Source organism: Brugia malayi, assembly GCF_000002995.4.
Source record: "Brugia malayi strain FR3 genome assembly, contig: Bm_v4_Chr3_scaffold_001, whole genome shotgun sequence".
NCBI classification, from domain to species: domain Eukaryota; kingdom Metazoa; phylum Nematoda; class Chromadorea; order Rhabditida; family Onchocercidae; genus Brugia; species Brugia malayi.
Window position 1 is genome coordinate 3,389,705 of NW_025062477.1, and position 280,447 is coordinate 3,670,151.

The following is a 280,447-nucleotide window of genomic DNA, read 5'->3' on the forward strand; positions in this document are numbered from 1 at the left end:
CAAATGAATTGGTATCACAACAATAAGAAATTGCTAATTCTGTTAATAGCAATTAAAAACAATAAATGGCTGATTAGCTTGAATCAATGCATTTTTATTCAACAACATACTTCAAAAAAAAAAAAAAAAAAAACGATTCGTTGGAAATAACCAAATGATATTCAGGCATGTAATCGAAACAAAAAGAATCTTAATACAACCATAACTTAATAATAAATAAAAAAAGGATACATAAGAACCATGGACGTGAAGATGGTGGCTACCAGCATAGTATGACGACTGACATCAGATTGGGATGTGCTAGAGAGATCGAGAATATGATCAAATGATATTCCCTGTGAAGGGCAAATGGGTTGAATGGTATACACCGAGTTTTCGTGCAAATTAAGTAAGATAAGATATTTGCATATATTCTCCGAGCGCGAGAGAGTATTACTTCAGTAGGAAATGTTTTAAATGATTCTCATAAATGATTTTTTCAACTTTTTTTTTTCTTAAATTGTAACGGGGTAAAAAAAAAAATTGTAGGGTATTTGATGACTTAAAAAAGATGAAATTGTGCGAAATTTTCCAAAATATAATCGAGAAATTAATTTCAGGAAAAATATCAATTTTTGTGCGACATGCTGAGATTTATAGCGCCGTTTATCGAGTGCATCAAAAGGAAGTAAGTAGATATTTGCATATATCCCTTCAATAGGAAATATTACTTAAGTAGGAAATGTTTTTATAAATTATTTTTTCAATTTTTTTTTCTTAAATTAGAATTGCGTTAAAGAAAAATTGCAAGGTATTTGATGATTGATATAAGTAGTATTGTGATCAATTTTAATATAATTGGAACGCATAATTTGGCGTTGTTTTATCATCAATTTGCATCTGATTAATTTGATGATTTTATAGGGTGGGCTCGCGTGTCGCCCAAAATCCAGAACATCGGACTATTTCCGATGTTCTGGTATATCTAGAACGAGAACCTGTAATGCTCCGTGCATTACAGGAATATATGCGCGAAAGGGAGCAGGTAAATTCATTTTTCTTTTTTGTCATCAATTAAGGATTATAGAAAGAGTTATACTTCTAATTTATATGAAGAGTTATAGAAAGTACTTTCTTAAAATGTGGTCTTTTCAGATTGAAGACCTGCTCCTAACCTGCTTGGAGGATACGGAGAGGAGGTCGGAGGTCGAAGGGCAGGATGGAGAAGAACCGGTGCCTCAGGAGCAGGCATTTTACGAAGAAGAGGCAGAGTGGGCCCCTCTGCCTGAAACTAATGATGCTGATGAGGCCGAGAATTGGCCAACGGAAGCAGAGTGGGCTCCTCTGCCGGAAAGCGATGAAGAAACTGAGGCACCGGTGGCACCAAATGCCGTTGCAGAACCGGTCGAATCGGTTCGCGAACTCGTCCTGTAAGCTTTGATATCTGAAATAAATGTAGTAACCATGTAGTAAACAAAGTAATAACTAGAACAATTGCTAACTTTTTGTTAATTTTATCTGCTGAATAATTTAAACCAAATTTGAAACTATTTCAGAAGGACGAGGACGATTAATATTCCGGTTCTGGCGACGCATACATCGGTTGCGGCAGCACCGGAAGAATTCCACCCCGCTGATTTAGGGGATCTTCCGGAGCAGCTCCGACGGGAGTTGCTAGTGCCGCAAGCAGAACCATACACGGTGGTTCAAGCGAATGAAGAGAGGAACATCGGTAATTTATAATTTTAATAACGTTAGAAGATGATTTTATGTTTGTAATATTTTAAAGGAATATAATCATACTTTAATCTTTTACTGACAAAATCATATTTATGAGTGAAATGTTACAATGTTCTTCTTTATAATGTTTCAAAACGGTCACAAATTTTCCATCTATATCGATGCTTTAAAAAACAGTTTATACTTCTTTACTATCTTCTAATCACTTCTATTTTCAGTGTGTGGTATCTGCGGCAGGCAGTTTGCTACATTGAAAGGGTGGCGTATTCACGCCTCGAGAATGCATAAGCAGGATGGTAAGTACTTCTAAGCGGAATTTGCAATTAGTTTTTAAAAACATTAGCATATTTGATTTATCTAAATGTTGGCGGACTAATTCATTATGAATATTTCAGGTTTTTGCGCTCGTTGTGGCCATTACCTCCTGCTGCCACCCGGATTCACGGCCGCGCAAAAGAGAGCGGCGACAGAAGTTCACGCTCTCGATTGGTGCCCGAGAGCGTGTGCGGCCGTGATCAACGAAAGGCAGGTCAAGCGCCGCAGACTTGACTTAGTGGGGAGAGAAGAGGATGCCAACCACCTCTTCATTCCAGGTGAGAAATTATTAATATCTAAGAAATGAAATTTGAAATTGAAAAGGAAATAAAAATTCGAATGTACAGAAAACAAAACATTCAGAAAGTGGATTTCATAGTTTTTCTAACCAGCAATTTTTCTTTCAGGCCAGTGATAACATCCGGCCCTCCTCACGCGGCTGACCTGCTACTGCCTGTCCCAGCTCTCCAGTCTTCTGCCCGAAGCAGGTTAGTATTGCGCTAAAAAAAAATGAAAAAAATTTAAAAAATAAAAAAAATCAAAAAAAACAAAAAAATGAAAAAAAATAAAAAAATCAAAAAAACTAAAAAACAAAAAACAAAAAAAATTGAAAAAAATAAAAAAAAATTAACAAAATTAAAAAATTAAAAAAAAAAATAAAAATAAAAAAATTAGTGAAAAAATTTGTTTTTATAATTTACAATGTAAAAACAACTGAATTCAGAGTTTGATCAGAAATTGTGAATTTTGTGAAAAAAAAAAAAATAGTGAAAAAATGAGTCATAAAGTTCATTCATTTCATACTAGCATATGTTAATATTAATTGTTTGTGGTCGTATTTGAGAATCAAAAAGTTTGTGAAAGGGATTTCTTTTTCGCGAACAAAATTCGAAAATAGCTACTTTAGATCAAACTTGATTGAATTCAGTTGTTTTTTCTTTATCAGTTTTTTGTTGTGTTTTGTTGTATTTTTTTTTTTTTTTTTTGCCCTCTCTGGGCAACTAACTTTTTTAAAAGTTTATTGTTCTATTTTATTGTTTCTAATTTAACTATTATTATGAAATTTTTGATGTTTTTAATAATTTTATAGTTATTACTAATGATTTTGTTTCTTTTTTTTTTGAAATAATCTATGGATTTTTTTTTCCATTTTTCACATTTTACATTAATTTACCAATAATTTTTAATACTTTTTTACTACGTATGTTATCATTTTTATTTTAGTGTTATCTAATTCTTTTCTGTTAATTTTTCTGTTATTTTTTTCATTTTTCATCTAATTTATTATGCGTATTGGATACCAACTTATATTTGATTATGCGTTTCTTGTAATAAGTTTGTTGGTTATGTTTACCAATATCATGTTTGTTTATTTTGTCTTACTAGAATATTTTAATATCATATTGGATATTAGATAGTTAATAACAACATTTTACATTTAAACATATTTTTTTTGGAATTGAGTAATTTTTGAAGCTTTTTCTTACATTTAACCTAATTTTTTGAATTATCGAATTAGAAAATAGTGGTATCATTGAATAATTTGATAATGTCTAGGTTTAATTTTTTTTGTTGAATTGCCATTTGGTATCCAATAAGTTATTTTGTGGTGGAAGAGATCGAGAGTAGGTATAGATAGAGTTATACCTACCCTCGATGTAACTTATGATTTAGTGTGTGAGGAAAATTTTGGAGCATTTGAAATTCTGAAAATAAATTTTAAATTCTTAAATCGTGAAGCTTTTTGAATTGACTTTTAAATTCTAGATATCTTTTATTACTTATTGAATAATTTTAAAATTAATAGAGTCTGAGATTTTTAAGAAATTTTGAAACTTCTCTAGGGATTTATTTTTTGTTCGCGTTGAGTTTTGAAAATTTCTGAGTTATTTAAATTTTAGTTTTTTTCTGATTTTTTTAAAGTTTTAAATATTTGTGGGTTTTTATAATTTTTTTCATTTCCCCAATTTTCTATTCCCTTTTCAACTTTTTAGTTTTTGAATTATCTTGAAAATTATTGAAATTAGTCTGAATAATTGACTTTTGGGAGGTTTATTTAAAGGTTGAATTATTTGTTTTAATTTTGATTTTTTTTTTCTTATCTTTTATAATTTTATTTTTTTTTAATTTCTTACTGGAATTGTTTTTGAATTTTTAGATCTTTAATTCTCTAATTATAATTTTGGATTTATTATTAAAAAGCATGCCGCATTTTTTTAGTTTTAACTAGTAACATATTTTTTTATAAATTTTATTGTAGTTTTAGATGCCCCCACTCATTTTTTATAGGTTCTGTTTTAGTTTTTTCTTACCTTCTTTTCGCATTTATTCCTCACTTGTACTTAATGCATGCTTTTCGCTAACTTTTTACTGTATAATACTTTATATTTTACTAAGGTAGTGATTTACACTCGTTGTAGTTTAACTAATTGCATGCTTTTTTAGTTAATTAAAATTATGTAATAGTATCTTACTAGCTTATATTAATAATTTCTTTTTTTGTTGTTGTATTAACTGCATGATCTTTTGTTAATTTTGCTTCCTCCAATAACAATAATCTTCAAATGCTTTCTTGTTCTTGCATGCTTTTTTTATTAATTTCGTTTTTGCTTGAATTTGACTAACTTTACTCACTGCATGCTGCTTCTTGTTGATTTTGATCACCTTTTTTTTAGCTACTTAGTCCACTATTGTTAATATTAATGCATGCTTTTTCATTTTATTTTTTAAGATTCCATCTCCATTTGCTTTTTCTTACTGCATGCTTCCTGTTAATTTTACTATCTATTAATTGCATGCTTTTTTGTTAATTTTAATGTTTATTAATTCTGTGCTTTTTTATTAATTTTGTTTTTGCATGAATTTTGGCTAACTTTACTTACTGCATGCTTTCTGTTAACTTTACTATTTATTAATTGCATGCTTTTTTGTTAATTTTAATGTTTATTAATTGCATGCTTATTCACATTGATTACCTTTTTTTTTACCTTGAATGCTTTTTGTTAATTTTAATGCACGTTTATTCACTTTGATTACCTTTTTTTTTTTTTACTTTGCATGTTTTTTTGTTAATTTTAATGTTTATTAACTGCATGCTTTTTTATTAATTTTGTTTTTGCAAGAATTTTGGCTAACTTTACTTACTGAATGCTTTTTGTTAACTTTACTATTTATTAATTGTATGCTTTTTTGTTAATTTTAATGTTTATTAATTGCATGCTTTTTTGTTAATTTTAATGTTTATTAATTGCATGCTCATTCACTTTGATTACCTTTTTTTTACTTTGCATGCTTTTTTATTAATTTTATTTTTGCATGAATTTTGGCTAGCTTTACTTACTGAATGCTTTCTGTTAACTTTACTATTTATTAATTGCATGCTTTTTTGTTAATTTTGATGTTTATTAACTGCATGCTTTTTGTTAATTTTAATGTTTATTAATTGCATGCTTATTCACTTTGATTACCTTTTTTTTTTACATTGCATGCTTTTTTATTAATTTTGTTTTTGCATGAATTTTGGCTAACTTTACTCACTGCATGCTTGTTATCCACTTTGATGACCTTTCTTTTTAACTATTTAGTTCATTTTTGTTATTATTAAAGCATGCTTTTTTGTTAACTTTGATCACTTTCTTTTTAACTACTTAGTTCGTTTTTGTCAATATTAATGCATGCATTTTTTTTAGACTACTTCTACATTCACTTTCACTTATTGCATGCTTTCTCTTAACTTTACCACTTATTAATTGCATGCTTTTTTATTTATAGCTGATATTATCAATTCGACTAGTTGTTTGCAGTATGGAATTCGTTATCAGTATTTATGGAAGTATATGTTATCGTCAGAGTTTACTGTGCAGTATCCGAACTTGCTAAAAGAGATTTGTCATTCTCTCCTGGTAAATTTATTTATTAGCAATTATTAATGAAAGTAGATTTTTTTTTTTATTAGTGAAAGTAGATTTTAAAAAATAATAAAGAAAGCAAAATTACTAGTAGTAAGATTTTTAAAAAATTGAACTTAAATATGAAATTGAACTTTTTAAACCTTAGCATTGACTTGAAGACATTAACAGTCCTCAAAAGAGGTACACACTAATTAAGCGGAACAAAGTGAATTAAAATTGGTTAATTATTGAAATGCTGATTTTAATTAATTGAATCCACGTTAAATTTCAGTGAAGCAAGTTGCATAATGAAACATAGTGATGATGTTTGGTGAACCAGTAGCGCTCCTCAATGTCAACAAAAGTAAATTAGGTTAAAAGAATATTTAAATTATTAGTGATTATTCCATTTAAAACTTCACTGCCGATAGTATTTATTAATTGCTTGAAATGAATTAATGTTGATTGGTCTAACTTAAGAAATGTGAAATAAATCATTCCAATCGAATCATGTGAGATACGTAGTTTGACTTTTAGATTTTAGATCTATCCTTATTTTATTTGTTAAATTACTCCATATCTATTGTTTGAATGTTTTAAAAAAGAAGAATTTTAGAGGCAAAGCAGCAAGGGATTTTTATAGCTATCAAGAGTGAAACGGTGTTTAACATGATCGTGTCACATGACCTTATTGCAATAACATCAATTATTTCTCCTGATTAACTGAAAGTAAGTTACTTTAAGTATTTTCTGAAATGAGTGATAAAATAAATACTAGAAATTATGAAGCAGAAAAAAAAAATTATTTTCTAAGGAATGATTTTTAAAATTAATTTATATGTCAAATAGATAGATGTGATGAAATGATTTTGCTGATTAAATCAATTTTATAAGGGAGAGACCTATAAATACTTGAGTAGATTAGATGCACGGTCAAATTGAAGCCTAAATTCACCGAAATGAATCGAAAAGGCAATCCAATTATATAAGGAAACAAAATGAAATAGCCAATGCAATCCCATCTGGAAATGATTCATGATGTTATCCTGATTTTAAGTTAATGACAGATTGCTTATTTGTGAGTGAAAAATATTTATTTGAGTTCGGATTAATTGTTTGCATAGTGGGACTTCGTTAATTTTGTATCTCATCTGACATGTTTTTTTCCGGTATTGGTGCTTTCGTTGAAATAGGGTTAGCTTAAGCGAGATTATTCGGCGTTGTTGTTAAGAAGGCGTAAATGTCAGTTGCTTATTTCCATCATAAGGAATAAGACGAAAACTTAATTTAATTCTTATAGGCAAACATTTCAATTTCTCTTAATAGCTGATAATTTCTCAGCTAATCTGTAGTTTTAGATGCCTTAATCATAGTTCTTGTGCGAATTTTCGTGATTTTTATTAAGATTTATGAATTATTTTTGTTTGGTGAATAAGTCTGCAAACACTATTAGCCACTTATTTTTCACTCTCTCCATTTGTTCAAATGGTCACTGTAACAATTTCATTGATGATAGTACGACTTCTAAGCATCAAATTTAAAGGTTTTTAAAGGATGCTGGTGATGCTAATTGCTAAATTGTCCCCTCATTTATTGAGCTACTTGATTTAAGGAAATGCATTTATCGTCTTGCTTTTTTTGTTTTAAGTCTTACCATCATTACATCATCCTGAATTTTTCTGCTGCTCCAAAAGCAGGAAGTACTGTAAATTTGGGAGTGCTTATATTTGTATGCACATATTTGTTTATAATTTAGATTGATTTGTTTTTATCTGAAACACTGATTATGGATGACAGCATGGGGAATGAAGGAAATGAGTGTAAACAAAACGACAACTGGGCTTCATCTGAGGAGCAGCCATCCACTTCAGCAAATTCGAATTCAAGTGTTGCCGAATCTGTTAAACGACAAAAATTGAGTCGTAAGATTCATATCGGTCAGTATTATATCTTATAAGAAAATATGGAGTTAAATCAAAGCTGTTGAATATTGCTGTTACAATAGTGTTTGCTGTGAGATGCAAGTAGCAGATTTAATATTGCAGCGGTTGCTGGTTGTTCGCATGGTGAGATGGATAAAATTTATGCAACAATGGCAGAAATCGAACGACGAGAAGGCTATAAATTCGATTTGCTCATTAGCTGCGGTGACTATGAAGTACGTTGTGTCCATTACAGAACAGTTACTCTTTCTATTTTTGCGTTGTTTTTATTTAATAATGCTAGACAGATGTGTTAACGAAACTTTTTTTGAAGCAGCAAATAGATAGTATAAAGACATATATATATATATATATATATGGTTGGTCTTACTGAAATATCGAATTATCTGGATCATGTGATATGTACAGAGTTTTTAAGGAACTGCTAAGGAAATGGTTGTCAAATCTATTTTTTTTGACTTCAGAAGTAGTTATATGGTAGTACAAATGATCAGCAATTGTTATCAAGGCAAGAGATTTATCGAGAAATTTTAGTTCTTTGAAATTGTTCCCAGTTTTTGAGGGGACTGTTTTCTGATACTACTCCTCTGACAGCAGAGTATATATCTTTAATTTCATTCTTCAAGAAGTTAATTTATTTTTGCAGGCAGTTCGAAACTATGGTGATTTGAAGCATATGCATGTACCTGAGAAATATCGGCATTTGCAAAGTTTTCATCGTTATTATTCTGGCGAATCAGTAAGATTAAGCTGTATTTTGCGGTAAAAATGAGTTATATTGTACACTATAGTATGAACAGAATAGTATGAACTATCCTTATGAGTAATAGGTACATTAATGTGGTATCAAGGGCACATGTAATTAATGTTGCAGGTATATCGAATTGTTTGAATTATGTGGCATTTATTTAAAATTATATGTGGCAATTGTTTACGTTTTACATCCTGAGTTTCTTTTATAGTGGTGTAGTTGTTTCTGTGCACACTGTTTTATTCAACATATACTAGACGTTGTATTAAATAAAAAGAAAATTGGACTAATTTTGCTAAAAAAGTTTGAATTTGTATTACTTGTTATTTTGTTTTAGGAAGCACCAGTATTAACGATTTTTATTGGAGGGAATCATGAAGCTTCGGGTTATCTGCAAGAATTACCTTATGGTGGGTGGGTCGCGCCAAAAATTTTCTATTTAGGGCATGCATCTGTTGTGCAATTTGCAGGGCTCCGAATAGCTGGTCTTTCGGGCATCTATAATAAAAATGACTATAACAAGGGTACATAATTTAACTGTTCATTTCTTTGGTATATCATGTAAAATTCTATTTAATGTACTTATGAGGATATGTCTATAGTTAGATCTAGTTTCAGATTGTGATATAATTTCATTTGTCAAAATTTCCACTTCATTCAAGGTCATTGGGAACGTCCGCCATTTACTGATTATGGTGCAGTTGTTTCTGCGTATCATGTGCGTTCTGTCGATATATTTCGTTTAAAACAGTTGAAGCCGAGGAATCCAAATGGTATATTGCTTCTTGTTAATTGATTTGTTTTTGGAAATATGTTTTGCTTAAGCGACAAGTCTATTAAAATTTTATTATATATTTCGTCTCTCATTTTCTTTCTTATCAAAGATCTTGTTGTGATCATCAAATTTTTGTTAGGTATTTATGTGGTTGAAGTGATAAGCTATACCCATGCTAGGCTCACGTTCTTGATGTAACTGTGCAATTTATGGTCATTTAAGGCCAAATTAGTCTGAAATCAGGTAAATTAGATAGGTTGTTTCCATCTTCAACTTCCGTTTTTTTCTTTTTTTTTTTTTTTTGCCGCTGCACATGCCGTTTTTTTCTTGACTGACCGTCTTCTTTTCGTCTCTTATTCGGTTGTAGTGTTAAGATTTTAGACTTTTCGTTTACTTCAGAACCACAAATCGATATAATGGTTACACATGACTGGCCAGCAGGCATCACTGATTACGGCGATGTTAAGCAATTACTGAGGTTGAAACCATATTTTGAAGAAGATTTGAAAAAGAATGCGATTGGAAATCCGGCTTCTATGACACTGTTACATGTAGGTGGATGTGTTATTTGAGATGACGTAGCAATAGGAAACAGTTAAATAATGGACACGTAGAGTTCTAGTGGTTCATGACTTAGAATTCATTATTAAAGTTCTTCCTTTGAATTCCCGGTTCTGAGTAGATATGGAAGTGTAATGGTATGAATCACTGCAGTAAGCAGTGAGTCTAAGGTTCGGTTCCTAGTACTAACCTTCAATCAGGTTTTCCGAGCGCTCGTATAATGACGTATTTGGAATTGTGCGAAGGTTAAAAAATTGCTGCTCCCTTGCCACGAAGGGTTTGAAGTTTGCCGAGCTCTTTGCCTTCCTGTGGAGCGTACATCGCATTTATCAGTTGGTTAACATTGCTTTTGAATTCATATCTGATCTTTTTTTCGGACTTTGAGGTCAATTTATGTTATTGTTGTTTGATTAGGTATGAATGACATAGATGAAAATCTATAACTTACGTTGTTTCTTATTGCAACTTGAGTTGGTTTCTACTTATATCTGGGGTTCTAGACATTCAATGTTCTTAATAATTCTTGCTGATGTTCACGACATGGAATTTTTCAAGGTTTGGTTTTTATTATTGAAATAAAAGCAAGTCGAAATATTGAGTTTTTTTTTTTCTGTTTATAGGTATTGAAGCCGCGTTACTGGTTGGCAGCACATATGCACTGTTTTTTTGCAGCTTTGGTACCTCATCTGAATAAAAATGACCCTGAAAGTAATTTTGAACCAACCAAATTTCTGTCACTGGATAAGCCACTTCCACGAAGGCATTTTCTGCAGGTAATTCTAACGTAAACTGAGTATATGCATTATGTAAATTTCAAGAAATCTTTATCTCACCATTGGTTATAGATAGAGAAATTTTCCACGTATTTATTAGCGTTACTAAAATTTAGCTTGTTTTATTAATTTACTTAATATTAAAGGATATAGTTTGTAACTGTAGTCGTTTGAAGTTTTTATTCTTTACATTTTTTTTTTTTTTTTTTGTTTCAAACATTTTTTTTGAATTTTTCGACGCTTAAAGTTCTTATTTTTGAATAGTATTTCTGTTCATTTCAGGCCTTAGAATTCGATGTTGATGAAAATGTTTCGCTAAATCTGTCTTATGATCCGACATGGTTAGCAATTCTGAGAGCAACAGACCCTCTTACATCAGTAAACAAAAGCGTATGTGTATTTTTTCATAAATTGGAATATCTATTTTCCATGAAAGTATTGCCTGTACTCCAGTTTTTCTTTTTTTGTTGATTTTTTATTCTACTCTTGGAAAAAGGAAATTTACGTAGCAAATCTAAAAACAGAAGCAATTGTTGATAGGTGTGAGTTTCGTGTATAAGCCATCCGTGTAAAGTATTTATGCATGTTAACATGTTGCTTGTGTTTTATCCTTATTTTTGTGTTAAAATTTTTTTTTGTATGCGCACTGAATCCAAATTGATTGTTTTGGCACTTTTGCACTTCAAAAAAAAGTCTTGATTTAGATTTTTTTTTTTTTTTTTCTAGAATATCTATATGCCGTCACAGCATACACGCAGTGAACGTTGGGACTTCAGACCGACTGAAGAGGAACTAACAAAAGTGGAAGAAATATATGATGGGGATTTTACTATTCCAAGGAATTTTAAGATGACAGCGTGGCCACATAGAGCAGATGGGATCGATGATAGTTCTCAAGAATTGTATTACAGGTGAGCTCAGCGAATTGTAAATTGGTTAACCAAATTTTTTAATATGAAGATGATAAAGTTTATGATCAGTTTTTTTACCGTGTTTTGAAAAAGAAGAATGCTAAAATAGTGAGATGTCATGGTAGCTGTCCAAATTTTTAATTGGAATTAAAATTAAGCTCCTGTTTTTTATAACAGAAACCAATTTTCTTTAACTTAATTTTCTCATTCTGTTAGAATTTGTTTATTTTAAAATATATCGCTTATGTTTCTTTTCAGATTTTTTCAGGGAAATTAAGAGAATAGTAAAAATTATCCAAAATTGAGGCATACTTCTAAATAAGTTTTTGTGGAAATTATGAAAGATCGATAAATCCTTCTCTGTTTTCTAGAAATCCTCAGTCAACAGAATTCTGTGCAAAACTTGGGATTAAAGACTTAAATGAAATGCTTTGTTCACTTTCGATGAATGGACTTGGTATCCCTTATTACATTAACAAGAATAGCGATTCTGAAAGTGTTCTGAAAAGCCGAACTTTTGAAAGAAAAGAGATGGTACCTTCAAATTTTACGATTATCCTGTCAATTTTATTTGCTATGTAAAATGCAGTTTAAATCTTAGTGATTTAGCAATTCTAAATAAAATTCCAGTGATCTCAGTTTTTTCTAAAATTAATCCCTTAGTTATTCTATTTCTTATAAGATATTTTTAGGTGAAAAAATATTTTAAGCTATAGTTCAGCTCCTGTTAGATTAGATAAGTAGATAGGTGAGGGAGAGAGAGAAAGTGAGAGTAAGAAAAAGTCAAATTTGATTGATTGATTGGTTGATTATAGATAGATAGATATGAATATATTTTAACAAATATTTGACGTTGAAATTTGCATTTTTTAAAAATTTGTATTTTTTGCTTAGGATTTCGACGATAAAAGCGACTTTATTATTGATAGAAATCCAGTGCTCGAACCGTTGTTATTAAAAGATTTCGAGACACCAAATGTGACAAATAATGATGAATCTAGCGAACATCCATCCAGTACCATTACTGATTATGGAAAAAGGTAAGTTTTACCTATCAGAATATATTCGAAGAATAGTTTTTTCTAGTTTTTAAATTTTTTTCTAAAAGCATAGTTTTAGCAATGTCTTCCAAGCTGTAGTCTTTAATTTTCAAAAGCTTTTTAATTTGACTATCGTGACATGGTTATTTCCTTTATAATTTTTTTAAGAAGAAATACATACAGAATTAAAGAGTTGAGGGATTTTTTTTTTTTTCGTTAAAATGTACCTAGTTATTGTTTGTTAGGACTGATAATGAAATTGACGAAGGATTACAACTTGCTGGCTCGGAAATTTTGTGACGAGAGATCACTGGTATTAATGAAAATGAGTCAACACAATGAATCACTTAGCATTCATCTTAGCTTAATTTTATCACCTAATTTTCAGCTTATTACCAAGTATTTTTTATTTCCATAATTTGCACAATTTGCATGGATGACTATTTGAGAACATTTACCGTATGTTTTTGGTATCCTTCTCTCTAAGTTGAAGTTACCTTTCGAAGAAATGTTGTGCATAACATACTTTTTCTCCTGAAATTAGAAAAATGTTTTTTTGATTGTGATTATCAGTGCTACTGCAGTATAGTTTTATCATGATTGCTTTTAAGCAATTTATTTATGATTTCTCATGCTGCATTATGTTTCCTGTGCTATGTTGTTTCACTGATAACACTTAATAAATTTGTTGTTGCGATGAAATTTTCAATCATTCAATTAAAATATGCAAAACTGTGTGTTTTGATGCGATTAAAAAGAAATCTCCAGGATTACTTTTCTGATTTGGAAGTAAGTTATGTGAATGAGGTTGTGCTGATAAGTTCTGCGAGAGGATGATAAGAATTTGTTTGATTGAGCAAAATACGAACAATTATCTCAGAACTTGGACTTTCTTATATTTAAACTGACAAACTTGAACTGTCGGCATTTCCGGTATAATTTTGTAACATTTATTAAGCAAAAAAATATTAAAAAATTTACAAAAAAAAAAGTATTAAAAAAAATTGTTCAAGCTGATTGTCTGATTACTTTGATTATTAGAGCGTATTTGCTACTCGATCATCTAATTTATAAACGTTTTCCTATGATGGTTATTTACGATGAGTTTAATTTTAATTTTATATTAAAGTTTACTATTGAGGGTTGGTTAGAATAATGATAAGAGTTGGATGAATTGTATTGATTCCATCTTTCGTGGGAGAAATAACAAAATTATTGGATAATTGCTAATGTAAGTTTCCTTTTTTATTTTTCTACAGTTCAAGAAATAATTATTTTTTTGAAAACATATGTGGTACTCAGCCTTTTAAAACCGACTAAACTATAGTTTTCGAAGCCTCAAGTTAGTAATTTTTAGTTGTTTAATCACTGAACCATTTAGTAATTAATTACTAGCTATTTTTAGTAACAGTTGTAATTTTCTAAATGATGAAATTGGAATACAGGTACAAATAACTTTGTGAAATGATTTGATTATAGCGAAAAAATTTTGGATTTCTAAAATTTCAACGAAAACTTAATTGTGAAAGTGTTATCTGTTTCAATTAAAGCAAATAGGACAGAAGTCAAACTTTCCGATTATAACTTAAATATTAATTACTTAATAATGTTACTTAGAATTTTGATTATAACTTAAACATTAATTATTTAATAATGTTACTTAGAGTTTTGATTATAACTTAAACATTAATTGCTTAATAATGTTACTTAGAGTTCCGTTATAGCTTAAATATTAATTACTGGAATATTATAAATATTAATTAAATTCACTTGAGTCTTTCAAGTCTTTTTATAGATTTTCTGGCTTATTACTAAATGATAACAAGGTAGTATAATGAGCAATATAAGGTACATTGGTACTTTTAGTACAAGGTAAATATGATACTATACGATTTGCTAACTTTGATGATTAATGCTGCACTTTTTCTCTAAGTACACTTAAAGTAAAGGTAAGTATCGTCATAATGAACGAGGAAGTTAGCTGATTGAATTGATTATTTGGCACTTTTCGTTCTTTTATTTATTTATTTTTTTTGGTACTTTTACTAAGTTATTGTCGTCTGTACCACTTGTCAACCTTCTTTTTATCTAATTGTCCAGGTAGTTTTTGCTTCATTTGAAATGTTAAAGTATAGTAAATGAGTGTACTTAAGCTTTTTTCCAAATATTACTAATTTGAAAATGTAAAATATTCTGAAGTAGAAAGGACAAAAAAAAAAATGAATGGATGGATGCAAATTTACATACTGATGCAAAGTAATAATCACTAAAAATTGCCTACTAAGCTATGTTATTCTGTAAAGTTTTTTTTTTTTTTTTTTTTTTTTTTTTTTCAAATTTTAAATTTTAATATGCATAATGGTACAGTGATAGCATTATGAGATCAAAAACATCTTCTTAAATGCTTAATTGTTTGTCTAAATTCAAGGATTAGATATCAGTGTCTGCTATCATCTGATAAATGATCTGTTGGAATTTCATGTAGTAATTTGAATTTAAACAATTAAAAAGCATTATTACTTACTTTAACTTTCATAAGATCAATTTCTTTTCCTGTTCTTATTTGCAATGTTTTTGTTAATCTTTACCGTAATATTTACAATTCTTTTTATACATTTACACGTGAACACGTGAAGTAAGCAGAAATTGAATAAATATTATTTGAAGTTCCAATGAATTTATATTTAAAATGTTTGTAGAAAAATTTGCACTTCAAAATTATCAAATATCTATTATATTTTGTATTTTGAAGTATTATTAGATTTGTAAAAATACAAAAAAAGAAAAAAAAAAACTCAAAGAAACTTTTAACAAAGCAAAAAATATAACTTCTGTCAATACAGAATGAATGATTAACTATGCTAAAAAGAAAGTCACATTTTCATTTATTTTCTTTGAAATGACAAAAATAACTAGCATGACCAGGAATTCTAACCTCAGCAAATAATAATTAAATTAAATTTTAAAGAGTAGAACTCAAAGCTAGAAACTTTCAAGTTGAAAAAGACACTTTAAAATTTTCTATTGTGAATTCAAAATTTTCTTTTTATTTCATTCGAATATACTTTGATATTTGAAGTGAAATTTAATTTTTATACAAGCTGTGAGGTTGCTGTAAACTTTTAGAAGTTTCTAGGTTGCGTTTCTGAAACACTAATTGTCATTGTAAATTTTACGTCACTTAAAAAGGACTTTTCTTCGGTGCTTTGGTTGATTTAAAAAAAAAAAAAAGAAGAGGATTATGAATGAAATCATTTCTTGGAAAGTTTACACAATTTTCAGTATTCTTTCTTAAGTTATATTTGTAAATTTACAATTAATTAATGAAATAGGGCGGTAAAAAAATGAAGTAAATTTCAATTTTTTTAAATCGTCCCTGCACTATGATTATAAACATTACATATTAAATGTAATATTATAAGACATAGAAGTTTCATCTTTTCTGGGCTAACTAAGTCTAAAATACTGTTTGATGTTGATTAACCACCCACTGCATAACATTGTCCACCGATGTTGACACCAATCGGACATAAACCATTCACTGCTGGTCCATCTGATAAAATTGAAATATATTTTTGACTACTTTGAATTAAAATGATTACTTTAAGTTAAAATATTCCTCTGCTTCTTATCATCAGTGATAATTTAATTTATTTCTCTTAATCTGCCTGATTATTAATTAATGAATCATTTTGTGGCGATTATTCTGATTTATTAGAACTTCTACACATATCGAATGCACCTGGTCACCTGGCATAAGTTAATTAGAATACTTACAGCTTGCCCCCAATCCTCCAAGATTACTCAATCCACCATATCCATAGCTCGGAAATATGAGATAAATGAACGATAATCCACCACCACCTGCTCCTGTTCCACCTGGATATGGACAGTAGCAGTTAAAACAGCAGATCAGACAATTTGTTACTGAAAAATTGAAATTTCAGCAGAATAATTTGTATTTTAGTTTTCATCATTATTATTTTATTTTTAGCTATGAATTTCTATTATTTTATATTTATGATTGTAGGATTCAATTCAATTATTACTATTATTATCATTATGCTAAAAGAATTAAAATTATATTTGGTTAGATAAGAAAAACACAAAAAAAAAAAAAAAAAAAATGAACAGTTAGTGAAATAATCGATTTTCTAGCTAATCATTAGCATGTCACCTGATTCTGTCATCTTTTTGCTATATTATTAGAAATACTTGAAATTCTGAATGTAGATTTATATCTATGATGATGAATCATGTAATAAATATTTAAATAAAAAGATTACCTGTCAAGATGCTAACGAAAATGATGAATGCTTGACGATGTATCATCATCGTGTACTACTATCTAGTAAGAATTCGTCCTTCAAAGTTAGTGATTTCAGGAACACTTTTTCGTTTTTCGTTTTTTTTTTTTTTTTTTTTTTTTTTTTTTTTTTTTCGTTTTTTTCCGATGAGATATTATTGTGGAGTGAAAACTTCGTTAATTTAAACGAAGAACTGTTTACATAGGTGGTTGGAATTATTCATCAAAATATACTCAACAAGATGAAAGTTGTATTTGTATGCGCAATTGATGCTTCATAGGTGTATACAAATTTTAGATATTTTATGTTGAATAAAATTGAACTCTTGAAATGGTACATAAATTTTTGTTGAAAAAAAAATGTATAACTAACTTGTATTGGAAAGTAATGATTATTGAAATGAATTTACCAAACAATTCATATTTCAATGAAACATTATAAATATCTAAAAAGTACAATTAGTACAAAAAGTACAAAAACTTATTAAACTTAGAGGCGTTGTTGAGTGAAATATAAAAAATTCTTCATTTTAACATAAATATTATAAACTTTTGTACCTAATATTTTATTTTTTTTCTTTCACCAACACTTTCATTATTTATTATTGCATTTTGAATTTTAATATTGAACTTAAACAATTAATTCTTTTATATAAATGAATTATTGATGGGTTAATTAAACTGTCAGATATTTTAGTCCTTGAAGTAAACTAATGTTATTCTGTCTTATCAAGTTTATTTTTTTAGTATTTTTAAGAATTTTTAAAAAATAGAATTAATTCTATTAATGCTCCTTTTTTTTGGATGCATGTGACAGTGATAGGTGAATAGAAATTAATAAATGAATTTCAGGAAAGTGGCTAATGATATCATCTTTATCTGCTTATGCCTTATGTTTTATTGATAAGATTACTCGCTAATTTATCACTGATAAGTAGTCACTTCAGATAGGACACTTAAACGTTAGTCCATTAATTGTTTTTATAGAAATTTTACATTTTATATTTTTATTCCTACTTATTTTTTTAAATTAATTGTTTCTTAAATGCTTTCCCCTTCTTTCTTCTAATATGTATGATATTAGTTATAAATATGACTGATATTTATGAGAAAATTAAGGAATAGTGTATATTCTTCGTACTGATTCTAATAAGACTTAAGGTAGATTTTTCATAATATTACAGCTTCCTCAAAATGTTATTTTTTTTTTTTTTTAAATTCCAACATTTTCTTCAAGAATTATATAGATTTATAAGCTTAATCTGAGAGCATCTAATAGTGGATAAATTTTTTAGCTAATAAATAAATTGATGATACTTGAAAATAGCTAATTTCGTCCATCTCATCAGTTAATATTTATATTGGTCATCAGTTCGATCAGTTTATCAGCTTATCGATAATGCATTCTTATTTGACGGTATATATTTTCAGTAAAATAAATTTTAGTAAAACAACGGATTTGTTTAAGAAGTTTCTATCATGTTAAATGCAATGATATGATTAAAACTTTTTCAGATTAAAAATTATTTTCCATTTCTTACCATTTCATCAATTTCATTTTAGTCAGAATTTCAGGAATACTATGCAAATAAATTCTCGCTATGATGAATCTTCAAGACTTCGTTTTCATTTTGTAATAATTTTGGAAATTTTTCTTTTTTCATAATTTTGAATGGAATAATCCAATATTGCCATATTTATCAGTTATTTATTATCAGTGCATAAAGAGATAAGAGTAATGCAATATCAAAATTCTCAATGCTAATAACATTTCGAAGAAAAAAAAAAATTCACTATACTTTTTGATTTATTCAATGTAATAATCATTTATTTGTTAATTCCTCCCAAATTTTTGTTTGTATTTGTTAAATTATATCTTAAATTATTCATTTTTTTAATAAGTTTTTTCAAGTTTTTCGGATTTATATGCTTTTTTCAGATTTTTCAGATATTTCAGATTTTCTATGCTTTTTTCAGATATTTCAGGTTTTATATGCTTTTTCAGAATTTTTTCAGATTCATATTCTATTTTGACATCTTATCAAATTTTGTTTATTTTAAAATTTGTCACAAATTAGCAGCAACAATTTGGAGTTCAAAATAAGCTTTCAATTATACTCTTAAAAAAAATAAATAAATAATGACATCCAAACTTTATTTAAATCTCATAGAGTTACAAACAGATAGACATTCAATATGCGATCAGAGAAAGTCCTCATCATTTTAGACATTTAAAATGCTTGACAAATATATTGCTAAGTCAATAAGAACAGTTCAAATTACCAAATAAAATGATTATTTATAATCTACTAATTTTCTAAATTAAAACATTAAAAACAATTCAAATTCATATTCTAATTCTAAGAAGCGAAGTTCGACTTGATCGAATTTTTTTTCTTTGGATCCCAAAAGGTAGAGATTTTGGCTCCAAGATAATTTTAAAAAGTATCAGAATAATAAATCTTGAGATAAACGAGAAAGATTCATTTTTTGTTCTTCTTGATTAAATCAGGCAAAGATTATAATGTGTTTTTTTTTTTTTTTTTTTTTTTTGGAAACTGAATGCAAACATGGATGAATTAGGAATCAGGAAATTACAGAAAGCCTAACATATGCTATGAAAATTTCAGATCATATCTTCCGGATACTGTTATTAAAAAGAAAAGAAAAGCATACAAAATAAAATACATAAAAAGGATAAATTTCAATATAACTGAAATTAAAATTCGACAATTAATGAAATTTAAAAACAACTGATAAAAAATTTAAATCATTATGTACAAGACCAGTCTTTCTTCAGTTTACATTTCTCATTTTCAATTGTATTGAAATTATTATTTCTTGTTTCCAATACTATCATACCAGCAATGACCGTTAATATTAACTCCGGCTGGACACATTCCATTTGCGCTTGCTCGTCCAAGATCTTGAAATTCAATCAATCAAAAGATATTTTTATGAAATCATCAAAAAATATCAATCAATTATTATTAATTTAAATACTATCATATTTCTAATTTCGTACCCCTTTAAGTAAGTCTTAGTTGTAAAAAAGCATTCCAATTATTTATGCATTGTTTTTATGATCAAATATTTTATTTCGAATTTCCGGAATATAATAAACCGGAATATCCAAATTATTTTTATAGCTGTTATTGAAACAACGATTTCAAATTATCGATTCAATTTCGAAATGAACAAACATTAACTGATATTTTATGACATCCATACTGAAACTTATATTTCTTTTTACTATAATCTTTATTTTTCCTTTATCAATTTTAACTAAACTTAACTTTCCCTGTAAGATAAGTGATATGTTTTAAGATGAAAATTTCAAGAAATTGATAAACTTACATCGAGTGAAGTATCCAAAATAGAAAGGATTCTGAAAAGTACCCAATCCACCTCCCAAACTACCCAATGCACCTCCCGAACCACCACTTAGTCCAACAAATGGGGACTGATATGGTACTGGAATTAAAATATTGATCGATCTTTTATTTGATAATTCACCTGATGGTGATGGACAGCATGGTTGTGCAGTGATAACTGAAAATTTACACCATTAATAGTGTTTGAGAGAATCATTAGTGTAAATTGATAATGATAAACTAATTAGTCTATTTCCTTAATAATTTCAGCTTATTGATAAGCTTATTCAATTTCAATTAAGCATATTCAATTTATTTTAGTATCATTAAATCATATTATTCTAATATGATTGATGGAATATGCTTAATAGTATTGCTTACAAGTGATATATAATTAAAAGTGATAGAATGAAATTTAAAATTAAAATTACCAATTAAAATTGTGCTTAGGAAGATAGCGATATGTTGAATCATTTAGCAATTAATAATAAATTGTAGTAAAAAAAAGAAAAAAAATTTTTTTTTTTTTTTCAATTCAATGCTAACAAACTGATAAATGTTGCTATTGTCAACTGCAACTGTGCAATAACTAATGCTTTTATGTGATCAAAAATTTTGTCCCAAAGAAATGCTTGTCAACTGTCAACTGGTTATGGCTTAACTTTAAATTTCTGGGTACTTTTCCCTCAACGAAATGTAAATATTTGAATGCTTATGAGTAAATATTAATAACCAGTAATACCTTCATATCTCCGTAAGCTTATGAAGAAGAAAAGAGAAGACAACGAAACATTGCTGATCTTTGGAAAACTTACAAATCTTTTTACTTTCTATTCTGAAACTAACTGGTTCTATGATATATTTATGTGTATTGAAAAAGAATGAAAACAAAAAAAGTTGTTTTCTTATTTTATCAATATTATATTACTCATAGAAAACAAGATTTTGAAGAAAAATCTAACAATTTTAAATTATTAAAATTAAAATTAAAATCACATAAAATTCCATCAAAAAACGAATTTCGATTATAAACAATTAAAAATTATTTTAGATATTGAATTACTCAAAGTGATTGCAATTTTAATTTGCATTATTTTGTCGAGAGCTAAGCAAATAAGATGAATGTTAACACTTTCATAGTTATTTGTACTTCCCTATACATTTCTGTTTCTTTTATAAGTGTTACTCATTTAATTAATCTAAAAATCATTTCAATTCTTACTTAAATTTCATGTAGAAATTTCAATAGCAATAAAGAAGAATGATGATGATACACTTTGACAACAAACAACAAACAACAACAATAACAAAATTGATAATCTAAATTTGATATCTTGTTGAAAAGTAAAGATTTTAAAATGCTATGATGAATTTATAATCAAATAAATAAATGTAATTTAAATTTAAAGCTAACAAATTCATTCGAAACAAATTTCTTTACTAAAAAATGAATCAACCATTTTCTGCTAAAGAGATATACTGTTGCACAATGCACTTGTTTAGCAGTTTGAAAAGATTGTTTCCTGTTGTTTCCATTTGCTTTTCCATTTTCAAATTTATTGATTTTAAAGGGCTAATTTATTCATGGAAGGATTTCAATTCTAATTCAGATTTGAAATAAATAAATTAAAGCAAGTTTTATTCATTTAGATATTTTTCATACATCTCTTTCTCTCTCTCTCTCTCTCTCTTGCTTTTAGATAAATCAATTTGCTTTATTAATTGTAGAAATTTAGATTATTATGATTTAAAGTTAGCTTAATTTTAGTTTTTCTCATAACACATATCATACAAATGTATCTTATCTAACATTATTGCTCACTTGTCATAGGTTAATTTTAATGATATGTTTTGTTTTCTAATGTTTTGAAGTGCAGAGATATTCAGGATGTTGTATAAAGGGCTGGTAACAAGGTCGAAAAGTGAATTTCTTTATGTGTGGTCGAAAAGTCTTGGTGGAGAAGCTACCTTGGATAAAAGATTGGTACCTCCGAATGAATGGTTGCCATCAGTTGGTGATTGGATTGTCTTCAGCATTAAGCGTGGCAGCAGTTTTGTTGATGATTTTATTGATATTCCAAATTTATTGCCGACAAAATTAAATGAACATGGACATGTTGTGGTGAGTGGAAATACTTTGTTTCTTTATGTTTTGGTTTTCAAGAGTGAATGATGAGATTCTTTAATATTTTTTAAATTGTTTCAAAAACTGTATTGGAGTTGTAGCTTTCTAGATTTTGTAAAACTTTAAGGAAAATACGGAAAAGGTATTTAACAAATAAGTTTTTGGATCTTTTTATCTCCTGTGGCTAAGAAATTGTAGGTATTTCTGTTTCCTTCAGGTCAAGACGAAAATCTCATGTCGTTCCAATGGTGCTTCTGGTTGTAATTTGTTAGCTCATTCAAATGATTTAGGAGTTATTGGAATATTCCAAAATTTCCCGAATTTGGATGAAAACTATGATTATAATGTGTGGGTTGAAAGGTCAGCTTACATCTTCCTTTTTTTTTTTTATTGAAATTCAGATTGTTTCATTCAAACAAAATGAAAAAATATATATATATATATATGAAAAGAAGCAGGTTAATTCTTACTAATCTTTTAGAAGTATTTTAGGAAAAATTGTTGAGATTTTAAATATTTTAGTCAAACATTTATTTAACTTACTACAAGTCATATTTAGAAGCAAGTGTGTGAGATGATAGGAACTAACTTCAAGCATAACGAAATTTGTTTAAAAAAACATAGCCAGCGCAATCATTTCTGGAAAAGTTATTGCACAGGATACTATTAATCTTTCATTTATATAAATATATAATATTTTAGAATTACTAGTGATCTCTTATCATTTATATAAAAATAACTATATTTCAGAATTCCGCATGCGCTTTCAAATCTTGAACACTTATACAAAACGTTCTGGTATATTGGCGAAGAACCTCCCGAGCAAATAGTGAAAGCATCTTTGGAACGTTTTTCATCAGTACATAGTCTTCCATCAGGATATAACGCATCGATGAAATTGTCGAACAGTACATTCGAGGATAATTGTTCTGATGTTACTACATATACCACTAGAAATTCATTCAGTAGCGGTGACTTTGATTCCAGTGAACTGCAAGAACATAATCAGTTACGCCAACGAACCAATACGCAGCAGTCATATTTTAGCAAAGTAAGCTTGCTAATGTAAACTTTTAATGATTTTTTTAATAAAATTTTAATGATATGTGATTAGGTTGCCTTTAATGATCAACTTTGATTCTTTAAAATTTTTAAGGTAAGAGGTTTTTTTTTTTTTTGCCTATGTTTATTGTATTTTAATATTTCGATAATATCTGTTTTTTCATTTTTTTTAAGATTTCATTTTTCTTTTATCAAGAGTTATTCAGCTATTGAACTAACTAAAAAAAAATAGTTAAAATAGTTATTAATAGAATTTCTATTTGTTTTAAGTACCAAAAATGAGTTTTTTTTTTTCCAGTTATTTACAGTGTATTTGGGAAAACAAATTAAAGTGAAAGCATAAAATCAGGTGTGAAAAAAAGGTTATTTTTGCAGGAACAATTTTTTGACTTTCAATCATCTACTTCAGCAGAAGGAGCAGAGGTAGAAGAAAAGATGAATAAATGTAAAACAGTTATTGGTTTGATAACATCCTCTTTTAATGGAAGAGCTTTTGTTTGGTCATCAGTACTTGGTAGAGGTGTGATTTCCTTGTATTTTGATGAGCGCATATCACATGGTGAATGGATTAAATTTATACCATCGTAAGTTTTGCTCTCCAGATTTGAGTTTGTAAGATTTCGATATAGACAAATATTCAAGCCTTAATTTCTCCACTATTGCTATCTTTCTGTCTTTTGAGGAATTTCAGATAATCATGATTTAATGATGTTCTGGAAGCAACTTTATAACAAAAAAATGATAATCTCATTTTTCAGCCCTGTGAATGATATATGTTTGAAAGGAGAGAATGAATTAGGAAGATGTAAATATATTGCAAAAGACTGGTGCGTCATCAATCCAATTTATCCTACACGACCGTACAGGACTATCGTTTCGGTAACTGTCCCAGCTGTTGCAAAACATTGATTCAAAACAAAGGATTTTCAGTATTCAACTGTTCCAAAATGATTCGAATCTACTGCCGTTTTTTAATAGTTCAGCATTGATGTTGCACTGTACTGAAATGATAAAGCAGAATTATTGCGGAATATACTTGAATATACTCCAGGTAAATTATTTCTTTATCAGTGTTTTTTCCTTTTTTCAGGTACAAGTGAGGCTTTTTATACCAGAAAGTTATCAACATGGTTCATCAAATTTGTGGGCCGAATTTTTTGGCACAGTTTATGATTCGTTGGGACGAATTGCCGAATTTGGTCCTTTAAATAACATTTTAGGACGATGTCTTCTGGTTCGAATAATGGAAATGAAAAGTGATTGTGACACCATCAGTAATTGGGTTGTACATAAAGTTTTACAAGTTTTTGAGGTTTGTAGATTTTGTGATGCATAAGAGCACATTATATTCTTTTATAATTCATATGTGTTTTGATGATAGTTGCTCTGCAATGTGCCCAATTATCTTTTTGATATAATAAGTTGTGGATTTCATGGAATATGCCAGCTTTTGGAAACTTTATGTAATGTCAACAAAATACTTCGTTTTGATTAAGTCATAAATTTTGATAGGAAATGAAATGAGCTGATTACTGAAGAAATACATTACTTTTTGGATTACTTTTTAAATAATATACTACAAAAATGTTTAGTAACAGCAGAATACATACTGAGTTATATGATAATAGCTTACTTTTTTTGCAGAATAAGGAGTCATTGCCCAGTCTAAAATCTCTATCATTTGCTGCTGATGCTTTGAGATATATGAATGAAAATTTGCGTATCCGTACTGCAATGAAAAAAGTAGACTGGAAGCTGGTCAATCAGGTGAGAGAACCGCATCTTCTTTCAGATGACGTTTTAGAACATCGGCATTAAGCAGAGGCATCATTTGCTCATCAACTTTTCGTCTTTTTCATATTCGATTGTGTAATATCTAAACATTTTTACGCTATGAAATGCATTTTTTTTTTTCTATAAATTCAAATAAGCCTTTGTTAGTCAATAAATTATTGGTTACCCTAGTTTCTGGCTGTTTCAAACATCACCACTTAAACGTGATGATTATGTTTATTAGATACTCATCTTCAATTTTTGAAGAAAAAGTATTGAAGGATTCTTTTCTTCTGGTATCGTTTGCGAAATTTAATATAGTTAATGAAATTTCTGTAGCATTTACTTTTGTTCTACTTTTACAGATTAGAAAAAAAGAAATTTGTGAAAGTTTTTGTCAAAGCTTTCCTTCATTTCTTTTTTGGGAAGTAGCAAGCGTAAGAAATTTGAATTTTTAATATTTCTTTTCATTGTAAATTATGTTGCATGTATTCCTGGTTGACATTTTTTCATTTTTTGCAGTCCTGCGTTTTTTTTTTTTTTTCACTTTTATATGTTTTGTTTCTCGAGAATAGCAAATGTGCTCATCAATCACTTAAGTAATTAAAAATTTTGCAGTGGTTATCTCTTTGCTTTGCTCTGAAGTTTCCCTTCAGAAAATTTGCATGAAGGTGACATATTCGCTTCTTTAAACTTCTACAGTCATAGCTTTATTTACTATAATAAATAACAAAGATGTTTTGTGATCCTTCTTGTCCATGTTGTTGACACATTCGTTTCGTTGTTGGCAAACATTTTTGCATTGTTTTGCTTTCTCTTAAAGTTTTTTTTTTTTTTTTTTCTTCGAGTTTTTTTATTAATTACTAATGAACTGGACAGAAAATTAATTCACTTTCATCACTTTATTAAAAGGCAGCTAAAATTCGATACATTCATGTTTGTTCTCTGTACCTTACACTTTTCAATTAATGTAACAATGAATATTTGGACGGAAATTTTCGAAATCACTTCAATTCTTTTGTTATACATGAAAGATTTGAAGAAGACTGACCAGGTTTGCGTTCATTTTAACTAAATAATATTATTGCATATCTGTAAATTGTTATTGTTGTATGTTTTCAAAATGTTGATTATCAGATTTATTAACCTCTTGCATTTTTGCTTCTCATTGATTTCTGCTTTTGATTAATTTGATAGATTATTTATCTTTGTAGCAGATTTTAAGGAAATTCGATATTTTTTTGAAAGTAAATATTGAATTTTCTAAACTGAGCCGAAATATCGTCTTTGCATAGTCTAAGGTACCCCTCTACTAGCACATAATTACCCATCATTGGTTACATCAAATAGTTTTTTTTTTTTTAAATTTATGTTGAATATTTATGATTTTGCCTGATGAAAGATAAGGCGTAGCTAATTTCTAAATGAACCAAGTTTGGCTTATCAAAAATCGGTGCAGATTGTAAGTAGTCGAGTTCATTTTATGGGTTCCATAGCTTAAAAGTGTTTTGTTATGCTTATATCTGGTTAGATGATGGGTAATTTTGTGCATCAGTGGGTAACTGAGAGAATAGCTCACAGGTAGAGTGCTTCGTTTACATCAGAGGGTTCGTTTCCCCCATACCTCCATTGGAAGTGTTTTTATTCAGATTGCCGGGTAGTTAAGGAAGGAAGCTAGAGCATCAGAATTTGAACAAAATACTTCTAAATATGCAATGGAATTAGTTTACCGCTGAGCTACTAGTGGATATGTCAGATATTCATTTATGTTTTAAAAATGTAATTGATTGTTATTACTCATTCATCCTTTGTTTTTATTCATTTCATTAAACAAATGAAATTTTCTAATAAAACACGTAAATGATAGAGATTTGTTAAAAGAATGTTTTTTGCCAAAATACTTTAAACATTCTTGTCATATGTTTATAAAATTTCTTCATTTTTCCATCAATCACACATTAGCTTCAGATAGTTAGTAAGTCGACTAACTCAAGATTTATCTTTGTATGATTGAATTAAGTAGGCAAATTCTTTGAAAGTTTGCTTTTTTTTCTTAACTGTAACATTACTCATTCGAAATTTATATCTTTGATTCATGCGCCACTCTCGAATTTCAGCATATGTTTCAATAGATGTAATTCTCATTTGATTTTATTCGTGCTGGTTTGCAATATATTGAATCTACATTGATCACATAGAATGAGTGGGCATTCAAATGCAAGTTCATTGGAAATTTTGCAAAGGATTGTTGAAAATTACAGTATACCACATAAGCACCTTGTACAGCTTATCATTAAACATGGCATCTTGCAAGTAAGGTTGATTATATATTCCTTGGTTATAGTTTTAATTCATTACTGTTTTCTGTAGCTATGATGGATTCATGATTTACATCTGATCTTAAAATATCATTAATATATAAATAAAATAGTTTTTCTTTACAGGCTCATTACTTCTATATGAAATTTATTCAGTATGTCCAAGTCTATGATTCCCAGGGTAAATTATTTTGAATTTGACATGATAACAAGATTCTGTTATGGCAGTAATTGAGTTAAAGTATATTTTTTATCCTCTTTTTCTTCCTTTAATATAATGAAGCCTATGCATGACTTCTCAAGAGTTCTGTACTTTACCAGATTTTATTAATCTACGTAGAGATAGTAATAGCATACTATCCCATGATTTTTATATTATCAGACTAGATGCATAAGTTTTCAGGTAATAGTGTTACTCAACCAGATGATGAACAAGAAAAAGCACTTACTGAAAAGTTAATAGTGGTTATCAATAATGCTCTAAGTTTACTTAAACTTCGACTGATACAAACAAACGATGAATATGATGACCAGAACAGTTATATTGTATTGGTGGGCTTGACATGAAATTTTTACTCATTTCAGTGTCATTTTTGGATATCACTAACAAGATTTTAACTCGAATTAATAAATTTAATGCATCAGCTGATAAAAGTTACAAGTCGAACTCATAGTAAATCATCTTCTGATCCTATTATTGATTATTGACTAAGTGGTTTATTTGTTGTTTCAGCTCAGCGACCAAAGATCAAGTGATTTTTTACGTGACGCATATGGTTTAACGCAAACCGAAATTACGCTCTTCCATTTGTGGGTAAACGCTATTTGCAACAGTGAGAATGGTGAAATTTCGAAACACGAAGCATTATCGATCGCTTCAAATTTATTAGTGAAGGTTTGCACATGACTTTTTATATCGAGAGTTTTCAATTTATTTTATATCTGAGTCGATACTGTATTTTTTTTTCAAAGTATCTCATCACTTTTTCCAGTTATATGTCACATTTTTTATCCCTTCCTGACTTTATGGTTTCAGATTCCATAATAATATAAATAAAAAGCAAACTTTAAAATTCGTGCATGCTTTGCAGGGCAAAAAAGTAGATGAGGAGCATCTTCTGCAGCATTACATTTCAAATAAATGGCTAGTGATGGTATGTCATTTTTTCAAAGTCTTTTGTTACTTTATTGGGTACTTTTTTGAATTCATATTCAAAAATATTCTTGATCTGACTTTTATCATAATGTGAAAATCAAACTTACTCGCCAACTTGTTTCGGAAATGGATACAAAGAATTTAAAACATACGAAGTTTGCGTGATGTTGCTCAGCTTATAATTGATATTAGAAATTTTGGAATATTCAAAAAAAAAAAAAAACCTAATTGATGATTTATCTACAATATTTTCTCATTTTCTTAGGATAGCGAAGAAGCAACGATCCGCTTGGGTGCCCGAGGAATTGCAGAGTTACAAAATTACTTCAGTTCATATGCAGATGAACTCCAACTTGAAAAATGCGTTATATGTGGCAAATTTATAGTTACGAAGAACCGAGCAATTTTCTGCAAAATGTGTAAAACTTTTTCTCACAGGCAGTGCTGTTTGAAGTTGGTTTTTGTAAAAGTCATATATTTTGCTTGTTCAACTCCTTTTTAGCATAACTAGTTTCAATATCAAATTGATAAAGAAATTTGTGATTCTTTAATTAATTACTGAACCACTGAAAAAGTAGGTTAAAATAACTGAGATTTTATTTCCTGAATAAAATTATCCCTTAATAGGTTCGGGAAGTTAAACTATGCTTAAAAATGATGCCCGAAAACTTTGTACTATAAAAGTTAAAAAAAAATTTTGTACTATGAAAAAAAAACTATTTTGTACTATGAAAATTTTGTACTAAACTTTGTACTATAAAAACTTTGTACTATAAAAGTTTTCGGGCATCATTTTTAAGTATAAAAGAACTATAAAAGAAGCAAGATGATGACTTCATCTTGCTTATGTCGTAATAATTTATTTCCCACTAATGCACTTTCTTTTCACGCAGATAAGAATTTCGCAGTTTGTATACATTAGACAAATCAGATTTGCTTTTGCCAATATTCGAATTTCCTAATTTATAGAATTATGAAATCCGTAGGAACGGGAAAAGTTTTGTGTCCTGGTAAATTGGAATCTGGTGAACCATGCACTGCAGAACTTCGTCCACCTGTCGAAATGCAAAGCGTGAATCAGAACCAGAAAGGTTTTTTTTCCTATTGTTTACTGCAACAAAATGAAATGCATCTTTCAAAGTGCATACTTTAATAAGTGTTTCTGAGTGTATTGTTACCAAATGGAGTTAAAATGAGTAAATATTTATGTGCTGGTAGAATTAAAATTATGCAAAACTTCTTTACAAAGATTGTGCTCATGTCTATAGTAGCTATAATAATTTTCTCACAAGTGTTGCTAACTTCGCTTCCGTTTAATGTAAAAATAACCAAGTTGCTTTAAAATTATCCAAGAGCTTTTGAAATACTGAAATTTGTTGGAAAATGGTACCTGAATTTTATAGTAATCACAGTAAGGTTGTAGCATAGCCGACCTTAGTAAAAAACAGGTGAGCTTGAAAAAATTTAAGTTATACGAGAATACTGACTTTTTTCGATTGTCTAATTTTGTTAACATTTAAAATCATATTCAAAAACTTTACAGTATATTCCAGGTAATCGTAAACGTCATATTGTAACTGACTCTGATGAAGAAGAAGATGAATATGATGTCGCTTTTTGCAGTGCAGAAGGATTGCATGATGTAGAAATGCAACCTTAGAAAATTTTTATTCCTTTTCAGGATTTGTCGATTCCTGTCTGATTCTGTACTCAGTGGATTATAAAAATCTATGTTATTGTTTCTTTTCTTGTGAATAAAGTGTTTCATGTAATGCAAAATAATATATCAGATCTGAAACAACAGTGACTAAGATGGAAAATGCGCATGTCTCAATGAATCATAAAATAAGGATTGATACCTCAGTAATACATATATTTGATCGTCAATCAAATACACAACATTAATGATAGTTCTTTGAAACTATATAACAATAATGTTATAGTAATATATTTTTACATTAAAACTCTTTTATGATGAAGGTTTCATCCGTAGTGTTGAAGTTTATTTGGAGAGGTGAAAATAATATACTGAAAACTTTGTATGTACGATATGACTTTTGAATTTTTGTCATCGTAATGAATGTTCCATCTTTTCTACATTGTCTGCTAATACATTAGTTCTACTGTTATTTTCTCCAAACGATTAGTTTTACAGGTTTGCCAGTTGAGAACTTATGGATTTTAGAGAAGTCGATCTAGAAACGGTAAGTTATTCCTTTAGAAACGGTAAAAAAAAGTTTTAAAAGAAGCGAAGATGGTTAACTTGTCGATAGTTTTTCCATATAAGTGAAATATTTGGCAAGATAACGGAAATTTCTTGAAATATAATCTACAATATAAATGATTCAATCTCAGCATTCTTGTTATGTCTTATAAATCAATTATAATCTTTTAAATGATCACCCGTTTAGGTACAATAACAATGAATGAGGAAAATATTTATTTGAAAGTTTGAAATTGTTTCACTGAAAAATCTTTGCTTCTTTATACCATTCCTGTTTTCCTCTCTTGTTATAGGACGCTGATTGAGAATGTATTAGAAAATAAAGTAATTGATATAAATTATCTACTAGATATCTGTAATAAGTTCTACAATAAACAAACATTTTTTTTAAAAAAAAAAAAAAGATTTAAAATAAAATTTCTTTTCTGATTTAACGATATTTGTTGGAATATAATGAACTATTCCGAATCAAAAATGCATCATTTATTATTGAAACGATGTAATTATCACACTTTCTGATGAAAGGTTCTGCACTTTTATCAGTAAAACAAAACCTTAATGTTTCAGCCAGCTGGTACTTTGGCTGATTCATTGGCTCAAATATTTTTAATGACAACTAATAGCGAACTGCGACAGCAAGCTTATCAGATGGTTGGTGTTGATAATAATCGTGATTTTGCTCTCGCTGTCGAGGCACGTCTCAATGAATATTTTCAAGGCAAACAGCGTAAACTGGATCGAAGGTTTACATGTTTTTCCAGCACTCTTATTATGACAATAAAAGATTACTGGTTTCGGAAAGCGGAATGATACGGAAAATGTTTATTTACTTAAATTAATATTTTGCATTTAGGAGATTAAAATATGCTAAATAAATTAGGAAGAAATAACATGCATTGATTTGTAAAGGAATTTCTTAAAACTTTATGAAGCGTAGAATAATCTAACAATTAAAGGATCGAATGAGATATATCATAGTTATACTAAATATTTTCTTTTTCCTATTATTTACTTTTTGTTAATATCAATTTTGAGATCAATTTTGCAAATACGGAAAGAGAAAGATAATGCAAGTATAATTTTGGAACACTTCTTGAAAACCGCAGGTCTACCTCCGGATGCTGTAAAAAAGTTCTGCTCGAAGAAGTAATTTTCTGCTCCGCAGAGTTTTCTTACTTTTACAAGAATTTTTCAATTTCTTTGATGTTTTCTTTATTGTTTAAAATATGTTTTGCTTCGCTGTTATTACCAAGATTAGGAGAAAATGATACTTTCTACTTAACTTCAAATTGAAGCTTTCTCACTCATATATGGAACTAACTCACTATGAGTTCTACATTGGAAGTGTTTTTTCCTATCTTTTTTTTTTTTAATTTTAATTGCATTTTAATCTCTTCTTGTTTCTCGATATCTTCTGATTTTATTGTTATTGTGTTACTGTTTAACAAAAAACTTATAAAATTTGACTTTGTTCTTTCAGTTTAAGTACTCGAATTAAAATGCTCGAAAGAAATGTAAATCAAAGAAGCTTTTTAGAGAATTATCTGGTTTGTGCATTAATTTATCTCTTTTTTTAGTTAATATTTATCTCTAAATTTTCAGTTATTCATTCTGTTACTAACTTTTAACTATCTGAACTGATAATTTTTTTATATTCTTCGAATAGTTTTTTTTTTTTTTGCTTACTATAAAACTGAAAATTTTTTAAAATTAATTGATAATTAATTGCCCTTTCTTTTTGTGATAACGTTTTTTTGCCTTTGTTAAAAGAATAGATAGATAAAAAAAGTTTTTACAAAAAGTATTCCTTTTCACTTCGGCCAATTGAATAATTATCCCATAATTAAAAACAAGGGTAGGGTTTGAATTTTCTTCCAATTTTTCATCTCCACATTGGCTGAAAGCTGGACAGAAGCGCCTTTTCTAAGTAAATAAGTAAAAGTAAGTAAATAAGTCTTGAGTTTGAAAACATGTGTTATTGGGAAAGCTCAACTTTATGTGGATTTCATTTTTTCTTCCAGTGAAATTATTAAGTTATATTTTTGGAAAGAATAAGACTTTTATGATCCGTCATCTCTAATAGATTTAAGATAGTACTTCCACAAATATTTGTGTCCATTTTCCGTGGAAAGTTATTTTTTAAAAAAAAAAAAAAAAAATATTCATTACAGTGAATTATGAATTTGTTTTAATGTTTTATTGTAAATTCTGAACAAATTATCCATGAAAGAGTATGACTTTATGGTTAATTCTGGTTAGAAATGTAAAACACTAAAGTTATATTACTTGCAAATATGAATTAGAAAGTAACATTTGAATATGTGACATGAATTCATGAAAACATATTTGATATTATCTCTGATCTGAGAAATATCTTAAATTGTGTCATTCAAGTAATCCATCATTTTTTTTTTTTAACAAGATGTAGAAGGTTTTTCATAATAAAAAATAGTTTGCAAAACTTTAAGAATTCAAAATTGAGTTTTTTTTTTTTTTTCTTTCAACTACTTGACTAGCATCTATCACTGAAAGTGCAATTATCCATGTCATAGTTAATAAGAATTTTAAGAACTTAAAGCTATGAGTCATTTTATCAATTATTGTATAATATCAGTACAAAAACTCACTGTTGACTTTAATATAAATAAGAAGTAATCATTTCTTGTGTTTACTCTTATATAATCATGTGATACATCGTAAAAGATAGTAAAATACTAGTATTTAGGCTGATAAGTAGTTAGATATAAAGACCAAAAATTGAGGTTGCATTCTTAGTTTTAAGTTTTGTGCAACACAAGTAAATAACTATATAAAGGAGATTATTAACCAGTGAATTATTTATTTGGCTTTGTTAGGAGAGCTTCATTACTGAATTTCTCAGGTAACATTTGCAGATAGAGATGGCGAATAATAACTCTTCGAACATTGATTCTTCTATCCCTGGACGCCAAGGTTATTTTACACTATCTCTCGTGACTGTTGCAATAGAGTATTTGTTCATATTTGTCACATTCCTCTTTTTTAAACTATAGAAATATGGAAGAATAGTATCATTGATTAGTTTTGCTGACAAATGGAAGTTAATCAATTATAAACATTACTGGAAGGGAATAGAAATTAGTAGTGTACTTCACAAATTAACGATATATCTCAAAAATTTCTTTTCCTCAAAAATTTCTTTTCCTTAATTTACTATATTTAGATCGGAGTAAACGAAAACAACTTGACTTTCTCAAAGCTGGTCCATCTATTATTCGAGATGAATTTTCCGCTTCCAGTGAAGACGAAGTCTCGAATATGTTATTATCAAAGGTAATGCTACTCATCAATAAAGTTTTTTTTTTTTGAATAAAATTTTTATTCCTAGTCTCTTCTATATTATCATCTAGTTGTCCTCTCTCTCTCCTACATCTCTACAAATAAAAATTCAAGTTGGATTTAGAAAACTGTTAGCGGGATTAATTTCTTACAAGTAATCCATGTTTTGTGTTATTTATCCATTTATTTGTTGCAGAAGCAATTGTCATCTCAAAGCAAATCATTTCATTTTCCAGGTAAATATTTTTTGATTTCTTAAAAAATATACTTGCATTAATTCGAAAAAATTTTTTATGGATCTCAAAAGTTTTTTTTTAGACAAATCATCATTTTAGATCATAAATATGTGTTACAGCTAAAGTGGATAAGAGGGATGAAATTGGAAGGGAGAAGAATCTAAAGCCTTCCTATAATTCAATGGATTTTGATGAATTTTCCGATTTTAATGATGAATTGGAGATAGAAAATCATCCAAAGGTTAGTTTTATAAAAAAGAAAAAAAAAATGAAAAACTTTGGAAGATTTTTGACTAAAAATTTTTTTATAATGAATTTTATAGAATATATAATGTTTTCTAGCTTGATGCAATGAAAACGAACGAGAAGAATCAATTTTCGAACTATCGTGAGTTTCACAAATTAATTCACTCATATGCTTCCTCATTTTTAGAAGGAAATAGTTGGATCATATTTCAAGGTTGTGATATCAAATTATTATATTATAGTAAGTAGCTACTACGATTATACTGTCTTTAATAGTTGGCTAACAAAAGATAATGAAAAAAAATCTATCACGCATCCACTAATAAATTTGTTTGAGCAAATTTTCGAGAATTTGAAATTTGACTTTTTATAGTTGATGCTGAATTCTCATCGTCCGATGATACTGAATTTTCGTCAACTAATGATTCTGATTTTCCACGGTCTAAAGAAGAATCAGTAACGGCGTTCAAAAATGTTACTTAGGTGGTTAAATTTCTAAAGTTATAATATTTCTCTTTTATCAATCAAATTTGTATTATTTCTTGGTTTAACTCTTTAAATTTCACTGTTAAGATAGCTGTCTAAAACTTTAATTAGTATTTTATATTCTCTTAGCTATCTTTCTTAACTTACTCTGCCATTTATCTTAATCGTTATCATTTTCACCAGTGTCAATGTTAGTTAATTTTTCTTTCACTTCATTCATTAGTATTAATTCTAAAATAAATAAGATATAAAATATTTTATGCCAAACTAAAACGATTTTTTTTCGAAATTAAAAAAAAAAGTCTGATATTGTTCATTAGGTTAGAGTATTAATTAATGTTATAAGTTGAAATGAAATGTAAAGCAAGCAAAGCACTTTTCAAATTATTTACTTTTTTAGATCCTGAATATCAGTTTCATACCGGATTATTTTTTGAAGATAGCATTTCTGCATTGGTAAGTAATTTTTTTATGGTGAACTTAAAATTACGGAATTTGTATTAACGGAAAGTTACTGCTTCATAAGTTCTGTAATGGTCTTTGTTGAACCCAACAATGTTTCTTTTTTTTTTCCTTTTTCCCATAAATTATTGAGTTATGATGGATTATATCGTATTTCGGATATTTGGTTGTGATAATTAAATAGCAAAGAAGAGCAATATTAATATCTGTTTTGTACGACTTTTATAAGTTTCATTCCTGAATTGTATAATTTTCAGAATACTAATTCAGTTCAGAATTCATGTCGAAGAATCAGATTATCATTTAAATAAAATATCATCCAAAGTTTTATCCAAATAAATGTGTAAAAAGTGTAAATATTCGAGTGTTAAGCTCTTTTTTTTTTCTTCCTTTATCAATAATATAGTGATTCAAAAACTGCTTGAAGAATTAGTAATATTCAAAAATACAAAAATCTTTTTGTCAAAGGACAAATATTGTTTATTTGTTAGTATTGATGATGCAACTACATATATTAAAAAGTAAATGATGGTATTAAATACAAAATGAACGAAATTCATATGAATAAATGATTTATTAGACGTGGCAAATTGTTGTTTATTGAAATTAATAAGCTCAAAGAAATTTTAAAAATGTTTCTGATTCAAAGATTAGCAATTCGATGAGAACGACGAATTAAACAGAATGTTTTGATGATTGGTATTTCATTACATCATTCATCAAATCATTTCGTTTAATTTAATTAATTTCTGTGACTACTGAATTATCCTGAAATCTCAGTCTTGTTGTATTAATGATAGTTATAAGTTTTTCCTTTAACTGTACTATCTTATTTTAATGGCTTTCAAAATTTTGAATGCATCGATATCTTAATTATTTGCATCCAATTTTAATTGCTACAGAGAGTTAGTCTTTTCCTCTTGAACTTTGTTTAAATAACAAAAGTTGCAATACCTTATTTTATAACTTTAATTTGCTTGCCTATTTCATCTAGATCGATGCATTCGTTCATTTACTATTTTTGTTTATTTGTTTATCTATGTTCTTCTTAAATTGTTTTATTAATTGATCTCAAAATGATGCATTTTTTAAATGTTGTTCTGTTTTTGATTAATTCGAAGTAATTGTTGCTATTCTTGAAAGTGAACACATCAGTAAGAATATTTTTGTCTTCAAGATTGTTCAAAAAAAAAATAAAATTTGGTTCAATTCGTTCATCTATGATAAAGACAGCATTATGAATATTTTTTTTTTGTTTTTTTTTTCCTTAATGAAATGCTAATTATGATACATAAAGAAGTAAAAACATAATATTTATCATAAAATTAATTAAGTTTATGACAGTCTTATAACTCCTTCTTCGTTTCACTGTTCTAATCTGAGATTTAATTGCCTTCTTCTAAGTAGTTTTATCTTCATTTTCAGACTTATTTGTAGGGAAGAAAAAAATTAGTTTTCCTCGCTTCTGAAACTGCTCAAATACTATCATATTTATTTTATTCAATTTAAAAAAAAGGAAAAAAAAAAGAAAAGACGAATTCATACTTCTATAAATAAATGGTGTGATCTCTCCTTGATTTCTTTCAAAAGATCGAATTGGAATTAGTAGTGGTACAGTCAACCTAATTAATTAATCAAATCATGGATGAATCAATTTCAACTGCAAAATCAGGTAAGTATTTTCGTTAAGTTATAAGAAAATGCTCTCCGCGATATTATGATATAATTTGATTCTTTGTTTATAAGTTGTAGTTTCGTAGATCTTAAATCATTTTATCAGTTAATTTTATCATATATTTGTTGATATAACTGATAAAATACCTGTTTTTTTTTTTCTTTTTTAATTCCACTAGATTTGGTTATTAAATTTGGCTTCAAATTTTGCTTTATTTCTTTTCAGTTACACAAATTATGAGAGATTTTCTGAGTTGGCCAAGACGACACGAAATGCACAATGAGCCAATAAACAGTGGCGCTTATGTCTTAGGTATTGCTGGCTGTTCAAACAGCGGTAAAACAACACTTTCAAAAACATTATCTACTACTGTAAGATTTGTGATAGAGATTTTTCTCAATTAATCTTTTGAGGACAAAAAGCCTATTTATTTAGAATTGTATTCCATAGAATCATTCAATCTTAAATTGTCTTTTAAAATCATATGAAATTAGAAAATGTTAAAATTAAAGTTTTACAAGAGTAAACTTTTTTTTTTTTCAAAAATTTTACAAAGATAAAGAAAAGTACTCTTTATTAAGAGTGAGTACTTTAAGATTATTTGTTAGCATTTTACCAGTCGAATCCTATAATCTTTAAATAACAATTATAAAAGTATTACTTATGAATTGATCCTGCATTATAACTAAATTTAAAATTTGAATATAACATTTTTTCTATTGTAATCCTTGATTAAATGCGAAATTCTAATAAGTTATAATTTTTCAAGCTGATTAAAGAAGGTATGCGAGTAGCAGTGCTTCCTCAAGATGCATTTTATTATCCGATGGAACAACTGGAACGTGTCGTCAGCCGCTCAAATCCAGAAATTATATTTTATAATTATGATACAATAAATGCGGTATATTTAAGGCTAATTTAATTTATTTTGATATTTTAAGGCTTTCATTAATTTATTTTGAATGAAGCACTGGATCAAATTTGAGGATAATTTTTACATTCAATTAAAACTTTACTTAATATTTCAATTGTCATGCAATATTTTTCAAAAACCAAAAAGTTTCACTATTTTTGAAATAAATTAGTTTCATTTTTAATACTAACATTTTCACTTAAAGTCATCAATTTTAAACATCTTATCTCTTATTCAATAATACTGCGTGTTTTGTTCCGTAAAATGATGATGGATGGAAGTTAGTAAGATCTTTTGAATCTTTTTTTGGAAGATTTAGCAAAAAATAATAGAAATATTTTTGTTTCAGTTATAAATCTTATAATCAGAGAAATATATGGGCGATACCTGAAAGTTTAATTTTTATATTTCATTTAGAATTTATTTCAGTTGGATATGCAGAAATTTGTGTTAAATGTACAAAAAGCAATTACTGAAAATGATTTTGTGATTGCTGAAGGGAATATGATAATGGAAATTAGTAGTTTGCGCCAGCTGTTACATCGATGTATTTTTATTACATTAAATTATAGTTTGTGTGAACAAAGACGCACAGCTCGTGAATATAATCCTATGGACTTACCTGGGTATTTTTTTGCAATTTTTTTTAGGGTTTAAATCTCTTAAAGTCATGATATTTGTGATTTTCATTCTGTAAGAACAGCCTAGATTTTTGAAATTCTTTGAAGAAATGCGCGTTTTCATCTTAAAAAAAAAAAATTGAAAATAAGTTTTTGATTTTAGTTTTTTGGAAATTAATTGCTAAATTTGTCCTTCAATTTTTTCTTAAAAAAAAGAGAAAAAACCTTTCAACTTTTCATTATTGACTCATTAATTACTAGCGGTGGATCCTGGTAGATAAAAAGTATATAGTTCGGTTCGGTAGCAATATCTTGAGTCAATCCAAAATATTTACATGACTTTCTTGAAGTAAAAATTTTCTTGCTGATGCAGTAATTAGTAAGATTAATGATCGTTCATTGTAAGTTAGAAAATAATTCAAAAATTTTTTGAAACATATGAATGAATAAAATGAATGAATGCTGTTCAATAACTTTAAATAATCATTTTAATTGAATTTCAGATACCTGGAAGAAATTGTTTGGCCCACATACAGAAACCATTTAGCTAATGCTTTCAGTCTTGCTCATCATTTGTCAACTATTGTTTTTGTTGATGGAAATATTCAGGGATTTTCTAGCGAATTTGAAGTGAAAATGGTAAATTTTGGGTTTACCTTCATTATATTATATCACAATTGTAAGGGTTTTTATGCAATTTTTTTTTCTCAGTTTAAGAGGAATTTCAATTTTTTCTCTTTTTTTTTTTTTTGATGAGAAAGTTTTGGAATTGAAATTGAGAGTTTTGGAGTTTGAAATTAATCGAGATTTCACAAGGTTCTCTTTTGTTTTAGATGCTTTCAAAACTATCCACAAACTTATTGCTAATTCAAGCCGATGAACTACAATTATCTTATGCACTTGAATTTGTTAATAAACCAAAAAGTGGTGGTATATCAATATTTTTAGGTTAATTTCATGCAATATTTTTAATGTGATAGGTTATGGAATTTTTCACAATTAAATTATCATAAAATTCATATTGTAATTTTTTTTTTTCCTTCCTTTCTTTCTTTTTCTTTTTTGCAGGAACTACAAGGGATAACTTTGGTGACAAAGTGGTTGATCGCTTAGAATTTGAGGCATATGATGAGATGGTTTATAAAGAATTAGATAGATTGTGTTATGAACTACGAAAAAGCTACCCTACAATTGATAGGATTGCATTGTTTCACAGAGTGGGGTAAGTTGTCGTATATTTACATCTATTTATATTTTACTTTTTTTTTTTTTATATTTATATTTAACGGTAAAGCGAAGTTTATTTGTCACATCAAATGCATAATAATAACAATTTATTAGTCTATTAAAGTTAATATTAACAGGCGAATTGTGTATAAATAATTTGTTGAAATTCTGAAGAACTTGTAAAATGTTCTCAATTAGTAATTTTTGAGTTAGAATTGAATTTTAATTAATTAGAATTATCTTTTGTCGTGTGACAGATAATGAAACTCAATATTAATAAATTCTACCGTGTTGTTTTATTCATTCTATCAATTGCCATCTTTCTTTTGCTATTTTCTCACTTTTCTTTCTTTTTTTTAACATTTCATATATCCATTTTAGAAAAGTATTTGTTGGCGAAGCATCAGTAATAATGGCTGTAAGTGCACCGCATAGACAAGATACATTTCGAGCAACTGAGAAAGGAATTGATTATTTGAAAAATCGAATTCCTATTTGGAAAAAAGTGAGAAAATTCTATTTATTAAATTAAATAGAGCAGTAATGTTGTCATAGTATTCATTATTATCCACCAATAATTGCAAGTTTAATTCTTTGATAGATTTATTTTAAAATCTGGACAGGAAAAAGAGCATAAACCAAGCTTTTTAACAATGTTTTTTCTTTTTGGATAACTTTTGAACATTGTAGAAGATATATATTATTTTCATTATATGCTTAAATCTAATTCTATTTCTGTTCTGCAATAAATTTTGAAGCTATTGTTTTAAATTTTTTTGTAATCGTAATTTTCTTTTCCAATTTAAGGAGGTCTATTCGGATGATACATATTGCTGGAAAAGAAATTCGTAATAATTTAACTATTGCTGGAAATCAGTTTATATTAGGAATATTTGGTTTTCACACTTGTATTGTGTAATTATTTTTATAGCTATTATTTTAAATTTAGTCATTATGAATTTACTTTACTTTTTGAAGTAATGGCTGTTTCTGCAGTTTTTCAAATCATTTTCAATTTTCCATTCCTACGGTACTAAATTTGTGAAGTAAATATTGTGATCTAGATTTTATTACTTGATGGCATTTCAACTATATTAAAATTCTTTGAACAGTTCGGATGGCATTAACGAAATATGCTAAATTTGAGAGTAATGGGAAAGAGAAAGAATTAATAAGGATTAAGTTAAGTGTTGATTCAGTAAAAGAACTTTTGTTTATTTATTTTTTTTTCCGACTGCTTGTTTATTAATGTGAAACTTTTTTTCTTTCGCTCATATTTATCTCTTTCTTCCAAACACATATCCTCAACATTTCTTAATGTTCTGTTGAACTTTTACATTTTGAATTTTGAATTATTTGTGAATGAATATCAAAGAAATATACCTCCTAATTGTTATTACCTTAATCGGCTTATCATTACTATTATTCATTTTTTATTCTCATTTCTTATTTTTCATCATTATCAGATTTGTATCTTTTGTTTGAGGAAATAATGGTTTTTTTTTTTTTATTTTTCTTTTTAAGAACAAATTACAATAAATTTTGCTCACGTTTATTTTGGATTGCTGAAAGTGTAAAAATGTTAATTTGATTGAAATCATTTTTGTACTAATAAGAAGTCTAGTAAAAGTAGGGTTAATAAAGCTTAACTAATTTTTCTCAATTTTTAGACCATTCCTATTATGACATTTCATCAGATGTAAAATTCGAGTTGACATAGACTTTACGTCGGAACAGTAATAGTTAAAATTGCTGAATAGTAATAGACCTTACGTCGGAACAGTAATAGTTAAAATTGTTGAATAGTAATAGACTTTACGTCGGAATAGTAATAGTTAAAATTGTTGAATAGTAATAGACTTTACGTCGGAATAGTAATAGTTAAAATTGTTGAATAGTAATAGACTTTACGTCGGAATAATAATAGTTAAAATTGTTGAATAGTAATAGACTTTACGTCGGAATAGTAATAGTTAAAATTGTTGAATAGTACTAGACTTTACGTCGGAATAGTAATAGTTAAAATTGTTAGATATCTTAAATAACACTCTCAAATAGCAAAAACAATACAGAAAAGTAAGCGAGAATCTGAGAAAAATGATCTAATAAACCCGCAAATTGATCTTTTTCCATTAGGATTTGTTATTTGACAAATTGCAGTAGTCTTTTATAAGTTTGTGTCAGTGTTAGATTAATAATTTGCGCTGTAAAAATCCATTAAAAGTTTGTGGGTCAATTTTTATATTTCAAAAGTTGGCTAATCAAATGGAACTTAATGATTTGCATGTAAAGCTTTTATATATTTAAAATATTTAAATCATATTTATGAAAATTTATAATTGTTTCTCACCAATGGTTAATTTTACAAGCATTAGAGAACTGTATGAGCACATACGGCTTTTGATGTTAAATTTTTCGAGTTATATCGTAAATTAATTTAGTGGAAAATTATTTAAATTATAAGTAATAAACTTGTATAAGTAATTACAAGTGAAAAATTTGTCTTTCTAATGCACTTCAAATAAGATATTTCTGATTTTCTTTTTTTCTTTGTTTTTTGTTTAATCAAGTGGAGAAAGTAAGTGAAGTATTTAAAATCTAATTGTTAAAATCCAATTATTAAAAAGCGGAAATAACTTGTGAGAGAAGTAAGCAAAAAGGAAGAATGACGATATGCTATATGTATAAATGTATGAATAAAGTTGTTTCATGAAACTTTTTCGCAAAAGATTTATTTAAGATATCCTGAAATCCTTCACCAGTATAAGAAAATGCTGAACATACAATCAGTTAATTTGAAATGATTATCAATCTGATAACAAAATGAATCAAACAGATTGATTAAACTTCATCAAGTGATTCTCATATTTTTTTTTTTTTGACTGACAATAATTGCAAAATTATGATAATTATAAAAAAAAAAAAACAATGGATTTGAAAATTTGCAAAAAAAAAAATGAAATATTTTTTGTTTTTTCAAAATTTCAAAACTTAAAAACACTAGTTAACGCGGTTTACTCAATGACTTCACATTTATGCCAATCACTTTTTTCTTTCTTTCATCAATTCCAGGTGGTACCAAATAATATACATCAATTATGGAATTGTTCAAGCAAAAAAACGATGAATTTTTTAAAAAAAAAAAATGAAATATTTTTTGTTTTTTCAAAATTTCAAAATTTTAAAAACATTATTTGACGCGCTTTCTCAATAATTTCACATTTATGCCAATCATTTATTTTTTCTTTTTTTCTTTTAGCAATTTCAGGTGGTACCAATTATAGGCCAATCTATTGTCAACCACTACTACTACTACTACTATTTCTGACCTTCTAGCATTAATTCTTTGCTATTGAATTTTATTTATTCATTTTTTTTTCTGCTAGTTTTAGTAAAAATTTCCTATTGATACATACTTTGAAATGAGTTTGTATAATAAATAAGCCTTTTTCTTCATTCATCTTTTTGCCTACCCTTTTTAAACCTTTCAATTTTTTAAACTAACTATTTTTGCTTAAATATCTCTTCATTTTTAATAGTCTTTTTCTCTTTCTTTAATCCATCATTTCTCATACACAAACATATTTCACTTAGTTTCTCCTATTTACTTTCTATTATTCAGTCCTGATAACTAGAAATAATTTTGCTATTTCCTCTTAAATACTCCTTTTTTTTTTTTTTTCAATTACTACTATTTAGCACTTAATATGTACCTTTAGAAAATGATCAAACACGGTAATTCAGTCAGTGTATGCTTCTTAATGAGTTTTAAAGAATTTTAAATTGCATGAAATGCCTTATTTAAATGAGTAGAAATTAAATGGAGAAATATATGATACACTTTTAATCACTTTTTTTTATTTTTCTACCTACCTCAAGTGCGTGACATTTTCTTATCCATTAAAACAGCATTGTCTCTCTCTCTCTCCCTTTCTCTCTCCCTGTTTTTTTTTTTAATTTTCTAGACCAATTCTTTTAAAGGAAATGACAGAAAATAGACTGAAACATTATTAGCTTCAAACTTTCATTTCTAATACTTTTGTTTTTACTTATCGCAATGATTGATCTCTTTTTTTTTTTCTTTTGAAATTATCTTTCTTAAAAAAAATTAGGAATGAAAAATGTCCAGTAAGCATGCTAAATTTAAATTGCTAAAAATAATTTATGATGTTTTATCAATAAGCATTAATTAACTAATTAGTTAATTAATTAATTATCGTTTTGCTGTTCTTTGTTACTTCTGCATTAACATTCAGCGATATAAGATGAACTATAAGTTAAAACTTATAAAAATTCAATTCAATTATTTTTAATCATTTTGTTATTATTTTAAGCTATTACTTATACATCTTTAACCTTCGTTTATCTTTCTGTAATATTTTTTTTTTTTTTTTAAAAAAGCAACTATTAACATTTTTAGCTATTTTGTATTATTATGTTCAGTGTCAATGACAATTAATTGCAAAAGAATTTATATTTTGCATAGAGCATTAAAATTTGAAATTTCCAATGTTGAAATTATTTGAAAGTTTCAATTCTTTGAAGTGTTTTCTCTAATTGATGAATTTAGAAACTGGAACTGATGAATGACTGTAAATTGAGAAAGTTGAATTCTTTTCAAAATGATGTATAATTTGATGCTAGTTATGATAGTAATGTTTGCTTTGATAAACTAAACTTACCGTATCAGATTGTAATTAATAATAATTATTAGAAAGTTTTCTTCTATTCGAATTATGATAGCATTTATTTAATTTTATGCATCAATTTTGAAATGTTTAAATTTCATTCGATAGAAAGAAGAAACATATAATTGATGCCAAATAATTATTCAATTTTCAATAATCAAAAAGTGATTCTATGTATGATGAAGAATTTATTCAAATAATTTTATAAGTGAAAAGAATTATTATTTTTTTTCTTTTAAAAAAAAGAAAATTGAAATCGAAAATGAAAGCTTTAATAATTGATTGATAAATGATATGAAATTCTACATAAGCACATATATCATAACAGTTTCAAATTAATTTATGACCACAAACCACTTGCAAATAATTTATTCATTTTTGGATTAAAACTGAAAAATAGTTTAACATTTAGAATTGAAAATTTAAAATAATGCAAAAAAAAAAAAGTTTAATGCACTATATGAAAAGATTGTGCATAAGCTAAATTTAAGTATGCTCAATTTACTAAATACTAATGTAAAAAAAGTGAACATTTCTCTGAAAACATGAATAAAGAAAGTTCATGATACTTTATATCATTTTAAAGAGAATATTTAAAATAATTGTTGACAATTACTCAAAATTGAAATTTAAATTTTCATACCAAAATATATTTTCATCTGTGTTATTATATTTATTTATTTTAAGGAATATTTCATTTTCAGTTTATCTTTATTTTCAGAAAAATTCTGCATTAAAAGTGACAAAAATTAAAATTAATTGTTGCAAAAAAAAAAAAAAAAAAAAAAAAAAAAATGAATGCGAATAACAACAAACAAATTCATTTGCAAATATAATAATAGTTAACTAAGCTCAAATGAACTATACTCTCTCTCTAACTCTTATGATTTTAGTTTATTGAGCTGAATGAAATGTCCTCCTTAAATTGTTTATTCATGTAAATATGTCATATGTTCCCTTTCATAATGTCAAATGCCAATTTCCATTTATATACCAAAAATTTTAATCTTCTACTTTCTATTATTTAGACGAGTTTCTAAATTCAACTTAAATTTTATGTACATAATATATGAAATTGAAATTAACTATAAGAAATGATTTGCTCGAATTTATTATCTTTGCTATATAATATGCCTCTATGTAAGATATATAACAATTTCAATTTCAAATATTTTAGATAGTTTTTTTCTTAGCTATTTTTTGATATTATTCCGAATGATTTTCCACTAAATTTTCAAAAATTATTGTTTCGCGTTAAATTTTATGTTCATAATTGAGTCAATTCTATTCTTTAGAATAATTCTGAATCCATCGCTTAAGCTTCTGAGAATTTTTTTTCAAGGCATCGTCTAAAGGAGTCTCATTTCCACATGATTTAGTCTCTTTTCCTCCATTCTTTCTATATTTAGCTTTTCATATATTCCTCTAGCTAAAATCAATGTTTTGTTTGGCTAACACAGGTAAACAAAAATTTTAATAATCATCGATTTAAAACAAAAAAATGAAAAAGTTAAAGTTGAATGAAGAAGGTTCTTCTTGCTAAATGTAAATTTATTAATTAGCTGAAGACAGTAATTATCAGAAGTAATATTTGCATAGAAAATAATAAATGTGAAATGAGAATTGGAATATTATTTCGTATATTGAAAACCGCTTTTTGATAGTTTCATTAGTAGCAGTTCTAGCTTGTAATTTTTAAATATTTTTAATAAGTTATTTTAGTGTTACTAAGAGAAAATATGAGATTAATTAATGATTACTTTTTTTTTTCTAGCAGCATACTCATATGAAGAAGTGAATTCATCCTACCAAAAATGTAATTTCCTGAAAAAAATGTTTATTTCAGTTGCAGCTTTTTGATAAATCTTGAAATTGATCAAGTATGAGTGCAAATGGAAAAACAAATTTTAAAATTTAGAATTTGAAAATTTTAAAAAATTTCTTAAACATAACTGATTGTTCAAATTATCATTTCTCGAATTTGATCTATAAATTGAAAATCATTCAATGTTTCATTCGCTAAGCATTAGTTTAGTTCAGCTTAAATGATGACAAGTGTGACTCCGAAACAATTCTCCAATGATTTTCTGTTCAAGCATTCTCAATATATTTATATAAGTACCTCATTTAACGCTACTTATTTGTTCAAAACTTAACAATTAGATTGTAGTTTATTCCATTTAAGCAAATATTACTCATTGTCGTAGAGTTATATCCATGTTTTAGAATTATTAAAATTTTAGAATCAATTATTAAACAAAAAAATTGAAAGGTTAACGGATGATTTTTACCTTTTAAAGGTTTTTGTAAATGAATGAAAATTACAGAGGGATGAATTTCGGGGTGTGAATAGTTGGCTTATCCAGAACGGAAGAGGATGGTGACATGAATGAAGTGAGTCCATCCGTTTCATCCGTTAATACTGATTGGAAGGACCATTGTCATCCGGTTGACTCCTCCCTTTCAACCATCCCTCTCTCTCCCTCTCTCTCTCCCTCTCTCTGTTGACCACATAGGCATTCATTTCACTTCGCTCATTTATTTGAAGCCAATTGATAATGCTTCTAGGCTACACATACCTTTAGATAAATAAATTTTTAATTTATCATTGGAATATTTCTGAGTGATAAGTAACTGATAACAATTCTAACTTTATCATTTTCTTTTGAAATTCATGGTACTACTGATTGTTTAAAAAGCCTTTGAGAATTGTTTCTTATTTTTTCTTTGATATTTCATAGATTATAAGGTTATTATTTATTTATTCTATCGATTGCATCCAAAAATTTCATTTTCATTTTTAAGCATTAAATTTTTCAATTCATTTATGTTTTTTCAAAGTTTACTCATTTTTCAGAACTTTTATTATTGCTAATATTTTCTTCTACTCGAGAATTTCATCTTTCTAAAATTATTCTTAACCAATAATCTCGACTCATATGAAAATATGTTTCATTTAAAGTGGAGTACGAGAAAAAAAAAAAACCTGAATTTATTTAAAAACTTTGCTATGAAAGTGCTCATTTGCTCATTTTTTACTATCATTTTAAATTTTCATGAAGGAATCCGAAAAAGAATTTATAATCACCAATAAACTGAATCGGATTTTACCATAAATATTCAATATGTGTAATAAATGAATAAAGCAATCTAAGTTATAACTAATGCATTTTTTGAATTTCTCTGATATATTTGCCTTACTTATTTCTTATCTTTATTACATCACACAATTACCGTACCTATCCCGGTTTACCGTAACTCAGTCTACTGTAATTTAGTCTAGTCTACTGTAACTAATATAGAAAATTATAAATTTACTGTTAATTCATTGCTTCCACTTCAAAATTTCTCACTTTTTCCATTTAAAGCATCGCTTCATTTATTTATTACTCACATTAAAATTCATCAAATATTTAAGATTGAATTCGATTCAGTTTACTAAGATTTGTAATTTTTTTCTTCATTTTTTCTTTTTCATACTAATTTTTAGCAATACTCCAATATTCATTTACTTATCTTTCCCAAATACAAATTAAATAGTTTAATTCATTTGAATAGAAGATTTTGTAAAGAATGAAGCATTCGACATTATTCATTTATTATTAGTTATTTGCTTAGAAAAAAGATGGTAAATTCATATAATTGAAAAAAAAAAAGCAATTTCAGGATTTGTTATTTCTTGCAATTGGAGTTACTTTATTTCGATTATGGATTATTTGGTGCCTTGACGTGTTATTCTGCTATAAATCCATTACTATTACTTTTTTTTTCCCATTTATTTCACTTCTTCTAATTATATTTACAATCATTGCATTGCCAAAATGTATTATTTCTACTACGATAAGTGATAATATGATAAATGATAATATTATCAATCTACTACTGCCATTATTTATATCATAAATATCACAATTCAATTGTATTCATGTTTATTCTGCTTACAACAAACTGTTAATTCTAAAAAAAAAAAAAGAAAACAAAAAATGCTGTATTTCTGGCTCATTCTTCACCTAAATATCATTTATTTGATTTCAGATATTGGATGTTATCAAGATAAGGTAAAATTTTAGTATTATTTTTTTTTTTTTTTTTTGAAATTAAATTTTCAGGAATGACAATATTTTCTTTGTTAAGTGTTCCAGTGCTTATTACTCCTCCTGATACTGCGATACAATATTTTAGCATTAGTTTATTATGGTACTCTTGAATTATAATAATATTTGATAACAATTATTAGTAGCTTAAGAATTAGCTCTTTTTTTAAAATATGAAATTTTTTAAAGATTACTTTCTGAAATTTCATTTATTTTTTACGGACTCAAAAAAAAAAATTAGCTAAAAGGATAACGAACACATATTCTGATTTATTGTTATATCAAATACCAATTAAATTAGAATTATTAAGCTCAAAAAAAAAAAAAAAAGCAAAAACCGTAAGCAATCAGAATTATGAAGCCATTTTGATTGAATCCATCTGACATTTTATTTTATTTTCATTTTAGTTATATTAGCTCATCCATCACAAATAAATCATTTCATTTTTTTGAAAGGTTGTATATCTAAATTAACAATTCAAAAAATCATTTTGATGAGAAAATAGAGGGTGGATTTTTTTTCTTTCTTTTTTTTGGAATTTTACAATAAACTTTGATTGAAAAAAAAAAAAAAAAACTGAAATGCCATTACATAATTTGTGATCAAAAATTGTTCAACTCAAATGATATTAAATCAGTAAACACAATTATTCTTTCATATTTAAAAAATTTAAATTGATATTTATTTCTTAAATGCTAAAGCAATAAATTCAACTATACTAAAAAAAAAAAAAAAAAAAGGAAAAATGAAGATAGCATAGTGAGATTTTATTTTCTCTACTCACATCTCCATCTGTTCCTTTTTTTCTTCCCTTTTTGTTTTTTTGCTAAGGTGTAATTTTCTAAAGGTATTGAGAAATGTATGATGGATGTTTGTTTCGTTATCGATTCTACCTCTACTTCTGCTGTCAAATATGTTTGACCGATAATCTGAATAAGGTGTCGGTATCTCTTTCAAGACTATCTAATTCATCGTTATACTCTTATCAACAAAAAAAAGCGTTAATTATGCGTATAATATAATGAAACTGTTTCTCTATCATTTTTATTTCTCCTCCATTACTAATATCCTGTTTACCTATAATATTTTTAAAGGTTACTTTGAGTGGATAATTTACTGTAAATTATCGTATGTGAAGATGAGAGAGAGAGAGAGAGAGAGAGAGAGAGGTGAATGGTTTAATCGAATTAATCAACATTCATCAAAATTAAGATAATTTTTTAGATTACATAAGAATGTATATATTGTTTAAGAGAAGAAATTATAAATATGAACTAAAAAAATAAATAAGATTGTAAGCAAAAATAAAAATTTTCAACACAAGACAATTGTTCTTTTTTAATTTTAATAAAAGATTAGTTATATTTAAATTTTATAAAGTTGAATTTGTAACTTTTTTGCAATAAATAGAATAACCAACAATAATAATTTGAGGAAATTCTATAAATCTGAACTGAATTATCTTTCTAATTCTTCTAACAATTGCAATATGCAAAGTGCCTATATCTATCCTGGTCAATATTTAGATTGGTCATTTGAAAATCCATTTGGATTTCTTTCAGCATACAATAAAATTGCGCTTGATTGATTTTAGAAATTTGAAATTCGTAGTTTGAAATGAAATTTTCCATTCAATACTAAATGGAGAAATAATAATTACTGAACATTAAAAGGTATATAGCTTAAAGTTTCATTAAATACAATTTTTTGCTATGCATAAAAATTTAATTCAAATTTCATCTTTAAGCTATGAAATAACTTACTCATTTCAAGTAGAAATTAAATTCATTTAATAATAATAACTTGAGTAAACAATAAATTTTTTCTTTTTTTTTGCGCAAAAAACTTTAAGAAAGTATTTAATATTTGTGAGATATGATTAAGTGATAACTGATAAAGTAATGATAATTGAATATTTAATTTTGTAAAATTGCTATCAACCATAGAACCAAAATTCGTTTTATTTGAATATTAAAATGGTTGAAATTATGGGTTTATTGTTGAAATGGGAAAAGGATTAGAAGTCATTTACGAGAGGCCTTAATAGACACCCGCTGTGAGTAACTGATGCAATGAACCAAAACAAACAGAACAAACGCAACAAGTATATCTAATTGAAGTAAGTAAGTAAGTAAGGAGTAAATGAAGAAGAAGAAGAGAGTTAAAATTTATCAAATTAATTTAACAAGAATAAATATAATTACATTTAAATAGCAACAATGAAATTATGATATAAAATGACAAAATAATAATTAAAAAAGAGAAAAAAAAATGATGATAATTAATTATTGATCTAAATTAAATTAAGCAAAATAATTTTATTTAATAAATTAAAAATAAAATTGCTAGACAGCATTCCAAGATATTTTCTATCTAACAAATAATATGATTAAAAAAAAAAAAAAGAATTTTTTTTTTACTGGAAAATGTAATTGCTTGCAATATGCAAATGAGTAGTGGAATAATTTATTTGTCACCATTGTCTCATCTCAAAAATTGTTCTATCATATTCTCCCGCCATCAATAATTCTATCTCAAAATTGTTTTATTAAAAATACATTAAGTATAAAGATTCTAGTTTTCTGAAAAAAAATTAATCAAATTATGGTTGATCTGCGATGCGCTTGCGATATCGCAAGGATATCGCAACTTTACATTTTTCACTTATTTTTCTTTTAACTAATTAATTTTTTTTGCTAGCATTAGTAATTTTAATTATTTTTAACTATAATTTGATTGTTATGAATTTTTTCTTTCGTTTTTTTTTGTAGCCAAAAATTTTCACTGTTCGATCAGATGCGCCATTAGGATGGCTTATCTCTGACCTTGTTGAAGATGGACATTGTCCATGGTATGGTCATTGCTTATTGCACACCTCAAATCAGTCGCATTATTTTCAAATCATTAATAATAGGTTTGATATTTATTTCTAATAAAAGTGCTACAAAAAAATGCCAAAAAGAAGGAGAAAATCGAATTTTTTGAAATTATTTTGAAATTTTTTTTTGAAATTTTTTTTGTAGAGTATTTATGCTATTCTAATAATCCAATAATTCATCTGATCAAATTTTAAATTTCAAGGTTATGTACAAAAAAATCAATAAGACAGCTAGAAAATCGATCAGTAGCTATTATGATGATGGAAATTACAACAAAACCAGAACAAATATTTATTGTTAATGTGAATATTGCAAGAAAGTAAGTTATACATACCTAAAAATTTCTAAGAAATGATCAAATTGTTGAATGTTTTAAATTTTATATATTTTAAATTTTAAATTAAAATAACTAATACTTCTTCTCTTCATTTTGAAAATTTTCTTTTTATTGAATTTTTTATTTGAATAAAAAAGTTTAAGTTTTATTTGTTAAAATTATACTTTCAGTTCAACGCCATCTTTTTCATTTGATATATACAATATTACCTTGGAAAATGATATCACACCTGAAATGATGATTCCATTTGAAACAGACATAACAATGGTGAATGTATCTAATTCAACAGATCTACAAATATCAATTATTTCAAATTCAACAAATTTACCTTTTATACTCACTCATAACAGGAAGCAAAATATTCATTGTGCAAAGGTTTAAAACTAACTTTGAATTTTTTTTTTTTTAATTACCGATTTAAATGAAGATTAAATAATTTAAATTTCAGGAAAAAAATTTTTATAATGTCAAAAAAAAAATATGAAAATTATATCAATTTTAAGATTTTATGCTTTTTTTCTTTTTCTTTTTTTTGACAGATACTTAAGCTTTTTCTTTTGTCTAATAATTTTTGCGTCAAATTTCAGTTATACGTTTCACGTCGATTGAAGTCAACTGACGAAACTTTTCGATCATTTTATATCGGTGCATTAGATAAGCATAATTTGATTCGTTTGGCGGTAGCACGAATTGATGTCAATTTCAAAAAATTGCCCATAAGTGGACCCAAATTCAGTAATATGAATTACTTTAGACAATTTGATAAGCTATCACCTCATGTGACTGTACTAAGAGTTACAGCAAAGTAAATTCTCATTTGTTTATTTATTTATTTTTTTTTTTAATAATCAATTTAATAAGTAAATGATAAATGGTATGTTATCAGGAAACGAAAAAAAAAAAACGATCACTAATTTCTTGATTACAGATAAAAAAAAAAAAAAACTAAAAAGTAATAAGTAAGTAATTTATCGAAAAGAAAAAAGTTTATTACAAAACAAAGATGAATTTGATCAATTAATTTTTATCTATAATCACAAAATGATCATCTATTTATATTTATTAGCGCTTTTCCTTCTTTTGAAAAAGATTGACAAAATATTCTCGAAAAGATTTGAAAAAAAAAAATAGGAAAAAGGAAGTATCACAACAAAATAGTGAAATTTTTAAAACATATTTCAAAATGAAATTAATTTATAATTAAAATATGAGCGAACTGCTTGTTTCTCTCGTATAATTGATTAATACAATTTTGTTTCAATTTCAATTTATCATTTTAACAATATATTTTTCAAATAATTAATTCTAAAAAAAAACACTTTTGGAATATTCATATAAAAAGTACAGAGGGAAACTTTTATATTTCAATTTTGATAGTTTTTATAAAATTTTTATGATTCATCTTGTAAATCTTGAAGTAAGTATTAATGAAATGTATTATTATCAGATCAGAAATGATCAGAAAATCAATTTTGATCATTACGAATTTATCATCCATATTAGCATTATTTATTTCATTATTTGTTGATGCAAAATAATTTGCAAATGATAGAAAAAAAAAAGTTAGAATCTTTGAAGATATAATTTAATTTTAACGTATTTTTGACGTTAATGACGTGAAGGATATTTTGCACTTCTTAGTCATTGAAGATCATTTAGGTATCAAATAAACAAATTTAGTGACCAATCAATGGACATTAGGGAAAATGATATTAGGGACAGTTGTTACTTTGAAAATAAATTAATCCATCATTAATCCAATGAATGCTTCATTATTAAGTAAATTAAACTGTGAATGAATATTTCCGGTAAAATCATAATTTCAAAAAAAAAAAAAAAATCATTTTTTTTTTAGATCATCAAAAGGTACTGTTGTATATCGAATTGAACCGGAAAATGTTCCATTCGATGTTACACCTTTTTCCGGTAATGTATTCAGTCGTTATGGTATATCAAATGGCGAATATTTTTTTAATATTATTGCTACTGATTCATTTGCACAGGTTAGTGAAAAAGATGCAAAATAAATTTTTAAAATTCTAAAATTTTAAATTAATTTTTTAAATTTTAATTTATACTTCATTAGATTCTTGGAATGTTTAAAAAACAAAAACAAAACTGATGCAATGAATATTTAAATGAAATGTCTTGAAGTACTGATTTGAAGGAAGCACGTGCTAATGTTCGAATTTTGATTGGTTCACGGATTGATCCAAAACGACAATTCAAAAAATTAAAAAGTAAAGGTACACGTCATCGACGTAGTAGAAAAGATTTTGGTGATGAAATTGTGCTAACACTAAAAGAAAATCATCCAATTGGATTACTGGAAGAGGTTAACTTTTTATTTAAGTTTTATAATTTTGATAAGATGATAATATAATCGAGTTTTACAATTTTGATATTGATAAAGTGATAATAAATTCAATTCTAGTAAGATATATTGATAACAATTTCAATATAATTAAGGTCATTCGGGAATTACTTAGAGTTAAAATTCGCAATTATAAAAATAATTAATTCAATTAACTAATATATTTATAGATTTATTGTTCATTTAAAAAATTTTTTTTATATTAAAATTGTAAAATTGCCGATTATTTAATAAATTTTGCAATTATTTAATTTCAAATTAGTGCTTTTTTAATTCAATAACAGATAATTGAATCAAAATATGCAAAATGATAATTTAATCAAAAATTATTTTTTTTCATATTTTTTCAAAATGTAAATTATTCAGAAAATAAACCTTCGGCCTGACGAGAAGGTTATCTTTGCGCCAGCAACAACGGATTATCTTAAAATACATGGTAATGGATTAATAGAGCTTATCAAACCTTTGAATTATGAATTCGAAATGTCGCATCAAGCAGCTGTACAGATTAGCGGTATGTTCAAAGGTTAGCAATCATTTAACTCACTACCTGATTCGTTCCAATCAAATATTATTTCAATTTAGCATGCTGTATTTTTGCTAATAGCAATTTATTTGCTTGTTTTGAATATTGCAGAATATTATGATTAAATCATTAATGTTTTTTAATCTTTCAAATTGCTTACTTTTACTCCTTTTTTACCATTATAAGTCAAAAAAAAAAAAAAAAATGAGTAATACATTAATCTTTGATTTTTGTGGTCATGATAGAAATATCATTTAAATAAGCCCAGTCTATGTTTAATTAGCCAAGTTAATTAGTTATCGAGGAAGCCTCTGAATACAGATTCTTTCATTTTTTGCAGTTTTTTTTTTTTTTTTTTTTCGGCTGAACAACTTTTTTCACATTATTACAATATTTTTATGCTTTAATTAATTTCATTTACAACTCGAAGCAAAAAATTTTAATTTACTCATTTCAAACATTTTGATTAAAATAATAATTAAAAATTTCATTATGCTATAGGCATAATTAAGACAAAAATAATAGGATGAAAACTAAATGAAAAAAAAAAAGAAAATTCAAATTTTCTCCATTTGAATCGTTAGAAATGAGAAAGAGAAAATGAATAAATTACTTTTTTTTTTTTTTTTTCTTTTTCTTCTCTTAAATTTTATCAAAAGTTTTCAATTTTATTTTATTATGCAATAATATTTGAGAATATCACAAAACAGAACGATTTTTTCTTCCTAAAATTATGATCATTTGTTATTGATCAAAATAAATTTATTTGTAATTGATCAAAAAACAAATTTTGTTTATGACCGATCGAAAGAAACTTATTTTGTGATCGACGAACTTTTCTTTCATTTTTCTTTTCTTATGGGTAAAAGTATACAATGCCTTCACTTCTTTTCACTTTCAGAAATCAAAATATGCAAATTAGAAAATTTATTAAATTACAAATGTGAATTTAATAATATGTTTTTTTTTTTTTTGAAAAATCAATTTTAATTGTTATCATAACATTTTTTACAAATAATTCTTCCAATTTAAATATTTGTTAGTATTAAAGGGATATGTGATATACTCTAACATCATTTAGTCAAATAAATTTTGATTATGGGTAGTAGTGGTGGTGGTGGTGGTGGTTAACTCATGGGAATTTGTCATCTAAAAATATAAAATTGCTTATTGCTATTGCTATTGTTGTTGTTGTTGTTATGATTTTGTCATCTCAATGACACATTGCAAAAAAAAAAAAAATTAAAATTAATTTTTATCAAAATATGAAAATATCTCATAGACAATTGCTAAACAAAACAAAAATAAAAAAGTTTTATTTTTGTTCTTTTCCATATTTCTGCCAGAACAGATTAGAACAGGTGTTCACGGTTGGAGGTGTCCAATTGATTCATTAGCATTGCACACACACAGCTGTTGCTTAAAACTATTTGGTCTTCTTGACTTTCTGATCAATTACTATGCTTATTTCTTTTTTTTTTTTTTTTTTTTTTTTTTAAAAAGACAAATATGAAATTAAATTTTTTAAAAATTTAATACAAAAGAAATGAAAAATAAGTAGAAAAAAAAAATAGAAATTGTTTATTTCATTTAAAATATTTAAATTAGCATTTTTTTTTTGAATTGAATTGAATTAAAATTGTCATAAATAAAAAAAAAAATTTTTTTTTATTTTTGCTAGAATATTTACATATATAAATTGAATTGTGTCAAATTTCTAATATAATAAATTATTGAAATTAACGTTATTAAACAGAACATTTTGTCAATTTAATAAAATTTTATAAACCAATAAAGTTCGTAAATTTTTTAAAAATTTAATATAAAAGAAATAAAGAATAAGTAGAAAAAAATAGAAATTGTTCGTTTCATTTAAAATATCATAGAAATTAGTAATTTTTTTTTTTTTTGAATTGAATTAAAATTGTCATAAATAGAAAAAAATTTTTTTTTTATTGTCTCTAAAATATTTGCATATATAGATTGAATTATGTCAAATTTCTAATATAATAAATTATTATTAAATTTAATTTTCATTTAATTGTTGAATAATTTTGCAATGCTAAAATGTATTGACCAAAAGATTGATTGATGCATAGTTTTAGCTAAATAAAGCTTTTAAATTGGGAAGAAAAAGGAAAGAGAAGAGAGAATAGTAAAGCAATGTGAATTTATTAATTAAAAAAAAAAGATCTAAAATGCTTCTTCTTTTTTAGCTTAGCATGAAAGACTTAATAAATTTTGATCAAATCTCATGGGATATTTGCAAAACATTGAAATATGACATTGCAAGTAAAAATAAATTTGAACTCTCTTTGATATAATTTGTCTTTATTTAGAAATAATTTAATTTGAATTTAATTTAAATTTGCTAATAAAAAAAAAAAAAGTTTATGCATGCATAATGCATGCATGCATTATGCATCCTGCATTTCTAACTAACTATGTCATTACAGCACATTTAACTAGTAGTAGCACTTAACTAAGTGCTTCTACAGAAACTATTGCTTGAACAATAAAATCATTCCCGCTTAAATGCAAATGTATACCCAAAAGTACTTAATGGAATTCCCTCCTGAGAATCGAAAAGAGGTAGTAGAAAAGTAAGCCAAGAATTAAATTTTATAATGCTAGAAGGGAAGCTTATATATATACATGCATTCAAATATATTGCTTTTGTTAGCATAAAAATTAATTAATTTCTTTTTGATAGACAATTGATTTTTTTTTTAATTTTAAATTAAATTAAAACATTTGCTTTGTAAGTTTTTGCTATTAGCTAAAAGTTGAAGTTTTTTTTTTTTTGAAGAAAGCATAAATTTAGAGTATGTAATGTTCATTTTGCAACATGTAAACTGAATGTTAATGTTAGATAAAATTTGAAATATGATAGTTTGTAAAAAAAAAAAAAAATGAAATGTCAAGAATAAGAAAGAAGAGTGTAAATTAAAGTTTAACAAATGAATTAGATTTTTAAACAATACATTAAAAAAAAAAAAAAAAAAAAAGAAAAATTGACTGATTTTAATTTAATTATTATAAGTTAGTGATCGCTTCTGAGGTCACTAATAATGGAAGCAGTAAACAATCTTTAATTGTTGTAGCATTTTAGATATGCGTGTGACCAAAAGTGCTTTAATAGTGTAATTTATGACCTTAATGGAGGATCGATCATTTTTATTCTATAAATGGATTTAGACTGCAATTCTAGTTTTCATGAGATGAAAAGATCAAAGTTTAGATATTATCTAAACTTCATTGACTGAAATTGAATTGATTCAATAAGATTTTACCGGAGTTTTAATTTTTGATTATTGGCTAATCAATTTTGGCAATACCTGGATGACCGGAAATGATTGATGGACAGGTGTCGCTAACCATTTGAAAGCGATACCTAATCATAATTCAATGAATATTGCGTGTAAAAGGTAGCAAATATTACACATATGCAGATGGAGATGTCAAATTGTCCCATAATTTCTCGTCTATAAAAAGATATTTAACCATTGAAATATGAGGGAAATGTGTCAATGAAGATCAGATTTTATTGAAGAGGATTGATAAATAAAGTAAATAAATTTGAATAGATGATGAATTGAGATAATAGATGAATAATCGAGAAAGGAATTAATTAATGACTAAATGAAATAATAATTTGCAAAAAAAAAAAAAAGCTGACGCAAGCATTTCTTTTCTTTAAATTTGACATTTCGTTTTTTTTTTTTTTTTTTTTTTTCTATTTCCTTTCTTTTGTTAATCTTTCTTTTCTTTTTTTTTTTTTCTACAAATTATTCATCATTGCTACATAAGTAATACTTTTTTATCTATTTGCATATCACATTATCATATCATTCATTTCATATCCAAATCCATTTACTTACTTCTTATCATCCAATAAATTTTGCAAACTATTAAATGCAAGCTATAATTAAGCTTAAGCTTAATTATTCCCATTTTACTAATTGTACTATTCAGAAGAGAAAGAAGAATGAAAATTTAGGATACACTTCAAAGACAATGAAAATTTACGAATACATACAAATTTTGCATTTTCTTTGAACTTATGTAAATTAAGTCTAATTGTTAATTTACTAACAAATTTTGTCTATTTGTTTTGTTTGTTTGTTCGTTCCTTTCTTTTTGAGTATTATTTATGCTTAATTATTGGTTAGAAATAACAACCATTCTTATCTGTTATAATTAAATTAAATGCTTTAGTAGAAGAAAAGAGAAAAGGAAAACAAAAGACCCATAATGACCTGATAAGTTAGCATTTTATGCTTTTTAAAAAGCATAAAATATATTCCATCTCTTTAGCATTTATCTTCTTCCATCTGCTCAGATGTGTTAATCCAATGTATGTCTCGACAACTTCAAACCAGATGTGACAAAAAGTAGGAAAGATAAGACCATAAAGTGGTAAAGTTGTAGGTAATAAAAATAAATGAATGAATCATATCAAATGGACAATAGCACAATCTTTGATTTCTAATTTTAATCAGAAATGATTATCGCTAAGATTAACGCTATTATTATCATTGCATCATACATTAATTATATCATGTCATCATCAAAAAATCTTTATTACAATTGAAATGATCACTATAATTGCTATCATTATCATCATTTTCATATTTTGTTTATTAATTCAAATTTTAATAATGAAATGTAATTTGATTATATCTGTTATCTCAAATTTTTCCTTTTTGCTTCTTTCTCTAACATTATTGAGCATTTTTCCCTTCTTTTTTTTTTTTTTTTTTAGCAAGAATTCAAATAAGTAAATTACAAATTTTCAAAAAAATTAAAAAATTTAGATTGAAATTTTATTTTAGCATTCGCTTACAAAATATTTCTTATTGCATAACATTTATTTCATTTTAAATGAAATTTTTTAAATCATTCATTCATTGAAATATTCATAAATTTTCAAAAAAAAAAAAAAAAAAGAGAAAAAAAGAAAGCAATCTAAAATCAAATGAATCAAATTTTAGTAACATTAAATTATTTTAAATTTATATCCAAGTAATTCTACTAATTCTGCTATTAATATTAGCTGAGATATAATAATAATAACATATGTAATTGAAATATTTTAATGATAAAAACTTTTTTTTTTATAAAAAATATTACACAGATTTGTTGTTTTGATTTAATATTTGATAGAATGAATTTAGTTCTTATCGCTTTTCTATCTCTCAATGAATGAGTAAAAGCTTTAATTGAGTTTCTAGCAGTGATAATGATATGATAGTTTGGTGTTCGATGACAATTGATGGGTAGGTAATCCTTTCTTTCCCATCTATCCATCCTTCCATCCATCCACCCGTCCATCCGTCCAAAGTAAGTAACACTTTCACACCCTTGCGTATAGTTCGGGAAGACAAGAAAGAGATTTGCAGGGGAACATTTATTGGATTATAACTCTCACTTCAAGGTCAAAGGACACATTGCATCCGTTTCATTCTGACATAAGGATGACAATGATAATGAGTGCTGATGCAGTTAGAAAAGAAGGGAAAAAAGAAGTGTAATATTAAGGGACAGGTTAATTAATACCTGTGCATTTATGAGAAATGAATTTGTGAAAGATTTGTAATTATTTGACATCTTTTTTTAATGATAATATAGGAAATATTTGAAATTTCATTTGAATTGTAAATTAGAAATGAAAGAAAAAATTTTTAAAGTTTTATTCATATTTAAAATTTTTTTCTAATTTCAAAAATAATCTCTCGAAAAATTTGCTAATTTTAAAGAGATAATTTGTAAAAGTTTTTCTTTCAGTTAATATAATTGTAATAATAATAACAATATAAATAATAATAATGATAATAATATAAATAATAATAATAATTAGATAGAATAAATTAAGACACTTTCTTTAGTTTTCAATGGGAATAAGAAAATGTATTATATAAATTTGTTAATTTCATCAGGGCTGTTGTTGCCAATTGATTAATTACTCATTGCTTTGAAGTAATTTTGGCACTCTTTGTGAAATGCTTATTTGAAAATGAAATAAGAAATTTAAAGATGGAAAAGAAAGCTTAAGAGAAATAAGAGTTTATTAACTAATATTTGAACTTAAAAATATATTTAACTACAATTAAGCTATCTCTATTGTTAATTATATATTTCTTATATGAATTAAATTATTTTATTTTTATTGTTAAGTGGAAGAAATAGAAGAAAAAAGCCTTCAAATAGCTTATTTCAGTAATCATCTTACTCTAATTGTTTTTTTGTTTTTTTCGTTCTATAATTTTATATGCTAAATTTTACTAACACAATTACTGTTTTATTCCATTATTTTTATAAATAATATGTTAATAGAAATAACTGAAGAATATAAAAGGTTATAGGTCATAATTTATTATTGTATTAGTAAAATCAAGAATGATATGATAAGATAAAGAAGGAATGTAGCAAGAAATTGCTGATAAATTTTGAAATGAAATGAAATGAAATTTCTTTTTTATCCACTATTCCTATTTGATCAATTCATCTAATTCAATCTTTTCCATTAAATGTTCAACTTTATTCTCGAAATGGCCTTGCATAAATCAATCACACTAATCAACCTGAATATTAATGGTTCAGGGTCATTATCACCATTATAAAAGAAGCATTGATGAACGAAGAGCATTTATTCATTTATCCTTTAAGTTATGCATAGATAAAAGTTTTATATCGATTTACTGATACATTTACATTTGTATGATCGTTGACAATTAGCGCTTTTCACGGCAAAATAAGAGACAATAGCGCATTAAGTTATTATTTTGATGAAATGAAAAGTGTTTTGGATGGGTAATGGCAGTGGTTAATTTGAAAATTAATGCATAAATTAAGATTAAAATTAAAGCAAATACTATGTGATTGACAAAAATATATGATAATACCTGCAGAAATGTCGCATTTTTTGAAAGATCGAAGATAAAAATTTTTTTTATTAAATTAACATAATACTTTTTTAGATATCAAAATATTTGAAGAAAATTTTGATCTCATTGATATTTTTTATTTTATTGATTGATTTGATTGGGTTAGATTATGATAAAATGAAATGTTTCATTTCATTTCATTTCATTTCTTAACAAAATATTTTCATAGTATTTTGTGATAAATTTGTGGAAATTTGAAGTTTAGCTAATTAAAGTAAGCAGTAATGAGATGAATTTTTGTTCTAGTTTTTACTCAAATTTCAAGAATTTACTTATTTGTAATGAATGCATGCAAAAGCAAACAAATTCGTAGAAATATGCTAATTAATTGGCAAATGCTATTTGCAAGACTTCGACACTTGCATTTGTGTTTGCTATTTTATGCATGCTTTGTAGGCCAATATGGCTTTGAAATAATCGAATTCATTAAATGAGTCTTGGCCGCTTGGCTTAGCTTTCTTGTAGGCTAAGCTTTGGGGAATGCTTCATTAAGAAAGGTACAATGCAAATTGGTAAAAGATAAATGATGAAGTAATAGAATTCTAATTCATTGTTTATACTAAAAATAAAAAAAAAAAAAAAAAAAACAGACAAATAGATAATTAGCATATTTTGATAATTTTTAAATAAGTGAAAAAATTTTATGAAACAGTGAAAACGAGTAAAATGTTAATCGAAATTTTTTATTAATTAACTAATTTTTAGTTAATCAAACAAAATTTTTAATAAATAACATTTCTTGGCTGAATAAATATAAAAAATTATTTAACAAATAATATTTCTTGGCTGAATAAATTTAAATTTTATTAAATAGCAAATGTTTTTATTTCATAGAAATTAAAACAAAATAAATCTTCTTGTCAGCATTAATAACTTAGAATATGATAGAGTATATTTCTTCTTTGCATTCATTTATTTTAAATTTAAATAGCAGAATATCATTTCATAGATTTCAATTTAATGAAATAATCATTGAAAAAATTTTTTCCATTAATCAATCAAATTGCTGTGCTAATTATCCATCAAACTAAATGGAATAATAGAAATGAATTTGAAATCTGATTAGGCTTGATAACAAATATTCAAATTTAATTATACATTTTCCAATTATACAATTATTTGCTGATTGCAAGGGTTCATACACAGAAATAAACAACAAAGTCCATTTACATTTCTTACTTAATACATATATAACTTTTATCAGTTAAATTATACAAAGTTAATACAATCATTTCTTATCATTCTGTAATGAATGCATTGATAAGATAACTTGAATTAATCAAATATTTTAATTCTTAACAATAATTTGAATTAATGGAATGTTTTAATTTTTAAAAATAATTTGAATTAATCGAATATTTTAATTTTTAAAAATGATTTCAATTAATTAAATATTTTAATTTTTAGCAATAATTTGAATTAATGGAATATTTTAATTTTTAAAAATAATTTGAATTAATCGAATATTTTAATTTTTAAAAATAATTTCAATTAATTAAATATTTTAATTTTTAAAAAATGTAAAAAAAGGATATGATAAGCTAATTTTTAGTTCGTGTACAAATGATAAGAATGGAAGTATTAGATGTAGACGAACCGCCAACATTTCTAAATGGACCAAAGCCATATAAAGCTGTGGTAGCATATGATCAACCAATTGGAATGCATATTTATAAAGTAAATTTTTGAAATTAACATTTATTTGATAAAAGTTAAATGTTTATATAAAGTTATGTAAATTTTAAAACATTATGTTTAAAAAAATTTAAAAAAAAAAAAAAACAGCATTTAAAATTTTTTTTCTCCTTTTTATAAACGAAATATTTAAATTGTATTAATTTAAAATTTAATTACAATATTAAGTATTTTTCTTAAATTTTTAAAAATGTTAATTCAAGCATTACATTGGAATATTTGTTGTTGATATGTGTGAGTGAGAGAGAGAGAAAAATTGAAATAAACTATTACAAAAGGATTTATTTAAATTTAAATGATAAATTTTATTTCTTTTATAAAAAACAAATTAAATTTTATGTGATATGTTTTTTTTTTTTTATAAAAATTTATGTTAAAATTGGTCTAATAACATTGAGAAGAAAATTTTTTTCTATCAAAAGATATCATCAAAATGACATGGAAATAAGATTAATTAATGCATTTTATTTTATTCTGTTCAGTCTTCCGTTTTTTTTTTTTCTAAAAAGCATAAAATTGCATCAATTTTTTGGCTCATCGTTTTTTTTTTTTTGGATTATTTCACTTACAAATAAAGAAGTCATTAATTTTCCGATCCGAAAGATGAAAACCATAGGGACCGGAATGTAAGGGAAGGATTTAGGAAAAGAGAAATGAACAAATTTAAATGAGATATTAGATTGGTGAGGTATTAAAATGGTTTAAAAATAAAACCAAATAAATGATACATTATGTAGTAAACAACTCAATGAATAATTGTTGGGAAAAAAAAAAAACATTTCATTGTTAAATCATGAAAAAGTGATATTACTTTAGTAATTGAAAAGGGAAAGTTTAACAGTAAAGTTTTTTGGTGATAAAATTATAAAAGAAAAAAGAAAGATTTAATAATTTCAAAAAAATTTCAAATTTGACAAATTGATTTTGTAATTTCAAAAAATTTCAAATTTGACAAATTTTTAAATTACAGTTTGTTGCTCGTGATGAAGCAGGTGATGGTGATGATAATGTTGAATATCGGCTTATCAATACCGAACGTTAGTATCATTATCCTTTTTTTTTTCAATTTAATTTGATTGGTTATATCAGTGATAAAAAAATGATAAGAATTAATTTAAAAGTTTGACAGACTTTGTTGTAATTAATAATAAAATAAAAAATGGTTCAATTTTTAGATTTTTGATAACATTTATGATATTTGTTTGTCTTTTTAATTTGATTATGCTAATTAAATAATGAATTTCCTTCATCTGAAAATAAAAATAATAACATATGCAATAATATTTTATTCATTTCTATATTTTGTAAATAAAATTTTAATAACTATAAAATTGGAAAAATTTTAAAAGATATTATTTACAGTAAATTTTAATATGCTACCATTTTTCAAATGAAAAAAATAAATAAAAGAAATTTTGATTTGTTATTTGGAAAGTTTAGGAGGTGAAATTTTATTTGGATTAAAAAATTTTTTTTCTTTATTTTATAAAATATCCAAATATTATAAATTATTATTTTGCAGCTCGAGGTACATTTACGGTTGATCCAGTAAGTGGTGTGGTGCAAACAGCATTGAAACATTATAAACCAGGTGAAACCTACCGTATTTTTGTTCAGGCACGAGATCGAACACCAACAGATCCTGAAATTTCGCAGGTGCAAATTTAAAATTATGCTTTTGTGGCTGAAATTAAATTCATTCTTATTTATAAAAATTTTTAATGATTTTAGCAGCGAATAGAAACTTTATTGAATTTTCTTTGAATTTTTGTAGTTATATTTTAGTAATTAACAAACTAATTAATTAATTATTCTTTTGCTATTTTATTTTATTTTGTTTGATTGGCAATTGAAATTTTGCTTAATTTCTTTCATCCATAATTTTTGAGTGAAATTCTATTTATTGAAAATTAGATTTTGAATTTTAGGATAGTGAAGTTGCAGTACTGGAAGTATTTGCTGGTGATCGTGCACCGCAATTTGTTGAGCAACAGTATACAGTTCTTGTTCCGGAAAATACTGAAATTGGCTCCAGGTATTAGCTATTACCCATTTTTTTTTTTTTTTTTTTATGGCTAAGATTAAAAAGGAGTTTTAAAATTAATAAAAATACCATTTCAATTCATTCATTCTTAAAATAAATGAATTTGAACTAAAAATAAATTAAATTTAAACTTAAAATGCGCAAATTTTTAAGTGAAAATGCTTCTTTAATTAATTAAAAATAAAAGAATTAAAAGAAAAATTATCAAATACTATTAAAATTTAGCATAATAGCTATCAGAGCAGAATGTTTTAAACCAATTGATAAGCGACGTAGCAAAGGTAAATTATCATATCAATTATATTTGGATACAAGTTTAACTGAACGTGAATTATCATCATACTTTACAATTGATGCTGAAAGTGGCTTAGTTCAATTGACAAAAGCGCTTGATTATGATGATGATACACTACCAAAGCATCATCAATTAAAAGGTTTGTTTAAATTTTTACAACCTTTTCTTAAATTTGACAGCGAGTTGTATTAAAGTTAAATTTTATTAAATTTACATCAAATTATTATAATAGCTAGAAAAAAGTTATATTAGCGAGTAATAATTAGTAAAATAATTAAGTGTATAATTTATTGATTATATTGTTTATAGCTGGTATTTAAGCTAGATATGAATTTTTCCGCTTCACTTATCCGTTCTTTCATGAAATTTCTAATTCAGTTTTATAATAGGCTTAGGCTGTCTTAATTTTCATCTTCAACGAATGGAAAAGTCTTACTTACATTTAAAATCCAATTTTATTTCTGTTATATGCTTCATTTGATTTTAAGAAATTTTAGCTAAATATATATAATATATATGTGATAATGAATAGTTTGCTAACTGAATTGAACTTATTTAGCATAAATTAGCTTTTTCTTTTTTTTTTTTTTTTTTTTTTTTTTTTAATTTTAGAATATAAATAAATAAAAAAGTTAAATTTGTAGCTTTTAACATGTTAGTATCTTAGCATGTATGTTTGTTTAAGAAAAGATAGAAAATACAAATGCAAATTAAAATTATTTTTATGTTGAAAAAAAATTATTTTAAGTTAAATTTTAAAATTATTTTAAGTCTAGTAAGTTATGTCTAAAAAAATTTAAATAAAATATGCAAGTTTTGTCATAGTCTTTTGTTCGTTCAAGCTGAAATAATCATTCCTACCTTTTGTTTTTCAAATTTAAAAAATCTTCAAATGATAAAAAAGCTTTTTATAAATTTTTGATTTGTAAATTTTATTTATTTATTTTTTTGCTGTCTTTTAAACCAAACTAATAATTTAGATTAGACTGAATAAATCATAATTATAAGAGAAGAAAAATAGTTAAATTGAATGAGTGAAATAAATCAAAGATTTTTATAAAAAAAAGTTTAGTAATGCTCTAATGCCATCTAACTTATAATTTCTTTTTTAAATTATAATTTGTAAGCTATAATTTTTTTTTAAACAATTATAGTTAACTTATAAATAATTATAATTTCTTTATGAAATTAATAAATTCTAAGTCTCTAGAAGAGTATTCGAGAAATAGAATAGATCTGAATTGTTAAATATAAGCTAAAATATTTAAAATCATAAAATAATTTGCATATTTTAAAGAAAATGAAAAATTTTTGCAGAAAAAAAAATGCATAAAACAAATTTGAAAGTATGCATTATAATAGTAGACTAATAGAACTTTTTATTTTTTAATTAAAAAATTTGAATTGACAATTGCTGAAGCTTATATATGCATAATTAATGCCATAAATCCATAATGATCTTTTAACTATCAAAGTTTAAATTTCTGAAATAATTCCAATTAATTCGTAATGGAATAAAAATTTGCTTAATTATTTCTTCTATAATAAGCTTTTATATTAAATTGAGATTAATTTTTATTTAATTAATTAATTTTTTATTTAAGATATATGATTAATTAACTTTTATAAGATATAAACGAGTTTTAGTTTTTTTTTTTTTTTTTTTTTTTTTAAATCAGTAATTTTAAAATGAAAAGTTAGAATTTTAGGATGATTAAAATAAAAATAAAGGATTTATCACTAAGAAATAAAATGAGTTGAAATTCTAAAAATTTTTAAAGATGAAAGTTTTCAAAATTTCAGTTATTGCGCAAGAAGATGGTCGAGAAAGTGAAGTACCATTAGATATTTATATAAAAGATATCAATGATAATATTCCTATCTTTACACAACCTATCTATAGTGCTACAATTAAAGAAGATATACCAACTGGTTATACGATTCTTACAGGTAAATTTAATTAATAAAATTCTTACAGGTAAATTTAATTAATAAAATTCTTACAGGTAAATTTAATTAATAAAATTCTTACAGGTAGATTTAATTAATAAAATTCTTACAGGTAGATTTAATTAATAAAATGAAATTTATTTCTGAAATAATTGATTAATAGCATTTAATCAATTTTTTTTTTTTTTTATAGAATGTTATTAATATGTTTTATATAAAATGAAATGAAAAAAAAATTTATTTTAGTGGAAGCAGATGATAAAGATAATGGTGAAAATGCTCGAATTAGGTATACCTTAGATGATGATAACTTTATAATCAATGATCAAGGTGAGATATCAGCTGGCAGACGTCTTGACGCTGATCAAAATCGAGAACGCTTCTTCATTTATCGTTTTAATGTTACCGCAACTGATTACGGTGAACCATCATTAAGTAGTAGTGCTATGGTAAATATATATCATTCATTATTTTATGTATAAAATTTTAATGTTTCTCAATTTATTTAAATTAAAATCCATTAGTTTAGTTAATTTGATGATTCTTGAATTAAAATTATTAGTTTAATTAATTTGATGTTCATTAAATAGAACCACTAGCTTAGTTAATTTGATGTTCATTAAATTGAAATTAAATTAGTTTAATTAATTTTTAATCTTTTTAATTTCTTCTTATTATTACATTATAAAATTTTATTTTATGAAATATTTTAAATGAATTTTAATTTTAGGTACATATTCGTACAGAAAATTCAAATGATGAAGCACCAATTTTCATTCCTAATGCAACTTATCATGCATTTGTTGCTGAAGATGCTCAAAGTGGTACACCAATAGTACAAATTCAAGCAATTGATCCAGATCGAGATCAGGTAATTTAAAATTGAAAAATTTAACTTAAATATTTCGATGTTTAGTTTAATTTAAATCATCAAAAAAAAAAAAAGCAAATTGAAAAATTTAACTTAAATATTTCGATGTTTAGTTTAATTTAAATCATCAAAAAAAAAAAGTAAACTAAGTTTTATTTTTTTTTTTTAAAAAAATATATCATATATAAATTTTTAAGGTTTTCTATGCATTTCTATTATCAAATGGTGAAGAAACATCAGCAACTGAATTATTTGAAATTGATAGAGATACAGGTAAGTTATATGAGAATTTTTCATTAATCGGTTGTAAAGTTTTTTCTTTTTTTTTTTTTTTTTTTGCTTTATTAAATTTTATTATCTAAAAATAGAAAATTATAGGATTGATTAGACTTGGATTAAACGTAAAACCGGAAGATCTTTTACACGAAGAATCACCGTACAACCTGACAATAGTGGCACGAGATGACGGATCATGCTGCGGAGATGACGCAAGTGAACTTCATATGCAAACTGCTACGGTTACTATTGGTAATTTAACTTTATCATTTTTTAGATTCTATAATAGCTAACTAAATTTACTGATAATTTCATTTCTGGAAATATATGCAAGAAAAAAGAAGGAAAAAAAAACTCTTTAAAAAAAATGAAATTTTAAATTTACAGATATCGCAGATGTAAACAACAACAAACCTGAATTTCGTAGTTGTGACACTTATAGTAATATAGCAAAAATTGAAGAAGGTGATTATAAAACTAATGCACCAGTTATTTTAAAGGTTATTTTTAATTTTAGTAATTTAATAAGAAATTTCAGATGAAGAAATTATGATAATATTTCTTACTGTTAATTCGTTTTTTTTTTTTTCCTTTTAATTCACTTATTTCCAAATTTTTTATCGATATTAATTTATTAATTTGTTAATTTTTAAGGACTAAATTTCAATAGTTTAAATAAACATAAATTAAAAAAATTTTTAAAATTTTTTTTGTATAAAATATATTTTAGGTAGTTGCAACAGATGAAGATTCACCACCAAACGGAGAAATTGTGTATTCGTTATATTATTCACAGTCTGAATCTCGTAAACCGTTTGTCATAAATCCTGAAACAGGTGAACTGAGACCATCACCATTTGTGCGCTTTGATCGTGAACAAAGAACGCAAGAAGAAGTTACAGTAAAAGTTAGTTATTTCTAAATTAAACATTTTTAAAATTTAATTTAAATTTAAATGAGAAATTAAAATGATATAGAAGATAGTTAAGGTAGTTTAATTTTTAGGCAACAGATAAAGGTGAAAGACCATTGATAGGCTTTTGTCAATTTACTGTACAAGTTCTTGATATAAATGATAATGCGCCACAATTTGATCGATCATTTTATGAAACTTCAATCTCGAGAAATGTTGACATCGGGTAAATCATCTTTTCCTTCCTTCCTTTTTTTTTTTTTTTTTTTCGTTGAAAAATTTTGATACAACGAATTGCTTTAGTTAACTGTAAAACTGATTTTTTCAAATATGATTCATTTAAATTTGTGAAATATTAAATTGATCAGAGCAACATTTAAGCATCAATTGTTTACGCATCTATCACAGGAAGCGACACAATTGTTTATGTATCGTTGAAAATGTTATCATAAATAAAAAAAAAATTTATTGATTGATTCTTGGAATGTTTTTAGTCTTTCTAAATGTAAAAATTTACAATTCATTTCTAAAACTGCTATCAAATTTCTAGCAAATAATAAGCAATACTTTAACATTTTAACTTATTCTCATCCTAAAATTCGAAAACTCAGAAAAATTTTAGATGCTTTATCATTAAATTTCAAATTTTAGTAATTAATTAGGAAAATTTTAAAAATTTTGAAATTTTTTCTTATAACATTATTGAATATAATTTAAGTATTATAATAGGTTGTGAACAGTTTGAAATGAAATGTGACATTGATAAAATGTTATTTCGAAAAACTTTTTTAGATAGTTCAGGTAAATAATTCAGGTATTCGGTGATAACAGTCTTTGCGGATGATGCGGATGCGCCACAGAATGCTCGAATTACTTACTCATTAGCTGAAGATACGTTAGCTGAAAAGGAACATCACAAAGATTTTGAATTTTTTCAAATAATTAATGAAAATAGTGGTGAAATTTCGTTAGCTAATCAAATTCCATCATATGTTAGTTTTATCAAATTTCATTTAAGTTAATTATCTTTTGTTTTGAAAAAAAAATTTGAAAATATAAAGGTAAAAGTTGATTTAATATTTTTGTAATTTAAATAAAAATAAAAAAATTTTCTTGCGGTTTTTTTTCTCCTTTAATTCAAAAATAATTGCTTTTTTTTTCTTTTCAGAAAGATCGTTTTGTTTTTAACGTTATAGCAGATGATCATGGAGTACCATTTGCGCAACGAAGTGCAGTGCAAGTTGTTGTGAATGTTCATGAAAAGCAACAAAGTGCGCCACAATGGCAAACAACTGATGAATGTAAGACAACAGTTGTAGTGGACGAGGATATTCCTGTAAGTGAAAATTCTTGAGAAACTTCGAGAATTTTCAATTTTTTTTTTCGAGATATTGTAATGAATGATCTAATACAATGGAATAAAAAGTAAGGAAATGGAAAAAAAAATTTGTTTGAATTATTTATTGATACATTTTTATTTCCAACTATTTCATTTCCATCATGCATATTTTTTTTTAATTCATAGTATATAATTTTTCATTGGTTTAATTTTATAATTTTCAGATTAATTCGGTGCTTTTTCGTTGCTTAGCAATTCCAGGTGATGGTCCAAAGAGTCCAATTTCATATAAGTTAGTGCATTTTAATTAAATTATTTTAATAATACAAAATTTTGCATTGTTTTGAGATTATTTATTGGATTTAAATAAATGATTAATTTAGTTGTTTGATAAATTTATAATCAAATCATCGTTCATTGATTTTAATGAATTCCTAGTTGATATTATAGTACAGAAATTTATTTATCATTCATTTTGATATGCATAATTGCATTTGAATCTTTTTAATTAAACTAATAGCATTAATTTAATCTGAGCTAAATTTAGCTATAAAAAGAAGATACTATAAAAAAAAAATAATATGCAAATCTGATAATTTTATAAATTCATTTCAAATTTTTCATCTGTTAAAATTCATTTTTCACATCATCAATTTCTATTTAAATTTCATTAAGGATGGCAAATGGTGCCAGTCGTGGTACCAATCATGAAATGCATTTTCGTGAATTCCTGGAGAAAACAAATGGGCGAGATTGGGTTGTTGTTAGAAATATGATTGGATTAGATTATGAGCAACAACAGAATTATACTTTAACAATAACTGCTATGGTTTAAATTTTAATTTAAAAATTTTAATTTTCAAATGAAATATAAAATTTCATTTATTTTGAAATTTAATATTTAATTACATTTACTTTCTTCAACAAATAATATTAACTTTAAAATTTTTATTTGATAAATCTAAATTTGATCACTCACAAATTGTATTATTGAAAAATTTACATTAATTTAATAATAGTTATTTGTTAAGAAATTAAAATGATTTCAATTTGCAGGATATGCGTAGTTTGATAACATCTGATAAGCAACTTCATGTTATAGTACGTGATAAGAATGATGCAGTTCCACGATTTACGGTTGATCTTTTCACGGGTACCATTGAAGAAGAACAAACACCAAAGGAATTTCTTACTAAGTAATTAACTGATTTGATCAAAATTTTATTTCCTAACTTTAATTTTATCTATCTTTTCATTTCAGCATTTTATTCATTTATTTATTTATTTTTTTTTAAGATTGCTATTTTAATTTATAAAACTGAACTGATAGTTATTAGAAATTTAAAAATATTTCAGATACAATGGTAATCCTATAGCGGTAGTTAAAGCAGAGGATGCAGATTCTCCGGGACCACAATCAGAAGTACGTTACCGGATTATTAGTGATGGTGATAGCGGTGCGGCACGATTATTCCGGATTGATGAGTTAACTGGTGGAATATTTCCACTTGAGATTTTTGATCGAGAAAAAAATGATTCATTTATATTTGATGTTGAAGCACGTGATAATGTTCCATCAAGTTTACCTGGTGCTTCAGGACCGAATAAAGGTTGCTACTATATTAATTTTGATCTGTAAAATTGAGCTAATAGATAGATCAGAGCTATTTAGTTCATTGAGATTTGTAAAATAGATCATATAAAATAGATGAATTTATAGATCAGAACAGTTCATCGATTATTTTTAGTCAAAATTTGATAAAGTGTTCAATTTCATATTGTTCAAATGATGATCATTAAACGATGATCATTTTTCAGATCAAATAATTACTTTTATGATTTGCTAACTCTAAAAAAATTTGACATATTCTTAATAAAAGCATATATGTTTTTTTTTTTTTTTTCTTTTTTCTTCGCTTATTTTAACTTTAAAAATTTTATAAAAAATAAACTAACTTTTTTTTTTTTGGAAAATTCACCTAAAAATTGAATTTTAATTTTTCTATTTGCTATTTATTTCAGATATTGTTAAAGTACAAATTTTTGTGATTGATATCAATGATAATCCACCATATTTTGAGCAAACTCGTTATGAGGCTCGAGTTGCTGAAAATGAGGGAATTAATGAAGATGTAATTACGGTGAAAGCATATGACTTAGATCGATGTCAGTTTTTTTTTTTTTTTTTTTTTTAAATTATCATATCAAATTTAACTTTTGAAATGTATTATGATAAGCAGCAAACAATTGATCATTAATAGATAAGTCCAAAATTCTATCCTAAATTGTAAAAATTAATTAAAATTACAGTGCCAAATCTTAAATATGATTTATATGGTGTATATGGTGGACGAATACCATTCGGTGTTCGAACCGATTCCGGTGCAATTTTTATTAAAGAACCACTTGATTATGAAAAGGTTTGAAATTTTAGTGAAAATAAAAAGATAATTATCACAGTAAATGATTTTATAAATCAATATTAAACGAACTGCAATGAAATTATCAGAAATTTAATTTATAATTGTATTCTTTTTTTCTGGTATATATCAACCGGTATGCAATCCGGTATACAACAGTTTTTATTCATTAATTAAATTAATTTATATTTCTCAGGAAAATGTATATCATATGAAACTATTCGTAACAGATGGTAAACATAATGCTACAACGGATTTGTATGTTTACATTGATGATGTAAATGATAATGCACCTCAATTTGAGAAGGATTTATATGAGATTACAATATTTGAGGAAGACCGAGATATACCGAAGACATTGTTCATTGTCAGAGCTACCGATGCTGATAAGGTTTTAATCAATTATCATTGAGAAAAGCTAAACAAATGTCTACATTATTTTTTGTTAGATCTATTGATACTGATAAGGTTTTAATCAATTATCTTTGAGTAACACTAAACAGATTTCTATGTTGTTCTTTGCTAGAGCTACTGATACTGATAAGGTTTTAATCAATTATCTTTGAGTAACACTAAACAGATTTCTATGTTGTTCTTTGCTAGAGCTACTGATACTGATAAGGTTTTAATCAATTATCTTTGAGTAACACTAAACAGATTTCTATGTTGTTCTTTGCTAGAGCTACTGATACTGATAAGGTTTTAATCAATTATCTTTGAGTAAAACTAAACAAATTTCTACCACAAAATACTAAATTACTGCTAAGTTAATAATTTAATATATAGTTATATAATAAATGAATCATTATTTTTTGGTATTATTGATAAAAACTTGGGAAAAAGTTCAAATGTTTCTAAATGTTTATGCAAATATTTGTTATTGAAAATAAATTAGTAGAATTCAAGAAAACCTCAATTCACTTCAATAAATATTACAATTCTAGCAAGATGAATCATCAAAAATTGTTTATCGTCTCGAAGGACAAGGTGTTGGCGAATTCTTTCGGGTTGATCAATATAGTGGTGATATTGAAGTGATAAGACCGCTTGATCGTGATCCTCCAGCTGGTGTATCTGTTTGGAAGTTTATTGTACAAGCAATTGATGATAATGGTCATGGATTGATTGGTTACGCTGATGTACAGGTATGATTGATTCTGTTAATAGTATTCAAAAAATTATTTTCTTTTTTTTCAACTATTTTTTTTTTTTTTTTGAAATAAAATTAAAGCAAATTTGATATTTGTTAGGATTGAACTTTAAATATGCGTACTTAAAGTATTTATTATTTCAAGTAGAATATTAGATTTAACGTTTGATTAAAGATTCAATTCTTTATCAAATCGATTTTTTTTTTTTTTTTTGATTTTATACAAATTTTAAATTTTTTAGGTGAATTTACGCGACATTAATGATAATGCACCAATATTTGCTAGTAATTTATTTGGAACAATTGATGAAAATCGTGATCCTGGAGGTAATTAATGTTATTTTAGTATTCCATGAATTTTCTACAATTTTAAAATAATTAAAATTGCAGAAAATAAGAAAGAAGAAAAAAGGAAACTTTTTTTTTTTTAGAAATTTGCATATAATTTCTAATTAAAATGATAGCTAATCTTTTAAGATAAAAGAAAAAAGAAAGTAAATTCTGTAAATTCTAAATGTAAGAAATGAAATTTTTAAGAAATTTTGACAATTCATTCATTTAATATTGTATTTAAATTTTTCAATTTTTTTTTTCTTAAAAGAAAAAATTGAAAAATTAAATTTGTATAAAATAAAGAAATGAGTTGCAGATGAAGGAGTGTTTGTGATGACAGTTACAGCAACAGATTATGATGATCCACGAACTGATAATGCTCGACTTGAGTATAGCATTGTGATAAATAAAGAAATTGATGGTGAACCAGTTTTCCGGATTGTTCCAAGTAACGGAAAAATTTATGCTATGGTAATTTATTTCTTTTGCTAATGCATATCAATGATTAATTTGTTTATTTTTGATAATTAAATAATTTCAAAGATTAAATGAATGAATAATATTTAAATTTAGCGAAAAATGGATCGTGAATTGCCATCCGAAAAACAATTTGTTATTGAAATTCGAGCTATTGATAAAGGCATACCATCACTTGAAGGTAAATTTTCTTCTCTTTTTTTTTTGAGTAATTTCTGTTTTAAATAAAAGTAAAAAATAATTTTAACTCAATTTACTGATTAATTAAAATATTCCGAAATATAATTATTAAGTAAATTTTATCTCTTCTCATTTCTTTCATTCTTTTCAATCACATAAATCATTTTATTTATTCTTATCACACATCTTTTTTTTTTCTAATTACTTATTTATTATTTTATAAAAAATGATTTTTTTTTTTTTACTAATTACAAATTCCTAATTACATTTCTAATTACTATTACTTATTACTTTATTATAATTATTACTTATTAATTTATTATATTTACTACTTATTAATTTATTATATTTATTACTTATTAATTTATAATATTTATAAAGATAATTTACCAATTTTAAATCTTTTTCTGAATAAATAAAAATATTTATCTTTTCCTTTCCTTTTTTTTTTTTAAGGAATAGGAAATGTGACAATTCGAGTGATAGATGTAAATGATAATGAGCCATATTTTGATAAGGAATTATATGTTGGATCAGTTGTGGAAACTGCATCAATTGGTTCAGCAGTTATTAGTGTATCTGCTTTAGATAAAGATACTGAAGCAATGTAAACAAATTTCTTTTCCTTTTTTTTTAAAAGATAATTTAAGATGAAATAATTATTAAAAATAAATCAATGAAAAGTAATATATAAAATAAAATATTTTTTACTTACTAAATAAATCAATGAAAAGGAATATATAAAATAAAATATTTTACTCGAAATTTTAGAAAAATTACGATTATTTTAATAAATTTTGTAATAATTAAGTTACTAATTACTATTACTTATTAATTTATTATATTTATAAAGATAATTTATCATTCTTAATTACTATTACTTATTAATTTATTATATTTATAAAGATAATTTATCATTTCTAATTACTATTACTTATTAATTTATTATATTTATAAAGATAATTTATCATTTACAAAAATGCTTTATCATTTCTAATTACTATTACTTATTAATTTATTATATTTATAAAGATAATTTATCACTTACAAAAATACTTTATTTTGCTTTAAATGCTTTAAAAACAATTTATCATTTGCAAAAATCCTGTAATTTACAAAATTGCTTTGTTTTTTTTTTTTTTTTTTTTTCTAAAATTCATTTTAGACTTATTACTTTTCATTGATTTTAGTAATCAAAATTAATTATAATTAAGTGAGAGTTTTCTTTTCACTTTTTTTTTTCAGTGATAATATTTTTATCTATGAATTAATGGATGAACATCAATATTTTTATGTGACAACAGAAACTGGTTCAAGTAGTACAAGTGTTGGAGTTCTTCGAGTTAAAAAGGTTTTCTTCATGTTAAATTAGCTAAGCAAATTAATGTTTAAATTAAAATTACAAAAAATTATCAAACTTTTTAGCAAAAAAAAAAAAAATTCTATTTTGAAATTTCAAAATTTTCAAATTTAATTTAATCAATTTTGCATTCTATTTTACATATTATCAAAAAATATATAAGTTTTTTTTTTTTCAGACTTTTTTCAATTTCATTTCAGAAAATAACTTATCATCCGGTATTCTCACAAATCTCTCTATCACTTTTTTTTTTTTTGTATTTCATCTAAATTCTAAATTTACATTCCTATTCTTTCGTTTTCTTTTTGAATTCTGATAATACCATAATCAATAATCACTAAATCTTCAACTTTTAAAGTATAATAAAATGATCCTTTTTAATATGTTTTTTTCTTCTTTCTTTCTTTCTCTAATCTTTTCAATTTCATCCTCATTTTAAAAGATTTTAAAAGATTTATCTTTCTAAAGAAAATAATTATTTGGTATTTATCGAGAAAAGGTAAAGAACGAGTAAACTTATCGTTTAGAAAATTGTAAATTATTATCTCTCTTTTACTTTTCAAAGAAAATACTTTAATGAAATACCAATTTTGTTTTATCCGATTATTAAGAATTCTTGATTGCTTCATATAAATAATAGTTTTTCTTCATGATTTTCTCATTTTCTACTCAAAAGTCTTGAAAATTAAATGTTATTCTTATTTATCATTTCCACAGGTAAACTCTTATCAATATATGTGATACTGCAAATTATTACTCACCATCTTATCATTATCACCATTAGTTCTTATCATTCCTTATCCATTAATCCTAATGATATACATAATTATTTATGAAAGTTTTATCACTTTTCTAAATTATTTTCAAGACATTTGATAATACAAATAAATTAAAAAACAGGTAAGAAATGTTCAAAGCTAAATGATTAACTTAGACAAAGCAAATGGATAGAATAAATTTAAATTATGATTTTTCTTTTAATCAAAAATTTTTAGAGAATTATAAATTCATTTATTATTTTTTTTCTCAAAACGAAACAAAATCATATCGATACTTTTCCAAAATTCAATTAATCAATAACTACAAAAAAAAAAAAAAAAAAAAACTATAGCAAATGAAATTTCTAAAATATACATAATTTTTGCTAGCAAAGCTATGGCTTTAGTATCTATTATTAATTTTTTTTTTAAAGAGTAGCAATTAGCGCTATCATCAAAGAAATGAATTTATTTTTGCTTTTTAAAGCAGATTTAAGCTGTTTTGCTTAATCTTTGAATATTTTCTTTTGATGAATAAATAATAATTTACCATAGAAACCTGGCATATATTTAAATTATTTTAAAATGATTGAAGGGAAGATTGAATGCGTTAATGTCGCTCATATCTAAGCGCAAAATGTTCCCTTGGAGACTACATGCATTTTATTTAATAGCTATAAGAGTTTCAACCTATCATTATATATTTCCATAACTATAGTACACATAATATGGCCATAGTTATGGCTTTGGCCATAGTTATGACTAGTCCTATTAGTTATGGCGCTCTTGTCCATATCAATTTTAATATACTTAAAATTGGCACTTATAGCTTTTTCTATAAATCATTCCTGAATATTTGTATAAAAATTGCTCTGAAACTGAATCATTTTCATTATTATTATTTTGAAAGTAATAATTATTACTAAAATAAAAATATCACTTGGCACTTTATCTCATAAGTACTTGGCTTAACTGATCAATTTCAGCGCTCAAATAATTCCTCAACTTAAAATTTTTTTGTTTTTTAATTTTCAACTATACTTGAAGCTATGCATTTTAATTTGAAGCAGTTATTATCATAAAAGTATAAATTCGAAATCTTTTTTAATCGTTAAAAATTGACTTTTATTTTGTATCATTCAAATTTTTTTTCTAAAAAATAAGCCAAATTTTTTTTTTCCGAATAAATATTTTTTAATTTATTAATAACTACATTTCATTTCTTTTTCTCTATAGTTAAAAGATTCTTAACAGGTTTGTCTTTTTTTTTTCTTCAAGTTGATCAAAGATAAAATAACCTGATCCGGTTATTAATGTCCGGTAACTCTAGCAGTAACTGCCACCAGCCACATTAGAAAAAAAAGTTGCTTTTTTGTGACAGAATATGAACTTTTACTCTTTCTGTAATTTTATTTGTGAAATATAAATGGAGCAAAATTTTACTATCAGCTGTTATCAGCTGTTATCATCAGTGTGTCATATTTTTTGAACTGATAAATTTTTAAAAAATAGGTTATCACCTAATGTGCAAAATATTTAGAATTATAAGTGCAATATTTTTTCTTTTAAATGCATACAGTGGGCAATTTAAAATGCTATTTTTCCATTTCATTAATTCATCCTTTTTTACTGAAAGCAGTTCCGGAATTATTTCAATAATACAAACAGTAGTCTTTCAGTAATTTGAAATGTGATTTTTTCATTTTATTGATTCATTTTTTCTTACTGAAAAGTAATTCCGGAATTATTTCAATAATGCAAAAGTAGTCCTCAGTAATTCGAAATGCTTTCAGTAAAGAAGTCATTTTGTTGATTTATTCTTCTTTACTGAAAAGCAATTCATTCTTTTTTACTGAAAGCAATTCCGGAATTATTTCAATAATGCAAAAGTAGTCCTCAGTAATTCGAAATGCTTTCAGTAAAGAAGTCATTTTATTGATTTATTCTTCTTTACTGAAAAGCAATTCCGGAATTATTTCAATAATGCAAAAGTAGTCCTCAGTAATTCGAAATGCTTTCAGTAAAGAAGTCATTTTATTGATTTATTCTTCTTTACTGAAAAGCAATTCCGGAATTGTCCCAGTAATGCAAACAGCAGTCCCTCAGTATAAATACTTTAACATGCTAATCCTGTTGATATCCAAAAAGTCTGACCTAACTAATTGCTTTCCTGTTTGAGTAGTCCTTAATTGATGGATGAACTTAATTCACTTTCTTCTTTTGCTTTTCCGATTATTCCATTGCCAATTAAAGACATCATTTATTAACATGAATCTTCATCAGATCCTTAAATTTAATCATTAATCTAAATTGATTTCCACTCATTAACAAGACTTTACGAGCTAAACAAACTAATGAAATAAGGAATAAACAACATTGTTGTCATTTTCCTAAAATTTATTTACAAAATTTATTTATTTATTTTGCTTTATCGGTAAAATGAAAAAAAGAAAAACACTGTCACAGAGTTGAAAATTTCTGAAAAGTAAAGTTTTAAAAGTTTAAAATCACAACAAATCCTCAATGATTTTTTTATAATTTATTTTCTTACTTTCTCGGTGAAAAAAAAAAAAAAAAGAAAAAAAAAAACACACATAGTCACAGAGAGTTGAAAATAGAGTTAAAAAAGAAAAAAATTTTATAAATTGCACAAATTAATATAAAATATTTTATAAGAATTAATAATAATATATATAATTAATAGTTAAACTATATGAATAAAAGTATTTGAAAGGAAAATTTTTGCAATGAATAATTCTTTAACATTAATTCAACTAATATTCAATTTTGTATAAAAGTTTCAAATTTGATTGTTATCATAAAATTTTGATTGAATGTAAAAAGGTAACAATGAAATGTTTTATTCTCCAATATTTACTTGTGTTAATTTAAAAGATGAAAATTTGAAAAGAAAGGTCAACGTCAACCACTTGTAACAATTAAGCAATTTCTTATGAACTGATGATGACATATTGTGGTGACATGTGTCTCTCTTATGAGTTATGTCCATTAATGTTCGTACACAACACAATTTTGTTCATCTTTTTTCATTTATACAGTCATAAAAAGGTCAAAAGGTGACATTTTATAAAATGGTTTTCTCTAAAGTATCCATTTTATTCTGCTTCAATTCCACTTCAAAAATTTTGTATTCAACATTATGTTTAATTAATTTTGAAACGATGAAAATTCTTCATGTGAAAAATATATTTTAATTTCTATTACTTTATTAAAATATATATTAAATTATTTTTTTTTTTTTTGATTTTATATTATTTCTATTTTTTATGAAAAAAAAAAACAATAAAAATTGATGTTTGTGAAAAAAAAAAAAAAAAAAAAAGATTAGCTATATTTAAAATAGTAAAACTGAGAATAATATTTCAATAGAATGATGGGAAAAATAAAGATGAGATAAATAGAATATTTCATTTTCATCTTACAAAATCTTTTTCTAATTAATTATAAATAATTTCAAGAAGGAGAATATAAGATTGAAAAATTTTTGAGTTGTCTTCATATGTTATGGGAAAGTTTTATGCTTATTTAAGTTTTATGCTCATAATTTTTACTTGATGATCTCTGAACTTTTACGATATTTTAATTGTAATTAAGATTTTCAGAGTATCTGAAAAATAATTTACCCAAATTTTTACATACTTTTTGAATTATAATTAAGATTTCATATTTTTTTTGAAATTATAATTAAGATTTCAAGATCAAAAATGATTTATCTAACTTTTCACATACTTTTTGAATTTCATTTTTGAATTATAATTAAGATTTCGTTTTTTTTTTTTTTTTTTGAAATTATAATTAAGATTTCAATATCAAAAATGATTTATCCAACTTTTCACATACTTTTTGAATTTCATTTTTGAATTATAATTAAGATTTCATATTTTTTTTTTTTTTTTTTTGAATTATAATTGAGATTTCAAAATTAAAAATGATTTATCTAACTTTTTACATACTTTTTGAATTTGTTAATGAAAATATCGATTTTAAATTTGTAGAAGAAAATAGAAAGATAAAATAAATTTAAAACGCACTGTTATTTTTTACAATGTTTACTGATGCAAATGAATTTGTCATAAGTGTCAGGTTAGTACCTATAATTCATTCTCAGCTGACCTTGAATTTGCCATAAACTTAATTGATTGATTGATGTTTCTTCGTTCTCACTATTTTTCCATATTTAATTCTTATTATTTCAACTTTCAATTTCGAGGACATTTATTCCACAACTAATTTTGATCATATCAAACTTCCATTGTGTATTAAAAATTTAATCAGTTAAACTTTACTGATATCTAAGTATCATATACTTAATAAACTTTATAAATTTTTCATTTTTAAATTCTTCAATTGTTACCTTTTTAAAAATTTAAAGTTTCATAAAATTTTTCTCCCAGCACATAAAATTACATCCAGTACTACAGAAAAATGTACAAATGTACTTAATTAAAAATTAAAAATAATTATAACTGTTTAATGAACTTTTAAAATTCTAATTTCACCTCATTGACCTCTCGAGTTAGAAATATAACACTCTCTAGATATTGTCAAATTTGATACCATTGAGCATTGTCATTGTAATCATATTCAATCTTTGCTTTGTCATATCGAAATTTCATTTGTCAAAGATGTCACCCTAAGCATCTGATATCATCTAACTTTTCATGCTATTCGCCTTTGACATGCATAAATTTGTTCCAAAATGCATTTGGCTAAATTTATAAGTTAAAGTTCTACAAGTTAAAATATATACTTCATCAATCTTTGCAATTAATTTAAACATAAACAATGATATCGTTTAGAAAGTGTAAAGGTCACGGAAAAGAAAGAAAATACTTTCAAAAAATTCACCCATTATTGATGAAATCGATTTTTTTATTTATGTACCTTTGAATTTCAGAGGTCAAATGATTGATTCTGTTAGAAGCTATAGCCGCCACTAACCCCTACCTCATTCATTTTTTTCTTGTTTACACGGGTCACCTTTCCCTTCACAGTTTCTTCTCTTTTTCCTCATTATCTCAATTGAAGAGTCTCTTATAACCTATATTTTAGTACCGATAAGGATTACCTATCTACCTACCTACCTGTCTACCTGTCCACTTTCATTTTTTTCCACTGTCCTTTGTCGTCGTCTTGCTCGTTCTTGTTAAGTAGTAGTGGTATTTGAGCAGGTAAAGATTATTAATTACTTGTTAAATTCCTTCCCTATCGCTACTGCCCGCACTTCATTCCAATTTTTTACACATTTTGACATTTACCTGATCTGTTTGCTCATTCTCTCTCATCCATACCTTTCCTTTTTCTCCGTACCTTTTTTTTTTTCTTTTTAATATTCTTATCATGAAATTATTTGTAATTCTTCTAATCATTTTTGATAAATTTTAACATATAACTAATTATTCAAGCATAAATGATTAGTCTAATTTTTATAAAAGTGAATTCTTTTCAAATTTATAATAAATGTCAATGATAAAATTCCTTTTATCATTTTTTTTTTTTGCTAACTTTTATTACAATTAAATTTTATAAAAAATTTTGTACTAAAAGAAAAGTTTAAACTTTAAGTTAATTTGTATGCAAATTTGTTGTTAAATTAACTACTTACACTCTAGTGGCATCATTTTAATTCATTTTCCTCCCTTTTGAAATGAGACATTTGAGCACCGCCACTCAGTCAGTCACTTACTTACTTACTATTTGTATTATAATTCATTCCATCTTCGGCGCTTTTATTTACTCCAGTTGTCCCCATCTCTTCATTTGACATCCCACAATTACTTTGTTTACTTATATTATTTGAATGATAGCACTCTTTTGGCTTTATTTCACATTGAAAGCATTTACATTGCTTTCCTTTCCTTTTCGTTTACATTTTGCGCACTTCTGATGATGATAAGTGATCAGAAAATGAAATTATTGATTTATTTTTCAATAAAATTTCTCATTGAAACATTTTCATATTTTTGGGTTTTGAAAAATTTTTTGTCAAATTAGTTAGATTGTATAGTATTACTACTATCTTTTCGCTTGATTTTCCTTTCAAATAGCATTTTAAATGTAAAAATTGCGATTTTATTTTATTCCATCAGAATGTGTCATCTTGTGGTGACACATTTGCATTCGGTAAAAGGCAAAAGAGTTATTTTTGATAGAGAAAAACTTAAAAGTTAATCATTGGTTTATTGGCAATTCAAAAACGTTATTTGCTGCATCCAATAAAAATGCTTTTCTGTTGAAATTTTAACAGAAAAAAAAATCGTAAAATTGGCTTTTTTTTTTGGATGAAAATTGGATGAAACAGTTATTACTCGGAGAATAAAATTTCCTTTTTTTCATCTTTCAAAAGAAATAAAAAAAAGAAAAAACGAAAGTGGAAACTATCCCTCGGGTATATCCCTCGGGTATTTATTTCGATATTTGCTCGAAATAATGTCAAAAAAAAAAAAAAAATTTTTTTTTTCTTCAATTGAACCAAATAATCAGTCTTCTAACTTTCCTTCTTATCATTTATTTATATTCAATCCTTTTTTTTTTTTTTTTTTTTTCTTCATATTTTAACAATTTAAATTTTTTCATTCTCAATTCTTTCCTTTCTTTCTTTCTTTTCTTGATAATAGTTTTTTATCAATTTTATTTGGAACTTTTTAAAACTTTTTTTGTGTTTCATTTGATAAAATTGATAAAATTATGCCATTTAATAGGATGGTAATCGATATATTCCGGAAATTAACACACACACTTTCCGTTTATTACATAAATGATTACATCAATTATTAATACATATAGTTCATCTTAATATCTTCCCTACTAATATATAATAATTGTCTAAGGGAATAATTAACATAATTAGGAGAATAACACATGTAGTAGTGAGTAGTAAGTAGTACTCTTGGTCACTCATTGACCATTTAAGGATCCATCTGGACACTTTCACAAAACTAAAATTCATTATACATTCGCTTTTTCACTACTTTATTATTAGTAGTAGTATAGTAGCACTTTCTTTGCTATATAGTCGCAGATTAAAATTTTGCATAAATATTTATTTCCATTAAATTAGCATCTGAGTACCATAATGGGAATGAATATACTAAAAGGTAATCATTATGCTATTTTATAATTTATATTATTATTATTTATTATGATAATAATAGTTATTATTTATATCTCTATTAGAAGAAGCAATTTTACCTTCAATCATTTATTATACTCAAATTTAAATGTGCAAGAGGGAGAGAGAGAGAGAGGGAGGGAGAGAAAGAAGAAAACGAGGAAGATTGATTACCTCTGTATGAGAGAGAGAGAGAAGAAAGTAGTATTAAATTTCCAAATTAGGTCTTTCCTAATTAGTAGTATTGAGAGTTCATCTGTCATGCAGATCTATTATTATATGTAAAATAGGTTTATTTGACTTTTTTTTTTTTTTTTTTTTTTTTACTTTTCAGATTTTAAATTAAAGATTTGTGAGGAATTTTCAGACTAAATTTTACAAAATCATTTCTAAGATTTGTTTACACTGAAATAAATTATTTGCAGTGAGTGATAGGATTAGAATTGAATAAATTTTTAGTATAGGAAATATTGTATAATTTCATATGGTTTGCTTGAATTATTGTCGGAATAGAAATTTCGGAAATCATTAGCTATAGAAATTATGCAAATTGCATATTTTATAAAATGCTTTGCGCCTCATTTCTGATAGAAAGTGTAGTTTTTCACTTATTCCTCATTAATAAAATTTCATTTATTCATTTCAGTCGTTTAAAATTAAAGCTGTAAATTAAACTTTATGCAAAACTAATCTTTAACTACAAATTTAAAATTATTTAAGTATAAAATTAACTGTTTTATATGACTGAAATTATCAATAAGTCTGATGTAAACAAATATATAGCTAATATATATATATATATATATATGTAAATATGGCTATTATTTGATGCAAAATTTTTCAAATTAAACTTTTTAATCGTTTTAAAAATAAACATACTTCCGAATGGATAGTATAAAAATTATAGTATTGAAAAATTTGCTTCTAAGTTTTGACATCAAAAATTTTTCTAATTTTTGGTCCAAAAAACAATATTCATTTTAAATAGCTCGTGCTTAAGTTAAATTCATTGATTTTTGTTTTTTTTTTTTTTAAATTTCTTTTAAAATTTGTGAATGATAACAATCTCTAGAATCTCAAGAAGTAATAGTAACAAAAAAAAAAAAAAAAAAAGAAAAAGAATTAAAAATCGGAGAGATAAAATTGCCCAAAAGTTGATTAACTTTTTAATGTTTATATGATAAAATTTGAATGTTTTGCCTTTCTTTCATCTTTTCTAATTCACTTATAAATAATGAAATTTTAAGTTTTATGATATTTTGCACTTTTTTTGATATTCAATTGGGATTTAACTAATTTCAAAAAAAAAGAAAAAAACTTTTTTGATTGCATACAAACAACTAAAATTGCCTTTTGATAGACAAATTGCTTTTTGCTTTTTTTTTCATTCATTTTTGCTTGAATACACACTGAAGCGAACGATCATTTAATGCTTATACTAAAATTTTAACAGTTTTCATTCTATTCTAATTTCCTTTCTTACTTACTTACTTACTTACTTACTAATAATTCTTACTTTTCCTTTTAACAAATATTATCAAATAGATATTCTCACTTATAAAAAAAATTACTCTTATTTAAAATAAAATAAAATCACTGTTAAATTTCAATCTATAACAGTTAGCATTTTAAATTTGAATCATTTTGCTTCTATTCATTATGACTAGTACTAATGAGAGTCAGTTGTCCTTTTTCTTTTTTCTCATTTTTTCATTTCAAATTTTTTAGTATTTGAAAAAAAGCTATTCACAAAATGATTGTTGCTTCAATGATTTAAGTATTATTATCTTAAAAGTTAGACTTTTGAGTTATTAATTGCATATGTATGTTTGTAGTTTGGAGTATATTTATATATTTGTAGTCTTTCTAATTAATTTTAACATCACTAAGATTTTATCTTTTAGAATTTTATTTCTAATTATCATTTCTGATTATTGTAAAAAAAAGAAAGAAAAAAGGAAAAAAGGTAGGAATGATATTAGCCGATTAAATGAAATACTGTAATCGGTAACTTTACAAGTATATAATAAATTAATTTCTGATTAATGAGAAATAACTTTACCTCATTTTTCTCTCCCTCTCCCTCTCTCTCTCTCTCTCTCTCTTTGTAAATTTCATATCCATTCCTATGATATATTCTTCGTTGTCAATTGAGAAAATGTGACACAGTAGGTGGTAACGATTGAATGTCCTTGGAATGAAGGTATGCTCTGAGAGAGAGGGGGAGGGAGAGAGAGAGGGAGAGAGAAATCAATGTGATGGATGAACTATCAATGTATGTTGTGTTATTTGAATTGTATCTGAGAGAATAAATGTGTGAGAAAAGGAAGAAATGAATTTTATTCTTTATTTTTATAAGTAAACAAGGATGAATTGATAATGTGATATGTATGATTTGTTAAACTTTTTATTATCTTTATTTTCAATTCCTTTTTTTTCTTTCTTTTTTTAAAAAAAAAACAATTTCGAGAATGAATACCTTGAAATTGATTCGAATGAATCTTGAAATTGATCTTCTTTCCTTTTTTTTTTTTCAATTTAATTTGTTTTTATTCTAATTTAACAAATATTTTTTTTTTTTTGTGTTATCAGTAAAAATTAGTATTCTTTTCTGCAATGGTTTTTGTATAATTTTTTTTTTTTTAAATAAAAGATAAAAGCAATAGAAATAGTTGATTAATGACATATAAAGTATTCAAAAATTTTCTTTTTGAAAGAACTTTTCAGTTGATAGTGCATTCTTATCTTAGTCTCTGTCAATAAATATTTGAATATTTAAGTTTTATTAACTCGTAGTTAGGGGAATAGAACAAAATAGCCTTACTACTATCTTTAGATATTATATTCTTCCAAAATTTTCTATCATTTTACTATTTTTAAATCCTATATTCTTCTAAAATTTTTCATCATTTTACTATTTTTAAATATTATATTCTAAATTTTCTACCATTTTACTATTTTTAAATCCTATATTCTTCTAAAATTTTCTACCATTTTAGTTTGAAATGAATTTTATTAACACTGAAGTATTCATAATAAATTCCTTTAAATAATTCCCTAAATCATTTCGTCCTATTTATTTCTTGAGAGAAAGGAATTGAGAAGAGGACATTACTGAAGATTTTCATATGTACGATTTTAGATATTCGATCTTTGCATACTTCTATTCTAAAATTATTTCAAATTTATTATTTACATTGAAATGTTACTTTTTTGCTAAAACATAAATTCTTTTCGAGTTAAAAGTAGAAGAGAAAAAAAAAAAATTACTTTCATTTGAAAAAGTTTATTGAGTTTTTTTTTTTTTCACTAAAATTTAAAATAAAGTGGAAATTTTTCATTTTAGAAGAACTTTTATTAGGCATAGAAAGTGAAAAAAAAAAAAAAAAAGACCCTCTCATTTTAATGAGCTTTTTGAAATTTCTAATTTTTAAGTAGCACTTCGAGTAGGCTTTATTTAAAGCATTGTGGAATATTAGGCCATAAATATTAAGCAAAATTAATAAAATTAGTCTAAAATAGCATCAAACTTTTGAAAAATTTGAATTAGGAAATGAATATATGAAAAAGAAACGAACATTTATTTGTTATCAATGAGTTAATAATGCATATTTAATGATCCTTATTAAGCTATTATTATTATTTATTATTATTTATCCAAATGATTGAATGAGAATGACAAAGCTAATAATTCAAAAATATCTCTTTGACATGAATAACCTTGGCCCTACAATAACTTTGCTCATTATTTTATAGCCTATAAATTTTTTCGTAAGTGTATTACGAGATAAGCCGTCACTTTTATACGTGTATAAGCGTAAATAAATGTAATAGTCGTTATATTTAATGGCTATTTTTTTGCACTAAATATGAACGAAATTTGATGACATCGCAGCAATAAATCCTTAAAATCTTCTGTCATTTCGAGATTAACTTTTCGAGAATGAATTAAAGAATTACTTCTAAATATCTCTATGAATTAAAGAATTTTGTTGATAAATGACTCATTTACCTTTCTTCATTTGAATCTAAATAATGCATTCGTTGTATTTCAATATGACATTCATCATAAATCATTGATGCAAGCAATGCAAGCAACTGTAAGGTATTGTCAATTGCATGCTATTGTCACGATATTGCATGATTTCATTGTTTACAGTTTCATAAATACAACACCAATCTTTGACATTCGCTATTTCAATTTATCTTATTCTTTGCTACGATTAGGAAAAACATTTTCAAACTTTTTCAACATTTGTTAAAATTTTTGAAAATTTAAAAATTTAATATAATAACTGATCCATCTATCATTATCATACTTTTTCTCATTTAGATACAATTATCTAAATTCAAATATGTTTGTATTTTGATTTCTTACAAAAGAAAAAAAAAAGATAACAAACATTAAAAAGTTTGCATTTATATATTTATTGAATAATTCTTTGAGCAATTGCAAAAGCATTACATCTAGGTTTTATATTTCCATTTAAATTGATGAAATTGGATAATTTTTATAAATTTTAAAATGTGCTGATAATTACATTTACTATTACCTGAATGAACATTCAATCCATTTGATCAGATTGAGGACGATCATCAGATCAATGATAATTATAGTAGACCTGTTTCTCGCATCATTTACTCTCCCTTTTTCATTCTTGATATTTCTAATTTCTTTTAAATTAAATTTAAGATTCATTTTATTGATTAAAAAATGTGAAGTGAATCATTCATCCTAGAATAATATTTTAGCAAAAATTAAAAATTATTCGTTATTATTTACTCTGTCATTTGATATGTTGGCTATTTGTTTAGATTTGTAATTGATACGACAATGACAATATTATTAAGATTTTTGTTTCAATTCATTCTCTATCTTGAAATTACTAATTAAATAGCTAATTAATTTCTTTAAATTCATCATATTGCCTTTCTATTAATGAGAATTTACAACTTTTCATAAATTTTTCATAAAACTGAAATAATTTACCTTCTTATTTCATCCTTTAATTTATTTAGTAATTAATTACTAACAATTATAATTAGTACTTAATCAATACTTAATTTTACTGATATTGAGATGACACTAATGATTATGCTGCTTGTTACAAAGTTTCTTTCAATTCTTCAATTTCATTCACTGTGACAACTTTTAAAGAAGCTAACAGAAGAAAAAAAAAAAAAAGCCGATGACAAAACTTTATTTTAAGCAAATCAAACTTAGTAGTTTAATTTGACAATGTCTGTTTGCTTATTTCTTTGTTTGTTTGTTTTATCACAAAGTAATTAATTAAACAAAAAAAAAAAACTTCGTTAAATGAATAAAACATATGAAATTAGCTGAAATCAATTATTATCAGAATTCATATCGATGAAACTTTCAATGAGTTAAAATTTTTCAATGCAATTTAAAAAAAAAGAAAAAATATTTTATTCGTTTTTCTAACTTTCCTCATTTGATGCTTGCAATCACATCCGTTCAAATTAAAAGAAATTCATTAAAAAGGGAATAACATTTGTATATAAATTAAATTTAAACACATTGCCATTCCGAAGGAAAATTTAATCTCACTGCAGGATTTTAGAGAATTTTTTCACATTTCATAGCTAATTTTTGCTATGTCTTCTTTTTTTTTTCTTAATGTGATCAACCATCATTGAGGACAAATTGCGCATTTATGTCTTTCGTTCAGTTATAGTTTTCTTTCAATGATCAATTAATGGTGAGAATGGGTGGTGTGTATCGATGAAATCCTTAAATGGATAGCTTCAATGATTGTTACTTTGAAATGAATTTATTGCGCTTATGTCTTTTTTCTCATTGTAATTTCATTTATTGTGTTCAAGGCGGACAATGAATTAGTTAGTGATGGCGGTATTGTCGTATGATTCATGCAATGTCCTTGTCGACTAAAATTTATTTCTCATTTTGTTATTTCGACATTTAAGATTGTCCATAATCAAAATCATTTTTGAACAAAAAAGTACTTTTTTTTTTGTATCTTTTCTTAAATGTGTAGTTCGATTGTCACATAATGATATTTGTCTTTTTATTTCTAAATCCGGAAAATCGGATTTTCATAGGTAATTTCTAAGTCTTTTTACTAATCGTATTAGTTAAGCATTAAATTTTTCAAAATGAAAAAGAAATTTCTCCTTAAATAACAAAATTACTTTTATTAATTTTTGATGACAATTTTGCAACATTCATATGAAAAATTCTACTTGAAATAATTCTTTGTAAGTTTATTCTTGAATGAAATAATAAATTTCTAATTGAGAATATTGTACACATTACTAATTAAAAATGAACAAATAATGAGTGAAAGGTAAATTTGAAATTGACAAAGACTATTTCTTTGTTAATTTCAAATTTCGTATAGTTATTTACATCTTTGATTATATAATTTAATGGAAAATGTGACAGAAGAGATGAATGAATGAATGAATAAATGTCGCAATTTATCTTTTATTGTTTATTTGATGGTGCAATTTATGTCTCATTTTCTAACTTTTACTGATATCATTTACTGATAATGTTAATCTCAAAATTTAAGAATAAATCATTTTTCAATCATTATTTATTTTCTTTTCAAAATTTTCCTAAATTTGAAATGATTTTTAATTTAAGAAATTTTAAATAAATTTAAAATTTTTTCAAATTTATAATTTCATTTTGTAAAGCGAATAAATTATATTTATGAGAATAATCTTTTCGTTCAATTTTTAATTTCTAAATCTAGATCACTACTAATATTTTTTTCTTAAATGAAATTAAAAAAAAAACGAAAGAGAAGTTTATCGATCATGTATGTCATTTTAGCAGAGCTCTTTCATCCAATTTGTCTCCTTGCTTCTGATCTATATGCTTCATTTTCGTTGATAAATAAAATTAGTTTTATTTAGGGGAAAAAAAAAAAAATTTTTTTTCATACTTTAAAAAAAAAAAAAATTCATTTCATTTATTTCTACGATATGAAAATGAATTTCATTTCTCTGATCGCTTCAGGCATATCTTATGTTCCATTTTTTATTATTGAAATTAGAAAGCATTTTTTTTTTTTTTCTTTTAAGATTTCTTCCATTAGTTGTCATTAGATGTCACAAGATTCTTCCATTAGATGTCACTTACCCTCTCTCTCTCTCTCTCTCTCTCTCTCTTTCGATTGTATTTCCTATCTTTTCTTTTTTACTTTAATAAAATATTATGTTTACTTTTTAGTAAAATTTGAAATTTTAAACAAAAGACAACTAAATATTCATATCAGCAAATATTGTTTAATTAAAATGCAACTCGTAATCGATCTGTTGTCTTTCCTTTTCCTTTTTTTTTTTTTTTTTTTTTTTTTGTTCTTGTCCCAATTATTTGCTTTAATTTTGGTTAGAATGAATGATGATGACAAGTAGATGGCTAATAGAATGGAAAATATTAATTCATTTTGGCACAAACAGTCCTTGGTCGATTTTTTTTTTTTTTTTTTTAAAAAAAGCAAAATAGCCAAATGCTTCTTCTCGTTTTCTTATTTATTTTTAATATAAATTTTTTCACTTAGTTCTGTTTCTTTTGCTTATTTATTCATTAAAAAAAAAAAAAAAAAAATGTAAAAAGATTGAAATGAGATAAAGAATTTCAAAAGTTATCACAATTTAGTTCAAAATTTTTCCATTTTATTTCAAATTTTAAACTACTACGAATAAATTTTCCCTCTTATCTATTTGCAATATTTCTTTGCTTAAAATCTTTACGAATCATTAAATTTTAGTTATTTGCAATTTTTCTTTTTTAGAATTTCACAAATTTTTTTTTTTTTTTTGGAAAAAAAAAAAAGCATACGAAAAGAAGTTGTAAATGATGAGCACTTTTCTCTAATAAACCTTATTCATTCTTTGTTCAACAAAATGCGGTAAGTGTGTGTCACACAGAGAGGTCGGTTAGACTTCTCCTCAAAAGGTCAAGAGTCAATTTTGTTTACTGAGAAACGAAATCATTTCATCCGTCTAATTAATGCCTTCTATGAGATTCATATAAAATATATTTCCATCAAAATGTTAAATAGAAGCAAATGACCATAACATTTTTCGCTTTATGCAGTGACCTTTCTAAAATTACAATCGATGAAAACAAAAACAAAACAAATTTCATTAAAAATTCTTTAAGTGATAATTTAAATTGTCTGATATTAGCTATAGAAGCGATTAGCATAAAATATTTCAAATACTTTAATATTAACTTTTAATACTAATAAATAAAATTTTGACCTTTATCGTAGTATTAGTTTGTTTGCATATATATCGCGCACAATGCGTTGCTTTTAAAATTCTTTGAATTAATTAATTTCTTTTTTTTTAAAAAATTTTTTTTCCTTCGTTTAATTTGATTATGCTTAATGTTTTAATGTTTATAATGCAAAATTATATATCAAAATGCATAATTTACTTACCTTATTGATTATTCAAATTAATCTTACCTTAATATACTTTAACTTTTTTTTTGCTTTAACCTTAAATATATATTTCTTACTTTAAAGCTTTTTCATTCTTTTTATTTATTATTTTTTGCTTACAATTTATCAAATTTCGATCTATTTTTCATTCATTTGAAAAATTAGTGAAAAAAAAAAATGTCTGACACATTCGTTTCGTCGTAGTTTGTCCTCGTTTTTCCTCTTTCTATAACAGCACAGAGACATAGCTAAAAGCAGCTGTCCACTCCTTGACCACTCCTCTCTCTTTTTCACTTCCTGACCAGTTCCCTCCCTCTCTCTCTCTCTCTTTCTGAATCACTTCTCTCTCCCTTTTCACTCCTTGAACCACTTTCCCTCCCTCTCTCTCCCTCCGTCAACTCCCCTGATCAATCCCTGACCATTTGCTTATCATTTCGTCTCTTTTAGACCTAAACTCCGAGCGGCGGCATTTTCCACTTTACGCTTTTGTCCTCTTCCATCCATCCACTACTCCTCTCTCTTCATGCATCTCTTCCAATTTATTTTCAAAAACTTTTAAGTGTCTCTTTTTTTTTTTCAAGTGGTAAAAAGTTCAGACACACAAAATGACATCTTTTGCACATAAAATTTTCCTTCCAATATACGTCAATTTTTTAATTCAAATTAAATTTTTATTTTCTTCTTGCATTCATTATTGTCTGATAAAATTTCAATTTTTTATTTTTACCTTCGAAACTTATAGCTCTCATTTTTCATTTCAATTCAATGATGATATCATTCATAGAAAGAAAAAAATCGATTTAATCAATAATTGCTATTTCTAACTACTAACTAAGTAAGTAATGAAAGATTGATGCTCGATGCTCTTTTTTTTTTTACTAAAATTTAATTTTTTTATTTTAAATTTTTATAATTTTTGATTCTGGCTACTTTTTTTTTTTTCTTAAAATTTAATTTCATATTCTATCAATTCTATCCTATTTGGTAATGATATAAATTGATTTGGTAGTATTCAGATTTCTTTCTTTCATGCTAAAATGATAAATTATTTTATTTATTTTAGTCAATTACACAAAAAGAAAAAACTTTTGCATATTTTTTATGCTAACAATAAATAAGCTAAAGGATAAATCATTTCATTTCACAAATACAAATATCTGTTAAAGCGCTAAATGCTTTCATCTCGATGAGACAATCTTTTATACTTTGCCGATATGTGACAAAAAAAAAAAAAAGGGAGAGAGTGAAGATAAAAAAGATTTGCTTATTTCATAGTTTAAAACAATGATTAAATTTAGTGAACAGTTTTGTAGAGTAGATTATAAAGTAATTCTAATGTTTAGGTTTTTTTTTTTTTTTTTTTTTTTTTTTAGCTTTTTCATTTTTTGCTTTACAACTTTCCGCCTTTCTTTTTTTTTTTTTCAAATGACATCAAAATATTGAATGAAATGACGTTGAGCTAAAATTAATTTCATCAATGTTAACTTTGATTAATGATTTAACTTCAGATTGTTCATTAATTATAATTAGTCCTCTTTTTTTTTTTTCTTATATGAAATCACTTTTTTACACAAAATAAATTACAAATTCGAAAGAAAAAAAAAATCAATATTTATATAATTTTAATGATGATTTATTTTTTTATTGTATTCAAAAATTATGCATCAATCATTTAAATAAATATTTGTTATTTTTTTAGAAGGAAATTAAAGAGAACTATTTGACAATAATTTTAAAAGTTTTAATTCTCATAAATTATAATTAGATTGTCTTTTTTTTTTTCTTCCTGTTTCGAGAAAACGATTTATGAAAATTAGAAAATTTTTATATTATTTTAAAAAGGGAGAAAAAAAAAGAGGAAAACTTTTTTTTTTTTTTTTGGAAGAAAATGAAAATTATTTTTCTCACTCTAAATCAATTCTTTTTCATTTTATAATTTAAAAAAAAAAAAAAAAAAAAAAGAAGGAATGCAAAGTTATGAAAAAATTTTAAATGAATAGTAATTATACATAGGTGTAAATAACTGTAAAATTTTTTTTACAAACTTTTTTTATTTTTCATATTTACATTTTTTACTTTTATACCAATATCTGTTGGTTATTTCTTTTGTTTTCTTAACTTCTAAATGTTATATTATAACTTTTAAATGAATAAATGATAATTTTATAATTTATTTCACTACAAATTTTACTACTTTTACTCTGAAATGTTATAAAATACTAAAATTATTCCTTTCATTTCAATTTATTTACCCATAAGGTTATTATTTTCATTTCAATTTATTTACCCATAAAATTATTATTTTCATTTCAGTACATTTACCCATAAAATTATTATTTTCATTTCAGTGTATTTACCCATAAAATTATTTTCATTTCAGTGTATTTACCCATAACGAAACATTTGATAGTATTGAATGAGAGATTGAATGGAATAATTATAAGAAATATAAATGCAAGCAAATAATTTTTTTCTTTCTCTTAAAAAAATTTTCTTTTTATTTTATAATTTTTAACTTTTTTTTTTTGCTATGAAAAATCCATTTTAAATTATTTTAAATAATTCTTAAAATATTATTGTATTGTAATTAATCAGTTGGAAACTTTTTTTTTCTTCTTTTTCTTTCTTTTTTTTTTTTTTTGTGACGAAGCGTAGGAAATTGATCGATCGGTGATCGATTTGATTTTGTTGCAACGATAAGGCAAATGTATGTATCATCGTAAATTGCTACTATTATCATTAAAAAAAAAGATTTTTAGTTTCTTTTTTTTTTTTTCATAAAACATTTTTTAACCAAAAAAAAAAAAAAAAAAAAAAAAAAAAGAAAACGAAAAAAGGAAAAAAACTTTTTTACAAAATTTTTGATTGCAAATTCAACAATTTCACATAAATGATCCGTAAAGTGATTAATTCTTTCTTTTTCTTTCCTTCTTTTCTCTTTTTTTTTTTTTGCAATATTTTATCATTGAAACTATTCATCAATTCTTTTTCTGATATTAAGCCGAACTATATTGAAATTCAAAAATTGTTTTTTTTTTTTTTTTTTTCATTTCTAAAATATTTGATAAATTCTATTGCTTGTTGAGATAATTATTATTTTCAATAATAAGCTTAAAATTATTTTACTATACTTTCTTACTTTTTTTTTTTTTTTTTTTCTACAATAAAATTTAGATTTTTGATAGAAGACAAAAGATGTGAGATGTATAGTAGTGAAGGGAAAAAGTGATTGAAATGAATGAAATTTAAAAATTAAGGTCGACATAGATCGTCCCTCAATTTTTTTTTTTTTTTTTTGTCGTAGGATATTTCAAACTTCATTTATTGCTTGGTTTTCTTGTCGATGTCGCTATAATCGTTTTCATCGTCCAATAAGAATTGACCCATTGAGGAAAGCAATATAAAAAGAAAAAAAAAAATTGACAAATATTTCAAAAAAAAATTCCTGTTTGTAGGAAAAGTTAATTGTTAGATTTACAGTTATAATAAAAATAAACGTTATAATAGTTTTTTTCTTTTTTTTTTCTTTTTTTCAAGGTAATTTTTCAAGGTAATCGAATCTGTGAAATTATTTGGCCATACAGCCCTATTAATTATTCTTACTTTTCAATTTCATCTTATTTCCTATGATTATTTCACGATGTATGAGTGACATCAAATTGTCATTTTTATTAAATTTAAAATAAAATCGCAGGAATACTCTCTCTTTTTCACTTTTTGTTGTCTGAAATTTTTTGAAAAAAAAATTTTTTTTTTTTTACATGTTAAAATATTTATTTATTTCATCCATTTTATTCCAAACCTAATTTTTGCTTTCTATCTTAGTTCTAATTTCTGCGCTATTTTACTTCCTCAATTTGTGAAAATTTGTTGATTCAATTGTCCTCATTTCCTTTCTTTCTCTAAATTCATACACCTCGAGAATTTGTTTTTCTAAAAAAAAGCAATTTGTTAGTCAATCTAATACATTAATCTGTTAATGATAGATTTATATATGAAATTATTCCTTTTTATAATTGTTTCTAGTAATTTACATAAAATTAAGAATAATTAGTATAAAATCTGAAATCAATATTTATTTATTTTTTTTTTTGTTGTATTTAAAAAAAAAAAAAAGAAAAAACTAGCAATATTCTCAGTAAATGAATTCAAAAAACACTGTTCAACTCTTAATTGTCGCATAAAGGACATTGTCATATCATCTCATCGAGAGTTTTGTCACATCATTTCATCGAGATTGTCGTCATATTATCATTTACAAATTTGTTACACTGTTAAGCTATACGAATTTATTAATCCTAAATGTTGTTTGTTATTATTAAAAATTAAACATAGTTTCATTAAAAATTTAATTAGTAGAAACTTTAATGAAATTATTTGATAGTTTTATATTCATACTAAAATTAGAAATAATTCGAATTGTTTTAAATGAAAAGAAATGCTATGAAATAAATGATGCGGGAAATTGATGATGTAAAAGTTCCAATGCTACAATTATGACATATCTATATGAAAGTTTGGTCAAGATAGAGATATATTGAAATGATATGAAATGGAGAAGATAGAAATTGTCAGTTTAGAATGCATCTGATTCTCGTCTTCTTCTTGTCAATTCTCGAATAAAATGTCACAAGTTGTTACTAGTTGTACTGATGAAGTTTGAATTATAAAATTAGTTATGTCGAATCATTAAATGTAACAAATTAACATCAATTAGTCTTCTCTGTAATAAGCATTTATATTTATCATTCTTATTAATTTTAATTGTTTAACTCATACTTTTCATTTTTTTTTTTTAAAAAAAAAAGTGATTTCCATAAACTAAAACTTCCCATAACTTTTATTTTCATTTCTTTCTTTCTTCATTTCATTTTCTGTTTAAAATGAAATGAAATGAAATGAAATGAAATCTCTTAGGAAATTATTTGTTTCCTCGACAAATGATTTTAGAGTATAACAAATTGATTTTCATTTTTGCTAAATGATTTTTCTTTTTACACTCTAAAATGCATACATATTTCCATTTTTTTCTAAATATGCATTTGAGCTCAATTTTTTTTTTCTTTTTTCATTGCCAAATGTTTCGCTTTAACTTAAATACTTTCTTTCAAAAAGAGATTCTCTCTGTATTATTTGAAAATTATTTCACATTGATAGGCATAACATCTCTCTCTCCCTCTCCCTCTCTCTCTCCCTCTCTCTCTTCTTATGAATATTACATTCATAATATTATAAGCTTTTATCAGGAAGAATTTTTGCTTTTTTCTTCATTCTTCTTCTTCTTCTTATTTTGGTGATGATCAATACCGACCATATTTGTTTACCTATTTTTAGGACGGTCTTATTCAGATAAACAAATTGTTTATATTTTATAAATAAACTAAACATCAAATTGGTTACTTTAATTTTTTTTTTTTTATTAAAAATATTTATTTGCTTCTCATTTCCTTTAATCTTACCTATTTTATTTCCTCTTTTTCTATTCTTATTTACAACCTTTTCTTATTATATATTGGTCATTTATTGATGGACAAAATTTAAATGATTCATCAACTAAAATGCTCTCTTATCAGTTATTTGATATGTAAACTAAAAAGATGAAAATATCAACTGCTTAATTCATTATCATATTGTATTCGAAAATTTGTTCGTTCTCTTATAATTCATACAAACGTATCATTAAATTATTTTCATTATTATTTTATAATTTCATTCTATTTTCAGATTTCATACAAACCATAAAACATTTGAATTTGTTTTGGAAAATTGGAACGAACTTGAAGAAGTTTTATGTTTAGAATTCATTACACTGCCATATTAAAACTACATTATTAATCTTATATCAATTCAGGATTTCCCTCCCTTTACCTGATCAGAGGTACACTGTCTCTTTCCGGTTTCATCATCATTTGCTTTGTCATCATCAAAGTGCCTTTTCTTCTTCAGTCAACAAACACACCTACATGAACTATTTGCAGTATACAATAAGCTGATTCACTGTCATAAGAACACATACCTAAATTGTGTATGTGTTTGTGTGTGCTTTCTCTATTCTTTCCGGCTTTTTTTCATTCCAAAAATCTTTCCGTATTATCATTTTCCTTCTGATTCATTCTAAAAGTTACTTCTTCAGTCGTTCCATCTATTTAACGACACTGTGAAATCCGGAAGAAAAGTTATTTTCGTGCAACTAAGTGAAGCTGAAAAAGGAAAGAAAGAAAAAAAAAAATCCTGAAAGCATTCTTCGGAAGTAACGTAGCTTTTTTATTTTCCGTTTCTTTTTATAGCCGTTAGATTACGAAGATCCAATACAGCGTGACGGTTTCACGCTTGGTATTCGTGTTTATGATGGCCGATACTATGCAACAACTAAACTGTACATCGAGCTCCAGGACAGGAATGACAATCCGCCGGTCATCAACGGACCACAATATGTCCAATTACATGAAGATGCATGGCTTGGCAAAGAGGTTGCCAAATTTACGGTTCAGGATGCGGATGAAAATGATACCGCAGTGTGAGTCTATCGATACTAGTACCACTGATATAATTAATTCTGCTATTCCGCTGCGGAATTTTCAGCATATGTACAACGTTCGCTCACAGATGCGTCATCATTTAAATGACCATTGTGTTAATGTTATTTCGAAAAGTTCAAAAATTTCAAATAATTCCATACTTTGGTGTCTTCTTCTGGCTATTTTGTTTACCTCAGTAGTAGTAGTAGTAGATGGCCAAGAATTATCACAACTTTTTCTTGGCTCATATCCTAGCCAATCACGATTCTTGAATTTTGCTGGTAAAAGTCAGCGTGATATTGTGGTAAGGCTAACAAAGAATTTAACAGAAGATACACCCGTAGGCACATTGATTGCAACATTTCGTGCCGAAGATAAGGATTCAATGACACATAATCTAACGTAAGTTTATTTATTTATTTTTATCTCTAGAAAAAAAAAAATTTTTTTTTCATTAAATAAACTGATATTGATAGCTTACTATTGACTTTTAACTTTTAATACATTTTTATCCACATTATTACTTAACTTTTATACTAATCTTACATTGAAGTAAGTAACTGTTAACTTTTGCAGTGCAGTAAGTATTAATTAGATCTTCTATAGATATCTGTTTTCTTTTTGAGAACAAAAAAAAAAAAAGAAACTTATATGAGATTGTAATTAATTTTAGCATAAGTGCATCCTGAACACTTGTAAAATGCTTTTTTTTTTTTTATTTAAATTTTAAAATTGATTGAATGTTTGAAATTTATTGTTTGAGAGATATTTGGACATTTGACCTTGAATTAGTCACCAATGAGTCACTCATGCATGTGTGTGTGTGTGTGTTATCATTTTAAATAATCGATAAATGATTATTGTACACTGTGGTTATCATATAGGATTGCTTTCAGTGTCTGTTTCGAATTTATCTTAAATTACGATCAGTTACGATTTATTGATAAAATTAGAAAGCGAAGAAATTTGAGAATTTCTGAACATTTTATGGTTAATGACAAATAAACTGGGATAATTTTTGATATTTTATAGTGATAACATTCCATTCTGTATTATCATTTATTATCATTCTTCACTCTCTCATAATTTACTCTTTCATTTGGTGACAAATATGCATTATGATATCAATAATAAGCTATAATCAATGGATGATAATCAATCGAACTGATCTCATCAATCAGAATTGATTAATTTTCAAATTGAGCTGATTAATATCGGATTGATTAGTTATGAATAAAAATAAAATAAAAAAAAAAAAAAAAAAAAGGAGATGGAATTATAAATTTGGAAATGATAAAAATTATTCGCTTATCACAGATCGCTTATCACAAATTTAATATTTGTATTAATTATTGAATTAATTGCTTAATCGGTTAGCTATTTTATTCCCACTTTTAGAGAGAAAAAAAAAAAATTTGAGTGTTTTATTATAATTGAACTGTTCCATTTATTTTTTTTATTTATTTATTTTTTTTATTTTTTGATGACAACAAAGCCCGTTGTTCCATTTATTTTTTTTTTTTTTTCATTTTTCTTTGATTAAAATCACATAAAGTATGTTTATCTCTGCTTTAAAGGGAAAACATAAGATTAGAAAATGTTAAAATCACAATAAGAAAAAAAAAAATTTGAACTCATAATTTTTGCATATGAGAGCATAGTTTATAGTTTTTGTTTTAAAAAAATTCGTAATTTAATTCATTACTATTTAATTAAGGAAAGAAAAAATTTCACTAATCTTTCCGGAAAGAAAAAAAAAAAGAATTTGATAAAATTTAAAAGAATTAAAAATACTAACTTTTTTTTTTTGAAGTCAAACACATTTTAAAGATTTCCTTTTAATGAGAATGAATAAATAAAAATTATTGCTATTTGTGAATCAAGATTACATGTTGACCTTTAATTACAGAGGTGACGAAAAGGCTTAAATAATGTTTACCGATTTGACAACGAAGAGAGAGAGAGAGAGAGAGAGGGAGAGAGAGAGAGTTAACCCTGTAACATTTTAGGTGTTGTAATTATCAACTCATCCCGATATTTGCACCTGTTGGATGGTGACCTTCGTAATATAGTTTAGTACCTATTCCCACTGCTAAAAGAGATAAAATCAAAAAATTTTTAAACATTACCTAAAAGAAAATAAATTCTTTCAATATTTTACTATTAGTCAAACAAAATTGCTATCAATTTCAATCATAAACCTAAACCTAAACAGGTTATTGACACATAATTAATCAACTTAGTACTATTCGATTATAATTTTTTTCTAAAATTATAATCGATGAGAAAATGTATTTTACTTTTACAATTTTATCTAATTTAGAATTGTTGAAATAAAAATGAAAATCATTTTTTTTTTTTAATTATTATTAATATTATTGAAATGATTTTCTCTACAATTTATCTTATCTTTTATCATTTAGTTATATTGGCTTTCAGCTTTATATTATTATAAAATTGCATAATAAATATAAGCAAATGCTAGAAAAAAAAAAATAATATCTAATTTGTGAGGAATAGAGCAAAAGGCAACTTTTTCTTTAACCGCTAAATCCGGAATGGAAAAACGGAGGGAATTAGCAACGGTCACAACAATAAAATTATATCAGTATTAATTATTATTAACTTATATATCTGTACTGATTTTTTTAATTATGCATAAATATAAATAAGTTATTTAAATTAACAGAATTTGTAAGTTAATTTATCATTGTACTTTGATTATATATTTTATGGACAAAAATATTTATTTAATTTTTTTTCAGTTAAAATTCCAGAAATTAAATGGAACATTCAGGTTTTTTTTTTCTTCCGCAAAAAAATTCTTTTTTTTTTGGGAGGAGAAATTATGAAAATTTTAATTTTCTAAATAACTGAAATAATATGAAATGAACATTAGTGTTTTAATTGTTTGTTTAGTGAATGAATAAAAATCAAAAGTAATCGATTTTTTTTTTCTTGTTAAATTCAATATTTTAAAAATTTAAATTTAAATTGATACAATTTATGAAGCATATTTTGCATACATTTAGTACCATATTTTGTAGCATATTATTATGTTTCAAAAAAAAAAAAGAAAAAATGAACAAAATTTCAGTTTAATATAAAATGAACATTTTTGAATAAACATGAATAAACAATTTAATTTTCCTCGAAAAATTACTATCATATTTTTTTTCCAATAGAAATAAAATGATGAAATAATAATAATATTATAATAATAATAATGGTAGTAATAATATGATAATAATAATAGTGATAATAATAATAATAATATAATAATAATAATGGTAGTAATAGTATAATAATAATAATAATAATAATAATAATAATAGTAATAATAATAATAATAATAATAATAATAATATGATAATACATTTTATTAAAAAAGGAAAAAAAAATTGTCAAGACAGAATAAGAATATCTCACTTATTAAAATTAAATTCTTAATTTCATTTACTATAAAAAAATCCAATATAGCACTTATTCAAAATGTCTGTCTAATAATAATTTCTATATATTGATGAAATGAAAAGGATGCATGATGCAATAAAAGTATTAGCAAAGATATTTCGATTGAAACTAATTAAATCTATTCCCATTCGTATGGCATTTTGTATCGATGAAATAGGGAACAACTAATGAAGTATTTATTTCACTGAGATGAATAAAATTTAATGAAAGGGAAAAAAGATGGATGAATGCTTGATATTAATCAATGAAAAGGGATTTTTGTTAAATTTTTTGCAAAATTTATCAATAAAAAAGCAAATTGATTGCAAAATTTTATTGCTAATATCTTTGAAAAAAAAAAAAAAAAAAGAGTATTAAATTTAATTAAAAGTTATGTAATAACTAAATTGAAATGATAATTTTTTAGATTTCGAATCAATCGACAAACTGATCCAAAACGTCAATTTTCAATTGATCAAAGTGGATCATTATGTGTTGCTCAACGACTTGATCGTGAAGAAATTCCAAAATATAATTTAGTTATTGAAGCATTTGATTCTGGTTTGTTTATTTATTATATAAAAAAAAAGAAATTTATACTTGATAAATGAATTAAATTATAATTTTATTAGCTTATTTTGTTTGTCTTATTTTTGTCATTTATTAACTTTTACTTTGACACATTTTTAGTACTTTGTATAAATTTCATCTTTAAACTATTTCTCATTTTTTCTTATAAATTTTTTTTTTTTTTTTTTTGTAGCTGGAAATGTTGGATTTCAAACAATTGAAATTTATGTGCAAGATGTTAATGATAATGCACCGGTACCATATACGGTACCAAATCCGTGTGTCTTTATGGAAAATACCGAACCAACAATGCAACCAATATGTGAGATACGAGCATACGATCCGGATACCATGTATGCAACAATCTAAAGAAAAAAATAAATTTGACATAAATTTGATTAATTTATTGCTCACTTTTATAAAATTTCAATTACTCAAAAATTCATATTTAAATTTTAATCTTTAAATTTTAATTTGAAAATTAGTTTTACGGTTTTTTAAAAAAAGAAAAACGGTACAACTCATCAAAAGATGTTTGTATTATATATGAAATAAAAAAAAATATTTTTTTTTTTTTTTTTTAAAACTTAACAAAAAAAAAAAAAGAAAATTAAACTAACATTTTTCATTTCAGTGAGAATGGACCACCTTTCATGATGAAATTAGCATCAGATTTCAAATTTGGTGCATATCTAAATGTTGTCTATAATAAAAGTAAAAATTTTTGTTTGATTAATTGATTAATTATAATCTAAATTTTATGATATGATAATTCTAAGTTACAAATTATGGATTATGTTGATATTACAATATTTGAATTGTTTATGACAATATATTTTATTGTTACAGATAAATTTTTAATTGCATAGCAATTCATTATGTTAGAATTTTCTAGTTTAAAAATTTTTTGTTTAGTATTATCATGCAGATTTCTGTCAAATTATTTGTCGTATTTTATCAGTTTATTGAAATTTTTTAACTTTTTATTTTATTGATTGAAAAAATTGGTATTAAATTTTAAATTTTGTTTATTTTAGATGGTGATAATGGTAATGGTTCGATGATTGTTACAGCAAAACAACGTTTAGATCGTGAAGCTGAATTTCCGGGAAAACAACTTGAAATTCCGATAATCCTGAAAGATTCGGGTGGTTTACAGTCGGAACGTTCTGTTTACATTATTATTGGTGATGAGGTAATTTACATTAAATAGTTCTTACTAAAATTATAAATTTCATCAAAGAAAAAAAAAAAGTGACACTAATATTTGGTGACATTTTTTTTTTTTGCTGTCACTTCAAATACTAAATTTTTGATTGTTCAAAAAAAAAAAAAAAAAAATGCGATTTCAGTAAGTACATGTATTTTCGGCAAAATATAAAAGCAATGTGACAGGCCTTTTTGTAATTAAAAAGATTGAAACACGAATAAACATTTCTAATCATTATTATTCTTCAATTAATAACAAAACAAATTCAATGAAAAATTTGAACTTTTAATTTAATTTAAAAAAAGAAAATACAATTTACTCTGTTGGTTGTGAAAAATAACACAAAATCGCATTTGTTTTTTTTTTTTTTAAATTAATATCTTTTACAAAATAATTTTATGTTATTACAAAAAAAAAAAAAAAGAATATTATTTCAAAGTTGAATTTTATGATTGAAATAGATAGAATTGATAAGTTTTAATGTTTTAAAAAAATATTTTGAACTTTAAATTGTGATATGAAAATTTGAAGATCGAAGATTGCATTAATAATCAATGCATTAAGGAAAATTATTTGAGTATTTTGGTTAAAAAAGCATATGGTAGTCTATAATTAAGCATTTCTTCAATAAATTTTCTCAGAATTTGATCAGATGCACTTCCCAGGGAATAAATAATAGATTGTTATTCTTTTAGATATTTCTATTTGACCTTTCATTTATTATCGGTCAAAGGTCATTTGTAAATGAAAAAAAAAAAAACTATGAATTCTTTTTTTTTTTTTTTTTTTGTCTCTATTTTCTATTCTTTTGTGATTTTGGATAGGATTGAATGGAATATTAATTTATTTCAAGTATCATTCATTGCTAAATCTTTTATGCTTTTGAATTAATGAAATTACTTTTTATAGAAAATCAAATATCGCTTTTTTTTATTTTTCATTTTAATAATACTTATTAAGGGTTCAGAAAAGGATTTAGAGAAAAATCTAAAAATAGAAGAAATTTAATTGTAGCACTTTAGTCTGCTAATCTATTTTTGAAGTATATCTTGATTTGAATTTTCTGATGTTTTTTTTTTTTTTGAAGGAATACTGGTTGTATATGAAAATTTAATTATAACTTTTTTTTTATATAAAAGATAATTTTTTTTTTTGATTCTTGTAATTTTACAGATAATTTAAATTGTATTGAAATAATTTAAATTCATTTTAAAGTGTATCAAATTGTCAATGTTTGTTTTAGAATGATAGTCCGATGAGAAATGGTGAAATGACCATTTTTGTGAATAGCTATCTGGGACGTCTCGAGAAAACAGTAATTGGACGAGTATATGTTGAGGATAAGGATGACTGGGATCTACCAGATAAAATATTCTCATGGGCACCTGGTAAATCATTACCTGGCTTCAGTCTTGCTATTAATGGAGAGGTAATTTTTGCATTTTACTTTTAAATTCATCCTTTTGAATCAGTCTTCATAATTAAAAAGTTAAAAATTGATTAGGCATTTGCATAATTAATCTCAATATGAATAATAATGAAGCAATTTCTGTCTAGAATTATGTTAATTAGATTGAAATGAAGTTGAAATGGAGTGAAAAGCGGAGAGAAATAATTGTGGCTTAGTAATATAATAAAATATTGAATTTATTTAATTTAATAGTCTTATCAAATCTAATATTTCTTCATAGCATAAAGTTGACAGTTTAATTTTTTTTTTTTTTTTTCTAAATAATAAACTATTCTTTTTTTTATGCATAATTTTTAAAGTATAATTTTTTTTTTTTTGAATTTTCAGATCACAATGGATGCTAATATGCCATCTCGAACATATCAGATGACTGCTAATGTTGTTGATAAACGACGTAATGAGAAAGCACAAGGTGTTGTTAATGTTATCATAAAGATGGTACCTGCTGCTGCTTTTGAAAATCAGGTTTTTTTTTTTTCCTTTCATTCTTTTAAATTCATTTAATCTAAGAAAAAAAAAATTATTTTAATTCAACATTTATTTTTTTTAATTGTAATTTGTTGAATTAACAGGGTGCAATAAGAATTATGCTGTCACCTAATGGACTTGATTCACCGGGAAATTTTATAAGGATTGATTCAACCGGTTCCAGTCCGATGAGTCGATTTGTGAATAAAATGAATGAATATTTGGATGGGAATTCAGAATTGGATGTCTTTTCTATCAAGGTTTATTACTTTCCCAAAAAAAAAAAATAATTTCACTATTTGTAGTTATGATGTTAAGATTACTGTATACAAGATTCTTTTTTTTTTTTACTTTTTTCATTAAAATACTAAATAATTACTGTAATTTAAAAATTGTTTTTAAAATGAAATTATTAAATGAAATTAATCTATGATAATGATAAAGAAATATGAAATATAAGCAAAGCATTGTGTAATTTATAAAATATTGTTAGCATAATTTTATTAAATTATTTTAAAAAGTTTAAATTAGAAGAATTTTTCAGCAAGATCAAATTGTATTACAAAATTATGCTCCAACCGTATTGGATGTCCGTTTTTCGGCTCATGGTAGTCCGTACAAAAGTCCAATTTTACTGAACGGTTTAATTGCACAATATCGTAGTGAACTGGAAAAAGCAATTGGTGCGACAATTGTATCAGCTGGTATTGATATGTGTAAATTTACTGTATGTGATAAAGGATGTCAAACTGTTAATCATGCTAATGAGGTAAGATATATTTGTTATTTCTTTTTTTTTTTTTTTAGAAATTTAAATTTTAAAAATTTTTACTGCTAATCTACAAAAAAATTCAATAAAAGCTGATATTGTTTATTGCAAATTGTTTGATATCATTTGAATTTAATAAATAAGAGAAAAGGTTATAGGTTATGGTGAGAGATAGTTTTATCATTAATGTTTATTGTTTTAGCAAGGTATTGTCGTATCTGCTAATCAAACAGTAATTGTTGGTGTAAATGCATGGTCTAATGATACTTGCATTTGTCCAGTATTTACACCACCTTCATCATGTCAAGCAAATTTATGTCTCAATTCCGGTGTTTGTCATAACACTTATCCTGGATTCTTCTGTGAATGCCGTAATAATTTCCTGAAAGGTTTACGATGTCAAGGTACCACACGTTCATTTGATGGACAAGGATTTGCTTGGTTTAAACCGGTTCCGGCATGTACATCGTTGAATATTTCTCTACAATTTTTAACTAAGTAAGTAATCATTACTTCAACTAATATAAAAATATATTTTGATTTTTGTTCCTTTTTCTGTCCTATTCCATTTATTACTGTTTGTTCTTTCTTCCTCAATTTACAACTCATTAATGTGCTATATTAATTAATTAAACTTTCAAATTAAAGAAGCATTCATACTTGATATTACACTTTCCGATTATATATCTCCTTATTTCCTGTTTCCTGAAATGTTCAGAAAAATATAGCATATTTGAACTTGAATAAGCTGAGTATTTAATGAAATGATCATTGATTGATGGTAAATCCGGTAATGAATTTCAGACAAGCTAACGGTTTATTGTTGTATAATGGTCCAATGGGTGATAATAGCACGTACGGAAGAGCAGATTATAAGGATTATGTGATCATACGATTGGTTTCCGGTCGTATACAAGCCGATCTCATGTTTAATGGTGTTGTGGCTAATCCGATACAGATTTCAGGCTCTGATGCTCTTAATGACGGAAAATGGCATACGGTTACACTGTATCAGGATGGCAAGGTCATCATTTATTTCTATTTAAAAGCTCTATTCTTAATTGAAATTGAGTATTAATAAAGTATTTTGAATGATTTGAATGTTATTATATGTCATAATTATTGCTCATTTCAGCATATTGAATTAGTAATTGATAGTTGCTATACAATTGTACCTATTGGAACAGGTGATAAGATTATTGGAATCGATGATTCTTCTTGTCGTCGTGTTAAAATAACAGCTGATGATGATGAACGATTAAATGTTGTTGCACCGTTACAGGTACTATTTATTAAGGTTTTTGTTTAAAAGAAATTAATTACTAATAAGTGATGTTATTATTTTAAGATTAAAATTATAAAATAGTGATAAGAAATTGAACAATACAAGTGATAATAAAATAGTGATAAGAAATTGAACGATACAAGTGATAATAATCTTATTGGTAATAAATAGTTTCTTTTTTGATTAAAATTTAGATTGGCGGAGTTGCACCACTATCCGGCAAAGAACGCTATCCAGGAGTGATAACTGCTTTTGCAATGAATTTCAAAGGTTGCATACGTGATTTGATGGTAAACAATGAGTTGTATGATTTGGGTGTTCCGGATTATGCTAGTGAAGAGCATTCCGAAATTGGTTGTCAACTTACGGAAGCAGCTTGTGGTCTAAATGATATCAGTGGACCGTATTGTGTTCATGGAGAATGCATTTCTGATTTGGTGGTATGTTTTATTTGTGAATTCTTCAATTTTAAATTAAGTTTATTTGTGAATTCAACTTTAAATTTGCTTATTGCGGGAAAAATTGAGAATAACCTGTCACATTTCATCAAATATATTTTTCAAAGTTACCGGAAAGAAATGAAATGCAAACGGTGAGATTTTTTTAATTTATTTTTTACAGTCGAATGTGCCAAAATGTTTATGTGACCCTGGATATGGTGGTGATCGATGTGACATTCCATTTAAATGGGTCGAATTTGGCCCTGGCTCATTTGTCGAATATGATGTGAAAGTAGGTCTGGAAGATAAGACAACCAATGTCGATGTATTATTCTTGCCTGGTAAAGCTAATGGTGGAACCGGAGAGCTTGGCTTTGCTGGTGCTGGTGAAAAAGTATGTTTAAAAATTTTTAACTTTTATCCGCTTAATTTAAATTTAATTTAAATGATTAAAGAAACAAATATTATTGTCCACTTATCTGATGCATTATAGGTTTTTTATCATTTTATCGTTTAAAAAAATTGATCCAATTTTAATTAATAAATTGAATTTCTATTTACTTGAATAGTATATCTTCAATAATCATTAAAAACGGATCAATTTCATTTTGGTCTAAAATCAAAAATAGCTGTGTAATCATATGATTGAGAAAGTCTTTTAAGAAAAAATTTAACTTATGATGAAAATGTAATTTTATTATTCCTTTTCCTGATTCTCTTTTCCTGAAAATAATATTGTATTCTCTATTAGAAAAGTAAAATTTGAATTATATAATAATTTTTCATTTTCCTTTTTCCTTGCAGTATATCAGCACTTCGATAGAAAATTATTCACCGACAGCGAAATTTGACTTTAGCTCTAGTTTTACTGCTTCATCTACTACTCCGGTAGAATTACAATTGACTAATTTGCATCTTCAAGATAATATCTCATACTGGATGCAATTTTCCAGAAGTCCTGTTCGGTTTGTTTTCTCCTTTCTTTTTTTTTGGTTAAATTTTTTTGTTATTGATAATGATAATATTTGATAAATTGAAATTATAATTCTAGTTGATAGCAATCTCTCAATTTATTATCATTTTTCAGTGCATCTTTATCTGTTGATGGTGTTTATCGTGGTGTATTGCCTTTAAATCCACTCAAAACTCCATATCAGATTGATATAAATGAATTACTTCTTGGTGCATTAAGTGTTCAAGGTGACAAAGGCTTTAGGGTAAATAATTCTTTTGAATTTTATCCTAATTTATTGATATAATTTAGTAGTAAAGATACTAAATTGCTAAATTTTCATTTGTTTCTTTCCCTAAATATAAATATTGCTTAGTCAAAAAAAAAAAGAAATTAATCATTATCTCTCATACTGATTAGCTAATTCTAGATAAAATATGAGGATTACTTGTTGAAGTGATCATCTAATTATGAAATGAATATTTCAATAATGATACAATTGATGAAGTTTTTTTATAATAATATTTGTTTGATTGAAATTCACTTTTAGGGTTGTGTTGGTACTTTTCGTTGGCAGCATATTAATTTACCGTTGATAAAGAGCGGAGAACAATCAGGTAGTTATGGCCAAAGTGATAGTGATTCGATCATATCAGTGAAGCAATCAAAAGGTGTCCAAAGTGGTTGTTCATTGCGTAAAACATGCGCTAATATCGGTTTTGCATACTGCGGCGGTTCTTTTGTTTGTGTTGATTTCTGGAAAGGACCATTCTGTACATGTCCAGAAGGTGCACAGGTAAAACTTATTCATCTACTTTATAGGTAAATGATTCATCTCTACTTTCTTATCTTAACCAATTAAATATTTAACTTCATTTGTTTTAGATTTACGAGAATTTCAGATATTAAAATTGAACTGATAAATTAGCGAATTTTTTATTTATAGGTACTTCTTGGTGCTAATGGTGAATTGGTTGGTTGTGGTGAAACATTAGCTGTTAGCAGCCTTGGTATTTCCAGTCCTGCAATCATCCTTATTCTCATATGCTTGATTTTACTAATTAGTATGTAGATTGTTTAATCTTATATTCGAAAATTGAAATTTAAATTTGAAATAACCATACTTTTGAGATTTTTTTTTTTTAATTAGTACATAAATTAGTTTAATTTATTTTTTGCATTATTTGTCAGCATTATGAAGAATTTAAATTGGAACAATTTACAGTGATGGTTCTGTTAATGGTTGTATACACTCGACGTCATACACCACCATTTGAGCCTGTTCGTCCCGAAGAGCTGAATCGTGACAATTTAAGGCCATATGATCTAGAAGGTGGTGGTGAGGCGGACAATGACCAATACAATATCACCAATCTTCGTAAACCTGTTATGCCAATCGAGGAAAATGGTATAAATGGCTATGCACAACCTGTATATCCAATGCAACGTGCACAAATTGGTTTGAATTTTTTTTTAAAAAAAAAAAAAATTATACTAAAAAATGAAATGTTTCACTTTATACTATCAAATAATTCTTTATAATATAGCAAAATAATTAATTTTATAAAAATAGTCTTATTTAGGTACAGTAAATTTCTGAGATACAATAATATATATTTTCGAGATTTGAAGCCAAAAAATATCATCATATATTGGCCAATTACGTTTTGATAGTTTAAAGAACTAAGCACTCGCAGTACTAAGAGACGAGATAATTTGATTTTAACTATTATTGAAAAGCTATATTTATGTGATATATTGGTTATATTTTCGTGGAATAATTTTCAAATGCAAATATTGTCGTGAGTAAAGTTTACTTGACTTACTTCAAGTTTGAGTAGATGATTTGGATTAGTTCAGTTTACTTACTTCAAGTTTGAGTAGATGATTTGGATTAGTTAAATTTACTTGACTTACTTTAAGTTTGAGTAGATAATTTGGATTAGTTAAGTTTACTTGACTTACTTTAAGTTTGTAGAACTTGAATTGAACCTTTTGCTTCTTGTCTGTGAGCAAGATCAACCCAGATATGATTTATTTTCTTTCAAAATGTGAATCGATACAATATACAGTTGAAGAGGATGAGAAGAGACAGACTGTCACCGATCGTTTCTTTTTATTAACTGATTAGAGAAGATTTTTAAGGAGAAGTGGACTGAGCTTATCAGATTAATGAGTTTAGCTTATCAGATTAACATTTACAAAACAGACAGATGTACATTTACTATTTGAGGTTTAGGTAAAGGATTCATTGTTTCAAAAAAAATAGGATATGACAAAAGAATAACGAATTGGTTTATAGTGATGAATCATTAGCATAGTTTTAAACTCTTAGTGTTTAACAAGGTTTTCCAAGTATCGATACTAGATTTGTAATTAAATTTTAATTAAAGATCCGATATTAGCTTTGTAATTAAAATTAATTTCAATGTCAAAAATTAATTGAAATCATCACTGATTAGGAATTTGATTAATTTCTACATTGAATTGTTGCTCCAAAGTGTATTTTTTAGACTTTCTTTTTTGCTTAAATGATCAAATATCCCTGTGAAAATCAAATGAATGTGGATAAAATAACTAACTAAATCAATTTAAAACTTTGATTCATTTATTATTACAATTTAGATGATAAACTTAACAGTCGAATCAAGAATTTGGAGGCAGATCCAGATGCTACTGCACCATACGATGAGTTACGAATTTATGATGATGAAGGAGATAATATATCAAGGCTTGTTATTCCTTACTTTCTCATATTTTATTTCAAATTTTAAAATTGTTAATTATATAGGTTTGGAAAATTTTTCGTTTAGGTAAGATAACACTAATCTTTTGTAAGATTAATGATAACATATGATTGACAATTATAGGATGTGACAAGTGAAGCATTACATTGAAATAACATTTCTCATGGAAATTTAAAATTCAACAATTTTAGGGTAACACTTGAGTCGCTTGAATCAACTGATGATGCGGTTCCTTCGGGCAATCTTGATCAAGAGGTAAGTACACTTCTTCCATTTGAATTGTTTAAATTTTATAAACAACTGTCAAATTTTGTGTTGAAATAACATTAATATAAGTGGTGTTGATATATGAAATTTTATTAGGGACAATTTTGAATTTTATTAAGTTCAAATCTCATCGTAAATTTTTGAACATAACTATACAATCCTATCAGTTATCAGAACTATATTTTATAAACAGTGCATTCTATATGATTATTTCATAGGTCAAAGTTCTAGATTCTTAAAAATATTATCTTAATTATTATCATATAGTATTAATTGCTATATAAAATTGTTAGATTTTCTTTTTTTTTTTTTTTCAGATTGAAAAATGGGGTCCACGCTTTAACAATTTAGCTGGCATATACGGTAAACGAGAAAAATGAAAAGTATATATCTTCTCAATGGTCTCATTTTATTTTCCATTATTGCGGTGATAATACTTATATGATTTAAAATTGCAATTGTCGCAGTTGTTTCAATAATTTACTTTCTCTAATATACCTTTTATGTTGTTTACTTTTTTATTCATTTCCAAATACAAAATGATAATTTATTGCTCGAACAATCAACAAAATATGGCATTTTTTTTTTTTTTTTTTTGTTAAATTCTAATTAAATTCTTGTTCTTAATAAGATCACATTTAGATGCTAATTTTGTTCAAGCAATAAATGTTAGCTTATTATTGTTACTATATTTGCTGTAAGAACTTTTTCTTTTTTTTTTTTTTTTTTTTCTACGCCAATTTTATTTTTCCGAGCTTAATGTAATTTATGAAATGAAATTAATGCTCCAAACTGTTTATTATTTAAGGTTGTAAAAAGAAAAAATACCGGTTATTAAAAAAAAAAAAAAAAGCAGAAAGTTAAAATTGATTTTGTTTGAAGAAGAAGAAGTAAGATTCTATTTCAATTTCTTTTTTCCCTTTTTCCCTTCTTCATCTCTTTCATATTTTTGTACTTTGATTTTTATTTTTATTTTAATGAGATTGAATTTGTTTTTGCTGCTATGAATGATTTGTTTTAATTTTGCATTCTTTGCAGTATTTATATGTTGTATAGAATGTTTACTATATACATTTATTTTTGTTTTTGTTTTTTATTTTTTTTACTTAATTTTTCGAAATTACAGCAATTCTTTAGTGCTATTACAATTTTTTTTTTTTTTTTTTTCAAAACAATCACTGATCAATTATATGAATTAATTTAAGCTTTATCATCCATTCGTTCCATTGCTATTATTATTGCATTTCAATGTTTTCCACAATATATCTCAATGTTTTATATTTTTTTTTTAAAATATATATATGTATATGTACCGATCAATTATAAATTATAGCATTTGAATGATGAATTTTCATCTTTTTCCATTCATCCATCAATCAATGTTTATTTAATATTTATTTCCCACTTTTGCCTGCCTCATTCAAAATCTTTCAAAAAAAAAAAAAAAATTTTTCCCTTTCTTTCTTCTTTTTCTCATTTTTTCTCAATTTATCATTCTGCAAACTTCTATGTTAGGAATAATTTTACTGTTGCTGTTGTTTCCTATTTACATTTTGTTTTTTTCACTCCTTTAACTAATATTTTTGGAACTTTTTATCACAAAAAAAAAAAAAAAAAAAAATGAAAAAATGAAAAAGAGAAAATAAAATGAAATTTGTTAATTTTATAAACAAATCATTTATTCCTAATAAAAGAGAAGAAAATGATTTGAGATACAAATTAAAAATTTGATTATTTATGACTAATTCTATGGTTCATATCACTTCCTAAGTGGAAGATTTGTTTACTCTTTCATAGGTGCTTCGTTTTTTTTTTTTTTTACTTTTACTTTTACTTTTACTTTTACTAAATATGAATTATTTGCATTACTTCGCACTGTCAACAACTGTGCCACTATTTGAAACACTGCTACCATTAGAATGTCACATTTAATTGTTATTCATATTTGTGTTTTACATGCAATTATTTTAGACTGAAAAGATGATTCATTAATTCAAATTTTAATTTGCACTTATGCAACAATCATTTCATGAAAATTTAATTTTTCATTTAACTACTCAATTCTTAGTTTTGTTTTGAAAAAAGCAAATGAATTGAAATGAAATGAAAATGCAAATTATTTTGATTATGAAATTGTAAAATTTGATTATAAAAATTTTTTCATTTTATTCTTGCAGATATTAAAATGTTCAAAATTTTATTCTCATGGACATTGTCATGCAATGATAATAACATAAATGATCCTTGTTCAGAAAAAAAAAAAAAGAAAACCGGAAAACCGATTTCATCTTGACCTCTATCCATTTTGACCTTTTAGCTGCAAACTATTACATTGTTACCACAGAAGTTGCAAAGAATCATTCAATTTCCGAGACTTTCCGATGGAATATTTAATATCAAAGTATATTTTGAATCATACCCTAACTTGAAATAATTTTCATTTTCCAGTAAATTTGTATTTCGGAAGCGAAAGCATATTGATCTAACATTTTAATGCATTTGGAAATGATGAAAACAACGGAAGAACATTATTTTGCATTTCTTTTTTGAAATGTTAGCATAATGCATTCTACTAAACCTTTCATCTTGCCGCATATGAGAAATGAGTGACAGACTTGGCTTAGCATTTGCTTAAATGAAAGTATTTTTAATAATCAATTTGATCGGATCCCTTTTTCAAGCAAATCCCTGCCGTAATCGATTTATTTCAGAAGATTAAAACAAACTGATAGTTGCGGCAATGTAATATTGGATGAATGTTAAAGTTAGCTTTCTGTAAGCTTAAATTGAAAGACATGTGCGCATGTGGGTGTATGTTTATGCGTATATATAAATTTGTATGTGTGTGTATGTCTGTGCATGTGTGTGTATGTATATTCTTTATGTATAAACAAGTGGACTTGAAATTTCAAGATGGATCTTCTATTCATCCACTGTCGTCATTTCTTAGGCCATTCAATATATTTCTAGGATGGAAAAAGATGCAACAAGGGAAGCCAAGAGCCAAGTGTTCCACAACACACCCACACACACACATACACATATCTTAACTTTATCTCGAGAGTATAAATCGAGAATAATGAAATATTTGAAGTGTTAGTTTTTGCAATGAGAATAACTTCCTCATTAACTATAACAAAAATTGCAATTAATATTATTTTGCAGTGCCAACTGAGGCATTCCATTTAATTAGGTCACTACTGATAAGGTTGTTGTCATTCATTCCGTCCAAATATATTGCTGCGGGGGGTTAATGCCTCTTTTAATTGAAACATAATTCTCATTGAATGATATCATTATCATTATTATCACTATTATTATCATCATTATCACTATTATTTTTATTAATATTATTATTATTAAATTATTATCGCATTGACTAAATTATTCATTGATATAAATATCCATCTACTAATTTAATATCTCCTTAATTTTCTTCATATTTTCCATTTTCATTTTATTTCCTCACAACTATTTATCATATATCTTATTTACTTTTTAATACTTTATACTCTACTCTACTCTACTTTACTTTACTCAACTCTATTCATTATTACTCTTTCACTGATAACATGGTTCCTCTTTTTTCTTCACTTTTATTATGTTTACTAAATAGCTTAACTTTATAAGTACTTTTCATTTCAATACTTTACACAGTTTGAGTTACTCTTTCTCATCTATTTTACTTCTCGTTACTAAGCAGCGGTAACTTGGCAGTCTCAGCAGATTAATTAACTAAATTTACTCCATTTCAGATGTTAGTTATATGCCCATTTTCGTAAATCATTTTGCAAATTATTTTCACCACCCACTCATCTTGAACATACCTTATTAAAATAAATGGAAGAATGTCTTTGGCAGTCATATTTTTGCTTCTTTTCATTTATTTATTCATTCGTTTTTTTATTTTACTTTTTTCTCTTTTTTCTTCTTCTTTGTTCCAATGGGAAATATTTGAATAAAGCAATTTCAGTCAGTTTTTTTATAATTGAATTGATTGATAATTCTTGATGGAATATATGAGACATACAAAGAAATATCTCATTTTAATCTTTCACAGAATCAACGTCATTCTTTTGACAATTCTAATGCTTAAATGGAATTCTCCAATCTCATCTGTCACACTTGTTGAAGTATATTTGAATATATTTGATAAAATGAAATAATTAAAAATCCTTTTTATCATATCAGAATTAGTGATAATTAGTGACAAATTTTTTATCAAATCACAACTAGCTATATTGGTTTCATTTCAAAATTGATTATCATCAAACTATAAAACGTTCAGTGATATTTTGGGTGAGCTAAGCATGACTTAGTCTAACCATTTGAGTTCTAAAAATCTTTCCTGAAATATCGATTTGCAAATTGTTTGTTCTTAAATTTCACTTTAGCATTTATGTCCATTTTATTGTCTTCCATTAAGCCATGTTCTCAGAATCTACGTCTGATATATTTTGCTCTAAGCGTCACGCATAATTATTGATGTAACCGCAGAAGCGCATATGACGTAGTTGCATATCTGTGTCATAAAGTAAAGTTGATAAGTCTGCAAAGCTTAATGAAGCATTTTTTTTTTTCAATGCAGAAATAAAAACCTTATTTTTTCTTTGAATTGCAAGGAAATGTTGTCACTTTCTAAAAGTATTCAGGGTTGACATCATTGAAAGAATGAATTATACTAAGATAAGATGCTGATGACAATTGTCACAGCTAATAGTGAATTGCTGATTGTTATTGCTATTTTGCTCAAATCTCTTGCCTCTTTTTATGAACCAGTTTCAATAATGAATTTAAAATATTTAATGAAATAATAGGATGAAGAGAAGAGAGGAATGAGTGATAAAATCATTCTTAGGAATACCAATTAAAGCATAAAATATCAATATTTACCTTTCTATTCAATTAAAATTTTAAATATAGTACAATTAGATGAGACAAATATTAGAGGGCAAATATATTCCTTTGGAAGCATTAATTAGACTAAGAAATTATCAGGCTAAAACTAGAACTAGGCTAAAATTAGACCCTAAAACCAGGCTAAAATTGAATAATTTAGTGCGCTAAATGAAATGTTTTTTCACAGATTACAATTAATTTACGTTCTATTATTAATATTTTACATCAAAATCGGTTATTTCTACCTTATTTCATTACTAATAAGCGTATTTTTATTACGGTACTTTTTGTAAATTTAAAATATTTAATTTGAAATAGCAATTCTGATATCACAATGCCTCAGGGATTCATCCTTCTCTCACTCAAAGTTTTATTTCGTTTCGTTAGACTTCAAATTTCCATTAAACCACATAAAATGATAGTAGTAACTTAAAATTGGAAATGAACTGAAAAAACTTAATTGATTGAATATTTTTAACTAATAAATTATTGTTGACCAATCTTTCGTATCCTTTAGAGTAGATTTAGTCTATCTAATTATCATTTATGCTCGTCCAAATTTTAACCTTTTGAAATTTCGTTGCAATTTTAAAAATTCTAAGAAATATTGTTTGATGAAAATTCTGACCTCATTTTACCGATTCAATATGTTTTAGAACATTCTGTTTGGTTAATTAACTAATTAAAATTTAACACTCTTCCAGCATATTCTGAAGATTGATTCATTGTCTAAATACAATATACATCGAGAAAGTTAATTAAAAATTGTTGAAAGATTAAAAAATTCTCGACTATTTCACATCTCAGAAAAGGTATCTGACCCTGAAGAAACTGCAAAATGACTTTCAACTATAATTTAGATAGCTAAGCTTTTCTTCTAAACTTTATTTTACAATTTGTTAAATTTCATTTTAACTTTTAAATATTTCAAATATTTCATTCAGCAATGAAAAACTTAGTCCTAGAATGAGTTAATGTTTTACTTTAAGTGTTGTATAATTAGATGTGAAATTGAAATAGTACCTAGCAGATAAATTATTTCAACTATAATTTAGATAGCTAAGATTGCAAGATGAAAACATTTACTAAACTATAATTTTATGAATCAATGAAAACATTCATCATTTTATTTGCATATTATCAATTTTTTGTTTTTTTATTACAAAAATAATTAAAATTCTTCATCCATAATTTATTTTAAGTATATTTCTCTCCTTTATATGATACTTAATTTCCTCTTTGATAATGTGATAGTGTTTTATTGATATGATAACATTTTATACACTTAAATTAACTTACTGTTAAAAAAATGCAAAAAAAAAATACACAATTTAATTTCATAAATTTAATTTTGATAAGATTTAATTTCACCATCATTTCATCTTTTATTGTGATTGAGGAAAAAAAAATGAACTTTATAGTGGTTGATTTAGAGTTAAAGAGAATTTCCAATAAACTAAATGAATTCTTTTAAATTCTCATTTGAATTTTAGAAATGCAATAAGCTTCTGCAAAGAAATAAGAATAGTCTTTGATTTCTATTTTATTCATTTAAAATTTGCATTAATCTGAATACCAAATTCTTTACATCTTTCACTAATATTTCCTGAAAAATTTACATTACTAAAATTTCTTTTCTTTGACATTAATATTTCTTTTTTATAAAAAGTATATTAAATGAATCAGTTTTATTATGTTACAAAAAATAAATTTCCGGTAGAATTGTTCACTGATATAGCTGTCAGCTAATAAATATTTCCGGTTTTTTTTTTTTTTTTTCCTTCTTGCAAATTTGAAAACTTACGCATTTTAATTGTTTACTTATGAAAAGATTGGGTAAATTTTGCTTGCTATTTGATTTCTAGTTCGTATGAAATAGTATAATCAAACAACTTTACAAATGTTACTTCGCATTTATAAAAAAATAAAATCAATATGCTTAATTGTATTTTTCGTAAACAATATTCACTCTAATAGTTAGTAACTAATTTGGCATAACATTATTGATTTTAGAAAATAATATGTTATATTTGCATTTACTTTTAGCTAATAATATTAGGAATTTGAATTTTTTTTTTTTTTTTATAATGTTTTATATTGATGCCAAGATTTATTTGAATTCTTTAAGTTATCTATTGTTTACATTTCTTTTCTTTATTTACTATTTACTTTAATGAAAGGATCAAAAGTTATGCTTAATTGTATGCTAAATTATTATCTCACAAGTACTTACCGCAAGTAATTTTTTTCTTTTCAAGAGTGTAATTGTGTTGAGATGAAAATTGGAATCAAAATTAAAGTAAGCTTTCCTCAGGATGACTCACCCAAAATAAGCTACCCTCAGGATGACTCACCCAAAATAAGCTACCCTCAGGATGACTCACCCAAAATAAGCTACCCTCAGGATGACTCACTTCTGCACATAAGTGATTAACTCAAACATTCCTAACAGTTATCACTTTAAAATGCATAAAATCAAATAAAATCATTACTATATACTTTCGTATTTCTTTCCTCGAAAAATCGATTATTCTTAAAATGATTATCGATTATTCTAATTATTATCGATTATTTTGAATTTGTGTTAAACAAAATCAGATTATAGTTTTTTTTTTTCGAAATAAAAGAAAAATTTTATGATTTCACACATATTGAAATCATTGTTTTTTTTTTCTAATTAAATCTTTGTAATTAAATAATTTGCATAAAGAAAAACAAAATTCATTTAGAAAAAAATTTTCGAAAATTTTTGAAACATTTATTATGAAATGAATTTCATATATGTGAAAGAATTTTTATTTTACAAAAACTTATAAAATAGCTTTTTTTCTTTTTTTTTAAATTGCACAAATTTTGAATATTATGAAAAAATATTTTTCTACAAATAATTTCAATTATTCCATTGTCCAATTATTCTATCAATTGATTGGTATTATTTGATAAGATTTTACTTTCATTTTGTTATCACAAATTTAAACCATCTGTTTAGCTTCTTCATTTTCTCTTTCTATTTATCCAATTTTTTTCTTTTTCTTTCTCAAAATTAACTATTTATCAGTGTTAAATTCAATTTTGAACAAATTTGTAGGATTGAAAACGAATTTTGAAGGAGAAAAAAAAAAAAAAAAAAGTTAATTATATTGGGAAATGCCATTAGCACCACAATGTGATATTCCATGGGATAACAACAATCTGCTTTGTAATACAAACAAAATTGATGATGTAAGTTAAAATTTTTTTTATAAAAGAAATTATTTCTAACCCTTTTTTACATTATATTTATTTTTGTAAACATTAAATTAATACTTTTTATTTATTTGAATTTGTTATGGAAAACATTTTAACACGTTGCTTTTCACGTTGCTACAAAATAATTGACGTAATATTTTCAGGAATTTTATTATATTTCGTCTAAGTTAGCATTTCCTTTACTAAAATTAATATTTTTTTTTTCCTTTCTAATTTAAAATAACAGAAATGATTTTCTTCATATATCCATTTTTGCTATTCTTTTTTTTTTTTTTTTTACAAAATTTGTTTACTATATCTGTCGCTTTAAATGTTTATCTGATATGATATGATAGAGGTATTAAGCAATGTTGAAACATATGTATCCTAGTAATTTTGTTTAAACGATGAAAATGTTATAATTTTTTTAGTGACCTAAAACTCATAAATAATTTTCCATATACTCATAATGATCTAAAACCCATAATAGATGAGTTATTGAACTGATTACTATATTTTCGATTCTTTCTATTGTCCAATCACTAGGATACTTGCTAGGTGATATGATATGATAAGATATGATATAAGTATTAAATGATGTTAAAATATACTAATACTAATTAATTAACATTTGATATTTTGTAATTTAATCAAATGCTATGATTTTGATTTTTGATTTGAAAAGCTAGAATCAATGCACATTTCTATACAATATAATTTGATGAATAGAAAATGTCACATACATGTCGCATTCATTTAAATTCTATTTAAATAAATAATGATGACATCATTAAATATATTCCAATAGTTTAATCAAATATTTGCAAATTAGTTAAACTATACGATTGAAAAATTACAATTTTTATCATTTTGCATCTTTTATTTGTTTAATAGAATTTAAATTAAATTAATATTGGCTGAATGATTTAATTTAATTTAATTTAATTATCAATCAATCTATAGTACTTACTTATTAATTTTACTTATTAATTATTGCATTATTTAATGAGCTATAAAGTAAAGTAAAGTAATTTTTAGCTCAAATATAATATTAGCTGCAAATTGTTTTATCAAATAAAATTTTGCAGCATTATTCATCAGAGAACGATTCGGATGTGTCATTGTCAACAGCAATCGATACTGCAACTGTTAGCAACGCTACAACAAAAGCAAAAGCTATGACATCCGAAATTGAAATTACTGAAATTGCAAAAGAGGGTGAAAAAGCAGATCCATCACAATTCGAATTATTATCTATGATTGGACAAGTAAGTCTGTAATTTTTTTATAAGGTAAAAATTTACAGATAATTAATTCTTTATTGTTTATCATTTAAGATACCTGAAATAATTACTTACTTTTTTTTGTTTTTGTTGTTGTCATTTTTGATAAAAAAAAAAAAAAAAAATATTTACTTCTTTGTTGTCATTTAATGACTTTTATCATTCATTCTTCTCCTATTTGATCACTATTCGATCAATAATGATCATATAAAATTAATCATAGCTTGAAATCACTATGGAAAGGACACATCGTTCTTTGTTGACAGATAAACATTTGTTTGTTTGTTTTAATTTAACAGCAAGATTAGTAGGATGAAGCAGTTTGACAATTGACATTGAAATTTCTTTGTACTTTAAGGGTTCATTTGGTAAAGTATTACTTGTAAAAAAAATACATGGACGTGATACTGGACAATTATTTGCTATGAAAATTTTAAAAAAAGCTACTCTAAAAGGTATTTCTTTTCTTTTATATATATATTTTTTTACTAAAAATATACAATTAATAGTGAGAAATTTGATGAATTTCATTAGCATAAATAAAATATATTAAAATGAATAAAAAAATAAACAATTATATAGTTTCAGAAAATTTCTAATTATTTTTAAATAAAATTTATTATAGTTCGTGATCGATATCGTACAAAAATGGAACGAGATATTTTAGCTCGATTTTGTCATCCATTTATTGTTCGACTTCATTATGGTAAAAAAAAAAAATAAATAATAATAAATTAAATTATCATAAAATTACTCTGATGATATTTTCCCAAAGTTATTAGTGCGAAATTAAAAAAAAAAAAAAAAGAAAAAAAATTTCAGTATCGGACTAATAACTGTTGGTTTTAATCTTTGATTAAATTATTTTTCATAAATAAAATTGATTAAATTTGCTTTTTCTTTTTTTTTTAAATTGCAGCATTTCAAACCGAAGGAAAATTATATCTAATTCTTGATTTCCTACCTGGCGGAGATCTTTTCAATCGTCTTTCCAAAGAAGTTAGTATTTTCTTTTTATCATTTCTACTTTTTTAATTTTCAAAATTTTAAACACAAATGTAAAACTTTTTGCTTCACTGAATTAAAAGATTAAAAAATTCATTCATATTAATTTTAAAAATTGTCAAAATGTTAGTAAATTACTTTAAATGATGCATCGATTGAATGGCATGTTAAAATTGAAGATTTATTAATGTTATCATTAATTATCACTGCTGCTATCATCGTAATATTATCATATCATTCTGATTTTATTTACAAAAAAAGCAATTCTCTCTCTCTCCCTCTCTCTCTCTTTCTTTCAATTATTTATAAACTTTTTGTTTTGCTATTTTCTCATTGCAATTTATTTTACTCTGTGAACTTTTTTTCATTTCATGGAACGAATTTTCCATCTTTCCCGGCTTTATTGATGATGAAAGGGAATTAATTCATTGTTTAGATTATGTTTACCGAAGATGATGTCAAATTTTATCTAGCAGAGATTGCATTAGCTCTTGGACATTTGCATTCGTTAGGTATTGCATACAGAGATTTAAAACCGGAAAAGTAAGCTAATAAGTTAATTTTTTTTTAGTTTTAAAGAATTTCAATTATTTTAAATGCATTCAATTTATGCTCTTTATTTAATGTGAAACATTTTTTGCATTATTTTATAATAAATTCTAATATTTCATTTTAGTTATTCAACTTTCACTGTATTCATTCTTAATTTTTGATTAATACTATTTTGAAATTAGAAATTTTATACTACTTTGAATGAAACTATAATTTTGTTCTTTGTTCAGATAATTCAGGTATGATAATTGCTAATGAGAGCAGGTATACAATAGATGTAGGATATCTATCAAATTTATCATTTTTTGGCATTTTTTATGAATTGCACTTGTACATCTGTGAAAAATTCATTTAGTAGTAAAAGTTGTTCTCGAATTATTCTCGAAGTATTTTATCGAACAATTTAGGATATTTCTTTTCCAATATCTAATTTTTGAATTTTCTTTTTTCCCAAATTTATAATTTATCACATATTTCTAGTGTTTTATTAGACGCCGATGGACATATTAATTTGACGGATTTTGGTTTATCAAAAGAATCGGTTGAAAAAAATGGAAAAACGTATAGTTTTTGTGGTACCGTAGAATATATGGCACCAGAGGTGGTCAATCGACGTGGACATACGGTTGCTGCCGATTGGTGGAGTTTTGGTGTTCTCATGGTAATAATGATATATTTGAAAATTTTTATATCTGAAAGTTTGCAATTTTTATTGGAATATTAAGTTTGAAAAATTTACAAAATGCAAAATTTGATTTTAACAAATAGAAAAGTTTGTATAAATTAGTATTTATTGATAATTTTGTTTTAAATAAGATATATTTTTTCAAATAAAATTAATTTCATTTTTTTTTTTCTTTAGTATGAAATGTTAACTGGTGATCTACCATTTCATGGTAGCAATCGTCGAGAAACAATGTCAATGATTTTACGGTAAAATTTATTTCAACAAATAGATATTTGCAAAAAGTATTAAAATTTTGAAAGGACATTTTAATCTATTAAACAAAGTGTAGTTAATTCTATCATTAATTATTAGAAATGTTAATACTATCATTAAATTAATTATTTGAAATGTTAATACTATCATTAAATTAATTATTTGAAATGTTAATACTATTATTAAATTAATTATTTGAAATGTTAATACTATCATTAAATTAATTATTTGAAATGTTAATACTATCATTAAATTAATCATTTGAAATGTTAATACTATCATTAAATTAATTATTTGAAATGTTAATACTATCATTAAATTAATCATTTGAAATGTTAATACTATCATTAAATTAATTATTTGAAATGTTAATACTATCATTAAATTAATCATTTGAAATGTTAATACTATCATTAAATTAATCATTTGAAATGTTAATACTATCATTAAATTAATTATTTGAAATGTTAATACTATCATTAAATTAATTATTTGAAATGTTAATACTATCATTAAATTAATTATTTGAAATGTTAATACTATCATTAAATTAATCATTTGAAATGTTAATACTATCATTAAATTAATTATTTGAAATGTTAATACTATCATTAAATTAATCATTTGAAATGTTAATACTATCATTAAATTAATTATTTGAAATGTTAATACTATCATTAAATTAATCATTTGAAATGTTAATACTATCATTAAATTAATCATTTGAAATGTTAATACTATCATTAAATTAATTATTTGAAATGTTAATACTATCATTAAATTAATCATTTGAAATGTTAATACTATCATTAAATTAATTATTTGAAATGTTAATACTATCATTAAATTAATCATTTGAAATGTTAATACTATCATTAAATTAATTATTTGAAATGTTAATACTATCATTAAATTAATCATTTGAAATGTTAATACTATCATTAAATTAATTATTTGAAATGTTAATACTATCATTAAATTAATCATTTGAAATGTTAATACTATCATTAAATTAATTATTTGAAATGTTAATACTATCATTAAATTAATTATTTGAAATGTTAATACTATCATTAAATTAATTATTTGAAATGTTAATACTATCATTAAATTAATTATTTGAAATGTTAATACTATCATTAAATTAATTATTTGAAATGTTAATACTATCATTAAATTAATCATTTGAAATGTTAATACTATCATTAAATTAATTATTTGAAATGTTAATACTATCATTAAATTAATCATTTGAAATGTTAATACTATCATTAAATTAATCATTTGAAATGTTAATACTATCATTAAATTAATTATTTGAAATGTTAATACTATCATTAAATTAATTATTTGAAATGTTAATACTATCATTAAATTAATTATTTGAAATGTTAATACTATCATTAAATTAATTATTTGAAATGTTAATACTATCATTAAATTAATTCTATTATCTAAAATAGTACGATTAATTCTTTCTTTATTTTTTCTATTCTTTTTTAAAAATAATAATAAAAAAAAAAAAAATTCTAGAGCAAAATTAACAATGCCACAATCATTATCAGTTGAAGCGCAACAATTACTACGAGCGCTTTTTAAGCGCAATCCGACAAATCGTTTAGGTTGTTCAAATGATGATGTGAAATCGATTAAATCACATCCATTTTTTGGTACAATTAATTGGGAGAAATTATATCGACGAGAAGTTCAGCCACCATTTAAACCATTGTGTACTCCAAGTAATCATACACGTTGCTTTGATTCAGAATTTACAAAGAAAACACCGCATGGTTAGTTACTATAAGTATATTTATTGAAAGTATAAGTTTTTTTTATATATATAATTTTTAAATGTTTTTTTTTTTTTTTTTAAGTATAAATTAAAAAATTTTAGGTATAATTTTATATGACTAATTTTTGATTAATCAATTTTAAGATCCTTTTTTTTTTTTGATATGTTAAGATACATTTTTAAATTTGTTATGACTAATTTTTGATTAATCAATTTTAAGATTCTTTTTTTTAAATATGTTAAGATATAATTCTTAAATTTGTTATGACTAATTGTTGATTAATAGATTTAAAAATTTTTTTTCAAATGTATTAGGATATAATTTTTTTAAAATCTATGATGACTAATTGTTAATCAAATAATTTTAAGATTCTTTATTTTTTCAATGTGTTAGATTATAATTTTTAACTTTTTTATGATTAATTGTTGATTAATAGATTAAAAAAAAATTTTTTTTTTTAAATGTATTAGGATATAATTTTTAGATTTGTAAGAATCATAATTAATCACATTTTTTTTTTAAAAATTTAAAATTTTTGACTAATCAAAAGATTTATTTTTTAGGCATTTTTTTTTTATACATATATATTTTATAATTAAACAAACTTATTGTTTAACTTTTTCAAGCATCTAATTATTGTCCAATGTATTTAATATAAATTATTTCCTTTTTTATTTATTTTGTTTGAAATTCAAATTTAAAAAAATTTTTTTTATTAAAATTTAAAATTTCAATTTACAGATTCACCTGCTTTACCAGCATCTGCAACAGCTCATGAATTATTTCGTGGTTTTAGTTATGTTGCTCCATCTATTCTCACTAATGATAAGCCTAGTTTATCAATCAATGTTATCAGTTCACATCTTCAGGAAGCCGAGAAAGCATACATTTTCGATGAATACAACTTTAATGAAGTTAATAAATAACTTTTAAAATTGGAAACAAATTTAATTAAAGCAATTTTGAAATGCAAAAAATTTTGCAAATTTTGTTATTAACGAAATTCAAAGCAATTAATTTCATTTGTTAATTCTTTTTCCTAACTTTATTAATTCATAAATAATTTTGATAAATGTTTGAAAATTGCTAAAGAATGAAATAAAGTATTTGAAATTAACCTAGAAGTAGTTAGTGAAATTAACAAATTGAAATAATTAAACATTTTTAAGGATCTTGGAATTGGCTCATTTTCGATTTGTAAGAGATGTGTACATAAGAAATCAGGTGCTGAATTTGCTGTAAAGGTATATCTTTACTATATATTTTAATTTTAAATTTATGCTCACTCATTTTGAAATTTATATTAAATTTAATTTTAACTTTTATGCAATAATTTATTGTTATTGTAAAAAAAAAAAAAGTGAAATTATGTTTGGTATAAAACTAAAATGTAAGTAAATTTCACAAGAAAAAAGCTACTATTACTATTAATTTATGATAATATATGAGATAAATTATTTAATCATATCAAAATCATATTTAAATAATTTAAAAATAAAAAAAAGAAAAAGAAAAACTAGCACTAATATCAATCAATCTGAATATATTATAAGATAAAATTAAGAGTATAAGAAAAAAAAAACCTTTTTTGCATTTTTTTTTTTTTTTAAAGCAAAAAAACTTTAGAGCAAAAGTTTGTTTTGCTTTTTGTTTTTTGTTTTTGTTTTTGTTTTTCTTTTGTTTTTTGTTTTTCTTTTTTGGATAATTGACAAAAGCAGGCGAGATGCAGCAGAAGAGGTTGACATATTAAAACGTTACTCGCATCATCCAAATATTGTCAAATTGTTTGCTGTTTACGAGGATAGTATAAATGTTTATTTAATCGAAGAGTTATGTAAGGGTGGTGAATTATTAAGCAGAATTATGATGCTAAAGCATTTCTCGGAGAGAGAAGCTGCTGCTATAATGCTAAGACTTGCTAATGCTATCAGTTATTTACATTCAAATCAGGTTTGTTTTATTTGCATAAAAAAGATTTGAAAAAAAAAATTTTTTTTATATAAACTTATTAAATTTAATTAATTGTCTTTTTAATTTTGATATTTTTTCCTTTAATTTTAAAAAGATATGATAAAATTTTTAGAAAAAAAAGCAATTTCGTTTTTTTTTTTTTTTTTTTTTTTTTTTTTTATCAGAGATAATTATGTTTGTTTGTTTGTTTTTCTTTTTCTTCTGTTTATATTATTATACAATTTTGTTTATTAGCTAAGAATTTACTTTTTAATTTTGATATTTTTTCTTTTAATTTTAAAAATATATAATAAAATTTTTAGAAAAAAAAAAAAAAAAGAAATTCCCAAATTTAGAGATGATTATGTTTGTTATGCTTGTTTTAGGTAGTTCATCGTGATCTAAAACCATCAAATATAATGTATGCATCGAAGACAGCTGATCCGGATTCAATCAGGATAATTGATTTCGGATTTGCAAAACAGTTACGTGCTGAAAATGGTTTACTGATGACACCATGTTATACAGCACAATTTGTTGCACCGGAAATTTTAAGAAAGCAAGGATATGATATGAATTGTGATGTTTGGTCACTTGGAGTATTACTTTTTACTATGCTTAGTGGGTGAGAGATATATTTGATATATTTAATTACTTTATGAAAAATTTTTCCACTGATTATTTCAATTATCAGTTATTTGTTTAATTTAAAAACAAAATGACGAAGTAATCGTATTTGTCAATTTGTCAACATTTTACATTTGATATTCTTAAAAATATTTCATTATTATGCTATAGTTTTAATAACAAATTAGTTATTTATTAAAAAATTTAAAATTGAAAATTTTATTTAAAAAATAAATTTGTAACAATTCCTTAATTCTTAATCATTTATAATTTATAAACTGGAATGAAAAAGTGGAAGAAAAAAAAGAAAGTATTTATTTTAAAATTAAAATATTTTAATTTTTAGTGAAACACCATTTGCAACAAGTGAAAATGACTCACCACAAAAAATTCTGAAACGTGTCGGTGAAGGGAAATATTCATTGAATGGTCAAGCATGGATAAGCATTTCAGAACAAGCAAAAGATCTTGTTCAACAGCTTCTACATGCTGATCCATCTAAACGTCTTTCAGCTAAGCAAATTCTTATTCATCCATGGATTGTACATTTAAATTCATTACCAACAATACGTTTAAATTTTTTCAATGATCCATTCAAAGTAATGGTCAGTTCTTTTTTTTTTTTTCTTTTTTAATTTCAAAAAAAAGCGATATAACAGATGTAAATTAAATTAGAATTTATATAGAGTTTAAATCCGTAACTCTGTAAATTAGAGTCTAATAAATCGCAAGTTAGAGTTTAAATCCGTAACTCTGCAAATTAGAGTCTAATAAATCGCAAGTTAGAGTTTAAATCCGTAACTCTGTAAATTAGAGTCTAATAAATCGCAAGTTAGAGTTTAAATCCGTAACTCTGCAAATTAGAGTCTAATAAATCGCAAGTTAGAGTTTAAATCCGTAACTCTGTAAATTAGAGTCTAATAAATCGCAAGTTAGAGTTTAAATCCAATGCAAATTAGAGTCTAATAAATCGCAAGTTAGAGTTTAAATCCGTAACTCTGTAAATTAGAGTCTAAAAAGTGGTAAATTAGAGAATCGCAAGTTAAATCTAAACCTGTAGGTCTGTAAATTAGAGTCTAATAAATCAAAATATGCTAAACATTTCAAAACGATTTCTTTTCTTTTTTTTTTTTCTTGTAAAATGCAAATATAAGTTTTATGCTAAATTTTTAGCACAAAAATAGATTTGAATTGAATATTTTTTTTTTTAAATACATAATTTGATAAGCTAATTGTTCTCTTTCCTTAAAGGATGCATTAAACAAAACATATCGTGCATTAACGTGTACAACTACGTCAGTTCCGTTACGACCTGTTATTGAATCCGCTTTAGCACGTCGTCGACGTTTAAATCGAAGGAAAAGTATTACGGATGATAATGATGATATCATTAAAGTAGCTAATTCTGTAATTACCTAATGGATGTAATATTAAAAATGGTTAACAAATAAGTTAAAATTAAAATAAATTAACAAAATAACTTTTCTTTTTGTTTTTTGATGATAAAATTCAAAAAAATAAAATTATTAAATATTAATTGCATCAATATTGCTATTTGTTCAAATGCTCTATGCTTTTCAGATAAAATTTAAAAATTAAAAAAAAAAGAAATCGAATTAATATTTTTTTATATATTAATAGTTGGATGATATATCTTTACTATATTATTTAATGCTTATTGAAAAAGAAATATAAAAGTATAGAATTACTGTCAATTGTTGAAATGTAAATTTATGCGCTTTCTTTTTAACGACAATTGCGCAATTAATTTTGTTAAATGAATTCATTAATTTATATATGTGCAATATTTCAATTCTCAAGTTCTCCTTTTCTTTTCTTTTCTTTTGCTATTGTTTTTTTTTTTTTTTTTTAAAAAGAAATTATTATTCTTAATTTACATATCATTTAGTAATATTTTATATTAATTAATCTCATTATGTTACATTACTGATATTAATTGCTCAATGATAAATGTTTTTCATTTATTATATTACTTCTTTTCATCATTTTAACGATTAAAAAAAAAAAAAAAAATGAATCAATTAGATAATTAATTACAGAAAATAAAGAATGGTATTTCAGGGAAGAATGAATTAATGAATTGTTTCAGCTAATTAGAATCCTATAATTTGCTAGACTTTTCTTTAATTGTTGAAATGAAAAGGTAAATAATAAATGATAGGAAATAAGAAATAAATTGTGATAATATTGCCATCCTAATATTAAATGATTTAATTTCTGTGACAATTGTTGTTTTATTTAATAATTTATATCAACCTGTACAATTTGTATTTGTATGAGTAATTTTGAAATTTAATAAAAAAAAATTTCATTGATATCATTTAATAATCATAAAATAGTTTAATACCATCATGAATTTACCAACTTATCTGTTTTTATTTTTAATGTTTATTGTTGATGATAACATACAATTTTAGAATTTTAAGACTATAAATTGTTTTTTTTTTTTTTAATTCATTTTGGAAAATATCCCTTAATTATATTTAATTCATTATTGTTGCTTATAAAGAGCTTATCTGTTGCATAATAAAATGTATGAAATTTTTGCCGAGCATTTTTTATTGAAATTTTTGGTTAAAGAAAATGAATATTTTAATATGGCAGAGTTGAAAATTTAACTCATTCATTTATTTCATAATTAATTTATTTAATTTTACTAATAATAATAAAAAGAATAAAAAAGTATTTTACAGGAAAATGTTTTCATTTGAAGATATCTACTCTGCTGCTGATCGTATCAAGAATGTCATCCATGTGACACCAGTGATGACATCCAGTTACATTGATAGCTTGTGTGACATGAAAGTTTATTTCAAATGTGAACATCTCCAGAAGACTGGTTCATTCAAAGCACGTGGAGCATTGAATGCTGTACTTTTCTTATCAATCAGAATAATCATACACTTTTAATTTTGGTGATAAGTTATTTCAAAGTAATACCTAAAATTTAACAAAATTTCACTTTTGATAGTTAATGGAATGCGATGGAAGTAATTGATAACTGTTAAAGTATGATAAGATATGAGAAAATGAAAAAAAAATGGATTATTTTATGAAGTTTAATTCAAATTTGCTTTTTTTAAATTAGCACAAATTTAAGATTTCTTTTCGCCAACTTCATAAGCTTTTATTTTCATTATTTCATTATCTCATTATCTATTTATCATTAAACCATAGTGATAAGATAAAAGAGGAATGAAGTAATATGTCTTAATTATTGTCAGATTTTGTTGATAAGATTATTTGATAATTTCCTTCTTCCAAAGTTTGCTTATAGCTCTTACAAATAAGTGATAAATAGTACTTTTCGAATTTTTAATTTTTATATTTTGTAGAGTAATTTTTTGATAATATTAGTGTATTTAAGTGTTTATTGCAAACTCGGAAACCGGATTTTTTTTCTTCTCATATTTCTTTTATTTCAGATAAAGATTATTGTCAGTGATCCGGAAAATAAATCCTCATCTGTGGTCTGTTTGTTATTTTTATTTCTTTTAAAAACATTAATTTACTATTATTGCAAATGATGACAAGTTTCATAACAAAAGAAAAACATATACATTTACTCATACTTTTTTTTTAAATTTTGTCTTAAATTCAAGATTTCTCGACAAATTTTTTCAAATTTCTTCTTTTAGATTACTCATAGCAGTGGTAATTTTGGGCAAGCATTAGCTTGGGCAGCTAAAATTCATAATATTCCGTGTGTAGTTGTAGCACCAAATAATGCACCAATATCAAAACTTAATGCTATGAGAGATTATGGAGCAAATGTTGTACTATGTGAACCAAAAGATAGGTTAGAAATTATATATTTTCTAAAATTAGCAATCGAAAAAAAAAATTAATTTATAATTGTTAAAATTTGACAAAGTAGAATAAGCGCAAATGTACGCTAAAACAGCGCAAAGAGTGACAGTGGGAATATGAGAAATACTAAATTTCTTATTATCACATCGTTTAGGATTATTGAAAGTGATAAGAAAAAATTTGCATATCGAATTGTTGAGTTATCACTGAAAAAAAGAAAAAAATGGCGGCGCAATGAGTATTATCTTTTAGGGAATTTAAAAAATTAAAATTACTTTTATTGTGAATTAAATTTTGCTTTCGATTGTTTATTTGCATGATAATTAAGAGAAATGGTATGCAACAATCTTCGTGATACCGGATTGCATACTGAAATGGTTGATCCGTTTGATGATTACAGAGTGATGGCTGGACAGGTTATCAATCATTTTATTAAATAATTGAGGAAACTTTTTATGAATATTTTATTTTTAACAGCCTAACATTTTTTTTTAAATCTTCATTGGTTGAAGAAATAAAACATTGGAAATAATAATAGGTTGGAAAAATTTTATAATAAAAAATTTTATATATTACAAATTTTTGTACTTCATAAAAGTAAGCTATCCATTCAATCAGTCAAATTTGATATTTTAATCTTTTCTCTCTAACTAGATAAAATCAAATTTTAGTGATAATAATAAAATGTTATGTTTTATCTTATCAGTTAAATTTTTAAGAATCTTTGATGACACTAACTTATTTTATACTTTTAAAATTCTTTAATAATTATTTCAGGGAACAATAGCGATAGAATTCCTGGAGCAAATTCCTGATTTAGATGCTTTATTAGTAGCAGTTGGTGGTGGTGGTTTATGTTCCGGTATAGTTATAGCTGCTAAAAAAATTAAACCAACTATCAAAGGTTTAAATTTTTTTTTCTCATATCTTCGTTATCATACTTTTATCACTTTTTCATTCGTAATTTTGATTACGATTTTAGTATATTGTGTGGAACCGGAAGGAAAAAACTTGCAGCATTCATTGGATTCCAGTGTAAGATCATGGGATCCGGATGCAGGTCCCGTAAAAACAATTGCGGATGGAATTCGAGTTTTACGGATTGGTAAAAAATGCTTCCCACCTATTTTTGAAAAATGTGAAAGGAAAGTTCTTACTGTGGTAAGTTTTCATGTACAGAGTTAATTTAGAATCATTGTCATTTTTTTCATTTATTTATGAAATTAATTTAAATCCAAAAAAAAAAATTCTTTTTTAAATCTAATAAATTTAATTTAAATATTTTCTTTTCTAACTTGGAATCACTGTCATCATTTTAAATTTCATAAAAAGTTTACCATTTTTGTCTTTTGAAATTTCATTGATGATAATGATATTATTATTGTTATTTATTACTATTATTGTTATTATTTATTATTATTATTATTATTATTATTATTATTATTATTATTATTATTATTATTATTATTATTATTATTATTATTATTATTATTATTATTATTATTATTATGGCACATGCATTCTTGATATTACTATTCACTAAATTATTTGTTTTAAATATTTTATAAAATGATAGAGTAATAAGTTTTTTTCTTCTTTTGAAATAAGAATTATTTTAAAAAAGAATGAAAATATTTTATGAGACTTTTTTTTAGAATGATAATGAAATTATTCAAGCAATGAAATTAATTTATAGTAGAATGAAGGTAATTTTTTTTTTCTTATATTCATAAATTTCTTCCTTATTTTTATTGACACTTTTTTCAGTTTTAGTGAAAATTAATCAAATGTTTCGTAAAGTGAAACGTAAAATGAAATTTAAAATAAATTTAAGCAAGCAATCGAGCCTACAGGCGCAGTTTCACTGGCGGCATTAATCAAATATAAGAATGAATTAAGTGATCAAAATCTAAAAAATATAGGTGTCATATTTTGTGGTGGTAATATTGATCTACAAAGATTATCATCTTTTTTCTAAACAAAAAAAAAAAAAAAAAATTATTATTTTAGTTTAATGCTTTTCTTTTTTTATTTTTTTGAATGTTTTTTTTTATATTAAAATGTTATATGATATATTTCATAAAATGAAGTACAAATTATTGTTTCCAATATTAATCAAATTAAACTCTTTTTTTTCTTCTTTGCTAGTAGTTATAAATTTGAAGATCATAGTTACACTTTATTTTTTAAATTTGTTTATGTTTATTTTGTTCTGTTTTAAAAATTATTTAAATTATGTACGTTCATCGAAGAGTATTTAAAGTGTAATAGTTATTCACAATAGTCAATTATAAATTGTAAAGTTTCAATATATTAGCTGTAATTTTAATAAAATGTAAACGCAAATTTTTTACACATTTCTTCCTTTTTCCTATTGTATTAAAAAATATATTTAAAATATTGATTATTAAATTCTTATGCATATCATTTTAAAAAAAAAATATAATATCAAAGTAAGAATAAATATGGCAGTGAATTAGGAAAAAAAAAAAGAATAATAAATGAATTAATAATAAAAAGTTAATAATAAATGAATAAAACGACAAAAAGTTGAATGAGAGGAAACTATTTCGATTGGATAAATAAAATGAAAATATAAAAATGATTGAAACGATTTTATCCAATTTTGTTTTTTTTTTTTTTTTTTTTATTAATATAAATTGATAAAAATTTATACTATTAATAGCTATTTTCGGTGAAAAGTCTTAGTTTTTTTTTTACCATTTTACTATATACCATATTTGTTGATCATAATATTATCGAATAAATTTCAAATGACATTTGAAAATATGCAAAGACAATTATTTAATTTAAAAATGGACAACCATCAGGTAGCACTTTATTCAACTTTTTGGCATCTTTGAAAGCCATTACTTTTCCGTAAAATTGGAGATCACGATAGCAACCAATCAATGATAGTACACCAATTTTAGAAGTTGATGATGCTGTAACAGTAAGATATTATTTAAAGAGCAAAAATGCTACAACAATAAGATACTAGTATATTAATTGCAAAAAAAAAAAATCAATTCTGATTGGAAAAATTAAAGATAATTTTTTCTTTTTCACTAATAAAAATGAATTATGTATGAGATTAAGTAATAGATGAGAACAAACCAGTTACTCCACCAATATAAATTGGCAAATTTCGGAAAAATTCTATCAATTCTGAACTCATCTTTAACTGTAAACGTTTTCGATGCTGAAATTTATTATTGTTAAATTGTTAAATTTATTGCTATCTAATTTATTACTGTTTAATTCATCTCAAAAATTAATTTTTCAATCTAAGACTTTTAAAAGTTTGAAATTTTAAAAGTAAAATTACATTATGTTACTTTTGTAAATAATTAACATAAAAAATTCGAGAACATACTCCATCAACAGTGATAACAATTATATTTGAATGTGATATAGAAAGAGTAACATTGTGCCAACTACCATCACATAAATCTTTTTTAAAAATATGCTTTAGTTCATGATGTTCATTGTTGTAGACCAGTTCGAATGTCACCTGAAATATATAGTTATTCCAGAAGCCGGAACCATTAAAACCGGATTCTAATGTTTCAAATTAAAGATATACAAATTTGAGCAAAAAAAAAAAAAAAAAAAAACTTTCATTTATAAATTATATATAAAAATAAAATAAGAATAATTAGTCTAAAAAAGAAAACAACCATAATTCTTTTAAATCATTTTACATTTCTTGTTGAACTAACACATTATACGAAGATTTTAAATAATTTTTAGTTTTTTTTTTTTTTTTTTTTTCGTAGTTTTTAATAATCTTTGGTTATTGCTTAACATTATAATATCGAATAAATAAAAAATAAACAAATAAATAAAAACAACCAAGCTATTTTTAAGGTAAACAGCAATTCGTGCATTTTCTGGATCTTTATTTGTCATTAAACCGAAGATAAATCCATCTTTTACAGCAGGTCGAAATTGCACCGAAATTTGAATATTTCCAAATTGTCGAATAGACTTTAATGATCCTGTAATAAGTAAATTCCTAAACTTTAATTTATAACTTTCATTTATTACAATTTTGCATAATGTTTATTAGAATTTAAAGTTAAAGCTTAGAGTACACAACAGTCTGTTTATTTTCTAATAGATAATGAGATGGTAAACAATTGAAACGTCAACAAGAGATAATGAGACGTAAACAAACTGTTAGCCATAATTTAAAAATAGTTCTCAGTCACGTGAAAATTTAAGACTTTATCTAATACTTTTTCTAGCATTCTATATTGCTGATGAATGTAATATTTGAAGGTAACGTACCAAACGTCATATAACCGCCTTCGTGAACGTACGCAGAATTAGAATTGACGCATGGCACAACGTGACGACTTTTCGCGAATAGATCCTGTTGAATGTCGTTTACTTCAAAATTTCTGAAAGAAAATTGTATACAAATGCTCTTTTATGTCAAATTATTTAACACTCATTGTAAGTTAATTTATTCACAGTTCAAGTTCAAAGTTCAACTATTATCATTAATTTATCAGTAAGTTTCTCCCTTTTAATTCATCTTAAATTATTCAAATTCAGAAGAAATTTACTTTGCATATTACACGTTTAAAAAAAAGTAAAAAACTTTTATGAATACTAAATAAAGTTAATTCCATTTTCAATTAAGAAAATTATAAGAAACAAAAAAAAAAGTAAACCTAATGCATCCAGAAAATGAGGGTACTGTTAAATTAAACTGTTTTCGATGTTTTGAAATAACTCCACCTATGTACATTCGTTTACGGATCAGTTTCGGATTTGACACATCTTTCAAGTATTGTGCCGGATTGCGATCAACCTTGAATAATTCAATTCTTTTTATTTATTATCGTATATTTAATTAATAAATAAGAGCACATTTTGATAAATGGAATAAACAATTTTTTTTTTTTTCTTTTTTTTTTTTTTTGGGAAGGATTTGTTGTAAGGTAGAAAATATGGAATAGATATTATGAAAAGAAAATTTGAAATAGAAATTTGGAAAATTAAATGAATACTGGAAGAGAGATACCTTGAGAAGAATTTCTTGTCCTTTTTTTAACATATTAATATCATGCCATTGTCCATCATTTAATTTATTTGATTTATAAAACAGAATTTTTGGTTCCTTACGTCCACGCACCTAAAAATTTTTATTTCTTCAATAATTTTATTCATCTCTCTTTTAAAGTCTAATTAGTTTAATTAGTGAAATACTAAAATGCTGTATGTAATGAATTCATACCTGAAATTGTAGTAATCCATTGATTAAATTTAGGAAGAAATAACGAGTATAATTATTGTAATTAGCCCAAATCCATAACATTCCGTTTGGTAATATTGTGCGGAATGCAAATTTAATTTTGAATCTTAAAATATTTCAAAATACAAAACTTTTAAATAAGTCATTTTATATTAAAAATACTATTTAAGAAAATCTTTTCGTTTTTGCTCTTTCAGTAAATATTTGCCAAAGAGTTTACTTCTTTTTTGGACCAAAATCTGTTAAAATAATTCCATAATATTTGTGGAATTATTCTAAAATCACAATTAAACTTTCAATAGCTAAAATTATTTGTAAGATAAACTTACTGATTGATATCTAAATTATCAGAACTTATTGATTAATTTCTAAATTATCAAAACTTACTGATTGATATCTAAATTATCAAAACTTACTGATTGATATCTAAATTATCAAAACTTACTGATTGGTATCTAAATCATCATCCTCAAAGTTTAATTTAGAATGACTTGCTTCCGCTATTCCATATCGTGCCGCACCTTCACCATCATTCTTAGCTAACAAATTTGAACCGCACTGTAATTTTTTTTTTTTTTTTTAATTTGAAATTTCAACAATTGATGTAAAAGAAATCAGTAAATTTACGCTATCATTTTAAAACTTTTAAATAATTCATTTTGTACTGAAAATGTTTTTGAAAAAAAATCTTTCCGTTTTTGCCATTTCAGTAAATATTTGTTAAAGAGTTTACTTTTTTTGGACCAAAATCTGTTAAAGTTGAGAAATAAGTAGTACTATCGTCATCATCATCATTTTTTCTTTCCGCTGATCCGATTAGATTTCCGGTAGTAGGAATAACATTGAATGTTGTAGCATCTATTGCTACTATGGATTGTTCCAAATTATTTGATTCTAATTCTTCCGGATCATTAATAGCTTCTCTGATATTCACCGGATTTGCTTTCACTGATCCTGCATTTTCAAGAATTTCACTCAAACAATTTCATGTGCAATTCTCTTCATGCAATAAAATAATAAATGTTTGTAATTTTTAAATATTAATGGTGATTAGTTGAATTAGATGAGCGCAAAGCGAAGTTATTTTAGTTAATAATATGAAATATTATGTGAAAAAAAAAAATGTTAAAATAGAATGATAACTGTAAAATAATATATGAAAATTTGTAAAAGAAGCAAAACAATGAAGACATATCCGCACAGAAGCGCTATTGTCGGGGGTGTTAAATATTTCATTTCCTATTTTCTATCACAGCATGCGACGACACTTACTTACTTGATATTATCTGATAAAGTAAGTCATAAGAAAAAGTAATTTTGACTTTACGTACAATTATTTGCCATCATCTATACTTTGCTAATTTCAATTTCAGCAAATTATCTAACAGAATTTAAATGAATGATCAAATTCACTGAATTTTTCTGTTATCAGTGATAAGCCTATCCATTCTATCTATCACTGATATCATTAAAGTATCAATGATTTCTGTTAACATATAATAAAGTGATAAAGTGCAAAAATAGTTTACAATAGATAGTGCATCGTGCATTATCTAACAGATAATCATTTTATCATATCACTATCATATCACTATTATTACCATCCGCATAGAGACGTTCTGTTTTGCTGATCAATGTCGGCTCTGTTAGATGCAATGAAAGTTTCGATGCTTTTTGATTGAAAGCATTTTGTTCGTCAGCTTGCAATGCTTCCACATCTGTTCGCCGTTCTACAGAAAATTCGACAAATACAAAAATTTAGTGTAAATAATAATAATTAATTTCTATCGGATGAAAATAATAGCAGTAAAAGTTATACTGTAAAGATGAAAATTATTTAAATTTAATGTTTATTTTAATCAATGTATGATTTTTTTTTTTTGGTTTTAATAAATTCTGAAAGTATTTGAAATAGCAATAAAAATAAATAATTTCATTTGAAGCAAAAAGAGGAATTGAAATGAAATTAATTAAGTATGAATGCGATAAAAGCAAACGAAAAGCTTTGCTACATCTAATTGAGTTACTTTTTTTAAAGATAAAAAATTCATAAAAGTGTGAAAGAACATAATTATAATTTTTTTTTTTTTTTCAGTGGGTCATTCCAATTGATTTTTCACAATTCAAAACATTTGATAATATTTTAAAATAATTTGATAAAAAAATTTGAGAATAATTCAAAGTAGGAATCCATAGAATAATGCCATGAGTTAAATATAAACATATAATTAAAGTTTAATTAGGTTTATTACCTGATTTTTGTAATGAGAAAATTTGTTCTACTGGACAGGTACCAATTAACGCAATGTGTGCTTCCGGTATAATTGGGACAAGTCTGGAATTGATTTTGCGAGAGATTAGTGATAAATAATTCTTGTTGCAAAAAAAAAAAAAAAAGTAAACATAAACAAATATTATTATCATTTTTTGCTCATTCAAAATAAATTTCACATAATTTGAAATCAATATTGATCACTTCAAATAGTACACTTTTTCTCATATAAATGATATATATTTAGTAATATATATTATTAAAATAATAAAAAAGAATGTACGTTTAGATTGTGATATTATCAATGATAACATTTATCACTAATTCTAATTCATTCATTCAAAGTTCACTTTCAAAAGAGTAATCTAAACTAACCGATAATCAATGAAAATATTTGATACACAACCAATCATTGATTCAGCAATTGGCATTTCATTAGCTGATGGTTTTATACCATCTGGAAATCCACCAATGAATAACTGTGATGAAGCGGTTCCAATGGTATTCTGCTCACCAAGGGTACCAGATGCTACCTCTCGATCATCTACTCGAAGTCGAACTCTACATAAACAATCATTTTATTTATTAACTTTTATCATTTTTCTAAGTTTAACACTTGTCTATGATAGTTTGTGAGATGCATATGACATTGTGATCAATGTTATCATTTATCTCTTCTTCTCTCTTATCATTATCTTCCTGTTATCAAAACTTGGATACAGTGGTACACTACCAGTTGAAATTTTTCTCATTCATAGCAAAGCTATAAAATTTTTAGTTAATCTATTTGAATTTAATTCAAAATGAATAATTTGAAACTAACAATGTTTCAAAACGAGTGAAAAAGATAGAATGAAGTTGCCCATCGTTGTAGGTAGTCTCAGATCTTAATGTGAGCACTTTACTTTTCTGTGATGAATCGGTACCAAGATGTACAACCAAATAACCACGGTAGAGATAAAATGCCAGATATCCCTGATTTATTAATTTAAATCAAAAAGGAAAAAGAAAAGAAAGAAAGAATTGAATTTTTAAACTTCATTAAAAATATTGACAAAATTACATAAATTATTTTTTAATCAAAAAACAATCAAAATGATTTTAGATCAAAAACAAAAAAAAAAAAACTAACCGTTCCAATAGAATCTCTAATTTTTCGACGTCTTCTGAAAGTTTCCAGTTCGCTCGACTGGAATAACAATGTAGCATTGGCGGTCTTTGTGCGGAATGCAAATGCAAATCTGAAAAGATTTAAAGAAAGTAATACTTTTTTTTTTCTTTTTAATGCTATATTTAGCTCAGTAATCTGTTTATTTGTTAAAAATTTCAGCTTTTTAATATAATAATATTTAAAAAAAAAAAAATGATTTAAACATAAAAAATATATAAAAAAACAATTTTAATATAAAAAAAAAAATTTGCAATAAATAATTTTAGTAAAATAAACAAACGTGGAATTATTGCTAAGTTGAATTCCTTGAACGACCAAATAACCTGGACGATTGAAGCTAACCACTCTATCAGTTGGTTCCAATCTTTCACCATTTCTGAAAGTACATCCACGTAGCTTACGTTGTGAACGTATTGGATTGTCGAGATCCAATTCTGCAACCTGAAATTGAACGACATTTAAATTTAAATGTATCTGAATTTCTACATCTCTTCAAAAAATGTTGGCAAAATTAAAAATAATCAAAGTATTGACGCATATATGGACTGGAATTTTATGGGAATTATTAAAGTCCATTATGCATTTTTTCTTCGTTACTTTTAAATTCGAAAAGTAAGAGATCAAAAGTTTTGAATTCATTAGTAATAAGCAAATAGAAGAAAGTTAATTTGCAAAAAAAAAAAAAAAAAAAAGAAAAAATAGAACAAAATAAAAAAATACTTGAGAAGGTCGAACTGATTGAATGCAGCCAAAAAATTCATTCCAATGAATGTCGAAATTGCGGAACGCAGTAGTATTGAAACCTGGCGGAATGCCGCCAACAAAGTGATCATCACCGTTAATATTCAGTTTTGCATTTTCACCAGGTATTGTTGCGGAATTACGATCGCTTTCGTCATCCACCTGAAATTTGTTTGATGCAATTTCACAAGAATTATATATTTCAAAAATTTTATACCCTTTTTAATATTTTGCTAGAATTAACATAAAATTTGACAAGATTGTTGATCAAAATTAATCATTTAACTATTACAACAATATTTTATTTACTACTTATTTTACAAGTATTTCTCTTGAATTTGAACTATAGAAATTAAAAAAAAAAAAAAAAAAAAACCTGTAAATGTATTTTATCATAATTCCTAATGACACGAACAGTATGTGAGCGTCCATCAGCATATGATGATTTTTTAGACTTAACAAGTGCATAAGAATCATCGCCAAGATTGATCTAAATATCATTCATAAATTTTCTCGTATAAAAAAAGTTTTATTTTTTTTTTAATTAAATTATATAAATTTTGATTAACATAACACCTGATAATGCAAAAAAGTAGAATTCAATAAAGCCTAGTGATATCACATGAGTAACACTGATATAAATTTCTTATCATGCAAATGCAATTTTGAGTCACTGATATGAAATTTTATTAAGATAAATTTTTGAATAATGAAGGAGTAGAGGAAGATAAAATGGTAAGAAATAAGAGTACCCTGAAGACGACATGTCCTTCACGAAGTTCCAAACAAACAAAATCTCCATTTTCCTGATTGCCACGGAAGTATATTAGACCATTTGGTGAATAAGCTGATAAGATCACTGTTATTTGCGCACCACTTGGTCGTTCGGTTGAAGGAAGATGAATTTGCGCAAAACCATCCCTAAAAAATTGATTAGAATTGTTTTTTATGATAATGAAATTATTATTATCACATTATGTTGGAGAAATGTTGTAAATGAATTTTCAAATAGAAAAAAACTTGCCGGAAAAAATAACCGGTAGCCTGACTTTCCGGTGCAGCAAAATCTCCTTCACAAACTCTAGTACTTTCTGCAAACGCCCAAAGCGGCAAAGTTTCACCATCAACAGTAAATTCACCAATGGTACCCAGGAACTTGTTAGTTGCTAAACCTAAATCCTGTGAAAGTTTTGCTTCAATACCAAATTGAATCAGTGTTTCACCATGTACCGTATTGAAAATGATGCTGTCATCCTCGTCCGGTTGACCTACCGAAACGGTAGTCGGTTCACCAACCGTTCGTTCACCTTCACCACTTATTGTATGATGAAGTGCTACAGTCAGTGTTACCGAATTGCCAAATCTGAAAAGTAGAGCTTAAAAAGTAGAGCATAAAGCTTACTTTTTTCTCAATAATAGTTTTTCTTTATTAAACTACATGCCAAAATAATTAATTCATGCTATCCGTCTGCGGAAACGGAAGACAAACGGAACAAGTCTGTCATTTGCTATATTCAGCTTACCTTTCTAATACTATATGGTACCAGGCAGTACGATCACTTGGTGCAATATAATTAATAGTATGTGTATTGGTAGCCATACGTATACCGGAACCGATATTCCAGTGCACAACAATACGTCGATCTCTTAATTCCATTGCAATGTACTCTGATTGCTGAGTGCGTTTAGTTTTGGTTTTTGTTAGGAATAGTAACGAATCCGGAACATTCCGCAAAGGACGATATTTAATGGTGAATAAGTTAGTTGGAGCCAAATGTGCGGGTGAAATAAAAGCGCGGCGGCAATCACCCTTTTCATCAGATTTCATCGAAATTTGAATCTGTAATAAAATAAACAATTTGCAAATTTATTTATTTCGACTTTTTCATCCATTTTTTAAAAAAATGTTAACAATAAATATTTGAAAATAGTAAATTTTGAAAAAAAAATAACAAATTGAAACTAATAATTTTCCAATATTATTTGCATAAGTGTTCAAAATAATAAAAAATAAAGTAATTGTCATAAGTTTCTACCATTAAAGATTACAATATCGAACTAATTGATATTCATTAAAAAAATAATAATATAATATTACTTACGCGTGATGCCTTCTCTCGTGCTTCTTTAATTTTTTCCTGTAATAATTTAATTTGTTCACCCAAAACATTAATTCGTTTCGAATCGCTGTCTGTTTGCTTTTTCACTTCAGAAACTTTTTTCATCGCTTCCTGTGCTCCTTGATTAGCTTTGCGTACTAAAATTCATACAATTAATTATTTGAAACATTTATGCCAATAATTAATAATCTGAAATGTCACCAAAGCGAGTGATTAGCTACTTGAAATAAATGAAATCTTAAGATTTGAACATCTGATAAGGACATAAAATGAATTTAAACTGCAATTTTCAGCAATTTTCATAAATCGAAATGTTATTGAAATATACAGCATTATAAGAAAGTTTTTATAATTTTTAAAGAATTTAGAAAATAATCGATTATTAATTTCTGTACTTTTAGATAACACACAGTTTCCTTCATTACTTTCATAAGTTTCGTTTTTTTTTTTTTTTTTTTTTTTTTTTTTTCAAATTTTAGAATAATTTAATTAACCGTCATTAGTGACATTCCGGATGCCTTGTCCAGCAAAGCCTTTCAGTTTCGAAACAGCATCGCTCATTGTAGCAATTTCGACCGATATTTCTTGCATTTTCTGATGTACATTTTTGGCTCGTTTTTCCGCATCATCAACCACACTAATCAATCCGGTCATTCGATCATGTTGATCATCGAATGACTGATATTGCTCACCTGAATTTCAAATTATGATTGGGAAAATAGATGATGGCAAATAAGTTACCTCAAAAAGCTGATAATTGGCAATTAAAACTTCTGATAGAAATTTTTACTTTAACTTCATCCTTACTTTAACTTTATTCTTTAATTCTTTTAATTGATAAAAGTATGGAACTTTCAAATGATGGTCCAAGCTTACTTATTCCTATTTTTCGTTTCATTGAATTTTGCAATGTTTCCTTCAGTTCATTTAGATCCATATTGGCTGTCAAACGTTCCTTCTCCAAATCTTTTAAGCCAAGTTCATCTGCTTCTTCCTTAATATCCATACTGCGATTCTTGGCCTGTAATGCCATATTAACCATTGAGATATCAGATTTTGGATCCGCATCAATATATGCAAATTCCGCAGCTTTCTTTGCTCCTTCCGCTGCTTCACTAGCATTCCGTAACGCATCAAGAATTTCTTTGTAAGCATTTGATGCACGAACAGGATCTGCTGCGGCATCTTTTGTATCCGCAAAAGAACTAAAAAATAAAAATAATAATAATAATTAGACTTCATAAATGTATGTTATTTATACAAAACGAAATAATTCTACAAAGACTTATCAACTTTTTACTTTTTCAATTTTTGCGCTTCATCTTCCAGTGCTGCAGCGTGATGTTCACTTTTTTCTACATATTCTTCGTGATATGCATCCAAAAGTTGACCATATTTGTCCGCTTCATCGCGACATTTTCTCGTCATCTCATCTACTTGTGGTAGTACTGTTTCATTGATAAGCTGATAACAAAAAGTATTCGAGTATATGATAATGGAAAAAATTAAAAACAATTATTTAAGTATTTGATAATGGAATAAAAAAAAAAAAAAACTCGAAAAGTTATAGAATAACTTTTTGAGTTTCACATCCAATAATCAAAGAAGATATTAGATTAAAAAAAATTTTTTTTTTTTTGAATAGATAAAATGGTTCAGTTTTTCAATTGCTATATAAATAAATTATTGAAAATTATATTAATTATCTGAAAAGAATGATATTTAATTTTCTCAATCATACATTTTGTTCAATTACATTAGTGTGATTTTAAAAAATAAATTATGAGCAAAAACCTTGAAATCATCGAACATAGCCAAAATTTTTTCTGCTTTTGCAATTGATACTTTATTTTCTGCTTCGCTTAATTCATCCGTTGCTTTAGCTAATAATTCTGTGATATTTGCTTTCACGTCATTAAATCGATTTACACGTTTCGCTACTATAATTGCTACTTTATCGGATGATACGGTATCCTGACGTGCTCTATCCCAAATTGTATCTCGATAATCGTGTAACCATTGTTCAAATGCATCCAGTTGTTTACGTAACTCAACAAATGAGGTATCATTTAGCATACGTGATGTTATCAACTTCATTAAATTTTGAGATTTCCTGAAAATATTCTGCTATTCAGGTATATCCTATAAATGAAAAGAAATACCTATTAAAATTATATTAATTACTAGAAAAGATTCAAAAAATGAAAAAAAAAAAAATCAATAATCTGAAGAGATTTTTTTTTCTCAAATAAATTCATTTAGGACAATAATATTTCATTGCTTTTTAAATGATATAACAAGCTTTTCTTTAAGTATTATTGATAAGTAAGCAGAAAAAAAAATTTTTGAAATTTCAGTAAAACTAACTCGAAATCGGTCTTTCCACGATTGTAACGTTTTTCAATGTAAATTCCACGTTCCTTCATTGCATTTACATGGATATTTGCTTCCTGAATCAAAATACCAATCTTTGAGCTATCCTGTTTTCCAAATCCGTAATTGATATAATTTCGTAGTTGACCGACAACTTCATGAAGGATTTCTTCCTGTTCTCGAGCTCTCTCAGATAATTTTTCAGTTTTAGCTATGCTCTTTTGTAAGGTATTTTTTGACTTATTAGTTCGTTCTAGCAAAAATTTCGTCTGCTCAACCAATCCATTAACTTCATCTAAGAAGTTATCATCAATGTTAAGGCTACTTTTAGTTGTATCATCATCAATCGAACTTTCCAACTGTAATGATTCCAAAGTTAAATGCAAACCTGAAATAAACATTTTTGCTAATTGTTTTCATTTATGACAAATAGTTTGATTTATCTTTAAACAGGGATTAAAGATTAAAATTGGACTTTTTATGATAATTTATGACAGTTATATTTATAACTTTTATGATAAATAAAATTAGTCCTTTTATGAATTTTATATTTTAGCATCAAATAATTGTAATAAATTAAAGAGATTAAAATAAAAAGATGCATTACTTTTTGTTGTATTACTTATTCGAGCAGCACGCTTCCATGGTATTGGTCTTAAATTTGTAAAATTTTGTTGTCTCATAATTTCTTCTAAATCATCCATTTCTTTCATTAAATCACGAGTACAACCTTGATCACATGATGTACATATACCATTCATGAATGCATGTCGTTCTTTGCATAATGAGCAATCACGACCTGATAAACCTGGACGACATTCACATTGACCTGTCTCCTAAAACAATTAAAAAATTACAACAGAAACTGATTACCAAAATTATCATTTAATTTACATAAAATAAGAAATATTTTTCAAATATTAACAAACAAACAAACAAACTGATTTTATTTTCAAGAATAGAAAAAAAAAAAAAAAAAAAAAAAAAGGATTTGTTTACCTGATTACAAATTCCATGAATTGAGCCATGCTGATGACAAGCACATTCATTACACATACCACCGATCACATTTGGATTACCATAGTATCCGGTCAGACAACTTTCACAGTGCATTCCGGTATAACCCGGTTTACATGCATCACACATATATCCTCCATCATTACCTACTGCTAAACATGTATCACTAAAACTATTATCCGGTAATGGACATGCACATTTCGTGCATGCATTTGCACCACCAACCAATGCATTTCCCTGATAACCTGGCTTGCAAAGTTCACAATAATCACCGTATGTATTATGCTCACAATTCTGAAAAAAAAAAGAGAAATTAGCATTTTTCTTTTGTTTTTTTTTTTTCTTGCAATGATAAATAATAAAAAAATAGTGAAAATATATAAAGAAAATTTAACAAATTTCAAAATTCATTTGCTATTCATTTTTTAATTAAATAATTTAAATGAGATGCATGTCTTACAGTGCATCTGCAAGTTTCTGCTTCACATGTTGTTGAATGTCCATTGCAAATGCATGGCTGTGGTCCACCTATCAATGCCAAATCGTCCGGACTATTCAAGAAATCAGGTTGTCTTTTCCGGCAATAACCATCAGCTGGATCTTGACATGAATAACCAGCATAACCCTGAGGACATTCACATAATTCAACACCAATTGCAACTGAATTTGATGTATCAGTTGTATTATCCCAAACAGCTACATCGATACTTATTTCATTGATAGAAGCTGTATCACCACTGAAATTTATTGTTTATTTGTTGCTATGAATAGTTATAGCTTAAAGTTAATATAAATAATAGGGGGCAAAGGTCATTACTTGTTTACTGTCTTTCGTTCTATTCAGAATATAAAATGAAATTTTCAGAAAAAAATTAACGTAGATGGATAGTTGTATGTTGCTCTGATATAAATGCCTTGCAAATTTTGCAAAGCAATCATTAGCTGTTTACGTGTTACTGGTACGTCAGGACTTAAACGTGAACGCCATTGACTTTCATGTAAGCGAATTTTATAGCGTCCTGATTGATTCACTTCATCAGGTGTATGTTCCAGAATGATACGATGATTGCCAACCTGTGAATTAAATAAACTTGATATCAATTACAGTTTATAGAAAGAAACTTACAGGATTAGGAATTTTAAATCGAAATTTAATTCAAATTATTCCCCTCAATTTTTCTCACCTTAGTTCGAGAAATAGCAGACAAAAACAAAAGTTAACCAAGATAATTTGTGGAAAGAAGCGAAAATGTTGTGGATCAGGTGCTACATTAGTAATACCACGATAATTATCATCATTTTTGATTGTGAAACGAATAAATCCATTATAGGATGCTGTTCGATCACCTAGGAAACTTGATGGAAGAGGCCTGAAATCCGTATTTATCAATTTAATAAAGTATAAAAATCAAAAAATCATTTCATTTTTTTCTTATACATCTTATGAATTTGAAATAGCGATTTTCAATTATGTTCAACAAAAAAAAAAAAAAAAGAAACTATTCAAGAAAAAAATTTTTTTTTCCGATTTGAATTTTCTAAAGTATGCAGTAATCCGGAAGTAGGTGGCCATTTCATTTTGTGAAATAAAATGAAAATATTTTCAAAAACAGTACCAATATAAAGGTGTAATATCTGTTGGATAACTATTGTATATCAATGGTTTCTCTCTAAGCACATTCAAATTATGTTTACGTATATAATATTTCCATGGTTCTGAGAATATTACCTTAATTAAAATAAAAATTGAAAATTTTTCACATTTTTTTAAATATCAAAAAATTTGATAAATAAAATTGCTATACCAATAATTTATATTACATTTCTGAAATTCAAGGAAAAAAAAGAGAGTTTTATTAAAATAAAATATTAAATAAAAAAAAAAAACCCATTGCTTAGGGTAAAATTTATTATATTACCTGTCGATCGGATGCATAAATTTGTTGCCATACAAAACTACTTTGTACGCAGAAATTAGTACGATTAAAGCAGAAACAATCGGTGCAACCAAATATATTACTTTTCTCGAGACTAAAGCTATATGCATCGCAACTATCACATTTTAATCCTATCACATTTTTCTAAAATATGCATATATTTTTTTTTTTTTGTTATAAAATTTAATAAATAAATTTAAATTTTACAATTTATTTTATTTTATTTTTTTCATGATAATAATTGAAATATTATTATTGATAAAGGAAGATTAGCATTAGTAGATTTTAAGAAAATTAATTAAAACATATGAAATGCATGTCATCTACCTTGCAGCTGCACTGTCCAATCTCATCACAAAGGCATGCACCATTTTTGCAGGTTGCTGGATCAGTTCCGGATAAATCACAATTACATAATTCACATTGCGGAAAATTAAAATATCCATGAATGCATCGATCACATTTTAAACCAACAAAACCCAATCGACAATTACACTAAAATTAAACGATGATCATACATACATAAATATATATTTATTTAATATATCAATTAGATAGTTGTATTACCTGTCCGGTTTGAGGATTACAATTTGGTCCATCAGCACCGATACCGGAACAATCACAGAGAGTACAACCGTTTAACGGATCATAATTCCATGCATTACTGGAACAATTTTCACACATTTCACCGATGGTATTAGGTGGGCAAATGCATTCACCAGTTATTGAATCACAAATATGACCAGGTGCTGGACATATACGACATTCTGGAAAAAAAAAGAACAAAGAGAGAAACAAATTTGAAATTAATATTAATTAATAAATAACATTTCAAAACTTTCAATTATTAATTTAAATGTTTACAAAATTAGGAAGAAATTCAATTTTACCTTTACAACCATTTGCATTTAATCCAAAATGATTCGGGGCGCATTTGTCACACTTTAATCCAGTAACACCAGATTTGCAATCACATTGGCCTGTATGTGTATCACATTGGATACCTTTAGAGCCTATTGAATCGCAATCACATGCCTAGTAATTTTTAATTTAAAATACAATAACAAAAATGTAAAAATTAAATTAAATGAACATAGAAAGTTGACACAAATTGAATTTTCTAAAAATTCTTACTTGACATCCTAGTCCACTAGTTATATTAAAATAACCATTTGCACATTTTTCACACATTTTTCCCTCTACATTTTTGCGACATTCACATTTTCCGGTGACATTATCACAACGACCATCATCTATTGCACCAAATGCATTACAGTGACAAAATTCACAACCATTCTCGGAAAAATTGAAATAACTTGCTCTACACATGTCACATTGCTTTCCAAATACACCTGTCTTGCAAGCACACTGAAAAAAAAAAAATATTTGCTTTTCCTTTTTTTTTTTTTCAAAGTTTTTACTTCCATAAATTGCAAATGAATTTTCAAATGAATTTAAATCGATCTGTTTCAATTTGCTTATTAAGTAATTGGTAATTTACTTAAGTGTACAATTATGACAATATTTTCTTGATCATTTGAAACTTTCCAGTCATTTCTTTTCTTCTACACTATCAAAAGCTTTAATTAATTTAATTTATAGCAACAGCAAACAACAAGATCTAATTCATACTAATTTCCGATATTTCAAGTTATTTAATTAAATTAAATAGGATTCATTCCATATATTTTCTAAAGAATAAAAAAAAAAAAAAAAAAAACGAACTTGACCGGATACTTCATCACATTCACTGCTAAAGGAACCGGTCATATTACAACTACAAGCAGGACACATATTTTCAATGTCGCCATGTCCATCCTTTAAAAAAAAAGGAAAAATAATTTTTAAGTTTTTTTTTTTTTAAGTTAGACCAAAAGTTTTTCCAATTTTCAGGCTCTTCTACAAAAAGTTTTTCCCTAAGAGAAATTTTGTTTCTATTATTTATTTAAATTTACCTTACATCGATTGCACTGCATACCCACATAATTATTGTGACAGTCACAAATACCAGTTAATTTGTCACATGTTGCCGAATGGGAACCTTTAGGGTGACAACCGCATGGTCGACAGGATTTATCTTTCGGATTACCCCAATGATTCTCTTTGCATTTCTCGCAATGATCACCGGCTGTATTATAGATGCATTTTAAGCATTTTCCTGTTTTCCGATCACAATTTCCAATAGTCATTGGATCAATGTTACCATTACAATTGCACGGTTCACAGGTACCATTCTTTATAAGTGGATTACCAAAGAAACCATCAGCACAACTAGAAAATTTCACTCTTTTTTTTTTCTAAAAGTTTATATTAAAAATTAAAATCTTTATGTTTTTTATTAATTAAATCTTTTGTAACAAAATTTTATGAAATCAAATTTTGAATAAAACATTTTTTTTAGCAAGAAACTTTCTTCCACCAATTTTTTTTTTTTTTTTTTAGCAAAAGTTATGCAAAATTTTATTAAAGTGTTTACATTTCGCATTTATTACCATCGTAGCCATGTTCACACGCGGTGCAAACGTACGCGTCTTCACCGTACGCTGCAGCACCACCAACAATAAGTTGCGTTAGACTGCATAACGCAGAATGACTATTCTCGATAGTTGGACATGCACATGGGTGACATTGACCAAATTCACCACCCAACGATGGATTACCATAATGTCCGGGTAAACACTGATGACATCGACGACCAGTTGTATTGTGCTAAAGTAATAAATGTTAAATTTTATTTTTGCTAACAAAATTAAAATTATTTGTTTTTTAGCTTTGCTTCTTTTTTTTTTTTTTTTGTTTTGTAATTAATTAATTAATCTATAATATTACTACTCACTTGACAATTGATACAATCACCCGTAAAAGGATCACATTCAAATGAATGTCCTTCACAATTACATTTCTCGCAATGACCATCGAATAGCTGATTGTTTACTCTACGATATCCTGATATACAACGCTGCAAAATAAATTTAAAAAAAAAACGTTACTTGTTAAGTGTTTTAATCTTATTTTAATATATTCTAAAGAAAAGTATGCAATAAATAATAGCAATATTTTATATATAAATGACGTAAAAAAAATTTTTTCTTTGTTATTACGTGAATAACTTACTTCACAACTATTGCCTGCGTAATATTCGGGACACTGACATACTTCCACGCCACGCATCAGTGTATTAGGTAATAATCCATCTGTACTCTCCGCTGTTTTCTTCGATTCAATCGCTGTGTCCAGTGTTAATCCATAAATACTATAAAAATTTAATCCAATAATTTGAATTGATTGCTAAGAAGAAATGTAAACAGTTAATAAATTTATCGTTGAAGATAATCACTATTTTATATATATGTATATTTCATTGATATCGAAAATAAAATTAATTGATAACATTAAAGATAGTAAATGATTAGACAGAAAGAAGCTACCTAGATTAAATAAACTACCTGGATTATATTAAATAAGCTACCTAGATTAAATAAACTACCTGGATTATATCAAATAAGCTACCTAGATTAAATAAACTACCTGGATTTATTAAATTACATTAAATAAGTTGCCTGGATCATATTAAATAAATTACCTGGATTGTATTAAATTAACTGCCCGGATTGTATTAATTAAACTACCTGGATTATATTAATTAAACTACCTGGATTGTATTTGTTCCTTATTATACAAAGCTCGTATTAGCATTGTGTTAAGATCAGCTAAAACACGCATCATTTCATGCTTATCAGTAGGCGTACGCATATGTGAATTATGCCAACCACTGTCTTCTTTCATTGGTATTTGAATGCTAATATTTTCTCTGGGAAAGAAATTTTGTTGACTATAATATTCCAATTTGATACCATTACCCTAAAAAGTGAATTTATTGAGAGAATTATCAAATGCAAATAAAATAAATTAAATAATACACGTAAATAATGACGTCGCTTACGTATAATTACGTATTTTCAATTAATACACCTATATTACACTATCTTATACCAATTTGATACCATTACCCTAAAAAGTGAGTTTATTGAGAGAATTATCAAATGTAAATAAAATAAATTAAATAATACACGTAAATAATGACGTCGCTTACGTATAATTACGTATTTTCAATTAATACACCTATATTACACTATCTTATACCAATTTGATACCATTACCCTAAAAAGTGAATTTATTGAGAGAATTATCAAATGCAAATAAAATAAATTAAATAATACACGTAAATAATGACGTCGCTTACGTATAATTACGTATTTTCAATTAATACACCTATATTACACTATCTTATACCAATTTGATACCATTACCCTAAAAAGTGAATTTATTGAGAGAATTATCAAATGCAAATAAAATAAATTAAATAATACACGTAAATAATGACGTCGCTTACGTATAATTACGTATTTTCAATTAATACACCTATATTACACTATCTTATACCAATTTGATACCATTACCCTAAAAAGTGAGTTTATTGAGAGAATTATCAAATGTAAATAAAATAAATTAAATAATACACGTAAATAATGACGTCGCTTACGTATAATTACGTATTTTCAATTAATACACCTATATTACACTATCTTATAAATCTAATCTTTCATTTAAACAGCTCTATCACTTTTTTTTTTTTCACATCCTTAAAATACTTGAAAAAAAGCTCATCGATTCCCTCGAATAATATAGAAAAATTCTTGTAAACAACACACAAAACAAACATATCATTTTAAAAAAAAAGAAAAGTAATAATTTAATTTCACCAACTTCTATGATAACATCAGGAATTGATGTTTCTTCTCCATTACCCATCGGTACAAAATATACAAAATATTGTAAATTTCCACCATAACTATTCAGCTAAAATTATAAAAGTAAATTTCATTCATTTATAATACCAATAAATTATCCATACAGCTCACAGATGAAATTTACTTTAAATAAAAATTTTTTGTAACTTAAAAACAAAAGATCCCAATTTAATAATTATTTGCTAAAATTACTCAAAAAAAAAAAAAAAATCATTGATTCCTACCAATGAATTATCATTTATAAAATGGAAATTTAATAAATTTGAAAAAGTATTCATTAAAAAAAATAAAATACCAAATTTCCATTAAATTCTTTTGGTGCTTTCCAATAGTACAAATCATTGTTTCTATATTCACTATTGGTATACATTAATACTTCATTTTCTGATTTCGGTGGAACTATTTTTTCACCTGACAGATCTGTTAGTACCCAACCTGTAGTACTTCGTATCTGTAAATTCATAAATTTAATTTCATTTATTAAAACTTTTTTTTTTGTCGGATAATTAAAATAAACGAAAAGAATAAAAAATTGTAATGTTAAAGTAAGGAAGAAAAACGTATAACAGTTAATATGTTAATATAATAATCATTGGTCTTCAGTATTACTTTTCGAGATTGAAATCAGAAATCAGAAAAAAAAATGGATTTATTTACTTTTCAAAAATTTTTGAAATATTAAAATATTAGATATAAATTGTATGTATGGTACCTCGCCACGATTCCACTGCTTTTCATGACATTTATTGCTAAGACCAAAACAGAAACAAGGTTGACAACCTTTTGAATTTTTCATATCCAGGTTAATTGTACCTTCCTAAAAATTTTAATGTAAATAAACACGCATAGAAAATGCAAATTTCCATCTGCTATTTGCCTTCTATTTCTGATAACTTAACTTTCCGGGTAATTATTACTTATTAGATTTAATAGTAATATTGCAAATGAGCAAATTATCAATTTTAAAAAAATTTCAAACAAATACTTTGAGTTATTTAACAAAGCACTTTTTTGTGACAAATTTTTAAAATTATAATACTGAATGGTAGGTCTGATTCAGAAGCTTTTTTTTTTCATTTTAATTAGTCCAATTATAAATTCAACGAACTAATTGATAAAAATATCCTACCAACAACTGTGATTATTACTTGATTTTTTAAGATGATTGAAATTCTTAAAAAAAAAATTAAAAATATGTGAAAGGTCAAAAAGTTGAAAGTGACCTTGCATCGGTCACAATAAACGCCCTCTACGTTTGCCTTGCAAATGCAATGTTCTTCCTCGCAGGTGTCAAAATTCAGGGAACCAGCTCGATTACATGGACATGGCTCACATTTTGGATGATTCCGGTAGCCCGGTGCGCAAACATCACATCGACGTCCACCAAATCCCGGTTTACAGATACAATCACCTGGCTTCTGTATGTGACAAATTGAATTTAAATTTGAAATACATTAAGTTTCATAAGCTCAAAACAATACTTTTACCAATAACTGCAGTCTTGATAAATTTGATAAGTTAACTTACTTGATCACCATCCGCGCTTGTCTCATCTCGAACACAATTATTATGCTCGGAACCGATTGGGTCACAATCACAAGGCCGGCATGCATCTTCTCGATAATGCGTAACACCGGACGGTCGGAAATATGTCCACATGCAACGTTCACAGTTTATTCCGTCAGTGTTATGCTGAAATTACGACAAATATTTTTTAAGTGAAATATTTCAAATATTTGTTTGGAATGAATTTAAGTTTTATTATTGAAGAAGAAATGCAAAAATGATAAATGACTTACTTTACAGGCGATGCATTTTCCGCCACCTTCAAAAATACCTTCCGGTGTAACACTTAAACCTAATCGTTCCACTTCTTCATCGTATTCGCAATGTGTTGCATGATTAAAACATTGACAAGCTAAAATTAAAACGAAAAATTAAAAATGTTTTATTAGATTTAATTCTTCAATGTTAATAAAATAAATTAAACTTACGTTGGCAAACATTAGGATGTAATTGCGTTCCTTGACGCCACGGAAGTTGATTAAATAGTGGACAACATTTACTACAGGATTCACCACACGTGTTATGACGACATTCACAACGTGATTGCTGAAAGTTAGAAATAAACTAATTAAAATTTATTACTTAACCAAAAATTAAATATAGTCTAATCTTTTCCTTTTTTTTGCAATTCAGTAATTAATAACTTTAATTGATGCTTTAATGTGAGATTACATTAATTGGTATTGAATTATCAACAGTTATTTTAATCAAAATGTTACCCCAGTGACCGGATCAGGTGGACAACTTTCTGCATGTCCGTGACAAATGCACTGACCACCAATACTGATATCCTTGATAGCATAGAAGTAACGTCTTGTCACCGACAGATCCAATCTATTGCTCTTATCACGTCGATTGATAATCATTAAATCAGCGTTTAATGTACGTAAACTCATCAAGCGTAGACGTACATAACGAGCTCGAGTAAATTGCTAAAGTTATGCATGAATTTAATGTTAGTTTTAATTTTTTTTTAAAAAAAAAAGCATTAAATTAAGCAGAAATAATTTTGTTCTAAAATATTTTAATTTTAAAATAATTTATGCTACCTGTAAAGTTTCAGATGCAGCTTCAGCAGATGGTCGTCCATTTACGAGTGAAGTATAAATCTCACCATTTTCTAACGGATCAAGTTTTGAATAGTATGATGTACATATTACCTGTACTTTTTTTTTTTTTTGAAAGGTTATATTTAAAAAAAAAAAAAAAAAAAAAACACACACAGAGAATTTTAAGTGAAAACTTAATGATTAAATGAATGATAAATTGCATTTAAAAGCTATAAAACATTCTCATTCATAAATTATAATTCAAAAATTAAATAAAATTCATTTCTATTATTTTTAATAAATTTAAATAATTTTTAATGAAAACCTCATCATCTCGTGTAAATCGTGGTACACCAGTGGTTGCTGGTACATTAAATTGTCGTAAGCATTCAGCATCACTAACTGCATAATATTGCCATGGTTGATAATTAATACCATCAAGTGATTTCTCCAAAATCCAAGTTCCAGGTCGAGGTGCAATTGCACTTTTTATAATTACATACGCTACTTGATATTCCTTTAAATTAGCACTTTCATTTTTTTTTTCTTTTTTTTTTTTTAAATTAATTTCATTTTTTAGTTAAATAAAACTTAAGCTATCATTGTTTTCTATTTTTGATATTTATATTATTTCAAAAATTAATTATTATTCCTTTCAAAGCATTATGTTTTCTTTTTCTTTTAAATGTTAAATGTTAGGAAAAAAAAGAAAGAAATGATTGTGAAAAATCTCTGATGATGTTGGATAAAAATTTCAATTTCAAATTTTATTTCTAACTCTTGCATCATACATACAAAAAGAAATGACACCTGTCTCAGGTCAATGGTAATATTGACCCGTTCGTAATCAAGTCCATTAGCTAACGATGGACTTTGCCACCAACGTCGTGTACCATCAATTGCAAATTCAATTGGATGACGTTTCCGTACGTCATTTGCGTCACAAACGTCACATTGCGGTTGCCTACAGATTAGATTTATTTAAAAATCAAAATAACAAAAAACTAACATAAAGGCTAAGAAAAAAAAGAGATAAATAATGATAATAAAAATATTCCCTTTTGAATATTTCTGAGAAAATATGATAGAAAGGAGATATTAAGAGAGAAATGTGGGAATTACTGAAAAAAAAAAAAAAAAAAAAGAGATACATTCTCTTTTGAATTTTCAAATATTAATAAGCAATAATTTTTTTTTAAATTTAAAATTTTAATTTTTTACATAAAATGCTGTATTCATCATATAATTGAAAACACCTGTTAAAAACATGCTCCACTAATTTGCAATAAATTTCACGATTATGTTGACCACAGGTAGCATCCGCATAAATTAGCGCATTTGTTGCCAAATTGAAAATTGTTGGAAAAAGACCATGCTCTGTATAATAATTTTAATATGGAAAATATAAAAAAAGAATGGAAAATTTTTAAATTTCTAAAAAAAAAAAAAAAAAAAAAATCATTTCAAACATTTTAATTATTGAAAAATGAAAATATTTTTTTTTTTTTTTTTGTAATTAAAATTAAAATAAATATGATATAGTAATGAATAGCTCTAAGCTTACGTCCTTCTACAACAGCAAATTCCTGATAATTATCATAATCTTGATCTGCTCTTTCCGTATCACCAAAATAAACTGTTAGAATGATAGTAATTATAAATAAATATGATCGAAAGGCTAAACAGCCCATTTTTTTAATCCTAATTTTAGGAATTTCAGGACGATAATCTGCTGCTGCTCTATTTGATTATCCAATTGCTATAAGAAATAAATTTTATTTATAATTAAATCTTTCTTCTTGTTATCATATTTATCATGATAATTTTAGCCTATTTTTGATTGGTGAAAAAATTTTAGTATAAATGATTTATTCAGAAATATTACTTTAAAAAAAAAAAAAAAATGATAGTAAAATGATTTATTCAGCAAATGTTAAGTTAAAGTATACTTTTTTTTAAATGTATGCACATTTATTTGTTAAACATACTTTCATTTTTTATTGATATAATAAATTGTTCAATTTGTTAATTTAAACAAATAATAGTTTTTATCAGATTCTTAAATAAAATAAAATTTATATAATTAAAAAAAAGTTTTATGGAAGAAATATGAGAAAATATGAAATAAATGAAAGCGAACTGTTATATGTACGTAAATTTATGCAACAATAATAAGAATTATTCATTATCGAATTGTATTCTATCATTCATTCTTGGATTGCACTGCAAGAACAAAATGAAATGCATCAATGGAATGCGCAAAGTGACTGGGCGCAAGCTGTCACTGTTCATATGTATTTATGGTAATAAGCTTGTTTATACGTGTAAAAATTTACTTACTATTATTTAAGTAAATTAAGTGAAAAATTATAATTAACTCGAAGATTAAATTTGCAAAAAAAAAAAACTGATCATAGTACGATAAAAATAGCAAATGATAATGTTAAGGTTAGTTCGTTTATTTTAGGATTAATTAATTCATCATTTTAAGACTAGTTAATTCATCATTTTAAGATTAATTAATTCATCATTTTAAGATTAATTAATTCATCATTTTAAGATTAGTTAGTTTGTCATTTTAAGATTAGTTAGTTTGTCATTTTAAGATTAGTTAGTTTATCATTTTACGATTAGATGATTTCAATTTATCAACAATTTTATTAATAGATGGAATAAAAAGATTATCATAACTGATAACGAAAAAAAGTTTTTTTTTTTCTTTTTTTTTTTGCTGCAAATATACGATTGATAGATAATATTAATATGCAAATATATGATTGTTAGTATTAGCATATTAGCATGTTATGGTAGTATTGATAAAACCGGAAAAAAAGTGATTTGAGATAATCGATTGAACAGTAAAATGGGATTTGTGCAATGATTCATAGTGTGTGAATGAAATGATATGTTGCTGGTACGTTTATATTAAGCTATCATTTCTATTTATCAATTTTGATTTTAATCAAAAAGATGGAAGAGAAATTCGACTTCTCGAATTGATGATTCATTTTTGGTAAGATAAATGCATTTAGGCAGTATGTATGACTAATTAACAACAGTTGAATTAAATGCTTTTCAGTATTTAAGTCGTCTGTTCAATTGAAAGAGCTTAAAATTTATTGATTATGCTTTGAATGCTTTTTGTCTTTCAAACATTTTAAAATCTTTACTATTATTAGTTAAATTTGAAAAATTGATTGCTCAAAAGTTAACACTTCTGATTGTTCTAATAATTAGAAGCAATATTATTTGATATGAATAAAAAGGATGGAATATTTATAGATTTGAAAATAAAATAACACTTTTATGCAAGAATTCAAAATTAGTAATTTATTAGGAAAAAAAAAAAACATAGAAAATTAGAAATTTGAAAATAATCATAAATTGAAATGGTCTACACTCTCACTAGATAACTGTTCAAAATGCAAGCGATTACGAATTAGTTGCAACAATAAATTATAAACAAAAAAAAAAAGAGTGGTTATCTTGGCAGTAATCAATCAAATACCATCAATTGATAATCATCTTTCATTGGTTTTTAGGCAAAAGAAAAGAGTACATCAAAAAAAAAAAAAAAAAATACATTTAAAAAATAAAATAAAATAAAAAAAATACGATATACTCTTAAAAAATGAATGAAATAATTGAATAAGACATTTGGTAATACATTACACAACAACTGCCATCGATCGAATTACTGATTATTGTTTGAAAAAAAAAAAAAAAAGATTGTATGTTTTGGAGGGAGAATTTAATAGACTTAATAGAGCGTAAATAAAATTAATATCTATTGAAATTTTATTAATATAATTAAATTTTATACAAATGATGAAGTGTATATTGCATAAGAATTGAATGGAAAGAATGTCATTTTTGCATGGAAAATAGGAAATAATACATACACCTTTCATATTGCAGGTGATTAATTAGGGTTAAGGAAGGCATAGTAAATAGACATTTGCCATACAGCACAAATGCTACTTAAAGGATGGATGATGATGACATGCGAAGAAACAAACAGACGGACCAAATGACATTACAATGTACGACAACGACCTCTACTATGATGTGACAAAATGAAAGAGAACAAAGTTCTTCGAAAACGTAACGTATCGGTTTATTGAAAGAATGAGGATGAGATGTGAAATAGTAGAGACAGTAAGTACTTGCTTAGTAATCGTTTCTTCAATCATTTCACAAAAAAAAAAAAAAAAAAAAAAAAGAAAGAGTCAACATCTAGACAATAAATATATCGGCGCTTCTGTGTTCAACAACCCTCTTTCTTTCTTTCTTTCTTCATTTTCATCTCTCTATATCGACATTTATAATTCATGTTTACTGTCACTAAATGATTCAATTCTATTTAACCAAAACGCAAAAAAAAAAAAAAAAAAAAAAAAGTGAAACCAATGAATGTATTCATCTCTTTGAAGTATGCATTATATTATTAGCATCTGAGCACCTATCATTTCCATAAATATTTCTTCTTTCGTTTTATGAACGTATATGTTTTTATTCAAATATCTTGTTAAAACTTTCAACGATACAAGTATAAGTACCCCGCAACTTAAAGCTTGCTTAAGGGAAACAAAAAAGTAAATAAACAAAGTGAAAAAAAAAATGCAAAACAACAAAATAAGCAAACAAATAAGTAAATTTACTTAGTTGAGAGTTATTGCAATGAGGTAAAAATGTTCTTGAAAGTGACTTAAAAGAATAGATGTGAAGCTTAGACTTCGAGATGCAAATTGAATTTCAAGATCCCAAAATATTGCGTATTATAGCTAAATACAATAAGAAAATATTCAATGGATAGATCTTTTCACAATTCAATTGTAAGACTCAGGGGACAGTGATCGCTTCCTTTGATTGAATGCAGAATATCACACTTTTTCACTTTATTCATAATTCGCTCACTAACCACAAAATAATCGAGCCTGAAAATTACAAACTTTTGAAAGATATTCAGTAAACTTAAGTTAGCAAACATGACAGAAGATAGACTTGCACTTTTTTTTGGAAAAAGATAATTTAAAACAAATAAAATGAAAAAAAAAAAAAAAAGTACACCTCCAGCCGACATTCTTCTCTCTTGCATTGTGCATGTTTGACCAAAATGTATAGGCACCTTCTTTGTCTGGATTCAACCGACGAAAAACGTCCACAAATCCTGTAATGAGAATTTTTAAATACAGAAATTCTACAGAGAAGTAACGGAATTTCATATAGGATTAAAGAATTTATTTTTTGTAGTTATGATCATCCTAACACTAAGGTAATAAATACCGGCATCAAGTAGTCGAGTAAAATCATTCCGTTCCTGATCTGTGAATCCAGCTGTCTTGTTACGATTCGTTTTTGGATTCGCCAAATCTAAATGAAAAATGAATTCACGAAAATGAATGATATTCTCTATAATTCTGGATTATTGAAAATATTCGAACTACCTACCAATTTCCTGATGTGCAACGTTTAGGTCTCCAACATATACAACAGGTTTACTTAAATCAAGTTTTTTAATAAAAGTGAGATAGTAATCATCCCAAATTTTCCGCTTGTCCAGATTCACCAAACCACGTCCACTGTTCGGAACATAAGCGTTAATAAGATAATAACTTTCATATTCAGCAATAATAATCCGTCCTTTACCATTCCCATCTATATCACACTTGGATTTGTCATCAAAACTATATGTTACCTAAAAATAGTATATGCATGAATGAACAAAAAAATTATGTTACATTTTTGTTTTATTTTTGAATTTTTGCATTAATGCAGTTTGAAGCGTAAAAATTTCACTTTTATTGGTTCCTCTTTTGTAAGCAACAATACACCGCCATGTCCCGATTTTTCTGAAGCATTTAGGAAAGTATGGTAGCCATTTTGCAATTCACTTGGAACATCTACACATTTTGTCTCTTGTAGAGCAATAATATCCGGATTCTCTTCAACCAAAACTGAATGTCCATTCTTCTAAAGACAAGCAAATTTAAAATGTTAATTAAAATTTTTTCTAATTAGTACATATCTTTTTCAAATATCAATTGCATTCATCGGATTAAACTTAAGCAGCACTAATTATATACGAATGACAAGCTCTAATTTCAAGAACTACCTTTTAATTCTAAATAATAAGACCATATATGAATAACTCATCATATAAAAATAACTCTGCTTAAGCTACTTTTGAACACAATTTTTCTTTTTTTGAACTTTTGAACTTTCGCACATAAAATTAAATTGACCTTAATCAACGCTCGAAGTCCAGCAACATTCCAGCTGATAATTTTGATTTCTCTGCCACTTTTTTCAACTTTCTTCTTCTTTTTCTCGATGATACATTGCTCATTTTGCATCTCTTCATGTTCATTGTTCATATCTTTCTTATCATTGTTAACATTTTTAGTTGCTCCTTTCACTTTATCATCTCTTTCTCTCTTCTTTACTCGTCCACGTTTTGCAGGCATTCTGCAAACAAATAATGCATGCAGTGTATATCAAACAATAATAACTTGCTTGATAAGCTTATCTACAAATGACATTCGTGTCACCACGTACAGTTAATAATATAATCAAATTTTAGTTAGTAAATATACCGAAATTCATAATCAAATTTTAGTTAGTAAATATACCGAAATTCATAATCAAATTTTAGAAATAGACGCGAAGAGAACAAAGTTTTGCTTTTCTCTTGGAGAAGGCGGTGACACAAACTACTCATTGACATGTCCCATCCAAATGTCCTTTCATCAGCCCAGGAACTGATCACCTTAGCAACCTGAATCTAAGCCTGTCTTACAGGTGGTTGGGCGAGAGTCTCGTTTTTTTCCGGTGCCCCGGTGAATGGGGAGTTTTGGGAAGTATTTTGCTTGCTGTACTGCTTTTTCTCTTCTATACTTCTTCTTAGCTATTTGCTTGACAAAGTGATTGAATAATTTTGTTGATATGATTGAATTATCTTGTTGATATGGTTGTTTTATAAGAAGTTGATAAGTTGATTCTCATGGTTATTATATCACTGGAATGATTTACTGGATGAAAGAGACTAGAAAATATTACAGAATAGTTCCTAGCTAATAATCAATTAAAATTAAATCAAATTAATACTTTATTTCAGATGCCGCTAACTAGGCGTGCAATCTCACCGGTTAACGTAAGCCTTCATCGTTTGCCATCTTCAATACAGCAAGATGAATTGGAATGCGTTGCCAATGGTACCTTAGCAAATCTAATTCGACAATTGAGTTCGTTAAGCCGACATGCTGAACATATTTTTGGTGAAGTTTATCATGAAGCTGTAAAATTGGATCATAAAACAAATACTTTATCGCAGAGAATTGAAAGATTAACGCATAAGGTGACACAGTTGGACTACACCCAAGAACAAGGTTTTTTTTTTTTTCTTTCTTTTTTAACTTTAAAGGTTGTATGGTTGAATTTGATAATTTGGAGAAAGAACTGAAGTGCATCGTTATCGGTATTATAGCAGATTTTATTCGATAACGAATGTTCTTTGAACATTATCCTTCTAATTTTATATAATGTGATGGAAATTATATTTTAGTGTCACTTGAAGATTTGCATATGCGAAAACCATTCAAAAGTAGCTGTATAATTGATCAGCATACATTAGATCGTCAAACGTTACCTTCTGCTTTAGCAGAATGTTATGCTACTTGTGATCCTCCACCTAATCTGGATGCTCTAAATCCTTATAGAGATGACAAGAAGAATGCACTTAGGTTAATTTTATCAGATGTTTTTTTTTTTTTTTTCTTTTTACTGAATACGAAAGAAATTAATGAATATTAAAAAGTTCTTTGATATCATATAAAAATGAAAAGGAAAATTGCATGCATGTATTGCAGGTATTATACTGATCCGTCATATTTCTTCGATTTATGGAGGCAAGAAATGTTGAAAGATGTTGGTGATGGACGACGTGGACGTTCCATTAGGTCACCAACTGAAAATAAAAGTCCTCGAAAGAAACGCAATCGTCAGCCTGTGACAAATAATATTGGAAGAGATTCCATTCCAAGGTTGAAACTTTACCGTTTTTACTTGCTTATATCTCTTTCTTTCTTGTATAATAAATTTCGTTCTGTAATGAAAGTATTTTCAGAGGTTTTCATTGTATTTTCAGATATTCTGTTGCATCACAACAGCGTTCTGCAGACATCATGCATTTTCCAGCAGAATATCAAGCACCTCAGATAGTACATATTGATCAAGTTCGCGCACCGGCCGGAATGAGTGTACCCACAAATAATGGATACACCACCACGATACCAATGACTTCAGTCGCGCCTTTTGTTTCACCCATCAAAGAGGCAAACTTTTTCGAATTTTTAAGAAACATTAAAGGAATATTAATGAGCTTATCTATTTGGTATGTAATTATGCTAGATTGCTTTGTTGTTCTTTTAAAAGTAAGTTAAATTTCAGGAATTGCCAGTTGTTCCAGCTGATAACCAAATAGCTAGTCAGTTGGCCGACATCGATTTGCAAGACGATGCTCTTTTGGAGGATGATCTTCCTCCACCACCACCGCCCCTCATGCATACCTCACTAGTTTGTCAAATGCCGTCTCCACCTACAATGCAGTATGTCGCTCCATCTTCTAATTCTATTCCACCTCCGCCTCCTCCTCCACCACCTATACCCGGTGTCACCTCCGCTGCAACAGCTACCCAATCGCCCGTCATTGTTGCATCTTTTGCTAATAAAGAGGAAATGAAAAACGAGACATCCGTTATTCAAGTTTCTGATACACGTTCGAATCTACTCGCTGAAATACAGTCTGGCATAAAACTCAAACAGGTAAAATAAACTATTTTGATCATCATTAAGCTGTGGAGCTTTCTTTTCTTTATGAAGTGCTAGATTTGACAAAATGTAATTTGTAGGTGCAAAGAAAAGAACAGGCAGCGGAAGAAAAAGCAGCTGCAGAAGCGAATGATGTTGCAGCCATATTGCGTCGTAGGATGGAACATATTTTGGGGCATTCCGATAGTAATAGCGAATCGCCAACAGATGATGATGAAGAATGGGATTAGTTAATCTTATTCTCTTAACCTACCATGGTAGCAACTGTGCCTTCTAGCCTTAGTAACTAAAATTGTTTTAGATGCAGTTTGAATCGGATAATCTGATCAAACTGGTCAGCAGAGAGAGTGGGGCTAGAATTAATTTATCCTCAAATCTTTTTTTTAAATATTATCAGTTATACGACTGATATTCTGATTAGTTACTGCGATTAAATACTCTGATTAGTTACTCAGATTAAACTTACATTAATAAAGTATGTAGTGTACTACATACTTGACCCGAAACATTGACCTTTTTATCGGCTTTTTAAGAGCATAGGTTTCATATATGTTTATATTGATTGTATATTAGCTGATAGAACGTAAGTAGTTGCTCTAACGAATAGATAATGGGTACTTTTTGACACTTTATTTTGTTTCATTCAAATCTATATTTATTCTTATATGGAAAAATTTATTTTGTATGTTTTTTGTTAAATCGAAGAACAAAAAAGCTTAGTTATCGTCAAATGTGTTGTTATTCGATTATTTATCCTAGTCCAAGCATTCTTAACTAGGTCATAGGTAGATACTAGCCATTATTCCACGTCTCGTGGCTGTACAAATAATGTTTAATTGTTTGATATTTCTATTTTGGGCCCCTCTCTTAAATTGAGTTATTCAGTGATATTAATAATGTTGTTGCTGCTCACTGTAGTATTTGCAGTACGTAAATTATTGCTCCTTTTTTTTGGGTACTTAATTTACAGGTCCCTTCTTGTAAACAGCGCTTATGGACTTTTGTTATTGTTTTATAAATTTGTCATTAGTTTTTATATTAAATATATTTTGTTCCATGTGTTTCACATTTGTTGAAAACTGCTACAGAGTACTTCAGTTATTTTCGTCCTTAGCATCGTGACGTTATCGAAATATTTGAGTGGCAGTATAATATCTTGTTTACACTCTCACACATTGTTTTCCCAAATATTGCTGTGTTCATAGTATTATCAAGAAGTTTTACAGTATGTGTAGGAAGCAAATTGTTGATGCTATAGAAGGTATTAAGAGAATTGCTATGCAGAAGTTTGTCACTAGTCTGCAGGAACGTGAAACGAAATGCATTAGAGATCGAATTGATAAGGTAAAGTTTTATTTATCAGTGAATCACGTAAGTTTTGGAGTAGTGAATTCATTGGTAAATTTGTCTGGATGCATTTTTGGGGAAAGTTATGTGAGAGGTTTAACCTGTCATTCGATTTTAATTAATCATTTTGACATTATAGCTATTTGACCATTCTGTTTGTGGTGGTAAATATAAACGAAGTATACTGTTGGTAGAGGCTTATAAAGCACTCGGTGGACGACAAGATGAAGAAAGAATGAAAATGGTAACAAATATAGCAGCGTGCTTGGAACTTTTACAAAGCTTTTTCCTTATCGAGGATGATGTAATGGATGAAGGTGTGAATAGAAGAGGCAAACCATGTTGGCATCGACTGGTTATTTTCCTTTTATGACTTTGCTTACTTCTTTGGATTATGTTTATATATCTCTGAAATTCTTGTCATATATTTAATTATGCTGGAACTTCGTAAGATTCGAAATATATTAAAGGATCTCGAAAAAAGGGTCTTTATATAGGAAATGGGTTAATGTATCATTTGGTTCAATAGCAAACGAACGATATGATTGATAACTTATTGAAAGATTCTTAGGAAGGAATAGGAATAAATGGAATCAATGATGGATTGTTATTGGATTGTATGGTGTCGTATATTTTACGTAGTAATCGAGTTTCGGCTGATGTTAGGGATGCCTTTGATGAAGTAAGTAAGCTGTATGTTTTACAGCTTTCTTATCATCTCATGTTTTGAAAGTTAATGAATGAACATTTCTATTTCTGTTATGTCGAGAAAGATAATCACTTGCTTCCTTTCAAAAACATTTTTTAAGGCTCGGCGTGTTACAATACTCGGGCAAATACTTGATGGTGATACGAAGAGTGTTGAAGATTGCACTTGGCAAAGGTTGTTTTATACTAAGGACTTATTTTAACTCATTTTAACATTTTATTATCTGTTTTCAGACATCGGTCAATAACACAGCATAAGACGTCGCATTATACTTATTTCACACCACTACAGATTGCAGCTCTTTTAACTGCACAACCATTAATCATTGAACCTGTGAAACGAATTGCCTATCTACTTGGTTATCTCTTCCAATCCAAGGTACCTTTCTCACTGAATTGAAAGCTAACAGTAAACTTTATTGTTCGAAAGATTGGTCCGTTTTGTCACTTTTGTGCCCACTGATTTGGTTACGAAAATTGGCTAGTAATGTTTTATTTATAAAAAAGCTTTAGCTTTAGGATGATTACATGGATTGTTTTGGCGACAAATCGATAACAGGTAAAGTAGGAAATGACTTGAGGGAAGCAAAGTGCACATGGGTTACCTGTAAAGCAATGGAAAAGTTAACACATCAGCCAAGCTTTTTAACAGATTTCCAGGTAATGATATAAATTAGTTCATCAAAAAAGCAGGAACTATTTTTTATATTTCTTAAGAAATAAACATTTTCAGGAGCACTTTGGTAAACGAAGCATTACATCGGAGCAAAAACTGAAAGATATTCTGACACATTTGCGAGTAGCAGATGATTTTCACTTATTTCGTGAAAGATATGCTGGCGAAATACTCAACAGTATTGATCATTTCCCAATGATAGATCTCAGACCAGTCTTACGACAATCAGTCAATGATTTAGTGGATGCGAACCTCTAATAAATCATTTTTTTTTCTTTTATTGTGTTAGAAACTAATAATAAAAATACACTTCATTTAATCTTTATATGAATTACTTCGTGGAATGATGTTCCGAATAAGCAAATTCTGACTTTGTTTTAGTATTTTCATTCCTCAACTAAAGTTTTTGAAGCACGCTTTAATTGCTTTTAATAAGTTTAATATTAGAACAATAAAACTGTTCATAAATTGAACCATAAAAATGGTGAGCTGAAAGATTTTTACTCAAGAAAAGTTAGTGAAAGCAAACAGTATGATGAGTAAACGCTGAAAAGCATCCTTGTTAATGTATTGGTACAGTATCAATGCGCATTATTTCTCATCCTCAAAAGTATCGAATCGTCCAGTACTGGCAGTAAGCTATTCTGTGCAAAGATTACATAAGATGTAATAATTCATTTGAACAACTTTGATAACAAAAAGACTTTTTAAAAAAATTTTCACCGAACAAAAAAGTTGTATTATTCTAATGAATTAAGATTTAATTAATTTAATAATTTTACAAAAACTGCACTTAAAACACAAGTCCAGGCGCGTAAGACATAGAAAGAAAAATTTGAAAACTAATAATTTATGTCAAAAACAACAGACTGCCATATAATGATTATCACAACCTTTGGCAGAATTGAAAAACAAAAAAGTTAGAAAGGCAGAGTTAATTGTTTTAAAATATAGCTGATCTGGCACATAACTGCCTTCTTTTTTTCAGCAGGAAAAGACGTAAATGGTACAAAATGGGAACATACTGGTCGTCGAAACCTCTTGAAAGAAATGTATTTCACCCGAAGCAATTTCAAAGAAACAAATTTTATTCAATAAAATTTCGCTTTCTCCGGCTTGCCTCTGAAATAAAACACATTTCCAGAACAAGATTTTAGAAAGTTAACTCGTCAAGTAGTGCATCTACTTACAAGTAAAAAAATTATTATGTAATTAAGTAGGCATATAAAATACTGTTGAGAAACTTACCTTATCCATAGGACGAGCACAATAACAGCACTCTGCACTAAAATAATAGTCATGAAAAATGAAGACGACAAACAGGATATATTCGTACAACTGTCACCAACAACTTGTGCCTTTGGCTGGAAAAAAAAAAGTTAAAGTTTATGTGAAATTTCCATTATGCAATTACTAAAGACAAAAAAAAAAAGTGCTGAAGAGAGAAACGAACAAAATAATCAGTTATGAAAAACTATTCGAAGAATCAAGAAATAACGATAACAAGTATTCTAGAGAGGCATAAAAGCAAACGTATTCAAAGGAAAGCACTTCTGAGCTACCTGTAAAGTATTATCTTACATCTATTTTCACCACTTATCAAAATTTTGTGTAAAAAATTACCGTTCCAAGTTGCGTCGTTCTAATTTGTCGCACATCATTTTGTATTGCTTCAATAAGAGGTCGTAAAGCCGGATCTGATGTGGTGCCAGATGGAGATCCTACTGCACTTCCAGTACCCATTTTTTGCTCGAGATTATAAGTACGAGTGAAGATTTCATTTACATAGGTCTTCATATCACGTACATTAGATGTTAAATCTCGTAGTGACTATAAAACAAATATTTCGTAACACTCATTAAAGTTTTTTAGCACATATTGAATCAATCCAACTGAAGTAGATTTCATGAAAAGTTATCGAAAATGACAATGACCTGTAAAGCCTCATTCTTTTCATGTAACTGAAAACTTCCAGTATCGATAGCCATTTGACCTGATCCACCAAGTGCAGCTCCACCAGCTCTACCTGCACACTGTTGTATCATTGAAGATTGCACATTTTGTTGTTGACTAAAAGCATGTCTTAAAATAGTCTTCAATTTTCTACCAATTTCAAGCGTAAAAATATCACTTAATAATACCTAATATCTTGTAATCGACCTTCCAAATGTTGAAGAATTTGATGGATATTTGTTTGCATTTCAAGAATCATCCTCATTTCTCTTTGCGATGCATCTTCGTATATTTCAGCAATCTCCTCATCCAGTGTATCCGGTTTTGCTTTTTCTGGATGCTCTTCCTTATATCTAAAAAAAAAAAAAAAAAGTTTTTTTATTACACTTCCATTTTTCAAAAGAAATCTAATGAAGTATTGAAAAAGCAGAGTCAATTCATAAAATTAAAAATTTTGTTTTATACAACATCTATACTTTTGTCGTTCTTTTTCATATTCCTTCATCTGTTTTTCAAATTCGGCATCATATTTCTGTTTTTCTTCTTGCGGAAGAGCTGAAGCGGCTGGTGCTCTATCGGTATATAATGAAAAGACACTATACTCAACAATATCATGATCATCTGCTAAACCACCCGTAGCAGCGGAAATACCTGAAAATTCAAGATTTTCACTATTTTAACGAGAATAGTTTCGAAACCTATGAAATCACTACTTCATTTATAACGAAACATCAACCAACTCAACACAATTATCATTCTCTTCTTATAATTTGCAATACATACCGAAAAACCCGTTCTTCGGTAAAAATATATTTTCAGAGCGAATACATAATTCGTAGCGGGGTGTAGCCTGTAGACCATCGGATAATGATACAGTAAGAACATTATTAAGATATTCAATTTTCAAATGTACCGGATATGGTTTGTTACGAAAATCTTTTTGACAACCTGAAACATCAAAAATTTTAGTATTTTTAACAAAAAAAAAAAATACTCAAACAAACTTTTATGAAAATATTTTCATTAAGTGTAAATTACTGCAATTAATTTCTTTTCCAGAAATTAAAATGAAGTTCGAGCGAGAATTTACCTGAAAGCATTTGCTGCGACCCATCTGTCTGATGGTCATACTGCCTGGTACCATCGTTAATCATTAACGCCACGAATGGATTATTTTTCTGAGCATCATTATCAAATGAATCCAAGAAAAGCCCCATTCCTATCCAGTAATCATTTGCTCCAAATACCTGCAACAGAGATAAGTAATCTTCTATTGAGGTAGGGATGGCTACTGACATTACAAAAAGTATAAAAGAAAACAAATTCTGATGAGTGATACAACTAAACTCTTTATAGGGAACAAATAGGTAGACAAATGTACATTTTCCAGTAATTAAATAATGAGACAGAACTTCAGTGACCAGAAAATATATTGGTTAACTATTACTGAAATTAGCATCAGCTGTTAAGTATCACATGAAAATTCAGAGGCAGTAAGTTAGATCAATACTAATACCTTTAACTACTAATATAATTGAAATACATAAGATAGTTGCAGAAGTATCTACTTACAGGACCAAGAGTAGGTTGCTGAGCAGTATACCAGATAGCAATACCATCAGCACCAATACGACCTTGTCCAGTTACTCGAAAAGCCACTTGAACTTCAAAATGACTTGACTCAGCCATTACTCGTTTGTTCCATGCAAGTCCTAAAATTATTATATTCAACTAATCGTAACTGAGAGATCTAGCCATTCATTTCTCCTAATAATGATTAAATCATTGATATTACTAATCAATGTATAACTTTATAGCAAAAAAAGATATCATTTACCTTTCCGACTCCTCATCGATGGTGCTAATCGAAGTTGTTCACTGGATGCTACTGCATCACCAGTTATAGACCAGAATGGTATACTACCATCACGTAAACATAAATCAGGTGCACGAAAGCTATGTTTGTATTCAAAACGTCTTTGTACTGGTCCATTTACAGCTTGTGTTAGTAATGATAACCTATTTATTGTTATTAATGATAAAAATAATACGAGGGTACACATTCGGGTTGCCCTGAAAACTGAACAAATAATAATATTTGTGGTAATCATGCAAAACAATAGCAAAATTAAAAATTTAATCCGACGAATTAATTTAATAATGAAATCAGCAGTGGAAATTTAATATTTTTTGCTACATAGATAACACTACCAATTTCACACAACAAAAATGTATGAATAGAAAAGAATTGCAATTGACCTTTCTTCTGCTGAAATAAAGAGGTCAGGGATTTTCAATTTACAGTAATAGTCTTAGCTTTAAACCAATTCACCAATAACGGAAGGATAAAATTTAAGTTTTCATTACAAAATTTTAACTTGTATAACCATCAGAGAGGTATTTTTTGAAACAGATGATAAAAGAGGTAATTAAATAATATATATGTATGTATAGATCAATCGTCTGTAATACCACCTATATATTATATCAGTTTAAATTTAATAACTGAATAGCATAGCTTTGTATTCTATACTTCTTGATTGGATAAAGAGGAAAAAAGGATATATCAGTGAAATAAGGCAAAATATCGGAACAAACAAATAAAGTTCATTAGACAATTCCACACTTTCAATCGATTTTCCCATATTTTTCAGTCAAAAGCAAAAATTTTATAAGTTTCACTGACAATCAAATAATGATCTCATCTGAACGTCTAAATGACGTGTAGATAGATGGCAAATTATATCAAAAACAAACATTTTTATTCATTACTCTACAATTTGTATTACTATTCTATTTAATGCAACAATTTATCAAACATTTACTCGTGCTAACGCATACTATTTCATGTGAACCTATTTAAACACCAATAAAGCCAATAGAATACCAAAATATTAAAGGATGGTATTGAGAATATTAAATGGTACTCTCTTGTTCATATTGGTACTTCTTTCTCTTTCATTCGAATTTATGAAACAAAAATTGATTGAAAATAATTTGGCATTTGCATGACTATACAATCTATTGAAAAAGAAAAAAGGAATATCTAATATATAAGTGGTCCAACATGATCAGTATCAAAGGTGAAATTTTCGTTTTCTCAAAAAGAGATTTTATTTCTAAATAATTAAATCATAAAATACGTAATAATAATACAATTAATAACATAATATTAATGATAGCATGACAAGTTTACTGTGACACATACATTCTAATTTGTGAGAAGGATTACTCAATGTATACAGTGGTTCATTTAGGAACCAAATTTCAAACCGATACAATATATTTATCCTAGAATTGAAAAGTGCAAACAAACATCATAGCTTTCTAATCAATACTGTCAACAGTTCATTGAAATATTCAGATTTCCAGCTTATTAACAAACGCTCGCGACACAAGTAAACATATGACACGTTATAATGGGAGACATGGATAGGAAAATGGAAACAAAATATGTATAGTATTATGATGTCATGTGTTTGAAAAAAAATAAACGAACTAAAACTACCGAAAATGCTATGACAATAAAGTGAGACATAGCCTGCAGAGAACAATGTACAAAAAATCTATTAAAATAATACCTATACCTGTACTATAATGAATAATGTACACCCGAGATGTTAGAAAGGACGTTTTTCGAAAGAAAAGTATTCTTCATGTCAGAAAAACTAAACAAACAAAAAACATACTTTTCCTACAGAAACTGTTTTGAATGGAACTAATGAATACCTTAGTGATAGTTTAATTTATCCATTTGCTAGTTAGACTTTCAGCATTCCAATGGCCTGATTTAATTAAAAGAAAAAAAAGTAGGTGCTACGTCTTTTCGACAGTCCAGCAGCTTGCAATATGTTCTGCCTTTTAGCACCAGTATTACGTATCATATCATCAAGGTCAAATTTTGCGCAGAAATTTTCGTACTAGGCACACTTTTAATTGCTTAAACCACAATCGGCAGAAATGATTTCATTTGTATCACACTTATTTATTCTAATCAAAAATTTTCATATACCTAATTGTGACAAAAATAAGGCTTTAAAATTCAAAAAACGTCTGTAAAATATCAATTCCTGTAGAGCAACATTTCTCGAGCAACTGGTCCAACTATTCGAGCATATTCTTCCATAAAAGTTTCCGTTTCTTTAAAATCTGGTAGGGTTAACAAAAGTCGATAGGATAAAATATTCCTGGAAAGAAATTTGTTGATAATAATTGTTCATTGCATTTTTGAATGGTTGATCATTGTGAATCATTGTACACTTTCACATTACAATGGTTTAAGTGAAAGAGAATTAACTTACATTTTGTAAAGACATCTTACGGACTCTATTGGACACTTTTCAGCTACTGGAGCATCCGGAGCGAATGCTTCAATTCGCTCGCCATATCTCTCCATCATTTCCAAGCATTTTTCTAACGGTACCCACGTGAAACTACGATCGCAGAGCAAATCGGATGGATGGAAACACCGCTTGTAGCGCATTTTCTGACATGAATGGATATAAAATCCCATATAATAGTAATGCAGCTGTGGCCTTTCTTTTGCAAGCTCTTGAGTGAATGCAATTTCTCTGAAATATATGTAAATTCAAATATAAAAAATCGAAAATTCAAGGGTCTAGAAAATTTCATCAGAAAAATTCATAGACCTAGAAAACAGCTTGTCAGTGGTAAAAATTTCCTTCTAATCTCCAAGATTTCGGAAAAAAAACAAGTGATCAGAAAAGCTTTCCAACTCTCAAAAACAAACTTCACATTATCCACTCAGTTAAAATGTTGCATTTTGTTTACCCTCACTAGGTAATATAACGAGAGAACTTGTCAGCTTATGAATTACCATAAATGTTCCAAAATTCTACAATAGAAAAAGCAATTAAAGCACAAGATTTCAAGTTCACGATGCAATTTTATTATGATTCTCCGAATTACTTTATGTTGCTTTACGAAAGTCGTAAAGCAACATAAAGCAAGCTGAATTTAATTTGTTTTTATTTGAATATTGTCGACCCTGCACAATACATGTAAAATCTAAAAGTTCATAATCATACCGTAAGGCAGTGTATGTTCCAAGGGTGAGAAATTCATAGTCAGGATCGTAATAGAGATATTTGGCTGATAAGCAGCGTGGTAAAATATCTACAACACCAACAGCTATTAAACGACCGTCAAGGTAATACTGTTGATGATATGAACCAAGAGCCATAATCTGAAATCAATTCACTGATAGCTTTTATTATATTTCCCTTACCAATTTTTTAAGAATGACCGTAAATTCAGAAAATACTTTTGGAGTGCAAATTGGCAAGCAAGACAAAATTTTCCAGTGGTGTCTGTCAAAAATCAAAAAAGTAGTTTTATGAAGAGTGAAACGAAGCTATAAAAACGTAAGATCAAAAAAAAAAAGAAATGAATAAATAGCTTACCTTACTTTCGCCTTTTTCATCACTGAAAAGTGGTGAATCAGCAAGGAAAACCCGGTAGCCATTTCTATTACAACTAGTATTATGATGGACAGTTGTTTGGTATTTTTCGTACAGTTTGAAGCTTTCTTGGAAAGTCTCATGAAACACAGATGAGTTGACGTCAACCAAACGTACCTACAAAGAGCAAGATATAAAACTTCATATGCTTGGTTGAAAAAGAAAGGAAAAAAATGCTTTTAAATAAAGTTAAAAGTGAAATAAAACAATAATCATTGAAATCTGATAGTCTAATAAGAATTTTCAAAGTATCTGGAAAGAAGAAATTAGAAGTAAAAAAAAGTTTCAAAACAAGAAAATAAATTTATAATAATAAGATACTTCTAATTTATGTTTGAAAGTTTCCGGACTAGAACTGATAATGAATGAATTCAATGTTCTTCTCCGAGATTCTTCTTTTTCTCGACGTATTCTTTGAGCCTGAAATTACCAAAAAAAAAAAATTAGTTAAAAATTTCAAATCAAAAAATCAGCTCTTAATGTAACTTGTTCGATGACCTTAGAATCCGATGTAAACCAATTATAGAAAATATTCATAACTTTGTTTGATTCACACTGTAGTGTTTTAAACACAAAATTTAGTTCTGTACGCTCATGTAAAAAAAAAAAAAAAAAGAAAATCATTATTTTCAGCAACAATTAAATCATTAAAAATTCCATTTGTAAACTATGTGCAATTTATATTTCATCAATTTGGCAACAATAAAAAATCCGAGATGAAGAAAATCCAAACCTCCATGATACTGATACCTTTGTCACGCATTTTTTGAAAAGCTCTTTCTTGCCTAAGAACTTTTTTCTTCTTTCCTTTTTCCCGTAACTCATCATTCGGTGTTTTTTTCTCATTATCTTGGGCTCTTCTGACTTGAGAATTTGATGAAATTGTGCTCCTTTCACTCGTTTTTTTCACTACATTATAATCTGTTATTTTTTGTCGTTCGTTCGGTCGAACATCTTTCTGAAGGAAATCATTCATTCGACGCAACACCTTTTTCTGTGCTCTTGACAATCGGAAACTGTTGACATCAAGTCTGAAATTAAATTTTCCAAACATTAAAACTAACTTTACAACGCATCGAATATCTTCAAGTACCAAACATGATCAAAGTATGTTGTCTAAAGAAAGGAAAAAAAAAAAAAAAAAAAACATTCTAGAATAGACACCTGATTGTATATTGTGGACAGCATGTATTAGCTATCATCGGCTTGTACAAATACTTACCAGATCTGAAAATAAAAAACTGCTTAAATGTACCACAAAGCTAAAGATTCAAAAATGATACCTTCTGATCCCTCTATCAAGTAATTCGTTATAGTGCGACACAGAAAGACTGCGTGCCCACATACCTGAAATTTGGGGCCTAGATTTCAATAAAAGCCACAGGACTTTGATAATATATGAAAAACTCTTCAAAAACAAAAGTAACTTGATTTGCTTTGTACCAATGTTCCATAATTCAAAAGTAGATATTAGTCAAATTTCCTTTGGAACAAAGCATTTCTGTCACTTTTGTTTTATTTGTAGAATTACCGGTTACATCCTCTATCTAGGAGCTGATTAAAGTGCTCGCATGACAGATAATAGCCCATAACTCCTGCAATATTCAATGAGATGCTTCATGGTCATTTTAAAGTAATAGTTCTTTCATTACAAACAAAAACTCATCAAATGTTAAACTAAAAAGCAGAGACATAGAAATTTTTAAGGAAAAATAATGAACACAGAGTTGATCAAAATAATTCCAAAAATGAAACAAAGTGAAATACCAATATTGGTTGGACTTGCTTCCTCTTTGTGACAATAACCGCACATCCCACCACCATTATAACCAATGTACTCAACAATGGAATATTGTTGCTGCTGCTTTTGCACTGCGACATCACTTATATTTGACATTCTTAAATATTCCTGTTTGAAATATACATTACATATATGTTCAATGCCAGAACATACAACAGCTGCATGCTGGCATAATGGTATCATGTATGAATCGAACAAGCGAAATGTCTATCAGTAACATTTAAAGAACACTAGTTATCATTTATTCCTATTTTCAAAATACAATCACACCAAATCAAGAATCTTTTTTCTCTTGTTTCTTCTCTTTTTCTTTCTTTCGCGATGTACGTTTCTTCAGCGATAGTTCCTCTTTCTCCGTTAATTTGGCTGCCTGTAAACTCTCGTTTACTTTCAGTTGATAGTTCAACTAAGGAAATAAAATAAAGATGCAAACAGAACACTCAAAATATTTATCAAGGAAGATGAACTACAATATTCAGAAAATTAATATTTTGCTTTCATTAATGAATGTAAAACTCTCGCAACATTTCCGGATATTTATTTTCAAATGAATGTAATTACTAACTTTCTTCTTTGTTTCAATCATTTTTTCAAACAATATTGGAAATCGTGGATCACTGGGCAAAATTTCATAGCCATAATAATCAAGCATATCTTTAGCTTGCTGCTCCGCTTCTAATTCCTGTTTTGATTTCACCGGAACCACCTCTTTTTGACTCTCCAAAAACTCTCGCAACATTTCCGGATATTTATTTTCAAGCGCTGCCACTTCCTTAAGCCTGAAATGAACAAAACTTAAACATGATTCATCCAAAGGCCATGAATTTTACAAGTTTTACAAGCCTATACGAACAAAAAATATCTCTATTCTGTAATAATAGACGTTCCCAAAGCATGATTACCTTGCCAAAGTATTAGCATGTTCTGACTTCTTCGCATTTTCAACAGCTTTTAAGGCATCACTGTACTTCGCATACCATCCTATAGCTTCTTCTTCCTGAATCTCCTACAAATGATTAATCTTACTGATATGCATTATTTGTCTAATTACTTCCTCAGTGCAATTACAAAATGTTTTTAAAATACCTGGCAGAATAATCTCAAGAGATAATGAATCAGCAAAATAAAAATTAAATTTCGCTTTAAAAATGATAATGGTTAAGCAAAGTTTAAAGCAATTCACTCTACCAGTAATGAATACATAGTCAAACATACAGTATTTCTTGAATATTATTTCTTAGTGACATTCCTAAATTTTTTTTAAAAAAAAATAAATTAGCCATGAATGCAATCCTCACTTCAACACTGGGCCATAATTCTTCAGGTTTAACACCACTGGCCAAGCCATAAGTACCGAAACGTTCACGTTTTGCCCATAACTCTTTCTCCCATTCATAAGTCACAGGTGGTAAACGACCTTCAGCAATTAAACGATGCCTTTCGGTCAACCTGTAATTAAAGTAGTACTCACTAGCTTGACTAAAACGAATAATTAAAATCAAAAAAATGAGAAACACAATAAAAGCGGAAGGTGAAAGGTCAAATTTAAGAGTACCTTGACACAACTTTAGTATTCTTATTCTTGCACTGTTCCTCCTGTAAACTTGATGAACTATTCACAGCATCTGAAGTTCCTGCTATTGCTGTCGTATCCAGAAAGGATGAATATCGAATTACACCCATCATTGATAATCGGCCATACTGAATCATTCCAGTTAGATTGGAAAATTACGAATGCAGAATAATGATAATAGTCTGAAAATATATTCCGGTTATTACCTGGAACAAAATAACAGTTACCTAACTAACTAATAACACTCATTTTACAACTGTTGGCTACTCGGCCCGAATCTGTCACTATGCTATGTTTTGAAAGAATTTTGTTATCTTTCGAGAATGACAATTCGGGATAGCTTAGCTTCACTCACTCCTGTTAACTTATTGAAATTATATTTAACCTTCTTTTTCTACATCTTACAAATAATCCAGTAGAAAAAGATGTGATAAAACTGTAATAAAACTCAGCACTATCAAATTCTAATTCACAGCTAGAATTAGACTTACTTCAAGTGGAATTTTTTTTCCTATTATTATTTGTCATTATAATTATTATTAAAAAGAAATATTTATGTACATTATGTTTTGAGGGGGTCTCTTATGACTGATGTTGAAGCCACCAAAGTGGCTTTGGTTTTTGGATTTAACTGTTGGTGTTGTATTCGTTTCCGGTATTGCATCATTTGTTGTTTGGCGACGTTCGGAAGATTTTAGAAAGAGTACTTTCTCACGTGTACCACGAATTGCTGATTATTTTTATAGGGTTTTCTTTCTTTTTGTTTTTCTTTTTTCTTCCTAATATTATCATCTTTATTAATTTTTGACTTTTTATTTCCGTAAAATGAAATGTTATTATTATTGGTATTTATTTAAATTTTGGGGTTTTTTTTTGACACATTCTTGAATTTGATTTCCAGGCAGAAGATATAATTGGTGGACAACTTCGAGGCACACGTTTAAAAAGAAAAGATTACCACAAGTGGTTTCCGGAAGAAGACGACAAGCAGTGACTTCTTCTAAATTCTCAACATGATAATTAAGCTTTCTCATGTTAAAGCTTTTATGCTTCCTGTTGGTCTTGTATGTAAGTAGCAATCACTTAATTTGCATATTCTTATAAGTGACCGTGCAAGGATTCAAATTTCTACTTGAATCTCACGTCCTATCTTACGTTCATTAAGGAATTCGATAATTTACTTTCATCTAGCAAAACTAACAATAGCAAGTAATATCAGCCATTTCCTCGAGAAAACAAGGTAAATAATGAAATGGGGAATAGATTGGTCACTTTGAGGGAATTGAAGCTTGCTAAAAATTCTTGCTTCGAAATAGACTATTTGAAAATATTTCAGCTGTTGTAATATCTTCTCTGGCATATGATAACTGGAAGAAGAAGCAGCCTCCAAAACCAATACCAATTCAAAGTTTGGACCGTTTTGAAAAAATGATGGAATCTATGAATGGATCTATGATGCGACCTAAAACCAACAACTAATTCGATTAGCTTTGTTACATAACATAATATGTAGAACCGTGTATATTTCTCTACTTATCAAAGTTGTCAACTCTTTAATAGCATTATATCTAATTATCAGGTTTTCCATAGAACAGAAATGAGGAACAATGGCTTATGCTTTGATGATTGATCGGTTGAGATTTACCCAGAGTTTTTACTATTTTTATTAGAAGAGAAAGAGGAAAATCCAATTTTTTGGGTGTCATAGTTAGTATTAGAGCTTTATGTTCTGCTTTGCAATGTAAAATTCTGCTTTTTGATTGTCAAATTATTTATGAAAGGTCAAAACTTTTTGTGAAATATTTTTTAGAGAATAAATTTATCCTTTGCTTCTGCTGCTTGTTGTTGGAAGATGAGAAAGAAAAGTGAAATTTCAGTTAATATTCATTCAGTTCTTGCATGATTTTTTTAATAATAGTGGCATTTAGTAGGTAATAGAATAGTACTTCACCAAGGAATAGCGGGTTTTATTGAATTCTTTTAAAAACTGATCGTGGTAAAGAGAAATGAATTTTGCAGCATTTTTGATAGTTCTTGAAGTGGAAGTGAATTTGTTTTGAAGATGAGCCTTCCCAGGAAAGTACCTACTCCAACACCACCTGCAAAAGGATCCTTTCCACTTGATCATGAAGGACATTGCAGATATGAAATGTTGAAATATATGCTTTGCTTAAATGAACATGAGGTAGGCGATGGCTGAGTACTATTTTCTGATTTTTTTAATTTCACATTTTCTAATTCTTGGAAATCAAGAAAATTTTCAACCTTTATTGCATCATTTCTTTTTCCAGCAAAGAATTGGTGAGTGTCGAGACTTTGCAAAAGTTTATTTACAATGTCGCATGGACAACGGATTAATGCAACAGGAGGAATGGAAATATCTCGGTTTCTCAGATCAGAATGAAACGTAACTATGAAAATTTTCATCTTTTAATGTGGTTCTCAAACATGAATCGGCTTGTTTCATTTCTAAAAATATGCAAGACTGATCACATACATACCGCTGATACAATTGCTTACCCTATAAAAGGTCTTGCAAAATTTTTGCATTGAATTTGCTAAGAAATGTTTTATTAGAAGTTTATAACATTTAGTAAAACAGGAAAAAGTTGAAGTAATATTGAGATCAACGCGATTTCTGTATTTTTTCGTTAGATGGAGCGGAGGAAATTATAGTAGCTTTTAGCTGTTCGTCCTTTTAAAGTTGGTTTTTACAGAATAAGCGAATTACTTAAGTGAACTAAAAACTCTGCTAGTGAGATTAAAGAATTTTCTGTTTTCTTGCAACACTGTTTTTTATGAATGAGTCCATATGTAGGAATATATACAGTTTATAGGTTTATTTATAGTAATTCTTTCAAAATTAATTTATTGTTATGTAAAGTGTAGTTGTAGTTTAAACAAAATAATGAATGGAAATGGGTGGGGAGAATTGGTAATTAATTGTAGACTTTTAAATTTTCTGGAAATTGTGATGGTAAAATATTTCAAGCGAACATTTCGAACTACTGATAGAAATTTCTCTAAAGTAATTCAAATAATTCTGTGAGTGTAACTTTATTAACCAGTGTATAACTCACAGCAAAATGACCAGTTAATTTATCGTTATAACATCATATTTATAGCAAAAAACGGCATATAATTTTCGGTAAATTATTTGATTAATTAAAATTAATTTTTTCTATAATTTCGATTAAAATAATTAGTTATAAAATAAATGCATAGTGGTTACATATACGTCCAGTGATGCTTGTTAATATGTTAATTTATCACTTTTTATCCTTCGATTTTGGCTATTTCTTTGTAAATTTTAAAATTAACAAAGAAACTTCCAGCAGTTTGATATAATATTGTAAATTTCGGAATAACGCTATTCATGAATCTTATAATGTTATGTTTAATTCAGTCTAGTTATTTAACATTTTTACTAGAAATATTCATTGATAATTTCTTGTAATACTATAACCTTTTTATCTTAGTTGTGTTGTTAACATTTCGCTAATTGCTTTAGAATATGTTTCAAATTTTGACTTCCAATTCTTCTATTGGAAAAAAATTTGTAATAATAAAGACATATCCATATGATTTTAAAGCTTCAAATGGACATTGTTCTTGTTAATATTTGCAATAACTAATTTAGATTTTACTTACAAATGTTCAAAAATAAAATATTTTATAAAAAATAAATGTTAACTGTTACATAAATATGAAGAGTCAAATTTATCGGATGAAATGAAAGCTTGATTTCATTTTCGTTATATTCAAGTGGAAATAACTGCACTCATCTTTTTCTGCAATTCAGGATGGTGCTGCAAATTGCATGTTATACATGCATGCAGCATGCAAAATTGGAAAGTTTTCTGATAGTTTTACACATTTAAGTGCTAATATAAATAATATAAATGAAAGAAATGAAATTATGAGAATTGTTAAGTGAAAAAAGAGAAGAAAAAAAAAAATGAAAATAATAACTCTTATCTCTTTTAGCAACAGCTGATATTATCTGAGAAGCATCTGTCATCTTTTCCGCATTCAATTGCAATGGTTGTCGCTGTTAAATTGCATAAACTGGTAGCAAAACTTAAAATTCTGATAAGTCATTGTCATATTTCATTTTTTTTTTTCATGTCTATCTCTAATGATAAACATCGAAGCGCATTTGTAAACTGAAACAGAAGAGACTTGTTTTAATGATATTTGAGTATTCCATCAAATTCTTGTTCAAATGCACTATTAGTAGCATTTTTAGTTTCATTTATAGATAGATTGATTCAACTAAAATTAATGTGCAATAATAAAGTCAAAAACATTGCGGAGATCTCGTTTCTCGAAAAGAAAAAAAAAAACAAATAAATAAATAGGTATGAAGAATTACTAATTTTTTTTAACTGTGTGACTTTGAAGTTCATTGTTATTGGTATTGAAAACACAATCAAGCTTCTAAATTTTAATGGGTCGATTAATTTGCAAAACTTTCACTTGTTTTTTTTTTTCTTTTTCTTTTATAATTTCAATCATCTCGTCTTGTTTACTTGTTTACTTGTATTTATTTATAAAAATGTAATTTGCCCATATTTTGGCATACATTTATTAGAATATTTAACTGAACATTTCAATTTCTCTTTCTACTGTAAACAATGTTATTTTTTTCTGAGAAGCAGTGGACGATCAAAAAATGATATTTTGATATTTTTGTAATCGATAGTTTAAATCAAAAATTAATTGATAATCGTTTTGATTAGTCATTACTGAAAAGTTATTGATTGCTGGATGAGTACATTATAATATTTTTGGGTAAAACGATGAAATGAAATTTTAAAATAATTTTACTATTTGCATAATTATTTTAAGATTTGATACACAAAATGATAATTTAGTGAAATTTACAAATAAATATTTATCCAACTTGCTGTCATTTACAGAATTAACAAACAATAATGCATTAATGAGTATGCTTAATTAATTTTTATAACTTTCTACCTTAGTAAAAGATGAATTTTACATTTGAAATCATTTTGTAAACAATAAACAATAAAGAAAATATTGTCAATAAGCAATGAAAAAATGTTATTTAAAAATGTTTCGGAATATTGTTTACTATTCCACCTAGAATGAGTGATTGCATTTTGCTGCAACTATTCAAAATATTTAAAAATATTTTTCTTATAATCAATCATATCTCATAGTAAAAAAAAAGAAAAAAGAATTTTGATCATGAAAGCAATTTCAAATTATAAAGCTATATTTTCAATAGAGAGAGAGAGAGAGAGAGAGAGAGAGAGAGAGAGAGAAAGAAATATCCATCGATAATGACTGATACTTCCAATGCTATATGGACTAAAATTATATTTCATACCTATAAGAACAATTTGTGAAATTGAACCAAGCAAGGACAATTAGCAGAGAGGATAATTGGCCATGCGACAGTATACTTCCTCAATTTTATGCCTAATTTTAGCTATTTGTCACCGCTTCTAAGAAAAGAGAGTTCGGTTATGCAAATGGCTTGTAGCTAATTCAGAGAGAACTAATTTTATAACTATTTTTATCTTATTGTTTCGTATTATCACATTCCTTATCATAATCTACTGATAAAATATTTACAATCGCTTAGTGATAAGAATATATCATTAATCTAAGATTTAAAAAAATTTATAAATTTTTTTCATAATTAGATTAAATCGATCTTTTGTAGATTTTATTATGCAATTTTGCAAAAAAAAAAAAAACATTCTAATGGTTAACATTTTTCTTATTAATAAAAAGTTTTCTTTTCAGATTTTTTTTTTTTTTTTTGCAATGAATATAAGTGAATTCCGTCAGTATGGTAGACAGATGATTGATTTTATAGCAGATTATTGGGAATCGCTCCGAAAGAGAACTCCGTTACCGGATGTGAAGCCCGGATTTATGAATAAATTGGTACCATTATTGTTTTATAGAAATAGCAAACCATGAAGTATGGTTATGGGCAGAAAGAATACTTTACAGAATTCCGGGCATCTTATTATTTCCTTTTAACACAATGTATTGCAATTTTTGTGAAATTCCATTAAAATCGTTTGAACACCTTATCTGAGGTACCGCAAGATGTTCCTGTCATGGGTGAATAATTTGAGGTACCGCAACATGCACCTGTCATGGGTGAACCGTGGGAGAAAATCTTCAATGATATCGATGAAGTGGTCATCAATTATAACACCCACTGGCACCATCCTCATTTTTTTGCTTACTTTCCAACCGGTATTTCTTATCAGTCTATCATGGGCGATATCCTTAGCGGTGGAATCGCAAGTATTGGATTTAGCTGGGTAAGTTAAACTATTTAAATTAAGTAAATTAAGTTTCAGTTCAGTTTTCACAGTTATGTAAATATTATAAACGAAATAGCATAATTTTCCGGAATTTCTAATTCAAGTAAAAATAGCCATTGATTGATGGCATATAAAATTTCTAGCAGTCATCACCTTCCATGACAGAACTCGAAATTTCAATGACAAATTGGCTAGCTAAAGCACTAGAATTACCGGCAGAATTCCTGAACACCGAGAACGGACCCGGTATAGGAATCATTCAAAATACTGCTAGTGATGCAACTTATTTGGCAATATTAGCAGCCAGAGGACGAGCTGTAGAAGTATTATTATTTGATGAATAATTAATATTTTCATTTTATCTTTTTTTAAACTAAACTCAAATGTTTTTTTTTTCTCTCTCTCCCTCCCTCTCTCTCTCTTGTAGAATCAGAATCGATTGCAGCACAAATTTGAATTGAATTTTGAATCTGAATTAAATCAATTGCAACAATTGCAAATATACTTTTTCAGCGTATCAAAGTATCCGAAGACAAAATCATTGGTCAAGAATTGCAAGTTATTTCAGATGGCACTGGTGAATTATGTTATTATTCATATCATGATGCGACAATTATAAGCAAATTAGTTGCTTACTGCTCGGATCAGGTAATCCTGAAAATTTGACATTAAGAAAAATAATTTAGAGAAAGTAAAAAAATTGAACGGACGAGAAAAGGCATGAAGAGAAGCAAAGAAAATTGAAATGAAAAGAAGGATGTCTCTTTTCTTTAAAAAAATTAAAAAAAGAAAAGTATTTTTTAAAAAAAAAAAAAAAATTATTTATTTGCTAAATAAATTCTATTTAAGGCTCATTCATCAGTGGAAAAAGGTGTTATGTTAGCAGCTATGCGCTTACGAAAATTAAAAACTATACGTGGTGGACCTTTTGATAATTTTTTTGTCAATGCAGAAACTCTTGAAAAAGCAATAATGGTGAGTTTGAAAAGTTAAGGAATTATGGATTTGTTTATTTTTTTTTTTTTTTTTTTAAGGTGTTTAATTATTATCTAATTTGAACTCTCAATTGCTAAAGGATTTTTAACTTGTAAACATGAAAGAAGGAAACAAATAAACAAAAAAAAAAAAGTGAAACTTCAAGATTGATCGTCAGAATGGTTTGGTACCATTTATATTCATTATGACATTGGGTACCACATCAAGTTGTGGAATGGATCCGATAGATAAACTTGGACCAATATGTAAGAGAGAGAACATTTGGATACATATTGATTCTGCATATGCTGGTAAAGTTATTTAAATTAATTTAATTAATTTCAAAAAAAAAAAAAAGTTAAAGTGCAAATTAAATTAAGAAAAAAAAAATGAACTGAAAACTGTTTTTATTTATTTATTTTTTGGTATCGTTGCTATTCCTTCTATTTAAAATATATAATATTAATTTAAAGTAGAAAGTTGAAATTGAAGAGAATATTGCAGGCGCATTTTTACTTTGTCCCGAATATCGTTATTTATCTCGTGGATTTGAATACATTGATTCTTTCAATATGAATGCTCACAAAGCATTACCAATAAATTTTGATTGCTCTCCGATGTGGTATTTATTCTGTTAATTGTCATTCTAATAATTATGACAAATAAATTTTGGAACAAGCATATAATAACAATAGTGATAATAATAATAATAATAATAATAATAATAATAATAATAATAATAATAATAATAATAATAATAATAATGATAATGATAATAATAATAATAAGTAATAATAATAATAATAATAATAATAATGATAAATAATCAAAATCTTTTTTTTGGATGAGAAAGTAAAACCAAAAAAGAAAAGAAAAAGCATCTCTGATACGTTTAAGAAATTTGAATTAATAAGAAAATTTTATTTCTTTTATTTCTTCTAAAATTTATGAGAAATTCGAATTTTAGGTTTAGAAATGGGAAAGAAATATTGAAATACTTTGCAGTAAATCCGATCTATTTAAAATATAATCAAACTTGTGCAACTGATTATCGAGTAATTTCTCTTTTCAATCATACAGTTTACAATAATAAGAAATATAAAAGAGTAATGTTTGAGATTTCAGATTAAGTGTCTTTTTATTTGTAATTTGAAAAAAGAAAAGAATAAGAATAGCTTTACAAATAATATTTTTTTATTATATGTTTTAGCCAAAATCATAATTTACTTATTATCTATTAAAAGCTCTTAGCTATTGTGTTTTACTGCCACTTTTATTAAGATTTTATCACGGAACACAACTAAGCTTTTATATATTCTTTTACATATTCTAACTGATAGTAATTGCTTGGAAGAGTTAAATTTAAAATTCAATTTTAAATGTCCTTTAAAGATTCAATAGTGCATTGACTGTATTTAAAGGAAGTATTGTAAAGAAAAACAGATTAAATCCAACGATGCTTTTTAGATTATAATTTTAGCATTTTCAAATAGCTCTTGGAAGAAGATTTCGATCGTTGAAAGTATGGTTTGTGCTACGAAATTTTGGCATTTCTGGATTGCAGAAGCATTTAAGAAAGGTTTCACTTAAAATTTTCACTTCTGTATGATTCATTTATCCTTCTGAAGGTCAATTTCTTCCTTCCTTTCAGTTGTTAATAATTTTATAACAATCATCCTAAATGACAGATGATTGACCTGGCAAAGAACTTCGAAGCACTCATCCAAGAAGATCAACTGCTTGAACTATTCGTACCACGAACTTTGGGAATGGTATGCTTCCGTTTAAAGGTTTGTTATGTTTCAAAAGAATTTCCAGTCGAATTTTCAAACAATAAAATCGTATTTGCAAGTTATGCAAAATATATTATTATATGTTCATATAGGATTCAACAAATGAGATGAATGAGGAACTAAATCGTAGAATCAACGAAGATCGTCGTATCCACCTGGTAGCTTCCGTTGTTCACGGAATTTATTTCATACGTTTTGCAGTGTGCAGCACATTAACCACATATGAAGATATAAAACAAGCGCACTCGATCATTCATAATTTTGCTAAAGATATACGAAGAGATGCGAAAAAAATATTAAAATGATATGAAACAATACTTGTCGTGAAGTTCAAATATAAATGTATGTTAATTATCTGTTACTTCACTAAGTTCTAAAGATTGTATGGAACACAGAAAACCAAGTTATGCACATGGAAGTGCATTTACCAATATTCCTTCTAAGTAAATGTTGCCAAGAAAAAGCTTGATCTTCACATCCAACAAAATTTTGGATTTATTTTATTTCTTTATTTTCGTCAATAGTCTATAGAACCAAAATCAGCATTTCAATACCAAATGAAATTGAAACTTCAACAGAACTAGAAATTTCCACAGTTTTCTTTTAATGGCAATACTGAATCACCTATTCTCTCCAGCTCCCCAGAACTGATGCAATCAAACTGTGAATTAAAAACTGAATGTAAACAATGTTACCTTTATCAGAAAAATAACAAAAATCACTTTTCAAAACAAAAAATCAAATCATCTTCTTCAGCAGTGCATTTATCTGATCTTCACGATTACCGAAGTCACCACCTTCAACGAAATGATTTGTCTTCTTCGTCCAGCCACCTGACGGATTATTCAATTTGAAAGGCCATAGGAAATTGGTAGCACGCTTGAAATAGGGACCCACACTGAAGATATGATGCACAAGGTCTTCCATACAAATTATATCACATTTTCCTGAAATTTGTTGATAAAGAAAAACAAGAGAAAAATTATTCCAAACATTTCGATGTATTACCTCCAATATTACGAACCCACAATGTGATATATGTATTACCTCCAGTATTACGAATCTTTCTGAATCATTTTCCGTAACTGGTATAAGGCAAAAAAAAAAATCATCTTTGATATATATCTACAGCCTGTTTAAGATTTTGGAATCTTGAAATCAAAATTACTGATAAAAATATATGTACATAACTCGAAAACTTACCAAGCGCACTTTCAACAATAGAGTTGTCCGTAATTGGTATACGTCGACCATTAATTTTCGCGTAACCACGCTTATAGATTAGGTCATGAACCGTTTTCATACTTGGATATCCCCATGCAACATACGGCTCCACAATACGCAACATTTGAAGAGTAGCTTTGTTCAGTTTGATAAAAACGCCATTGTTTATTTGTCGTAAACGGAAGAGTTGCAGAACCTTACGCGGTCGTGGGTGCATTTGGTTGATACCACGAATTCGGATTACGAATGCAAGACGGGCTTCATCAGGAACATAGAAATTGCCTGCTTTTCTAGCTTCACGCTTTAACTGAATTTCTTGTCGCACACGTTGTCTGTGTTCTTTTACATATTTTTCAGCACGCTTGAAAATCTCAAGCTTCTTCTTTCTCGCCTTCTGAAAGAAAATGTGTTGTTCAAGTGCTCCAACGTACGCAACATCACGTAGGGACGCAGAGCTTTTAAACAATTATAAGAACTAAAGAGAATATATTCATGCAAAACACTAGGCAAATGAAAAAAAATTCAGCAAACATTGTTTTAATAAAGCAATAACAAACCAAAGCAAGCTTGGCTTTCCTGACATTCACTTTAGCTCTTTGCTCTGCACGCCGTTTTCTTCGTTTTAGTATTGTCTCCGGCACCACAGGAAGCTTCTTCCTAAAATTTCACAATTAAAATATGATTAATACAGATTAGCCGATGGTCTATAGTACTATAAAGTATCTTTAATGAAAATAGTAGTACAGTACTGACTATAGTAGTACAGTACTGACTACTGACAGAATTAATTTCTTCACCTCATTTCACCACTAATGATTAATTAATTTTGAAATCCCTAATACAACAACCATATTTCGATTATCTGTCCATTATTTGTTTAGCTTTATCCTGATTTATGAAAAACAACAACCAATGAATTTCTGCTCTCTTAATTAGGTTAGTTATTGCGAATAATGACTAAGAATATAAAAATGATTAAGAATCTTTTTTAATTAACTCTTTTTCCAATCAAAGAAATGTTAAAAATAGAAAGATACTAACTCAGTTGTGGTCGACGTGTCTCCCATGTTATCCTGAAACCAAAAAAAATCAATATAGCATACTTAAGACAACAATACACTCTCTGCACTCGAACAGTTTCCACCTCTCCCGCGACAGATGGAAACATTTCCTCCCAATTCATTTCCCAAAAACCAGAACTGTCAAAGTGTTACAATGCAACAAATATGAAAATCATTTGTCTCTTCCACTGAAAATGATACCGTACTTTTTAATTTTAAGATGGAAGAGGAGCTGCGATAACTTATGGAAGAGGCCAAATAAGTAAGAAATTGTTGACTTTAATATTTAAAAAATGTTTTAAGATTAGCAGGAACACTTTTATCTTTTATAGGGCAATTCTTTAAGCTTATAATTTCTCATAATGTGTCATCATGACCTTTTTGTGAAATCATTAATATGCCTATACACATCTAATCATTAAATTAAATTAAATGCCTTATCTCTTATCATAGAGCCTTGCATTATGCTCCATAACATTCATTCAATGATTGTTAGATTTGTTTGTTTTATTTGCTGTAATTTAAAGTGAAAATGTTGAGTAGTTTGTAAGTGATATTTGTCATACGTTTGAAATGAAATTCGATTAAAACACTTAGTTTCTCTCACCGGAAATGTGTTTTAATTGTTGATTGATGTAACAATTTACTCATCTTTCTTTGGCCTTATTTCGAAGAGAATTTTGATCATTTTGAAAGAGCGCTCGTGAGAATGTCTACAACAGTTTTTGCCTGATTATCTGTCCGATCGATGACATCTCAAGCAAGAAGAGAGTGTGTTGTAAACTGGCTGGGTCGGGTCAAGTCGGGTTAAGTTGAGTTGGGTTGGGTTGGATTGGGTTGGGTTGAATTGGGTTCCGTCAGGAGTATCGATGCATAGCAATGCGATAGTGATGTCGCAGTGATAATATGACATCCAGCATACAGATCAATTTGTATTTGGTAAAATAAAGATTTACTTATCACATAAGCAAAGAGATGTTCTTTTCTTTGAATTATTCTCTTATCACTGATTGCTATGTTTATTTCTTTGATAAATAAGATAAATGCTCTGTTTATCATAGTACAGAATAGTAATACAATTATTGATTAATTGTGAGCGATTATTGATTGATTGTCTGCGATTATTGATTCATTGTCTTTTGTGTGATTGCTTGGCAACCATTTGTTTAACTAAGCATAAAGTGGACTATTTAGCAGATAATATTGTTATTGTTCACTGAGATATCTACTCTGAATATCTTTACTTATTCAGTAAAAGGTAAGTAAGTTTCTTAAGATTTTTTTTTTAAGGCTATTTTGTCACTTAAATATCAATTATTAGATATTTTAGATAATATAAGGATTAATATAAGGATAATATAAGGTTCTTCTGTTCAGTAGATAATATAAGGATTAATATAAGGATAATATAAGGTTCTTCTGTTCAGTAGTGTTTACGTATGGAAAGCATAAAAAGCATAATTTTCCATTTTCCCTATCAAAGAGTTTGAAAAGATTTTTAATGAAGATGGTCTCTTTTTATTCAATAAAGTCTAGAATAGAAGAAAAATAAAGATATTTAAAAGTTTGCTTTAATATCACACAGTTCAGCTATTACCTGTACATTTATATTACCTGGTCAGGACACAAGCAGACAAAAGTATTGTACAACGCATATTTTATTGCTGTGAAAGCTTAGTTGAAACAAACATCTGTATCCGTTGTTCAGTAAAAATTAGCGATTTTGTAAATTCGAGAGAAAGTTATTTGATGGCAAAATTTAGATAAATGTTATGAGGTCATTTATTGTTTGTTTTTTTTTTTTTTTTGCCTAGCTTTTAGTATAGATAACATTATTTACTATTCGTGGCGTGTTTTAAATTGTATCAAGATGAAGCGCAAAATGTCACAGATTAAAACAACAAAAGAAAATTGCAATGTGAAATTTGTTTTGCTGGGCGTATTTTTAGTAGGTAGTAGTAGTTGTTGTACTTATATCTGAAATATTTGTTGACAGAAAGCTATTCAAATACATCTTCATTTCATTGGAATTCGTTTTTTATTTTTTTAGTTTTAATTAAATAGAGCTCTATATTAGTTGAACCAGTATTTTGCTCCTGCTCTGTTTTAAGTACTTTGTGACAGAAAAGCTTATCTGTTCGTTCGTACAGTTTGTTGCTATCATTATGTTTTTGAGAATTTCAAGAAAGAAAGAGAAATATTTCCAACTTTTGGTCACTAATGCTGTGATTTCATCCACTAACTTTTGTGTGTACTTTTTTTTTTAGTCCACACTTTTCGATTAATAATTTTGATTTTGACTTCAACAGGAAGCAGTCGTTATTTCCATTAAGTTCATTAAATTATATGAATCGTATTGGAGTTTTCAGGAAAAAAAGTATTTTGTGTTAGTGATCAAGAAATATATGAGAGGGTAAAAAAATGGATGAATTACTTTACTTACTGGTGATCATATAGACTGCAGTACGTGATAATATCTTTTTCGTCAATTCATTTTCATCGTTTACTTCATATAAAGTTTTTTTTATTAACGCTTGTTTATCGTTGCTACTGTTTCTAGAATATCGATAGAAGTATGGGTTCACGTGATGATGAATACGATTACTTATTCAAAGGTTTGTGTTTTCTCTCAAAATTTTCGCTTCTGATTAAGGAAACTAAAAGTACCAGGATATAAGTTTTATTAAATAAATTGAATGTTGTGTTTCGTCCTTGACTTCATCATATCATTTATCTTTCTGTAACAGTATTTGCAGAGATTGTTGTACTTTTTGGGGGGACATGAACCAATTAAAGAAGATGATGCTGAAGCTATTGTAGGGACATCTTATTTCAATATTCTTATTATATGCCATGTTATTGGGAAAAAAAAGTAATATTTCCCATGCTTAGCACAGATTTCTATTGTAGTTGTGTTGATTGGCGATTCTGGTGTTGGCAAATCCAATTTGCTATCACGGTTTACCCGAAATGAATTTAATTTGGAGTCGAAGTCAACAATAGGCGTCGAATTTGCGACAAGGAGTATACAGGTTTGATTTGATGTATAATGAAGTTTGATTCTTGTTTCTAATAAAGAAAGGGGTGATGTTGAGTATTGTCTTGCTTCTTCAATTTTTTATGATAGTTTTCATCTTTAAATTAGATATGGCTGGTCCTAGACATTATTTTATCTACTTTTTTCCATCTTTCCGTAGTCAGTCAAGGTTGATAACAATTCTTTCTGACAGCAATTAATTTATGAAGCATTCATCTTCAACATTTATCGTTTACATATTATGTTTTGGGATAGCTTCTCAATCAAACTATCTATGAATCTTGACCAGCTAAACTTCATGTAACATTACTGGTGTTGATCCTAGTAATAAGACACTTGATATCACTCAACTAAGTAATTTTGCTAAAATTTGGTCGTTTCTACGGAAGTTTTGCTCATATTAGTAAAGAATTGCATTGTTTCAGTATAAAATAAGTGATGCACTGTTATTCATTGCTTTTCACTTTTTTAGTAAATGTAATAGTGAAACAAAGATTAGATTTTGCTAGTAAAAGGATGATTATTTTAATTCAGTCAGTAATATTATGCTAATCATCCAATTTCTTTGCACGAGTTATAATAAATATTGTTCATGTAAATTCATGTAAGGTTCGACTTTAATTCAGTTATATAACTCAACTTATGTATGCTTTATTTTTTCTTTTTCTTAAATATTTTAAATTATAGGTCGAAGGAAAAACAGTGAAAGCTCAAATATGGGATACAGCAGGACAAGAAAGATATCGAGCAATAACGTCGGCATATTACAGAGGTGCTGTTGGTGCGCTTTTGGTGTATGATATTGCTAAGCATGTTACGTATGAAAATGTTGAAAGATGGCTCAAGGTGTGTTTCTCTTTTCTCTGTGACAGTCTTCATTATTTCTTAAAGATGAAATACTTATATTTGTTGAAACATCTCTCCTATGCACCAACGCTTTGAAGAATAGCAAACTATCAACTTCTCATTGTCAGGTGCCACTTAGGGTTAGGTTACTACACTCAGTTCTTAATAAATCTACTCAGCATTGTAGGTTAGAGTATAATTTTTCCAGGAATTACGTGATCACGCAGACCAAAATATAGTAATAATGTTGGTTGGAAATAAAAGTGATCTACGTCATTTGCGTGCAGTGCCTACAGATGAGGCGAAAGCTTATGCAGAAAAAAATCAGTTGTCATTCATTGAAACTTCTGCACTCGATAGCACTAATGTGGAGGCTGCATTCACCAACATTTTGACTGAGGTAATTAACTAGTACTTTGTGAATGGGATTTAATGAAAATGAAGATATAACTTCAAAATTATCAGATTGGTTGAACAACGTAAGGATTAAGTGATTTGTTATATAAAGCTGCTCCATCTTGATATTTTCCAAGTCTGTTTCATAAGAATTATATATGCTATTTACAGATCTATAAATCAGTATCCGTGAAACATGTTGGTGGTGATAATCGGGCTGCAATCTCTACACCAGGCTCGAATGGTATAGTAATATCGCCAACAGCTGAGCCTCAAACTAAAAAGCAGTGCTGTTCCAGTCTGTGATCCACGCAGACTCCCTTCCTTCCCACCATCCAAAAAAGTAGCAATAGTTATTTACGGGCTTGGCGGTTCCTTTTAGTATCTCTGTCCATCTTTTTCGTTTGTTTGCGGCTTTCATTTTTACCTGGAACAGGACAGATTCACTTCTTATTTGTTCTTTTTTTTTTCTTTGTTACCCGTCCATTATAATTGTAATCTTCAAAATGCTTTACAGAGAGATCTTTCGTACTGTCGTAGCACATCTGTAGGTTTGTTGTGCCGCGGTTTATAGTTTTCTTTCCCTGGATTAATTTTGTACATTGAAGGTAAAATAAAGATATTTGAGCAGCATACACAGAAATCCTGAAAAAACAACATTTTCCTGACTGTATAATTGAGGTAATATATAGGACCGTCATGCTTTATACTGGAGTAGGTCAGGCAATCGATCGTCGCTGAAAACGTTTCAGAATCCACTTGCCTTAACCATTTGTCCGTTCATTTTTTTTTTTATCCGATTACATTTGTAATGAAAATGTGATTTACTATTATTCCTGTTTTTTTTCATCGAATATTTCCTTATAAACTCTATCTTTTCATGTTCTTTACATTGTCATTAATTTTTTTGAATCATACATACAAAAGAACAAATTTACCATTATCATCTTTTTCTTTCTTTTATGTGTGAAGGGAGTGGATCGATGAAAATACAGAATAAGTTTTACTTCGTTTTATAGAGATATGATCAAGAGTAAAGTGATCAATCTTTTTTCTTTTCCCTTCCTGCCTAATACATAAATTTCATTTTCATTTGCAAATAAATAAATGTTCAACAAATGCGTTTATGTTCATTTTTCAAGCCTTATTTTAAACTAAATTAATAAATCTATGACTGCAAAAGATCATTTTATATTATCTTTTTTCCGTTACATATATTTATCATCTATCATTTGCATCATAGAAAAGGTTACTCATAACCTTGTAACAATATTATAACCTTTATAAGTAAGCAGTTTATAATAAAAAGACTCATCTATTGTTCATCATTTAATTGCTAATAATAAGTGATTAATTTTTCATTTATAAAATTTTTATTCATCTTAACAGTGCAATATGTTCATATGATCAAAATAGTATGAATATATTTTAATATTTAATATTGTTGATTCCATTAAGAGATATCGATCTAAAATGCCATAAAATGATGAATGAGATAAGATGTATGACAGATCAGAGTTGAATGAATCATTCATTGGTCTAAATGAATATGAGAATTGATCAAAGATGAGATTGAATGCTATACAAATCGTTTTAGATCTGATTTGACCTGAATTTAAATAATTTCATCTACTATCACAGAATAAAATGAAAGCAGTCGTTGTGCAATCCGTTGTGGTCTAGTGGTTAGGATTTGCGGCTCTCACCCGCAAGGCCCGGGTTCGATTCCCGGCAACGGAAGCAGACGTTTTGCAATTTGTAAAATTACTATTACCGAAAAATCTTTCTCGGAAATCAAAAATACTCCAAATTTTATTATTCATTCAGGTCAAGATAAAATGTTTGAAAATATTGCTTTTGAATTAGTTTACAGTTTTAATTTATAATTTTCAATTTGTTAATTCGTGATTTTAATGCTTTAAGTAAAATTGTTAACATTACTAAAATTTAGTTTTAGAGTTGCTTGTATTAAAATAAAAAAAAAAAAACTTGTTTTTGAAGGCAATGGCAAACGAATGAATTATTTTTAAATTCTATTTGCAAGAACTATTTAGATATGATAATTTCAACTTTTCTTGATCTATTTGGATTAAAATGATCTGATCATTACGAATTTTCTATCTTTGATGGGAAAATATTTTTTGCAATTGGTAATGCATAAGAATGCAATGAAATGACACAATTCTCAGTGTTTCATTAATGTGTGTACAGTAGAAATTTGTATGAAAACGATAAAGACATTATCATCAAATAATTTAAGGAAAAATTTTTGTGGGACAGAAATGATGAAAATGGTACAATTCCGCTTTTATTATATCAGTGAATGTGTTCTGTTGTCAAATTTAAACTCTAATCTGTTATTGGAAACAATTCTTACATTCCATGTGTAAATCTCGGGAATGTTTGTAAAATAGAATGAATTTAATGGTATAAAATTTAATGCAATAAATTTAGCAAATACTTAAATTTCTAAAGTAAACTAAAATGAAAATAGTTATCAGTAAAAAAAAAAAAAAAATTCCTTTGAATAGTAAACAATAATGTAAATTTAGTGATAGAGTTGAATGTTTCAAATTTTAATGTTTATACTTTATTCTATTTGATAATTTATTTCAAATTAATAATTGCATGAAAAAAAAAAAATTTAACAAAAGAAAAAGAATGCTTAAAAAAGCGAAAATTGAAATGTGAGATTTTATTACTGTTATTTTTCGAGACAAACTAATTTTACAATTATTTCACAAATGAAATTATTATATCAGTGAAGCAAATTCATTTCTTCATTGATTGAATTAATTAAATAATTAATTAATTAATTTTTTTCCACCTGGAAAATATTTATTTGATTAAGCGTGAATGAAATGAATTACTGTTTTATTTCTCTTCCTGAAAATGCTGTTCTTTGATCTCTTCTTTTTTATTTTTATTTTTATTTTTTTTGTGGAATAATTTTTCATTTAAGAATGATTCTTGTTTGTTTCACTAAATTGATTAAATTTGATAGGAACGATTACGGTAACTTCCGTTTTACTTTTTAGCAATAGCAAATTTTTTCCCTCTCTCTCTCCCTCTCTCTCCCTCTCTCTCTCTCTCTCTCTCCGTCATTGTTTTTACCTTCTCATTTAGCTGCAATGTAAATTAAATTTAACATTTTGAAAAACATACTGCTTTTGCATGTAAAACAATATTGTAAAAAATATATTTTGTATGATTCGTTGACAATTTAATTTCAAATTTCAATTACTATTAGTATTATTGATCTAATAAAAGAAATATGATGGATATAATAGATTTTGAGTATATTTCGTTGACAGTTCTGTTGACAATTTTGTTTTGATTAAAAAAAATGCAATAATTTGGAAAGGAAATTAGTTATTTACAACTTTTTTTTTTTTATATTTTTATATATTTAGACTTTTAAATGATGTAAAAAAAATTTACAAAAAAAAAAAAAAATAGGTGTGGAAGATTTAAATTATTTTAATATAAAGTATGAAATGAATCATTGTTATTGATAATGTTCATTTAAAATTCAAATAAAATATTAAAAAAAAAAAAAAAAAGAAATATATATATTTTCCAGTTTATATGTGATATTAACATTCCAATATAAAATAATTGATAAAAAGACAGAAAAGTAAACAAAATATTAATGAAATAATATGTAATCATATTATAAAATTATGTTTTTTCAAAATTTTTATAGTGATTTTATATTTGAATTCATGAAAATTCATCATTTCTTCATAATTTCCATTTAATTATTTGTCACCCATTTTAAATAATTTTATTAAATGTCACTTTCATTTGTTTGTTGCATTGTTTACAACACAAAATAATTGTTTAAATGAGAATATTTTATCAAAAAATTTTAATTTAAAGTTTTGTTATCAAATAAACATAAACAAAACTTTTTCATACTAATACTAAATATTATAATTTATTCTTTCTTTTTTTTTTTTTTACCTAACAATTTAATTAATTTCTTCATTTATTATCAAATTTCGTATCAAAAAAAAAAAAAAAAAAATTGTTGAGCAAATCTTGCAAAAATATCCTTCGATCAGCATTGCTCCGTTAATTTCTACCTTTGTGGCGCCAATATTTGTCATTTATGGAGACAAAAAAGAAAGAAATTATTGGTTGCAATGAACTTCGAGAATAACGAGAGTAAACTTTTTTACCTTTTCTTTTTCATATATGTATAATTATGTAAAAATCATTTTAAAATTAAAAAAAGAAAAAAAGTTATACTATTAAAAATTAAAAAATTGATATCAATAAGTTAAAAATGTAATAATTTATAAGCTAAAAATATCTAATTTAAATCATTTATGTGAAATTTATATAATAGTGGCGGAAAAAAAAAGTTTATTTAATTAATATTTAAATATCAAATTTAACAACAAAAGAAAAAAGAAGAAGGGGACACTTTAATGATGACCTTGTTTTTTTGAAGGATTTAAATCATTCAATAAATGTAATAAACATTTTTCTCTGCCACTTTTCTATTTTTTATTATTTTTTTTTATTTTAAACTATCATTTATGTTTATTATAGTTTTTAATAATAACAACTCAAATGTGCATTTAAATTTTACATTTTCACTCAATAATTCATACATTTGCGCATTTTTCACATAACATTTATACTGTTTAATATTCAAAGTGACAAATGAGCATAATTAAAATTTTTTTTCTTTAAATTTTCACATTTTAGACTTAAACATTTAAATTTATTAAATTATCTAATTTCATTGATATGTGAGCTAATTTTTTCAATGCTTTAATTAATACTGTCAATGTGAAAAATAATAATAATAATAATAATAATAATAATTGAAATATCTTGAAATTAAAAATTATTAAATTTTATGATTAGAATGAAACAAAATTTTTTTGATAATCAACGAATTGTTATTATTATTATTTCAAGTGATGCAGTTAATGTCATATACAAAAATATCGAAAGATAAAAGATTCTGAGAAAGATGACAATTCAAGAATTTCAGTTTAATAATAATCAAGAAGACAGCTATCCCCATTTAAATAATCATTTGACTCAAAATTGAAATTGGAAATTGAAATAGATATGAAAAAAAGTGAGTAAATATTTTTGGAGAAATTTTTTTATATGCTATATTACACTAATTAATTTTTACTTTCAGAGATATATGTATGATTGAATTGAATCAAACTTTAAATGAATTATTCATTTTTTAATTTTATATATTTTTTAATTTTTATAAATTAACAGTTTAATCAACAAATATTGCCTCAATTATTGAATTGAAAGACTAAATTAAAAGGCTTAAAAAGCTTATATTTCAGTAATTTTTATTTCAAAACAATTTCAACTAATCTCAATTCTTTTTGTATTTATCATTAATAATACCATCATTATTACTGGTTTGCTTACCCATTCATACAAGAGAAGAACTGAATAACACAAAAATACGGGTGGGTAGAAAATGGGTAAATATCATTCATCAGTTTCACGGGTGGCAGAGAGATTTCCGCATAATAAATTGCCTTCGGTTACATCCCTTCTTTTCACTAACGAGGATTACTAACTACAATGATAATTACGATCACAAATAATCAGCTCATATCTTCTCACAAACAGAAATAAACTGTCAAAGAGGGAGAGAGAGAGAGAGAGGGAGAGAGAGAGTTAAAGGGGACAGTGTTAGAACATTGAACGAAAGTTTGTTCATCCTCAAAATTCCTTTAGAAATTTGATTTCTACACGTAATGAGAGAATGATATTGAAGACACGAAAACAAAATTCCATGAAATGCTGCTCCTCTCTGACTCCGACAACACCGCCTGAATCTCTCTGCATCACCGCCTCCGATTTTGTCGAACGAATCTGAACTAAAAGATAATAGTAGTTAGTATTTCTCCGCAACTTTTCTTCGAATACTTTCTAAGGTGTATACTTGTCACCGATGATCAGTACCGCTGTCTGTCTGTCTGTCAGCCAAGTTATGCACCATTTGCAATCAACATAAGTGTCACCAACCACTGTCAACAACAACAACAGCAATAGTAGCAGCAGCAGCAGCAGCAACAGCAGTAGCAGTAGGAAGAAGGAGCGGTAGCTGCTATACCATTACCGCCCACAAAAGTATTGTTATCATGCGATTGTCGTTGATCGCTTGTGTTGGACTCATTATCCTATCATCTTCTATTGCTTCCGCACAGGAAACTTCAGCGGAACCAACCGACGAAAATACAACTGAAAATGCGGAATTATCACCATCATCATCATCGGAATGTCATGCTAACGAAATCTTCAATGGTAAAACATGCAAATGCGCTCCTGGGTAAGTTTCCACTCATACATCGGAATAATAAAGAAATTAAATTGAATGTTGAAATAATGAACTGATCAGACTTCCTCAAATGCATTGTATACTACTAACCTGAATATCTACCCGAGAGATCTCAGTTCCCTAACAAATTAATTCCTTCCCTTAATCATTTCACACGGATATCGCAATAATAATAATAAAAAGATAATTTGATCACAATATTATGATCATCATAGATAATTTATTGCCATTTGGGCAAAGGATTGTCATCAGAAATGGATCATCTCAATTGATAAATAATGAATATTACAGTTTCGTCATGAAATCATTATCACTATTTAATGTGATGATTAAATCACTGTCAATGTTATCATTGCTTTTGCTATTGTTTATTACTATTAACAATTACTTATTATCATTATTATCATCACTACTTATTATTACTATTATCACCATCATTTAATTAATTTATTATTATTATTAATTATTATCATATTGTTATTATTGTAACTATTTTTACTAACATCATTATCACTATTATTATCATTGCTGCTACATTATTATTATTATTATTATTATTATTATTATTATTATTATTATTATTACAATTGTAAATAAGTACTTTACGGGTTGCTGTGTTCATTTTTTTTTTACTTACATTATGTAATTTAAATCTTGAATTATTACACATTATTACATTTGACAGTGCTAAAAATGTATCTTTTGTCATCATTGAAAAGTGTATTTCCATTAATTTTCATCATTTAGCAATTTCAACATTCTACCGATCGATTAATAATTTCCATTCCTTATTTATTTATTTAATTTTTTTTTTTATTTGATTTAATTAAATATTCAAATCCATTATTACTAAGGACTAATTCGATTATTTAAATGGCGAAAAACTAATGTAGCATCGTTGATAATTTAATTTTGTTTATTTAAAACATCGAATAGATCCGCTTTAAAATTTTTGAATAGTTATACTCGAATGATTGTTAATTTCTAAACGTTAATTTCTTTCACACAAAAAAAAAATGATTGCGTCAAATGTGACATTAAAATAAGCTTTTAAATCTTCAAAGTTTAATTCAAGTAATGAAGAATGACGATTACTTCAATTGTTTGACTTTGCCTTTGAAATTTTTGCAATCAATATTACAGGTGTAATCTGTTCAGGTTATTCACGATTTTTATTTACCCACAATTTGCATTGTATTTACCCAAGAGTAAGATAATACATAAGAATTAATTCTTAGAATTATTGATTTGAGAGAAATTTCACTTTTTCCTACAATGAATGTTTCACGAATTTATTTTCAGTTGCATTTATTATTGGACAAGAAAAAAAAAAAAAGAGAAAAATAAAAGGAAAAAAAAAAGTGAAAAGCGGGAAATATAAAACTTCCTTGAAAGTAATTTCGATAGGAATTTTCATTTCAGTGTAAACTTGTTTGTTTGAATTTATCAAAACTTTTTTTTTTTTCACTTTAGCAGAACCAGTTTACTTGTGATTTGTTTGTAATTGCTGCTGGTATTTTATTTCCATTCAGATAGCAAAACAAAATTCTGTATGAAATGAAAAATTTCTTTGTTTTAAAAAAAAAGCGATTATTTTGAATTAAAAATAAAAAAAATTTTTTTTTTTTTTTACACATTAAAATTAATTTTTCAAGCATATTTTAGGATAATTTTTGATAACAATAAGCCATTTTTTTCATTTGATATTAAACTATTACTTTATATTTTACCAGTAGAAATACCTTATATTTAAAATTCATGTTTAATTTAGGTTGAAAAAAGAAAAACAAGCAAACAAATAAATAAACAAATATGTTTGATGATTAATTTTAGTCCTAAATGATTTAATTAATTTGAATTTTAAGCTAAAAACTTCTATGCACATTGATGTTTGTATGTAAAAGAAAATTTTTGAAATGAAAGAGAAAAAATATATATATAATCGTTAATTATAATAATATTAATTTATGAAATTATGGAAATTTAGAAAAATATCACTCACTGAGATTAATTAATATATTTTTTTTTGTCACCGAAAGTTTTTATGATGTGACATCCTCAAGCAATGTGACATAATTTTTTTTTAAGATAGGAAAAAAGCATTATTTCATTATAAATTAGAACTTTGATTTTCGTTTTTTTATTTTTTTTTTCGTTTTTGCACTTATTTAATTAAACGATTACTTTATGTAAATTTAAAATTTTAAATTTCAATCGATTAATGAAGATTATATTCAAATATATGAATGAAATGAAATAAGCGAAAGATAAGTTTAAATTTAGAGCACTAAAGTAAATCGAAATTTTTTTTTAGATAAATATAAACGATTATTTGTGAGTTTTCTTTTCAAATGATTTATTTCAAAATTGATCCATCTAATTTTAATGATAGATTAATTACATAGTTTGATTGAAAATGAATACCATAGGAGAGGAATCTCTTCTTTCTCTCTCTCTCCCTCTTTCTCTCTCTCTCTTTCATGAAATTCTACTACAATAATTACGTCATATGATGACAACTATTTTAAAATATGAATTGCAAAGTGCAAATTTTGTCAATTGAGAGCATTTGATGATCATATAATTGAGAATTAATTTTCTAATCATTATAAAATATTTATTTCTTTCTATTTATCAAAAAATTTAAGATAATAAAAGTTTATTCATTTAAAATTGTAAATTTTCTCTACAAATTTGTCAATTTTTTTAATGTTTGTAATAACAATGATACTTTGAGCAAAAATTAAAATACAATTAATTTTTGCTTTCATTTTCATTTTTTTTTTTTTAAAATATATTTTATTTATTTTTTGGGTCAATTATCATTTCAGAGCAAATTTCTAACTAATACAAATAACGAAAAGATTTTTATATGTGTCAACTATTTATTACAAATCGTTCTAAATCACAGCACAAATCCTTTTATTATCATTTCTCTTACAAATTAATCATTTATGATTGAAAAGTTGAATTTATGATATATTTAATCAGTTAGATTAAAAGATTTAATAATCACACTAATTACAATGATATTATCAACGAATGATAATTAATAGCTAATAAATAGAATTTATAAAATAATAAAACCGAATTGTTTTGATTTAAACTGAAATTATGAGTAATTTTAAAAAATAAAATAGTGTTAAATGCATTATCATTTTAAAAAAGTAACAATAAAAAAAGAAAACTCAATGAATGATTTATAGGTATTTTATGAAATCAGATAAAGAATCAAAGTTGCGATGTGAAGATGAATGTGAAGAAGTTTACTTCACGTTTTTCACGTACGGTGCATGCGTGAATGATATTTACGGACGTTTACCAAAGAATGCACAATCACAGTGTAATTTACGGTATTGTATTTTCTTATTGAAAATTCAATCAAATTAATTTATTCATTCTTAAATGTATGAATCAAATCTATTTGCAATTTTAATTTTTTAATTATAAATTTTTTATTTGAATTATTATTGCAAAAATTTGCATATTGTCTTTGTATATTTATCTTAGAAGAATGATTGAATTCTTTTAATTAGAATTCATCCTTAATGTCTAATATGCGTAAAGAAGAAATTAATAGAAAAAAAAAATCAAAATTTTAAATTTAATAGAGTGAAATATTTTTCATACATACAGACTGTAATATTCCACGTGTTGCTTTACGTCAGATCACGCATAGATTAATGAATAGATCTAATCCGAATAGATTTACTAATACATATTAAATAAATTCGAATAGATTTACTAATGGATATTAATTAAATTCGAATAGATTTACTAATATATATTAAATAAATTCGAATAGATTTACTAATGGATATTAATTAAATTCGAATAGATTTACTAATAGATATTAAATAAATTCGAATAGATTTACTAATAGATATTAAATAAATTCGAATAGATTTACTAATGGATATTAATTAAATTCGAATAGATTTACTAATATATATTAAATAAATTCGAATAGATTTACTAATGGATATTAATTAAATTCGAATAGATTTACTAATATATATTAAATAAATTCGAATAGATTTACTAATGGATATTAATTAAATTCGAATAGATTTACTAATATATATTAAATAAATTCGAATAGATTTACTAATGGATATTAATTAAATTCGAATAGATTTACTAATATATATTAAATAAATTCGAATAGATTTACTAATGGATATTAATTAAATTCGAATAGATTTACTAATAGATATTAAATAAATTCGAATAGATTTACTAATAGATATTAAATAAATTCGAATAGATTTACTAATAGATATTAAATAAATTCGAATAGATTTACTAATAGATATTAAATAAATTCAGATAGATTTACTAATAGATATTAAATAAATTCGAATAGATTTACTAATAGATATTAAATAAATTCAAATAGATTTACTAATGGATATTAAATAAATTCGAATAGATTTACTAATATATATTAAATAAATTCGAATAGATTTACTAATGGATATTAATTAAATTCGAATAGATTTACTAATATATATTAAATAAATTCGAATAGATTTACTAATGGATATTAATTAAATTCGAATAGATTTACTAATATATATTAAATAAATTCGAATAGATTTACTAATATATATTAAATAAATTCGAATAGATTTACTAATGGATATTAATTAAATTCGAATAGATTTACTAATGGATATTAATTAAATTCGAATAGATTTACTAATAGATATTAAATAAATTCGAATAGATTTACTAATAGATATTAAATAAATTCGAATAGATTTACTAATAGATATTAAATAAATTCGAATAGATTTACTAATAGATATTAAATAAATTCAGATAGATTTACTAATAGATATTAAATAAATTCGAATAGATTTACTAATAGATATTAAATAAATTCAGATAGATTTACTAATAGATATTAAATAAATTCGAATAGATTTACTAATAGATATTAAATAAATTCAAATAGATTTACTAATGGATATTAAATAAATTCGAATAGATTTACTAATAGATATTAAATAAATTCGAATAGATTTACTAATAGATATTAAATAAATTCAAATAGATTTACTAATGGATATTAAATAAATTCGAATAGATTTACTAATATATATTAAATAAATTCGAATAGATTTACTAATGGATATTAATTAAATTCGAATAGATTTACTAATATATATTAAATAAATTCGAATAGATTTACTAATGGATATTAATTAAATTCGAATAGATTTACTAATATATATTAAATAAATTCGAATAGATTTACTAATGGATATTAATTAAATTCGAATAGATTTACTAATAGATATTAAATAAATTCGAATAGATTTACTAATAGATATTAAATAAATTCGAATAGATTTACTAATAGATATTAAATAAATTCGAATAGATTTACTAATAGATATTAAATAAATTCAGATAGATTTACTAATAGATATTAAATAAATTCGAATAGATTTACTAATAGATATTAAATAAATTCAAATAGATTTACTAATGGATATTAATTAAATTCGAATAGATTTACTAATATATATTAAATAAATTCGAATAGATTTACTAATAGATATTAAATAAATTCGAATAGATTTACTAATAGATATTAAATAAATTCAAATAGATTTACTAATGGATATTAAATAAATTCGAATAGATTTACTAATAGATATTAAATAAATTCGAATAGATTTACTAATAGATATTAAATAAATTCGAATAGATTTACTAATAGATATTAAATAAATTCAAATAGATTTACTAATGGATATTAAATAAATTCGAATAGATTTACTAATAGATATTAAATAAATTCGAATAGATTTACTAATAGATATTAAAGCAAATGGTATTCTAAGTTTTTTAAATTTAAATTGCAGAAATAATTTAATAAAAAAAAAAAAAACAAATTACTAACACTTTTTTTGTCCTATGAATAATATTTGTTTAAATGATTCATCATATTGAATTAATTTTAAAGATTTATTTTAAAATTTTAAAATCTAAAGTGAATAATAGGAAATTGAAATTAAAGAATTTTTTTTAAAGAAATTTAATTGACAAACATTTCATACTTTATTTATCATTATTTTTTACTTGTAATATCAGCATTCTAATATGAGCTAATTAATTCTTTAAAATTCCCTTTAAAAAATGAAGAAAAAAAAAATGCAAATAAAACAATTTTAATTACAATTAACAAATTAATAGATAATTTTATATATTCCATTTTATGCCAATAATCAGTATTACTTTAATAAATATTTTGTTTACTAATAATTCTAGGTTTTTTTGTTTATAGAAAGTGTCTTATAGAAAGAAATTTTATTTTTGAAAAATTCATAAATTTTAAATTGAAAAAGTTATAAATTTAAAAACCAAACATACTTACTGCTAGATATTATTATTATTATTTAGCTGTCTTAATTTACTTAAGTAATTGCATATTTACGGACAAATTATCATTGTTATAACTTCAATTATTGACATCTAATTAATCCGTAACTTTTCAATTTTTTTTTTTTTAAATTTTAATTTTACTCCCAAAAAAAAAAAAAAAAAAAAAAAAAAAAATTTATGAAATGAAATTATTGAAGATGTGGCATGAGAATTCGTACTTTGGCATCCATTGGTATCTTTTTGACATTTGCTGCAGCACTTGCAACTCTTATCTTTACCTTACCTCTTTGTGTCACCACCTGTTTGTCATGTTTAAATGCGCGAAAGGTTTGTTTATTTGTTTATTTTTTTTTTTTTTTTAATCATTTTAATATATAATTTTTAGAAACATTTCATTAATAATAACTGTATCATTTTCAATTTCTTATCATTTTTTAATCATTTATTCAATAAATGATTTCTTTCTTAGATATTTACAATAAGTTATTAAACACTTATTACTTGTTTATGTTAAAGAAAAATCTTTTTTTTTTTTTAAATTTTTAAATTTTTGTTATTATTATTAAAATTTGGATCAAATTATTATTAATATTTCTGTTAATGTTTGAATTCTTTTTTTTTTTTTTTTTTTGTTTTATCTTTAATCAATTGACACAATTGTTTTATCATTACTAAAAAATTTTTGAAATATTTGCAATTTTGTTTTTATAACAAAAATTCATTTTTTTACATTTTCATTTATCTTTTTTTTTTTTTTTTCTTTTTTAAAATGAAAAATGAACATAAATGTGGAACATTTTACCAAAACTAGAAAATGCTATCTTTTTTTTAAATTTTTATTTTACCCAAAAATGTTGCATTACGACAATTAGCAATCATTCGTATAAGAAATTTAGCAAATTTTATGGATTTTTTTTATGCTAACATAAAATTATAAAACAAATTTATTTTCTTTTTTTTTTTTTTTGTTTTCAAATTTTCATTGAATTTATCATTTATATTTGAAAAAAAATAAGAAATAAATAAATAGCAGATAATAATGAATAATAAATATTTTTAAACATTTATTTTATTAAAAAAAGAATTTTTAGTATTACTTTATAATTTTATATTTTCCAAAATTTGCATATTTATCAAATAAAAAGAAATTTTATGAAGGAATTTCAATTAGTTGCAACATTACATTAAACCATTTTTTTTTCTTAAAGTATTATTGTTTGGAAACCGTTTATCATTTTATCTTATCAGTTGTAGTGATTAATGATAAAATGCATGAAGTATTAACAACATTTCATGGGTGACAAATAAATTATTTATGAAAAATGTCACATAGACTCGGTTCACTCTAAAATTGAAAGAATTTTTAATGATTATTCTCAGATTTAAATATTTAACAAATCTGACAATCACTTTTATATTTTATTTCTTATTTTAATGCTTAGTTTATATTTTTAAAAAAAAGAGATACCATTATATTTCGGGTTTTTAAAATCTGATAACAATCATTAAGTAATATATTTTATTTCCTTTTCTCGATGTTTTTTTTTTTTTAAAAAAAAAAAACTCGTTTTGATTTTTTATTTATACTTTAAGATAGGAAAATAAACTGAGAGAGAGAGAGAGGTAAAGAGGAAAACGAACAAAGAATGATATAGCAGGAATGGTTGAAGTATGATGCAAAGATCATTTTTATTCATTCCCGTTTTTTTTTTTTTTTTTAATTTAATTCAAATTTAAAAAATTCTCTGACTAGTTTTTATTTTTTTCCAATAAATATATTAGTCATTAAAATTTATTTATATAAAGCTTTATCAATAAGCATAAAACAAATAACAATTAATAGTTTACTCATTACTTAAACTATATATTATTATTTTGTTTTTTTTAAATTCATTTTTTAAAAATTATTTTTAGGCTAATAAAACAGCAAAACGAGTTTTTATTGAGGCTCAAAATCAGCCATACAAGGAGCAACAACTTCAAACTCTTCCATATAATCCATATGCTTATTGGCCATATTATGGACGAGCATGAAAATGAGCCTAGTCGATTAATTAATTGTTTAAATCATATACGATTATTATACTATTCCACATTAACTTTACTACTACTTGTGATACTGTATGCCAGAAATGATGTGATAATAGACTGGTCATAAAAAATAGGTTGACAATTTACTAGTATCAAATTGTCATCTCATTGGCCAAAACCTCATGTACACACAGACATATATATTTGTTGGCTCTTAGTATAAACAATAATTGTCATTCATTGAAATTTAAAAAAAAAAAACAAAAAACAAAACAAAAATACTAATTATATATGCTCAAATATTATGCTTTCTTGTAATTTTCGATTTGCATTATTATTATTTTTTTTCCATTTTTTACAATTGTAATTAACAAATTAAATTTTTTGAAAGAATTGTAAATTTGAAAAGTAAATTAAATAATTTTCATGTAATCCTCGTATTTTAGCGTTCATTATTCTTCCACTTTTTTTTTTTTTTTTTTAAAAAAAAAAGAAGAAATGTAAAAATTAAATTAAATATCTCTGCTTGTGTCATAAAGTATTACTTGTAGAAATATTGGAAAAAAAAATTTTTTTGTTTTTTTGAAATCAATCATTTCAATTCGATTTTGATATTAGCAATAGTTGCAGTAACAATTAAATAAACTTTTTAGTTAGATGAACCAAAAAAAAAAAAAGAATAGAAATGTAAAATTCTTGATTAAACTTAATTTAATTTACTTTTTTACTCTCAATTTACTTTTACTCTTTATTTTGCTGCTACTAAATTTAAAAATTTTTAGAATTATGTATAAATAAAATCCACGTATCTTACTTCCTTTCACGTATTTACCTTTCCTGAAATTGTATAAATTATATTTTAAAAAGTAAGAGAGATACTGCTACTATTTGTTAAAATAATTGAGAAATGAAAATTGTTAACATTTCTTATAAGAAGGAAACAAAATAACCATATTTTAACATTTAACTTTAACTTATGCATTCGTTCGTTAAAATGAAACATTTCCGATTTAACGATTAATCAGGAATGTGTACCGGATTTGAAATAAATGAAATAGCAATTTTATGTGATAAGATGAAATGATAACGTTTTTAGAAAGTTTTTTTTTTTTTTCTTATTTGGAATGAAATGAATGTTTAAAGTCGCTAAAAACATGTTTTCAATCTTTTTTTTTTTTTCTTCCATCCAAATAATTTTTAAAAGATGGAAATGAAAGATAGTAAAACGATGCGATTTTCTTGATGAATTAAATTATTTATTTATTTAATTAATTTCTAATTATTATTTACTAAATGTAAAGCACATAATTTGCATAATTTTCATTTTATCTAACTTTTAACAATTAGCTATACTTACTTAACTAGCAGACATAAAGAAATAAAATAACTGAAATTTCTATTAAACTTTGACCTTTTACTTACTTACTTACTTACTTACTGCTCATCTCACTGTTGCATAGAAATCGATGAAAGTAAAGTTGCATTTTTATCAATTAAACAACATAATCTATTCGTATTTACCTGTACAGGTAAACAATAGAAACCTAATTAAGCTCAAAAGAAGAAAAAAAAATTGTATAAATTAACATTCGAATTCCATTTGAATTCCACTCTCTGCCAATCAATAATTCCATTTTTTTTTTGATTAATGTTTTTAATCTGTAGTGACATAGAATAACCTAAAAATTTTGATTTGTTTTCATCAATTATTTTAATCAATTCAATAAATTTCTCTAAAATATTAATCAATTCAAGAAATCGTATATTTATTAAAAGTTCAACAAAAATTGAAATTGGGTCAAATATCGATTGAAACTGCTCAATGAGAACAAAAATTCAAATTGGAACAACATTGATGCTCAATAATAGAAGAACAAATTATTGAAATTGAAAAATTTAATAAAAAAGTTAACTAACTCATTTGAATATGAAATATTGCAAATAAAATAAATATTTTATTGTGTAAAAATTTTAATTGTAAACATTGAATCAAAATTCAAAATTTTATTTACTAAAAGTTAGCTAATGCTATTAACGACTATTAGCAATATTAGCAATTTAAAAATGAATTTCAGAAATTCATAAAAACTGATTAAGTATATTATAATCAATGATTAAGAATGAATTAAGTATACTTTATCTATGCTATCATTTTTTTTTTTTCTTTTTTATTTATTTTTCTTTTTTTTGTTTACTCATTTTTCTAATAATTAATGATTATTTTATCTTTAATTTATCACTCATTTCCATCTAATTTTTTTTTCCTCTTTGTGCAGTTAAAATTTGTAATAATTTTTTGATAAAAATTATTCAAATTCAAACGAGAAATAAATAAATCGCAAATTTTCTCATATAGCACATAGATATAAATAAAATCTTTAAAACAATGCCATTTTTTTTTTCTTTTTCTAATTTCAGAATTAATAGTTTAAAATTTCAGATCAATTTAACATAATCATTTAACATATTTTAGAATAAATTATATAGTGCACTATAAATATTAAAAGTTATTAAGTATTAAAATTAAAATAACGCTGCTATGAAATTTGTAAAATAATTTGATTAAAAGAAATAAAAATATTAATATACGACTTTGTTTTAATTTCAGGTTTTCAAGGTACTAACATATTTTATAATAGTGTTTAAAAGAAAAAAAATGCAATATATATTGAAATTTTAGTTAGGATCAATTTAACATTTATTAATTGCTAAATATTATTAAATCTTAAAATTAAACATTGTAAATGATCAGGTAAGCTATCAAATCAAGGTGTAACAGGTGAGATAATTAAATATACCTGATAAACTACTTGGTAAATTTAGCAGAAAATATTCAGAAAATTTTCGGGAAATTTTTCGGATATGTTAAAATTCATGCGAAATTTTTTTGCTGTGTTTTGTTCATCAATGCAACATTTCCGTACGTAGTAAGTAATTTTATCAGTATTATAATCCGGAAAATTCATTAGAAAATGCAATGTTATAGTTGTCAGTTACAAGAACAATTGAATAAGTTATTTGTATTGTTTTATGTAAATTTGAAAAAAAAAAAAGAAGAAAATTCAATGTTAAAAAAATATGCATTAAATACAAATTAAAAAAAAAAAAAATGAAAATATTTATATGTTAAAAAAATATACATTAAATACAAATTAAAATAAACAATAATAATGAATAAATTATTTATTTGTGATAAAGAATGGATGGAAAGAGAAATAAATATCTAAAATATTGTTTAGATGGAATAAAATGTTAAAAAGAAACAAAATTAAATTAGAGTAATAGATTAGAACTTCTAAAATTTATGAAAAAATATTTGAAAATTTTGTTTAATTAAAATTTAATCTTATAGTATTCATAGCTTAAATGAAATTATAATGATAAATGTTTGTGAAAAATTAATAATTATCAATTTAATTTGAATTATTCAAATGTTGGTTAGACAGAATCATTTCATATACAATAGGTACTAAAAATTCAAATACAATGTAATTACTAATTAAAATTATATTTCGGAAAAAGAAAAAAATTTTTAAATAAATGAGAATTAATCTAGAAAATTTTATGATAAAGGAAATTTTGAACCTGAATGTTAAACGGATAGCAATCGGATATTCAATCAACCGGATATCTTATGTAAAGTTAGTTGTGAAAAAAATTTTATTGAAAACGAAAAATGAAAAATGATGTGAAAAATTTTCTCTAAGACTTTTTAGGTATAATTTTAAAAGTTTTTCTTAAGTTAAAAGAGAGAGAGAGAGAAGAAAATTAGAAAATAGAAAATGAAAGAAACTATTAAATCATAATAAAGATCACTGAAAAAAAAAAAAAAAAAAAGGAAATTCCTGAATGATCGGATTTATTTGATTGATTTGTATCTCTTATCACATTAATAATTGTCATCCAAAATTTGATAAAACATTTATTCCGGTTTATTCCTTATCCTGTATTCATTATCAGGAATTATAGTGATCCAATTAATATGCAATAATAATTTCAAAATTAAAACTTATCATCATTACAAAGAAACTATAATCATTTCATTAATTCATAAATATGTTTCAAATATAAATAATTAGAATATTAATTCAATTCAAATGTTTGAAGTTTATTTTACACAACAATTTAAAATATTTGAAATTTTGCTGCTGTTTTTTTTTTTTTTAGAATCAAAGAAAAAAAACATCCAAAATGCAATCAGTGTTTTTTTTTTTTTTTTTCTTAGCATGAAAATGCCATAAAATGATTGAAATCACTTCTTTTTCCATCAAAAAAAAAAAAGAAAGAAAGAAGAAGAGGAAGGATTGCAATGAGTTTTAACACTTTAGGGAGCACTGATCAAAGAGTTTAATTTTAAAGCTTAAAAAGCATCAAATTAAAATGGAAATTCTCAAGAGAATGAAAATAGACAAACATTTTTGGTATCCAAAGAATATATATGATAGAATCAACAAAATAGCTGCTGCTATTTTCTATTTCTTTTCACAATCACTATGGCATTATCATTTTTCATGAAAATACTTTTTGTTTTTTTTTTTTTTTTTTGTTCCATTCCCAATAAGCTTATTCAAAAAAATATTTCAAATTTTGAATTACTAAATGAAGAAAATTGTATATTTTTTAAGCATTTTAACAATAGCTAACAAATAAATCAATAATGTATATTTTGCTATAAAAAATTCTTGAAATGACTTATAAATAAATATTCAAAAAGCATTTTATAATTATAAATTTGTCCAATTGATGGATTAATTATCTTTTTTTTTTTTTTTTTTTTTGCCACTTGATTTATTGATAATTTGAATTAATACTACCATATGTTACTTAAATAGAATTCTTACTTGTAAGTAAAATATACACTCTTTTTCAGTACTTTTATACGATTAAACTTTAACATTTCATTTTTTCTAAAATTAGCTAAAATTAGATTTAAAAAATTAAGAGAAAAAGAAAAAGAATTTTGTGGATTTTTAACATTATAAAATTTAAAAAATTGAATCATTTAATTTTTTCTAAACATCAAAATGTTGGGCAAAAAAAAAAAAAAAAAAAAAAACGAAGATCAATAATAGTATAGAAATCACTAGTGAATATTCTATCAAAATATAGGAGGAGTTAGACTGATTGTCTCTGGTGAGTAATTGACAAATTTTGGACTTAAATTCTAGGCTTAGTTCTGATTGCATCTCTTCAAATTGGTTCATAGAAACGAGTATGATCGAAATGAATTTCAAAATTTCTAATACTACTCTAATATTTGCATCTATCAGAATCAGTACAAATGTTTTGATCAAATTGAAGAATATTCAAAAGCAAATGGTTTGTATTTTCATTAAAATATTTATTAAAAAAAAAATAATAATAATAATAATGGAATTAAATTAATTCAATTTGTAAAAAAAACGATGAAAAATGTCCTCAAATTTTTGATTAAAATTGGATTAAAAAACATTTTCTTCAAATATTAAAAATGGAATATTTTTTTAAAAAAAACAATATTTTAACTTTTGTTAAAAATTGTTTTTGTTTTTTTCTTTTTATTTTTTAACTTAATTTTCAAGTTTTATCAATGTGAAATACCTAGAATAGTTAGACTAATAAAAGTAGAAGAAAATTTTTTACACAACTAATCTTCATGTAACTCATTCATGATGAAAAAAAATGTCATTTATCTTTTACGTCCACTGATATGGAAAATTTATTGTGGTTATGGATAAACAATTCATTCATTTCCATTTCGATCTTTCCACAAAAATCTTAGCCAATGATCAATAATTTCGTTTTTTTTTTTTTTTTTTTTTTTTTTTTTTAGCAAATTGAAAAATATCTTTTAAGCTTATAAATATTTGTTACATTTTTTCAAACACTGTTAAAATCTACTGGAAAATTGTATAACATTGAATTATTATAAATTTATAATTTTAAAAAATTCATGCAAGAAGCAGAAATGTTTACTTCTAATTTCTTCATTTGTCTACTACATAATAATGATGTAAAAAGGAAAAAGGAAGTAGAGTCTCTACTAAATTGTAATCATAAGTTAATTTGCGCTTTCATACGGATCTCAGTAATTTTATGATTTGCTAGTTAGTTGTATGGGATGACACATCATATAAAGATGACAAGCTTGTAGAAAAATGAAATTATATGTCAAATTTTAAGAAATTATAATGGTATAATAGAAGTGAATGAATTAAACTAGATACTATGACACGTAGAAAATACTTTTTGCATTGGACAGATAACATGGAAGTAAACAAAGATGAAGTAAACAAAGGTGAAGTAAACAAAGGTAATAGGCCTGCATTACAAAATATATTGCTATAATTGCTCTGATGAATAGCTACTAACTGCGCCTCTACTTCCCTTATTATTAGTAATAGTAGTAGAAATGCTAGTAGAAATACTTTTTGCATTGGACACACTAATTTGTGATGGACAAATTTGACGTAAGTATGGGGTGGGTAGGGTAGAGGGAAGGGGAGGGTAGAGGGATGACAAAATTTATTCAACGGTTCAAATGTCTGTTTCGGATATAAGACAAGCTTACTTAACCACTTCCTCTTTTTACTTCCCAAATTGTTAGCTTTAAATTTTATGCCAACTATCTCTTATTGTTAGCCATTGTTGATTACAATTCAAGTGTCACTTGAATTGATGAATTAGAGTAATGTAATAATTTATGCTTTCCTCTCTTCCCTACCACACTTTAGCTTTAATTTATGTAAAATTAAGCTTCTACTTACACAGTTCAACATTTTCTATTACATGCTAGCATTAAAAGTAAATTTTAATTATAAATATTTCATTGCTTATAAACATAAACATACATCACTAAACTAAATTGTGTGTAAAATTTTCCTCAATTAGTCATTTTGAAATAGATATGTGGAAAAAGAATCAATGATAAAAAGAGACATATAAATTTAAAAAGTAGTTTAATCTAAAAAAAAAAAAGAAAACTATAGGAATATTAGTGAACTAATTTTGATTACAAAGAAAGAAAAAAAAAATCATTCATTTTTAGAATTTAGAAATTGAAACTCGAGAATAAACAATTATACTAACAGAATTTAAAACAAATTATTATTATTATTTTTTTTTTTTAAAAATAAAACTTAATTGTATCAGTTAAATTTTTTTCTTTCTTTTTCATTTAATTACAACGTAACAAAAATGATTCAATAAATTTAAATCTTTTTATGCTAATTCTATAAATATATGATTGATTTCTCGATAAAATTTCTAATTTAAATTTTTATATTAACTAATAAAAATTTTTTTTTTTTTAAAAAAAAAATGCTTCATAACTAATATCTCTCTCTCTCTCTCTCTCTCTCTCTTATTCCTTCTAAATTAGCTATCCAAAAATTAGATTGCAAATTGTCATGAAATTTCAATCAATATAACAATCCCTGATGCATCATTAGCAATTTCTGGTTGAATGAATGATTAGCATAACGAATCAAAAAGTGTTCCTTCTCCTTCTCCTCCTCCTTCTCCTTCTCCTTCTCCTCCTCCTTCTCCTTCTCCTTCTCCTTCTCCTTCTCCTTCTCCTTCTCCTTCTCCTTCTCCTTCTCCTTCTCCTTCTCCTTCTCCTTCTCCTTCTCCTCCTCCTTCTCCTTCTCCTTCTCCTTCTCCTTCTCCTTCTCCTTCTCCTTCTCCTTCTCCTTCTCCTTCTCCTTCTCCTTCTCCTTCTCCTTCTCCTTCTCCTTCTCCTTCTCCTTCTCCTTCTCCTTCTCCTTCTCCTTCTCCTTCTCCTTCTCCTTCTCCTTCTCCTTCTCCTTCTCCTTCTCCTTTTTTTTTTTTTTTTTTTTTTTTTTTTTTTTTTTTCCTTCTCCTTCTCCTTCTCCTTCTCCTTCTCCTTCTCCTTCTCCTTCTCCTTCTCCTTCTTCTCCTTCTTCTCTTTTCATTCATTTCAATCATTTCATCAGTTCAACATTACAAATTGCTTTGTTGTACAGCTCTGTCTCTTATATCTTTTTCCTTTTCACTCATTTCTGTTTCTCTTTGTTAAAATTTGAGTAAACAGTGGTTGAAGCTAAGCTAAGCTAAGCTAAACTAAACTAAGCTAAGCTATCATTCTTATTAGCTAAATCAGAAAGAACCCACACATTTTACACTGATCGAATATACAAATAGCTTTTAACTATTGTTTGCTTCATTTACCGCTCCGCACCGCTCCGATAAGCTAAGCTGTAGCAGTAGTAATAGTAGTGGTAGTAGCCAGCAGCAGCAGCAACAGCAGTAGTAGTGATAGTAATAGTTTCAACAGCAACATGCGGTTTTTTCACAAATAGCTAAAAGTGACACTACCGCCTCGCTCTGATAAACTTGCTGGAGCATTAGCTGTAGCAGCAGTGGTAGTAGTAGCTATAGCAGTACGGGCGGTTCTTTCACAAATAGCTGAAAGTGACACTACCGCCTCGCTCTGATAAACTTGCTGTAGCATTAGCTGTAGCAGCAGTGGTAGTAGTAGTTATAGCAGTAGTAGTGGTAGCAGTAGTAGTAACGGGCGGTTCTTTCACAAATAGCTGAGACTGACACTACCGCTCCATTTTTCTCGCAACCTTACAACATTACCATCCATCCATTCATTCATTCATTCATTCATCCATTCATTCATTCATTCATTCATTCATTCATTCATTCATTCATTCATTCATCCATTCATTCGTTCATTCATTCATTCATTCATTCATTCATTCATCCATTCATTCATTCATTCATTCATTCATTCATTCATCCATTCATTCATTCATTCATTCATTCATTCATTCATTCATTCATTCATTCATTCATTCATTCATTCATTCATTCATTCATTCATTCATCATTCATTCATTCATTCATTCATTCATTCATTCATTCATTCATTCATTCATTCATTCATTCATTCATCCATTCATTCATTCATTCATTCATTCATTCCATTCATTCATTCATTCATTCATTCATTCATTCATTCATTCCATTCATTCATTCATTCATTCATTCATTCATTCATTCCATTCATTCATTCATTCATTCATCCATCCATCCATTCATTCATTCATCCATCCATTCATTCATTCATTCATTCATTCATTCATTCATTCATCCATTCATTCATTCATTCATTCATTCATTCATTCATTCATTCATCCATTCATTCATTCATTCATTCATTCATTCCATTCATTCATTCATTCATTCATCCATCCATCCATTCATTCATTCATTCATTCATTCATTCTATTCATTCATTCATTCATCCATCCATTCATTCATTCATTCATCCATCCATTCATTCATTCATTCATTCATTCATTCATTCATTCATTCATCCATCTTTCACGACAACAATGTTATTACTATTATTATTCCCGCATTTTCATATGAAAATATTTGCTAATAATTGTTAATTTGATATCAAATAGTATATAATTGTTTGAAACAAATCTTTCATTTCATTTCTGTTGTAGTAAAATTTTGATAATAATTGTGTTTATACTTTGCTTTCTAATGTTTGCTAATTATCTCAATTGAAGATGCTCTTCACACAACATAACTTTCTCTCTCTCTCTCTCTCTCTCTCTTATTTTATCCCTCTAAAAGTTCTTAACACTCTTGACGAGAATAGCTATTATCGTTGTTATTATCACTCTTGAGATCTATGAATCACTTCTTTATCACTATTCTCATACATTTTCTCGTAGGCGTTTTTATTACGTCTAAGGTATACATTGATGTGCTTCTAATTTATCTATTTGCTTGCTTCTATAATAAATTTCAAAATATTTCATTCTATGTCGAAAAGATGGCTTTCAAAATTTGTGTATATATGATGAAATTAAGATAAGAAAAGATGAGCTAAAGTGAGAAAAAGCACATTCTTACACAACACAAATGCTCTCATCTTTCATCACTTTTCATCGAGATTCTCACGTGAACGTAACACGCATTTACACTTGTAAACATGAGATACACTTATCCAATGGAATTACGTTAAACTATACGTCAACTGATCTCTTCCAATGCTTATCATTTAAGTTTTATCAATAATGTTTGAACAAGAAATTGATTCTTACCTTTAAGATGAATGTTTGAACTTCTTGGATACTACAATTTTCGTAGCGTGTATGATGGCCATCTGAAAGTGAAGCATGAGCGAGCATCTTTCAGGTGTGTGTAAATTCAGTTGACGTGTTCTTACTTCCGTGTTCACTTCTAGCTATAAGCTTTCGAGAAGTACTCGATAGAATTGTATGTGTGTTAGCTTCACGTATTGATACGTCTTTATAGTTCTGAAGATCAGTACGTATGCTATTTGATGCTCTTTGTACCATCTAATTTTCATCTAATTTTTTCCATTTTTCTTTCAACTTTTGGTCTCAATAATTTTATCTGAAAATTTTGTGATACATTAGTAGCAACTTCATATAAGTGATCTAATGAGGAATAATATAATTTGAATATTTTCGCATGACACGATGTCATGCTTATTCATATATGTTCACTTTTTTTCACGCTACTCATCAAGTTTTTCCTACAATTTTTGTATTTCTTTTTATGTGATGATGATACAGTAACTATTATATTTGTGAGCTAATACTGTCTGTCATTTTAAAAATCTATCTACTCGTTGTAGAATTTATTATCCATGCATAATCATTAATTTAATCATATTGTTGTACGATACATTTCTAAACTATTTAAAATAAATGAATAGTGACGATAATTTTATTCTCAAGTAATGGTTATAAATTTTTGTAGTTCCGATATAGCTGGCCAGTTTTATCGAAATTTATTTTGCTTGGTTATATATACATATTAAAAAAACGGTTGATGTGAAGAGAGGAAAAATGAAATGAATCTTAGTGTATAGTTTCATTTAAAGTTAAAATTCATTTCGATAAAGTAATGTGGTCAGATTTGACTGATGGCAATAACGAATGTTGAGAAAGAGATGATATCAAATTTGAAATATAACCATACAACGATTTTCTTAAACAATACTGCTGCTAAGAAGTGAAATCAGTTGTCAGCTGATTACTGATATGTCTGAGGTGATTCATCACTTCATCACACTGGCACCTTACATCCGCTTTCTCTTCCTGCCCGGTAGATTTCTACGAATGTAGTGTGTGATAGTGGATTTTATCATCACTTGGATTTTAATATAGTTTATAAGTTTAATATGGAAATTGTCATTTGTATTGTTTGAGGTCATTTTAAAATATTTACAAATATGTGGAAATTTGTGAAATATGTGTAAAATTGAAGTGATTATTATCTTACAAAAATGTATTATTTGTTTTGTATTTGCAAAATGAACCAGAAAAATCCATGAAATTTTAGCATAAATATCGTGCTTTGTTATCAATATACGTGTTATAGTACCATCGGTTTAAACATTTCCACTTGCAGACATCGAGGTTGCCGAGCAGCAACTGCGGGCCGTTTGTACAGAAGAAGCTAAAATAAGAATTAAGCGAAGGCAATGGGTGTAATAACGTTAAACGTAATTTGGTCACCGCAGGGAGACGAACAATCCCAATTGAAGAAGGCAATGCAGTTCGAATCGACTACTCTTGTTTTCGATGCATGTAAAATTATCCGAGAAAAAGTATCCGGAAATAATATTAACCGTAAGTCTTTTTTTTTTTCTTCCCAAAAAGCTTGTTTCCATTTCTTTTTCAATAATGTTTCTGAGAATTTATAAATTATTATAAATAATGATTCATCAAAGAGAGATTTTTCTTCAGTTTACCCCAAACTGAAACTCTATTCTTTTTTATCAATATTTCCATAAATCTTTAGCTATTTTCAGCTAAGGAATATGGTCTATTTCGGCTCGAAGAAGATCCAACTAAATGTGTTTGGATGGAAAATGGTCGAACTTTAGAATATTATTTAGTTCGCAGCGGAGTAAGTTTACCATAGAATAGAATGGTCGTCGTTTGATAGTATTCGAATTATTTGATTGCTTAATGAAGCATTCTCCACTGCAAGTAATAGCAAAATAGATTTTTTTAGGACACAGTTGAATATAAAAAGAAAATTCGACCACTAAAAGTGAGAATGTTGGATGGTGCTGTGAAAACAGTAATGGTAGATGAAAGTCAGCCAGTGGGTGAAATAATGGTCGTTGTATGTTCCAAAATTGGTATTAGCAATCATGAAGAATATTCAATGGTTAGCAAAAATTTCTTTAATATTTGCGTGTTATGTACAGCGTTAAATGCGGAACTTATCTCAGCAAGTACAAAATTTCTCTTTTTGAGGATTCTTCGACATATTGGGCTTCAGGTGCGTCAATCGTTGGACCAGGATTGGCGTTCAACACTTACGCTAAAGGAAGAAAGAAGAATGAAAAGCGAGGAGCGTGGTCTTGGTTTCGGCACGCTTGGACGAAATAAAGAAAAAAAAATGGAGCAACTTAGGGCTAAATTACACACCGATGAAGAGCTGCTATGGCTTGATCATGGTAAAACTCTGCGTGAGCAATCGGTTTGTGTACCAAACGCTTGTTCAAATTAATTTCATGACTTTTTCATTGCCTACGCAGTTTGATGGGATGAAAAAAAGATGATTTTCGTCATTTCTGTGACTATAATTTTCAGGTAAATGATGATGAAACGCTCATCTTGCGTCGAAAGTTCTTTTTTTCGGACACAAATGTTGACTGTCGCGATCCTGTGCAATTAAACTTACTGTATGAGCAGTGTAAAATGGGTGTTTTGCAAGGAAATCATCCTGTCACGCGTGATATGGCTTGCAACTTGGCTGCCTTACAATGTCAAATACAGTACGGTGATCTTCAAGAACATCGACAACGAGCTAACTTCTTAGAGTAAGTTTTGATTGCACTTTTACCTTTCAAACAACTCCCTGATTTCATAATCCTTGATTATAATAAGCAGTTTGTCGTAATAATTGCAGTCTCCGTGAAATTTTGCCAAAGGAATATGTAAAGTCGAAGGATAACGAGAAGCGTGTAATGGATGCTTATCGTGAATTAACTGGAAAAAATGAACTGGATGCAAAGAGCAAATATGTTCATTTGTGTCGTTCTTTGCTTACTTATGGTGTGACATTCTTTGTGGTGAAGGAGAAAATGAAGGGTAAGAACAAGCTGGTACCACGGTTGCTGGGTGTAAATAAAGAATGTGTGATGAGGATGGATGAGAAAACCAAGGAAGTGCTCCAGGAATGGCCATTGGAGCAAGTAAGACGATGGGCTGCCTCACCTAAAACATTTACATTGGTAAAAGTTTTTAAGTTATTTTATCATTTTTCTGACATACGGGTATCGGATTTTTATTTATTTTGAAATTTAACTCACATGGATACGACAAATTTTAGAACTTAAAAATTTTTTCTAACTTAAAAAATTTAAGGATTTCGGTGACTATCAAGATGGTTATTATTCCGTACAAACGGCAGATGGTGAAAAAATTGCGCAGTTGATTGCTGGTTACATTGACATTATTTTGAGAAAGAAACGAACTTGTGACCATGTTGGCATAGAGGTTTATTTGATTTAATTTCATTTCATTTGAGTAAGCTTGCTATTTCTGGATTCATTTCAAGAATTTTATCTTTGTTGAAGTATCTTTATTCATTTATTTTTAGTCGATTAATAAAATTGTTGATTTATAGCAAATTTATAAATGGTGAACTGTTTGAAGTTCTTCAGGGTGATGAAGGTTCAACGATGTTAGAAGATATCGTAGCGCCGGCACGTGCTACATTGGTCGCACATGGACAAATTGCTGAAGGATTTGCACATGAAGGCAGTGTTGCTATTCCAGGTGTTTTACGAACTCCTGGTAATTTAGTATCTGGACAGAGGGGAATTCTGAATGGTGCACAATATGGTGCTGTAAGTGGGCAGATTCTCCAACAACAACTTGCAAAAGTAAGGAATATAAGTATCAATGAATGCTATTGCTTAAAATAAAATGCGTAATTAAGTTTCAGATTTTTTTAGTAGTTGTGGAAACCGTGACTTCATATTTGCATGGAGTTTTGGGAATCGATTTTCAGATACCGAGAGAGATTGACATTGATCGTTTTTATGTTAAAATTAAGTCAGAAAAATAATGAGAACATTATAGGGTCAACGGCCACGTATAGTTGATTCGCAGGAACGAGCTCAGCGAGCTTTAATTGGTACAATTGAAGCATCAATACGTGCTGTTGAAGCCGCTGAAGAAGAAATGAAGAAGCCAGTAGAGATCCAGATGCCACGGTTCAGTGATGATCCTGCTTCACGGCGTTGGATTGAAACTAAAGTAGAAGTCGAAAAACAAAAAGTAAATTTTACTTGTCTTTTTGGTGTTTCCAAACTTATTTTCTCAAACATTCTTTCCAGTTTTTTTTTTTTTTTTTCCGTTCTATTTTACTATTTCTGTTTATATATATATATATATATATATATATATATATTTGACTCAATTTTTTTTACAAATTGAATTTTGTGCTAATTTGCGCTAAGCGTAACAATTGTTTCTTCGATAACGGAAAAAACGTCAGTTTCAATCGGTAACAAAATTTTGGCTATGTGCCGAAGAGATAAACTGCAATTTCGCAGTCTCGAGAATAAGACTTGATAACTAACGTTGAATACCAAGTTTTCAAACTTAGATAAAAACAGTAAAAGATAGCGTGTTTCAAACTTATCATTATATTCAGAAATTGGATGCATAATTAATGATATTTTTTTGTATTAATATTTTTTGTACTTTAAATTCATTCATGTCTATACGTTACTCCAGAACATTTCTCCCACTTTTATTTGAGAAGAGCAGTTTTACTTCCTGTTCAGATGTCAAATTATATTAGCCTGTGCTTCATTTCTTAGTGAATTAAGACAATAACAAAAATTTATTCAGGTGGGTGACCAGCTAGCACAAATGGGAGCTGCTACAGCTCAGGTTGTACAATTGACAGCAGTTACAGATGAAGTGGATTCAAAAGTTGGCACGGCAATAGCTACAATTGGATCAAATATGCCAGAAATGGGTCGCGGAGTACGTGAATTAGCTGCCTTATTGCCTGACGAACAACGACGTGGTATGATACTAGTAATTCATTTTTTCAGAAATTTATGAACTGCATTTTTTGAATATGGTTTTTAATTTCCATTGAATATTTTTCCCGTTGTCTTGTGAGAGATAGACTAATCGAGATTGTTTCGTCATATGTGTAAATTGACTAAAATGAATAAAATTTAGGTGATTTGGTTGGTGCTGCTCGAAAGTTATGTGGTGCTTTTTCTGATTTCCTGAATACAGTCAATCCGGAACATGAAGAGAAACGAACAACAGTACTTGCTGCTGCTGGACGTGTTGGTGATTTCTCACAAGCTGTTATAAATACCTTGGATGAACCAACCAATGAAGTGAGGACATTCCATGATCATTTGGTGCAGCGTGCAAAGAATGTAGCAACCTCTACAGCACAACTTGTACTTCGGTTGGTTTAAGTGGTCGTGCTCAATTGTGACGATATAGAATACTATATCAATTTAAATTTAAAAATTTTCTGAAAATTGGTTTTTTAAAATATTTGCAGAAGTCCTAATAGCTCAATGAAAAGTTTTTGTATAATTAATTTCCGCCTTTTAATATACTTAGGAAGGAAATGAAATTTGCTTTTTGTTTGGAGACATATTCAAGAGCACAAATTTTTTTTTTTATCTTTTTTAAAAGCATATCTCAAAAAAAGGAAATATCTGTTTAAATTACTAAGTGTATGAATTTAGAATTTTCTCAGAAAACTTTGTCTTATTTCGTTAATGTATAAACTTACTCTCAATTTGAAGAAATAAGATTTGTATTTTTCTAATGTACCTTAATAAAACGCCGTGTCTACTAGGATTTTATGACGACTTAAGGATATTAAGCTGATATTTCTAGGGCTAAAACTATATCTGCTGAATGCGAAGAGCCGGCATTGCAAGACAAAGTGATTCATTCTGCTACCCAATGCGCTTATGCTACTTCTCAACTGGTAGCATGTGCTCGAGTTGTTGCGCCAACTATCGATTCTCCTGCTTGTCAGGAACAATTAACATCTGCTGCGAAACAGGTAGCTCGTGCAGTGGAGGATCTATTAGTAGATGCACAAGAAGCGTGTTCGCGAAGCATTGGTGATGGAAAGAAATCTTTTACTGATATTCACGAGGCTTCTCGACAGGTAAACTTCTTTCTATAAATAGGTCAAGCAGAGTCAAAGTATTAATAAGTGATGTAGTATATTAAGTCGGAATATTAATTTATACTATCGATAATTTGAACAGCATGGCACAAATTCATGTTTTCAATTATGAGTGGGACGTTTTGAAAATTAATCTTAGTACTGCTAAGTACGAGTTTGTAGACTCAGTTCTTAAATAGGATTAATTTAAGGTGACAACAGCATTGGATGATTTGCTTTTGCATGTGAAAACTTCACCGAAATTAATTCGTACAACACAAGAAAATTATGAATATGAACAAATTTTGAATCAATCTAGAAAGATTATTACATATCAGGTTTGCTTTCTTGTATTTGTTTTATGCTTACTTAGATTACTTGCATATCCATCCCGCAGTGCCTTTGATTATTATTGAAATATGATTTTACTTGAACCTAGTTTACCAGATTTCGAAGGTTTTGGTCTTCTTGTGTTTCTGCTACGCACCTAGCAATTAATCCTAATTTTTTTACTCTTTATAGATTTGCAGTGTTATTCTTTTATATCTATTTACTTTTGATGCAAAAATTTGAAAATAAAGAGGAGAACCTTTATTTAAATATTGTAAATTTGATTGTTTTCAAATTCTAGGGACCAACCGAAGATATGGTGCGACAAGGCGAAAACGCAATACGCCATAGTCGTTTATTAGTCGAGCAGATGGAAGCAGAAGCAGATCGTACACCGGAACGCCGTGATCGCTTACTTGATGCAGCTCGTTCAGTGGCACAAGCTACTAGCCGAATGATCGATGCTACGAAGGTATTGCATTTCAATAATTATGTCTTTATAGTTGTTTTTAAATATTTATTTTGAATTTGTTATGGAGAACCATTTATTTTTGCTAGAATTTGTTGATCCTACATGAAAAGTGAAATGTTTGTGTTCAGGAATGTCAAGTGCGTCCGCAGGCAGCTGAATCGCAAGTAGCATTACGCGATGCCGCTGAAAAGTTGGTGACGGTCACCAGTGAAGCAACCAGTGAGGAACAATCAAAAAGAACTATGGAACACCTCGAACAGGTTTACTTCTGACATTTAACGGTTGAAGTTTACATTTACAGTTTAAAAATAAGGAATTTTCCAAAAAATTTTGCAGGCTGCAAAACAAGCTGCAGCTGCAGCAACGCAAACTATAGCAGCAGCGAATGCTTGTCAGCCATATATTCAATCGAAAACAGTAACAGAAACATTGATCGTCGAATGTACAGAAACAGCAGAACGAGTACCTCCGCTTATTGCATCCATCCGTGAAAGTCAGGCAGCTCGTTCACCCAACGAAAAATTTCGTGCTCAAAGCAGTTTGATTCGTGATACGACGCAGGTAGGCTATCATTCGTTTCAAATCCAAGATCAGAAGTAATTCATTGTGTTCATCAGACTATTTGTTGTCATGCCGCAGTTAAACAGGAAATACTATTCATAAGCAATTAATAGCACTGAGTTATTAAAGAGTGAAACATCAAAGGAGAAAAGTTATTTTATGCATAAAATACTACCAATTACCAAAGAAATTTTGATATTTGAATATTTGGTACACGATACCGAGAGGTTATCTTTGCGTTTCATTCAAATTTTATTTTCTCATTTTGGTATTACTCCTTCGTATTTAGTTAGGAAGACAAAGTCTTGATCAGAGTAGTGATTTTATCTATACTTCGGTTTTAAAATGTTTATTTATTACAAACTATCTCATTTTGTTTGTTTGCAGCTTCTTTTTATTGTCTTTGCCCTAACTACCATCTTTTTTCATTTTTCTCTTCCCCATTCTCTTGAGTAGTTAATGACACTTTTATATTAGTTTCTATCTTCTGCAGCGTAGCATAATTTATGCTTATTTATATTCTAGTTTATTTATATTGTGTTTGAGGAACAGTTAACTCTAATGTATCAGAAAGCATAAATCTGATCGAAACCAAAATATGTCTGTTTGGCTATTTGGAATACCATCATTTTACAAAGAGTTATTTATTGATGATAATTTATTATTTAAATGATTTACAAATTGTTGGTATTTCGAAAAAGCTGACTTAGTATTTTGGTTTGATTTTAAAAATTTCATTAAAATTGGACAGAGAAATGTTGGTGCACCTTCGAAGTGAACTCTCTTGTAGACGAGACAAAACAGGACCGATTTATCAGTGTAATAGGAGGACTCGATCTAATCGTCATCTCGTATCTATTGGACGCCATTATTGAGGGAAACAGGGGAAGAAATGAGAATGTTTTTGGGGGAATTGTATTTGGATTGAAATTTGCTTACTTCATGATTTGTATTGATTGACCAACTTATTATCATTCACTGCCTTTCCATTGATTTCAGCAAATTTTTTTTTTTTTTTAATGGTATTAACTTAATCTAATATCATCTATAATGCTAATATTATATGGCCTCCAGTTTCATCCTTTACTGCAATACTACTACTTGCAGTTATTTTTACATTATATGCTTAATCTAGTTTTTCTTTTGCTTACTGCTATGTTTTTGTTCCCTCGAATGTTTTCCTTTTAATTCCTCTGAATTATTCTAATGTACCCTTTTAGATGATTTTAACTTCCTAATTATTACACTAATAATACCTTCATCGTGATTTTGTAGATTTTGTATTTATCTAGCTTTTTATGATTTCCCACTTTAGTTGCAATTCACTCTTGACTAATTTATATTTTCGATGAAGTTTCTCTATTTTCTGTCATGCATTATGAATTGTCATCTAACTTTTTTATCATTAGCAATATTTGGTACTTTTATGTACCAAATATTAGCAACAGTATTTCGTTTTTATGTCAAAATTAGAATGTTTTCACAGCAGCATAACTGTTTTCTGCTGCCATTTAATGGAATGTTCTGTAGATAGAAGTTTTTTAGATATAGAGAAAATACTGCGGTTATTTGAGTTAGGTTAATGTTAATTTTAATCATTAAAATAATTTTTTTTGATAACACCAAGCATTTTGATAATCGAATTTTCAAGTTATCGATTATTTCTGTTTGAATATGTAATGTAAAATAAAGCTTATTGGCTGTCGTAGTCTTTCATATCAAAGTAAATTGTTTTAATAAGTTTTTTTTTTTTTCCTTAAAACATTGTTTTCGATTTTTTTAGATTTTTGTTCTGAAGGTGTGTCAAGTTTGAAAAAGTAGATGAAGGAATAGATTTGCTAGCTAACAATATTGTGTTTGTTTTTTTTTTTCTTTTATTATTTATTTATTTTGCTAACTACAGTAATAATATAGCTAGCAACGTTTAAAAGTCTATATTTGTGCAATTTACTTTATATTTAACTTAAGCATTAATGGCTTTGAAGTTATAATGTCTATTTTGGGAAAGATTTTCATTGTTGGTATTCATCTTCATTCTTATTTTCGTTCAGCATTGGTTTTTTTTTTTTTTTTGAGTTTTGTTGAATTGGCAACTTATCCATTATAGATATAGTTATGTTCCGGCTTCCTTTGTTAATTTTAGTAGTTTAGTCGAGTGATACCTTATTTTTAATAACATTTTTGCTTCTTTTTTAAGTTCTATGACATAATGTTTTGTTTAAGTTCTATTCGATTGTTGTCTCGGTTGAATTTTCCAACTGGAATGAGTTTCTGCTGTTCAGTAATTGCTCCTTTTGAAATGCGTGTTAAATTTAAACGAAAATCAGTTGAATGCTCACCTAGACAGCAGTCTTTGTTTTCATATTTTACTTTATATTATGAATTTTCTTAATTTTTCAGTTTTCAGGTACTGCGACCGGCTACCCGACTAGTTGAGGTTGCACGCCAGACAGTGCCTTCAGTTCCGGAACAACATGTAGCCATTCATTTACAATCTACTAGTCAACAACTTTCCACACAACTAGCAGAGTTAAGAGTTGCTTTGAACAATGCCAAGCAGCTTAATTTTGAAATGCAATTGGCACATTCGGAAGATCTAATTCGAGAACTGGATAATGAGCTTATTGAAATTGGTCGTGCCGCTCAAAACGGACAACTTACCGCAGTGCCTGGAGAATCAGCCGAAACTGCGAGTTCCAAGCTAGCTAGTTCTGCTAGACAGGTAGGCTAAGTTTGTACTAGTAGGTAAGGTAGTCTAACATTCCATAACTTTCAAGTATTCAATATTTTTTTTATTTTTAGGTTGGTTCAACGTTGACTCAAATGGTAAGCGCAGTAGCAAGTGGTGATCGTCAACATGTTGGTGCAAGTGCGATCGAAGCAGCACAGTCGTTGCGAACGTTTGTGTCTGCTGTTCATGGAATATGTTCAACAAGAAAAGATACAACCGTAGATAGGTTAGTACATTTTTGCTCCATATAAATATTTCATTCAATAAATTGATAATAAAGCATACGATTTATTAATGAATTATCAATATTTTAAGGTTCATTGTCTCAGCTCGTTCTGTAGTCCACGATTCAGGACGTGTATTTGATAAGGTACGTGAACAGGCGACATCGCAGCAGCTTAATGATGCTACAAAACAAGTAGCAGTATCATTACGGCAATGTTTATCGTGCTTGCCGGATACGCAACATGTTGAAAGAGCTGTTAGCCAAATTAAATCGTTCAGAGTAAGTACTAAGATTTAACTTTGTTTAATTTCATATGATATATATATATCACGTGAAGCACGATGCGAACGACTGAAAAGATGCTGTCGCCGTAAGCTATTGCTACTACTACTACCATTTCTACCAATTTCCATAACAGTACTGCTAACACACTCAGTAATATTGAATTGGACCTAAACTCAGGCTTAGGCTTATATATATATATCATATGATATTATCTCTGAATATTTGTTCCTAAAAATAACTGCTACAAATGATTTGAATAAGAAATAAGTGACTGAGAAATTTTAATTCTTTTATAGGCTCCTGAAATAGCATCTATCGTAGATCTCCGTGGTTCAGCTTCACGGCTTATAGAAGCTTGTTCACAGTTAGCAGTAAGCTTGCAAGCACCGCAGGAAACAGCAGCTGTGGATGTATTTGTTCGATCTTATACTGATTTCCACACTGCTGTTACACAAGCCATTAAGCAGCAACAGGTTTGTTCTTTGTAATTACAAAAAAGAAATTATAGTAAAATTATTTATTTTCATCTGGAAATTAATCTTACTATGGATTTTAACGTTCTTTGTATTAATGTATTATTCTCTTAAGTTTGTTGTTACCGAAAAGCTCTATTCGTTTAGACTCTCATCGTAATTTTCTGTACATTACTGAAGTTTAATATGAAAATATTGTTTTTGTAATTTTTTTTTTGTCTTTAATAAGAGTGAAATTTAGGATGGAGTGCAACGACAGCAATGTGTATCTTACCTGGAAACAGTTCGAAACGAAGCAGTGAATGTTGTATGGCGTACCCATACTGCTTCAATGGATGCTTCCAATGCGTCAGCTTTACAATTACTATCTCAATCCACTCGTTCACTTACTGAATCCGTCAATGCTATCGTTGAAAACGTGAGCCGCGAGGCTCCTTGGCAACGTGAGTGTGACGCAGCATTACGGCAGATAAAGGTAAGTTTTTGGATTGGAATTCATATGAAGGATCAAAAATAGTGTTAATTTCAATGAAGTCTAGACTAGATGTCATTTGCTTTCAGTCTGTACGGCATATTCTGGATCGAGCCAACTTGCCGGTCAATAATGAAGGTTATTACGAAAGTTTGGATTCTGTGACGGAGCAAGCAAAACGGTTGGGTGAAGGTATGACTGGTATAGCACGACATGCAAAGAATCAGGATACTCATTCACTTTGCGAAAGTGTTCACATTGCTGCAGATGCAATTTGTGGTCTTGCCGAAGGAGCCACTCAGGTTTATTTTTTATTTGTGACTTATTTGAGTAATTCCTTTTACTTTCATAATTCGTTTTTTTTTTTTTTTTTTTCATAATTTTTTTCACTCTATTCAGAGTGCTTATCTAATTGGTGTTGCTGATGCAAAGAGTCAACCAGGACATGCAGCTATCATCGATACATCAAAATGTCATCGTTCCGTTGAAATTGTCAAACAGATATGTGAACGAATTGAACGCATGGAATATACGCAGCAACAAATTCTTGATGTTTGTTATTCATTTTCATAATTATAAAATTTATGATCCTTTCTATTATTGCATCTAGTAGTAAAAAAGTAGTTTTTGATTACTATTTTATTGATAAAATATTAATTAAAAATTTAATGATAAATATCTTATTAATAAATCTTTTGGAAATGTAAAATAAAATATGAAAAAGTTTCTTAATAGATTAATCATCTTGTTCTACATTACCGTATATAAAAATTTTTAATTTCAATATTCATTTCAGGATGCTACAGTTATTGCCAAACACACTTCAACACTAGCCAATTTATGTCGCGAAGCATCAGAACGGGCATCAAATGTAAACTTAAAGAAGCAGTTTATCAACTGTGCTCGAGAAGTTGCATCATCTACAGCTTCTTTGATAAGTGCTGTGAAACAGCTGGATAGCTCATTCACGTAAATCATTATTTTAAGATTTTTATGAAGAAAAATTAGAATAAGAAGGGAGCGCAAATTAGGTCTTCAATGCGATAGCTATTAAAATCAGTAGTTCTTAGTTACTTACAAAAAAATCTTTAGAGAGAAAAACCAGCGAGAATGTACGGAAGCAGCGCGATCTCTGTACACTGCAGCTCAACAACTAGAAACATTCGTGGACAATCCGGACTTTGCAGCAGTTCCTGCTAAGATATCTATAGCTGGTGAAATTGCACAGAAGTCAATTCTCTTATCAGGCAGAGAAATGCTAGATGCCAGCTATGAAATGATCTTGTAAGTGCAGTTGTTTGCTTCTTTGTTTTCAAATTGCTTTTTGCTAAAATAAAAAGTCTCGTGATTGCATGAAGATGAATTGCCATCTTTTGGTTATTAAAATAATTGTTTCTTTCCAGTTTTGAGATGACTTGTTTATAGAACTGCTAAGCAGCTTGCTGTATCACCAGCAGATGCATCAACTTGGCAACGCCTTGCTGATAATTCAAAAATTGTTAGTGAGAGTATCAAACGTTTAGTAACATCTATCCGTGAACAAGCACCTGGTCAGGTTAGTTGATTACCATTTTAATCTTGTGTTTTTGCTATTTATTTATAGGGATCAAAAGTTACACAGAGAAATGTCAAAATCAACTTGTAAAAAGTCTTTTTTGCCATTTTGATTTTAAAATCGATTTTGAAAGCTCCAATTATTTTGTGTTGAAAAGAGAGCTCGGTTTGCGGTATTTTTATTTGAAAAGTAAAAGCATTTTTTGTTTTTTAGACTTTTGTTTGAAAAACTGTCGTTTTCCAGGTGGACTTGGATGCTGCAATAAACCAGCTTCAGCAGATGATTCAACAAATCGATCGAGCCTCAATGGATGCCTTACAAGACCAACTGCCACGTGGTGTAATCACTGAACAACGAGTTCATCAGCAAATCTTGCATGCTTGCCAATCTCTTTATGATAGGTCAGAAGTATCTATGTCCCAGTATATCATTTCATAATAGTAGCTTTTTTTGTTTCCAGATGTTTTTTTTTTTTTTTTTCTCTCGATTCTCCTTCCTTCAGATAAATTTATGTTTTCCAGAATTGAGCTATTACGTGAAGCAACAATTGGACACAGTGAAGAACTTGGACATTGTGTACATGAACATATGGAAGCAATAGAACCATTGGTACAGTCTTCTATACAAGCAGCTTCAGTAACCTATGACACAAAATCATTAACAACAATCTTTGAGCAATGTAAGACTGTCGTTGAAGCGGAGCTACAGATGCTATATGCATGCAGAAATGTCACTAGAAATCCGAAGGTTTCTTTTTCATTCTGTAAAATTATGAAGTTTTAATTTCAAATTAAATTAGGAAGTATCTTTTTTTTTAATATAATCTCTCATTAGCACTGTTTTATTTCAGGCTCGTGATTTGCATGTAATATTAAGTGATAGTGCTAGTCAGCTACGTGATGCTCTTGCTGAAATGCAGCGAAATATAAATCGTATGGCATCTGAAGCTGGTGTTATTCTTGGAGTTGTGGAGAATATATCTAGATCGATAGCTCTTACTGATGAGACTACTTCACAGACAATCACGGGAACATTTACAGATGCACAAACACGTATGATAAGTGCGTTGGAGGAAATATCACGCCTTGCTACTGATATGCCTCTTACGCCTCCAGAATCGTTGGGATCATTGGCATTGCGATTATCTGAACGGTACTTTTTTCCTACTAGTTTTCTATTTTGTTTTTATTTTAACTTCATTTTTTAACTTTTTGTTTTAGCTATTCTGATCTGGCTACCGATTCACGCCTTGCCATTGCAACACTATCTTCTCCAAATCTAGCACAGAAATTACGAGTGGCTGTGCAGAAATTAGGTACTGCTTGCATCGAAGAAGTTAAAATAGCTGGACAGCGTCGTGCTCACCCAGCTGATCAGGCAAGTTTATTGAAAATATTTAGCGATAAAATATTCACTAATATTAGAGGTTACTGAAAAGGTAGAGGATAATATTAATAGTACTTAAAACTGTTAACTTTTAAAAATAGAATAATAATCATTCTACGAAAATGGAGTAGAGTAGATGAAAAAGCAGAGTAGGTAATAGATAAGTTGCGAAATGAAGTGAAAAATGAAATAAATTCAAGTTAATATCAGATAGTACTAGTTTCATTAAAATCAAAGGTTTTAATGCGAAGAGATGAGAAAGAAAGCACACTTCATATTTTATAACTGCTGAAAAATAAGACAGGATTTGATTGTGTTCTTATTGAAAATTGTTTGATATCCAGTTCGAAATTTCGTAGAGATTTTTTTTTTTTCATGTTTTATTGATTGGCATATCAATTTCGTGAATTCAGTATGAGAAATGAATAATTGATTGCTTCATTTTTTCTTTGCTGCTTAAAATAACGCATAGAGTATCCAGGAAAAACAGATATAAAAATAAAGGTGTTAAAAAATCAAAAATATTTCAGCGTGTACTAGATGATTTGTCTCGTGGATCACAGACCGTGGTAGAAAGAGTACAAGAAGTGCTTGCAGCGCTCCATGAAGGGTCACGTGGCACGCAAGCATGCATTAACGCTGCCAATACTGTATCCGGTATCATTGGTGATCTTGATACAACAATTATGTTCGCAACTGCTGGATCGTTGAATCCACAAAGAGATTCCGAAAATTTTGGAAACCATAGGTGAGATAATACAATTTTGACTTGCTTTGTTTGTACATTTTTAACTAGACTAATATAACATTCCAAAAATTAATTATAATGTGTCACCGATATATAGTTAAAATTAAATTAGAGTTTAATTCTAGGGAAGCAATTCTAAAAACTGCAAAAGCCTTAGTAGAAGATACGAAGGCACTTGTGGCAGGTGCAGCATCAAATCAAGAGCAACTAGCAGTTGCAGCACAGAATGCTGTGCGTACTATTGTCAATTTGTCAGATGCGGTTAAGAATGGTGCTGTTTCATTGTCTTCCGATAATGCTGAAGCCCAAGTTATGGTCATTCATGCAGGTAGGTATATTCTATTTGGTTATTACCAAATATATATTTTTTCTTTTTTTACGTATGAAAGAAGGAATACATTTCTGTGTAAAATTTATAAAAAGCAAGAAAATGTTTTATTTCAGTTCGTGATGTCGCAGCTGCTCTTTCAAATTTAATTCAAGCTACAAAAAATGCATCGGGCCGCTCACTTCATGATCCTGCTATGGGATATCTTAAAGAAGCAGCTAAGGTAGCTAACTTCTTTTGTTATTGTTTTACTTATTTTTAAGTTTTCTTTATTATATGGAGCGATTCCAAAACTTAGAAATAGCTTAAGTAGCTTATTAGAAGTTCAGAATAGATATACTTGCATCATTAATAAATAGATGTCCCTCCTCTATATTACAGTTCAAAAAGAATGTCGCTAGGTATGGAGTGATAAGGTTTTTTTCTTTTTTCATTCTTTTTTTTATTTTCTTATGTTTTTACTCTTGTTATAGATTATGGTAACAAACGTAACATCATTACTAAAAACTGTGAAAACAATTGAAAACGAACATCAACGCGGTGAGAGAGCACTGGAAGCAGCTATTGAAGCTATTAGTCAAGAAATTAGTCTTTATGATAGTGGTGAAGCACCTTCAAGAGGTGAAACATTTGTTTAATGACAACGGTTAAATATTGTACAGAAAATTACAAGAATAACTTTCTTCTATTCTTTAGAAGTTAATGAGGAACATTTTTATCTAGAAGCCTGAAGAAGAAAATATCTTTTTTTTTTTTTGGTTTTTTCGTGATCAGTTACTTTTAGTTATATTAATACTTAATTTGTATAACTGAATAATTTTGATTTTTTGATTTTCCTTGGCTTGTTCTTCATTTTTTTTTTTCATTTTTTATGTCTTGAAGCTTTTTATTGTTTGGATCAGTAATTTACCATGTCAAATCATTTTGACGAAAAATGAGAACTTGGAAGGATTTTATTCACCCCACAGATCAGTAACTGATTAGCGTGTTTTGAAGTTGTCAAAAGTTTAAAATGAGTATAGTTGAAATGGATTTGAGATAAGAAATTTTGTTATGCTGCATCAGTTCAGTGCTAATAAATTGCTGATTTCCAATGAAATCTTTGCATTCGTTACTGCTAGCAGTAGTAATAGTAAGAAATTATGATCCTCACTCTCTTCAATTTTGCTTTATTTGTAAAGTCAGTTGAAGAAGCACTTATGATGTTTTAGTGTCTCGAATAAACTGCTTCTTTCAATTTACGAATATTCTAGAATCTTTTGTTTAGGAGGAGCAACAGCAGAAGATCTTATCCGATCAACAAAACAGCTGACTGCAGCAACAGCTCGTGCAGCAGCAGCAGCACAAACACTACAACAAAGTGATATTATTGCAGCAGCTAATATTGCCCGGCAATCTGTATGTGATTTGTTAGCCACCACCCGCGCTGCTGCTCTGTCTGCTGATTCGGCTGATGCTAGGTTTATCTTAATAAATGACCCTTTTCTTTTCTATACTTTTCATATGAGAAAGATATAACTGTTTTATTTTCATACTCATCAAATTCAGTATTGTATTGTTGACTATTGTATTATGTATTCCTTCTCTGTTTTATCACTTTGCTATTTTATACTTGATGATTTTTTGGTAGAACTTCAATCTATTTTATTTTTTTTTTTTTTATTATTGAATTTAAAGCAATAGTGGATTAAATTTGTAATTACCAAAAGCGATATTCTTTTTGGTGATGAATGTTATGTCAGAAACTGTTTCAGATATCGTACACTAGACTGTGGACGTGAAGTGGCTGTTCAGGTACGCTCACTTCTGATAACTCTTCAAGCGTTGACTATACGACGAGATGATCCACATGCTCGGGATGCTTTGCTGGAAGCATCTAGACGAATTGCGAAAGTAAGCTTTATTATTCTTTCATGGAAGCGACTTGGCCGATAATATAGTCTTGGAAGCATTGAAATTAGAATGAAATTGATACGAAATTTGAGTGTTTTGTTGAAGGAACTTATAATGGAGAAGTAAATGGAGAATTTGCTCTAAATTTTTCCATATTCTAGGTGGTCGGTGAACTTGTAAATTGTGGTGAACTGCTGAAAGGTGATTCGTGGACTGATCCATCAGATCCAACAGCAATTGCAGAAAATGAGCTTATCGGAGCGGCAAACTCTATCGAAGCAGCAGCTGTGAAACTCTCCCAGCTTAGACCACGTCAGGCTCAGGTAGAAATAAAACTAAAATTGTGCTTACTTGATGGTTGTTTATGGAGTGTTATATGCTTTTAAAATCATTTCCTGGTTTGCATTGAGTGGCATGCTTTATTAAAATATATGGGTGTAAATTCCACCGTTATTTTCGTAACACATAAGTTTCAGTAGTTCAATTATTTATTTGATTTTTTTCATAATCTAATTTCTATACAAAAATTTATTCTCGAATTTTTATTTGAAAATTTTATGCATGTAGTAGCAGCCAGTAGTTGAATGTATTGTTTTGTACGACCCAACAGTAAGGAGATATACTCCTGACCATTATGGCAGCACTTCCTGCATATGCAGTGTTGATATGTCTGATATTCTTGGGTTGTGCAAAGTCAACCAGCATCTCAGACGTATCGGCCACTGTGTATTGCTCCATATCCATTTCTCCAACCTGATGCTGTTGCGTTTTAGCACTGTTGTGGCTTTATATTGTATAATTTGGGCTCACCTGCTTTTAGTTTTCCTTTTTTTTTTTCTCCTTTTTGTTTTTTGTTTGCGGAATGAAAAGATGACATTTTCGTCCCATACATATGATTTAGTTTAGTGGATGTCGTTACACTTTTTTTTTTTTTTTTTTGTAAAAATAACCTTTTTAATTGAGACTATGAATTATTCATCAGAGAGCATGGAAGTGTTGTGCCATAGTGTGAACATGCTGATTTTCTTTCTTTGATTTTGTTTTTCGATTTTTACAAAAGTTCAAACTTACCATCAGATTTAGAAAGTAGACGATTCACTAACATTCGATGAGCAAATTCTGGCTGCAGCGAAATCAATTGCAACTGCTGTACAGACTCTTGTGAAAGCAGCATCTGCAGCACAACGTGAGCTGGTCGCTCAAGGAAGGTAATATTTTCTTGTGTACTTACCGAAAAAAAAAAAAAAGATTTCTATAAACATGGGAACATTTGAATCAAAATGAAATGATTTACAGATTGGAAGCACATCCGGCATTTGCAACAGATGATTATCAGTGGTCGGAAGGATTGATCTCAGCGTCTCGACTTGTTGCAGCAGCCGTTCATCAGCTTTGCGAAGCAGCTAATGCACTTGTGCAAGGTCATTCATCTGAAGAGAAACTTATTTCGGCTGCAAAACAGGTATTTATAGAGAAATATACAACACAAGTAGATTGTTTGCTATACAATATAGTACTTGAAAATTGTGGTAGGGCTATTCAAACCATGCAGGGATTAAGAATGTGGTAGAAATTATATGCGCTTAAATATTACTTGCTAGTAATGATAGTGCACTCTTTTTGCTTGTATTTTTTTTTAAAGTAAACAAAGTTAATGGTGGGAAGTTTATGAGAAATGTCTAAGATGCATCATCATATAAAGGAACCGCAGAAAGTAATGGATCAGTTAAATGAGAGATATGATGGATAGTTAAATGATAGGGTTGAATTATAAAATATACAATTACATTTTTGATTCTTTAGGTAGCCTCCTCAACTGCTCATCTTTTGGTAGCATGTAAGGTAAAGTCAGACTTAGACAGTCGTGCCATGCAGAGATTGCAAAGTGCAGGGCATGCCGTTAAGACAGCTACGGAACATTTGGTAATGGCTGCTCGTTCAGCGATACATGAAGATGAGCGTACTTTAATCATTTCACAGCGCATGGTTTCAGGTATTGCACAGGTTCGTAATTACCGATTTGAATTTTGTAAACGTTTTATCCTTTCTTCTAAGAGATGTAATGCTTAATGATGTTTTATTATAAATTTATTGATATCTTGCAAAGTTCTCAAAGAAATCTGTGCTCTAATCATGTGGAAACTTTCGTGTAGTAATTTGATGCTCACGCATTGCCAAAGCTTAAACTTCAATTATTTGCATTCTGGAAAAGATACTGTCATAAAAATGGATACAATGAAACTTTATTGTAGGTAATGGATGCGCAAGAACAAGTTCTTCGAAAAGAACGTGAACTAATTGAAGCGCGAGGAAAGTTAGCAGCGTTGAATAAGGCTCGATATGAACGTGGTATGTCTCCCAATACTGATCGTTAAATTACAATCCTTTTGTTATTAATAACAAAAGTACTGGCATTATTAAATAAGATGCAATTAGCGGCAAGCGTACAACAATGCTTCATAGAAGTGTTATATGTTCTGTTTGATTTAATTTGTAAATATGGTAGTTGAAGTAGTATCAGGATACTACAAGTGCTACTCAAACTTTTCACAAGTGCCACTCGAACTTTTTACAAGTGCCATTTGCCGATAGATTTTGTTACTGACGAACAAAAGACATTTCAAGTGTATTATTTTTTTTTTTTTTTTTTTTTAGAAAACTAGGTGTCAGAATCACTTCCTTCCATAATCCTTTTAATTATTTTGAAAAATGAAAGCAGCATTTCAATTGTTCTTGATTGTTTTCATCGATATTCTTGTTGAAAAGATGTATCCATTAGCAGTAAAAGTCTGATAGAACTGATAATGCTACATCTAATATACTAAACTGCCAAATAAACCAAGTGATTTATTAGAATATTCATTCATTTTCTGGATAAATGTAAACCTTTCCATTTAAATTTATATTTTCCTTTTTAAAACATTTTTCGGTGAATGTATTCTGGTTGACCAGTATATAACTAGAATTATCTTCTATATCGTTCCTAAGTTATACAGATTAATAATAATATTTTATTGTTATTTTCAATTTTTCAGTCTAAAATGATTGCTCTGCACTATTTCTGCTCACAAATATTTCACCTATTGAAATAGCGCTTATACGTACGTGTGTACCTTGCATAGCAAGTTTTCTTTGTTAAGCACATATCGCCTTCTGTTTCCTGTTTATGTTATTTTTGGTATATTGTATTATTCCATTAAACTTAGGAAAATAATAAAATGATACGCCTTAACAGATTATGATATCGTCGAATTAATTTTTAAGAGGATTTACAGGAGAATGATTCATTTGTTAGAGTTATAAAAAAATAAAAATAACTTTTGCTTAGAAAGGAAGAAGGAAAATAAAAATGTTTTAAATATTAGATGGTAAATATTTGTTTAAGAATGAGAAAGGATATAGTTATTTTTTGTATTCATTTCAAATAGAATTTTATCATTAGAAAGAAAAAACTTTAAGTAAGAAATTGGTATTGTTAAATAATAGTTTTTTTTTTTTTTTTTTGGTATATAAAAATGGTAACAAATGAACAGTTCTAATATTTTGAATTTTTGTTGCTGATTTATCTACGTTCATATGCTGATCATGAAAATTCAAAAGAGGGTTCCATTTTGTTGTTTCGAAATTTAGTGCTCAATTAAGTGAAATAATTAAAAATGAAGGGTTGATAACTCTTAACATGAAAGATTCCACTTAAAAGAGTCGTAAAATTTGCTGTTGTTGTATAACTTGCACGCTGCCATTTTGCGGGTAAATTTGAAGATTTTTCTAATTTGAAATGACGAATTTTATGGTTTTACGACCTTCTTTCGCCTTCAATTGCTCACATTTGAACTGAATTTCTGGCCGGTTCTAGCAGCACAACAGTAGTAGTAGTAGTAGTAGTAGTAGTACTAGTAGTAATAGTTCAATTATATTTCATTGGTATCATTCTGTGGAAGGAAAAAAAAAGAAAAAAAAATTGAAAAATATCTCATTAAAAGTTTATTTTCATAAAGATACATACGGTATTTTTTAAAAATATAAAATTTTTGTTTGGTTAGAAAAGGTAAAAGTCAATTAATTTGATTAATTCTTCAATTTCAATTTTCTAACTAATATCATTGAAATGTTTGGGATATGTTTGATGATTACTACTTTTCCATCTATCTGATATACAACTGATAAAAAACATTGATAAGAAAGGATTTAAAGTACAATGAAATAGAAGTATGATAATATGTTTGAAATTATCTTATCTCAAATATTCTGAAAATATTAAAAAAAAAAGTTTACAAATGAAAATATTGTTAACAAAATAGTTGAACAAATTTGCTTAAATTTCAATGATTCTTCTTCTCTTAGTGATAATAAAATTTTTTTAATTATTTTTTTTTTTTTTTTTTAAAAAACAACATATATTTGTCCATCAGAGATAGAAGGAATAAATATCAGAAAATGGCGAAGGAAGTGGGAGGCCAGCAGGTGGTCATTAACAAATACAAGGAAAAGGGATAAGTAGTAGTAGTAGTAGTAGTAGCAGTAGTAGAACGACATTTACCTGACAATTTCATCTATTCATCCATCTAAAAAGGCAATTATTTGATTTCCTGTCTGTCCTATCATTTTATTATTTTCTTTTTAATCTTTTTTTATTTTTGTAAAACTGTTTGCTATTTTTTTTTTGCTTCTTCTTTTCCGCTAAAATGAGCAATTCATCTATTTATTTCATCTATTCCTCTTTTTTTTTTTTTCGTGGAATTTTAAAAGTTAGAATATAAAAAAAAAAAATAGTAGCAATATGAAATGTTCGCTCAATTTTTTATTAAAAAAAAAAAAAAAAAAAAAGAAGAGATAAATTTGAAGAAAGAAAAAAAGAAGAAGAATGAATTTCCTTGTGGGTATTCAAATTTTCATCTTTTTAAAGCTCTAATTTTCTTTTCGTTTCTTTTTTTTCTTCTTCTTGACTTCTTTCTATCTCTTACATTTCAAATATTGTTCACCTTTTAAATGTGCTGAATAATTAAATTCCTTATATGGATTATGATTTCCGGTTATTCCGTTAAAAATGTTTTTTGAGTAAATATTATTATTATCAAATCAAATGTATTTCTAAAGCTTAATTCAATTCAATTCAAATGAACACTTTTAACAGATATTAGAAATGAATAAGATACATGAATTCATATTTTGATAGGATAAATGATAAATGTTGGGTAAATACATGAAATAATTGAGAAAAGAAATTAAAAAATTAGAAATAAATTTTGTTGTTTTATTTGTTTTAATTGATTTTAATTTTAATACATATTTAATTCTTTCTCATCTTTATACTTTCTTTTTTTATCACTAAAGGGTAAAAATATTGGAAACTAAAAAAAAAGATAAGTAAACAATTTCAGTCATTAAAAATGATTGAAATTAATTAATCTTTTTCGATCATTAATGATTTAAAAAAGTATTAAAGTGAAAGTAAAAAAAAAAAGTAACTTATAAACTATCATAAAAATATTTTTGTTTTGAATGCAAAAGAAAAAATAGAATGTAAAGATGAAAATATATGTGATTAACATTATGTACAAATAGAAAAAGGAAGAGAGAAATGAGTTCAAATTAAATTATTCATATTATTAGTAAATTATATACAATTTACAAATTTTATTAAATTGTGTAAAAAATGAGTAAGTAAATACTTATTCCATTCATTAATAATTGATAATAGATTGTTAGCAAATTAAACTTTCAATAATTCTAAATAGTTTTTTTTTTTTCTTTTTTTAAAAAAGGGAAGGTATTAAGATAATACAAATGATAAGTGCTTATCAAGATACAAAAAAAGTTGCAATCTTTTTCTTTTTTTTTTTCACATCAAAATATTATGAACAAACTAATTGATTGAATTTTAAATGATTAAATTAAAATTTTGAAAATGACATAATGGAAGGAAACATTTTCAATCCTACAAATTATAATTTTATCGTATTATCTTTGGAAATATTATGAGAAATGAAATGAATAGGGAAATGAAATTGTAACCGCCGGAAATATATTTTAATTGCAAGTGGAAACCCATCGATGCCTGAGACACGTATTGCATTTCAGGTGACAACACCAAACAAATTGACAGTCACACTGATATGATATTAGTTCATGTGATACCTAGAAATTCAATGTATGATAGTAGTAATACTCAAATGTATATATTTAAATATATTAACTGAAAATTAAATTGAAAATTTAATTTTAAAATTACAATTTTCATATCAGTATAGTTTAATTTTTTGAACTAATTGTGTTAGCAAGTAAGCGTAAAATAAATTTAAAAAAAAAGAACCTTAAAGCCACGTCCACAACATAGTAAGCCACAATCACCTTGGCTACTTGTCTCATTTCTCCAGCTACAAACCCTATTTGTTATTCGAGTTGAACGACATGGATCAGGACTATCTTCCATATATACTAATTCTGCATTTTTAGCTGGTGAATTAACATCCGGAAGTCTTCTAGCCTTAAAATAATAATTTTGAAATTTAAAAAAAAAAAAAAAAAAAACAAGGTTTATTTTGAAGAAAAAAAAAAACTGTTAATGAGTAAAATTAAAAATTAGATTAATTTATTATTATGTATATATGAAAACTTAATCATTTTTAGTAATATGTTTTTTAATTTATAAATTATTAATTTATATTTTGTTATATTTTTAAATCACTTATTAATTTATATATGAAAACCTTAATCATTTTATTAGTAATATGTTGTACAATAGTTGATAATGCAGCAGTTTTTTTCCAGCAAGTTTTTTGATCACAACTTCCACTTACACCATGACATTTACAAGATGATATTAATGTTTTTTTTACCGCCTGAAATTTAAATAAATACTTTTAAAAATTTGGCATTAAATAAATTTATTAATTAACAACGAATTAAAACGTTTTGCTTTAATTTACTTATTGGCTAGCATTTATTTCAAACTAAAATATATGCAAAATTGAAATGCACTTTTAAATAAAAAGAACAAAAATTTCATATATACTTATACTTTAATTTTCTAAACAAATATATTATTGTAATAATGAAAAAAGAATTTTTTTTGAATACTTTGATAGTAAAAGATTTCGATTATTTCTTCAAAAAAAAACGATAAATTCAAAATAATTAAGAGAAATCTAGAAAATGAGAGAATTCATACCAATCTTCCGGCTTTTAAATTATGCTTTTCCAGTTTTCTTAATGGTGATCGAGAAGTAGCACTTCTTGTAAGCAATTTTCTGGATGTTATTATTCCGAATTGTACACCGTATGAGCAACCACCCCATTCCCAGTTTTGTTTCAATTCATCACGTCCGCTGCATGAGCAATCAGGTAGCCAACCTTGCGAGCATGCAGTTGCAACACCCCATGCTGCACCAGCTGATGATAATGCCCATAGATATGCTGATTCTCGAGTTCCTCAACAAATAAATATATTATCATGATAATGAGAAATTCTCGCAATTAATACTTTTCAATTATCAATTTAATAAAGAGTAATAAATTTTGTAAATTTTCAATTTAATTAAATCTGAAATTAAGATGAATTTAATTATACCAAGACGAAGAATAGGTGGATCTTGTAATACGGTAATAACTTGGGAACAATCCCACGGTTGAAAGCGCATCTGTTCCTTGCATTGGCTCATTGCATCTTGCATTCCTTCGTAAGCTGCGACAGCTATCGCAGGTTGACTGCGACACAATACATGAAAATGTCGATGGGATCGTAAATGGAGTAGCTCTGGTGAACATCCCTAACATAAGCAATCATTATGATTATCAGTATCTGATATTTATGTGACACAAATGTCACATAAATTAACAATTACTAATGATGCAATGCTTTGGAAAATTCTGCTAACAAAAAGTTGAAGGTAAGTTTTATTTCAAGAAAGAATAAAGAATCACAGAATTAAGTTTTATTTTAAGAAGCAATAAAGATTCCCAAAATTATATAAATTATCATATAAACTAGCTAACTACTAATGATGCAGAGTTATGGGAAAAATTCTGCTAACAAAAAATTGAAATAAAGTTTTTGAAGTTTTATTTTAAAATGAAGCAGTTTTATGATGAAATAAAAGTTTTAACATGGATTTAAGTTTCATTTTAAGATGAAAATGAAAAAATCTCAAAATTTTTACAATTTTTTAAGATTTAATTTTACCTGAGTCAATTTTTCGGGCGGTGTTGTAGGAACACCGTAAGCCTTCTTCTCTAGCAATAATAATACACATAACAAATAACCATACAGTAATGGCGTATAATTTTCAACTAAAATTATTATGATTGATAACTTATTGCATTGATGAATCAAATCTATTTCTATCTTTTCTTTTTTTTTTTTTTTTTGCGAAAAATTTTTTTAAAAATATCAAAATTTGTAAGAATTAATAAAAATTCTTTTTTTTTTTATCTTAATAGAACTGATTATTTATATGATATGATCCGATCAAAATATCATTTTAATAATGCTATAAAATAAAAATGATTTTTTATATTATCATCTTAAAATTTTCAAAGCTTATCTTAAATTCATACAAAAAGAGAAGAGAGTAGAATGTGAAGTAATTAGATAAAACTTATTTTCAAACAGATTAATTTGAATGTAAGTCTCATTTTTTTTAAAAATTCAAATGATTATATCAGTTTAATCTATTAATCAATTACAATTGAATACAGTTATCTATATTTGTTTATTTAACTGCTATTATCATTGCTAATATCATAAATGATCAATGATTTAAATGTGAAATTAAGTACAGTTCAAGGTTTTATGGATGTGAAGTTAACGATACTTGTGATATGAAGGAAATTGGTTGACGAAAACTAATGATGCATCAACAAAATTTGCTTTGAAATGCAAAAATGATTGAAAAGAAAAGCGAAGAAATGCCTTTCACTCACTTAAATTGATATTAGTTCTTTTCCTCACAAACCACATTTTCCCTTGCGGTTGGTTCCACTTCTGTACTGTTGTTTTATTCAATTTTTTCCTTCTTTTTTTTTTTTTTTTTTTTTTTTTTAAATTTAACAATGAAATAAATAAAATAGAGAAAAAGTTAGGGTTAAAAATAGAATGAATAATCAGTGATTAATTAATGGAAATTTACAGATTATATTAATTATATATAAACGAATAGCAGAGTAATTTTTAACAAATATAAATTGATAAGCAAATGCTTTAGTGATTATGGTAGAAGAAAAAAAAAAAAATAAGTAAATAAATCAGAAAAATCAAATCAGAGAATAATAGTTGATGAAATACTTTGAAGGGATTACTACTATTAATCAAACCAGATGTGCTTTATGAATGAAGCAAAAAATTTATTTTTTTCTTTTCAGCAGAAATATACCTCAGTAAATAACAGCAAATTTTACAAGTGAAATTAAAATAGCAATGGATGGCTATAATTTCATGGATTTAATTGTAATAGAGCAAAGTGATAAAACGAGTAGTTTCTTTTGTTTGGACAGGTTTAACAATAGCCACAGCGAGTAGTAATGGAGCAAAGTTTACAATCTCGAAGAAAGGGATCGCACTATTACTAGTGCCCCCTCCCTTAAATCACACACAAAAATTCTTAAAAGTTTCTTCGTAGAAAGAATACTTTAATTACTTAATATAACTTCTTCTTCTTCTTTTCTTTTTTTCCCTCTCTCTCTCTCTCTCTCTCTTCCTATTTTTTTCTTTACAACTTCCCTGATTTCGTTTTTTTCTTTTTCTTTCTTTTTTTTTTTCCACCCAAATGACAGTAATATTAGAATAAGTAGAATTTAAGTATAAAATAATTTTAGTAACAATATATTAATAAACTTTTACAGACCACCCAAATAATTTTTGTATGGAAATTTATGCAAATTACGATGGAATTGAAGGCAAAAAAATTAGGTTGAAACAGCCATCTTGTTGTATCTCTGTGACACAGTAGTACCATCGATTCAGGTGCATCATGAATCAGTGAACAAATACACACATACATACATACACAAAATTCAAAAACTTCCCTCCCTCATTCTTTTTCAAGGTATCCTCCTCCTCCTTCTTCCTTCCTTCTTCCTCTTCCCTTCCTCCTCCCTCAAATTTATCTTACCTTCCCTTCTAACAATTACATCTCTTTTATCAATTTTTCATTCATTCATTCATTCTCTTTTAAAATCATTTTTGCAGCGGTAAAATGCTCAGTTATCACAAATTTTTGTGACTTTCGATGTAAAATTTCAAATTAAAAACGATTGAAATTCAAGTTTTATTAATGTGTCTATCGAAAATGATCCTCTTCCTACCGTATCACTTCAATAATTTTATGCAATGAATGAATTAATGGGCGGTGCTATTCCTTCGTACCTATCAAACCCTGGTGTGCCTGTGCCTGTGTGTGTGTGTGTTTTCTTCTTCTTCTCTCTCTCTCTCTCTCTTCTCTCTGTAAAAAAAATTTTTTTTTTTATTTTTAATTTAAAATTTACGATCTTAGTTGTTGAGAAGACCGGAAGGCATGTATAATATTCATTTTTAAATTGAATCATCATTCTAAAAATTTTCTTCTTATTCATTTATATTTATTATTTAAATTTAAAATTTTCAATTATTCACTAATTTACAAACATTTATTCTTATTATTTTACCTTATTTGATAATTTTTATTAATATTATTATTAATTATTTGATAGTTGCATTTTTTTTAATTATTAATTAACAAAAAATTATCAAAGATAATTCTCATTAATAATTTGAAAATATTCTCTCTCTCTCTTTCTTTTTTGCAGCATTTGTAAACGTTTTCTCATTAAATTGATAATTTTAGCTTAATTTATTGTTTTTTTTTTTTTTTTCATTATCATTTTGTTAATAAATTAAATATTTTTAATTTAAATGTAATTTATGCTACAAATTAATCTGAATCAATTTTTATTTGATTTCCCACACAGTTAGTGCATTTTTCAAGGTCAAAATGAATTATCATTTAAAACGATTCGATTAGGTTTGTTGTATTCGTTGTGGTGCTTAACTGCTTTAAATTTGAATGATATTAAAAAAAAAAAAAAATTTTTTTTATTTTTTCAGACAAAATTTTTAAGCAAAAACAATTTTTTTTTTTCACACTTTAATTACTCCATCAATTTTTTTTTAACCTTGAATTTTGAAATGTAAAAGATAGAGATAATTGTACCGTAATAATTTTTTTAGAATTAACTTTGTTTAATTTCTTACACGGTAAATAATCTGATAGTGAAAATAATTGTTTATCAAATTTTTATAACTGATTTTAAACATTGTGAAAGAAAGATTTCAGATTTTTTTAATTTGAAAGATTCACACAAATAATTAATCAACAAAATAAAAAAATATATATATATTCAAATGTTTGCAATTAATTTCATATTTTTGATTGGAAACAATTACTGTTAAATCTTTTTCAGTATTTCACATTATTAAAATTAAGATTTTAATCGTCGACGAGATTTTCCATTACGCATTGTCCAATTCCGAGTATCAATAAACCACAATGGTACCACTCTGTAAATAAAAAATTGATTATATTTTGCAAGTGATTGCCGTTGAGTGAAAAATATTTACCTTATCATTTGCTTTATCACATACAAGCTGATTAATTGTTGCTGTAATTTTTATTGGATGTAAGAAAGAATGTAGGAAGGAAAGTAGTGATAAGATTGTGTGATAAGAAACATATGTGTCATATATGTCAAATATTTTATATCAAAAAATGTCTCAAATTTCATTCTATAATAATTCTTTGATGAAATGCAAGCAAAATTATAAAAAGTAAAACAGAACAACAATTCTTTATTATTACTTATCAGAAAGAATTTGTATCAAAGAATTAAAAATTTGTTTGTTTATTTTTAGTGTGTTAAATTTGTTTTTTCATATATTGTCTTTTATCATTGATTAGTGTAGTAATATCGTTTATTAAATGATATTATAATAATGTTGAAAATGGTGATAATATTTTCTAGGTCATGATTATACGAGAGGACAAATAGATTAAAGATAAATTTTACGGTTTAATTATTAATTGAATTTGTAAAGTAAGTCTATTATGAGTATATAATCATGTGTTATGTCATCAAGATTCTACTTCTTACTACCTAATTATTTAATTATTATATTTTAAAAGCGCATAAAAGATACTTGCGCCGCATGCTTCGTTCGTTTCGTGGTCTTAGACATGTTACCCGTGAGGTTGGTAAAGCGTTGGAACGTCGAATACGACGTGATCGTAACAATGATTCCATAATAGCATCACCGATCATTTCGAATGGTACCACTTTTGCCTCACAATAACGTCGTCGACAGCTTCCGAATGCCGAAACGCAGTGACATTTAATTTTTAAAGTAACACGCTGCAACTTCCGTTCTATTTGAATTATTGTAAAAAAAAAAAAAAGAAAAAAAAAGAATTTAAATTTGAATGTTTTGATTTTGAAATGTATTAGAAAGGCTAAAATGAGACAAAAATGATAAATAAATTGGCGAAGTTTCAATATTTTAAAATATTAAGGTGACAAATTTCAACAAATGATACTCACCGATCTACCAACAGCAATGTTGTGCAAATAGATTTGTGCTACTCGATCAGAGTAATAGCAAACAAATTGACGATCAATTAAACGTCTGAAAAAAAAATTTAAAAAGAAAAAAAAAATTATTTCTAAATATTAAAAGTTTTACTTTTTAGTTACAATATGATTTTATTTAAATTATTTTAATTTATTTTTTTGTTTTAATTTTGATAATCAATGAGAAAACAGAAAGAAAATGAAAGAATTGAAATAGTTCAATGGAAAAATGCAATTTAAATTGTAAATAAATTATGGAAAAAAAATTAAATGGATCAAAAATTTTTTGGAAAAATTAGGGATGAATATTGAAATATACACATGAAATTTTATTTTCATTCATATTTTTTGAAGCGTTCTAAATTATGCAGAATGGAATTCTTCTTTTATTGCAATTTTTTTTTTTTAATTCAAATACATATTCATAACATCAAAATTAAATTTAGAGCAATAGTGAATTTATTTTTTCCTCAAAAAAAAAAAAAAAAAGTGAGAAGATTAGAAGTAAATTTCTTAAAAAATAATTTTCAGTGTAAACTTAATACTGCTAAGAAAGAAATGCGAAATTTTATCTGATAAAATTAGAATTAAATTTAAATCTAAAATTTGTGATAATGCAATAACAAAAAAATTGACAGTGTAAAAATAATAAAAGTTAAATTATTTTAGGACTCAATTTAATTACTTTACAAAAAAAAAAAGAAATATTATTTTCTTCTACAAAATAAAAAACTGTCACATCAAATTATTTACAAAAAAAAAAAAAAAAAAAGTGACAAAAAAAAAATAATTTGAACTTCATTTTAGCTGATAACAAAAGAATTGTTCCATTTATAACAAAAATTATTCAAACTGATATACTTATCATTTATCATAAATCTTTTATAAGTAAGTAATGGTTGTGATCTAATCGATTGAAACGAGTATAATACACTGAGATCAATTTTATGAATTAATCATTTTTGATAAACCTTAGCTAAGTTTAATTTTAATTTTAATTTTAATTTAAAGAAGGAAAGTTAAATAAAAGATTTGAATGATTGGTTAAAAAACTTTTTATTTTAAAAAGTCATACTTTGACAATTTTACAGCATAACGTAAATTATCCGATCCTCGATCAACACCACATCTTATCCACATATCACGCTGATCTGCGTGTACCGGACCGATCTTTGCCGGATCGCAAGAACATGATCGAAGGCGTCCACGAGCACAAGCATGAGCTATAGCACGTACAGCTGCAGCACTGGAAAGTGCTAGGAAATATGCAAATTCTTTACTGGCTGAAATTTAGTTTCAAATTTATTACAAAATAAAAATTAGGAAAAAATAGAATTTAAATAATACCTAACTAATTTGCAGGATTAAACAAAAAAATAATAATTTATAAACAAAACTTATTTTATATAATTTTTAATTGAAAATTGTTGAATTTGTTATTAATAAATTTAAAAAATTACGCAAATGTATAAACCGGAAGATAATTCCGGTTTATCTAAGCAATATCACTTACCAAATGATGCAACGTTAGAGAAAAGTGTCTTTCGAGGTATTCCGTCAACATTACATTTCCAATGATGAATAACTGATTGCCGTGAACATTCACGCAACGTATCCTGTAGTGCCTCTTTCAGGACATCAATCAAAACCGGATCCTTCTGTAGAATACGGTATAACGGTTTGTCCAATAATCCTTTCACCTACAATTTATATTAATTTTCTCCTTTTTATATTTTATACCACCAAAATTTATTTCCAACTAATTTGCATAGGGTTAAAGGTTAAGATATTATCGATAATACTTTGTACTTTATCATTTTAGTTTCAAATTTTCTGCTAATTAAGCCCTGATAATAATTATTTTTAAATATTAGAATATAAAAATATGCAAGTAGAGCAATGAATAATATTTTTTTTTTAAAACAATTAGTTTCTCTGCAAACGAAATTAACCACAAAAAATATTTTGCAAAAATTAGAAAAAATAAAAGCACAAATTTTTACAATTTTTTACACTTTCAAATTATGATTGAAAAATATTAAATGAATTTCAATTTCCTATTTTTCACATAGATTTTAAATTGCAAAATTTATGATTAATTGATAACAACAAAAAAAAAAAGAAAACCTCAAGAAGTGATGAATGAATCCAATAAACTTTCCTGAAAATTACACAATTCTATAAATACAATTACATTTTGAAGATTAAATAAAATGTAATTAATTAATTAATTAAATGATTGTTTACATACAATGATAAATTTTTAGTTTTATAATTTTATGTAATTAAAAAATTTTTTGAAAATTTTAAATAAAATAAATCCTTACCACCATTGAGGCTCATCAAGAGCAAATAATGTTACAGTTAAATTAGTAAGTGTTAAAAAATACAAAGATAATAATGCTGGTGTCACTAATAAAATGCGCATATTGTAGTAATATGACACTAAGCGCTTCTTTCCTTTCTTACAAACATCTGTGTGTATGTTTATTCAAAATATTCATATTACTGATTTGCAAAATGCATAAGAAATTATATTTCATTCTCAGACATTTATTTCTGTAATCGAATCGTCGTTTTCTTTATTTCATTATGCCTTTTCCCTTTCATTTCATTTCGTTTTTTTCTTTTTTTCATCATTTTCCTCTCATAACTTCCGCTTTTTTTTTTCTCTTTTTTGAAATTTTCTCCCACTACTTTTTATTCTTTTATTCTTTTTTTTTTTTTCGAATAAAATATGCAAAATTAAAAGAACAAGAATGATTAACTGATTTGATTGATTGATTGATTGATTGATTGATTGATCGATTGATGAATAATAATTATAGTATTGTTTTAAGACCAAAGAAACAGCAAAAAATGGTATATATATATACATTATGCAAAAAAAAAAAAAAATGGATTATAGTAGTATATAAAGAATGAAAGTAAATAAAAAGTTTACTTCGATATGAAAATAAATTGAAAATATTATAGCACTAATCTTTTAGATATTTACTATTTTAATTGGAAATAAATGAATTAATGCATAATTTCATTAACGATTAATTAATTAGTTAATTAATTAATTAAATATTATCATTTTCAAAAATCCATTAAATATATATTTTTTCTTTTTATTACTTTATGTATAAACACAATAATCTGCCAAATACAAACTTCGACATCAATTTGATCAATATTTAACTTTTTATTGCTGTTATCAAATGTTTCCATTTATCATATCAGTTCTCGGTTTTCTCATTCTACTCTCTCTCTCTCTCTCTCTCTCGTTTTTTTGCATTCTCTTTGTGTCGTTTTTGTTTTTATGTGTACGAAAGAAAAAAATTTCTCTGAATTTATGCGAGATGATAAGTGTGACATTCATATATGTCACACTTATCATTTTGATTGACTATTTATACGTACGTCAAAGACGTGTTTTACACGTTACTTTAATTCACTGTAGTATTTGGATGATCTCGTAAAGAAAAAGGATAAGATTCAGTAAAACTGGATGGATGGTGAAACAGTATTGATGACAACGACTAGTTTCTGTGATGTAATGTTTATTCAAGGTATGTGCAGGTGTGTGCAGGTGCGTGTGCGTGTGCGTGTGAGACAAGCAGACAACAGCGCCCCAGCAACTTGTCTCGATTTGATGATGAAAATGCTTTAGCCATCTCTAACAAATATTTCATCATTTTCGATATATTATTATTTTTGTTACTTACCTTAAGTTTTACTTTTTATATTTGCTTATGCTTAATGTGATCTTATGATTGAAATTTTTGACAATCTCATTTTTTTTTTTTTTTTTTTTTGTGCGGAAATGTAAACAATTAGTAATTATTGATCTGATGATAAGAGTAAAAGCTATAAAATGCTATGTTTTCAGAAATTAAATGAAATTTATTGAAATATAATAATTAATTACATTTATTATAATTCATTTGTACAATTTTAAAATCTAATTCTTCTTGTTGATTTATTTATTTTCTTAGCCAAATTTTATTTTCATATTTTTGACATTTTACTAGAAATGATAATAAAATATTTCAGGAATGTCAGTTAAAAAAGTTATCCATGGCCATGTATTCATTGATATGAAGACAAGAATTACCAGTTATGGCCCACATAATGGTATCATTGTTCATTGTGGCATTCAACAAGAGCCTAGTACGTTTTGGCCATATGTTCTCAGTAATGCATCAAATTCTTTATGCACTCAACAATTGAATATAGCGCCAACATCTGCTACAATTCATTGGCCAACTGTTAAGGAAAGCGATGATAATCAACAAGACAAAGCTACCTCATCTCTATCAAATCAGCATTATCAGTTAACTGATAAGGATAGAATTTCAGCCAATAATTTCAATGACTCTAAAAAAGTGCGTTTAAATGTTTTCGAAACAAAACAAACCGTTTTCGAAACGGTTTGTTTTGAAATTAGTTCCTTTTAATTTACATTTTTTTTTTTCCAATAATAAATAAATTGGTAGTATCTAAGAAATGGTTATCTGATTTTTTACTCTAAATAGATGGAAGATTTTTTTTTTCTTCAAATATGATAGAGAAGTAAATTTGTTATAATGTAAATTTGATGATTTGAATACATGAAAGCTCTCTAAAGTTTACTTTTTAAAGCAATTTTTAAGATTATTTATATGCTATGATAAGTACTTATCAATTTAAATTCAATAAATGTATGCATATTATAACAAATTAAATATATTACATATCCTATCTTATTTTAGAATCCAATGAAAATTAAACTTAAATCGCTCAATATGACATCAAACAATTGCAAATCAAATTTGAATAATGCAAGTGCTAAAATTTCTAATGGCAATATTTCAAGTACGAAGGATGCACCTTTAACAAATGCGCAAAATGTTAATTGTCATCATAATGAAGAAAGAGCTATGAAGAAAAATGATTTAAATGAAAATATAAGGTGATACTTTTGTAAATTTCAACATTAACATTACTTCTTTCATATTACCTAGAATGTTACTTATAAATTTTTGAGTAAATTTTACAAATTACAAAAAAAAAAAAAAAATGAAATATATTTTAGGCCAGAATCTATGATATATTCTGAAAGAAATGGTCAAAATACTTCATCAATTATTCCAATGGAATATTCCACTAAAAGAAAATTTATCAATTGCAAATATTACAATGAATTCAATGATGAAATTATGAAGTACGATTATAATCAAATTAAAAAAGAGTTTGTGACAGATTCGTCTTTGATCAAAATTCCTGTGACAATAAATCCTTCAAAAATTGCTAATGAATTTACGAATGATTTTAAATTAGATTGGCAGCAAAGCAATGATCGTAGGTTCTCGAAAAATTTACCTTACTCATTTGCATCTTCTTTGAATCAAAAACGACAATCGTACAGAAATATACCGGATTTATTTCAAAAGCAACCGAATCACAAAAATGTACCGGAGCAACTTTATCATTTATATGAAACACAAGATGCCTTTGGAAATCCATTGAAACAATTGTGAATTTTTTTTCTCTCTCTCTCTCTTTCTTGTTATTGTTGTTTAATTTTTGTATGATAAGTTTTTTTTTTTATTATAATTCAAGGTATTAAATTTTAATAATTTAAATTTTCAAAGTATTTTGAGAAATTTGAAATGAAGAGAAGTGCTATCTAAATTTTCCATTTGAATAACAAATTCAAATTTGCATTTCATTTCATGCACAGATGTTAGTTATTTCCTTTTTTTCTCTTTTTTTTAGTGAAATGGAAGTTGAAATAAGCGAACAGCCATTGTTGAACATTTCAAAGAAACATCTCAGTACTAACTATGATCAATATAATAGAAATTTAAATGATGATATTGGTCTATCTCTAATTTCTGACAATTTTAAATCGAAATCGAAATTGAAATTGAAAGATGGTCATTATACGGAATCACAACCGGAATATCTTCAACCTTCCAGTAACAATATATTCAATGATACTGAACTCTTGCGACATCATTGCGATTCGCTATCTGTTCGATCAGAAATTCCAACACAATTGAAAGTACAAGAAAGTACTGTTCGTACAGAATTAAACGAAAATAAAATTTCAGTTAATGAAGGCAAAAATATTTCTGAAAAGACTGCATCAAAACTCTCAGAAGTTTTGTCGACAATGAATTGTCAACGATTGGAAATGACAGCTAAAGAAAGATCACGCGATAATAATCGAGAATTGATGATAGAAGAAGGAAAGAACTTCGAGAATATCTTCGGGAAATTGAAAGCAGACAATAATGGAGGAGTAAACAATGCTGGGATAACTTCAATTAAACCAATTTTACATACATCATCTCGAAAAAGTAGCATAAGAAAAAAAGTTCAATTTCCGGTTGAATGGCCACAAGTAATTGCATTGGAGCATCGTCTCCTAATTGATGATCTTCATTTGGTATAAAATTTTATCAACTTTTTGGAATTCTCAAAAAGAAAAGTTTATTATGAGAGAAAATGATAATTTAGTAAAACATTAATTTCACAAAATTCCATTATAAAATTTTTGATGAAAATTAAAAATTTTGAAGCAATTTTTTTTTGCAAAATTCAATTGAAATCATTTCAACGAAGAATTTTTTTACTTTGCATTTTTTTTATATTCCTATCCGAGTGTTATTTTGTCATATTTTGTCAGTGAATTTGATAAAAGCATTTCTTTTAATTTACTCCTCGCATAACTCTCAACAAATATTTTTTGTATAAAACCATTTTGGTTTCATAAAATATTTTCTTTTTTTTTATGAAAATTGTAAATACAGAATAATTTTGGGAAACTTTTAAATAAGTGATGCAAAGAATGCAAAGCTATGCATAAATTACGTATAAATAAATTACGTAAATTATGCATAAATGTAAGAATACAATTTTACGTAAGTTACGCATAGATGTAGAAATACAATGCTACGTAAATTGTGTATAAATATAGGAATGTAATGCTACGTAAATTACGTATAAATGTAACAATGAAATGGTACGTAAATTACGCATAAATGTAAGAATACAATGCTGCGTAAATTACGCATAAATAAGTCATAAACATTCATAGGATCATATTAGCAAAGTAATGATTAACATTTGGCTCACTTCTATGGCTCAATATGTTTAGTTTAGCCCAGAGAATGGGTAAGACTCAGAATTGATGGGTAAAACTAATTCTCTGAATTCGTCAATTTATCTATTTCAACTTATTTTAACAAGGAAACATTGAAATAATTGCATCCTTCTCTCATGAACATCTCATTAGCAAAGCTAATTGTAATCCATTAACTGTACGCGCTGATTTAATTGAATCTAAGCGACATCGATCCGTTTTCATTACCTTAAAAATTTGACTCCTATTAATATATTGAATAATTGAGATAAATTATGCAAGATATTTCTAAATTATATCAAAAGAATGAAATGATCAAAATTAGAAAAGTCATCTTTATCATAATATTTGATCAATTATAATTTTACAAATGAATATTTAGATCAAAAAAATACCCCATAATATATGCCAATATCAATTTTGATAATATTATGTGATATTGTTATCAGAGATAATTGTTTAGTCTTTGTGAAAAATTTTTTCACATAATCAAAACAACTGCAAGGTTGTAATGTTTCACCAAATGATGGTCGATTATAATATTGTATGAGTGTATTTCGAAGTCGATTAAATTTGAAAAAACAATTCGAGCATGGAATGAATATTTCACTACCATTTGATTTTAAACCCTGCAATCGATATTTGAAAATTTTTGTTTTTTTTCAAAACTTTCTTCCTTTTTTTTTTTGCATTTTGGATTGTCAAAATGATTTAAAACATTTAAAATATTGTGCATATTCTATGCTATCGTACGTGTTTTTTAACGTGGTATTTTAACGTGTTTACTTTACTTATTAAATGTTAGAGAATAAAAGAAGAAAACAATTTCAATTTCATTGTTTAGTACTAGAGATTATAGCCATTAATTCATTAAATAATTTATCCAAATATTAATTAGAAATTAAAATGAACAAACCATGCGCACTGCAATTTCAGATGACAATGGTACAAGTACATATGCAATACTATGACGACTTTCCATATAATTCACATGGTAAATAATTATCATTCCAAAAATTGCCATTAATGATTCGAACATATTTTTTTATCAAAAATTTGCCTGTATAATATCAAAGAAGTAAGAAAAACTTTACTCGTTGAAACTTATAATTTCTTGAATTTTAAATTAATTCATTAATTCAGTCACAGAGTTATTGCTTTTTGATTGGTATTTTTGGATTAATGCATACCTTTCTGATTAGCTTACTGAAACTATGAAAAAGTTCTTTTGAAAAAAAAAAATAAGGAAAATAGAAGCGTTGCAATCGGTTATAAACAAACATTGAGCATAGATAGATTTTCTCACTTATTGAACATAGGAAATGGAAAAGATCTATTAAATGCCACCTGCTAATGTCAATTATATATTCTGCACCAAATTGTTACCTTACATTTTAGTGATTGATATAGCAATTGAGTCAATTCAGCAGCTAGTTAAGAGAGAAACGAGAATGATAGACGCTTCTTCCATTCCACACCCTTTTTTTTAAAAAATATAAAAATAAACGGGTGAGACATAACTGTTGCACAGTGGGTATGGAAAGGAGTGATATGATGTGGTGGCCAACAAAGTGTCAGTTATTAGCTGCTTGAGTGAGAGGTGAAAGGTCAGCGATGGACGATGATTTTATGGATGATCAAGATTATGGCTTGGTATGTATCTTACAATTTAACTTCATTTTATTCAGTTAATAAAATACAAGAAGATATATTGAAGATAAGTGAAAAGAGAATTCAGTCTCAATTTTAAGTTAATTCGTTGCAGGAATATTCAGATGATTCAGCCAGTGAACCGGATGTCGACTTGGAAAATCAGTATTATAACGCAAAAGCGTTAAAAGCTGAGAAGGAATTTGATAGTGCTTTGAAAACTTTCAAACATGTATTGGAGCTAGAAAGTGAAAAAGGAGAATGGGGTTTCAAAGCTCTCAAACAAATGGTCAAGATAACATTTGCTGCCGTAAGTTCATCTTTTCTAGTGTGTATGTTGATATTTCACTGCAAATAAGGATGAAACATCATCTTACAAGTAACTTCTCAGGACTAGAAATTATTTGTGGGATTTTTTTAGAATGAACTTTATGTTTGAAACACTCGTGTATTGTAGAATCGTTATGATGAAATGTTGAAGTATTATCGACAGTTACTTACTTACATTAAGTCAGCCGTTACGAAGAACTATTCAGAAAAGTCAATAAATTCAATTTTGGACTACATTTCGACATCAAAACAAATGGATTTGTTGCAAATATTTTACGAAACAACATTGGATGCATTAAAGGTAAAGGTCTTCTGGTTCCATTGTTCTATCTTTGGGATTCAGTTAAAGTAGTAGGCTATTATTTTCACTGTATTGCATTGTGTGGATAGTGTTCTTTTAGTAAACAATTAGTAGTGAGAATCTTTAAATTATGTGTTTTGTTTATGATCTCACTGTTTACCCCTGTTTCACATTATTTGTTTAGGATGCTAAGAATGAACGATTATGGTTCAAGACGAACACAAAGCTTGGAAAGTTGTATTTTGATCAAAAAGAATTTGGAAAGCTGGAGAAAATTATCAAACAGTTGAGAAATTCTTGTAAGGTGAGAGGTTTCTAGTGTGATTATGTTTTTCTTTTATTGAAGCTTTACTATATCTCGCAAAACTACAATTTTTGAATGTAGTTTTGAATCATTTTCGGAAATATTGCAACCAGAAAGTGGTCGTGAGTGAAAACAATTGTCATTTCAGAATGAACTCGGCGAAGAAGATCAGAAAAAGGGTACCCAGTTGCTTGAAATTTACGCCCTTGAAATTCAGATGTATACGGAACAGAAGAATAATAAAGCTCTGAAGGCACTCTACGAGCAAAGTTTGCATGTGAAAAGTGCAATACCACATCCACTTATTATGGGGGTCATTCGCGGTTTGTTTTATTCTCTTATCGTATTCTCACTTACATTCATATATTTCTTAAAAACTACTACATCTTAATTTTTTTTTTCTAGAATGTGGTGGAAAAATGCATCTACGAGAAAAGCAATTTGAAAAAGCCCATACCGATTTCTTCGAAGCTTTTAAAAATTATGATGAAAGTGGATCGGAGCGAAGAATTGCATGCTTGAAATATTTGGTGCTTGCAAATATGCTAATCAAGTAGGTCTCCGAGAGTGGATTTATGATTACTACTTTTAAAACATTATTAGCTACACATCCAAAAAAATATATTCGCTTATAATACATTTTTGATAAGTGATTGTTTTGTTTTTAGATCTGGAATAAATCCATTTGACAGTCAAGAAGCAAAACCGTTCCGCAATGATCCTGAAATAGTTGCAATGAATCAGCTTGTGAGTGCGTACCAAGACAATAACTTGATGCAGTTTGAGAGTATTCTTGAAGAAAATCGTGATGCCATTATGGCTGACCCATTCATTCGCGAGCATATTGAAGAGCTGCTCACCAACATTCGTTCGCAGGTTCTGTCATTACTTTTCACATTTTTGCAATGTACAGTGCGTTTAAGCAATTCATCGAATCTAACTGGATTCATTTCTAAGTTGCAGGTATTAATAGGCCTTTGTGTGCCATACTCTCGAATTTACTTGTCGTTTCTTGCCGAAGAACTTCGTGTTAAAGTGGAAGAGGTTGTGGTACTTCTTGCAGATTTGATTCTCGATGGTGCATTGAATGCAAAGATTGATGAAATTAATGGTGTTTTAATATCCGAATCAACAAATAAAGCAACACGGTATTTTTGTTTTATTCACATATTTGATAATAATTAGATGGTTCCGTACTTACTGAGTTTCGTTAAAGTACTTGTCTGAATTAGCTACGTAGCTCAAAACATTTTAGAATCAATTATCCAGTTCAAGCTCTGTGTCATATATATAGTTTGAACTAGGGAGAAAAGAAGTGGGAAGTGTAGAGAAATATTAATTTAAAATAGTCAATAAAATAAGGCAGAAAATCTGCTTCATCGAAATGGAATTCACTGAACTGCCATATTCTATGAGGCACAAATTCTGTTTCACTACCTGAGCACAAAGAACATGCTTACTACCAGTTAATACTGTATGATTTGCTGGTTTTGATTCATTTCCAAAGTTAAGTTTTGCAAAATCTTCAATGTCATTGTGTTATTGAGATCTTTTAGGTGCGCAGCGATTGCAAAATGCGCGAAACAGTTATCTTCACTTCACCTTTCAATTGTAGACAGGTGCTCATAACACTAACCTCAGTGAATCTTGCATTTACTTCCGTGATTGGGCTTCACTTGTGTTTCTGGCGTAATTCAACTGTATTTTCTTGAAGGACTGCATCTGATCTGCTTTGTTACGAGTGTTTCGCAGTTACTTATTTAGAATTCTTATTTTTTACATTTCACTTTGCTCATGATTGTATAATTGTTTGGTATATAAATTACGAAAAAATCCTTACCATTGGTTTGGTTCAACTTTCATGTTTTTTTTTTTTTTTTTTTTTTTTTCTACACCGCTTGTTAATAAATGATTATGCTGAAATGATTCAACGTTTGTAAAGGAAATGTCCACTATGTTTCAACTCAATATTTTTAATGTTTTGTCTTTCCTTTCTCATCTTATTTCCACTATTACCATACATTAATTATCTCAACGTCTTCTTCAGTAATTCAACTTTCACCCCAAAGGGTGAATGGGCCGTTCCTGGAAGTAGGTGCAATACCGGAACATTCCCTAAGTAATGCCTTCTTTTAAATACTATTAAAAATTTTGAAAAGTGGGGTAGAAATGCATCTCTCCTAGGTCCGTGAAGTTGTGCTTAAGAATTTGGATGCACAACCTTTTTGGCCTTCTGTTTTGTGAGCTTTTGTTTTCACAGCTTGTAATTTGCTGTGTGGAAAGAATGTGGATTAAAGAGGTCAGTGCAGAATTGTCAGATTTTTTTTTTCCGTATTAGGAACTGGATTGCTCGTTCGAAGCTTTCTAATCTAAAAACTGCGTTTTCAGTAATTCAGGAAATGGCTTCTTCATCTGCTGCATCCAACTCGTCGTCAGTAAATCCCATGCGGATTTCTGCGGCTGAGCGACGAAAGAAGGTCATTATATGATAGACTAATGCTTAAGAATGTACAAATATGTATATTTAACAAAAGACCACGAAAATTTGCATAAAGTCTTCCTTTTCCTCTTTCTTTTTTTTTCGATAGTGTGTTACACAGTGTAACTTGTTAATTTTTTTTTTCTCTCTCAAAGTTTTCCAAGATTTTCACTTCCCACTTTCCAAGCGATTATTTTTGCTCGGATAAGTTTCATTTTCTTTTTGTTGCTTTTTATAACATAAATGATAGTATTGTCCATGTATTTATAAATTGTTCTAGATAAGCACGATTTCGGAAATATGATAAATATAAGGAATAAGAAAGTTAAATTATAGGTTTTTTTGGGTCAATTACCAGATGATTTCTTGCGTATAACTACTCCATCGCCAGTTTCAGTTCAAAGGCAACAACAGCAGTCTGTGGTTCCTGTCTATATTACGGATCCTAATTTGGTTACTCAGCAATCTCTTTTGCAAGCACAGGTAACAAATTTGTTGTTTATAAGTTATATTCACTTATCAGCACTTTTTTAATAATATATTATTGAGAGGAGCAGAATGGCTTTTTGCTTCAGATATTTCGAAGTATCTTTTTAGCAGGCATTCTACAGCTTTGTACCTCCGAATACACGTGGTCGTCTTTCGATAACAGTCGTGAGTGCGAAGCTTGTAAAAAATTATGGTTTGGTGCGGATGGATCCTTACTGCTGTGTGCGAGTAGGGAATGCCGTTTTTGAAACACCAAAGGATACAAATGGTGGTAAAACACCGAAGTGGAATCGTATCATCAACTCCTATTTGCCATTTGGTGTTGAATCATTTTATCTTCAAATTTTTGATGAAGTTAGCATTTCTTTTTTATTCTTCGTATTTCAGATGCATTATCTATTCCCACTTTTTCAGTTTTTTCATTTATTCTTCAAACAATTTATTTTGAAGAAAGCATTCACTGCTGATGAATGCATTGCTTGGGCACATATAATACTTCCAAATGGTATATTCTGCGGTGAGATAATCGATGACTGGTATCAACTTTCTGGACAACAGGTAATTAGACAAATTTTCACGAAATTTTTGCTATTCGAAAATCTCTTCAATTTTAAAAGAAAGAAGTCAGTTATATTTTAGGCAAAAAAACTTAAGAAATAATTGACTTATGTACTGGTTTTTGCTCATTTAGGGTGAAGGCAAAGAAGGTGTCATAAATCTTATAACATCATTTACACCAGTTTAATCGACAGAATCGCAGAATAATACAACCACCTCAAACTCAACGACAAGGCGGTAGAATTTCATATCACATAAAATACGGGGTGTACATTTTCTTTGTTTAAAGATCACTACAGTATTGGATTTAAAGTTGTCTTTAAATCATTATCATTACAATGCACTGGAATAAATACTAATGAAAGAATGAGTCAAATAATCATCATTTAATGTTTTACAGCAACTAGTAGTGTTATGTAGAGAGCGGTGTTATTCCCAACAGTGAAAATGAATGACATCAGATGTATCCTTGAACAAAAGCTAGATAGCAAAACATCGCTGTTAGTATTTGAAATGAACGATCAGTATTAATCGAGTAATGTTTATGTACCTCCTTATGTTGTATTTTGTTGTTCAGGGAATTCGGGAATAGACTACACTGTCGGTTAAGGGAATATCTCCTAGTGTTTTCGTTGTTGCTTTCTGAAATAGGAACATGCATTGAAAAGGAGCCTTTCATACTAGCCAAAAACCTTTTTCATTCATGCAGTAAATAGAAAGACATTTGTTTTGAAGGAAGAATTGATTTTATCGTTTCACAATTTCTTGTAGATGTTTGTGAGTGGAGAACGAATAATAATTTTCCAATACAGGATTGAAAGGTACCAGTTTTATTGCATAATAAGATATAACAAAAGAAAGATTTTGTTTTAGAGATTTTCAATACTGCAAAAATATCTCACTGATGAATTTAACGTAATTTCAAGTGTCACTTACTTGTTTTCTAGTAATACAATCCATACATTATTTCTGGGTTCAATTACAATGCAATTCAACAAAAAATGGGGCAATAAAATAGTAAGAATAATGGCAAAATGGTATCTCATTTCGAGTAGTCAGTCCGATCACTAACACCGAACATATTGCATATGAGCTTTTCGAGCTGTTTATCCGTAATACATTTTCCTGAATTGAATTACACTACTCATGCAGATGTCGAATTCACTCTTTTCCTGAATTTGTCGAATTTTTCCTGACTATATAAGGCGTATGCTCTGCTTTGCGCATACTTTGCTCCTATTAATTATATCAACTGAATGTGAGTGATTTAGCCAGCGTTCACAGGAATTTCACGTCCGGAAAATAAGTTACCGGAGGCTATTTTCATTGCGGCCCGTATCCGTTTAAATAGGGCCGTGAAATGGATGTTTACGAGTTCCGATTTGTTCCGAAGGTATCGTAAATAGATGATGAGGAAGAGGTGGTGTGAAGGGTTATTTGTGTTTGATTGGGATGTTATTCTTTGATCTCTCTAGGTTGACTGTTATTGACAGAGCTTTGATGAATTAAATGACGTAAGTTAATTTTTAAGGGAATAGGAAGGCTTATTCGGGAATTCACACATACACGCCAAAGTTATCACTATTCTACAAAAAGTAATCTTTAAGTAGGAGTTGTAATTTAAAATTTAATATAGGGATTATTGTTTAATGATTATATGGCGAAATAGGGAAGAAATTTTTGCATATATCTTTCTCCTATCAAACAAAATATGACTATGAAGCGGATGTAAATTGGTCGAGAGTTTGACCTCTCTGGTCGAGAGTTCGACCTCTTTGTATATATGCTGAAGTTTGATTGACTCCATATCCTAATTGTGGGTAATAAACTGATGGAAATGTTATATTAGCTTGAGTCAAGCTAATATAACATTGAGTCAAAGTAATCAGTAGCAAAAGGAAAGAACTACTATGGGTGGTTTGATCTACTACTATTTCAGTTATGGGTCATTTGGCACCTGGTGGGTTACATTGAATTAACAGTCGATTTGATGTTCGGCTACATAATATACTCAGTTATTTTATAGCGTTTCATGTTTACAGAATAAATAATTCGATAAAAAATTGAAACAACAGGAGTTTGGCACTGGTGGCCCTACTAGACAAAATGGCTTGCCTTCAAAAACTAAGACAAGATGTTGCAATGCTAGAATCTCTGTTTCCAAAAGAACACGAACGTTTTCAGGTCGGTGAAATTTAACGCTGAAAAAAATATGAAGAGACATGCTTTTTTGCTAAAAACTTTTTATGTTTCTTTCATTTCAGGTACTTTCAGCATCAGTTGATGAGATTACAGTTCAGTTTATTAACCCTCAGAATAAACCAATCGTCGTCACAGCTAACGTTCTAGTAAGACTATGCATTTTGTATAAAGACTGATTAAAATTGTTATAAAAATTACTCATATATACTAACAAGTGTGAAATAAAAAGATTTTTCTAGCTGGTACCATTTGCATTATAATTTCTCTAAATTCTATAACTTTCATAAAAATTCGATCACTTATAAGATCGTTATTGGAGAACATTATTGCAGGAAAATTATCCACACGTTGCACCTATCTGGTTTAGTGAGTGTGATGATTCAACAGTTACAGCGATTTTGCAGTCACTTACTGAAGCAGAAGCACCATGTTACATTTTACTACAAACGCATGAACTTGTTTCACGCTTATGTTCCTACTATAATGTTACTATACCTACTGAATTGATCTCTATTGGCCCTGTAAGTTTTTGCTTTTTTTAGCTATCTTAAAATTTCGGAGATATGTGCCTATTTCTATATGCTTCTTTAGGTTAATCTTAATATATGTAAATTACATGAGAACCAAATAAACGATAGTGTACTGAAATGATTCAATTTGTAATGGAAATTTTTCAAATGATGCATTTATATTTAGATCTTTAGCGTTACTCTTTCTCTCAGAAAGATATATGATTCTTGCCCCCAGAAAGTAGAAATTACTGCCCAGAAAAATCAAAAAGTCCTTTTATCATTCTCTTAACAAATGCAAATATTTTGCTAATATAATTTTAGAGATATGCGGATTTTGGGTTATTTATAGGTTGGAGATGAAAGGGATGAAGGAATGGAGAGTGACGATGATTATATTTTAATGGAGGAAGAAACAACGTCACGTAAAGATGCCGGAGATGAAGAAGTATCCCATGCTTTCTTTTTCTATTCATAATATTCATAATTTGCTACTATCTGAATCGATATCATATATCATCCAATCATAATTTCAGGATTTGTCAGCAGAACAGAAAGCAATATTTGCGAGACTTAACCATGTACAGCGTGAGCAACATTTGACGGGAGCTGCAGCAGGTTCTGTGACAGCTACTGATAGACTAATGAAAGAACTGAAAGATATATATCGTTCGGATCATTTCAAGAACGGTGAATTTTTGGGATGCTTTTTTAAAATGTATTTTTATTTTTTCAAATATTTCAACTTTTCATTTTCATTTTAGGTGTATATTCGGTAGAGCTAGTAATGGATAGCCTTTATGAATGGCACGTGAAATTAAAAAAGTAAGTTCGTAATTTGCTGATTTACCCAATTTAATTTCGATGAATGTTTCTATTCTGCGAAATATTCTTCATTGAAGGGTGGATCCGGATAGCAGTTTAGCACACGACATGAAAGTGATGATAACGAAAGAAGCACAGGATTATATTTTATTTCATTTCCTGTTCAAGGATACATTTCCGTTCGTTATATGGCTCTATTTATAAGTGTGAAAATAATTTTATAACATATTTGTATCATAAGTTTTCTGATTAGATTTTACAATCGATTTCTGTACTAGCAAATATTACGTATCAATTGCATAACTTAGGTTGTACAGATCAAATTTAAGCGATTTCCTGCTAGGGATAGATAGCCTTGTTTGAATCTATGATAATGTTAAATTGGTTTACGTCGTGTTCCAGTTTCGAACCGCCATTTGTACGCTTAGTTTCTCCAACAATTACGAATGGATTTGTTTTGGGAGGTGGTGCTATCTGCATGGAACTTCTAACAAGGCAAGGGTGGTCAAGTGCTTATAGTATCGAATCTTTGATCTTACAAATTGCCGCTACTTTAGTAAAAGGAAAGGTCTGTCTCCTTACTTCTATATTGATAGAACAAATTAAAATGATGAAAAAATGAAAGTACTGCGGTTTGTTAAAATCTTTTTTAGTATGTCTGCGTGGAAACAAATTTTTTATATATCTAAATTGAATTGTGTTTTATTATCTGGAGAGCTGTTTTGTAAGGAAGGTGTTGTGAGATTTTTTTGAGAATTTTTTAGCAACATCAATTGTCCTAGTTGCTTAATTTACAGGCGCGCATCAATTTCTCAGTTAAAGGGCAGTATACTTTAGCGCGAGCGCAACATGCATTCTCATTGCTTGTGCAGACTCATGCAAAATCGGGATGGTTTACACCTCCTCAGGCAGATGGTTGATGAAATATAGCTAAAGTAATTGAATTCTAGTACCGGCAATCAATCATTCAAGCGCCATCTCTTACTGACTTATCTGTTTATTACAATTCGCTCTTTCATTGCTAGTACTTTTTTTTTTTTTTCCTTTTTGTGTATTATTTGTATGTTTCCCATCTTAAATGTTATTTGATATTTGATAGAATTTTTTTTAATATATCGTGTGTGTAGTGTGAGATTTTCTATTTTTTTTAAAAAAAAACCTCGCATTTTTCTTGTGAAATTTCTTTTCTAAACTGTATATTATATGCACCCATTAGTTAATTTATTTTAAAAAAGTAGGTAAATTATGTTTGTTCAGTGTGAACTTCAACACGTCTTAAAATCTTAATCTAAATGAATCAGTATACATATACTGATTCATTTAGATTAAGATTGGTTTTATTTCGTGACATACTATATCGCCAAATAAGAAAACATTTTTTTGGTTGATTATTTCACTGCGAATACTGTAGTTCTGTATACATACTGAGTCTATTAGTTTAGTTTAGGATGGCTCTATAATGAAAGTTCTACTGCTTTAAACGGTGTGATTTGATTGTGTTACAAATTATACTTTTATTTGCATATTGTATTGTATTTTTAATATCTATTTCTCTATTTGCTATAAAAAAAAATGTATTCCCTATTCACTTTATGCAGAAAATTGTTAGTAGAATAGAGGAATAGGGGATACAAGTTGCATTCAGGTCTTGGATAATCGAAGCTGCGATATAGTTCAATTTAATTGTTTTTTGGTTTATTGATTTAAGGATTTGTTTGTCGGTGCTCTCAGTGTTGCTTAAAAGCTGAATTTTTTTCTTTGGCAAAATAGAAGTAACTTAATCTGTCCAGTGTCGTGAAATTATAATTCATTTTATGAGAAATCATGAAATATTTTGCAGTATAAGATATAGATTCCTCTTCTCATTTCTCAACTGTCATTTATTTGTGTAATATGAATAAAATCAGAATGGCTCATTGTCTTCTTTTTTTTTGCTCATTTTGTGATACAGCAAATATCATTGATATATGGTTTCACTTAATTTAAGGATTGTTTGTCAAAGTGCAAAGTTTTTGGTCATTTATATTTCATTTTTTAGACGGAATAGAGTTTCAGTTAGTGCTTTTGTTTCAGTTTCCTTCTTTTTTTTTATTATTTGATGTGTGTGAGGCCTTGTCAACTGAAATGTGATGAAAGTGGTTTAGATCGTAACCGCAAAATAGATTTGTGGTCTATTTAATTTGGTGATAGCTGGGATTTTCAACTTTGTCTTTGGTAAAAAGTTGTTGCTTGAATAAGAAATATCATAGTTGGAGTTGCAGAAGTATTCTTCGGGAAATGTTCTGTTGTTTTATGGTATAACAAAGTTCGAAATGTTTTGGTTGATCATATTTATCACATGGTCAATATTCTTTTGGGATTTCTATCTTTCTATACGACAGGTAAGTTCCGGAATTTTTCGTCTAGTATTTCGAAAATTGTTAGTGGGTTGGCAAGATGGTTAAGCCATTAATTCCTTCTCTCCCTGTCGATCATTTCAAGTATTCTGAGAGAATTGAAAATTAAAGGAATGTTCCGCATAGTTCTACATATAAAAAAATCGAGATCGGAATAGATAATGATCAATTATACATATCAAGTGTCATAGAAGATAGCAGTGAAAGTCCATTAGTACAATGTTTGATGAGTCTGTAGTAAAATAAATTGTTTATTTTGTATTATGGTTAAAACTACTTAACTTAATCCAGAGTAGCAGCAAATTATCATTGTGTAGAATGGATAATGTTACACGACTTACTTATATAATAAAAAAAGTTTACAGTATCGTGTCCATCGTGATGCAGTGAAAAGGCCAGATGAAGTGAGCGAAATAATGAGTGAAGAAGAATATCGAAAAGCTCGGATATATAGACTTGACAAACATCACTTTTCTTTCGTCTACTCTATATATTCGCAGCTAGAGTTAATGGTAGATTGCATTTTCCTTTTTCAATCATTTGACTTAAGACATTTTTGTTAGGATAAGAATAAAATGCTTGATTTTGTTCTTTGAGCTGCTTTTTGTTGCTTTCAACTTGAGAAATTTTAGGTTATTCTGATATTCTATTTACCTCAAATTTTATGGAGCAAAAGTGGAAATTTCAATCTGAGATTTGGGTTTACAAGCGAAGTAAGTTCTTTGACACATGTGACAATAATTTTTCATTTTTCTACTTGTAAAGAAAGAAGAAAAGAGTTGTTAGAATATGTGTACTTTATTCGATTAAGTATACTACTACTCGAAAATCAATTGGATTATTGCTAATAGTTCATGAATTTATGTTAGAAAGATTTAAAGAACAAAAATTAAACCTTCCAGATTGCACAGACAATAACCTTTATATCATTAGTATCAATTATCGAATGTCTAATGAGTATACCATGGCAGCTTTACGATACATTCGTAATTGAGGAGAAGCACGGGTTTAATAAACAGGTCATTTTTATATAATTGAAACTTTTAGTAGATTGAAAATTTTATAAAAAAGGTTGAGCGGTTTTTTTTTTTTTGATAAAAAATGATGTGACTGTAATGCACATATTTTCAATTTAAGAGGAGAAGGAGTAAATAAGAAGAACTGTTCATGCAGTTAGTAAGTATGGATTTTGAATTATGTTTCAGAATGCTGAACAAAAGGTTCACAGTGTAAGTGAGCATCTATTTATTTAAGTGACAAATTAAAGATTTTATATGAACAGGGAATTTGCAGACATTGGGTTTTTTCCTAAAAGATAAAACTAAAAAGACGATAATATCATTATTCTTAATGGCACCGATAGTAGCTGCAATTGTCTATATTGTGGAACGTGGAGGACCATATTTCTTCCTTTATATTTGGATTTTCCTCTCAGTTGTCATTTTTGTATGTTTTTTTTTTCTTTGAATAAAAAGTTACGGTAACTATTTCATTTAATAGTAATTTTATGTTTGAAATTTCAGCTTTTGATGACGGTTTATCCTGAATTCATAGCGCCTTTATTCGACAAATATGTTCCACTTCCTGAGAGTGAACTGAAACAAAAAATCGAGAAACTTGCTAGAAGTCTAAATTTCCCACTGAAGAAGTTACTCGTTGTATATGGTAAAGTTGTTGAGGAAATTTGAATTCTTTATTTTTTTTTTCGCTAAATTTCGTATAATTGCGAGATTCTCGGGCAAAAATTTTTATGTTTCAGGTTCAAAACGATCAGCACATAGTAACGCTTATTTGTACGGTTTCTGGAATAATAAACGTATCGTACTTTATGACACGCTATTTGGTGAAGAAATGAGAGCAAAATTAAAGGAAACTGCTTGCTTCCCTACAGTTAGTTGTCATATTTATTGAAATATTGTTTATCCAACTTAATATTATTCAAGAAAATTAAACTAGCAAGTATATGAATTGCTGTCGTAGAAGGCAAATTATCTCGCAATACTTTCAGTCTAGGAGTCATTCATTTTAAAAACGCTAATAAATAAATTTAATAGCTTGATAATTTTAATCAGGAAAATGAGGAGAAAAGCTATGATAAGGGCGATGAGGAAATAAAGGAACGCAAATTAGGTATGCAAGACGATGAAGTTTTAGCCGTGCTAGGCCATGAATTTGGACATTGGGCTTTATGGCATGCAGTTATCCAGCTCTTCTTTGCTGAGGTAATTTTTATTGGATTTGAAATTTAATGATGTAGTGGGTAAAAAGAAACGCTATGTCAAAAGGGGATTTTCTTGTTTTTTAGTGATTTGAGTTTTACGAAAGTTTTGATTTTCCAATAATGTTTAGATAAATTTGTTGCTGCTACTTGCTATATTTGCGAAGTTCTATCAATCTACTTCACTTTTCCATGCATTTGGTTTCTATGATTCAAAACCAATAATTATCGGATTTATGATCGTTTTCCAGTACATCACAGCTCCTTATAATGAATTGTTCTCATTTCTAGCGACGGTTCGTCTTTGAAAATTGCCTTTATAATTTTATTTAATTGATTAGTCGCGGGTACTGTAGCCCCAAAAAGGCAACCTAAATTTGACAGTGTTTTTTCTTAATTTTTTTTGTTGGGAATATGGTAACCATGTTTTATATCTTGTGTACTTAATTTAAAAAAAAAAAAAAAAAATTAGGTCGTTCTGTATTCATTCTTGCATTTATAGATAATGTCGAGACGTTTGGAATTTGCTGCGGACCATTTCTCAGAGAAACTTGGTTATGGATATGAATTGCGTAAAGCATTAATTAAACTTGGCAAGGATAACTTGGTTTTACCAATTGATGATCCGCTCTATTCGATGTTTAATCATTCACATCCACCAGTACTAGAACGAATTGCTGCACTCAAAAAAGTTAAATGAGTTTTCCTTTTTTTTTGCTTGTTAAGAAATATTTATGAATTGTACTTCCGGTTTCCACTTTCCCAGTCTCCACCTTAACTTTCAATATGTTGATTTTGTTATTGCATGAAAATAAAATGTATAAATATATATATGTTCTTAGTGACACGATATCTAGTAAATAAAACTCTCCATCCATATTACTACAATAAGTGTATCGGGAATAACTAATGGAACCTCCGTTTCGCTATCAGTTCTTTAATAAAGTTCGACACTGGAAAGTCCAAACCGAAATTTCAAGACAGTAGGAATACACAAGTTGACCCTTTCAAGTATTAATAGTATCACTAATCCTAGACGTCTTAAGAATGTAACATTTAGGTTTGCTAATATAATGAAACAAAATCGTCGAAAATATGTCAGAAAACATATGGAAGTGATAGATAGATGCTGCAATCTTCTGCTTAATAAACGGTACAAGCATGTTTTATTTTCATTAGAGATGATTAACATTAACAAATAACAAATGATCAAGAATGGATTCAGTAAAAAATGAGAAGAATCAATGGGTCAACAATACAACACAGGCCGATTAATCCGAATCTGCAAATACTGTTTTGGTAGCTTTCTTTTGCTCTTCATTTTCAGATATTGTTTTTCTCAATTTCTTCTCAGGTGTGTTATCAGCTTCCTCAGCTGATCTCTGTAAAAACCGCTATTAACGATGATTGTTATATAATTTGAAATAAGCTTACTTTTAAATCACTTATATCTATCACAAGATTCCAACTAAATCTCAATGGACATTCAGTAGTTGAATTAATGAATTTATAGCAAAAAATGCCTTCTGAATGTTTACCTTTTCGCCTCGTGTCACACCATTCCGTGGACCATTTCGCCCTCGACCACGACCTCGAACCTTAGTTCCTCGTCGATTTTTTGCTATCCGTGCTTGCTTATCAGCTTTCTTTTTGCTGAAGTTATTCCAGTATTCTTCTTCTTCCTCACCCTCAAGCACAGTTCCCTTAAGCTCATTCCCACCAAACATAACTTTTCCATCTTCTCCTTTTTCTGTTGCTACCTTCCAAGCAATAGCAGCACCGTTTTCTTCACCACCAAAACGAATTTGAGCCTTAAAAAAAAAAATAATTATCCGAATCAAGAAATTGCGACATTATAAATAAAATTATTTGTCAAGCAATTGCAACATTAACCTCCTCGAGCAAAAGACATTGTTATTCCATGCCAAGTAAAAGTAAAAGTAAAAGCAAAAAGTCAAATAATTTACCTTTTCATCTCCCTTTTCGTATACAACATACTGAACATCGCCGAACTGTTTGAAAAAATCTTTAAGTTTTGCGAGATCGCAGTCCTCTTTTGGAATATTCTCCACTGATAGCACCAGTCCTCTGACAAAATGTACCATCTCCAGATTTTTTTTGGTCTCTGCTTCGACAGCCTTCTAAAAATAAAAAGAAAAAATTAAGACAAGAAATTTTTGACCGAACGACTTACTCATGTAAATTAGGGAGCTAGAAACCATATGGCACATATACGATGCAATAATTTAGCAACCTTTTTAGCTTGTTTAGCAGCACGAGCAGCAAGTCGTTTTTCTTTCAGCTCCTTTTGCTTATTCGCCCAGTAATCATTCCTTAAAATACACATTAATATGCAGGAGACTAGCCGCGTTTTTTATATACTCTTAAAAATTGACTTATCAATAATTTCAGCAGAGAAGTTGTGTATATGTACAGAATTACACAGAAAACACTAATAGGATAAAAATCTTACTGCATCATTTTCAATAGTTCATTGCCATTGAACTGTTTCGTATCGCTGTTAACAAAAGCTTCTGCTATCTCTTGATTTTTATAAGTGACGAACACTGAGCCTTTGAAAGCTCTCTTTTCTGATTTTTCACGTCGCATCATTACATTTTCAACACTACCAAATTGCTTAACGAAATTTAAAATGTCATCCAATTTTGTGTCTCGCCCGAAGCCTTTCTGAAAAGAAGCATGTGGTATTCATGTGTTATTTCATTAAAGCAGTAGAATAAAACGCGATAAAGTTATCCAGGATTAAGATACAAGCTTTTATCCAATTTAAAATAATCTCATTATTATTCGTCCAAATCCAAACGACATAAATTGGTACCAATAGAATTAGGATGACACCCTTTTATAGCTCGCAGGTTGTGTGGGTGAATATAATACAAGAAATATAAAAACGGAAATCTTACCTTGTTATGATAATAGTTTGCAACACAAACATAGTTTACTGAAAAAAAAAAAAAAGAAAACAACTTACAATATATACAGTACGCCGTTTCACAACTTGCCAATATTCGAGCGAATTTTCTGGTAATGGTGCTTCAGGATTACGTCGTATTTTACTACCATCTTCAGATACCTGTATCAGCTTAGAAAGCTTCAAAGACTCTCCGATTATTTTGGGATCGGAAGAAATCTGTGCCAAGCGTTTAAATTTTAGCATTGTTGTAAGCTGGACCCCTAAATGCAAAAAAAAAAAAAAACATCTAGACAGAAATTCACTTCACCTTTAATATATTTCGATGTAGTTCAATTAAATATACTTCACGTTATTACCTGTCTTGAATTAAAAAAAAAAAAAAAGAATACTGTGTGTATAATACTATGACTTGTCAAAGTTAAGAAATATATATTTAGTTTTTGTAAGTCCATAGACGCAACAGAATTACTCACACCCGTCATCTTTCTTGATTTCTTCCTGTAGAAATCGATCTCGAGGTAAATTGATATCGCCAAAATAATACTGAAGTTAAAGATAATTACGGGATGAAATAAGTCCAAGAATATTCAATTTTAATTCATTTTTTCCTTATAAAACTACTGGTGTAATCTTGCTGTCAAAAATCTAAATCTACTTACTTCAACCTGTTCAATAATCTTCTGCTGAACATCCGTATTAGAACTGTTGTCAGCTACCATTTCTTTCAGATCTGTAACGTTATCGGAAGGTACAGTTACATCAGCATCACTGCTTTTCTCGCTATCTCCATTCTCATTTGTTATAGTTTTACTGCTAGCACTAGTAGTTAATTTTTCATTTTTCTGACTGTCAACTGCTTCTTGATCCTCCATAGAGATTAACTCTCCTCGAGATCCAAAAAAAAAAAAAGAAAAAAAAAAAACGTACAATGAAATGTACAACAAATCGCTTTGACACCAAAGTAAAATACTAAGTGCAAACAATGTGATTTAAATGAGCTAATTAAATAAATCGATCAATGAAATAATCTGATCAGTGAAAAAAACAAAAATGAATTATGCAAGATAAAAGTTATGGTTAAAGCAGAGTCAACATAGTACGAAATCATCTTTATAAACAGAAAAGTAGCGAATAAAATTGATCGGTGACCTATAACCTTAATTCCTAGACCACAATCCAAATAATTTACTTACAACTTACACAACCCTAAACCATCTCGCATCAGTCCAAAATAAAAATGTCAGACCAAGAAAAAAAATTGATATACCGAATGAAAGAAATCTTCTTTGGAGATCTAGAATATATAACAGCAGAATATTGCGCTTTTTGTTGTTACTAAGTGAGAATTAAAATTAATGAAGTTTATCAGTTCTTCTTGTATACAAACCTTGTAATTAACAACATTTTAGAGCTTTTAATTACCTTTTGACTAATGGTTTCATTTATGTTAGAAGTAAGTTAAACTAAGAAATGAAGTAAAAAGCTTTTAAGTGATATTAAAATTAATGAAATTTATCAGTTTTTCTTGTATACAAGTTAGGGCCTTTAATTATTTTCAATCAATCGTTTGACCAATTATGTAGTTACCTTAGCTTTTGGATGGCTGTTAGCAAATTACTTATGTTAGAAGTAAGTTAAACTAAGAAATGGAGTAAAAAGCTTTTTAGTAGAAAACAGAATACACCTTTAAAAAAGTGACTAATTAAAATATATATGGAAAAATGCAAAAGTGCGTGAGAGTGACACGTAAGCATATGTAATTGAGAATTTTCTAATAAGAGAGCAACAATTTGATCCCTAAGTAAGTAAGTAAGTAAGAAAAAAAAGTTAAAATTAAAGACTAATTATTTTCAAAGCATTGCACTATCGATTATGAGTGGCGCAATTTGCTAATAAATAATCATTAAACATAGTTTTTTAATTGTCATCGCTGTTCAATATTCAAATATTGTTAATTTAACCAAAGATAAGTAAGTAAGTAAGTAATTGATAAGGATGAAGTTGAAATTGAAATTAAAGTTGAAAAAGTGCTATCTTCAAAATCATTCAAACATAAATAATATATGTCTATAGATTCAATGGTAATTAATTCAGTTAAAAATGAATATATTTCATCATTCTTTTTCACAATAATTATTTTTACTAAAAAATTTAATTTTCTCTTTAAGGTATGCATACAATGAATGTCAAATGTGTATATCATAATTTTACAATATCTATTTTCAAATTTTTAATTTTAACAACAATTGCGCATAGCATTTTGCGCTTTCTGTATATTTTCATGATGAAAAAAAGAAAAGTATTTGATAAGAAAGCTATTGATAAGATAAGAAAAAATGCTATCTTCTCTTATGTTTATTAAAATGTATTTTTGAACAAATGAGTTGAAAATGTTAACGCTGCTTTGAAATAATCATTTCTACTAACACTTTTGCGCAGTCTTTTCTTCCTGCTCTGATCAACAGGTGTTCAGAGATTGACAGGTATTCAGAGATATGAAAAGAATCTTATCAGTAACTGCGTCAATTGAGGATGGTACAGTTACATTGCTGATCTGTTTTATATATTTCCATGATCTGTTGATATATTTCCATGATCTATTGATATATTCCCATGACCTATTGATATATTTGCATGACCTATTGATATATTCCGATAAAGTTCATTAAATCGTGCTACGAATTACCTTTTATTAAGCAGGTATTTCTCATTTCAAGACTGAAAAAGAAAGTGGCAACTAATGCTAATAACACTAAAGGTTTGTTGTAGTTAAAAAGATTGATAAATAAATAAATAAATAAATAAAGAGAGAGAGAGAGGGAGAGGGAGAGGGAGAGGGAGAGAAGGAGAAAGAGAGGATGCAAAATGATATTTAGCTAAGAAGGAGCAATCAACTTGATAACAACTGTTCCAACCTAAACTTATGTCCTTTTCTTTCAAAAATTACTGGACAATTGAATAAATAAATTTATCTCATTTTTTCTTTGTTTCGTTTCGTTTTCTTTTTTTTAGCCATAAAAATTGTGCAAAAATATAAAAGATAAATGCTCCTATTTTATTATGTTATACGCATTCTAAATTATTACTTAAAATTGCTTTCATTAATTATAAAATATATAGAATGAATTAATCATTGTAAAATTTGCATATTTGACAAAGTAAGAGATATCTTATTATGATTATTAATTATTACTAACATCATCATTATTATCATCCAAATTTTATAAAATTAAATTAATTCATTACAAAAAAAAAAAGTGACAAACCATTTTATATTATTCAAATTCATTTAATGAAAGAAAACAAATTTTTTTTTTTTTGGATACAGAATTATTCTAAATTGTATTATTATTATTATTATTATTATTATTATTATTATTGATATTATTATTATTATTATTGTTATTAATATTATTATTGTTGTTATTGTTGATATTATTATTATTATTATTATTATTATTATTATTATTATTATTATTATTATTATTATTATTATTATTATTATTGTTATTAATATTATTATTGTTATTAATATTACTATTGTTATTATTATTATTATCGTTATTATTATCAATATTATTATTATTATTATTATTATTATTATTATTATTATTATTATTATTATTATTATCATCATCATTATTATTATTATTATCAGTATTATTATTATTATCAATATTATTATTATTATTATTATCAGTATTATTATTATTATTATCAATATTATTATTATTATTATAATTTCTGATTAAGAGATTTCAATTATTTAATATGACGCAGTATGCTTTTAGCGTTGAGTAAATTTTTATCAAATTATCAACTACATTTGAAAGTAAATGTCACTAATAATAGAAAATTCGATTTAAATTGTCTACAAGTGAAATCACCAATTGCTGCATTTATTTGATAAGATATAAATCATTTCTTTTGCATGAGAATGGTGCAACTCTGTTCGTTTTCACAATTCCTTCATCCTTTTTAACTTTTTTTTTCTTCTTAACATTCTGCTGTCTTCTAAGCTTTTAGTCTTATTTATTGATTATAAAAATTTCAAAAAAAAAAGTGAGCAGAAATTTTCACTTATGATTTCATAAATGCGTTTTTTTATTTTTTTATTTTTTGATTTGTTTATTTGTTTGTTTGATTTGTGATTATTTACTTATTGTTATGATATATTGTTAAAGTCTAGACAATATTATGATGTCGATGCATTTAATTTAATATTAGCAAAGATTTGTTCAATAATTGAAATTGAATAGCAGAAAAAGAGTGATAGTGAGAAGATTGAAAAGTGAAAAGAAGCATTTTTACTTTTTCACTCTAAACATTTCGTTCTTGCAATCTGTCTAAAATGTGCAATTTATCTCAGCTAAAGCTTTAAAAATGCTTATTTTCTTAGCATAAACTATTATTTTACTTTTATTATAGCTGACTCAATTTTCATTTCCTTTTTTTTTTTTTCTTTTCTTTTCTTTTCTTTTCCTGCTAAATTATCACTGAGATTTCAAGTTGATTTAAAATGGAAGAGTAATCATTTAAATTTGTTTATTGATTATACACAATCAAGAATATCCTAAGATCGATCTATCTTTTTTTCAAGAATAATTTTATCATTTTTTTTCGCTTTTTTTCTGAATAAAATTGTAATCAGTTATCAGTTATCATGTTATAAAAAAAAAGTTAGCATATGTGCTTCCAGTGAAAATGTCAAACAAATGTATAAAAGCATTTCTATAAACATCTAAAAAATTATCAATCATTTTTTTTTTTTTTTTCTTAAATTACTGGTTGATTTATTTGACAAATGAGTTTCAGACAGATAGCTTAAAATCTAGAATATTCTTGTCTAAAA

The 280,447-nt window shown here is 26.8% G+C and overlaps 36 protein-coding genes, 2 non-coding genes and 1 further gene across 46 annotated transcripts; 27 read left to right on the forward strand and 12 right to left on the reverse strand.

The window, feature by feature from the left end:
* Positions 1 to 357: 357 nt before the first annotated feature.
* On the forward strand, positions 358 to 2,268 carry Bm17619 (Uncharacterized protein; the record flags this gene model as incomplete). The annotated part of the gene is made up of 7 exons (XM_043079860.1): positions 358 to 360; positions 600 to 667; positions 904 to 1,024; positions 1,135 to 1,409; positions 1,536 to 1,711; positions 1,938 to 2,019; positions 2,115 to 2,268. The coding sequence occupies 7 exons, from the start codon at positions 358 to 360 to the stop codon at positions 2,266 to 2,268; spliced, it is 879 nt and encodes a 292-aa protein (XP_042935794.1).
* A 5,442-nt stretch (positions 2,269 to 7,710) lies between these two features.
* On the forward strand, positions 7,711 to 12,978 carry Bma-dbr-1.1 (Zinc finger, C2H2 type family protein; the record flags this gene model as incomplete). Its single annotated transcript, XM_043079861.1, has 12 exons — positions 7,711 to 7,861; positions 7,970 to 8,082; positions 8,514 to 8,606; positions 8,956 to 9,142; positions 9,281 to 9,391; positions 9,793 to 9,944; positions 10,575 to 10,727; positions 11,010 to 11,117; positions 11,454 to 11,638; positions 12,010 to 12,172; positions 12,533 to 12,678; positions 12,924 to 12,978. The coding sequence occupies 12 exons, from the start codon at positions 7,711 to 7,713 to the stop codon at positions 12,976 to 12,978; spliced, it is 1,617 nt and encodes a 538-aa protein (XP_042935795.1).
* Positions 12,979 to 16,157: 3,179 nt separating this feature from the next.
* Bm11112 (glycine-rich protein Tfm5, putative) lies at positions 16,158 to 17,013 on the reverse strand (the record flags this gene model as incomplete). Its single annotated transcript, XM_001896070.1, has 3 exons — positions 16,158 to 16,231; positions 16,456 to 16,605; positions 16,965 to 17,013. The coding sequence occupies 3 exons, from the start codon at positions 17,011 to 17,013 to the stop codon at positions 16,158 to 16,160; spliced, it is 273 nt and encodes a 90-aa protein (XP_001896105.1).
* Positions 17,014 to 19,818: 2,805 nt separating this feature from the next.
* Positions 19,819 to 20,832, reverse strand: Bm719 (Uncharacterized protein; the record flags this gene model as incomplete). The annotated part of the gene is made up of 3 exons (XM_043079862.1): positions 19,819 to 19,910; positions 20,342 to 20,536; positions 20,790 to 20,832. 3 exons carry the CDS (start codon positions 20,830 to 20,832, stop codon positions 19,819 to 19,821), a joined length of 330 nt encoding a protein of 109 aa, XP_042935796.1.
* A 1,414-nt stretch (positions 20,833 to 22,246) lies between these two features.
* Positions 22,247 to 25,363, forward strand: Bm11113 (Zinc finger, C2H2 type family protein; the record flags this gene model as incomplete). Its single annotated transcript, XM_001896071.2, has 7 exons — positions 22,247 to 22,480; positions 22,701 to 22,843; positions 23,234 to 23,534; positions 23,921 to 24,129; positions 24,304 to 24,424; positions 24,636 to 24,857; positions 25,190 to 25,363. The coding sequence occupies 7 exons, from the start codon at positions 22,247 to 22,249 to the stop codon at positions 25,361 to 25,363; spliced, it is 1,404 nt and encodes a 467-aa protein (XP_001896106.2).
* A 2,154-nt stretch (positions 25,364 to 27,517) lies between these two features.
* On the forward strand, positions 27,518 to 30,452 carry Bm11114 (Zinc finger, C2H2 type family protein; the record flags this gene model as incomplete). Its single annotated transcript, XM_001896072.2, has 8 exons — positions 27,518 to 27,631; positions 27,763 to 27,817; positions 28,040 to 28,188; positions 28,370 to 28,531; positions 28,728 to 28,790; positions 29,058 to 29,245; positions 29,762 to 29,883; positions 30,346 to 30,452. 8 exons carry the CDS (start codon positions 27,518 to 27,520, stop codon positions 30,450 to 30,452), a joined length of 960 nt encoding a protein of 319 aa, XP_001896107.2.
* A 514-nt stretch (positions 30,453 to 30,966) lies between these two features.
* Positions 30,967 to 35,762, forward strand: Bm11116 (Zinc finger, C2H2 type family protein; the record flags this gene model as incomplete). Its single annotated transcript, XM_043079863.1, has 11 exons — positions 30,967 to 30,996; positions 31,584 to 31,759; positions 32,052 to 32,162; positions 32,497 to 32,563; positions 33,911 to 33,968; positions 34,219 to 34,328; positions 34,531 to 34,570; positions 34,690 to 34,811; positions 34,913 to 34,958; positions 35,190 to 35,290; positions 35,703 to 35,762. The coding sequence occupies 11 exons, from the start codon at positions 30,967 to 30,969 to the stop codon at positions 35,760 to 35,762; spliced, it is 921 nt and encodes a 306-aa protein (XP_042935797.1).
* Positions 35,763 to 37,405: 1,643 nt separating this feature from the next.
* Bma-nmrk-1 (Zinc finger, C2H2 type family protein) lies at positions 37,406 to 41,051 on the forward strand (the record flags this gene model as incomplete). Its single annotated transcript, XM_043079864.1, has 9 exons — positions 37,406 to 37,436; positions 37,665 to 37,810; positions 38,209 to 38,340; positions 38,782 to 38,978; positions 39,476 to 39,611; positions 39,806 to 39,920; positions 40,041 to 40,194; positions 40,581 to 40,704; positions 41,007 to 41,051. The coding sequence occupies 9 exons, from the start codon at positions 37,406 to 37,408 to the stop codon at positions 41,049 to 41,051; spliced, it is 1,080 nt and encodes a 359-aa protein (XP_042935798.1).
* Positions 41,052 to 48,870: 7,819 nt separating this feature from the next.
* Positions 48,871 to 77,360, forward strand: Bma-hmr-1 (Cadherin domain containing protein; the record flags this gene model as incomplete). Its single annotated transcript, XM_043079865.1, has 36 exons — positions 48,871 to 48,945; positions 51,754 to 51,896; positions 52,064 to 52,180; positions 52,369 to 52,573; positions 52,786 to 53,003; positions 54,054 to 54,201; positions 54,366 to 54,533; positions 54,939 to 55,098; positions 63,598 to 63,722; positions 64,711 to 64,777; positions 65,263 to 65,396; positions 65,669 to 65,775; positions 66,010 to 66,218; positions 67,883 to 68,029; positions 68,276 to 68,478; positions 68,760 to 68,900; positions 69,098 to 69,173; positions 69,279 to 69,428; positions 69,564 to 69,676; positions 69,907 to 70,083; positions 70,182 to 70,315; positions 70,904 to 71,081; positions 71,258 to 71,425; positions 71,653 to 71,720; positions 72,104 to 72,257; positions 72,485 to 72,624; positions 72,785 to 73,038; positions 73,451 to 73,594; positions 73,739 to 73,848; positions 74,045 to 74,239; positions 74,793 to 74,993; positions 75,241 to 75,325; positions 75,648 to 75,802; positions 75,905 to 75,989; positions 76,445 to 76,595; positions 77,234 to 77,360. The coding sequence occupies 36 exons, from the start codon at positions 48,871 to 48,873 to the stop codon at positions 77,358 to 77,360; spliced, it is 5,232 nt and encodes a 1,743-aa protein (XP_042935799.1).
* Positions 77,361 to 100,027: 22,667 nt separating this feature from the next.
* On the forward strand, positions 100,028 to 114,212 carry Bm6123 (Cadherin cytoplasmic region family protein; the record flags this gene model as incomplete). The annotated part of the gene is made up of 22 exons (XM_043079866.1): positions 100,028 to 100,602; positions 104,081 to 104,214; positions 104,417 to 104,576; positions 104,858 to 104,937; positions 105,261 to 105,435; positions 106,685 to 106,862; positions 107,232 to 107,369; positions 107,477 to 107,632; positions 107,917 to 108,141; positions 108,344 to 108,639; positions 108,946 to 109,165; positions 109,277 to 109,423; positions 109,621 to 109,866; positions 110,048 to 110,260; positions 110,671 to 110,831; positions 110,954 to 111,083; positions 111,369 to 111,614; positions 111,765 to 111,882; positions 112,044 to 112,277; positions 113,444 to 113,549; positions 113,757 to 113,820; positions 114,150 to 114,212. 22 exons carry the CDS (start codon positions 100,028 to 100,030, stop codon positions 114,210 to 114,212), a joined length of 4,065 nt encoding a protein of 1,354 aa, XP_042935800.1.
* Positions 114,213 to 121,878: 7,666 nt separating this feature from the next.
* On the forward strand, positions 121,879 to 131,528 carry Bma-rskn-1 (ribosomal protein S6 kinase alpha 3, putative; the record flags this gene model as incomplete). The annotated part of the gene is made up of 15 exons (XM_043079867.1): positions 121,879 to 121,953; positions 123,048 to 123,227; positions 123,601 to 123,697; positions 123,868 to 123,948; positions 124,162 to 124,241; positions 124,684 to 124,790; positions 125,280 to 125,460; positions 125,662 to 125,732; positions 127,273 to 127,529; positions 128,274 to 128,446; positions 128,702 to 128,776; positions 129,372 to 129,482; positions 129,869 to 130,107; positions 130,456 to 130,714; positions 131,361 to 131,528. The coding sequence occupies 15 exons, from the start codon at positions 121,879 to 121,881 to the stop codon at positions 131,526 to 131,528; spliced, it is 2,154 nt and encodes a 717-aa protein (XP_042935801.1).
* Positions 131,529 to 132,827: 1,299 nt separating this feature from the next.
* Bm5490 (Pyridoxal-phosphate dependent enzyme family protein) lies at positions 132,828 to 135,918 on the forward strand (the record flags this gene model as incomplete). The annotated part of the gene is made up of 8 exons (XM_043079868.1): positions 132,828 to 133,001; positions 133,556 to 133,600; positions 133,769 to 133,929; positions 134,269 to 134,356; positions 134,718 to 134,844; positions 134,923 to 135,101; positions 135,596 to 135,646; positions 135,775 to 135,918. The coding sequence occupies 8 exons, from the start codon at positions 132,828 to 132,830 to the stop codon at positions 135,916 to 135,918; spliced, it is 969 nt and encodes a 322-aa protein (XP_042935802.1).
* An 827-nt stretch (positions 135,919 to 136,745) lies between these two features.
* Positions 136,746 to 159,954, reverse strand: Bma-lam-3 (laminin alpha chain, putative; the record flags this gene model as incomplete). Its single annotated transcript, XM_043079869.1, has 57 exons — positions 136,746 to 136,885; positions 137,058 to 137,142; positions 137,317 to 137,454; positions 137,796 to 137,941; positions 138,234 to 138,346; positions 138,623 to 138,762; positions 138,976 to 139,086; positions 139,189 to 139,312; positions 139,652 to 139,764; positions 139,940 to 140,160; positions 140,808 to 140,936; positions 141,459 to 141,541; positions 141,854 to 142,039; positions 142,302 to 142,453; positions 142,611 to 142,719; positions 142,930 to 143,090; positions 143,370 to 143,552; positions 143,767 to 143,880; positions 144,143 to 144,311; positions 144,415 to 144,753; positions 144,914 to 145,230; positions 145,493 to 145,647; positions 146,005 to 146,202; positions 146,387 to 146,715; positions 146,811 to 146,974; positions 147,305 to 147,623; positions 147,878 to 148,271; positions 148,491 to 148,719; positions 148,883 to 149,194; positions 149,361 to 149,637; positions 149,778 to 149,974; positions 150,123 to 150,270; positions 150,517 to 150,629; positions 150,820 to 150,981; positions 151,165 to 151,332; positions 151,405 to 151,604; positions 151,728 to 151,872; positions 151,972 to 152,205; positions 152,563 to 152,655; positions 152,793 to 153,108; positions 153,314 to 153,546; positions 153,674 to 153,796; positions 153,952 to 154,090; positions 154,490 to 154,698; positions 155,605 to 155,697; positions 155,944 to 156,099; positions 156,361 to 156,465; positions 156,872 to 157,066; positions 157,176 to 157,340; positions 157,448 to 157,566; positions 157,643 to 157,760; positions 157,934 to 158,146; positions 158,264 to 158,374; positions 158,589 to 158,780; positions 159,074 to 159,227; positions 159,520 to 159,640; positions 159,828 to 159,954. 57 exons carry the CDS (start codon positions 159,952 to 159,954, stop codon positions 136,746 to 136,748), a joined length of 9,999 nt encoding a protein of 3,332 aa, XP_042935803.1.
* Positions 159,955 to 163,085: 3,131 nt separating this feature from the next.
* On the reverse strand, positions 163,086 to 164,730 carry Bma-exo-3 (exodeoxyribonuclease III family protein; the record flags this gene model as incomplete). The annotated part of the gene is made up of 6 exons (XM_001896310.1): positions 163,086 to 163,200; positions 163,334 to 163,433; positions 163,550 to 163,636; positions 163,715 to 163,961; positions 164,063 to 164,236; positions 164,509 to 164,730. 6 exons carry the CDS (start codon positions 164,728 to 164,730, stop codon positions 163,086 to 163,088), a joined length of 945 nt encoding a protein of 314 aa, XP_001896345.1.
* Positions 164,731 to 165,380: 650 nt separating this feature from the next.
* On the forward strand, positions 165,381 to 167,322 carry Bma-wve-1 (WH2 motif family protein; the record flags this gene model as incomplete). The annotated part of the gene is made up of 6 exons (XM_043079870.1): positions 165,381 to 165,651; positions 165,828 to 166,005; positions 166,132 to 166,305; positions 166,410 to 166,596; positions 166,712 to 167,086; positions 167,173 to 167,322. 6 exons carry the CDS (start codon positions 165,381 to 165,383, stop codon positions 167,320 to 167,322), a joined length of 1,335 nt encoding a protein of 444 aa, XP_042935804.1.
* A 997-nt stretch (positions 167,323 to 168,319) lies between these two features.
* On the forward strand, positions 168,320 to 170,081 carry Bma-fdps-1 (Polyprenyl synthetase family protein; the record flags this gene model as incomplete). 3 transcript variants are annotated; one of them, XM_001902362.2, is made up of 7 exons in its annotated part: positions 168,320 to 168,436; positions 168,579 to 168,794; positions 169,011 to 169,121; positions 169,249 to 169,322; positions 169,382 to 169,526; positions 169,667 to 169,807; positions 169,881 to 170,081. In XM_001902362.2, 7 exons carry the CDS (start codon positions 168,320 to 168,322, stop codon positions 170,079 to 170,081), a joined length of 1,005 nt encoding a protein of 334 aa, XP_001902397.2. The 3 variants fall into 3 exon arrangements, with proteins under 3 accessions (XP_001902397.2, XP_042935805.1, XP_042935806.1); XM_043079871.1 differs by having other exon boundaries at positions 168,371 to 168,436; XM_043079872.1 differs by lacking the exon at positions 168,320 to 168,436 and having other exon boundaries at positions 168,675 to 168,794.
* Positions 170,082 to 170,914: 833 nt separating this feature from the next.
* Positions 170,915 to 173,839, reverse strand: Bma-ile-1 (Legume-like lectin family protein; the record flags this gene model as incomplete). Its single annotated transcript, XM_001902363.2, has 10 exons — positions 170,915 to 170,945; positions 171,072 to 171,187; positions 171,447 to 171,653; positions 171,758 to 171,893; positions 171,965 to 172,129; positions 172,253 to 172,427; positions 172,560 to 172,724; positions 172,867 to 173,023; positions 173,349 to 173,488; positions 173,614 to 173,839. The coding sequence occupies 10 exons, from the start codon at positions 173,837 to 173,839 to the stop codon at positions 170,915 to 170,917; spliced, it is 1,518 nt and encodes a 505-aa protein (XP_001902398.2).
* Positions 173,840 to 175,839: 2,000 nt separating this feature from the next.
* On the reverse strand, positions 175,840 to 179,240 carry Bma-ate-1 (Arginine-tRNA-protein transferase, C terminus containing protein; the record flags this gene model as incomplete). Its single annotated transcript, XM_001896308.2, has 9 exons — positions 175,840 to 175,963; positions 176,078 to 176,347; positions 176,825 to 176,982; positions 177,200 to 177,373; positions 177,578 to 177,676; positions 177,990 to 178,287; positions 178,421 to 178,483; positions 178,540 to 178,603; positions 179,024 to 179,240. The coding sequence occupies 9 exons, from the start codon at positions 179,238 to 179,240 to the stop codon at positions 175,840 to 175,842; spliced, it is 1,467 nt and encodes a 488-aa protein (XP_001896343.2).
* Positions 176,699 to 176,749, forward strand: Bm15564. The gene has a single exon (XR_006227951.1). The product of XR_006227951.1 is annotated as a pre-microRNA Bm15564 (primary transcript).
* A 91-nt stretch (positions 179,241 to 179,331) lies between the features above and the next one.
* On the reverse strand, positions 179,332 to 180,767 carry Bm4851 (Uncharacterized protein; the record flags this gene model as incomplete). The annotated part of the gene is made up of 5 exons (XM_001896307.1): positions 179,332 to 179,427; positions 179,623 to 179,836; positions 179,960 to 180,063; positions 180,356 to 180,506; positions 180,613 to 180,767. 5 exons carry the CDS (start codon positions 180,765 to 180,767, stop codon positions 179,332 to 179,334), a joined length of 720 nt encoding a protein of 239 aa, XP_001896342.1.
* A 454-nt stretch (positions 180,768 to 181,221) lies between these two features.
* On the forward strand, positions 181,222 to 181,624 carry Bm7826 (Uncharacterized protein; the record flags this gene model as incomplete). The annotated part of the gene is made up of 2 exons (XM_001896306.1): positions 181,222 to 181,377; positions 181,532 to 181,624. 2 exons carry the CDS (start codon positions 181,222 to 181,224, stop codon positions 181,622 to 181,624), a joined length of 249 nt encoding a protein of 82 aa, XP_001896341.1.
* Positions 181,625 to 181,643: 19 nt separating this feature from the next.
* Positions 181,644 to 182,109, forward strand: Bm4130 (CHCH domain containing protein; the record flags this gene model as incomplete). The annotated part of the gene is made up of 2 exons (XM_043079873.1): positions 181,644 to 181,698; positions 181,967 to 182,109. 2 exons carry the CDS (start codon positions 181,644 to 181,646, stop codon positions 182,107 to 182,109), a joined length of 198 nt encoding a protein of 65 aa, XP_042935807.1.
* Positions 182,110 to 182,692: 583 nt separating this feature from the next.
* Bma-cox-19 (CHCH domain containing protein) lies at positions 182,693 to 183,041 on the forward strand (the record flags this gene model as incomplete). The annotated part of the gene is made up of 2 exons (XM_001896305.2): positions 182,693 to 182,815; positions 182,922 to 183,041. The coding sequence occupies 2 exons, from the start codon at positions 182,693 to 182,695 to the stop codon at positions 183,039 to 183,041; spliced, it is 243 nt and encodes an 80-aa protein (XP_001896340.1).
* A 3,388-nt stretch (positions 183,042 to 186,429) lies between these two features.
* Bma-basl-1 (biogenic amine synthesis related protein 1, putative) lies at positions 186,430 to 190,017 on the forward strand (the record flags this gene model as incomplete). Its single annotated transcript, XM_043079874.1, has 11 exons — positions 186,430 to 186,552; positions 186,750 to 186,941; positions 187,088 to 187,267; positions 187,458 to 187,592; positions 187,794 to 187,919; positions 188,086 to 188,230; positions 188,424 to 188,541; positions 188,887 to 188,974; positions 189,400 to 189,498; positions 189,608 to 189,709; positions 189,805 to 190,017. 11 exons carry the CDS (start codon positions 186,430 to 186,432, stop codon positions 190,015 to 190,017), a joined length of 1,521 nt encoding a protein of 506 aa, XP_042935808.1.
* Positions 190,018 to 190,450: 433 nt separating this feature from the next.
* Bma-rpl-7 (60S ribosomal protein L7, putative) lies at positions 190,451 to 192,003 on the reverse strand (the record flags this gene model as incomplete). Its single annotated transcript, XM_001896303.2, has 4 exons — positions 190,451 to 190,659; positions 190,916 to 191,330; positions 191,494 to 191,593; positions 191,978 to 192,003. 4 exons carry the CDS (start codon positions 192,001 to 192,003, stop codon positions 190,451 to 190,453), a joined length of 750 nt encoding a protein of 249 aa, XP_001896338.1.
* Positions 192,004 to 194,572: 2,569 nt separating this feature from the next.
* Bm4321 (Ras-related protein Rab-11B, putative) lies at positions 194,573 to 196,582 on the forward strand (the record flags this gene model as incomplete). Its single annotated transcript, XM_001902670.1, has 5 exons — positions 194,573 to 194,612; positions 194,908 to 195,029; positions 195,722 to 195,880; positions 196,089 to 196,280; positions 196,448 to 196,582. 5 exons carry the CDS (start codon positions 194,573 to 194,575, stop codon positions 196,580 to 196,582), a joined length of 648 nt encoding a protein of 215 aa, XP_001902705.1.
* A 1,362-nt stretch (positions 196,583 to 197,944) lies between these two features.
* Bm14503 lies at positions 197,945 to 198,016 on the forward strand. Its single transcript has one exon. It is a non-coding gene; the product is annotated as a tRNA-Glu (tRNA).
* Positions 198,017 to 202,416: 4,400 nt separating this feature from the next.
* Positions 202,417 to 211,043, forward strand: Bm2837 (Uncharacterized protein; the record flags this gene model as incomplete). The annotated part of the gene is made up of 4 exons (XM_043079875.1): positions 202,417 to 202,604; positions 205,820 to 205,966; positions 209,207 to 209,336; positions 210,924 to 211,043. 4 exons carry the CDS (start codon positions 202,417 to 202,419, stop codon positions 211,041 to 211,043), a joined length of 585 nt encoding a protein of 194 aa, XP_042935809.1.
* A 7,397-nt stretch (positions 211,044 to 218,440) lies between these two features.
* Positions 218,441 to 219,492, reverse strand: Bm17620 (Uncharacterized protein; the record flags this gene model as incomplete). The annotated part of the gene is made up of 2 exons (XM_043079876.1): positions 218,441 to 218,937; positions 219,357 to 219,492. 2 exons carry the CDS (start codon positions 219,490 to 219,492, stop codon positions 218,441 to 218,443), a joined length of 633 nt encoding a protein of 210 aa, XP_042935810.1.
* Positions 219,493 to 222,522: 3,030 nt separating this feature from the next.
* On the forward strand, positions 222,523 to 241,060 carry Bma-tln-1 (Talin 1, putative; the record flags this gene model as incomplete). 2 transcript variants are annotated; one of them, XM_043079877.1, is made up of 41 exons in its annotated part: positions 222,523 to 222,670; positions 222,853 to 222,950; positions 223,059 to 223,217; positions 223,332 to 223,532; positions 223,646 to 223,875; positions 223,965 to 224,289; positions 224,423 to 224,554; positions 224,722 to 224,943; positions 225,143 to 225,340; positions 225,920 to 226,100; positions 226,262 to 226,502; positions 226,946 to 227,225; positions 227,438 to 227,563; positions 227,857 to 228,027; positions 228,156 to 228,287; positions 228,364 to 228,588; positions 230,996 to 231,310; positions 231,391 to 231,545; positions 231,635 to 231,824; positions 232,127 to 232,303; positions 232,545 to 232,778; positions 232,865 to 233,077; positions 233,175 to 233,327; positions 233,572 to 233,744; positions 233,868 to 234,059; positions 234,201 to 234,330; positions 234,574 to 234,731; positions 234,852 to 235,077; positions 235,181 to 235,482; positions 235,551 to 235,665; positions 236,247 to 236,464; positions 236,590 to 236,792; positions 236,909 to 237,015; positions 237,266 to 237,413; positions 238,060 to 238,252; positions 238,547 to 238,685; positions 238,847 to 239,008; positions 239,769 to 239,893; positions 239,982 to 240,147; positions 240,489 to 240,689; positions 240,938 to 241,060. In XM_043079877.1, 41 exons carry the CDS (start codon positions 222,523 to 222,525, stop codon positions 241,058 to 241,060), a joined length of 7,587 nt encoding a protein of 2,528 aa, XP_042935811.1. The 2 variants fall into 2 exon arrangements, with proteins under 2 accessions (XP_042935811.1, XP_042935812.1); XM_043079878.1 differs by lacking the exons at positions 222,523 to 222,670; positions 222,853 to 222,950; positions 223,059 to 223,217; ... (11 more) ...; positions 228,156 to 228,287; positions 228,364 to 228,588 and having other exon boundaries at positions 231,161 to 231,310.
* On the forward strand, positions 239,326 to 239,416 carry Bma-mir-50. The gene has a single exon (XR_006227950.1). It is a non-coding gene; the product is annotated as a pre-microRNA Bma-mir-50 (primary transcript).
* Positions 241,061 to 244,715: 3,655 nt separating the features above from the next.
* Bma-lin-44 (wnt family protein) lies at positions 244,716 to 247,644 on the reverse strand (the record flags this gene model as incomplete). Of its 2 annotated transcripts, XM_043079879.1 has the most annotated exons (7): positions 244,716 to 244,823; positions 244,999 to 245,172; positions 245,396 to 245,527; positions 245,857 to 246,116; positions 246,256 to 246,454; positions 246,868 to 246,974; positions 247,608 to 247,644. In XM_043079879.1, the coding sequence occupies 7 exons, from the start codon at positions 247,642 to 247,644 to the stop codon at positions 244,716 to 244,718; spliced, it is 1,017 nt and encodes a 338-aa protein (XP_042935813.1). The 2 variants fall into 2 exon arrangements, with proteins under 2 accessions (XP_042935813.1, XP_042935814.1); XM_043079880.1 differs by lacking the exons at positions 246,868 to 246,974; positions 247,608 to 247,644 and having other exon boundaries at positions 246,256 to 246,358.
* A 2,495-nt stretch (positions 247,645 to 250,139) lies between these two features.
* Positions 250,140 to 253,710, reverse strand: Bm7824 (wnt family protein; the record flags this gene model as incomplete). Its single annotated transcript, XM_001895850.1, has 7 exons — positions 250,140 to 250,218; positions 250,855 to 251,066; positions 251,253 to 251,337; positions 252,358 to 252,565; positions 252,796 to 252,982; positions 253,410 to 253,443; positions 253,610 to 253,710. The coding sequence occupies 7 exons, from the start codon at positions 253,708 to 253,710 to the stop codon at positions 250,140 to 250,142; spliced, it is 906 nt and encodes a 301-aa protein (XP_001895885.1).
* Positions 253,711 to 255,325: 1,615 nt separating this feature from the next.
* Bm7823 (Uncharacterized protein) lies at positions 255,326 to 257,709 on the forward strand (the record flags this gene model as incomplete). Of its 2 annotated transcripts, none has more annotated exons than XM_001895851.2 (4): positions 255,326 to 255,700; positions 256,022 to 256,221; positions 256,345 to 256,785; positions 257,028 to 257,709. In XM_001895851.2, 4 exons carry the CDS (start codon positions 255,326 to 255,328, stop codon positions 257,707 to 257,709), a joined length of 1,698 nt encoding a protein of 565 aa, XP_001895886.2. The 2 variants fall into 2 exon arrangements, with proteins under 2 accessions (XP_001895886.2, XP_042935815.1); XM_043079881.1 differs by having other exon boundaries at positions 256,345 to 256,473.
* Positions 257,710 to 260,013: 2,304 nt separating this feature from the next.
* Bma-csn-2 (COP9 signalosome complex subunit 2, putative) lies at positions 260,014 to 262,613 on the forward strand (the record flags this gene model as incomplete). Its single annotated transcript, XM_001895854.2, has 9 exons — positions 260,014 to 260,052; positions 260,165 to 260,359; positions 260,507 to 260,680; positions 260,865 to 260,984; positions 261,133 to 261,307; positions 261,390 to 261,537; positions 261,653 to 261,860; positions 261,948 to 262,132; positions 262,541 to 262,613. 9 exons carry the CDS (start codon positions 260,014 to 260,016, stop codon positions 262,611 to 262,613), a joined length of 1,317 nt encoding a protein of 438 aa, XP_001895889.1.
* A 770-nt stretch (positions 262,614 to 263,383) lies between these two features.
* Positions 263,384 to 264,697, forward strand: Bma-tli-1 (C2 domain containing protein; the record flags this gene model as incomplete). Of its 2 annotated transcripts, XM_001895855.2 has the most annotated exons (5): positions 263,384 to 263,461; positions 263,800 to 263,946; positions 264,061 to 264,306; positions 264,403 to 264,510; positions 264,644 to 264,697. In XM_001895855.2, the coding sequence occupies 5 exons, from the start codon at positions 263,384 to 263,386 to the stop codon at positions 264,695 to 264,697; spliced, it is 633 nt and encodes a 210-aa protein (XP_001895890.1). The 2 variants fall into 2 exon arrangements, with proteins under 2 accessions (XP_001895890.1, XP_042935816.1); XM_043079882.1 differs by lacking the exons at positions 263,384 to 263,461; positions 263,800 to 263,946 and having other exon boundaries at positions 264,157 to 264,306.
* Positions 264,698 to 266,616: 1,919 nt separating this feature from the next.
* Bma-ubc-25 (ubiquitin-conjugating enzyme E2Q, putative) lies at positions 266,617 to 268,966 on the forward strand (the record flags this gene model as incomplete). Its single annotated transcript, XM_001895856.1, has 9 exons — positions 266,617 to 266,694; positions 266,775 to 266,858; positions 267,045 to 267,233; positions 267,574 to 267,669; positions 267,758 to 267,911; positions 267,986 to 268,046; positions 268,124 to 268,225; positions 268,449 to 268,614; positions 268,844 to 268,966. The coding sequence occupies 9 exons, from the start codon at positions 266,617 to 266,619 to the stop codon at positions 268,964 to 268,966; spliced, it is 1,053 nt and encodes a 350-aa protein (XP_001895891.1).
* A 1,392-nt stretch (positions 268,967 to 270,358) lies between these two features.
* Bma-fce-1 (Peptidase family M48 containing protein) lies at positions 270,359 to 273,360 on the forward strand (the record flags this gene model as incomplete). Its single annotated transcript, XM_001895857.2, has 10 exons — positions 270,359 to 270,427; positions 270,808 to 270,954; positions 271,075 to 271,155; positions 271,345 to 271,461; positions 271,736 to 271,888; positions 271,966 to 272,107; positions 272,202 to 272,332; positions 272,515 to 272,664; positions 272,792 to 272,956; positions 273,163 to 273,360. The coding sequence occupies 10 exons, from the start codon at positions 270,359 to 270,361 to the stop codon at positions 273,358 to 273,360; spliced, it is 1,353 nt and encodes a 450-aa protein (XP_001895892.1).
* Positions 273,361 to 273,931: 571 nt separating this feature from the next.
* Bma-ssb-1 (La domain containing protein) lies at positions 273,932 to 276,467 on the reverse strand (the record flags this gene model as incomplete). Of its 2 annotated transcripts, none has more annotated exons than XM_001895858.2 (8): positions 273,932 to 274,042; positions 274,199 to 274,471; positions 274,628 to 274,801; positions 274,915 to 274,993; positions 275,134 to 275,348; positions 275,653 to 275,855; positions 276,069 to 276,138; positions 276,255 to 276,467. In XM_001895858.2, the coding sequence occupies 8 exons, from the start codon at positions 276,465 to 276,467 to the stop codon at positions 273,932 to 273,934; spliced, it is 1,338 nt and encodes a 445-aa protein (XP_001895893.1). The 2 variants fall into 2 exon arrangements, with proteins under 2 accessions (XP_001895893.1, XP_042935817.1); XM_043079883.1 differs by having other exon boundaries at positions 276,255 to 276,314.
* Between the last annotated feature and the right edge of the window lie 3,980 nt (positions 276,468 to 280,447).